This window comes from Vanellus vanellus (genome assembly GCF_965231255.1).
Source record: "Vanellus vanellus genome assembly, chromosome: 2".
NCBI classification, from domain to species: domain Eukaryota; kingdom Metazoa; phylum Chordata; class Aves; order Charadriiformes; family Charadriidae; genus Vanellus; species Vanellus vanellus.
Window position 1 is genome coordinate 123456213 of NC_138906.1, and position 232951 is coordinate 123689163.

A 232951-nucleotide genomic window follows, 5' to 3' on the forward strand; every position below is an offset into this window, starting at 1 on the left:
AGGTGCAGACTTGCAACATCTTGTATGGTAGGAAAGGAGCGGGCAAACTGTGGATATTGGTACTGCTGTCCACCCATGAGAGAGCCAAAATTAAAAAAATAACAATCTGTATTAGGTTTACAATAAAGCTCCTATTCATTGAGGAGCCTTCTTAGGAAAATGGACCCCAAAGATACTGGGCTGGCAGGTGTTTCTAGAAGAGCATCACCATGGAAAGGGGCTGTCAGCAAGATGGAACAGGAAAGCACTTGATCAGCTTCTCCAACCAAATGGTGTGAGGACCTAGAGGACAGACGTGGGTTTTGGCATTTATCCCACGGTAACTTCCCTCTTAGTAAACCTTTTCTCAGGGCAATGTCTGGTAGAAGGATCCCAAGCAGAGCTGCAGCCTCCCTCCCATTGCAGGATTTGCTATAGGAGGAAAGGAGCGAGCCTGTGGTCATTATGGTTCTATTTTACTGCCCTGTTGACGCCTTATTACTATTTTTAATTTAATTCTTTTGTGAGAGTGGAGGTGATAAAACAAATTGTTTCTATGCTTCATTCACACACCTAATGGGAGAACAGTGCAAGGGAGCTGCAAACTAATTCGCATGAGGTACAGCAACAAGAATTTCCAAATGCATTTATGTGGAGTGTGCTGGAAAGCTGACATTTGCTAATGAGCCCACTTTCACCCCCATTTCTGGTTGTATCTAATTACAATTTATAACAACAGTGCCTTACGTCATGAACCCTAGGTTCATTTGTGCTATCCTGTAGTTTTCATTGCAAGTCAAAGAACACCCGACTGAGGGTATGTATGTGACCTTGTAAAAGGCTTTTTGCTGTTTCAGCAGAGGTAGGAGAGACCACAAGTAAGAGCAAAGATTCTTATCAGGGACTAGAAAAAGATACCAGGGTTGGGCAAATTGTGCTTGGGATCTGCCCGTAGCCATCCAGATAGAAAGCTAAAGGATTAAAGAGCCCTGCAAGTAGAGAGCTAAGAGCTCAAGTTGCAGGGCCACAGGGAATGATGAACAGTGTGAGAGAGATTTAATAAGCCAAGAGGAGGATTGATGAATTTTATTTCCCTTCTGATTTTGCACTGAGAGTAGGAGAAGGCAGCACGGGTAATGTGAGACTTTACTCCAAAAGAAGAAGGAGAATGCAAACTACCAAAAGGTGTAAAGGGTGGACTATTGATGAACCTACTGGTAGGCAATGAAAGAAATTACGTATGCTTGCTGTGGATGCCTGATACTAGCTATTGTGTGTAAGTGATACCAGTGAGCCATGTGGGTGCATCCAGCGCTGTTCCAAGAGGGGAAACTAAGGCAAGAGATAGCTGATCCCTTAATGTAAATTGACCTTCCTACAGATTATGTTTATGTTTGTTTATATAGCTGCTTCATAATTAGTTCTGCCAGTGCTTGGTTTCCATATGTCTTAAGGAATGACAGTATATTCTTAGATTTATTTCTGTTTATACTAATGAAATACTAGTAAACCTGTCCACCTAAAGGATAAATTATAAATCAACTTTTCCTCAGCTCTGTGTTAGACTTCTCTATATTCCTAACTATTTAAGCTGCTTTATTTTTTGCAGTCTTACAAACAGTTATATAAGTTTATATTCCTGCATAATTTAGCTATGCACTTCTTACATTGAACTCATACAGAGGAAATCATAAGAAATTATGTAGGAGGAGGATTTCCAGTTATTCAAGGCCTGAAATGATGAAATTGTATAGAGATTTATATTTTTATTAAGCAAAATCATGGTGTCTCCAGAACATCTCCATTGCATATGAGCTTGAATATACATGAGAAAAATCATTATTGGGGTTGTGTACCTGAGTTTCTTTTTAAAAAATGGTTGTACAGGTTTGGAAAATAACATTTAGCACCGTAGCTCTTAAGAGGGAGAAACCTATAGTAGCAAGGTAAATCCTGACAATGCGGAAGGTCCTCAAAACAGACTGTATGTTGTCCACTGCCAGTGTAAAGGCAAAAGAAAAACATTTTTCAAGTAAAGGAAACACCTGGGATATCATCCTTAACAATTTGGAGCAAGACAATGTCTAGTTCTGCAGGATGGTCATTATTTGTAAATGTGCTTAGTGGCTGTGGGCTTGTACCGGACCAGCTGCATCCCCTGTCCTTGCTGCACCACCCCTGTTCACCAGCTGATTTGTTTTATGATGAAGGCAGAAAGTGTATTAGCCCATGGATTGCAATCCAGGTTTTGCAGTCTGCAGCACTGTGCACTGAACAATTGTATTCCTCTCCTTTCCAAACCTATGTACTGAATCAATTTTCTGCTGTCCTACTATTCCAACTGAGCAGGGAGAGGGCTCCTTCCAGGGCTCCGTGGGCAAAGAGCTTGTGCAATGGAGCAGAGGTCTACCTACTACCTAGCTAGTGCAACTACAAATAGAGTTGCTTTACCTGTAAGTATACAGATTAATACAGGGAGGGCTCCGGTGTGGTCAGCCATGCCACAGAAAGTCAGTGATAATCCTGACAGAGAAAGAAGCCTTCAGGTGCTGAGATGATACAGAGTTATGTGCTCATTTGCCCTTTGCCACCGAGACTTCTAGCTGACTGACAAAAGAGAAAGTAGGTTTGTACTCAGAAACATGTCTGAAGGAGGAACGCAGAGCATGTTTTGTAGGTCTGGCCATAAGGCAGAATATAAGAAGCAGTATTACCTGCTCAGTTATGTCTCTGAAACAATGATAGGGTAATGGAAATTTGGCAGAGGGGATTGCCATGCCAAGTACCCTGTGTTGTCATTGTCCTTCACGCTGAGGAATCCTCAGTCTCTTGGAGGAGAGTTATATCTTATCCTACAAAGTTGTGTGAATGGTGCTGTAGAAATGAAGTATTTTTAACATATTGTGGCCACAAAGGGCTTGGCATCATCATCAGTTAGTTTCAGTTACCTTGCAATGCAAGGCAAGACATCCCTACATGCCTGTGCGGGAGAAACATGGGGCTGGTATTGCACTGGATGGGCAAAAATCCAAAAGTCCAAATCAGAAATGGGGGTGAATGTCTTTCAACACAGGGTACATATTAATAGTCCCTGCTATCTTTAAAAGATTTTCACTTTTGCCTCTCTCATGCCTTTGTAGTCTTACTTCAGTCTCTCCTAGTAGCTCAGTTCCATTCCCAGAGGCCTGAAATGAATAAATCCCAAACATGCTCTATTTAGACTTCTACCCCATGGCCAGCACACCCGATACGGCATTTCAGAGACTGAGGGAAGCAAGCCACATTTGCTTGTGGAAAAAAGAACTGCAGCAATACAATGACGTAAGGTTTATCCTGCAGGTTCACCTCAGGTTACAACCGGATCTAATTCAGCATGCTCTTGTCAGTACAGCTTAGTTCAGCTAAACCAAGAAAATATAGTTCAATTCTGCATACAGCTAACTCCCACATAAAGCATCAAAACCTTTCCGATCTAATTTTTTATTGGAGGCTTTTTCTTTTTTTCATTTGAAGAGCTGTTGGGCCTGAATAATGTGGTTTTATTTATCTGTCTGGTACCAAATGAAAATAATCTTATGAGTTTGATTAAAGAACCATCTCAAAGTAAACAGGAGAATCACACATTTAGAGAAGATGTTTCCACACATCAGAAGCTAATGAGGTCACCCAGGAGAACATTGCTGTTTGGGGCCACTACTCGTCCTCAAGGTGCATCTTCTCACTGGGAAAAGGTCCTGCTATGCAGTCTTAATCTAGAGCATATTTTGAAATAGCTCTCAGCTAGTGCTGTGGTAAACTGCTTCTTTATTTTCATCTTAGTGGACTCTGAGAAATGAATTGCATAAATTTCATAACAGTGAGATTTTTTTTTTATATATCTGTAATAATTTTACAATTTGACTTTCATATCACAGTGTAGTGGCAAGGTTCAACAGCTAGAAGACCCTGCAACTCCTAGAACTGCAAATACTCTTAATGCAGTGGCAGACCAGAAGTCAAGTTTGCCTTGAACATATCAAGCAGCTCAAAGAAGTGAAATAATGTATCTTGGCCCAAATCTAGGCCAAAGTGTTTTTACACACCAGAACAAGTAGAGTTGATGTATGCTTACTGCCTTCATCTTCAAGTGCTGCTAGCTACTGGCAGTCAGAGCAAAAAATTGTTTAGAAAGCAAAGTTTTATGGTACACTCCCAAGGCTGTAATCTTTTTTCTTAAACAAAAGGTTTAGACAGAAATCTCTTGATTGAACTTTAGTGTTAACCAAACATTGGTGTGTTGGATCTGACCCAATACATTGTTCCTGACAGTGTTCAGGAACTGGCCATCCAATAGTTATGGAATAATGTGACAAAAGGGGGATTTTCTTAATCCTTGGGGATTCCCCTTAAGGGGAATGTCTTAATCCCTGACATTTAATCATTGCTTGTGTCAGGAGGTATAAATGTTTGTCTTCTATTGCTTAAAAAAAGCAAGGTTCATTAAGGATTATATTGTTTCTTTTTAAAACAAATGAGTTTCTAATGGGAACAAGCAGGAATTCATTAACAATCTAATGAATATTTTTTTTACAGTCCTTTTCGGTCCCAATTATGTTATGCTGCAGACAGCTCCACAGGGTAAACTATGCTTTAAGTTTAAGAAGGTAGAACAGAATTTTCCTTAATCTCTTTTAAATTTGCCTGTCAGTTTTAAACTCCCTGTTTAACTTTTCTTCCATATCTCATTAATTATTTTGTCTTTTGACTGCAACATATTATTTCGTCTATTATGAGAAATAAATATGAATGTTTCATTTCCCTTCTTTTTACTATTTATAATTTTTATACAGCTATCCTACATTCATCATCTCTCTCCTCGTTTGCCTCCTCTCCAAACAAAAATCAGTCTTTCTTCACACAGCTGATTTCCTGAGACTCCTGGTGGTTTGTTCCTGGGGTCTGAACCCTTTCAGTGGCTGCTCGTTTTGCAGCCCCTTGGCTAGCACTGCCTGTAGCCTTCCTGATGCCAGATTTACAGTTCTTTCGTTTTGTTTGTTTAGGTGGAGAGAGTTTCCGTGCACCCTCTTGAATTTCAAGCTGTAGGCTTGACATTGCCAGTGTCATCAGAAGTGGTACAAGCTGGAGTTCAAACAGGTGGTACTGTCGGGCTGCTGTCACAGGGGATGAGATCATACATTCATTCTGTCTCTGTGATGGATTTGTCTAACTCTCTCCAACTCGAGCTGACTTTGATCCCATATAATGAAAAGCCTTAAAATAGAAAATGGAAGGGAACAGAGAGGAGCTTTAATTATTTACTGGCTAGGTCGAATCCATACCTTTTGTAAAGAGACTTCTTTTGTTGTTTTTTGGTCTATTCAGTTTTCATTAAGCCAAATTTAAATCTTTGTGCTCAGCATTGATTCAGATTCTGGAGCTGATTAAAGAGGCTTTTGAAGGAAGCTGCGTTTTTTCTTCTTTTACTTAGTTATTTTTTCCATTTACTAAATGGAATAAAAATGCTCCCTAAATAATTTTCAGTATTTTAGTCACAGTAATGCTAGGAGGTCCCAGCTCAGTTTTAGTTGCTCTAAGCACCTTGTGACATGACACCCATCATAAAGCCACTGAAGGCTAGGTAGACAAAACAGATAAAAAGTGGGTAAATTTGTAAATTCCAAAATTCACAAAACAAATCTGTGGCAGAGCTGAGACCTGATCGTGTCTCCTGCCACTGCTAGCGTGGTATTTAACTGCGAGCCCACACTGCCCCTGCCATATTCACCCCTCAGGTAATGCCTGAGCAGCACTGGCACGGTGTGGTGGTCTCTGTGACTCACGTACCCCATGACTGCCTGCCTTTCAGAGCAGTATTCCCAATTAAAAAGTGTTCCTCATCATTCTGAACATTTTGATAATGTGCCTTTGGTCTCCTCTGAAAACAGTAGAGATGTCATCGGCCTCATTGGTAGGAGAAGTTAATGCAGAGGGTGAGTACAGCTCCTTTGTGAGGATCTTGCCCTGGCAGGTTGTGCAGAAGGAGGCTGGGTGCCATCCCAAACCCTTCCCTTTCTCTGGAGGCTGGATGGTGCCTCCTGAGAGCATGAGGTCCCGGTGGGGGGAGAGAGGGCAGGGAGACCGGTTTTTGGTGGGCCACTTACTTGCATCATTACTCTTACAACCAGAAACAACCTTGCAGTTACCTCTGTGGTCTTAAGCAAAAAGCTTGCTTGATTTATTTCGGAAGCTAGTGTCTTCATAGTGTGTGTGGCTGTAAAATCTGCATGCTTGAGTTGAGGCTCGAAGAACCCCAGTGCCTATCAATATCACTATGTCCACGGCTCCTTCACAAAAATAGACAGTAATGTGAAAGATAGTGATGGTTCAGAGAAATGTCCTTGCTTTATCCTCACCCTCTTGGTGCCTGTGGATACGTTAACAGACTACTGTACATAGGGGAAAACATGCCTTTAATAGTTCTGTCTCAGCTGCTGTTAATTTGATTTCCCTCAGGTAGTCAGTGTTCAGTCACAAAGTCCTGGAGCAAGAAGTACAAATAATTTATGCTGTAATGTCTGAAGCTCTTAGATAAAGCATATGCTACTCTGAACAAAGAAAAAAAATAATTTATTTTATTTGGGGATAAACATGGTGAATTCAGAAAGATGGAAGTGCTATAATGAGGAGCATGTTTATTCAAGGCAGCTTTGTGGTATCTGACAGTGAGTAGATTATGTCCAGACCTGTGCTTGGTCTCTGTGCCACACACATTGTATATTTGTGGCCTGTTTGTCATGACACTTCACAGGACAATGTCACAGTAATTTATAATTATTATTGGATTACTACAGATAAAATATTTTTCAATATCTCAGTTTTCCCATGCAAATCGGTAGTTTAGTTCATATTTTCAGCTCCATTCCAGCTTCTTCCATGTAAAATGGGCAAGTGTAAATTAGGTATATTGTGTCAGTCCTGAGGCCAAACTGCATTTATTTGCATTTATGTAAATCCAGAGTAGTGCCTTTGAAAAGAACGGGCTGGATTCTGCCCCAAGTAGTCAGGTCCCATTCCTTCGCTAGAGCCACTCATTTAGGGATGGGATTTTTCAGCAGGACTCAATACTGCTGCAGCACTTGTTATAATATTGCTGTAGTATTGCGTGGCTCCTATAGCTTTGCAAAAAGTAAAATTGAAGAATCTAGAGCAGAATTAGGTCGTGACCAATTGCATTTGAAAATGCCTTGCTAATTATTCACAACTTTAAAATTATTGAATGACTTTCTTCTAAGTTTACTCTGTTCCATAGATCCCATTGACATTTAAATGTAATTCTCTTTATCACCATGTTATATCATAAAGTCTGGTTTCCAGTATTTTCATTAGCTGGTAGATGTTTTATAATATAAAAGGAAATAACACTTGGGGTATGGAGAAAAAAGGGAATACAGTTAATCTGTTAACATTGCCTTTCTGGAATTCACTGATTAATTTTTTTAATCTTATATTGGTATTGGGAAGGTTTTTTGTTTAGTTTCTAGTAAAAGTTGTGTAATGTTCCTGAAATTCTCCAGAAGGTTTAGGATAAGTGTATGACGGGTCTTTCAAAGACCTAATGTTGCATTCCAGCCTTTAAGACTCTTTTATTATGGAAAGTGTCCACTTTTCCTGAAAGTGCTGATTCTTCTCATAATTCCTTCTTATTCTGATGAGTGTGCACCTTCTCAGGGAAAAGTGCTTGAAACGGATTTCTTCCTTTGGGATGTTTTCTACTCCAGTTTGGATTTCTGTAAATCAGTGCTAAAAGGAAAGTGTAGATTAACTGAAATATTGCTCTGAAGATTGCAAAAAGCACATTGTAATGCCTGAGTGTTTGAAAATATGTATTTTTCTTGGGGTACAAGTTTTCGCTATGTTCAAAGAAAGGCTTTTATGGCAGCTGTAAATGTCTTTTACAGGTGGTATCCAGTGCTGCCAATTTCTCAGCCCTCAGAAATAGCATACACAGTGGGGTTATTGACTGGAGTTGTGTTCAGGTGGTGATGGGTTAAAAAGTCCCCATTCTCTCTGACAATCAGATTGATAACTCCCACATGATTAATTGACTCCATAAGCCATTTTTCCCCTTTCACCTTTTCTTGCCTATGCTTCATGTTGTTTAAATTCAGCATGGCACTAATGTGACTCACACGTGGGGTGTTTTTCCCTGTTTGCTGCCTGCAGCGCACCAGGACACAGGAGGTGTTTGCTGCCTGCGTTGCCTAACGTGGCGCTCAGCTGCTGCCGGCAGCCCTGCTCAGGGAGCTTCGTGGGCCTTTCTCTGTGGCTGATCCTGACACCCACCTGTCTCATAAGATGAGATCATTAGCTAAATATGTGTAATAAAGCGAGACGATCGTGCCCAAGGAGAGGCGTTATTTTCCTCCGCTGCTCTGGAAGCATAAGAATAACACCAGCAGGTAAAGACTGAAAAAGATTTGCTGTGTTAAATGCACAACGATCTGTGTCGTGCTATCTCCTGAGTGTGATGGTGGTTTCTTCCGCATCAGCCGTGACTTTATCCCTTTACCAAATCTATCCGGGTCTGTGCTACCCACAGATCGCTCGCTGAAAGCTACCATCCCTTATCCTAGCTTCTCGCACTGACATTTGGGATTTCTCCACAGGATGGGTACAGCAGAGGGAGCAGTAGGACAAGCTTCTCCCAGGCTGTCTCCCCAGCCCAGACCCTCCAGCTGATCTAACCTCCTCTTCTGTCCATATACATCCAGCAACACCAAGACTTCCCAAGCCTGAGGCGTCTGTGCACACCTTGGGGGCAGGACGGAGAGGGAAGGAGAGGACTGTGTGGCAGAGACACCTGCCCCAGCCCCTGCAGAGCACTGATGCGTTTCAGAGAGCAAGTCAGACGCTGCTCGATTTTACATAACTGATCTGATGGGATTCGTGTTGTTGGCCTATATATTAATGCTCCAGCTCTCATTAGCAGTTTCTGAGACTTCCAGGCCTCCTTCTGTGTTCTTGCTATGTATTTTTTTCTTAAAGAAAAAAAAAAAGTAATTTCCCCTTTTTCCCAAGGCTTTTTTCTGGAGGGTTGAATAAAGTGAGTTTTATTTTAGAGAAGTGTTTTTCCATGGTATGTGGCATGAATGAAAGGGGATTGTTCCCGCCTTTGGCTGAAGTGAACAGAGAATCTGTTTCCTAGATTATCCCCTCCCAGTACTGAAAAAAGTGCGTGTGTGTCACTCCATCCACATGCATGTCTGCCTGCACGCACACTTTAGATACCGGCCAAATTTCCACGAAAGGCCTGTGGTTGTCTGTCCAGGCAAATATAAATACATAACATTTGTGGCATTTTTATGAAATACCTGACTGGAAACCTTTTTCAGTGTAGAATATAGCGCTGCAATGAAACCAAGGTGCTGGAGTGAGACAGGATAACAGAGCCATTTCCATAACAAAAATATTCAATTAATGTAATAATTTCAAGAATCAGGAGAAAGTTATGATGACAAATGTTGGTGTTGTGATCTTTACTTTCACAAACATTTCAGTTTTTTTTTTTCAGGAACAGGCTGCAATGAGCTCTCTTAATTAGCAGTCTTTGCTATCTTTTGTATACTCTGTTGGAGCAGACGTGAAGACTTCAAAGCAGTAGAGGGTTCTTACGATTGAGGAGACAAAGAGGTTCTTGTGCTGGGGTAAAGGCCATGCCATGAATCTTTGTAGCTGGTATGTGGGGTGTTTGTTTATTTTATTTTTTTCTGAGTTTGGCTTTGTAAGGAACAACCCTGGTATGTTTGTTTGTCTTACGCTTCTGGCCACAGCCAGTAGTTTTGAACTCATTAGACACCTTCTGCTAAATGTAACACAGAGGAGGAAATCTCAGCTACACTGATTCTCCTTGACTCTTGTGAAGTGGGATTCAAGACAGCACCCCAGTAAGGACAGGACAGGCAATATTCCCTTCTTGAAGCAGCTCTTGTGTATGGTGGCTGGTCAGTCTGAGTTCACACAGCTCTGAACCAGCTGCACAACCTGCTTGCTGCTTTTTCCTCAGGTAGGGAGAAAGTACACAGGGGTGTGCAGAAGAGGGTGGGAGTACTGATTAGGACAGCAGCTGGAAGAAGGACAACCGTGGAGGCCCGGGGAAATTGAAAGAGTTGTTGTGGAGATGGCAGTGCAGGTCAGTTGCATAGTACATTAAAAGAAGTTGAAAGTGCAGGTGGGCAATGCTCATGTCCTGAGGGGCAGGGGTGGTTGTGAGAGTTTAGAGGAAACGGGGATTACTGTCAGTGGGAACAGTAAATAACAAAGGATCATAAATCCCTAGGAAAACAATCTTCATTAGATGCACTGCTCACCAGGCAACTTTAATGAACTATAGCTGTCACTTCAAACCTTTCAAGTTCAGCCTGTTTTCAGGTAAGGAACCAATAATGGACGATACAGCCTTTTTATTTATCTATGAGTGTGATCAGGCCAGGAAGGACTTTTCCAGGGCTCAGCACTGTGTGGGATTAGGTTTACCTGTCTTTTTTTCTTTTTATTATTTTTAGAAAAATATTTTCCTTTCAGTGGGGTAAAATGAAACTATTTACCTACAAAACATTTTTTTTAAAGTTTCTTTTTATTTTATTATATCCCAGAGATCTTCATTTTGCTGATCAAGTTGGACATCTAACAAAGAGTAGTCCTTTTCCTGTAGTGTTTGTAGTAAAGATAAACAGAAGCAGAATTGTTCCAGTTGTCCTCTTTGGTATTTTGCAAGTAAACTTTAAAATGCGTCTGGTAAATAATGGTCTGATTTTGCAGAGAACAAGGCAAGAGCACAGAGTTTTTCATAAGTTGCCTAATTGTTCATAATTAATGTTCATACTTTGTTCCTGTGTAGAAAAATAAAGCCAAATCCTTTACATCCTGGGCTGTGTAGATGTGATGTGCTTATATATGATGATAAACACTGGTTTAAACTATGGGTTTGTCGAAAATCTCTAGCAAACTATAAATACAAAACATAGGAAAAAGGAAAGAAATGTTTAAAAGTAAATCATGGGTTTTTTTACTTTATTCAGTAAAATGGATTGACTGAAAATATGATTTGTTTCTGAATCTTAGATGTATGATCATAGACCTTCTCCCCTTCTTCCCACATAGCCTGAATCACAGAAATGTAGAAAATAAAACCAGAAAAACCAGTACAGAAAATCCTCTGTTGCTGCAAAACTACTTGCGGAGTATATACCCAGTGCTTTCCCCATTTACTTTATTAATGCTTACCAAGAATTCAAGCAATTTGAATATGGTTTGCAAATAGTGGAGCTAACCCATCTGAACATTTTTAATGACTGAACTTCCTCCCATTATCCAGTGAGCCCCCTGAAAACGGCAGGAGGATGAGACTCGGTGAGGAGAGTGTTGAAGTAGATTTATTTGGAGCAGTCAGACTTGGTGTTGGGGGGCCAGGGCCATGTTTTGACCCATGTAAGCCCATCTCAGTCCCCTGGGTTGCCTTCCAGAGCAAACGTACCCCGCCATGCTGGAGGCTGCGTCTTGGGGACAGCAGGGCAGCGGGTGCTGGGGGGCGCTACCGAGATTCCCCTGTCCCCACCAGCTTCAATAGCTGTTCCCCATCTCTTCCCGCAAAAAAGTGGTAGGTGGGAGAGAAGCAACTCATGGGTCAGTGCTTGGCCAAACCCTGCCTGTTGGACCATGTTGGAAAAGGCTTGTGGTGTAACCAAATAGCTGAGTAGCCACGGCTGAGATAGGCTGGGGAGTTGACGGGTGTGTAGATTGAGCAGTACAGAATTAAGTCAGTGTGCTGAGTCCACCGTGACAGGCGGGAATTGTGTTCCTGTCAATGCAATGGTAGTCCCCTACTCAAAGCTCGTACTTTTGAACAAACCTGTGCTGAAATCATCTGCAGAGGTTAACAAGATTATTCCTAAGAGCATGAAGTACTCTGAGTAAGACCTAGAAGGACTGAGCCCGTAGGGTAGAAGATGTTGCTTGTCCCAGTAAGCCCAAATCTTAAGACTGCCAAGACATATGAATTCAAGACACTGACAGACAAAGGAAGACAAAGAGCAAATTCTGTGCACATTAAAAATAGCTAAACGTGTAGGGACAGACCATGCCTCTGAGGCACTGGGCTAAATTGGGAATGGGTAGGAAGTCACACGGCTGCAAACATGTTACATAATTACACTTGTCACTGGTACCAAATTACTCTCCTCTCCACGCCGCTCCTTTCTCTGCTCCCATGCCAGCTCCAGCTCCAGCTCCTGCTTCTCCACAAGAACTTGCTATTGATATGCATTCATGTATCTCAAATCTAATGCCACAGAAGTCCCTGATCTGTTACATTTGGTGATGGTTTTACGCAACAGACCCTGCTGAGGGAGAGAGTAGTATTCCCTCTCACAGCTGTGGTAAATCTCTCCCAGCTGTAGACTTTGCATTGTACGTCAGACACTAGTATTATTGCACATCTCTTCATCTGAGGAAACTGGACACCTGTCTTCTCCTTTGACTTATGTGATACAGTATTTGGACGTATGACCTCTGACTGTCCCATTCATGGGCATGGGATCATGCTGTCCATGTTGACATCCCAGGTTTCCCAGTAATTTCCAGCATCCTGTTTTCCAAAGCTCCACCCCCCACATACTCTTAAGTTTATAAATAACCTCTTAAGAGACAGGAGAAGCAAACATTTTCAGTGTTCTTTTAGAGGATCCAAAACCCATTCTCTTCTTCCCTATATCTAGCAAGGGAAATACACAAGTTTAGATAAAAGTATGGACGTGCTTGTGAGGATTTCCCTGCCTTTGTTTTTCCCCACACTTAAGCACTCTCTAGAGGTAGGCTGGAGTCCTAGAAACAGCTCAGTCTCAATCCTTCCTGTTCATGACTTCCCTTCTGAATCACCGCATTTGTCCATCACACCTTCTTCCATGGGGAGCTTCTTCCTTCCTTCCTTGTTGCCCTAATTGAAAAGGAGCACTCAGCCACAAAAGCACTTTACTTTGTTCTTTCTCTTTTGTCTCTCTAAGCTTTTGAAGCACTGCGCTTTTTAAGACCTCAGGTTAACACTTGGTCTCTGCTTCTAGTGATTATCTGCCCTTCGAGTTTGACATCCTTAGAAAACAATTGAAAAAAAAAAACACCTGATTTGAGGTATGGTATTGTCATTACATACTATGAAGTTGCTCCATTTGAATGGGAGACCCTGTGGCTCAGTGGCTTTTTCTGCTCTGAGAGATTTGTGGCAGTCTGAGAGGTGGCTCGATCGGAGAGCAATGCCAGGAAGCCTTCCTGCAATTCTCTGTAGCTCTTAAAATTGAGTAATAGACACATTCTCTGAACCGTTGCATCAGCAATCGAGAGTTTTAGGACCTGAGGCAAAGAAGTGAAGTGACTTCTTCCCTGTCTGGCAGGAAGTCCATGGCATGCTTTTCTCTTGCTGCAGTTTTTAAAGCGCTCTGGAAGGCAGGCATTAAACATACTGAGTTCTGGCTTTGCTAATAGTAACAAAGGTTAGTGATTCAAAATAAATTTTTCAACTTTTCAGGAGTCATCAGCTAATTCATTCTTAAATGTTTGTATGTTGCTGGCAACTTTTCCAGGCCCATGAACCTGAGCTGACTTCAGGTTAAGAGGAGCTCTTGCCTTCCTGCCTGTGGGACTGACCATGAAAATGGCTGTGGAGTTACTGCTTTTATCAAAGTTTATATCTATATGTTATATATATGTTACCAAACACATATTTATATGGATGCTATCAAACAGCATTGTGAAGAGTAGGTGGCAGGTGATGAAATGAAGACTCTTACTTCATGCAGACTAAGATACAGCCCTTTGGATGATTCTTTTGCCCCCTTTAGGCCTTTCCCTGTTTGAGCTGTTTCCTTTGTTAGCCTGAAGTAAACACATGATTACTTTAACTGCTAAATCAGTCTAGCCTCTCAACACCGGTGCTCTGAAAAGTGTGATGCCTCATCAAATTGGGCATTGGCAAGGCATTTATAAACCATGTTTTTAGCTAAGTGATTCTGGGCACAGCTTGACCTTGCCCCCCCCCCCCCCCGTGGTGTGCGCTCACTGCTTGTTTGGCTGCATCCCTGGGTATGAACCCCTCTCAGCAGCAGCTCAGACAAAGGCCAAAGACTGTAAACCAGAGACATGTACCATGTTATTCTGTTTGAATTGGTGTGGCTGTCAACTGATATTTTCCAGTTTCAAGTGAATGTGCTCAATAATTCATGTGTTTTACATGCGGTCTTGTGGCTTGTTCCATCGCCACCCATGTCTGCCATAAGGCAGTCCTGATGGCAAGCAGTATCCAACTGAATGTGCATTTACAAATTAAAAACAGCGCTGCTTCAAAAGGCTGATATTGAAAGCCAGGGGTTTTTGTCAACATGAATGACTCCTGAAGCCTCTGGTGGGGGTACTGACTTTCTGGGTTACATGGAAGGACTTATTTTCCCCACTTCAATCACCTCGAATGCTGCCGTTAATCAGTAGTCTAGTTATTTTCGAGTCTGACTTCTGAACAACATTGCAATGCATTGTTATTGTAAGGAGCCACAAATTTACTAAGAGTGGATGTTTAGAAGCTTTGTGTTTAAGATCTGGTAAAATCTTTTTTTGGTTTTTTTTTTTTTTTTTGTTAGTTTGTTTGGTTTTTTATACGCTGCTCCTCAGTAAAGCTCTCTGCACAAGCAGAACTGCTGTAAACATCCAAATACGAGTCTCTGTGGAAGCCTGGTATGACAGAGGGTGAAGTGTTTCCTTGTGCCTTCCTCCCACCAGCCCTCGCACCCCTCAAGCTGGTTGCCTTTGGAGTCCCCCCCAGAAAAGGCTTTCCTCCCATCCTGTTCCTGTCTGCCGTTCAGTGTGACCCCGGGATTCAAACCCAGAGACTTTGCCTAATCGGGCACGAGCAATCATTTCGGGTCCCTCCGCACCGGTACCGAACCGCAGGCCGTGCTCCAGCCGTTTTTCGAAGGCATAGACAGGTTCGAGCTGCTGGTGGGGAGCAGAGGGCTGCCTCCGGGGAAACCGAGGGCTCCCTCCGGGGAAGTCGGTCTCCAGCCGCTGGTGCCCGGCGGCGGCAGCGGCGGCGGCGGCTCCGGCGGTGCTGCAGGCTGGCTGGGGCGGCGCTGGCAGCCTCCCCGCTGCGGGCGGCCGCGGTTGGGAGCCAGTGAAATCCCGCCTGCCAAACCCTCCGTGTGTGCGCGGCAGTGAGGAGAGACGGGGATGGGGGAGATGGGGGTGGAGTGGCAGGCTTGAGAGGGAGGGGGAGAGGGAGGGAGAGGAGGGGAGGGGGCCTGGGTGCCTGCGATTGGTAAAGCTCCGCAAAGGCATCTGCCAGCAGGACTTCGGAGGAATGTGAAACCAAATCATTTACAAGTTAAAGATAGACGCAGAATACACAGCATCTTGAGCCAGAGTTTAAATTCATCCCTCTCCGCTTGGCTTCTCGCAAAGCTCTGCTTGTCAGCTTGCCTCTGTCTCCTCTAATGACTCTAATATTCCCTTAAAAATAACATCATTCTGGATTCTTTGGAATTACTAAAGTGGCAAAAGAGATCATGGTGCATACCATAGGGTAAGTAGGAAGCTTGCCTTTGCATACATTTGCTAGGGTGATTCCTCTGGGCTTTGCTTCTGCTTTCAGAGCACTCAGCAGTTCCTGTAGGATGAGGTAGATATTCACATAGTGCTTTCCTCGTGCGATTTATTACCCCCTGTTTTCCCCATATGGATTATTTGAACTTTATTCTTCAGTGAAATGTTAACTCACAAGATTACTTGTCTTGGTGTACCTAGAGAGTCCTGAGCTTTAATAATCTTACCGTTGCAGTTTTGAGTGCTGTTTTCCTATCAGGTGAATTTTCTTATAATACCTTTGCTCTTCATTAGTGGGAGATGCTGTTTGAAATGCTGCTTGAAAGGGGAGTTGCTTTCCATGTTAGAGAGGATGTAATCAATGTTTTTGCATGCTTGTTTGGCCATGGTTTCACTTACCTGCTATTTCCTCATGTGTGAATTTGATCACAACACAGGGTTAATTACGTTCAACCTTTCTGTCTGCTTTTACTTGGCATTTGGTTTTGATTGTAGGGTGGTTTTTTTAACACTTTGACCCTTTTGTTTTCTCTGAACAAAGTTGTTCTAGCAGTAATTAAAAACCACGCACATTCCCCTGATAGTCCTCGCTTTTATATAGTGAGTTTCTGAGTAAAAGAGGATTCAGGCTGTCATGTTCTTTTTACAACTTATCAGAAGCAATTTCAGTATCTAGCAGATACATCACTTCATTGATCAATGGTATTTTCAGACTCTTTCTCAAATATTTCTGGTGAAGTTGTGGTATTCCTATGACCAAAAGGATTTTGAAATATTGGAAACTGAGTGGGAAGTTAGATGTAATATTTGTGATACAGCAAGAACTTTTATTCTGAAAGTTTCATCTGAATATGTGCTTTGAATGAGAATCGCCTAAATGCCAGCATTGTTTTTACCATTTATTCTGGGCACATGTGTTTTACACTCATAGTAGAGGAGCTCCTAACTTTAGATTTGGTGGCAGTTCACCCAAACATACTCAGAATTCCTGACATGTTAGTACTGCCCATAATAACCGTAGGAAGTAGGTGCTGTCTGCGGATAACTGAAACGCCTAACATTTTTGGTTATAGATATCAGTGCCGAAGAGACTCACATAATGTCAGTCTGTGCCTTGCAAAATATGTGGAACTGGGTGAATGAAAATAGAAATGTTTCCTCTGTTTGAAGGAAAGATGATGCATTTGGTATGTTTTTTTATGTTTATTCCATTTGATCTAGTTCATCAGCTTACCCGAATTTTGCAAAACATCTGGGTATATTTGGGTGAGCAAATCTGCTGTGACGTGTTTTCTGTGTGGTTAAATGTAGGGGATGGAAAAGAAGGAAATATATAACCTGTAAGGTAAATCTAGAAGAAAAACAACTGCAAGGGTGAAAAAAGATATTCAACCCAGTTCTCTTATAGATGGACTAGTTGGGTGTTCTTTTAATTAGCTCAGGCTAGCTAAACACTTCAGTCCCATGCTAAATTTCCAGGCCAACAGTTACTTACATTAAGGTATCACTTTAATATTTGTTTTGATATTGAAGTGGAAGAACTTTGAGACAAAATGTGTCAAGATGAGTAAAAACTTGCAGTGGAGCTTAGTAAAGCTGTGGTTAGTTTCTGGCTCTTGCACAGCATCCTGTGCAGCTTTGGGCAAGTTGTGCGAGCTCTCAGAGCCCCTGCAAACCTGAAGGGGGTGGAAATACCTTAATTACTTTCCTGAGTTAGGTATCTAGATAGCAGTTGCTCAGGTTAGGCATTGCCTCTGATAAGGCTTGGCACAATAGGCTTCTGTTTTCAGGTGATGCGCACACTCCCCAGGGCTATGGCAAAAGGCGAGAGGTAGGAGGCATCCATAGATTTGGAAGCAAACGTTTGCTGCACCTTTTATAAGCTTCCTAAACTGAAAGAGAAAAATAGACTGACATTCAGAGGTGAGCAGAAAATAGAATTAATGTTTCATGGGAAATTCCTGAGTCAGTTCAAAATTAAATTGCATTTCCCTACCCCAGTGTATTGCTTTTCAGAAGTTATAGTTCAGGAGCATGGTGTTCCCATTTCATTATCTGAGACCCTTCTCCCATAATTAAATGTCCAAGAGGCACTGGAGAGCCTCATCAGAAGGAAACCTGCTTTGTATTCTGGGAAGTAAAGCTGCCTGAAAAACCGCGTTCCTGGAAGGGAATGAGCATCTGACCCAGGAACAGGGAGTTCCCAGGGTAAGGAATGACAGCGTGGTGTTGGATTAACTTTAAAAAATATATTCTAGTGTATCTAATCCACTTGAAATAACATCTTCCAGTTGTCCTAGCAATAAATGGAAAATCTTCAATAAACTTATATTCTCCCATAGAAAATGTTGCTGTATTTGATGTTGTTTATATATTATTATCATGTGGGCATATTTTCTGAAACAGAAAATCCTTGGCCAGCTCTTAGGGTGAATTTTGCATGGTTAGGGTGAATATGGTACCTCATGTGTTCAGTGACAGCAGCGCAATACTGCTCAGGCTTTTGAGTAAGGGTGTGGTAGCTTTGTCAGCTACCACAGACAGGACATAGGGGCTGTGACTCCTCTCCTCTCCTCTCCTCTCCTCTCCTCTCCTCTCCTCTCCTCTCCTCTCCTCTCCTCTCCTCTCCTCTCCTCTCCTCTCCTCTCCTCTCCTCTCCTCTCCTCTCCTCTCCTCTCCTCTCCTCTCCTCTCCTCTCCTCTCCTCTCCTCTCCTCTCCCCTCCTCTCCTCTCCTCTCCTCTCCTGACTGGGCTTTGTTGGGAAGCAAAGAGGGAGGAAGGAGACATCTTTTTCTTAAAGGTGTTTGTAACAAGGTGTTGCTGCAAGTGGTGGCACTCTCTTCTCCTTGATCTCCTGGACTTCTTCCCTCACTGCAGCCTTCCCTCCCTCCCCTTTCCCAGGACCCCCACTAGCCCCACACAGGCTAAGATGGAGAAGTGCTGCTGGGACAGAGGCGATGGGAGGGTGAAAGGGTGCCTGTCCCCAGGTCCTGCATCTTGCTGCTGCAGAGAGAGGAGAGATCATGGAGGTCCCGGTCGTCAGAGAGATCAAGCAGCGGACAGAACATTGATGAGGGGAGCACAGGCCTATAGCTGAAGCATTGCTGCGTCCTGGTTTTGGGTACTGTGTGAATGGCTGAGGTGCTATTCTGATGCCGGTTTGGTGTTCATCACTAGCGTGTGCCACGCTTTCCTGCTCTGAGGAGCTGACTGTTTGGTGTCACTTAGGGCCAAGCCCTGCTTCATCATGGTTAGTAACAGGTCTGCTCTCGGAGCAGGCATGTCATGGTCCCTCCCTTTCTGTTACCATTAAGTTGTAAGTGACTCTCTCAGAAGAGTTCAGAAAAATCATGCTCTCTGAGGTGAAAATGGGTTTGCAACATTTTTTCCTTTAATAAATCCTATGCTTCTTTGTTTGTAAACCCTGATAAGACCAGTGGCAGGCATATGCATATGGGTGCTAAAATCCTTCCTTGCTAGAATTTACAGTCATTGTATATGGTTCCCATTTTCTTTCTTTCTGTCATAATCTTTTTTTCCTTTGTAAATCTTTGTTTCTAGCCTCATCTTCAAGCTTTTTGCAGTTATTATTCTGCCAAAAATAAGAAAATAGAGATGTCATCAGGAACCACTTGGTAGAGAGTTTAAGGACTGTTTCCCCAAGGTTCCCTGAGAATATGCTGGCATTTTTCTCAGCTCAAAAGTACCTAGAAGCAGCTCACAGTGATGTAATTTCCTTTGGGTCCTAATGAATCTGCTCCCAGCGATGGCAGCTAATTTGTTTTGGCAGAGTATGACAGGCGATGCCTTATACAGTGCAACATGCTCTAGAAAGCCTCAATTCTGTAATTTTGTAATTCTGTAAAAAAAAAAAAAAAACCAACAACAAAACAACAAACAAAAAACCCACAAAAAACCCACAACCAAAACTAATGAAATTATGTTGTCCTATGCAGCCATGTTATCACCTCTAAGTCCATGAATGGAAATCCAGGGAAGTCGCCAGTCCAAGTGGTGTCAGATCTCCTGCACTTATTATTCATTCCGGCTCCTGGTGTATGAAGGAACAAAGTATTTCCTGGGCTAATTATTACTATATGAAGTGACTTTACCTAGAAACACAGTGATATTTCCCACTAATAGGATGCTTAAAAATGCATCTAATTGCAGCTGTGGTAGTTGAGAGAATGTCTAATACCTAATAGTCTCGAGAAAACCATCCTCCCTGGCAGGAGGGAATTACAGGAAGCCATGTTTCACTGTATCTTTCCTGTATCTGAAACAATTGTATGGCCTCTTGCTGCATTTAACTCTAAAACCTGAATTGGGGAGTATACTCCAAGTAATAAAGAAGAGATAGGAAAGCAGTGGAAATAATGAATATTTATTAATTTATTTGTTGGCATGGTGGTAGCCATTTGCTGAAGATAACCTTCCCTAGGGCAACGGGGGGAACAAGTCGACTTCTGTGCCTATGATCTTTGACAAGTCATGTAGGGAGCTTGGCTTATCCTTTTCTCAGAGCGATGACAGTAATACTTGCCCAGTTCTGTGAAGTGCTCTGAGATCAGGGGATGAAAAGTGGTACCTAAGTGCTGCATTCTTATTTTCTTTTATATCTTTTGTAAGGATAAGACTTCTCTGATATAAAATACCTGCTTGTAAATTTGTAGGAACATTTGCTCTCAGTGGAACCTCAAAAGAAAGAAAAAGAGAAAAATGAAGCAGAGACAGAGAAGTCCATGAGCAAGTAGGCTTTAAAAACAATTTATTGACAACTAGTGACTAGTTCTTTTAAACACAATGGAACTAAGCACACAGGCAAAGCCCAGAAGAACATGCTTTGAGTGAAGCTGTCCGTGAGTACTCGTTATCAAATAACAGCTGCAGATAGAATCAGTTAGTCATCTTATCCTTTCATTCTACATTTTTTAAATATACCGTTTAACGAGAGTATATGCTTTCTAGTAATTACTACCTTTTCAGTCCATGTTCATTCTTAATGTGACATTGTCCTTGGAACAAGATCAGGAAACGCTTTTGATTCTTTCCAGATTTGTAAAGCAATGATAGTTTGGCTGTCTTGTGTTTCTGTCCCCCCCCTCCCCCCCCTTTTTTTTTTATACACAGCTCATTTATATTGGATCAAGAGAGATACTGTATAATTCATTTGATATGGAAATATAATCTATTCCCTGATTTTAGATCATTCTTTTTTCCTGTAAAGTGACTTCAGAATTACTAACTTTACACCTAAAAAAAATGCATTAGATTACAAAGGCAACACATTGATTTAAACTTTTTCTAACTTTTGAGTTGATCATTCTGAAACCTTGTCACTCTCTTAACATGGAGTCCTAACTAACTTGTGTAACTGAAAGCTTCCTCACCTACTTGTGAAATTAAACTTAGTCTAGGAGAGCTGGCCAGTCTTTTGCAGACTAGAACCCAGGAAAAAAGGCACATCATAGATCCAAGTTTGAAAGCATGTATCTTGGTATTTGATGTGTATTTTTAATTGCTGTCACAATTACAAATATTTCACTTCTCTTTGAATATACACAAACCAAATGTATTTCCAAACAGAGCAAACAGATTTCCAAATGGATCAAACAAAATGGAAAGCGTTTTATCATTTTATTTCTGTCCTTAAAAGTTTGAGCAATTTGCATGTCTTATTAGAGAAAATAAGTCACATCAGTTTAATGTAGGTACAAATTATATTGTGCTGGTACAGGAATACAAGGGGAGCTCAATGGAGCCAAGAGTAAAGCCATGTACTCCACCAGGCTATTCTGCAAACAGCTCATGTTTTTCTTTTAAAACAAAACACTTCTGAAAATACCAACTATCACGTTACTTCCCCTAAAACCTATTCTGCATCCTGGCCTCCTACCTTTTTCTGCCACCTGCCAGGCCACTGGTAATGCTCTTCATTTCAACCTCCAAGTTGTCTTCCCTCCAATTCCAGCCGTAGAGTTGGATGAATTTTTGGCTGACCCACTGAACACATAGTAACAGCAACCAGGGCAGGCTGGCAGCACATCCAGGAGCAGTAATTCAGCGAAAGTCCTTACTCCATCTCCTCTGCTTGCCTACAGAGTCTCAGTTAGGGAGGAAATTCCTGAAGGAGGCATATTTTAAAATACAAGAAATTGTGTGTGGCTTGCAAGAAGCCCCCTGAGCATGTCTCCCATAAACCCATGTCAGTTCAAAACAGAAGTCATCAGCAAGGTTCAGACCTTCAGCTCGTAGAGTAATTGCTGGCACTTGTAAGCTCTAAAGCTCCCTGTGAACCATTCTTGGAGGGGGATGAAATATGCCTTCTGTTAATAAGTTCAATGGCTGTTTGCTGATAGCAGCAGAAAGATAACAATTGTACCTGCCAGACTTCAAGTTTTTATGTGAAAACATGGAGGAATATATGCTTCTCAGCAAAGGATTTATAAAGGATATTTTTTTAGCACAGGTAAAGCTACTTCTTTTCAATAACTTTAGCTTTGAAAATTGCTGAAAATGTATAAATAATACATTGAGCTTGACTCTAATATCTGGTATGTAAAATTCCAGGTCAAGCATAAGATTTAGAAGAGCAACTGAAAAAAAATGTAGTGGGAAGTGGGTGTAAGCAGAGGAAAGTTGCTGAAATGATGATGGCAGGAAGCAATTATGTGAGTCTAGGAGATAGTAAATACACTTTCATAAATCATACCGCTAAATAAATAAATCAGGTATCTGATGGTTGAAAAGAATCCAAGCAAATGTAAATTCTGCATCTACCTTAAATCTGGTGATGTATTCCTAAACAGAATTAAAAGTGCTAGAGTTTAAAGTCTTTTTTAAAAAATATTTCCCATCTTAGGTGAACTCTTAGCAGGATGGTGCATTTTCACTGAAAGGTGAATAGGTGTCTGCTGAGAGTCACACACAGTTACTTATAACTTAGTGGTAACTTGGACTAAATGGGCCTAATCTTTGCTGTTACACTCTTTAATATCCACCCACATTGAAACAGTGTATTCTCGATGAAAAAGACAGAAAGTAAGTAGATACACTGATAATTTTTCAGGCCACTCACTTTTCCTGAATGTGGAAATAAATTCCTTGTGCACAAAGCCTCAGATTTTGTAACTGTGCATCTAAAGTACTAAATAAGTCATCCACTATGTTATGTCCATGAGGAACCAAGCTTTGCCAGAAAGCAACCTCAGACCAGCCAGGTCTGGCTATACCTATTTCACAGGTCATTAGTCCTGTCCTTTTTCTGTTGTGCACCATTGTAGATGACTGCTTGGGCTTGTATTAGGCATAACTACATATACTCACAGACTCCATATAGAGCAAGGAAATAAAATTTGATATCTCAGCCTTGGAAGACATAGTCCTAATTGTTTTCCCACCCTGCCCCTGGCAGACAGAGCAGGCAAATAAAAAGAGGGGAAGGTTATGCAAATATTGGCCCTGTCCTTGTTGGATTTGCAGTATTTTTCACTGTGTCCTAATTAAGAACTACACACAACTTGAGGCCTTTCATGAGGCAGCATCGCAAGGGCACACTTGGCTCACCAGGTGCTCAGAGGCTAGTGGTGGTGGTGTCTAGCTCCAGAGGGTTCCCTGAGCTGTATGCTGGTAGCTCTTGACACCAGTACAGAGTGGGGAACAACTGGTGAGACAGCAGCTCTTCAGGAAAGGAATGAGTTACTGTGGATCTTCAGTTGAACATGAATTCACAATGTTGTAGAAAGGACAAAAAGAAAAGCGCGATATTGGGATGCGTAGGGGAGTACAACCTGCAGTGAGTCATCTCAGTGTTGGTGAGTGCTCAGCTGGAGTCCTCTGTTCAGTTTGGAGCACTGCTCTTCAACGTAACACCGACCACTTTGGAAGTAGAGAGGAGGGCAGTAAAAATGACCAGAGAGCCAGAGGACGTGCCCCAGGGAAAAAAAATGAAAGGTTTACATTTGCTGTGCCTAAAGAAGAGCTGTCTGCTGGGGAGCGGGTAGGAGACAGGCAGTTTTTCAAGCGCAGATAGCACAGAACAGGCTGTTGCCAAGAGGATGCCAGTAATCTCTTTTCTGTGCCATAGACAAAGAGAAACGGGTCTAAAGCGAAGCATGAAAAATGAAGTAAACCCTAGGAAAATCCCTGAAATACACTGCCAGTGGATCTTATGGAGTCTCCATCATTGGAGGTGTTAGGAATGACTTTAATAAACAAGAGTGAAATGTATCTGACTTTATCTCACAGTGGGAGGTGGATTACATATCTTTTCTACCAACCTTATGATTTGGTGATACTGGTGATAATATTGCACACAGAATTATTTTCTTAATGAAAGACATGCTTTGAAAATTCTGGTTGGAAAGATCTCTCTGCAGAGTGGGATGTGTTTTGCTGAGGTGCAGAGGCACTTAATCATCATATAATTTCCTCATTTTGAAATGTTCCTTAGGTAAGTGGTTAAGGCATAAACAGCTGCCTTTGCATTTCAGCTCAGATATCGTTGTCCTGAAATACTTGGGGACATTACCCTGTCAGCTGGCACTTGACAGTCTATCCTAAATTTGAAACATGTAATTGGATTCTTAGGATGAAATCTGAGTCCCCTTTGAAGTCATGGGTTTTTATAGGGTAAAAATTTCACACTGAGGACAGAGTGGTGTCCACTTGTATGTGCTTAGCTTTACTGTCCTAGGCAGGCCTGTTGTTTTCAGGACAAGGAAAGGGTTGTAAGAGAAAGGACAAGGAGTGGGTTGTAAAGAGCGTGTAACCTTTGCTATGGCAAACATGTGGTTGCAGAAGAGGGCCTTTGGAGTGCTTGTGTGGGTGAGTAAGAGTTTACAACAGGCATTATGTGAGGTGAATTAATTACCTTTTCCCTTTTTGAGATATTGTCAACAAAACTGATTTACATCATCTGTTCTAAAATAGAGGCAGTCAGTAAAAAAGCAACACCTGTTTTGGTTTTTAAAATTTAATTTGATAAGATTTTAGGCATTCTATGTTCTCTTTAGTGTAATGTCATTTTTTTTCCTTTTTCTGTTATGGGGGTGGTGGTTCTCCCCCCAGATATTTTCTTATTGCCAGTGGCCTTTTATTTGCATTTAGTATTCAGACAGCTATAACTACAAGTTAAATGTTTCTCCAGCTACTGGTTAATCCCTCCTGATGAAATGCATGCAGAGAAGTCTCCAGGTTCCACTGAAAATGCAGAGAAGTCTCCAGGTTCCATGCATGCAGAGAAGTTTCCAGGTTCCAATGAAAATACTCTGGCTTTTTTTATGCCAATAATAATTCAGAGCAAGTTCACTGTTCACAGCGTAACTACTTTAGATTTAGGGTAGATGATAGTCAGAATGTCATCCTCAAAAAGAGATCTCATTGATGTAAAAAGCTCAATGTGAATCTCTGAGCTGAGAATTAAAATTTTGTGCCTCGTAATGTATTGTTCATTTCCACATCCAGGTTTCTTTGCAGGCTTTTCTTAACTGTGCAATGATGTGCCCTGTGTAGGAATTGCATGTGTATACCTGAGGCTAGAATAAGCCCTCAAGGAAGCACAAACCCCAGACTTTAGGACCAGTATATCAGTTGTTAATAACCTTACAATGTTATTATAGCTAACACTAGAAACATAATTAAATCGGAATGATTTGAAACTGCCATTAGGGGGAAGAGGATGGAGGAAAACAGTTTCATCCTCACAACATCGTGTTTTCATTGACCTACTTACAGTAGGGAAGAAAATGTGTCCCTTCCCGTTACAGCAGAATAGGTTTGTTCAGCAATTTTATAATGCAACTGCGCAAGAGAAGACTGCCTTTCCTAACCACTCCAGGAGGATTTGGAAAGGAGAGTAATGTTATTTCACACACTTACTACTAAGACGTGTAAGTTCCTGTCCAAGCTATAATGGTATTAATCTAATCAATTTGGCAGAAAGTGCTTTGACTGAAAAAAAAAAGGAAAAAAAAAAAGACTTTTTTTCAGAGGTGAGAGGAAAAGGGCTGTGCCTGGGCTGCGGCTGTGCCTGGGCTGCAACTGTTCAGAGGAACCTTTTATGGACAGTCACATTTCCTTCACCTCCATCTTCCCTGATGCAAAGTCCTTGCCATCCCCGAGACCCCCAGACCCCCTGCCTGGCATCCCTTGCGGCTGAGCAGCCCTCTTCTTCACATGCAGAAGGGAATGGCTGCAGTCTGCTTTTGCTTCAGCAGTTCCCTTGCATGCTTCACATTAGAGAATTACTGAAATGAAAAGGATGGTGTAGGGCCTGGCGCTTTTTGGGTGCGCAAACTCGCACTGACACCGGCCCTCTGAAACGGTGTGGGACACAGATGTGCGAGTCACTCCAGCTGTGGGATACAGCGATGCCCACGGGGCAGGCAGCACATGGGGCTTGGGGTGCAGCCCTCCTCCTCAGGACCTGTGCATGTGGCGTTTCACCTTCGTTGTCTTATGCCGGGGTTAATAAACCATCTTTATCTGAAAATAAACACCTGCAGCTGGTCCTTTCTAGGCCACTTAGGTCACATTCCTCCACAAGGTGTTGTTGGTAATTTAGTATTGTCAGAAGCATTAGTCACTGCCATAGTAGCTTAATAATGCGCGGTAGGAGCCAGCTGGTAATTAACAAATTAGAGATATCATATACATTTTCTTCAAATATTTCATACGTCGCAAAAATAATTAGAAGCAGAGCACTTTAGGTGTTTAAAGCTGTTACATATATTTAAAACACCTTGCCATGTTAGGAAATTATTCATTCTTTTAAAGGTCAGCTAGGCCTAATTTTGCCACTGTCCCAGGACTCATAAATATGCACGTAAGAGTTGTGAAGCAGGGAGAGAGCCACAATCCTGTCTTTCTTTAACCCCTTAATTCTGCCTTGTTTAACATATTGATCCCAATGTGCCTGTTTTTAGGAGTGGCACAACTTTGTAGGTCTCAGCTGCTCTCTTTTGCACTTAACTTCCTTTTGTATGAGAAGTGTCTTGATTTGGAAGGTTATGTGCACATGCGTGTGCGATGCAATCTGTTGGAAAGATGAAGTCAGCGCAATTTAAGCGAAGGAGAGACAAAGCTAACACAAATTGTATTAAACTGGGAAAGTGGGAAGGACGTGACAGTATGAATGGAGGTGATGATGGGTTTGATTATGTAGTGTAAGTAAAATATCCCAGTATGCACAAGCTTGCTTTAACTCTCTTGGTGTCTCCTTATTTTATCACCAGATGGTGACCAGCGGTTTCAAATTAAGATGCTCTCCATTACCTGTGCGCAATGGTTGAATGATAGTGCACTTTGATATGTCTCCCTTCCGTGCTGCTTCAGCCCAGTACTCCTTGATCCTCCTGCAGCCTGACTCCAGGACTCGGCTCTGAGTATGCCAGGCCTTTGACTCTGCTTTTTCTCTGGGGCAGGATCTGATCTGAGCGCTCTGAGGCAGAAGAAGCAGGGAACAGAGCAAGCGATCGGAGGAGCATCATTTCTGCGGGTAGGGTGTGGCTAACTGTCTTCGTGGGGAGCGCTTTGGGTACTGGCAGTGGCTTTGAGAAATACGATTTATGTTTGAAAACTTTCTTATTGGAGAGAAAAAAATACTGTTGAAAATGTGAATGGGCGCTTTTTGGTACAGAGTGCAAAGTCTTTGTCAGACAGTGACAGAGTTTCTGTTCAAGCTTTGAACTCATGGCACAGATGTGAGTGGCTGCACAATGCAATGAAAGGCAGAGAAGAATCCGCCCCATAATACCGTTGCTCTTTGCTACATTTATTCACCTCCACATTGTTTGACAGAAGAGCACTGGGGATTTCAAAGAATGTGTTTCTGAAGCTTATGAAAGAAAAGGAATTCCATGAGCAAGATTTTTAGCCTCTTAGGGTCAGGCTCAGGCGTTTGGAGTGCTTCCTAAAACCTTTTGGTATTACCACACAGAGGGTAGAGGTAGAAAAAAGGCTATTAAGTTATTCACCCAATGCTGCTAACAGCGTGGACTTGTTTTGTGCACCCTGAATTCTCTTTTGTTGTTGAGGGCGGCTTTTGCTTGGGGGTTTTCTGGTAGTGCTTTGTACTGACTGTTGTCTCAGCAGAAAACCTTCACTGTTTTTACTTTGTAACAGTAGAGCATGAAAGCCCGGGCAACACTGGAGTCACACAGCATGCAGACATGGTGAGACAGTGATCCTGCTGACCGCACTTGGGATGGGTGAGAGTGGACATCTGAGAGGGAAGACAGAAATACAGGAACATGCTGCCCTTTACCTGCCATCCCATAGCAGTGGTGAGAACAGGCCCTACATCTCCCAGCCTGGGTGCAGGCAGCACGGCAGGTACTTTTTGCGGTGCTGCCAACAATCCTGGTCCCTCCGCTGTCCGGACCAGGGAGCCTGTTGAATGCACCATGCTTCTCTTTTTTTTGCTGGTGTTTCTGGATTTTCCCCCAGCACAGCCTGAGGGCAGTGTGTGGGGATGGTCCCACCTGGTTCTGCCCCTGGCATGCCGTTTGGTGGCAGCTTGACACCCATAGGGACCAGGCAGGGCTCCTGGCATTGTAGCTGGAGAGCCTCAGCTGTGTATCCCTCCCAGTGACAGAATAGCATTTCCTTGCGTGGGAGCTGGTCCCACAGGGAGGGCCTTGCAGGACATCCAAGGATTTTAAGGCTTTTCAAATTTTACTACAGTTAGCATCAGAGAAAATCTTTCAAATTGCCATCCCCCTCAAGGCTGTCATATACAGAAACAATTACACAGACTTCGTAATGATTATGTCCTTTTAAAATGCTGTACTAATAGTGGTATAATATTGGTACTACATTTTTTAAATTATTTTTTAGCCTTTGAATTAGTTCAGTTCATGACCTTCACACGTCAGGTTTTAAAGTGCCATTACATCTGATAGAAGACTAGGTTGCTGTTGAGGGGAATGAAAATAAATAGCATAGCAAGGGGAAAAAAAAAAGTTTTCTTTCTTCAATCTGATAGTTCATGTAATTGGGGAAGGTAGGGGGTGTCTTTAATACCTGTCACTCCCTTGCGCTGATGCTTTCGAAATATTTGGACACAAATCATGGAGCTTTCTGTTCACCTGGGAATAAAGGCAGGCATTCAGTCTGAATCTCCTTAGTTGCTGCTTTTCTTTTCTCACATTACACTGCAGGTTAGTATTTCTGCAAAGAGGCTATACAGAAATCTCAGAGCAATTTAAGCCGCAACGATTTCTCTATTCTCTATTTCATTTTGGCAAAGTAAGATCCATATAGCTCTGGATTAAAGGAGCATTGTGATATTTGGATATTGTCTTCAAAGCATTGCATTTCAATACAATTACTCAAAAATAAACTTTGTATAGGTAAAGTATGTTATTTGCTGCATTTCTTTTATGCTGAACAAATCTATAAGTTTTATTCTAGCTGTATAAAAAATGGAAAAAAATCCTTTACTTCTAACATGTTTTGTTCTGTGCTCATTGCCTCAACTGTTTAAGTCAGACTAAGGCTGTCCTCTCCAGCTTTTATTTTTATTTGATATTTGGGTAGCAGTAAGCTAACCTGTGTGTTCTGTGATCAGTCCGAGTGACCAAGTAATTCCACAAAGACGACTGCTCACCAGCTGATCACTGCTCTTGCAATTCACTTTTATAAGATAAATTCCAAAGCCCTGCAGCTGAACAATTTGGTTCCGAATGCAGATGGCTAAGCTGGAAACCCATATATTTTGTAGTTTTTAGCACTGACAGATGAGATTCAGAGTTCCCACCAGGGTTGCATGGGCAGTAGTAGAATTGCTGCAGTCGCGATGAGGAATTTTGCTTGAACTTGCGGGTGAGCTGCTGTTAAGAGTTGTTCAGCGCTCTGCTTACCACGTGCTTACAGAAAGTATTTCCTTTTATTTCAAACAGCCAAGCAAAATGTCATTCCCAGTCACTGCCTCAATGTCTTCCCTCAGTAAAGTGAAACAACAGGTGACTTGATCCTGATGTGCCATATCTGGCACATTTTGCAGTTGTTTTGGTAATGCCAGGATATGAACTTGAGGTTATTCTAGCTGCTCTGGCTGCCTCTCTGCTCACTGAAATAAAGACTGCCTGGTTTAGTCATTACTATTTGCTGAGGCTGCTTTTACATATGCGTTTACTCTGTTTATAGGATCCCAAATACTATGTGTAAAGATCTGTGTTGACATGTTGTAGTGAGAGTTTCCCTGCTGATGGGAACCCAGACACGTATATGTATATATTTTTGAAGCAAATGGTTATGATGATGCGTGCAAGCTTATCTGCTCAGCCTGTTCATTTGAACTTAGCCTTCCGCGATTAATTGCTAGGTTGAAAAACTCAGTCCATCCTGTTTAGAATTACATGTGTTTATTCAGTCCATTGTTAAAGCCGGTGCCGTTATTCATGCACAATTTTTGCTTCCATGTAAGTTTTATTATACTTTGATCTTCTCCTGTAGCACCGACATACTTTTAAAAACCACTTCCCAGAAACTGTTATTTCACTGTAATTATAAAAGAACATGCATATGAATCACAAATGAGAATATTACCCAACTAGATGTTCCTAGAAACAGGAGAGCACTTACATGCAATACAATACATTAATCATTTATAAGGAGTCAGCTATTAAAATGATTTTTTTAATGCTGTACATTGAGTACAAAGATGATGTGAAAAGCCTTTTCACTGAAGATGTTTGTGGGCTTTTGAAACTTTCTTAAGTTCCATCACCACACTCTTGTCACAGATTTGAAAAGGAAAAGCTCAAATATACTAGTTTGGGTGATTCCAGGTTAAGGTACCTCTAGAGTGTAAGTATATATGTATATATGCATATATACACATATGTATGTATATGTGTCTGTACACACCTGGGAGTTTATATTTTGGCCCCATTTCTACAAGCTTTTGTCTTTAAGGGAAGTCCGCAGTGTGCTTGGTGCTGCTTCTTCATTTCAGCAGAACTCCTCATGGGCAGGGGGTTTGGCTGCTTACACACTTTCACAGTCTGGAACTGTGGTCAGTGTAAGCAGGTTTCTCAAATGAACAAAACTCTGATAAATCTAGCTGAGCTATTGTTTCTTCACAAGGCTTTATCCCTAGGTTGGCTTCAGACTTACATATTTGTAAATGTCACTGATAACAGAAAAAAAAAAAAAAAGAAAGGAAAGAAAGGAATGAAAAAAGCTTCAAGCAATCTTCTTTTGAATTGCCTGCGTGAAGGTGTAGTGTCCCCACTCTCCATTTGGACATGTGTCTGCAGATGGCAACATGACCTCACCTTTGTCCCTTCCCCAGGCTGGTGGGATGTGCTCCAACACCAGTCAGGAGCTTCAGAGCTCACTTAGCACCACATGGTGCCCAGTGGTGATACACAGCATATGAGCAACTGCTGCAGCTGGAACCAGCTTAGAGCTGCCTTGTACCTGGGCAGCTCAGGGAGGAAGCAGAGAAGTTGGGGTCTGCCTGTGGTGACCCATGGAGTCATTCCCTGGATGGTGCTTGTTCGTGCTGGAGATGGTGGGGCAGGAGACCTTTGAAGCTCTTCTTGGAATTTGAAGCTATGAGGGTCTGGTCCAACTCCTGCTTTTGGAATAGGAGGATTATTATTATTAACAGGCCTCTCACAACTGGGCAGTGAGGCAGAGCATTGTTCTGCTTCCCTGGCCATCTCTCCCTCAGCTCCCTTGCTTTGGGGTGATAACTGGGCAAGGGAAAGGATCTGCTGCAGAACTGCAGTTGTTCTGAAGAAACTTTGCACTACATCAGTAGAATGGAGGTACAGTCTGGATCGCTTTAAATTACCTTGTTGATGTAGGGAACAAATCGGAAAAGAGAGGTGGTTTGGGGAATAATAGCCACGCCTGATAACTTAGCATTTAAATAAAGAGCAGGATTTTCCAAATATTGCAGGAAGTGGGACAAGCAGCAGGAGAGAACAGATTTAATGCTTGTAAATTATCTTTAAGTGCTAAGTTTGGGCAAAAGAGACTCCAGTTCTCCTAGGAAGAAAAGTCTGTGTAATAAATTGTTGGTTCCCACCTAATCCCTTCCACTTTTCATACTGGAAAATACAGCAGTTGTGATTCCTGTAGCAGTATTTAAAATTATTAAAAAGACAGGCATATTTAAATCTGAGTTCGTCTAGTGAAACTTTGCTAAAACTATCACACCAACATGATGATACCATGAGAGCTTTACAATGTAAACCAAATCTTTTTTGGCTCTTATGCCAGCCTGAGCCCCATTGTGGTAAAAAAAACAGGTGTTTTGTGCTCTGTGCTTCCAGATCCATCCAGATTCTTCTGTTTCTCTCCTTTTCGTGACCCCTCTGAGACCAAGGTGCTGCACATATGTGCCTTTCACAGCCTCTCTGATCGAGGAGTGATGAGATGAATGGCATTCCCTCTATTTTCACCTGGCCAGCAGCAATCTTGAATATACTGGATGCGTGTGTTTGTGGGGAAGGGAGGGGAGACGGTCTTTGATGGAGACCAAAGTGAAGGTATCCCAAGACCACTTTGTGCTTTAGCCTTCTTAATGGAGTAGAACCTCAAAGGAGATCATACTGTCTGAGGATTAGGAAAAGAAACCCTCACCTTTCTGACACCCTACTGCCCTCTGCCTAAATGGCCTTTTGGGAAAGGACATCCATTCATTCATAAATTTATTCATTTTTCATTCATAAAATAACCCTGTTTCATGATCTAGAAGTATTGGTGGTGGTGGACAGTGCATTGCACGCATATACTTTCCATAGCTTTAAATGCATTATTACCCTTTGTGTCTGATTTTCAGGGATGGTGGGCAGCTATAGCTCTTAGTGAAGTCCATGGAAAGCGTACATGGCAATCACACTGCTAAAGTGTAGCTCTCTTCACCAAGTTTCTCCTGCTTTGCTTTCAACGCCAGACCTTAGTACGCACAATTCAGCTGTTATTAAAGGTGAACTCCTTATCTTTTGTCGCCTATTTGTCAAAGGTTATACTTGTAATTTATTCTTGTTTTATGCTATCATATGCAATTCATGGACCAGAACAACAGTTCTTCTGACCCTATAGAAAATTGATGGGTAGAACTGCTTGGAAAATAATCTCCACTGGAAATCTTATTAAAAGTAAAATTCAACCAGTTATTACAAAGTTGACAGTCCGATTCATTCACCTGTCCAGGGCAGAATGGAAGGTCAACTAAAATTTGAACCCTTGGTAAAGAAGTGCCACTTCGTATTAGTGTAACAGGCAGTCCAAAGATAGGATCACACATTACTAAAGGTAAGAGGTGCAAAAGCCCACTTACGAATTTAAAAGCAACAACCTGTACAGGTATGATTATTGAGTGGGATATTGGTATTATAATCTTCCAAATGACAGCTCTATCTGACTGTAATTCATCGTGAATAAAGAGTTTCTGGTGTGCCAGGAGTTCTCCTGACCTGATGCGAGAACTTTATAGCTTAACTTTATGACCTCAGGAAATTAAATACATTATTGCAATTCTAAATCTAGTCTTTCCCTGACTGAAGATATTTCAGTAATTTCTGTAACACCCCTAACCCACAATGGACACTTAAAAACTCTGAAACTTTGTCTTTTCTTTGTAGCTCACATACACACAACCACATTGCAGCAGCTAAGAACGTGTTGCAAGCTCCTCGTTTGTCATTTTTAATTTTGGAATTAGCAGAAAAGAAAAAGTCAAGCTGTTAAACCTCCACCCGTTTTCACTTCATTGGAGTTATTCTGATAACCATGCGTTCAGAGATTGGCTTCTACGCATGATCTTTTGGACCCTACATGTGTCATTGCAGAAACATTTTAAATTCATCTGTTGAATTAGGAAAGGAGACTTCAGTGCCGAGAGCTCCTCATAGTCCCACAGATAGATCTGAGAGACAGTACTGACCACACTGTTGTTGTGTGGTTCTGGACATGCTCGTTTACTGCCTCGGAAGAAGGAATTGTTTGCTCCTCTTTCTGTGAAGGTCGGTTTGTGTGAAACTTGCTCCAGTTTTCCTTTCGGCACACAAATAGAATTGCCTGTTGCTTGTCCAGGTATCCTCTTTCTTGTATGTAATTGGAGCACGTATCTCGGGTTTCTTTTTCATCTGCTGAAATATGACTGTGATAATTTTATCTCGACAGCCTGTATGGCTCCACTTGCATTTAAGCGGCAGTCTGACTGGCTGTGGGCTTCAGGCACATGACCTTGGGAGAGGTACAGACTATTCATGTTGTGAAAGCCTTTTGTCTGCATGTGTCTGATACAACTTCGTAAGGCCATGGCAGACACAAGAAACTGTCCTTCGGTGTCTCTTACTGCCAGACTGCTCAGTTTTTCTGAGCTCGTCTGAGTTCAGCTGGCAGCTCTGCCGCCTTTTTGCTTCCCTCCTCTCTTTATTTTTCTGCTTATTATCAATTCACTGGAGGGTAGTTGATTAATGCAGTCTGCAATAAACAAAACACATAAAGTCCTGACTATGTAATAGGTTGGTAGCACCGCCAATTAGGAAAGTTGCCCAGCAGTTCCCATAATAGTACCCTGGTTTTCAGGGTATTTGTGAAACTAACATTTGAGCTGAAATTTTTCAGGCCAGCTGTTTTCCTCAGCCTGAGTGGTTTTGGAATATTTCACCTCAAATGATTCAGTAAGACTGAGAACAAGGCTAGCATAAAAATAAGTTTTTTTCTTTACCTTAAAAGAAAACCTCACATATTTTCTTTGGTGTGCTTCAGTATTCTCATACTTTGGAGCAAGCATGTAAACTTCAGCAGAGCACATAACCTTTGCATGAGGAGCACTTCTTTTATTTGTCCCTGTGCAAATTTGCCCACGTTTGGCCTATACAGTAGCTCTCAGAGGAAAACAAATCCAGAGCAGCTTACCTGTGCTGAGAACTGGCTGCGGGTGAAGATCTTTGACAGATCCAACCCCTTGGCACGTGCTGGAGAGTCTCCGTGCCTGCTCCTGGCACCTGAGTTGTTCCTTAGTCCTGGAGCACCTGACAAGCTTTCTGCTGTATTTGTCTTCACATGGCTTCAGGAGACACAGAGCTTCAGTCTCTGGTTTACAATAGAACGATGCGCTGAGTGAGGAAGTGGTTGTGAAAAGAACTGTGTGCCGAGGAGTCAGAGGCTGTACCCGTAAGTCTTTCTTACCCACAATGAGGGCAGTGCTGCAGTTTCGCAGGCAGCCTGAACTTTGGTGTCTCCTGACTCTTAAATGTTGAGGCTGCTAAAGCAAACACGTAACATTCTTGTTACCTAATTCCTCTGGAATAATTCTGAATGTAACGTGGCATTGCTTCTCGTTTTGACAAATAAAGGTGACAGAACCTCCAGAGCTTTGTAGTCATTATACTGCTTAGCACTCAAAACAACCTTGATCAAGGATCCTAAAGTACTTTGGGGCTTCCTTCCACATGTTACCCACGTGAGGTACGTGTAGCATATACACTCCTGGCAGCTCTCCAGCAGGACAGGGAGGAGGGGGAGCTGACAGCACCCTGGGTAGTGTGGTCCCAAGGGAAAGAAAGTGGCTTACATTCAAAGTTCATTGCCATTTTCCTTTATGAAGAAGTGCTTTTCAAAACTTTTAGGTTTCTACCATACCTCTAACCCTTAGGTAAACATATGTCAGAGGAAAGAAAACAAACAGAAGACAAACAAATACATCAACAGTTTGAAACCTTGGTTATGGAGCATTGGCCAGTATTGAGTAGAAAATAACCCTGCTGTCATCAGTGTATCTGATGTTAGGATCACACCTCTCTTCGGATCTGTATTTTTTTGTTGTTGCTGTTATCTTTTAGCAATCTCGCTTTTCTTCAGGAAGAGCCTTTTGATTCAATTTCTGTTTTGTTCAGTGTGGTCAGATGAATGTTATTTCCTGCTTATTAAATGCCCCATGCTTACTGTGTTTTACCCACATTAATAGGTTTGCTTGAGAACAATGTGAAAGTTGCGTGATGGGCGTAGCAAAGATTTAATATTTTTTTACTGACCTACATAATACTTTTGGATATATTTTTCTGTTGATCCCCCAATCCTCTTACATCTGCCAATTCTTTATCATGGAAAATAACTTTGCAATTTATAACACTGTGAGATCACTTTCCCCTGAAAAGATCTTACTTATACTCCTCAAAAGATCTTACTTATATAGTCCCTTCTTGCTTTCAGACTCATTGTTCCTGCTTCAGTTTCCTCTCTGGTAGTAGTAGTTTAAGGATAAATAGCAGGCAAACTTTCCAAGAAATAGCGTATTTTACAAAGCCAATTTGTACCTGTTGAAAACAGGAACAAAATTCTGGCAAATGGGAGTGGTGGCATCTTAAAGAGATACACAAATCAACAAGCCCCTCTCCCAGTTGTCTGTAATAAAAAGGTTTTGAGATTTTTTCTGATCTCTCACACGATCTTCTGTGCTCACTTCTCCTGCCTTTCAGCTCACTGGACCTCATGTTTCTTGACTGCTCAGTGAGAAATATTCTGGCCAACGCATAAAGAACATGGAGAGGGTACGAATACGTCTCAGTAACTCCACCCCTACAAACAGTTTCCAGAATTATAAAATAATTAATCATCTGGACAACTAAAATAATCCATAGTTAAGTGGTTTATTAAAGGCACAGCCTTTTATTAATGCAAGACAGATTTTCCCACTGTGGGGAAATACACATTTGGAAACAAATAAGAAGAAGAGATCCCACATCCCAGCAATTTACTCCAGACAAAGGTTGCCTTCCTGACTTCTTCAGGGAAACAGTCCATTTCACGTACTGCAATTGGTGTGTTAAACCACAGGCCTTGGTATAGCGATGTATTATGGGGTTCAGAAAGCTATACAGAACTCAGTCATTATTTATATAAGCTCTGGGCTTTCCTACCTGAATAAATGGATTATCAGCTGCTCAGACTAAAATAATTAAGACAGGAGAGTAACTGGTAAGTTCCATGGACAAACATATTTCCCAGGTTTTAGATAATATAGGAAAATTGTGAACTTCATGTTACAAAAAGGAAAGGTGCTGAACTGAACGAGCTGATGTGCAGATACAAGCAACTAAGAGCTTATATTGCTGTTGGAAGTGGTTTTGTGTGTACAGAAATAACTGCTGCGCAGGCCAGGCTGGGTGCCAAAGTCATCTTCTCTGCTTGTATGGTGCTGAGGTTGCCAGCGCTTACCCCAAACCTGACGTAGCTGTTGGCATAAGCCTAGACTAGCAGTGATCACTTTGATGTCTGAAATACAATACAGCATATAGGCGACTTCTTTACAAAAAGAGCAGCAGAGATAAGAACCCCTCTGTGTCTTGATGTGAAGTAACAGACGGGCCAGGAAGGCGCCGTGTTTGCTGGAGGCCAGAGAGGGGAATGGGCGGGCAGAACACAGGCGTGATTTTGCTTTTGCTGTCCTGCCACTTACCAGGTGCTCTGACCAGAGTCCTACCACAGCATTTTGTTTGCAAACAAAATTCAGGTTTCTGTGTACAAGTGGGTTTAGAAACAAAGGCTTAAAAGAAAAATGAGAAAAAAAACCCCAAAACCTCCTAGATTCCAAAAAGATTTAAAACCTTGGCTGCGTAATTGCAAGTAAAATCTGTGACAGTTTCTCTCCAATCATATGAATCAAGTGGCCTGTAAACAACAAAATCATTCAGATGATCAGCTGGGGAGTGGATTTAGGATGTCAGTTCAAGTGGGCTCACTCTACTAACATTAAGCACAGCTTTGGAGAAGAAACTTTGCCTCTGGCTGCATGCTAAAGGAAGCAAAACTCCAGCTCTCAGATAAAATACGTCATTCAAAGGATACGTGATACTATGAGATGTGCTTCTTGTCCCAGGAATTCACACCTTACACAGCAGAACAGAAAAAACATTGTAGGCACTGCACGAAGAAATAGATACAGCTCATTCACAAAAAGCGCCATTGCTAATGTCATCAGTTAATAGGCAGCACAACATATACCAAAAATACTGCGTTGTTTGAGGATTTTCTTTATAGCTAGAAGGACGTGGTGCCGTCAGTTCTATACTCAGGAACACAAGCTAGTATTTTTGAGAGCATCTTTGTTTTCACCCTCTCCTAGGATTTTTCCTACCTTAGTACCACCTCTACTCATTTAATAACCTCTATTTGGAATTAAGGATACTTGAATGTAAAATATTGATTCTTAGAGAAACTATTAAAACTGAAGCAACTTTTATGAGGCACAGCAGCTTTTTACGAGTTCTGTTGACGCATTGTCTAGGCTTGCCAAAGAGTTTTGTTTGTTCATATCCCAGAGCATGGCAATTTCTTGGACAGGGATAGCTTTTATCTTTATTTTTTGCTCCTAGCATATGGTCATTGCTAGACAAGAAGGCCAGAGTTTGCCCTAAGAAAGACAGATTCTGGCTGCTGAGAGCACCTTAGTGTGCGTTTAATTTTTTTAAAAAGTAGCACAGAAACAGTGAGTTTAATAAAGGGATATGATCTTTATCAAAGTAGCTTTAGGTCTGAGCAACCTCTGTCCGGATTCTCCCTTATGGCTGTGGAGGGCATGTATTCAAGACTACAAGGAAAGTGGCAATTTTTTCAGATAAATCATCTAGTTTGGAATTAATAATTATTGCCATTATTATTATTATTTTAAAGGGAAAAGGCTGATTTTGAAACATGAGCTTTCCTAAGCAATCTGTCAGTTTTCCATCATTTTGGAAAGAGCTCTGGCATCCAGATTCATCTACCTAGCTGAAGAGGTAGAGACCTCAACATACTAAATAACTCACTGACTGAGACACTGAAGCTACATCTGTTCTAGTAAACGTGCCGCAGAGATGCCTCTGGCACCGAGACAAACTAGCATGGCACAGCACATGTCCATGCTGCTGAACTTGGTCTCCAAAGCAAGGTGGCCACAAGCAAACAGCCTGCTGGAAATGTCTCTGGTCCCTGCAAATTCCCAAGCTGTGCCCAGGAGCCTTGTGGAGGAAGGAGGCTGTTTAGGGCAAAAACCGTGCCAGGGACTGCTGTAGTACTGTAGCGGTGTAGGCAACAGCTCCAGCTCCCAGAAACGTTCCCTTGCTCAGTTTCACTTACTAATACAGACATAATCTTATCAGGGAGGTAGAACCAAATAAAGAAGAAGCAGGGGTTTAGTTGCCATCACTCGCCATCGTATTGCACGACATCGGTTATGAACCCTGTTGCACGCTGTAATAGATTATTCAATAACTCTGGGCAAGCTGCCTCCCTAACAGCTCCCGAGTTAAGTTGGAACAAATCTGCCCTGGGAAACGCCAGAGCCCAGTTGGACTGCTTGTCTTTTACTGGGCAGGATCTTGCTATCAGCAGGGTTTTTCAAGAGACATTACACATTTGCTTTCAAAATTGATGAAAATATTTGTGGGGAAATCTTGCCATTGGATACAAAAAAGTTTGTCTCCTGGGCCCAGCACTATAGTCAGTGTGCTGCAGTAAATCACTGATGCCCTAATTTCTGGCATTATTTTTTTTCAGATTCCTCTGGCATTCTGTTTTTGTCTCTTTACAAAGAAGTATTTGTACTGGTACCTTTTATTGGTACCTCAATGCACATAACATGGGATGTTACTGTGGTTTAAGTAGCAACATGTAGCTCTGCTGTCCTGGAGATGCCAGATGTTACTGGTGCATGTCTGCAAATAGCTGAACAATCTGGATGGGGAAATTTGGTTTCAGAATGATAGTGAGCTTCCAGGGATTGTCAGCATCAGTCCAAATTGATGCAAATTTTGTCAGGATGCGCTTGTATGTAGGTGCAAGAGGAATCACAGTCAGAGGTGAGCTGAAGGTGCAGTACTGCACAGCTCTGATTCCTTTTCAGAGGAGTTTTCCTGAGTTGTGGCGATAAAGGAAACATTTGTTCATGTGCACAGTACTAAGCAGAAAATTAATTGCACACAAACTCTTAAAATTAAGTGCATAAAGTTTGTATCCATTTCTAACTATTGTGTGTTCAATCTGTTTGCTGGTTGCCCAACTTGTTGAAGTAGCTATAGTGGGCATTGTGGAAAAGTTTAAATGTGGTAGAACTGCCCGTTGTTCTGTTTCTATCTAATTCCCTGACATTACCCACAATATCAGAAGGCATGAGGAAAAAAAAAACACTTCTGTGTAGGCCAGCTGAAACTGCTGAGCACTCTGCAGTTTAATAACAACAATAAACATAGTGACATTTTTAGGGAGGTAGATTTATTTCTTTTCTTAGAAATAAATTCTGTGCTGAGTAAGCAGGCTGGTTCTGTAGTTTCCTTAGTATAAATCAAAAATTTGATTTGACAGATAGATGTTAGATTCATGCTTTGGGGCAAAGTTTCTACTTTAATTTGCAAATATTTTAATTTTCCTTAAGGACAACAGTCCTTCCGCTCATCCGCCTTGAGTCTTATAATATAGGAGCATTGGTTTCCAGTTCGGTGTTTGTAGTTTCATGCTTCTATAGCTAGTACTCCCATAGTGTGATCAAATGCATTTTAAGATAGTGACGATTCTGCATGTAAATTGAAGTCTCAGGCAAAGCAGAACTGCTGAATCCAGCTCAGGACTTGATCCACAGCCTAATATGGATGTAGAATGTCTCTGGCCTTGGCCTCTCCCAGCACATTCGGAGCCTGCCAGGATCTCACTTTGGACCGTTTGCATGATGAATTCATCCTAAGCAGTAAACAAAATGTGGTTAATGCTCTAAATAGACTGCCCTGTTTCCTGGGTTCTCCATGGTTCAACTGTTATTTAACGTCAATAAAATTTTTTTCAAAACAGAGAATTTGTGTTTCAGCTTTTTGTTGCATCCATGCAGAGCCATATACCAGAACTGTGGCACTGTGAAAAGGCTGTTTTAACTAAAAACTAAACTTTGAAGATCAATTTAACTCTTTTTTAATGTTACTATTTGTCCTAGCACTTACAAATTACCTACTTTTAAGGTTTACCCTGAGAATTATTTTGTAAATGTAGTACTATCACGCTAGAAAGACCCGAGCACTTCCGGGGTAGGATATCTGTGGTCCTCGGCAAGCAGCCCTGGGTGGCCCTGCTTGAGCAAGGTGTTGGAGCAGATGACCTCCAGAGGTCCCTTCCAACCCCAGCTGCTCTGTGACTCTGTGACACAGTTCAGTTGCTGTCTCCATGAGGCTGCTCCCATTCCCGTGAGAGCAGCGACCCGAACACGGCTGTTAACCACCAGAATTGGACTTCATTTTTCCATTTTTTATACTTGCCAAAAAAGTTGATTAAAAATCAAAATCTCTCTTCGGTACCTCTCCAGACATGCATGGTATCTCCTCAAGAAGCCTTAGATCAGCATTCTCAGACCACAGTGTGTGGGCATATGGGTTATCTGGTAGTGGGAGATCTGGACATTACACAACAGCCCACTTCAGTGGTTTTAACAAGTAATATTATCTGTAGGAAAAGTCACGTGGGTCCTAGGAAATGAAGCAGTACTTTCTACTTTCTATAAAAATACAATTCAGAAAGAAAAAGAAAAAAAAAAGGCATTCCCTCTGGAATGTTATTTCTGGCCCTTGTTTGCTTGTTTTAAATGGAAGGTCCAGAGGGAAGTGTCTGGTTTCTCCATTTCACCCGATGCCCTTCAATAGGAGGGATTTTCTTGCTAAGTTTTGTCTCTGGTGACCAGAGCTACTGACAAACTCACCAGGTCTCCCCTGGTCTGCTGCAGCGTATTGAACCTGAGAGTCACTGGAGAATTACACAAGCTGTTTTTTTCTGGAGAGCTGAATTACCTCCAAGGAATTACCAGACCTTCCCAGATAGTAAGAAACTCTTCCATCATTTCATGTGGGTGATCTCTGACTACTGTTAACTATGTGTTTAACCACTGTAGTTGCCTTCCACTGTTGTCCCATTTCATGGAATTATTGACCACCAAACCCTGTTGGTGTCCTCAGCATTTCATTTGTAACAGCATTGGGGTCATTGTCCAATCTGCTTAATTGCTAGTAAGGCCAATGTGGGGGGGGACACCCACCCACCCCCCAGAGAGTAAGAGCTCAGACTGGAAGAATGCACGTACATTGTCATGATTGAGATAGATAGAAATTGTGTTGTTTCTGCTGCTATCCCCAACAGAATTAGCCAAGTTAATCATTTCAGGGATGTGGGAATGTAGGGGGTTTTACATGAAACTTCATCTTCTTCTTTAAGAAAGTAGTTAATTAACTCTTGAAGACTAAATTATTTGGAGGAATTCACTGCATTTAGGATTTTTGTGAAATTTAATGGATCTTAGATAGATCTAACTTAATCTTAAGACTATTTCTCCCATCATTTCATCATTAACTCTCCCCAATAAAGAAGTGCTCAAATGCATTGCCTAAACATGTTTCCTCCTGACATTCCTTGAATTAGAAGATATTTATTAGGTAACCTCATTCACTAATGCCTCAGTGCATGGTCTTTCATACATTTTGCAAGATAACAAAGCAATTGATCAAAAATATTCATCTGCAGATCACATACTTCACTATGTTGCGATGGAAAGAATTGATGCACAAGGTCTACATATATAAAAAAAGTTAGAACTATCATTCTTATTTAATGGAAGTTATTAATGAGGGAATTCAGTAGAAAACTACTTTTATAGGTGATGAAATTCATAGTTGTTCTAATGCACCAGAAAAAAAGCCAAAGGTTGGCTACAACATAAGTAATTACTAAGAAGACAGAAGAGGTGAATATTCTGTACCTCCGGTCATGATTTTGACTCTTAATATAGTTTTGTTTTCCAAATATTTGCAAGTAGCTTTTAAGTTATGCCAAGCAAGCCCAAAGGTTCATTGTTTTGTATATTATTGTTGTTGTTGTTATGCAGTAAAGCTTAGCATCAAGGTCTAATAAATGTATTTTCTTTAATTCTTAACTAGTTGGAAATGAAAATAATTTATTTGGTTTTTTATAACATCAACTTAAAAGGATTTTTATAGGCTAGTACACAGGCTTTGGGGCTCTAGCGCAGCCTTATACGTGCTTAAGTGGTTTTAGGGATGCACTGGACATGGTTACTTGCATATTCAGACTAAATTAACCAGTCCTTTAAGAAATCTGACATCTTTGAAAAACACAAATAGGGTTATTTTTTTGTAATTCAGCCTTTTCTCTTGACAGAGTACTTTAAAAAGACAAAATAGGCAATTAAGGAAAATCATCTCTGACCCATGTTCAGCTCTGGAAAGCTTCTTACTACCTTGCCTATGAATCAGGAGGGTACCGGGGTTTATCTCCTCAGAGCACACATGCGGCACCCCCTCCACCTCCTCATAAATCTGCTGCCCAGTACATGCCCCAGGAGCTGGATCTGTCCCCATGGGGCTGACGGGGCTGCCCGGTGGCATGACTGTTCCTCCATCACACTTCTGGGTACATATGCCGCAGCTCTTATCTTGCCTTGACCCCGTCCTCCCCTCCCGCCGTGAAGGGAGGAGATCTCCTAGCTGAGATTTCAAAATGCTTTGATCATGGCCTGGTTTATTCCTTTCCTTTCGGGCCAGATCCTGCTTGTTTGGCAGCAATAAGCCAGGGCAAACCCACAGCCATCTCCAGCTTTCCTCACCGCCCCAGGCCCTGCAGGCAAGCAAATGCTCCTTGAATGGATGCAAGCGATCAGGACACTCCTCTGCAGTATTTCAGCACAAAGAATCCACCCTCAGCTATGTCGCCAGGCTGGAAACAGCTTTAAAACTCCATTTTGCAGACAAGTAAGACCTCACTGGTGGGTAAATACATATCTGGTGTAGGCTGATTGCGGTACTGGATTGCCAAGTCTGGTCACACAGGGCAGTATCCAGCTCTGGCCATTGCCAAATATATCACAGGCACCTGCCCCCTGCCTTTTTGGATGAGGGAAGTGTTGGATTATGTAGCAACTCCTGTCCTGGATGTGCATGGAGCGCAGGGTGGGCACGTTGTGGAGGGAGGGAAGCCTTGCCTGTGTAAGATGTGAGGCACCGGCAAAGTGTGCGCCTGAGACCAGGAGCTGGGTGTCCTTTCTGTGTCCAGTAATATAAGTGTAGCAAGACTTACTTGTTGAGTTGAGAGGGATCATATTTTCCATAGGGGACCAATACCTAGTCGTTTTTTGAACTTTCTGTAGCAATTGCCAAGGACAGACAGAAAATAAATTGGAGAGAAGGATGGGTTGTAGCACGAAACAGTCAAACACTGTCTCAAGTAACTGTTTGAAAGCTTGTTTTAGCATCTTGAAAGGAAGCAGGAATTCACGTGTTTTATTTTTAGCTTGCAAGGCAAAAGTTATTTAATGTTCCTTTATATCTCATCTCTGAAAATGTTCTCACTGAGGCAGGATCTGCAGTCTTGGAGCTAGTTAACCCAAGACTTGCCTGCCTGTGAAAATTTATTTTTACAAAGGGGAATTACTGAAATTGTTTTTCCCCTATAAAATTTTAAGTAGAACTTATTCCAAACTTCAGAATCAGTAGAGTGTTAAAATACTTTCTGCTGCTGGCAGTGATTTGTGATTCACAGTATATAGTTGGGTGCGTTGTGCTTTCAGGATGTCATAAGCATTTTCAGATTTTTATTGCAGAGTTGCTTTTGTTGCCATTTGCTTTGATTTTGGCTCCTGTTAAATTATATGCTGTTTGTTTAATTTTTCTAAAGGAATATTTTAATCCAGGATTTTAATAGTATTGCTGTGACTGGGCCCTAAATCTCTTAAGCAGAGAGGGGATGAGCTACTCATTTAGAGTTAGGGGTGAAAAGAACTCTCTTGCATTTCCTTCTCCCCTCCTGCCCAGTCTCTGAACTTCAGTACCATGGCTTATTCTTTAGGTTCCTGAAAAATCAATGAAATATTTATGATACTTCATTTTCCAGCAGTTGGGTAATGAATGGGGTTGCAAGATGTTGCTAGTCAATACTCGTGCCTCTCATCCAGCATTCTTGGGTCAACAAACATCTTTGATGCATCTTTAACCTCCTTGTGAGGCTGCTTTTATTTTCCTTGCTTTTCTTTCCTGTGAGGTAGCAGAAGAGTGTCAGCAGCAATTAAATGAGAGCTATCATCTTCCCGAATGGGTAAGACAATCTGCAAAGCATGTATTAAAAATAAAACAGGAAGTCAGTGATTATCAATTTTTAGCAAACACATTTATACCGGTCTTCAGACTAATGCCTAATGATAACAAAAGGAGAAGCTCTGTGTCTGGGCAATGTAATTTCTAGTTATTTGTAGTATCTTTTCCCTTCATTATGGCATAGGCTGTTTTTCTTTTAAAGCCTAAGACCTGTAAGAAGAATAACAGAGGCCTAATGTTGTTGCTTTTGAACAGCACGTGTTGAACAGTGTGGCTGAGATAAGTAGGTATCGGGTTAAAAAAAAAAAAAAGGAATGTCCTTTTTTTGTGCATTTACAGTTTGCTGAAGTAAAAGGCAGCATATGGCAATGCTAGCAAGAAAGAAGTCATGCCTCTCAGAGACTCTTCCCTAGCTTAAGGAGTTAGTAATTGCTTCCCACCCTCATAAAAGAAAATTACTGGCATCCCTGTGCTGAGCGGCGTGCGTGTGGGTGACGGGAAATAAGGCTTCCTCCAGACCTGGCCACCTGCTTGAGAAGCAGCGATAGCAGTGGGAGGGAAATCCACCCGCCAGCTAGCCGAGAGTGTTGATTGATGTCTGTTTTCACTGCCGGAGGGAAACCAACGCCGGTCTGCTGCACGGCGAGCTTCTCCTTTGTGCGTCTCTTTTCCCCTCGAGAAGAACCGGGAGTGTTTATTTGGACCCCGCTGCGGAGGAGAGGGAACAGCCTACACACCTGCCAGGAAAGGGAATCCTAAACAACTGCTCCCGCTCAGAAGAGACTGGGAGCTGGGCCAAACATTTCATACGTGGATGATTAAAATTAGACTCCTGCATCCATATGTACATTCTCATTTTGAAAACACTGCCTGCCTTACTTCTTTTCTCTCCTGCCTTTTATGTAGTCCCTAATGGGCGAATGCTTCCCCCTTTCCTGTAGCTCTGACAGTGGCCCTTGTACTCCCTGAAAGTACATTTATCTTTCTTCTCTGTAATCATACCTGATCACAGGCACAGGAACACAGCTCCTGTCTTTCATTTTCCACTAATATTCCCTTGACAAGTATCTTTTTGAAAGGGAAAAAAAGTGATAATCTCTCCTTTGGAAAAACAGCCAAGTGAGGAAGCGGAGTTGGCTTTCTGCCTCTCCTCCTGTGCTGCTTCTGCCTGAGCAAACCGAGACCTTCCTGCAACCCACACTCGCTGATTCGAAGACATCCAGGTCTGTCTGGAAAGGCATCCCAAGGAGGAAGGGGAGAAGGTAGGCAGACCCGTATAGCACCTGGCTACGATGTGCTTGTCTGCAGCCTGTTCCGTCCACAAGCACCAAAACCACCAAAGGATGAAGAAGCAATGAGGCAGCGAGTGCACAGCTGCATGACCTCTGATTGCGAAGGATGGAGACTTGCAGTGAGCCATGGAAAATTTTTGGTGCAGGAGGACTTTGTACCAAATTTCAGCTTTCCGTGTCCTGTAAGCTGGATAAGCACAGGGAGATGCTTATCATCATTAGACAGTGATTTGTTCCCGTGAGCTCTGAAGCATTCAAAGACCCCAGTACTTCCCGAAAGAAATCCTCAAGTTTCAAAAGACTGAGTATTTTTTGATGTTCCCCTCTTTAACAGCTCTTCTTAGGAAAACGAGGAGACTTCCTGGAATTAGAACTGCTAGAAAAGCCCTATTAATGCTGCTGCTTTATAAGCAGCCGGGTGTCTGCATCCTTCCGCTTCACACTGTGTACCCACTGCAGAGTCTAAGGGCCACAGTGGGGAGAGAAGCAGGGGAAACCTGCACTCCCCCGGGGCTGATCAAACGGGTCATGGTTCTGCTTCAAAGAGAAAAATCCTTCCTTGGGTAGACTCCTGGGCAAGGCGGCAGCACAGCTTCCACTGCACCCTGTGGGCTTGGCTGGTGTGGGCTTGCCCATCACCCTGGTAGTTGCCGGGCTGTCCTGGTCCTGGCCCTCGCACGTGCACCACCATGAGCAGCCACCCCCGTACCTTTCCTGGGGAAAAACCTTCTCACACAGAAATGCTGAATTATTTTCCCTGTAGGAGGACATATTGGATGGTAAATTGAGACTTGAGTTCTCCCCAACCTGGTCCCATCTGGGGCCCAGTGAGGGTGCATGGGAACTCCCTGCGCTGGGTTTCCTCTCCTTTGGAAAAGTTACAAGCTTCTGGGTACAGGCCAAGGCAGAGAGGATGCAGCCGATGCACACCCCATTCTTGCCCTAACATGGAGTGAGGACACGGCTGCAGGGCATGCACAGATACAAAAGCTTTTTTTTAATATCAAAACTAAGAACAAAGCACCTTGTATAGCAAAGAGTTTATAGCTTGCTTCAGCCTGGAAAAAAGACTTTTCAGAGCAAATAGTGCTGGCATTGTCTCCTAACAACCCTGCAATGTTTACTGGAGGTAGTTTATCTCAAGCTGTTTTTTCATTCCTGGGTATTTTAAATTGTCCTCCCAGACCCTCAAAATTAAACAAAAGCAGTGACTTCATAATGAAACATCCCAATAAAAAAGCTCAAGTGAAATTTGTACATTTTTACCGAGCAGCTCCCAAAAGCCTGCCAGTCATTGTAATTTTAAGGGGACTTGCAAGTTATGTGTAGCCTTTAAGCATCCCCCTCTATCACTAAGAGTTTTCTGATTGTTGTTCTGTTTCTTGTTGCACGGAGTACAAGGATATATATTCGAGGTAAATGGCATTGTTAACATTACAGATGCAAATGTTCACTGTATCTGAACAAGAGGACAAGGTAAATGTAAAAGAGATTTCCAGAATTACTAAACTCCTATTACTATCATAAAAATGTTGGCAACTGAGCAGAGGGGAGAAGCCAAAATATGAGCCCCAGTGAGCAAAAGGTGAGCAGGACTGAGCAGTTATACGTTGTTGGTTGTGGGAGCTGAACTGTCCGCATATGTGTAGCCCCCAACAAGCCGCTGTGCCTGCTGGCTCTTGCTTGGGAAGGCTGTTGCAGCCTGTTTCCCCACAACCAAAGATGTAAGAGTCATTACATTAACGAGGGAGGAAGCTGGAAATAATATACAAAGGAAGGAGGTCTTTTGAGAATCAGGTTTCACTGTTTCAACTACTTAAGGAAAAACTTGTTTATAATAATAGGCTCTTTATAGGAGGTGTGTGTCTGTATAGGTATGTGTATATATGCACACAATATATGTTTATGAGGAGAAGGAGCTTTCACTGTGGTCTGTTAGCCTTAAGCACATTGCTTCTATTTCTTCTTAAACCCTGTGATTTCATTTAAAAAAAAAAAAGACATTAAGAAACTCCCTAGGTAGAGTGCGTGCCAGTGTGTGTGTGTGTGCGCACGCGAAAGAGTATGAGTAACTCATCTTCACATTTAGCTGGAGCCTTGGTATTGTCAAAGCAGCTGAATCACTGCCTGTGAGCTGCCATCTTTGCCATGGTGATAATTTGACAGCGTGCCAACATTGCTGCCTACCGTCTCTGAAGAGCTGACCTTGTAACAACATCAACACTCTTTCTTTGGCTTTTGCTGACATACTCTAGGCTCTGGAAACTGTTTTCAAAACAAATATATAATGAAGTATTGTGCTTGTAAAAGCAATTGTGTTTCCGTCCGTCAGATTATTTTAGGGTGTCTTGCTTGCCAAAGGGCAAAGCAAAGGAACAAGCAGGGAGGACGCAGCTCTTGAGATAAAGTGAGAGGCTGTCTGTATACAGGAACAATGGGAATCAAAAGTAACCTTGGCGAAATCAGAAGTTAACGGTAAAGTAGCAACTTATCAACTCCTTGCGCTGTTCCATGGTAAACCAAATTGTTTCTCAAGGTCATGAACAAAGCAAGGACAAGTGAGCAGAGCTCTACAAACAACGCAAAGAACACATAAGGGCCAAAAGCAAAGGAACTTCTTGATTTAATGCTTGCTGTATACTGTTGTATGTCTTTCTTCATGCAGACAGGAAAGAATCACCATCTAAAATACTGATTGAGACTTTCCATCTAGACATTTGTTACAGAGAAATGATAGAGTCTTGGCTTAGCAGATGTGGTAAAAGCACTCTCAGTGTCTGAGTATAGCAGTCTTCTTGGCCCTAGGTTTAGGCTACTCTCTACTGGGTGGCCTGACACGTTCAGGCATCCCCCAGTCATGGAGGATTACCTGAGCACTTTGTATTCCCACTGCCCGCATATGTGTACCAAACTTCACATGCCCTCTGTGTGTCCAGTGTGTTTGCCAGGACCAAGCTTGCAAAGGAAGCAGAACAAACTCAACACGGGACTCGCCCCACGCTTGCTACTGCTTTGATCATGGGGACCAGTGGTAGTGAAATGCTGTTACTGATTTTTTTTTTCTTCTTGCTATCATTACTAAACTAAATGAATATAGCAATTACTGATGTCCTAAGTGGCATTTTGTGGAAAATTTGATCAGAGACCGTAGACTGGATGCATGACAGGCTTTCTTTAAAAACTGCCATGCAGTGCATGAAAACCATACATATGGTTAGGTAACAGCAATTTTAATTTTAGATATAGGATCGGCAAATGCAGTTCAATTAAACCTAGGACTCTGTAGGTTAAGACCAGAATGAAAGATGTAGCTAACAAAAGTCTGGAGGCAACATCTTCATGAGACACCCCAGTTTTCACTCCCCCTCAGAGATCTATTTTCAGGTGTTGCCAGAAATAAGAACACTGTAATTTATACCAAGATGTTTCTCCTGGATCCTTCTTAAAGTGCAATCTTTTAGATTTGTTGAAGTCAGGTGAGTATTTCATATACCTGAAGTTCCTCTTTTACTTCTGCATGTAGAAGTAAAAGTTACTCTTGATTTTGCATAGTCGAGAATAAAAATTGTATGGTTTGCCCACTTTCTAACTTGTCTAATTAAAAAGCCTCTGACGGGTGAAGCACTCTGACTTCAGCTCCTTCTGACACTTGGAGGAGCTTTAAGTTTAAATGGGATTTGGCTAGCACATAATGGGATTTGGCTAGCACATATCAGTGTATTACTCTGCCTTTATGTATAGTTTGTATAAGGCCAGCAAAACTTCAGCTACTGCAGAAAAACATATTTGAGAGAAACAGCAAACAAATTATTTTTGACTTTGCATTGTTTTCCAGCTTGTTTCTTTTTGCAATTCAGTCCCAGATTTTAACCTGCAAGTTTCTGTTTGGGCTGCATTTTCTTTGGGGATCACGTTTCTCCCTTTGTTGCTAGAACTTGAATCATTGGGCCAAACCAACAAACAGGAAAAAGCTGAGAACAGGATTTTCAATGGGAAAATAATTTGCCATGGGACCTATTTTCAAACCTGTAGATCCTTTGTAATGAGTAAGGCTGAGTCTGTTACTCTTCAGGACATCTGAATGATGTAGCATCTCAAACTGCAAAGAGGGGTGCTTGAAGTTGTTGGGCCATCTAGATGGGATGTTCAAGCTGAGCTTTGAAAGGAGCATTTGTGCCTGAAAAAACAGAGTTTTAGTTGCCTTAACCAGTGGCATAGCTAGGAATGGAAATCTGAATGGTCTCCAAGCTATGGTGGACGGGCAGTGGCCTTAATCTTTTTAAACGTGGCCACCACACAGGTTCAGATTTGGGAACGCTTAGGAGCTAGTTGGGTGGGCCATGTCTAAAATGTTTGCCCAAACCCAGCTTATAACAGAAATTGGTGCAAATTAGCCTCTTGAGATACTCCTGAAAGCACAGTTGTCCACGCAATGCAAATACGCATTTGTTTTCTGACAGTGAGGAAATTCAGTCTTTTAGTGCCTGAAATAAGTTCACAAGCCACATGGTTTATAATCCATTGAGCTTTATACTAAAAGCAGGGACTAGTTTTTAGGGCATTGTTTTCAAGTTAAATGTTGACCCCCTGTACAGCATAAGCCTGCTTCTTACAGGCTTGGGTTCTTCTGGATGGATGGCAAGAAGGACTTTCAGAATGACTTTCAGGGGACTGTGAGCTTTTACTGGCAATGCATAATTTTAGCTAATGGATTTATTAGCTTATGATAGCTTTTTCCTGTTTATGTGAGTGGGATCACACAGCAGAGACCCTCTCAGCATGCAACTTTTAATAATCGTTAAAGAAGATTTTTCTGTCAAAGGACAGATGAGAAATTCTTCCTTCTGAGAAATCTGTTTTGAGACCATCCAAGGCAGGACTGCTAGGATGTCCACCAACTGGTGCCTAAAAAATGCAAATTACTTTTTAAAATGAGTATTGCTTGAGTCTTTGCTTCTGAAACTAAGGGAGCCGTGCATTAGCTGCTTACTGAGCAGGGTGTCCAACTGGACCATAGAAGGAGAAGAGGAGAGTGCCACGGAAAATAAAGCTCTAGGCTGAGCCAGATTTTTTCCTGTTTTTGTGCACAAAAAGGTCTTGTTACAGCCATATCCTTTAAGCCCCGAGGAGACAAGATCCACTGCCAAGAAAGGCTTTTGCATCTCTGATCGCATGCTGCCTCCTCCAACAGCCTGTATTTTTCTAAAAATAATCCTGATTTCATACCTTAGCTGATGGACCTCCTAGCAGCCACAATAGACACAGCCTCCCTGGAAAACATGCAGTAATACGTAAAAGCATTGGCTCTACTCTTTAAGAGAGGTTGTACACAGCTTTTGAAGAGGCATCCTTTGTATTTTGAATTGTGCTAAAATGTGGTAAGCTTATCCCAAGCCCTTTCTGCTTCCCCCAGAATGACAAGTTGCTGCTGAATACCAGGTATCTTATTCAGCAGAAGAACAAGAATTCCTTTTCTTTTTTCTTTAAAAGAAAGAAAACAAGAAGTCACTTGGCAGGGGGGAAAGAAAGGATTTGTTTTTCTAGTCCATGGGGAAATTTGTCAGGCTGCACAGCCCGAAACGTCTGCTCAAGGTGTATGATGGTTGCTAACAGTCGAGGGAGTGTCCCAAGACAGGTGTCATATTCTTTGTTTGATAAGCAAGGAGAAAAGCTGCTCTGCGCTAGCAGCACAGCTTTGGATGCTGTGGGTCCGTGTTACGGCACTGTCGGTGGCAGATCACTTCTCCACCCCATGCTCCTCATCCCTCCTCCTCATGCCAGGGTCACCATTCTCACAGCTGTGTCAGCTCCTTTATCTGTCTGGCTGCCAGGATGCTCCCACACCAGATCTGCTGCCGGAGCAGCAGTAATGTACAGCTGTGCCCTCTGTGGGCATACAAGCTTGCAAACAGCCCTGGGATGTCACATGTGTGTCCATCAGGTGTACCAGAGGTAGGGAAAATACACCATCATCCAAAATATTTTCCCATCACAGAGAGATCTGTGGCTTGAGGCCTTCCCGATCCGCAGGTGAGGTCTCCACATTTAACGGCATTAAGGTATGGTCAGATGGTGGTGTGAATGTCCCCATGCTTTGTGCCCTGAGCCAAGCCTGCTGGTCTGTACTGTATGTGGCACTTTTCCTCTCCATTTTTCTCTCACCAGCAAAATGCAAAGACACCACTGGCGTTTGCTACCTTGTGCTCACGCTGCACTCAGGACTGCCCAGGCCTGGCTGACCAAAGTCAGACCTTAAAATGCACGTTGGATGTATCTGTACCCATAACGTTGCCCAGGCTATAGCCAGATGGCACCAGAGCAGGCTGCAGCCACACAAACATGGACATGGGAGAGAGCACCTCAATCACAGAGACTTGTCCTCTGCCATTTCTAATGATCAGGGAACAAGTAACAGAAAAGCTTCCTCGTGTTACTCGCCACAGGCAATTTCTGTCGCCCAGAAACACGTATTGGATCAAGAGTAAAAACCAAAAAGCCAGAGCTGTAAAGAAAGCAAGCAGCACCGACAGTATCCTTCTGCAGGTTGGCCACCTTCTCCCCGGCTGCTGTTTGACAGTACGGCACATCTGCCTTCGGTCCCAGAGCCAGCCTCAGAGCATCTAACACCTAGCACCAGGGGAGGAGGTGGCAAAACACTGATTCCTACACTGCAGGCTCAGAGCTGCTCAAAAAGCACTGATGGAGTGACCTCCTGTGCATGGTGTCAATCCAACATAAGCTGCACGTTGTATGCTGAGGCGGATTTGACACCAATGTGCTTGTGTGACAGTCTCGGCTGCAGGTCAGGTTTGTGCTGCTGAGTGACCTGTCAGTCACAGGCTACTTTAATGATCATGGCATCCTGGCTTCAGCTCGGGAGTAGAGGGAGTGGTTTGAGCACTGTGTGTACACACAACAGGAGTATCAAATGGACTTTGGGGAAAAAATCCCACACCAAGTGAAAGGCTCTCCCTTCATCTTGTCTTGGGTCTTACAACCAGCACAGAAATGTGTAGCCTCGTTTAAAGATTTTTTTACTCTGATGTAAGAATCCTAATCTTCAACATTACACATAATTCAGTGTGTCTCAAAGCTGCCGTCCTGATGGTACACAATTTTACATGTATCAGTGGTTTGTTTCTCTCTCTCTCTCCCTCATTTAAAAGAGGTTTTCCCCCAGAAGTTAATTGTCCATTCTAATAAGCATAGACATTTTTAATCTTACTTTATCTTGAGAAAAACCTCACTTTGGAAGTTAGCAGCCAGTTGCCTTAGTCCTGCCGGTCCAGAAACATGCAGCAGCACAATCAGTAAAATCACCATGTCTACACTGCTGTGAATAAAGAGCCGGGTCCACTTGCCTCTGGGTGTGCGTTGGCTCAGCAGGTCCTGCAGCCAAGTGCCCTTTGAGTTTTGGAGAAGAATCATAGTTTTGGTTTCACTCTGTGGCCAGAGATTAGCGTAATTTTAAGGCCTTAGTGGAAATAACAAGAACATAATAACAGGTCTCTGAACAGTATTTCTTTGAAACTCTGGGGGCTGGGAAGCTTGGTTTATAAAAACATCGGCAAGTGCTTCCTGCTGTATGTTTGAAGTACTGAGATATTCAGTAGCTAGTGAAAAATACAACATCCACAAAGAACCAAATAAAACTATTGACAGTAAGCAAAGATTCTCCCAAGGGCTTTTGCAGCTGCCCAGTTTAGTAATGGTATCTGAAGATCAGTGAAACGGTCTGTGGATTCGTGCTCTACCATTTCGTTGTCGCAATGAGTGCGTTGGAAATCGCAATAAGATGCTGGAAATTACTACAAAATCCTGTACTGTTTAGCAGTCCTATACAACATCAGAGTTGTTCTAGTAAATGCATTTTTCAAGCTGTCAAAATAAACAAGAAAGGGGTTTCCCACACAGACATACATTGTATCTGTAACAAGTGGTCATAGCATATACCTGGGTGAATTCCTTGGGAAACCCTTGCCTTCATCAGAAGATGATGCCTTTTATGTCACTTGCGTGAGGGTCAAGTGCTATTAACCAGAAGGATGAAAGCTGGTGCAGTTGCTTGAGGGAGCCAGAGGGATGTTTAGACTTTTGGCTTGCTTGATTTATCGCTCAATTATTGCTGCATCCTAACAATGGTGTGTGAGAGGCAGGGAGAGCTATACATTTCTGCCTGATTTCTATTAACAGCCTCCCAAATAACAGCCTATGTTAGCAGCTGCTTTTTCCTTTTCATGTCCGGGGAAGAAATGTTTAAAAGCTTTTATACTGTCTGAGTGAGTTAGGGAGAGAAAGAAGGTGCCCTTGTCTCCAGCTCGGCCTTTATGTGTGGTCGTTTATGTTTTCACAATGAGCAGTGAAATCCAAGGCATGTTTCAATACTGGTTGCTATTTTCTTATCTCCTTATTTACGTGGTAGTTTAGAGAGAGGCCAACAGGCATGTAACTGATGAGATATTAAGGGCTGAGTGGTCAGGATATCTATTATGTGAGTGGTGGGTGACAATCAACCGATCAATTGATTTCCCTCACTTACACTCTTCACAGCTAATCTTTATGTTGGTCCTGGTGGATGGAGGGATGCCTTAGGTTAAGAAGAAAAGGTATTTGACACTATGGAGCTACTTTTCAGGGAGATGTATTTTGTGTATTATGTGGGATAAGTTAATTTTCCTTTTGTGTGTTTGTATGGAGCGAGAAATGTGACGTACTCAGACTGCTCAGAGCTGACACTGTAGATGTTGTTACATGACACAAGGAACACAGGAACTGAAACTTCTGAAAAAAACTCCATTAAAACCTGAACTGACTCCAACTGGGTTTCCTGAGCAGCTCCAGAAACTACTGATAGGTTCATATGAGCATCGATTAATGATAGTTAATCCTGTTATGATTCATAGGTGAGGCACACATGCCTTAAGCAAGAAAGTTTCCTTTATAGCTGCTTACACCTTCTTTCTATTTTCACCATCATTTGCCTCCACTGTGTCCCCTCTCTCCTGCTCAGATCTTGTCTTTCATCATGTCTTTACCTATTACTCTGCCCTCTTCTTCCCTCCTCCTCCTCCTCCCCAGCCTCTTCTGGTTTCCCGTGCCACCCTCCTCCCTGGGAGCCCCCCTTTGTCCTGACTGCTGCTGTCTGGTCTGGCTTGCTCGCTCTCCTCCCCACTGTAACAAACACTGACCTGGGGCTCAGAGGGACTTTTATTTAATATCAGGTTGGTGGTGGGCCTGTTTGGTTATAGTCCAGAGAACGCAAGCAGGAGTGGATATTTCTAAGCTCCTTGTCTATCTGATCATCTTAACACATCAGGCTTATAAATGTCTGTCCCCCCAGAAAAATGCTGTGAGATAGGATGTGCTATTAATCCTCTTTTATAGACAAGAGACTGAGATCAGAACAAATAGGTAATTAAGCCAGGGTCTCCTGAATTACAAATTAGTACGATAATGCCATCTTTATGAATATGCTCTTTGTTTCAATTTGCCTGGATGATATTTTTAAGTACGATTGCAAAAGAATGTGAAAAGTGAAGGGAACCAGAGTAGTTACAAAGCTGTTCTGGTTTGGAGAAGGTGACTACAGCAGGAGGGAGGAAGGAGTAAGGGCATTATGTTGTTACCAGAAACATGCACAGTATTGTGTTCCTTATGATGAAAACTGTCAGTGTTGATAGTATTGGGGTTTTTTTTCATTAACCATTGGTTTAAAGCTATTTTCAAGATATCATACAGTACATATCATATATGATATGATATATATCATATACATAGATATCATATGTACAATCTACATTGTACATTATGCATTGTAACAGCCAGGAAGTTAGGAGGATGGCTTTTCCTGCTGGCATTCCGGTTTCAAGGCTCCTGAGCTACAGTGACAGAGCTAGGGACCCAAGCATCTGTCTTCTCAGTCACCAAGGGAGTCCTAACTACTGGATGTGCATGGGCTTCTTTTGGGCTTTTAATAAAAATTCCACCTTAGACCTGAGAAACCTTTCCAGCAAAACTCTTAGCAAAACTAGGGTATGCAGATGATGGGTGTTGTGTTTGATAAATCAGCATTTCCTTATTACAAATTCCTGTTGGAAAATGTCCCAGCCGGCTTGGCTTTTCACACTGTTATAAGAAATGTTCTCATCTTTTGTGTGCAAGTTTTGAACTTTGTTAGTAATGCTTGCTACAGTGTATGAGCAGATAAACTGATTTTGATTATCTTTCATTTGATTGCTTTCTATTTGTTTTCAGCTCAGTGTCATTTAAAAAAAAAAAAAAAACAACAAACAAAACCAACAATACAAAACCAAAACTATTCATTTATGGTACTAGTACTGGATTTAGCTGTAGTGAAAGTAAGTGAAGTTAATCACTGCTGAGGAGGATAGAGGTCTAAACTCTGGCCTCAGAGGAGAATAAATCAGGAACTGAACAAATATTTTGAGTTGCTCTCAAGGTTGCAATACTGAGCTCCATATAGTACCAGGAGTGGGCTGACTAGGCAATGGCGAGAGTCCTGCTTCCCCTTCTCTCATTTGATTCATTCTTCTTCCTCCCAACTATACTAAGCAAAAAGCATGGATGAAACTAAACCAAACTCCTAGTACAGCCGCCTGTTTGGAAAATCAGACCTGCATGGGCTTTCTGATGCACTATCTGTGAGGCATTTAATCTCTGCAGAGTAGGTAAGGTATCCAGGAGCATAGCATATTCTCAGAAACTTGCCCTTATTATGTGTCTATGTGGTGAGAATCAGGAGACTGAGAACAAGTCCTACGTCTACCTCCCCACTCATTCACAGAATCACAGAATCACAGAATCTCCTAGACTGGAAAAGACCTGTAAGATCATCTAGTCCAATCATTAACCTAACACTGACAAGCCCGCCACTAAACCACGTCCCTAAGCACTATATCTACATGACCCTTAAATACCTCCAGGGATGAGGACTCCACCATTGCCCTGGGTAATGCATTTCAATGCCTAATAATCCCTTCAGTAAAGAAATTCCCCCTAATATCCAATCTAAACTTCCCTTGGCACAACTTGAAGCCATTTCCTCTTGTTCTATCACCTGTTACTTGACAGAACAGGTCGACTCCCACCTCTCTGCAACCTCCTTTCAGATAGTTGTAGAGAGCGATAAGATCTCCCCTCAGCCTCCTTTCCTCCAGGCTAAACAATCCCAGTTCCCTCAGCCTCTCCTGATAAGACATATGCTCCAGACCCCTCACCATTTTCGTCACCCTTCTTTGGACACGCTCCAGCGCCTCAATGTCCTTCTTGTGGTGAGAGGCCCAAAACTGAACACAGTACTCAAGATGCGGCCTCACCAGTGCCGAGTACAGGGGTAAAATCACCTCCCTGGTCCTACTGGCTATACAATTCCTGATAGAGGCCAGAATGCTATTGGCCTTCTTGGCCACCTGGGCACACTGCTGGCTCATGTTCAGCCTGCTGTCAATCAACACCCCCAGGTCCCTCTCTGCTGAGCAGCTTTCCAGCCACTCCTCCCCAAGCCTGTAGCGTTGGCAGGGGAATTCCTCCAGGGTCATGAATTTGAGCCCAGGATCCCGCTGTTTATATGGTAAAGTTGTAGGCCAGCAAAAATAAAGAATGGCACCAGAACTGTAAAGTTCCCTCCACTCTCAGCTACTAGTTTTAAGTATTTATTGCAAATATTGTTGAATACAAGTGATTTCTAACATAAGTGTCCTTTTCCATTTTTTTTTTCTAAAATCAATTTCCTGCTGTAAGCCAAAAGTAATGTACCCAGTTATGAATGATGTTGCTTTATTGTATTCCTTAAGACTTTACAGCTTTCCTCTCATTCCTCTCTGGAACGGTTTTTAAAATAAAATGTTTTCAGTGATATTAAAATATAAATAATAATTGGCTTTAAAGTAAAAGCCACATTTCCTTTTGAAGTATTTACACAAAGGGTCCAGTATGTTTTACTATTAAAATAATTTCCTTACTGAGACCAACCTTGTTGCTACTGAACTGAAGGCGAGCAACAGGCTTGGTGTCAGGTGGGGCAAGTTCAGGAGGAAAGTGTTCAAAAGAGAAAGTAAAATAGAGACATTTACAGCCTTTCCTGAACGTTAGTAGCTTTGATTTTTAACTATTTAAGTGAATATGGTATTTTCCAGGTAAATGTGGACCCGGCTCACACACAGAACCTTTGAAAACTAATTTTTGTTTATTGTATCTCTGAAAAGGTTGTCATAGTTTGTCATAGTAAGAACCCATTGTAGGCAAAGTAAACAGGTCTGTTGGGCTGATGCTACCTGAGGACAGTCAGGATGGACATAGGTTGACATTACTTACACTATGGGATAAGAGCAACTTGGTGCCCTTTATTTTTGTCCCCTCTCCAACAGTATAATGAGATAAATATATTGCTCTATGTGATCTGCATTTTGGGCATTGCTTCCCCCACCCTGCTAAAATGCAGGAGTCTGTATCTGTTTAATTATGCATTTTTTTACCACAGCTGAATGACCTGTCATGCTCACGTTAGCTGTGGTTGCTTTATGATCTGCATGCATTTCGGAGGGCAGCTGCTTCTGTACTGACTGCTGCCCTGGCTGCACAGGCGGGACCGGGAGACCTGGGGGGACCAGGAGACCTGGGATGCCCAGGAGTCCCAGCTCTCAGTCTTACAGGACAAGCAAACACTTCATTTGCATTCTTTCTCCCAATTGCTGATTGACTGTCTCAGTACTAGTTAAATTAAAACTGTTTTAATCAGCTGCAGCTGTATTCGACTCGATTGCTTTGAATACAAATTCCTAGCTAACTTCCCCCAACATTTATCCTTAGATATATTAATAATATCTGTAAAGATAGATAAGGGTAATGTCAAGATTATCTATATTTACGCAAATGCTTAATTTGGAGGTCCACAGTGTAATTCATCTGTCATTTCCATGTGCTTGAGTCACAAGAGGGCAGAGTCACCTCCGTCTCCTGGGCCACAGCGCACTTAACTCATCAGGTCATAGAGGGTTTTCTACTGTAGTGCTTGAGATGGAGAATCATCCCTGAGAATGGGCAGCTGTTAGTCACCTGAAAGGCTCCGTCCTTTCTGCTTGCAGGTCAAAATACAACAAGACTCTTGTGCATCATAAACATCCTCTCCCCCTTATACAAACATCCAGTGACGCAGGTTTTCTTTTGTCCAAAATTGCTGAAGAGGTGCTTTAGGGCAGAGAACACTGTGCAGTTCCACAGTGGGATGAGGACAGGCACTGCTTTTAAGTTGTATAAAGCTGGCTAAGGAGAAATAGATCCCACAAAGCTCGGGATAAGTATGGGATTTAGAGGGTAATTTAGGGGCACTTTAGAGCTTCCATTGCAGGTGAGTAGTAGCAGAGAGAAATCCTTCCTGTCATGCTTTATGTTTTGTTGGCTTACATCCAGAAAAAAGGCAAGATTAGGGGTTCTTGCATGGACATGGGGAGGAATTTCAGAATGCATCAATGCCCCGTGGGCAGAAATGCCACCATGCCTTTTACACCTGCGTGCCGGGGAAGCAGGAGTCAAACTGCTGGCTTACACAGCACGAGCCTGGGGACTGGGTCTAGGTCAGCATGTCCTCAAGCTCCCAGCCACAGTCCAGGACTTTCACTGTCTCTCAGGTGTGAGGAAATGAGTACCAGGGTGCTTGCCTCTCTTCCCACGTGCAAGATATACATGAAATAAAGGATGATTTCTCAGAGCAGAGGCAGAAGAGGAGAGGTCAGGTTTTGGAAGCACATGCAATATTGGGGAGTTCTTGTCTTTTCCATGGGCTCATGCTGGCGTGCATCTTTTGGTGGAATTAGAGTGGGAAATTTGAGGATGCAGATGAAGTGAGACATGATTAGATATAGCTCATTTACCAGATGATTGACAGTCTATGGAAGAAGGTAGTAGCATCCGTGAGTTCAGTGAGATGTTTTAGGACAGTTGTAGGTGAAATGTTGCCGGGTGCCAGGAGATCTGGCTTCCCAGATGTTTCTGTTCATCTTTTGTATGCAGTCAGATCAAAACCCTATTTTATATTTTTTGTCCTGTTTCACCTTTTGTACTACAGATGGCAGTCCTGGTTCTCAGCCCAAAGTATGAAGGCTGAGGAGCACACTTCCATTTGAATGCTCAGTTTTTTCTTGGTCAGGGGATTAGAAGAAGGGGTGAGGGGGATTGGTCAGTTATGTTTTGAACCTTATCCATAACTTAAGCCAGAAATTAGTTTTCAATTCTTTTTGTTTTCAGGGAAAAGTATGGACCTGAGTATTGCCATATGTGGCAATTTAAAAATTGCCAAATGTTGTTTCTAGAACTATTTTGATAACACTCAGTTCAGTTGGGTTGACAGTTACAGATACCTCCTTGCTATGGTGATAGTCTGGTACAAATAGCAAATATTGCTATTGAAAGAAAAACAGCGGTAGTTAAATTTAGGAAAAAATGAAAGAAATAAAACACTGCCAAAGCAAAGATGATAAACTGATTTTAAGAGAACACTTTTCAACTTTCCAGCTGATACTAAAAGTAGAGCTTAAATTAACAATAGTGAGATTGATAAAAATTATTTGACCACATCCTTTAGAATTTAATGAAGAATTGTCCTTGTTCAGTGAAAATTAGTTAAAACTACTGTTTCACTTAGCATGAATGCAGTTTGGATTGATCCTATGTTTTTAAATGATCAGGAAAACAATCCAGAGGATTGTCACCTAAGAGTCACTTCTGTCTGAAGAACCAGGTGGTCTCAGTATGGTTGTTGTAAGACTTGTGCGGGTCTCCTCAAGAAGGCAGGGACTGTTTTGCCTCTTTTTTTAATCAACATCACTCCTTCGCTTTCCCGCATTGGCCTCTCCAGAGCAAAAGGCTGCTTATCTACTCAAAAGGAGTGGGAACTTCTTTTTTTTTGTGGTGGAAAGCACAGGGAGAAGATTGAACTTATTTTCATTTGCGATATAAGTAGAAAAAAACAGAGCTGGAAACCAAATGTATTAACTCTTTATAGACTTTCCTGCCAGAACCCCTCATGCCAAAACTCCTTATGGGGTGTTTTTAAGAGAAATCAGTTGTATAAATGCCTTGAGAAGGCAAACCAAACAGCTGGCTTCAGCAGCACTTGTGTTCTCCACAGCCTTGACTCCATCCTGAAAGCCCAGATGGATTCCCCAGTGACCCAGTTCAGGGGTGATACCTTTCCTGGGTACTTCAGTTCCTACTCTCTCTCATCCTTTTGCCCCTCTGTTTTCCAGCTGCTGTTAGCTGGGCTTGACAGTCTTTCTGTGCTCTGACAAGGGGGTAGCTGTGGGCTCTTGCAGCCTTTCTGGGGACCTCCCTCCCCTGCAGAGCCACACGCAGGGACAGAGGGTGGGTGCAGGAAAGGGTCTTCCAGGTGTGCCCGACGCATACTGGTTGAAGAGACAGACACATGTGAAACCACTTGCCCATTTTAGATTTGGGAGTAGGGTTGCTGCAGTAATTCTGAAATATATTTCAGGCTTCACATCTGAAGATTGCAACAAACTGGTTCCCCAAGGAAGCTGGGAAGCTTCATTTGAGCTAATTTTAGCCAGGGTGCACTTACATTTCCTGTGCAACGTTTCACATGTAAACGAGTCTAAGTGAGAGAAAGTGTGGATATTATAAACGAGGTCACAACTTGCAAACTTGGAGCTCTTTGGACATTGGTATGGATAGTAATTAATTGTATAGCCAGATGAAGGGATTGAGGTGTCCTATTGCAGTGCCCTCGTTTGGACACTGGAGAGTGCTTCATGTACTGTACAATGACACAGTTCACTGAAACATGATAGTTAGTTTACAATAGTTAACGATTTCAGATCACCTGTGTCATTCTGTCTTTTTCCACCTTTCCTTTCGTTCCCTATATAACTATATACTTTACCATAGTCCCAACAGGAAAGTCAGGCTTGTTTTGGTTAAAGTAATGTAAAAACCAGCACTGTGGTTTACCTACTGTTTGTAATGACATTTTCCTTAAAGGAAAGTTTCTCTAGAAAGGCTTTTACATTTGTCACAGTGCTATTCCTCACACTTTCATGCTAATAGTAGACATATGCAGTTATACTTACACGTTATTGTAATTGTTGCTGATGGTGCCTTATTTAGCTAATGTCACTTCTTTCTGAGTAGTATTAGATTTGCTGAATGTCTGTTTTTACTTTTGCTAAATTAAAAAAAAAAAGACACATTAACATGCTTTCAAAGGTGTTTAGGGAGAGGGAAACCACTACATCCCAGCGCATGCATTAAAAAAAAAAAATGTAAATAGGCCCATAAATGAAAATCAAGAGTTATTTTTATTTAACAGTTGCACCTCTGTCAATGCAAGATGTATTGGTTTCCATTCCTCCCAAGGCTTATGAATGTGCTTAACTGGACTCACTGGATTCAAAACCAGGGTTTCTTCCATGCTGCAGAGCTGGGGCACAGGAGCTGGGGAAGTTCCAGCACATCCTGTGAGCCTCACTCATGTCCACATCACCAGGTTTGGCTTCCCCTGCGTGGGGACACGGCGACCTCCAGCAGTGTGTCTGTTCAGAGATACTTGCTTTGCTAGATGTGAAACTGGGCCTTTTAAAGGGAGAGATTACATCTGATTTGCCTGCTTGAAGTCAACTGGGTGATGGAAATGTACTCTGCAAAATATGATGGGTTAAATTGGCAGTATTTAAGCTTGTACATGTGGCCTTACGTGTGCTTGGCTTGGCCATGGTGCAGGTGGACATTGCCTTGGGCCAGTACGAGCAGCAGGATGGTGGACCAGGTAAGGCAAGGTCCAAACTGTCTTTCTCTAAAGTCCACGCCCGAGTGTGGGTCTGGATCCACTCCATAATGCTGGGAGCAATGAGGTCCTGTGAGTGGGGCTCTTCTCCCTGTGTTAGGGCAAACACACAGGGAAACAGTTGGCTCTGCGAAAGCAGTGAGGAGGTGAAAGTATCTCAGACATGTTACTGCCTCGGACTGATCTTCCAAACTTATTAAGGCAAGTTGCTAAAAAGGACAGAAGATGGCTATTGGCAAAGCTCTGTAAGTGAAAGTGTTTATAGTAAGGTAATAAAGCAATATGTAAAACTGCCGCAAAATCTTGCTCTTTTTCTCCCTTCAAAAATGTAGATGGGCCATGAAGTGTAATCAAATATTAAAGAGAATTAAAAATAGTTTCACTTGGTGTACCTCCCTTAATCTCTTATCCGTATTTTTATTTCAAGATTACTTTTATTCTATTACTACTTTCACTCTCCTCTGCTATTATATTAAAAAGCTGCGCAAACAGAAGTACAAAATGTCGCTCAAGCCATAAAGCAAACAAAAGAAATAAAAAGTTATTTATTTATAGAACTGTTTTATTTGAAGTTGTTTTAAGTATCGTGTAATAATAACATATTTGAAAGTCAGAGAAGTGATTTTTTTAAAAAAGGTTGATTGTATCTTTTAAGGACTGTTCATATAAATATGATGGCTCTTTATAGTAGAAGCGTAGTCAAACAAAACCCGGTGCAGATTATTGTTGCTTGAGGGCAAAATAACTTTCATAGCATTCAAGGAGGCATGCTGTTGCAGCCCCACAGCGGAATACGCATGCTGCCTGGCAGCGTGGTAACATGGCAGCGAGCTTGAGAGGACACGTATAAAAGCAGATAGGTAGGAATTTGTTCTCGTTGCCATGGTATTTGGACACTGTTTACTCCACCTATCAGCCGTGTCTGGTTCTTTCCCTCTTTTCTGGAAACCTGCAGCCCTAACTCGTAGCCAGGTTCAGCCCCAGATAGGCAGTCAGGTCCCAGTAGCATATGGACAAACATTTTATTGATTTTTTTTTTTTTTTCCAAATAAGGTTTCTGGCATTGTGGCTGAGTAGGAAAACTCCAGATAGTGAAGTGTGCGTTATCTGTTCAGTGGTGCTCCAGGTAGCCTAAATCCCACCTAAGCACACTATCAGCCGACCGCTGGGGCTCGCAGCCCCGGATTAGCAGCAGGAACCCCGCAGAGATGGCTGCTGCTCCCTCCTCGGTCCTGGCAGCTGCCCGGGAGGATGGTGCCACTGCTGCTTCCTCTGTCCCGGGGGCTGGGGAGAGGCGGCGGAGCTGCAGGTTGGTAGGAAGAGGGTTTGGGGGAGATCAGGGATGGCCCTGAGGTCTGACCTAGCTGGTGGCCTCTTTACCCCAGTTCCCCTCTACCTGCCAGCCCACAGAATTGCTTTCGAATAGAGATGCTTAACTGTTCATGAATTTGTGGCAGCTTGATGATTATCTCAGATAAGGGGTGGGATGAGCTCTCCACATCAGTTTCCCTTGTAGTTTGTGCCAAGCTGTGAATATAAAATGCCAGGTTCTGGTTATAAAAGCACTCTGATATATACAGCACCCTTCCCTTGATATCCTTAAACTAACTGAAACAAAATGGACAGACATGCATATAAATTTTAGCTCTTCAACTACTAATGTCATGGTAATATTTTCAGTGACTTTGGTTTTATCATGGTGCCATTACTGCCAGTGACCTGCTGTAGTTGAAAGGTTGTTGGCATATCCTTCCTAATTTGGAAAATAAAATATCCTTGTCTCCCTCTGGCTGAGTGGTTAAATCACACTACAGTGGCCCTACTTGATAATTTTCTCATGAAAGACTCAAATCCTAGGGTTAATTAAAACACGGAATAAGTATCTAGGGAGGCATATGTAAATGCTAACAGGATTCCTACCACATATCTACAGAGGCAAACATCACCATCTATAGTTTATGCTAAGCTGAGGACAGAAAATCCTTAGATCTCTTACAAGGCAGAATTTTTATATTTTGTGAAAGATATAGCCCAAAAAAAAAACCCCAAATGATAACAAAACCACACAAGATTTGATAATGATGATACGTAAATATATCCCTAATAATCACAGGGATTAAACATTCTGGGAGATTGTATAAAGCTTTGTATTTATGGGAATCTTAATACGCATTGCTGTCAGAGGAAGCTGGATCTAGGGTCAGAAAGCGAGGAAGACCGCTGTGTCCAACTGAAACTGCCGGTGAAACTGTAGCAACCAGAATTACCCACTGATAGCGTAATCTGGTCAGTGCTGCAGGCCAGAATATTATGGCATGATATATACGTGCCATGATCCACAATGATAGGTGATTAGAAATACTCTTTGGCTTCATGCCTAGAAGCCCCGGTTTTGAGAACATCCGCTGGCACTCACCATCTGCCCCCGGCACCGCCATGAGCACCGACTAAGAGGGAAGGGTGCCACCTCCTGACTTCCACCATCCTCCTCGGCTGGCCTCCATTTTCCCCCTGAGGTTTGCTTTTCTGTACTGGTGTGACCCTCTCTAGTTTATGCTGGTTAGCTGAGGTAAGGCGAAATAAATGGATGAAGTAACCTAGAGCTTTTGGCAGAAGCCCTCATCGCTCTTCTCTCAGCAGCAGTTTGAACCACTTTGGCATAAGGGGATTCTGCAGAGGGTCTCTCTAGCCCCTAGATCGTCTGGATATAGGTCTGCACTCCTGTAACTGATTTTATTCATTTTTAAAGAGGTTAGGGTTCATCTATTCAAAGCAGAGCCTTAGGAGATGTACCAATACCATCTGCTTTAAGCATCCAACTTGGATGCAATTCAGAGGACAGTGTTAGGAGCAGCAATTCCCTGTAACTTCATTGTAGAGAGGCAGGTGTCTCTACGCGGGCAATTCAGGTCATTCGTGTTAGCTGCTTAAAATAGAAGATATGCAAATTCAGATCGTCTACTCTCTTCACCTAGTCCATTGCTTACATCTATTTATGTCTTAAATGTGATTTATCATTGAGCCGTTGAAAGAAACCTTGCACTCGTTTAAAATTGCCTTCCCAATGCAAAAAAAAAACCAAAACCCAAACCAAAACCACATCTACATTAGATCATGACTGCGTGCCTGTTACAACACGTGTGTTCCCAGCACAGGTACACACTTTGTGCCTAAGCTGCCTGGGATGTGGCAGAGCAGGATTGCCGGTAGCCAGCGGGGGGGAGTGGGAACGCAGGAGGCTGCCGGGCAGGACCAGCAGCAGCCACGTTGCTTTCAGGTGAGCGGCAAGAAGCCGGTGGTTGGGCTGATTTAGCCCAGATGGTTTTTGAGGCAGTTTGGGCTATTGCCTTTGTAGAAACATGTTAAAATCTAAATGAAGAAATGGGTTTTGAATAAAACCCTCTCTGCAGGAGCGTAGAAGTGACCATAGCGGTAGGGAACCTAATTGCTAATTTATTTGTGGATGTTTTTTGAAATGTGCCCTTTTGAGAACCATTAGAAAAAGGCCGTTTCATCAAACCGCTCCCTGGTCCCTTGTGCTTGCGTGTTTTTTCCCATGCTTTGGAAGTGCTTGAGCTGTCACTCTGGTGCATAGTCATGGTCCAGTCTTCAAACATTTGTTCTCCCCAGCATTGTAGTGCTGCTTCCTATGGCGATCACTGGCCTTGTGTTCAGTGCTATAGTAACCGTTCCCCTGAAGGGCAGCAGGACGAGGCGAGGAACATGTCAGGCACCCGAGAGAGAGAGAAAACATGAACCCCAACCTGACAAACTCTTGACATGAATGGCAGATACTTGACAACGCTTTGTGGTGGCCTGTGAGTTGACCTTAACGAAAGAAGTAAATAAGCAATTCAGAATAGTGAACAAAAAATTATGAATGGCTCACTGGTATTTAATAAGGCATTGCCCAGACTGGTGCCAAGTGAGCAGCCCTGTGTTGAAAAGGATGCTTGTGTCAGCATGGGGAACACAGATCAAACCTCCCAGTTCCTATAGGTCATTCACAGCCAGCGCGTTCACCTCAGGGAAGAGGTAGGAATGATGGGAAGGAAGCTGGAAATTATGTATATCCCTCTCCCTTGCTTTCTTTCTTCCTCTCTCTTTTTCTCTTCCCCTGCCCATATATCTGGTTATCCCCAGTTGCTCAGGAAGCCTGTAGGAGCTGGCTGAGAAGCCGTCAGGCTTCCCACGGGCAGCCGCGGAGGTGTGCGCAGGCAGGGTCGCTGTACTCGCTCTCTGCCACAGTACTGTTCCTCATTTGGCTTGGTGTGAGGGCGTACCTGGGTGGCACGCCTGTCCTCCCGGCCACCCCGTGTGCTCATTGCTGGTACGCGGAAAGCGAGGCTGAGGCCGGTCTTCAGACTGAAGAGGTTTTGGTCATTCTGACCTGTTTTGGTTAAAGTTCTTTATTTTGCATTCAGAGTTCAATTGCAACCAGAGGCACGCACTGAGCAAGAAACTCCGTTCAAATAATTGACATAATTTTGGGGGGCAGTGTGGGTTCTCGCACCATAGGGTTAGCCTGGGCTTTTGGCTGCCAGCGGCGTGCACTGCTGACTACGGCATACTTGGATCCTCAGGGAGGAGAAAGGAGGGGCTGGAAAGACTTCAGTTATCAACCCCCTTTTTTAGCTATTAGGAGATTAAGGCCACAGTTTCCTAACAAAAACTGTCTGACCGCCTGCCTCAGTGCAGGCCTCCCCCCATACCAAACTGTGTCTGCTCGCTCCTGTCTCTGCACGCCACCTCCTCGGCGCTGCTAGAGCAAAATATTTGCGGTGCCCATGAAGCGGCTCAGCCACCGAGATGTTTGTGTGTTGTATTTCCACCGCTCCGGCCTGAAGCATTATTAATTTGAGAAGCACAGCCGAGTCAGCTTGCGTCCAAACTGGCTCGTTAGTGCCGGGGCAGCCGCAGCCGTGCCAGGCAGAGGCTGGGCTCTGCACAGCCCCTCTGGCCATCTCTGCCCTCCCATTCTACAGCTTGCGGGGAGCTCATGGGTTCTCCAAAGCCATGCTGGACCCATGCTGTTGGGGCTTGCAAGACTTGGATCTCTGAGGAGCATTGTGACATCCAAGTGGCTGTATGAGGACTTGGCTGGGTCCAGCACAGCAAGCCAGGAGCCAGAGTTGGCACAGCATCTTGCTGACACCCTCGGGAGCCAGCTGGGTGTCCCTGAGCCATGCCCACCAGCCCTGCCAGGACACAGAGGCTGGCTTAGCTTGGATGCGGCTTAATAGTTCTGGCTCCTTCTGGAAGCCATTAAATGGGGGAAAAAAAGAGTAAGCGCTGGCCTCTCTATAAAGGAAAACCTAAAACTGTGATCATCTGTGGCTCAGAAATCAGACAGCAAACAGATCCAACCACAGGTGTTTGCTTTTAGTATCTTGTAATCTCCTGGGGTCTGCAGCCTGACCTTCGGCCATTTGGGCAGCACTAGGGAGGCCTTTTCTACTTGTCGACCTGAGCAGCTGCCTGGTGCCAGGGCAGGGGTGCTGCGAAGGCAGCACCAAGGAACTCACACTGCTCGTTAGGCAACTGGGGACGACAAGAAGAGTTGTGATTTCCTGTGCTGGTTCCTCCTCAGCTTCAGAAGTGCCAGAGCAATTCTGGAGCCGTGCCGCTACTCCGTCTCTTGTGCTCACACCGTGTTTTAAAGGAAGAGTCAAGTCTGGATGGCTGCTGCAGGCTGAGTTCCTCCAGAGGGAGTCAGGTCTCATAGGAGCCAGGCTTTACCTTTATTTGGCATGGCTGAGTATTGTGTGAGAGGATCAGTTATCCCATGGCAGTAGGAAGAGAGTCCTCTAGAAGGCTCAGTAGCATTTCTGGTGAGAAAATATTTTGATGGAAAAGCAGCCGTTCATCTTACAAGTCCAAATGGGCTTGATGCCGTCTGTGTAAGGCAGCCGCTGGCCAACAGGTGTTTAAAGAAAGGCAGAGTAACCTTCTTTTGAGTACATTTGACATTGGCTCGATCTCCTGTTGCATTTTCCAGGTAGTGTATTAACTAACTCTGTTCCAGAACAGTAAGTATGTGACAATGCTTCAAGCCATGCCTGACCCTTTCCATACAGAAGTAAGTGCCACCTGGAAGCTGGTTCCCTTAGGAGCACGTTCCAGGTGCCTGCCTGTGTTACAGAAGAGTTCAGGGCTGTTGCCTATTACTGACAAGCATGATTTCTAAAACCCGCATGCTTTTCCCGCAGGTCCCCTGAAGTTCGCTACAAATCTGTAGGGGTGAAGGAGAACTGGGTTTGGTGGGGGAACGCAGCAGAAGAGATAAAGACTGTGAAAGCATGAAATCATGAGTGACACAGGAGGCTGCTTTAGCCTTGGGACACCAGAGCGGACATGAATTATTGAAATTATGGCTCTGTTAATCTTTGCGTTGTCAGCCCTTCTATAAACAGTGAGCAGGTGCTGTACGTCCGCAAGTCCTGTTGAGTGGGTAAGCCCTCTGGTCAGGGAGAGGGGAAGCTTCTGCTGGGGCTCCAGCCTGCAGCTTCAGCTGCCTGACCTGGATCATTTGTTGGTTCAGGCAGAGGGATAGTGCTCTTCAAAAGCCTGTGTTGTTTCTTTTAAAACAGGTGCCTTCCTTTAATAGCCCATTAATAGCCCATTAGGCTCCATCAATACATTTTCTTTTTTTCTTGTTTACTATACACACAATTAGAGTGAAGTCACTAAAAGTACACAAGACAGACAGGAACATTAATAGATGCGCATGGAAGGTTTGCTTGCCTTTCAACTGTTGGGTTTTTTTTTTCCATTTTTTTGTGTAAAGTACTTATCACAGAGTTTGCAAGTGACTATGTAACAACTGAAATTCAATCCCATTATACAACTTTAGGATGTGCTTTATGGCCTATCTGTTCTCCTGATAGTCAGTGTTTGAGGAAGAAAATTCACTGTGTGGTAACCATTAAGAGGATAGGCGTTGAGTAATTGTAGAAACTGTTCTGAGGAGAATCCTCTTGCACCGTGTTTTGTCACTGTATCCAGAATGGCAGGCAGCATTTTAGAAGTGAATAAATAAATAAATACCTACTTCAAGGTAAAGTAAGGTGACTCTTTGAGGAGCCTGCATTGCTGTTTTCCATCTTCAGAGGTCTCTTAGAACAGCTGCAGCAATGAAGATCTCCAAAACTAGAAATCTGTGAACTCCAAAGCCACCCTTCGCTGGCAGTTGCAGTGAGATACAAGTTCCACAAACAGCTTTGGCAGATCCTGTGTGAAAACAGGGTAAAAATATTATGAATTAACTTGGACAGAGTTTGACTTTGCTCATAAAGCAGTCAGAGAGAATGAATTAGTAGTTAGGATTTTATTTTCGTTTTTATTTTGGACTTTCTAACAGGTTAAGTCGAGATCTGTGATAGTAGTAGCTGTTTTTTTCCATCTTCCATCAAATTCAGACAAATAGAAAACTGAGTAGAAAGGCTGACCTTTTGATGATATAGTTGCAGGACTACATTCTTACTTAAGAGGCTCCTGGAGTGATACTATCTTTCACACCTTGAACAGACATTTTATCTTGGAAACGAGAAGCAGTTATTCCAACTGAAAATGCCTAGCAGGTTTTGGGGAAGGCTGGTTGCTGGGAAAACCCCATTAAGACCACTTCAGAAAAGCCTGGCACATTTCATATGGCGCGTATCAGGTTGCTGCCAGTTCAGTCCCTGCTCTTGAAGAAACTTTCTACAGGAGAAAGGCTTAGCTTCATTGCATGTGCAGTCCTTTTCTGTCTACTGAAACTGCTGAAGGAAGACTATGGCCCTGCTTCACAGGAAGAATTTGTTCTCAAAAATGCAGTTGCAAGACTGGGACCTTAGAGGTGGTAATTCGTGTATTCTATCTAGTACATTTCCCAAAGCAGACTTTGAATGGTATTACTAAGATGTCGCAGCAGTGCAGGAATTAATTTGAAGCTGTAAAGCATCAATGTTTAACTCAAAAGGCTCTGCTGTGGTTAGTACTTGTGTTTAATGCAGTAGGGCTGTGTTAATAATGAATATTTAGGTTTTTCCAGATAAATACAATTCTGTCCACAAGCAAACAACTTTGTAAAAGTTTTTTTCCAGGCCAAGAGGGTAGAAGTGCATGACTGTTTTGTTTCTGAAGGTGTAAATCTGGTGGGTTTCACCTGTACTGACTCTGCAGCTATATCATTGCATTTCTGTCTGCCGAGCACGATTATGTGATTGCAATTCCTATGAAGATAGGGACCTAAATTTTTAAACTAGTGAATGGCAGGACCAGAAAAATAACGATAGGTTGTTTAAGGGATCAGCAGTGATTTCATACTATTAACTCATTTGTTTTCTTAAAAATAAACCTCAAGTCCCGCAAAGCAAAATGTAGAGTTTAATTGTGTCTTTCTTTTTAGACTTTGCCACAGCTTAGCTCTCATAGGTGGCATAAGTCTATCTGGATTAGATTTGCTGCACAAGAAAACAACCCTGACTTTTACCGGGTGGGTGGACAGGAAAAAAAAACTCAACTTTTTGTCAGTCTTTTGTGTTGCAGCAGCTGGATTCATTGCTGCTATGGTAACACACCACATGATGAGGTGTATTAGATTGCTCTGCGCGGAGCACGAGGGGGAAAATGAGCACAGCTCCTTGCTGAAGGTAAAGGTTACTCTGGAGTTTCTGCCGGAGAGCTGGGGAAGGTCAAATGCTCCAGTTCCCAGCACATGTTGTGCTCAGCCGAAAGAAGTAGGGGCACGTGGCGGTATTAAACTGCAGAACCAGGTAAGGTACAACTGCATCAATTAACCTGAGATCTTACCCTCCTCGGTGTGGCAGCAGAACTTCCCGCAGAGTTTTCCCTTAGTTTTTCCAAGTGGTCTTTTTTAAAGTTACTTTGCTAATGTGTCAACGTGAATACATTGACAGTGGTTTAAACTTTTTAAGAGACTGTGTTACTGCAGAGAGACCAGTCTTACAGATTAAGAGGTGATTGCCTTCAAGTCAGTGCAAAAGCGTATGTAGATTTTTGCTGTTGTTTCAGCTTTATTTTAAGGTGTTGAACAAGTTTTGGTTTTGTTACTATCTGCACAGTGGTTCAGAACATCTGTCTTGTCAGTCAGAATCCAGGGCTTTACCTACTCAGTGATTTTTAGTATCAGTACTTTTTAATGATCTTTAGCATTTATTGACATTTCTTCTTCCCTCCTGATCAGCTGCATCAGGGTGTCTGAGTCTTTTTGGAAATGAATTTCCATGTCATTTCCTCCTTCAGATTTTATGCTGCCTCCTTAAGTCTGGCAGTTTTGTTAATGCAGTTAAGCGAACTTCAGTACACCTGTAAGGATGGGAAAGTGGAAACAGTGCCACAGGATGTGTTTTACTCTGTTAACCATTCATCCACATACAGGTTAATAGAAATAACTATTGTCAGCATTGAATTATCTGTTTATTCAGACCCATATTAAACTTAAAAAAAAGTTTTACCCTCCCACGTTCTCTATGCACCTTTTTTTTTGCTTTTACGCATACTTCGGTTAAATGCATCCATTAGGTGGAGGACGACAGCGGTACTTTAGAAAGGTGAAAAACTGAGGGACAAAAACAGTAGTGGAGAGGATGGAGAGATTGCCTGAAATTTAGGTTAAATGGTTCAATACTCTTCCTGCTTCCCATGAGGACCTTACAACATTTTGAATACTTTCTATTATCTGCAACGTAGAACATGTTTCTTCCTAACCACTGGCCTCCTGCTCATTTCACCCAATAGTTGTTTTTCTCTCATGACAGTCTAAAAGGTAGTTAAGAGCCTCAGACTTTTGCTCCATAGATGATTCTGCTTACACAGATAACGAGTCAGAGGCAGAAATCCAAGTGCTTTTTGTGCCACTTTAGGAACAGTGATGAGGCTCATCCACTCCCTGGTTCTGTCAGAAAGCATAAGACACACAGTATGGATGTGGATGCAAAGCCAGTCCGTGGGAAAAGCTCCAGCATGTTTCATGGTAGACAGATATAAAATACAAGGAAAAAGTGGCCTGGCCCACTCCTTTTACATGGGGTGTAACAAGGGTGTGCAAATGTGCAGTCTTTCTCCACTGCTCTAGGTAAAAGATTTCCATCGACCTTTCAGTTTCTCCAGATATATACCTGGTGAGGCACTGTTTAAAAGCCCTCATTGCCACTGTAGGCAAAAGGGAAGCACTCCTGTGGAAGCTGAGGACTGGTGTGAAGGTCAGCTTTTTGCCCCCACTCACCCCTTTTACTGGTGTTACGGTAACTGGAGTTACGGTATGACTAATGCAAGTCTGAATGGTAGGCAACTTTGCCACAAGCAAAGAGCAAGTGTGCTTTACGTGACACTGTAGGAACTGCGTGGTCAGAGCTCAGATCTAAACGAGGCTCCTCCAGCTGTCATGAGGTGACCTTAACAGAGGTGAAGAAAGAAGCAGCCGCCTGCCCGTAGGCTCCCAGGAGAGAATTTGTGCAATAAAGAAGTGCATAAACAACCAGCTCGTTTACGATCCCAGAACAAGACAAATTTGCAAGGAGTTGAGTCGGGATTCTTGAAAGTGAGGATTTGGAAAGGGTTGAAATCTTTGAAGGGGAAGATTAGCTGTACAAGGAAAAATTCAAGCAAAGTAGGACCGTGATTTAGCTCAGATTCCACCAGTTCAAACAGAGCAAGGAAAATCCAGATCAAATTATCTGAGCAATCAAAGAAGATTAATCTGTCTAGATTTAGGGACCTTGTTCAATTGGGTGAATGAAGAATCTAATTCAAACACCCAAGAGCTCTTTATCACTAATACAGCACAACTATTGTGGCCCAAAGCATAAGACACCAGGGATGCAAATGATTCATAGCATAGTATCACTAACACATTATCTGACTGACTGTCACAGAGGTGCACTAGGGGTGAATTTGTCCAAGGAATTAAAAAATTAAGGAACCTAGATAAAAAGAGACAAAGCACCGTCTAATAAGTACTTCTCTCTCCATGAGTTTCATTTGTCTTTGGAATCAGAGCTGTGATAGTTTACCGCAAGGAAGGGAGAAAAGGAAGTGGGAGTCTTAGGGGGTTCATTATTAAGCAACAACAACAAAACAAGACAGAAAAGAGTGTCTAGCTAGTCATCTGTGCTAGAGTAGCAAAAAGGTAAGAGATTATGGAAATATGGGTATGGAAAACCATATTGTTAGTGAAGCCTGGCGAACAGAAGGAACATGAGCACTGTCAGAAAAGGTAGTTTACTTCACCAAAGGATGTTCCTTTGCATGGTTTCTCTAGGATCATATTAGACTCTACAAATGTGTTTAAAGATGACAATCCTGGTCATGATTTGGCAAACAATACTGTATTTTCAAGTATCACATTTTGTCCATTTTTAGGATCTGTGAGTACACATGAACCTTCCCCCTTGGACTTTTGTTCCACTTACTTTCTACTGTCTCATTAATCCCATTGAATTTTTTATAAAATCTTCAAATCAAGGGACAGTGTCTTATATGTCTATAGACTCCACAATGTATTAATACCCAGTGCTAACTGAAACCTTTGAAAGGTTCAGTAAAACAAATAATAATTCTTTATAACATATGGGTGCCTCTTGTACATGAACCAGCTGAGAAAGTCATGGAAGACTGCTAAAATATACTACTGTACCATCAGAATAATTTCACTGCATGATTTTGCTATTCAGATTTTACCCAGCACTAAAACTATAACTCAGAAATACTGTCAGCAAATTTATGAGAGATCTCATCTGCCCACTCCTGCAGATTTAAATCCCACAATTTATTAATATAATCATCTTTTTACTAGTTTTTGATTCATGGAAAACAGCGGAAAAACCAAACTGACTCCACTGGAAAGAAAAAAAAAATATTCCATTATATTGACATGACTGTGTGTCAGCCTCAGAGAAGAAAAATCAAGAAATCTGGGATCTTGATTACTAGGAATCAAAACAGACACTAGGCTACGTAATATGATGTGTATATGCCTTGTATGCAAATAATAACGTAGGCAAAATTCCAATATGGAACAACTTGCAGTGACTAATAGATGTAGGAATACACGCACCAGTAGGAGCAGGCCAGTCCCTCACTCAGCCGTCAGATGGCTGAGATTTTTTTCTAGGGATAAATATGTACAATGATGATTACAGTAGCAGATGCTAACTCTAGGAGCTTGGGCTCCACATCCAAATGTTCATCTGGCTCAAATCAAAATGGCATTTCCAAAGGGAGAGCTGACATCTTCAGGGCCACACCTCAAGATCAAGAGTGGGTATATTGACAGCAGTCCAGGGTGTCTTCTTCACATGCAGGAACTGTATTCTCAAGGCCAGTTATTTCCAAAAGGTCCAGCTACTTAAAGCATTCAATATGGAGAATTAAAGAAATCTGTTCCCTTTGGAAGGAAGTCTGCTATGCTATCGTCCCAGGAGAAGTTGATTCAGTTCTTTATAGAGCACAAAAGCTTGTGGCATCGGCACATTTATCTTGGATGTCTGTAGAGCTAGCTCCAATACCTGTTTCAGCACTAAGGGTGTGCTGAAACAGGTCAAACGCACACAACTGGTGGAAAATGAGGCTCTCGCTCCTGGACTGCTGTGGCCACTGAGCAAGGAAAGGAGGCTTGTATATGGATGCCTCAGGGAGAGATGTAAAGCTGCTACCTGGCCACATTTGCCTGTGGTCAAACTTCCTATAATTCTTCCTCTGAGGAACTTCAAATATTGCCAAGTCCTAAGTGCTCGCAGATCACGAGTCTATGCTACAGAACAGTGTTGAGATGTCAGAGCTACTCTACTTTCTGGCTCGTTGCATGTTCTTTTCTGCAGCTGTGAACCATGGAGAACTTCTAAGTTCACTGCAGAGCAAAAGAGTGTTTAGCCTCCTGTTTCCAGTAGCACAGTCTGTTAAGGGAAAAATGCCAAATGCTGCGACACCCTGAGAAAAGATCCCCTTTTCCTGATGGAGCAGTAGAGGTACAGCCAAAAGAAAAGCTCTCTGAGGTGGGCAAGGTGGGCATATAGTGCAGAGACCCTGAAACTTAGAGACTCACTTGGGAATAAGTGCAGATGATTACTGTCAGTGAGGAATTAAATTCCTGTGAAAGAAGGAGAAAACAGCTGCTTTAACCAGCAGCTCAGGGCATCTGCTGGCTCTTGGAGATGTTAGGTCATCGAGCAGAAAGGGAGCATAGGTGCTTCCTACAGATTTGTCCCCCAGTAAACTTGTACTGAGATAGTCTGGCTCTGAACATCAAAGACTAAAGCTCCTATCCAAATCCTGTGCTAAGGAAAAGCTCTTCTCTGTGTTTCTACTACCTCCTCCGTCAGCTTCAGGCTATAGTAATTACCTCTGTCAGCTTCAGGCTATAGTAATTAATTAATCTATGACAAGACTCCTTCTCCCTCCCTTCCTGTCCCAGGTAATCTAACCCTCATATACATGCTTTTGTGTGTGCATATACACACAGATGCACACACAGACATGCTTAAAGTGAGTCATGTATGTCATTAGACACGAATTACTGACTTTGGGTTGAATTACTTTGGTTTTCATGATTTCCAAAGAGAAAAAATTAAATGCCATGAGCTTTTTTATTAAAGATAAATGACCTAAGAAGTGCCATCGCATAGGGTCAAGGAGAGTAAAACAGGTGCAAACTGCAAGTTTTCTCTTCCCTTTACTGAGGAGGTAGCCCATTAATTGTGCCAAATTGCGTGCTGATCTTGTGCGATGCTCAAGTAACTCCTACTGCCTCTGGGGCTGACCGTCCCATACTCACTGCCAGCTGCAGACAAAAGCTGGACTGAAAGCAACTGGATTTGCAGGGCTGAGAGGCACAGTGCCACCTACCTACTAGCTGTAATTAAGAACGTTATTTCTCATACATTTATGTCACGAGGTGAAGACTAAAAGCCTGTTAGCTGTCTTCAGTTATGGGTATTTTTGTGTGGAGTGCTGCTTAGAATGAAAAGTGGCAGATTAGACTTTCAAGCACCCTTTGACAACAGCAGTGAAGCTGAGGGTGCACTGAGAAATGCTAATGCTGGAAAACTAGGAACATCTTGATTGTTAATTCTGCTGAAGTTAGCAGAGCAAAGCAGAAAAAAAAAAGTGGTTTTTTTTTTTCCTTTTCATAACCCCTAGGCTTCATAAATGCATCACACTTCCTTATTGTCAGTTTGCTTGGGAAATCACTGCTGACATCTCACCTAAGAATTTATTATCATTCCAGTCAGGCTATCTTTCACTTATATTGAAGATTTCTTGGATTTTTACCAGCTTTAAATTATATTGAAAGTAGGCAGATGAACGTTTAAATTAAAAGGTTAATTGAAACTGAAATATTGCACTGGCACAGTTAATTTGTTTCAGTTAAAATGTTTATTATCTTAATTGAATATTTACAGAACCAAGGCAAAAAAAGTTTCCACACACACACAAGTAAATGTACTTGTATTCAAAAAGTAAATAGCTACTAATAACAATTAAAACCAATAGTCTGTAAGAGTATATTTAAAAAAAAAATTGAATGTTTTTCTGTAGCCAAAGGCCAAATTTTTTATGGTTTCCTATCAATTACCAGTTTCTTTTATGATTCTTTACGATTTATGAGCACACTGAAGTCTTCAAAGATGTCAAGAGAAAGAGCTTACATTGTACAAATGCCTGGGCCAGGAAACACTGGTGAGGTCTTCTGCCTGACAGAAGATGACCAAATATATAATCCTCTTGTCTTCTTGGTGGACTTTTTGAGACTGACCAGCAAGATCCTCATAAGGAAGAGCTGATAGAGAAATCTCTGCTTTTTCTTTTCTGTAATTGGAGAGGGGTCAGGCTCTGCTGGTGGCAGGAAAGGGAAACAGTGATTCATTCGGGCTTTCCTGGAAGAAATCAGATTTCAGTTAGTTGGCTTTTCTAGGGTGCCTAATTTAACAGCACAGTCAAATGAAGATTTTTTTTTCCTTTGAAAGAACTGTATTCCTAATCTAGGGGGCAAATTCAACAGCAGTAGTAACAGCAAAATTAAACTAATCAGATTATGTCTGTATGAACACAAATGGTTTTTTAGACAGAGCAAGTGCTTTCAGTATGTTCCAAAATAAGGAGTAACACATGTTATTTGGAATTTGTTTAAACTTGAAAACGTGCTTTAATTGGATTATTTTAAAGAAGTTTATGTTTGAAAACATCTAAGCTTAATAAAAATGATATTGTGTAATTTCCTATTCAAAGAAATGTTATGGCCCTAAATAGCAATACAAATGGATTAATTATTTTTTTCACTATCTAATAGATGGACTATTTTAAGTTCTACTTTATCCCCTGCATTAATTTTCTGACAGGATTTCCATCATCAGGCTTTAGGGAATACACTTAAGCACTGAGGTCTTGAAACTATGGTAATTTCTAATCTTTAGCAAGTGACTGGTTAGACCTCATTGGCTTTATGGCATTCAAACCTCTCTTTAGATTTTACTAGGTATTTTCCCCATTATAACATCTTCCTCAGTTATACAGATGGATATGCTGGGAGAGTATCATACCAAAAACCACCAGTGTGTGACAAGTGGGAAGGGGGCTTTTATCCCCCAACATGGTTTTGTGATCTTATGCATCTTAGGAGCACTGCAGAAGGGGGGACAGTAGTTAGTCTTAGGCAATGAGGTCAGGACACCTCCTATTTCGTTGGAAGTGTGGCCGTAGCTCTCTTCAAAGAATATTGTCCCACCGTATAGCTGACCACCTCAGTTCTAAGCAGCTTAAATGTGCTGCCTCACGTGGATTGAGAAACAAAGCCTAGTCCTTTGGCCTCTAATCAAAGGAGTTACTGTTTGATTTTGATGATCTTTTTTCATCCATTCGTTGTTTTCCTCATGCAGTACACATACATCAGCAGTACCCAGCAGGTGCTAGGTACACAAATGCTCCTCTGGTGCACTGCTTCAAACTGATGTGTTGTTCGTGAGTAGACTGACCAAAAATACCTGGTTTGGGGGTTTTATTCTGTGAGCCTAGTGTGTTTGTTCCGTGTTAAAAACATAACTGTCAACCTCTGAAAACTCTGTATGGAAAGGTACAATGCAGTGTCTTCAGCGGGCTTTGAAAACACATCCAATACCTTAGTGTGAAGGGCACTGATAGGTACCCCTTATCTTCCAGGCTGCACATTCATTGTATTTCCCTTCTCCTCTGGTATTCTTACTGCCTTCCCATGTCTGCCTTTCCACTCCCTTCTTTCCCATCTGTCCTATTGTTCCTCCATCCTCACTACACATATGCACCTTTTTGCCTCTGTTGTGCTGTTCCTCGGAGCAGACTCGCGTTTTCTAATGACTGGTCACTCTTCCTTCAAATCCATCCTTAAACATTTATGCAAGAAATCTCTTTCTAGCTCTCATCACTGATAATCCTTGCTCCTTTTCATTGCCTTTAATTGTTTCTGTATGTCTTTTCTGTTTGTCCTGCCTTTGGTGGCAAGTTTTTTCCTGCGTTCATGAAGCACCAGTTACCTGTACGACTGTTGGTGAGTGTTGATTGTTATCAGCATTGTGGCTGCAAATATTTTTACAATTCATATAGGGCTAATTGCCAATGTTTGATTCAGAGTTATGAATTGGACTTCACCCACACTCTTTCATATTGTTGCGTTGTGCCTGATAAAACAACCTATTTGATGTCCTACGTATCTGATTGAAATGAGGCATTGCTAGAGCCCAGCACTTGCTTGTTGTCTCTTAGGGATTTTCCCCTGAAACCAAGGAGCTTTCCCTCTCACCTTTCCCATCATGAAGGCCACACCACTCCTGAAGAGAAGCTCTTCTCAGGAGAGGCTGTGAGCAAAGCGTGTGCCTTGATCCACTTGCCTCTAGTTTACATGGTTGCCTTGTGTGCACTGCTGGGCTGCCTAGGGGTTGCAGCTTCTCTAGGTGGCCCCACTGGGCACCAAGCAAGCTTTGAGCTCTCAGCCTCACTGGGCTTCCATCCTGATCTGGAAGGTAACCTTTGCAGGTGCTGGGGGCTGTGGCACCAGATCTGGGCTCTTTCCTATAGGGCAGCCTCAGGAAGGCTGTCAAAGGGTGGTAGAGGTGTACCCTAAAAATGCATAATACTTATTTCTGAAATACCCCTATGTGCTCGTGTGCTAGAGTCTAGTTTCTGCACCTTGAACACTGAACAATGATCTTTGGAAAAGAAAATCTGTGGGTGATGAGAGAAGGGGATGGTGGGGGATCGGGAGCACAGAGACAGGGGACTACGTGCTTGCAAAAGGGGAAACCCATTACAGCTGCACCGTATGAAGAAGATGAAACCAGTTCCTGCCACGTCTTCTTTTTCATGTTGCTGCTGGACCTCGCTGCTGAGTCTCCTTTTCAGAGTGATTTTATTACAGGGATATGTTAAATGCAGGAAAATGGCGTAACCCTGAGCCATGATTAGAAACTGAAGAAGGAGGATGTTTTAAGCTAGCCATTAGTAGGGTTTTTTTCTCCCATTGGCAATGTAAATATCTGTAAATCACATAAATAACCTAAAAGACTAAAAGCAGAATGAAATAATTATTCATTTTGGGTCAGGTTTTGCTTTTTAAGAGCCTAAGTATAATTATTCTGGCACAAGGGACCTTTTAATGATTTTAAAGCAAACAGAGCTAGCTGCAACAGGAAACCTTGTGCCTTTGAAGCAGCACACCAGCACATTGGGCTGGGCAAAGCAGTGAGGGAGAGTCCCGTGAGCTGGAGCATCACTAGCTTAGACTTGCACTGGGGCTGGGTGGTTGCAAGCTTGGGTTAGTAACAGCCTTCCAGCTGTCAGGGGAAGAAAGATTATTCACCTCCATTTTCTTTAAATGCCTGGGTTTATGATGAATATATGCTAAACCAGCATGTTTTACAACAGAAATAAGAGTTCTAAGTCAAAAGCTGAAGTAGGGGATCTTCCTTGCAGGAGAAATTGTGACTCATCACACTTAGGCTGTGTATGGCCAACAGTGAAACGTGCTCTTTGCAGGGCTTTTTTTCCAGCCTGCTCTCTGCTCCCTCTCAGTTAAACAAGAGGCACATCCTCAGCACATTTAACTGAGCTGCATGGAAAGAGAGCAGTGATTTAAAACTACTGAGTCTTGGTTATTTGTAAGGCAGAGTATGTATCAGGTAGGTGCAGAAATAGATCTTGCAGTTCAGAAATAGGTTTTGAATAGCAGAATATCCGAGGCCCTTAAGTTTTGGGTGAAGTTCAAAGAAATCCTTCCAGAAAGCCAATTCAGAATTTAGCCAGGCCATTCTGTTCCCATCTCTCTCTCTAAAACCCAGGAAATAAGAAGGAGTTTAATCAGCAGTTCACCAGGGTAATTAGTATTAGCTCAGAAAATGTTCTCAGCTACAGATCTGAAAATAGTGAGACAAGGAGCAGAAAGTGCTTTTGCTCCCTTTTACTAAGCTCACATCTCTATTTTGAATTCTGACCAAATCCCATGATAATACAAAGTTGTAAATAGAATGACAACGTTGCAATGATCTCAACAGTTTGTAAAAAAAAAAATATTAGATTTTCTGTTTATCTGAAATGTCCTGCCCTTGTCCATAAAATTGTAATTTCTAATATAAATAAAATATTCTACACATTGTATTTTAAATTGAGTGCTACCACATGAGAGAATATGTCTTCATAATGATATTTCTGATCTTGAGTTAACTGTCAACCCAGGACATTAATATTGTTCAATCGTAACTGTTGGAAGGGGATAGTAAAAATCCGAAGTCCCATTCCAGCTTCTGAATCTCTGATCTTTTAGGGAAGTAATACCAGGGCTGTAAGTTCATTCCACCTGGGAAAATGCTAATCCATCTTCCCTTCCACTACAGCTGGTCTGATGTGAACAGAAAGGTCCCACTAGTGTGCTGGAGGCACAACAGACTGTGACTCTGCCATCTTCAACATATTCCATCTGGCTTTTGCAGCTCCTTGCAAAGGGCAGGACTGCATGAGGTACTGCTAATTAGAGTCCTGTCCCTTTAAATTCCTGTTGTATCAGATGAAAAATCGGTATTTAAAAACACCTTCAAGCCAGGACAAAGAGTTTAAGTGGTTATGCCTGCATTTTAAAATAACTTTTCCCCCCCCACCACCTTGATTTATTGCATAAAAATAGCCAATATTGTAAACCTCTCTCTTCTTGTGTCCCACACAATCTTTGTACCTTTTCTATATTCACTGTTTGGCAGTTACACTTTTCCTGTCAAAATTCTGGTCAGCTAAGGGTTAGATTACTTTCATTGGAATCAGACTGAAATTATTACGTAAAGGTCATTAGGTTAATTTCCCATCTTTGTAAAACAGCATATAACTTTAAATCCAAAATCATCTAAAGTGGATAAAGATGTGGAAAAAATGAGCTGATATAATGATGCATAAAATCTCCCATCAGTGAGTATTTCACATATGCCATTTAAGAGTGAACAGGATTGTGTCGTTTATAACAAATGCCATCTTTTCATTGAGAATTTTACAGTAATTAAAGAACAGAAGACTGTTGATCCACACATTGCTGTCATTCATTGCTTATCAATTGTTATTTCTGATGTTGCTGTTCAGTTGTCTTGGCTCCCCCTTGATTGTGAATCTGTTTACATTACAATTTAACCTTGCAGCATTCTAATTTTAATGCTGCAACACTACAAAATAGACAAACATGCAGACCAGGCTCTGTTTTAGAAAGATGATGTTTATTTCCATTGCCCAGTGGGGGGAGAATGAGAACTCTTCATTTATGAAAGGTAGACACCTAACGGACATCTTACAATACATCCCGAAATAGAGATATCCTAAATCACAGGTTACTTCTGAAAACACAAACCATTATGGCTAAAATTAAACATAGGTAAAATCCTGGCAATATTGACTTCATTGTTACTGAAGTCAATGAAAGTCTTCCCATTGATTTAAGTGGAACTGGGATTAAACTCTTCATTTTATATAGAAGATTAAGACCTCTTACTTTTTTCACATGCAGACATATGCACCCTTTCTATTCTCTTTTCTCCTCTAAATGTACTGTGCTGGAAAAGAGCCGCTTAAAAGTTCACAACTTTGAGGAAAGACGGCATGCCAGCACTGGAGAAGCATTAATTGGTGCAGGACAAGCATGGCTGCCTATGTCAGCCAGTGCCTTTAGTTCTCAAACACTTGGCAGGGCTGCAGCACAAAGCCCCAGCTAGATTTCCACAGGCTTCAACTCCCAGTGTTAAAAGCAGAAATTTCAGACATACTTACTGAGGCTTTTGAGTTCAGTGCAAGACGTTTTCTGTAAGGCGGTGTGCAGGCTGCATTTGTAAAAGTATATTGTTGTAAAAACTTAAAACAATTTATTGGATATCAACTCGAGGGAGTAAGTCTGCTGTGAGCTAAGCAATAGCAACGCTTGGAGTAAATGGCTTCTGACTTTTAAAAGTGTTTGTTTCCATGGGCAGATGTTAGTTTTGCCCTTTCTTTGTGTGGCAGAAATCTGAGGAGCAGGGACCAGTGTCAGGTCTGTCTTGTTCCATGTGTTGATCCTGAGGGAGCTTGCCTGGGGCCCTGCAAGCAATGGAGCAAGTCCTATTGCATTTTACAGTGGACATCCTTAAGGAAGGAGCAGGGCTTGTACCGGGATGCCATGTTTTCAAAATAAAATTTGCAGCGTTTGTTCCAGCCAAGAGAAATTTGCCACAGTATTTTGCTCCAGTACTCATGGTAACTCTGGCCGGGAGCCCTCAAACGCAAATCTCTTAAGTATCTGCTCTTCATCTTTCAAGGCAAAACTTTGGCCCGGCCCCTGAAAAAACGTAAATCTTTTATTTCAAAGAGCAAACATTTACTTTCCCACACCATTACCTGCCGGGAATACAAGAGAACTGCTTATTGAAAATAAAGAAATAAACGACATTTTTCTTTTTTGAAGTCACCCTTTATAAAGGATGAGAATTGTAAGCTAAAGTCCCTTTCTTTCCATATCCGTATTTTTCCCCCATAAATATCAGCATGAACTGATGCATATACTGAAGTTTTCATTTGTTGCAGATAGCTCCATGACTTCAAGAACAAGTAAAACACTTCATACCAGGACAGAGACAGTCCAGATGCTGTGTCTTGCCTGGAAGGACAGAAAATCTGTGTAGAAATCTTTTTCATAGATAGGGATATAGCAGAAAAGATTATTCAGAGTAGCTGTTGCCCACAGCAAGCTTAAAAGGTTTAATCTTAAAAGGTTTTCTGTCCGGTATATATTCAGGTGTTATCTGTTTTACTGTCAGTGTTTGCAATACTAGGGAAACAAATACAAAGCAAACTCGCTTTTATCCTAATGTAACCAAATGTGTGCAGATGTGATCTCTGTTTGGTGTGCATGAGGAGAATGGGAACATCTTTTCTTTGGACATTTGAGAGAGTACTGAATTTGGGTTATTTTTTACTCCTTTGCCGTATCAAAAGCGAGCAGTCAAGACAAAGATTATGTGATGTGTCTTTTTGATCCTAGCAAATATATTATTCAAGTCTGATAAGGTGTGCTTTTTAAAAATCGTTTGTACCTAGCTTTCTCTTGAAATTTGAAAGGTGAACAGAAAGCATTCACATATGAAGCATTGGATTTGGTGCTCAGGATTCGTTCTCTTCAGAGTAGCTCACAAAAAACTGTTCTAGGATCTGAGTTTTCGACTTCATCCAAGAGTTTGGCTGATGCCATGAACTGTTGCTGGCAGATGCTGCAACTTTCAGGGGCTTTAAAATGTTGATTCTCCAACTTCTTATTTTTTAAGTGCATTAGTTAATAATTTTTTGTGTATGCAGTTTAACAGTTTTATAAATTTATAACCTTACAAAATTTTAAACTTTTTAATGATTTCTAGTCTCCCCCTCAAGATAGTGTTATCATTTCAGTTAGTACAATTTTAGCAGATCATTCAGAAGAAAAAAAACTTAGCTCTTTGTGTCTCAACCTGTAGTATTTACCTTATATAACTAACATGATTTGCAAAAATATGTATTGGTTTTCTTTGTACTTTGAGATCTTAGATGAAAATAAAGTTCGAAGGGATCCTGTTACATTTTTTTTTTTACCTCATTATTTTGACCTTATTAATGCTGCAGGTTATTTATAGCTCCATGACTGCTATGTTAAAACCTTTGCAGGCAGACCGACTCTATCAGAAACTGTATTTGAAAGACTTCCAGGGTTGCTGCTACTTCCAAGTAGGATCTGCGCCACCCTGGCTTCCCATGGACCCTTTGGGGCTTCTGCTCTGGGAAGCCCTGCTGACGTAGCCAGCTCATATGACTGGCATACAAATGCTTACCTTCAGCAGTGCTACCCTGTAGTATTTTTCTACCTCACCCAAATCTCTGTGATTTTGTGCATTAGATGGTACAACCTTAAATAGCCTCTTGCTGATATGGTGAGGAATGGCTGGCACTTCATACAAACAGATGTCCTGGTGTTGGAGATAGCCGGTGGAAATCCTTTCAGTGCTTCTTCTCGGATGTGGAAAAATGAGGTGTGCACAAGTAACACCACCAAAAGGCCTTTCTTTGCCAAATATTTCAAGACTTTACAGCATGTAAGTCTGTTCTAAGCAAAGGTATTTGTCCTCACTGGCTGCTATACAAATAGGATTGAGTAAAAAAATTGTAAATAAAATAAATAAGTAAACTAAAATTGTAAGCAACTGGAGAAAAAGCCTCTCTGGCTCTTTTAAGTCCCCCTTTCAACTCCTTTGTGTTGTAAACCCACACTTCCACAGGCTTGCTTAGAACCAGGCCTGCAGCTAAATATTTACCCAATAGATTTTGCTAAATCTCTTTCAGTGCCTCTGGAAATGAATTCGCACCTTTTAATTCCTATGTACCCTTTGCCTCTGGGTATCTGTAGTGAAATGCAGGTATTAGAAGAGCTGAAATAGAGTTGAGATAACAGATAACCTGAGTCAATAGGCAATGGACTGAGAAGACAGAATGATCCTTTGTCTCTCTAGGGTTTGGAAATGGAAATTTCCAAGCTGAAAAGCCAAGCTGGACTGGGGTATTTCAGGTCCTTCAGGTGATGCTTGAGAAGGATTTTCAGCTGTGTTGTCAGGCTTCCTTCGCCCTCCAGGTCAGCTGCAGCCCTGCCCAAGTTCAATCTCCTGGGGGAAAGCAATGCACGTGGGGAGGTGCCACCACCCCTTGCAACAGTGGGAGAGGTGAAGAGGAAAGGCAAGATCCCCTGTGGGAAATCAGCAGCAGCACATGGTGACAGCCTGCACAGCTGGGCCTACAACTGGAAGGAAACTGTCTTCCTGGAAGTGCCTTGGTCAAGGGACAACAAAAAGCCCTGGTCAGCTGAGACAGAGCCTCTCTAAGACCCTCAGCCATGCAGCGGGTTGTATTCAGTCTCTTTGACAGCACAGGCCAGGCACAGGTTGGGAAGAGCTAAGGGTTGGCCACTCACCCCACGAAAAGCTACGTCAGATAACCTCACCAGTTTTTCTTGGCTGCTCAGTGTATTACGCTGTGTTAATTCATCTTATTTCTTAGTCCTGTCCCTTTTCTGCATAGACCTGGTTCTGCTCTGCTGAAATGCTTTTGCTTCTCCCGCTGACTTTGCTGCAGCTCTGTCTTGCTCTTGCTCCGGATCCTGCTACACAAGATGCACCTGATTTCCTGATGCAGAGCCCCACCTCTGACCATGTCTGCCTGTAGACCTTGGCTTGTTGTATTCTTGCTTCTCAGGTTTCTGATCCTGAATGGTTTTGACTTGGCTACCTGGCTCTAATTCGGTGCCTAGCTCTTCAAAGCCAATACCTCATAACAGTGCCTTGTGACAGCAGAGCAAGGCTGACTGTTGTTCTTCCTTCCATCAGAAGGATGCCAGACTGTAGGGCATTCACCACGTCTCTTGAGAGACTGTCCACAGCCTAATACATCTTTCACTTCAGAGTTCCGCTGTCGAGATCGGACATTTTGTGTGTTTATTCCTGATTAAACCCTGCGTATCACACCAAATAATTATCTCCTCGACACGAACAACAGACAGCTATTTTATTCCCAGCTCATCAGCATTTAACAAAACTGTATAGATTTGATGTAATTCTCTTCCCAGAAATCAGAGCCTCCGGTCTCCACCCTCTGAGTATTTCCCCATCTCTCCTCCTCACTCCTTCTGCTCTGTCAATAGCTTCCAGACAACTCGGTGCCTAAGCCAGAATGTAACAGTTGAGTGCGGTTGAACCAGAGGCAAACAAAGGGAGAAGGTCTCGTGCTTCTTGCTCTGATGTGGTGCATTTGATAAGGCAGTCCAAAAATACTCAGAAGAGTGTTAGATGGTCTCAGAATTAAGCAAATGACACCCGAGTTGTGAATGCACTTATTCTTGTTTTCAAATATCATTAAGCAGCTTAGTTCAAATCTGCTTATTACCAGCTTAAACCTCTCAACTTAGGTGCCTCTGGACCAATTCAAAGATTGGCTCCATCTGCCAGCAGGGTTAAATTGGACATGGTTTTGTCAAGGCGGTGATGTGGCACTTGTAACTAACATGGACTTCTCCTCAGTTTCAGTTTTCCTCTGAAGTAAAACAGGTCACTGCTTTGAAAGTGGTCATTCGGTGTGTGCTCAGAACATCACTCTGGTGAACTGGCTGCTGGCTCAGCAGAGGCTCGTTATATAGACACCCAGTGCCTCTGAGGGTGGAGATGGTCTGTAGCTACCTGCTGGTTGTAATTACATGTGTAAATGTGCCTCTCACCTGTGACAGTCAATTCAAGTACATTTTCGTGTCAAAATCCAAGCCTAGCGAGGTTACTGATCTCTGAGAGAATTCATGTAATACCCTCACTCTTGTGGCCCAATTTGCAGTGCCTTTGCAGTAGCCACGAGTACCCCAGCATCTCTGGCTGGGGTGCAGCCACTGAGCTGCTGTGGTACATGGTTATGGATGGTCAGTACCTGATACTGAATGTATAGAATCATAGAATCGTTAGAGCTGGAAGGCACCTTAAAGATCATCTAGTTCCAACCCCCCTACCATGGCCCAGGACACCTCCCACTAGACCAGGTTGCTCAAAGCCCCATCCAATCTGGACTTCAACACTTCCAGGGATGGGGCCTCCACAGCTTCCCTGGGCAACCTGTTCCAGTGCCTCACCACCCTCAGAGTAAAGAATTTCTTCCTAGTATCTAATCTAAAACTACCCTCTTTCAGTTTAAAAGCGTTACCCCTCATCCTATCACTACACTCCTTGATTAAGAGTCCCTCCCCATCTTTCCTGTAGGCCCCCTTTAGGTACTGGAAGGGTGCTATAAGGTCTCCCCAGAGCCTTCTCTTCTCCAGGCTGAACAACCACAACTCAGCCTGTCTTCATAACTCTCTCAACCTGTCTTCATAACTCTCTGTATCTGTACAATGTTTTATCTGCTCAGAACCAAAGCATTTCACATAAAGATTAGCTTGTAACAGTTTGCATTGGTACTCTTTCCCAGAATATATCGTGCTTTGCAAGCTGCTGGAGGCCCTAATGCTTTATGCTTTTCTGTAGGGTGTCTCTTTGTTTTCGCACTGACCATCCTTTTCCCCTCTTCTGTTGTGTTGGCTGTGAACCTTTCTGATGGTTGATGGCTGCTGATTTTTGGTGACCAGTCTTTTTGAATTACCTGTGTAACTGTGGTAGATCTTGGAAATGGCACCTTCACAGGCGGGAGTTCAGTGATTGGGGTTGCTCCACGGAGTGTTTTTGTGGCGGTTCTCCTACAAATGCTCTGTTGTCTGGTCTTCGAAAAAAAAATCCTACAGAATGCAAGCATGACATAAGGACAGGAAAGTCCTTATTCATTCATTGAGTAGCCTTACTGAAGTCCATAGCAGTTTTCTCAGGGTAAAAAGCTACCCTGCACAGGTGAAAATGTTGGCTTGACACCAGTAATTCTTCCGGCAATGGGAGACATACAGCATGGAAAGTATTCGTCTTCCGTTGTGGCTTTATGTGTGCATTTAAATGTAAACTGTTGGTTTTGTACTAAATGCGTGTAGAATAATAGACTGCAGCAGAAATAGAAGGAAAATGAGACCTTTGCAAAGGAAGGAGGTGTTGGAAAATTGGTTTCAGCAAGTTTAGTCTTTGGTTGAACATGACAGAAGCACATACAGACGTGAAGTGCTGTGTGACCATGTCATGACTGTTTTGGCACCTCTTGTAACCTGTTGTTAATGTTGCAAAAGTCATTTTTCCACAAAAGTTGATGTGTTCTGTGCATCCTATAGCAATGGTTGCATAGGAGCATGTTTTCTGTCTTGTCTGCCCCTTAGATGGGTGTTTCTAAGAAGCTATCATCTACTTCATTTTACATGAAGAAAACCCTCTTTTAACAACTGTTCAGGGATTTCAAAACATATCAGGAATCTTTGGAGCCATAACTGCCAGTCTGATAGCTGTGCTTCTTTTGGGCTTTCTTGTGCTCCCCTTGGCTTTCTTCACACTCCTTCCTTGGCACGGGAAAGGTAAATTCAGGACACTGAAATTTCTCCAGACGAAAGTCTGCTCACAAGTGTATTTCTACCAGCTGAAACGTTTATGCTGCACTGGAGGGATTTTTATAACCTAAACATTCTTTCACAATATAATTAATACTGTTTTATTAAAAATGTTCCTCTTCAAGCAAATTTTGTATATACAACAGTAACCCGAGTTTAGCAGAGTCCAACCAGTGTTAGAGGTAATGTGCGTATCTGAGAGAAAATAACAGGATCAGTGAATCATAGGTAGCAGCCTGTTTCTGCTGTGTGTGTTTACAAGCATCACCGGCCATTATCTTTGCATTCAATATTTCAGGGATTAGCTTTCTGTTCTGGCTTAGTGTATGAGACTATTTGCTACGTAATTATATTGTATTTCTTTTTTTTTTCTGTATGCTATTGTAATAATGATATTGCCTAATAAAATAATGTCAGATTTTAATTAGGTTAAAAGTACTTTGGTATATTAGTTTTTTTGAGAAGATAAACTAGCTGATAGTGCGTATCAAACTGCCCATTTTTTTGTTTGCCTTTGCTTTCATTTCCTGTTGTCCTTTACCTGTTGAAATAAGGGTGGGTTTTTTTCTTGCATTGTTTTAAGTTATTACAGCCCTTCACAGCTTTGCGTCTGTCATATTGATGTTGTAGTGAGGACATAAGATGCCTGACTTTCTATTTATTAAATGGATAGTTTTGCAAAAGTTCCAGCTCCTAATAAATAGCTGCACCTTGTTAATTACTGAAATTGATTAACTGGACTAATGTGAAAGGGTATGGTAATATTGTATGAAAATAGTCCTGCAACAGAAGGCCTAAATTTGCTGGGAGGCAAAGACAAAATACATTTGCATCAAAGACAGTTTTGTAACAGAAAAGCATATGCTAACCTTCTGTGGTGGGATACTTGAGGAATAGCCAGTGATGTATCACCTGACATAAAATGCAGTTCTCTTCACAGTTCACTCTTATAAGAGTGTCCTGAATAGCATCTCAACATACGTCCAAATAGTGAAGAGGAGAAGGATGAAAGGGAGAAAGATTCTTGAGCTTCTTACACCATTCTCTTTAATTCTTAATTCCTATTGCTTTCCAAGTGACCTCAGTACTCTGTAAACTTCCACATCACATGTGGAGGAGGTATGTTCTCTATTAGATATATCTCTGCACGTGACTAATGCTTATCTTGTGTTGGGAGACATTCTGACTCCTCCTTGAAGTGCCATTTCCAAGTACATTCCCTTCTATATACACTGTTTTTAGGCTCTCCTTTTCATTAGACATTTATTAAGGGCTAAATAGAAAAAACTTTAAGCCCGGTTCAGCAGTCCGTTCCTCTTCAGCTAAGTACTCGGTCAGCACAATGGAATTCAAGCATATGCTTTGAGTCCAGTGTGTGTGTAAAGGCTTTGCAGAATAAGGACAAATTAAAGAAAGCTTTTGTTGAACTGAGCCCATAGGAGTTTGCCTTTCCTATGCCTTCACCATTAGAAGACTCAGAATGTTTTTATTGGCCTGTAGTCTCATGTCACTTAATTTTTTACAAGTTTAGACATCTCATTGCTTGGATTTTTTTCTGCTGTTTCTTCTGTTATTACATGGTACTGCCAGCCTACCTGTTCTGTTTCTGTTGGATATGATTGTGTTGCTTAGGTGATTATTCATGGGTATGCAGGCAGACAGTTATGGAACAAGAATGTACAGACCCTGATTTTAATCATTCTGACTTTGGGACAGTTAGTATCTTAACTGAATATCTCGAGGACTGAACTATTATAGCTAAGGCTGCCAAGTGAAATCATTTTACCAATGCACATGGAGCTTTTTTTTCCCCCCACAAACGTGGAGACTTAGTCGCGTGTCCTTCAAGGTGATCTGGTACTTGAAAACAGAATTAAAAAGAACAAGCTGGCGTCTGCTTTAAAAGAATCTTCAGCTGAATGCAGTCACCAAAATGATCAAGTTGTATGACTTTTATCCAAGCCATCAGGCCACTCACAGAAGGGATATGGCCAGGTAAAGAAAAGAGAAAATCTCCCATTTCCTTATTCCCTGACAATAGCTAATTGCTAAAAATGCCTTCTTCAGATATTAATTAGATCAGTCTGTAGGCTGCTCTTACTTGCATTAAGGATCTGATTTCTCTCTGCATGAGATTCATACAGACTCAGTAATCAGAGCTTTTTTGTCTCAGAAGGTATACTTAACCAAAATATGCTCATAAATTTGTTAATTCCCATCGTAGTGCCAATCCTCTGTCCTAGTGCCCGCCCTCACTGAGATTGAAGACAAATTAACAGCTACCACTATGAAAGAATATTATGAGAAGAATTTCATCAGTTCCTCATCATTCTTTCATTTGTAATTTATTTTCCAGCTTTCCCCCAGTTAGATCTGGAGAGACTTGGATTTCTTTTTTTTAGCTGTGTTGTTTAGGTATAATTCAGGCTACTTTTTCATTAATCTATTTGTTACAATATTTCAGAAAATTAAAAAATGGAAGAAGGCCAAAGGGATCTATTTCAGGCATAAAGATGAAAAAAGTTTAAATTCTTCTTGGTTCTAACTTGAATAATAGAAAACTCTTAGCCGATACGGTTCTTTCAACTTCTGTAAATCAATGGCTATTCAATTAATTTTTGGAGGTTGAAACTTGATCAGGTAGGGTGACAAAATCCAACAGCCTCTCTATTAAATAATTTGTTTGATTACCCAACAATACTTAATTTTAGTGAAAGATTTTCACAGTACACGCAAAGGAGTTCAATAATTTCAACTGCCTGGGAATGTATCTTCTCCCACAGCTACCATTTGGTTTATTTGGATGTTTTTATAATTCTAAGGAGATGAAAGTACCTACTGCCCTACAGCAAATAATAATCAAATCCCTGTTTACAAAAACTGACAAGTTGTATTATTAAAATTGGCAGAAGCTTCCCAACACAATTGTATCACTGACAGCTTACTCAAATGAATTTGGCTTTAATTATGGCAGCCCAAGAAGAACTGAAAGATCCGTTTGACTAAGTAGGAGTTTAATTATATGTGAAATCCTGCAACCTCCTTCGTGTCTCTACAATGCCAAATAAAAAGACCTGAGAGAAGACCAGCGTACCAAAGTATCAAGAGTACCAATTACATGCTTCCTGTGATAAAGCCCTTATAACTTTTTATCCCCTTGGTTTCCTCACAGGTTTCCCTATGAATTATTCTTCACCTAAGTAACTGAAAGTAAAATTGCAAATTTGAGTGTTTAAAGGTGATCAATACTTTATTTATCATGGTTTTAAGAAAAATAGTAAAAAGACCAAACATAATTTGAAGGAAAAACTATCGTTTGGGTGAAATCCAGGTCCCTGATGAGGGCATGGCAAAACTCTGTGAACAGATTAACACATCATTGTATATCGTCAGCTTTTCTGTCTGAGTTTTGGGGTTTCCTTCTTTTTCTGGAATATGTTTTGAGTGTAACAGAAAAGAAATGACTGCTAGCGGAGTTTTTTTCTGACTACCCCTCAGCTGAACTAAGGCTCTGAAACATTGTGCGTGAGTGTAAAGGAAATCAATATCTGCTTTATTTCTTTTAAAATATTTAATAAAACAGACAAAATATATTTTTTAAAAAGCATTTGAGTACAGCTTTGAAGAGCTGTATTTGCATCTGTGCCAGTTAACTCAAATCAATCTCTACTGTTTATCAGAACTGTTTATCAGAAGTGATGGCAATGACGCACTGCAGAAAAGTTTTTTTGGAGCTGACCAAAATGATTTTATTGGATCATTTTATACTCTCAACAGCTGAAAACATATTTGAAGGACTGAATGTTACCTTTCTTTCCGTGTTTCATCCAATGGAGTAGTTTCTTGTAGTGCCAGAAAGCCTGACTCTAAAAGAGCATGGTCAGAAAAATAGATCTAAGCAACTCCTGTAAGACAGTTTTGTGAAGTTTCACATATATATTGTAAGTCTCAAGTACTGGTTATCTCAAATGTCTTTCATGTCTGGAATAGTAAGAGTCTCTGTTATACAAGAGAAATCCTCCTTTGTGTTGCAGAGAAAAGTTGAAAACTACACTCTACAAGCAGCCATAAAAAGCAGAAAACCAAAGATTTGGGGATATATTTTGGCCTAGTTAATAGCATTTTGACTTGCTAAGCTTGATAAGGCCTAGTGCACATGGAAATGACTCGTGGTTCCTTTGTTCCCTGAAGGCAGTCACAGCATCCTCTGTTAAAGTTCTGATTCTGTACAGTATTAAATATGAAATTCATCTGTTTTGACTCTCATGTTTTCTATCTTCGAATTTCCCTTTTTTTCCTTTAGTGATGAACGTCTTCACAATTTGTTTTTTAGACCTCACAGATAAGATTTGCATAGCATTCAGGCTTCCTTGAAGACTGAGTGTTCTGAAAATGAGTTGCAGTGGATGCCTTATTAGGCATTTCTGACAGTATTCTAAGGATATGAAGCTCCCAAAAGGGGAACTGATGAAAAATCTGTTGGAAAATTCTTTCTTAAAAACAAAAGACACATTTCGCTAAAGGAATAAATCAAGAGAGCATTTCAATTTTCTTGTAACGTTAAAATTGTGAAATAAGACAAAAATAAGAAGAGCCAGAATTGCTGAGCCTCATGTTGGAGATGAACTTAGCAGCAGCTTTTATTTTCCTCCTTCACTGTAAAACGCTCATCTAGATAAAATACAAACAAGCACTGGAAGTGAAATGCAATTATACCTAGCCTCAGGAAAACAACATTGAACAATTTTATTATAGTGCCAAAGATTAGTCCTGGAATGTAAAGCTGAGAGAGACCTATTAGGGACCTGCTTCATTGGAAGATGTGGAACAAGACATTCATACGGCACCAATAAATCCATTAAGGGGAAGAGGGCTCTGAAATGGCCTTTCATGCTTCTTGTTATTAACTTCAAGGATTGCTGAGGTTGGTGGCTTTGCAAATACGGTTTTAGCTAGCACTCACTGTCCCTTTTAACTCTCTATTCTGCAGTCCAAATTTACTTTGAAATAAGCAGCTGTAACTCTGCTCTAGTTAGCTGAGCAGCATCCACCTGTTGGGGCTGAATTTGGAGAAAATGGGAGAAGAGGAAGAAATCTACGGAAAATCTTCTCTCTCATATTGCTGTGAATCCTGCATGAAGAGCACTCCAAACCTAGCTGTTGACTACAGCTTTTAAGTTCCTCGTAAAGTCACTGTAAGCTAGACACTAGCAGGCTCCTTTATTTTCATAAATCAAAATTTCTGATGCTGGTAAATCCCGAAAAGGAATAGCAGTTTGTTATGTATGGAGGGCATTTTGATAAAACTGTCCCGAGCAATGGCAGACAAGAAGGCTGTGCAGCTGACAAATGTTACTGTTACTGCTCAAAGCTGGGTTTAAATATTGACCAGCTGCATAGAAAACAGGATCTGATTTGTCAACAGCATGAAAAATAGCCACTGAGAACCCAGCACATTTCTCCGCATCCTAATGCTTCCAATTCCCAGACATACCAAAGCGAATATCTAACATTTGACATTTCATGGAAGAAAAAAAATAGCTGTTTATATCAGGAGTTGAAGATTTCCTCGCTAGGGAAATACAGACTGCTCAGAATAAAGCGTGCTTGAGCCTGGTTGATATTTTCTACCAAACAATGGTACTCTTTCCAAAAGCGATCTGGAGATGCTCACTGGTGGTTTTACCAGTCTTCTGGAGCAAAACTTCCAGCCAGAAGTTGTATCCCATAACACTCCCAAGCACTTCAGGGCCAAAGTGGGCACAACTGGACAAGACTTGGGCAGAGACAAGCTTTTCTCTTTTTTCCTCTCTGCCTGCTGCTGTGGAAAAACCAACTTTTATCCAGCCTGAAAGACCATCAGGAATGTCACCGGTCAGGATTCAGAGCCTCTTTTGTCAAATGCACGGCTGCATCACAGCCATCACATGGGACTTGATAAATTTTTCATGCCACAATTAATCAATTTCAGCAGACGATTTTCCTCACTGGCATGCTTCCCGCCTCCCCAGGGCACTTCATCCGTCACGGACGAATGGGATGGGGATTTGTGGAAGTGTTAATGGGGTGGTTTTTCTCACAGCCATCAAACTGTGCACGCGCGTATGTCAGGTCGGGAGTTTTTTACAGTCTCTGGTGAAGTGTATGAAACTCTCTGGAGAGGATCTCCTTCTCCAGGTATACAGGCAATTATTTCTTTTGATGGTTTTTGGAGCTAATGATTTAATTGTGGCAGGCGTTGCTTTTACCATGCATAGAGATAGATCAAGAAATGGAAATATACTAATTACAAGAAGGGTGATGTAAAGTAGCAGTTACTAAAGTATGGTATTTACCCTATAAATACTAAAACAAGAAAAACACTTATGTATGAGAGCGGTTATTACAATACTCATAAATCAAAGCAGCACAACAGCAAAGGAAAGAAAAATGAGGTATTTAGTTCTCACCTTATGTACATTATATGATACTCCCTCCCAGATTTTATAAACAAATGAAGTATATTAAAAAGGTAGACCAACTATGCTTCTGGTACATGGTAAGCATGAAAATGAAATTGTAATCAAAAGAGTTCAAATCAAACCAAATGATTTCTTTATTTATTATTTTCCTTCAAGTGCTACTAACATCATGAAAGTTCAGCTTGAAACACTGGTAGAAATGAAACATTCACAGTATCTTTTTCAGAGGTTGGAAACCGTATGCTTGGAATGATTTCTGCCCTGGAATGTCTGTAATATATTGAAGCCTTAATGCCTTGCTAATTGGTACCTCACTAATTAGCCTGTGACAAGAATTTTAATTAGATGCACAGTAGGTGTTCTCCCTACCTGCAGTGGAGGAACTGTTTCCTGGGGAGAAAAGTGAAGGGAAAAAGATAGTGGAAGGGATCAATAGAAGACAAACATAATCTAATCCCTACTAGGGGAAGAGTGTACATTAATTAATATTTTTCAAAATCATGTCTGATAATTTATTCTGTTTTGTAAAGTACATTAACGTTCATTTTGTGCTTTGCTCTTTTCCCCCATAGAAGAAATTGTCCTTTTTTTTCTGTGACTTGACACATGTTATAAGCAAAATGAGAAATACTGGAACATGACTGTAGTCAGTTATGCTCACGGTCCGCTCCAAGGACTGAGCTGAGAGCATCCCGGGCTCAAAGCGTGAGTCTCTGTAATCTGAGTTAAACAGCTGAGCTGTGTACCCGTGAGCTGGATCAAGGTGAACAAGGCTGAAAAGGGAGACACCCAACACCCATGACCAATGGCATTAGTTAAGCCTGGGCTGTACCACATTCTAGAGTTAAAAATGCATACAAAAAGCTTGGAAGACACAGCTGAGTGAATTCCTATCAATGGTGACTCAAATATAACAATATTAATGAGCATCATCTATCATTTTTCACCAAAAGGGTTATCAAACATTAGATCAGGCTGCCCAGGGAAGTGGTGGAATCACCATCCCTGGAGGTATTTAAAAGACGGGTAGACGTGATGCTGAGGGACACAGTTCAGTGGTGGTTTTGGCAGTTTTAGGTTGATGGTTGGATTCAATGATCTTAAAGGTTCCTTCCAACCTAGACAATTCTGATTCTATGATTTTTCTTCTATCAGGAAAAAAGGCGAAGGAGAGATAGAAGATATCTATCTGAAAATACTGCCATCACTAATGTTCTCATTTGCTTAATGGCATATATCCCATTGAAGAGGATTTTAGGATTTTCATTTGGGATAAGGGCTGTTTTAAAATTTGCAAAATATCTCGTGCGGTGAGTCTTAAAAATATAAATACGAAGTTTCTTCCCTCTCCAAGGAAGCATGAGTTGTGTGTGTATAAATATAAAGTTATTTGTCAGGCCTGGTAATCCCCAAAAGCCCCAGCAGTGAAAAGGGTGATTCAGTTTCAGTAGATAATGGGGCATTCTGAAAAATGATGATCAGGTCCAGGGAACATTTTATATAACAAGATTTAAACATCAGTAAAAGTAAGGGGAGGATGAACTGCACAAAAGGGAAAACCAGTTAATGATTTTTACCCCACTGAAAGGACACTTTAGGAATGGGCTCTCTGAAGGAAATGGAGAACTAGCTGTACAATTTGCAATATTTGAAAAATAATTTATTTAATTTTGATTGGAAAAAATTATTCTGCATGGTGAATAAGGTCACAGGTGAGCGATGTTTTGGTGGATGCCCTGTAGATATTTAAAAGCAATGGCTAAGGAATATTTTGATTTAAGAGGCAGAATGAGGGAAGGGAGAATAAAGTTGCACCCCTTTTGTTTTTGATAAAGTTTGCAGCAATCACTGTGAGACCAGTGATTATTTCATTAATGTTAGAGAACATTGGGGGAATGAAAACAGCAAACTAATAAATGGAGAAAAATCTGTAAGATTTAAGTGTATCAATAAACTGAAAGAAGATGATGTAATCCTTGTGCCAAAATCAAAATAACCCCATCTCAGTCAATTGATATGAAAAGTATGTTGTCTGAAAACCAGTTGTACATTGTTGGAAAACCAGTTTGCACATTGTGAATACAGAAGAAGTCAGAGAAAATTACAGCATGTGACCCACTCTACAAATAATAAAAGTTAATCTAAAATTGTATTTGCTCTGAAGTATTCCCTCAACTGCCATGCCTGGTAAAAGATACTACCTTTTCAAAGGGCTTTATTAACCCACCTGTCCTACCAGATCTGGTCATTTACCATGGCAAATTTGTCTCCTATGATGAGTTCCATTAGAAACAGAAAGGACTGTGGCAAACTCGAGCTGGGGTTAGTGGGATTACATCATTTTTCCTCTTTTATGGTCAGAGATTTAAGGCTGATGCAGGTACAAAAGGTATTACTATTTGCTGTCTAATTAGGATGCAGCTTGGGTCTGGCGTATCTTGAGATATAATCTTATTTTGCAGGCAGGTGTGAGTCTTCCCTGACACCTCTAAGCTAGCGAGACACCAACTACCTCCAGCTCAGAGGCTGTGTGGCCACTTCTGTAAAGCTCTATGTTGAAAGCTGTTACCTCTGCAGAAAGGCAGGATATATTAGCTCAGACTTAATGCCATGCTGCACACATCTGTGTCACTCCCGGCCAAATTAGAGCATAAGGGTGAACTTGAATATCCCTGCAAACAGGCTGCAGCCCATACCCTTTGTCCGCTTCCTAGTGGGACTGCTGCTCACATCACAAAATGTCCACTGTAGATAACACTTCAGCAGAGGCTTTATCAGTACTCTGAGAATTGAATAGGCTATTTGGAAAAGGCAGTTATAATGTACCACCACTTCATTTGAACAGTGCATTTTGGAAGGAAAAAAAAATCCACACTACAAAATACCTCTTACGTGATTGCCTTTATTACGCTGAGAAATAAAAGGAAACTGGTTTTCTATCCTGATTTCTTTGGTGATGGTAGGCTTCAGCATCCAGTACTTTTGTCCCTGCTGTTACATACATATGTTGGTTTGCCATGGGCTACAGTGGAATATTTTGGATTGCAGGACTCTACAGAGCACCTCCTTTATATCCCAGGTGGTCCAATGCTATTTTACACAGTCTAATTGAGATAAGGATGTAGATTACAGTGCAGGTCAGAAGCCCTAACCAGACTTGGCAGGGAGGAAAGGATATTGGTTTGCTAGAGTAATTACCCATAGGAAGTGGTGATGCTGACACTGGTTTCATTTTTTGAGTGCTGCTAAAGACGTTTATCTTCACTCTGAAGGCTTTAGTCTTTTATGGTTTGAATGCTGGCTCCGAGGGAAGCTGTCTCTCTTCTCTATGCTCAATCCAGCAGTAGCACTCTTCAAAATATTCTGAAGATTTTTATATCTGAGAACTGAAGGAAAATATATTCTTACTTTTGAGCCTTTTACTGGAACTCATTTAATCAGAGAAGTACTGTCTTGAATTTGAATGAGTATTTCGAGTGTGTTTGCTTGAGTAAATAGAGGATATTAAGTTATGGAGTAGAGATTTAGGTGCTGTTGTGTTATTTTTTTTGTCTCCTCCACCCAGAATTGGCTAGAAAGGCACTTTCTGAACTATAAAATAATATCCAAATCTTTTATGATTTCTTCTCTCTTACATAATTTAAACTGAAGATTCCTTATTTAAGAGAAGCTAAAATGAATTTCAGGGCTTGTGTTATGTAAGTCAGTTAGTTACATCAAGCAGAAAAACTGAACATTGCCTTTGGGAGAGAGAAGGGGGGAAAACAAATGCTTGAAAGCAGAGTCTAGGGAATGGAGGACAATTTGGGGAGCAGCTTCTCCACAAAGCATGCCACAGAGAGGCTGGCAAAAGGCATTGGGTACACGTGGAGCACCAGTCAACCTCAAAGGTTCTCTGGGATCGATTATGGATGCTTATGTACGTATGTTCAGTCTGGGAATAATACTCAGTATTTTCACATGATTTTGTCTTCCAGAATGATTGAAGATTGTGGGAAAAGAGGAAATACCATGGCAGAAAGAAGGCAGCTGTTTGCAGAAATGCGTAAGTACTTCCTAGAAATGTTTCGCTGTGATAGACCAAGCCAGTTGCAATGCAATGTCAGTAAAATTTATGCAGGCTTTCCACCTCAGGTAACTGATATCTCCGTTTCACAAATGGTTTAATGTTGTGAGACCAAAACTACAGGAAAATGGGCTGATTTGACCAAATAGCAGGAGAGAGGGATTTTCTACGTTGGATTTTGTGATTGTATTTTTTTAATCAGTAGCTTCTTGAGACAAAAATGCTGCAGTGAAGAGGGATAAAGGTGTCCAAAAGACTACATCTTTTAGGGGGGTGTCTGTAGTGGGCTGACCCCAGCCAGGTGCTGAACACCCACACAACCACTTGCTTACTCCCCAACCAACCCTCAGCAGGATGGGAGAGAATATAGGGAGTGCAAAAGCAAGAAAGCTTATGGCTTAAGATAAAGACAGTTGATTAAGTGATGGAAAGAGACAAAAAATGACAACAAAAACCAACAAAAAGTGATGCAAAGGTGGTCACTCACCACCTCCCAAAAGCAGACCGATGTCCAGCTGGTCCCCGAGCAATGTTGCCCCTGGAAGACAAAACTCCCCAACCCCTTCCTTCCCTACTCCAGTTTTATTGCTGAGTATGATTATATGGTATGGACTATCCTTTTGGCCAGGTGGGGTCATCTGTCCTTGCTGTCTCCCCTCCCAACCTCTTGCTCACCCCCAGCCAACTCTGGGAGGGGACAGGGTAGGACACAGAAAGGCCTGGATGCTGTGCAAGCACTGTTCAGCGACAGCTAAAACATCAGTGTGTTATCAACACTTTTTAAGCCACAGATCTAAAACACAGCACCATGCAGGCTGCTATTAAGAAAGTTAACTCCATCCCAGCCAGACACAGTACAGGGGCTCACGTACTACATACTGCACTTCAACATATCTTTTATAGTTTCTAGTGCAGCTTTGTGTTCCCTGCAGAGTAGTATGTCGGGGATGTACTATACTAACAATGTTCATACAATTCTCTTGACAGTCATCTCTTACTTCTCTTACAAACAAAACACTGTTTCTCAAGGACGTTCTATTACATATGAAGTTTGGGACTGTTACCCTGTGGCTAGATTTACCTAAGTTCTTCCTATTATTTGTTCCCAACATAGTAAAAAATTACAAACCATCTCCCCCGTCTTCTGGGGGAGACAAAGATGAGCATTACTGGGACTTGAGCAAGTGTGTGCACTGAAAGGCCAGGTCGGTGCTGGTGAATTAAATGTGCTCAGGACTGTTCTGCTGGGGTGAGCCCAGGGGCAACTGAATGCCCTCCATCTGTGCTCCCGAGCTCTCCAAATTAAGGACTGCTCATTCGGATGGCCTGCTGAGCATGGTCTTGGCCCATTCCTTTGTGTCCGCTAGCTCTGTTGTGCCTTGTAATTATTTCAATATCACAAAAGGCTTGCTGTTGTAACTCAGATGGATATTTCTCTTGTTGCTTGGGTACAACATCCTGGACCAGTGGAGGGAGGGGTTGTTCTTTGGCCAGAAGCAAACCCCTCCCAGCCCCAGCCCCGAAACAAAAAACCCCAAAAAACCAACCAAACACAAGAAAAAAGGATGCTGCATTTGTCCATTATCAGAACATACTATACTTTTACTTAGAATTATAGAGACAACTTGAGCTTATATCAGCTAAAGTCAATAGCACAACTTCTATTAACTTCACTTAGTTTGAAATATTCCTAAAATGGAAGATAATTGCTTAAGACTTTTCTGTGAGGATTTATGGTTTGTTCCCACAGTTCTGAAGGCTATTTTACTGTTGGGTTGTTGTGGAGGAGTTAAGGGGGTGTTGGGAAAATTTATAATCAGCAGTTGAGGCGAAGGAGGGATTATTTTTCCATACTGTACACAAATAATTATTGTCTACTATTTTTTTCTTTCACATTTTAGTATTTTGACATACTGTTTCTGGTTTATCTCATGTGTGCTTCCCTTTTCTATCTGCCTGCTTCCTTTCCTCCTACTACTACACATGCACACAGAGAACTGGGTTCCAACTAGGTGAAAAGAGGTAAAAATACTAAACTTTTGTGAAAAACTAAACATGTTTTAGGCAAAGAAATATCCAGGTTGATATAAAACACTCAGTTTTGCATTTTGAGAGTCCCTGGGATACCTGTGTGTATAAAGGGTGTGCTTCGCTGAAACAGAAGCTCATCCTTCTGTCCTTGCATTCAGGTGCCCTCAGCTGTGTGCAAGCCCACACAGTCCATGTTTAATAAAAAACATGCTCTGCACGCCGCACATACGCTGGGCTGTGCAAAGCTTCTTAACTTCATAACAAACATAAGCTTCTGGTAAAAAGTTAAACTCCACAACCTGCCAATGTTAGAGGAAGAAAATTCATAATATAGACGACTTTGCCAGTGTTTTAGGTTCTTGCAGTCATATCATGCTTTCAGAAAGTGGGTCATGTTCCAGACTACACAAGACAGGAAAAAAAAAAAAATCCAAGTAGGAAACAAAAAGTAGAAAACTTTTTATGAACAAGGGATAGATGGATTTGACTCTCACTTTAGATTTGGGCCACTGCGTGATTTTCCCTGTATTTAAAGAAGTTTAGTTTGACTTTTTTGTTTCCTTTCCTTCGGGAGAGGCATCTTTCTAGTTCCAAATTACAAACCTTGTGAATTAGTGTCATAATTGATATCATCTTCTGTGGAGTCCTGTGGTTAATGCTTAAATTGCATCCTATTTCTCAAAATGCACCATTGGACGTCGAATCACTAGTCTACCCTTCGTCTTACCTGACATGCTCAGTTATATCCTGACTGATGAAGAGAGTTGAAAATGTACATCACTGTTGTGCTGCCAGCACGTATTATCCAGCAAGAAAACAGCAGCCAAAGCTTGCAATGTTTCCCTTTATTATTTTGCAAACTGCAAACAGTGTTACATGAGATGAGATGAGCGTATTCAAAGGAAACAGAGTGAAACACTGCCAGCGGGCAAAAGGAAGGAGAGGCCACTGGCAATTCTGTTGGCAAGTTACAAACTCAGTCTCATTTGCCGTGCTCAGTCCCGCACATCTTTCCACTTGTTTTTCAGGACTCTTCATGTAAGCGAAGTCACTTTTCTACAGAAGTCAGTCGAGAAATAGATCTCGGACTGCAGCAAAATGTAAATCATTATAAAATTAAATTGTCTGTTCCAGGGATTTATCAGCAAAAACACCTACTCCCAAAATAATAGCAAAATAATACCATCCACAGTGTGTGTAAATAGTGAAGAATAAAAGCAACATTATTGCCTACGAATTTGTTTATTTAGGATTAATACTGCAACCCAGGAAGCTCAATGAGCCAGAGTCTGACTTTGCTTTGAATCTTTACACCTTCTTAGAAGGATGAAGTTTTACAAAGGAGCACTGGAAGCTTCTATTAGTAGCTTTCACTAAAGTTAAGAGGGAAAAGGTTAAATTCATTTTACTCGTTGGTCCTATTAAAATAGGAAAGACTTAGTGTTAAAACCATTATCCTCCCCTTTACCAGTAAAGAAGTTTTCCAAAAGCTGTCAATGAGATAATAATGGAGAAGAGAAAAATCTCTGTAATTTAACAATAAAGCGTATGATGAAAAAAATAAAAATACGTTCCAGACCTGGTGTTAAGTAGTTAAGGGTAGCTTCTCCCAGGGGCAGATGGTATTAAGACAGCCAACTGGCAAAAGGGAGTAGCTGGGAGCCCTGGAAAAATGGTGTGGGAGAATCTGGTCAGGAAAAGAGCAGAGTTTGGGGAGAGAGGAGAGTATCATCCTCATTTTCATCTTGCAGGTCAGAGCACATTTTAAAAATTTGGGTCCAAAGGATGGCAGATTATTTAAGAAAGTGTGGGTGAACGATGCCAACGTGGCCATATGTACAACAGTGCGGCTGAGTGGCCAATCTAATAATGTCAAAATGAATCTTAAAGAAAGCATTTGGGAAGCATGTATAAAAGCAGAATAGGGGCATATTCCACTCCACTTCTCTTACAGCCTGATTGTACCTTGTTTGGATTTATTTCATGAAGACAGTTTCTTAAGAAACTGTTGTTGTTTTTTTTAACTTGGTACCTTGCTTAACTGAATAGAACAGGTTTTACTCCTGTTACAGGGCCAATCACAGTGAAAAAAAAAGTTAACTGAACGTGTTTCCGTGAAATGTGTGGTACAATTAATAAGCAGTCTTGTATTTCATAGGCCATATTGTAGCCAAAGTGGAGAAAGATGGAAATCACTATCTCCTCATCCTCCTTTTGGGGGTTTGGGAAGTGTTATGAGTGGTACACAGCAGCAGGAGGCCTAAAGACACTGTGCCAGGTTCTGCCCCCATCCTGGTCCCTCTCTGATGCCCTTGTATGTGAAGTACCTACCGGTCAGTTTATACCTATCTCCTGGACAGCTGCTTTGGAAATGTTGCCAGATCTTTACGTTGGAGCAGCCAGGGCCAAGCTACATGTGAAGTGGAGAGCTGACACTTTGAGGTCTCTGTTGCAGAGAACGTACCTCCACAAAATGGAGAAAGGCCTCACAGCCTTTGCATTATTTTAATCCCCTTCTGCAGACTGCTGTCAGTCTTTTCATTATGGTATGGTGTTGTTTCTAATTTGGATTGCTGGCAGTACCTTGTTTTAATCTGGCATGTCAGCCAAAGATATTTGCTATGAGCTCTGTTGTTAAATATTAAAATTAGATGGAGGTTTTCCCTGCTGTTGAAGCCTGGCCAGTTTGTCTTTTAGCCTGCAGCTTGACCAGATTGTTCTTCAAAGTGACAGACACAGTGGGCTGACTATTCCTTGCCTTCCTTCATAAAAGTCTTTTAACACTGTAGCTCCTGCCATTCCCCTTCTTTCTCCTCAACCCTCGCTACCCTCCCTGCAAAGAAGATAGCCTTGAAAATTATTGAAGAGAGTCAGCTCACGTCTGCTCTTTGTTCTCTGGCTTCCCTGCTAGCAAAGATACACACAGGTCATATTCCATACAAATGTCGCTGTTATTCTCTTCCACTAGGGGCTCAAGATCTGGATCGCATTCGTTTGTCCACCTACCGAACAGCATGCAAGCTTAGATTTGTTCAGAAGAAATGCAACTGTAAGTATGTCAGCACTTCTTTTGTGTCCCAGGGTTATTAGTTTTCCTGTGCACTCCCGAGTCTGTCCTTCAGATCAGTCACAAATGGGGACTGTTTGATTCAGCATTGCAAAGGACACTAATCGGAGTTCCTGGGCAGATTTTAAATATTAACCTGTTTATATAAGGAACTTGTCTCAAACATGCTGTTGATTCAGTCATAGAAGGGTGGGTTGTGATACGGGCCACAGCTTTATTTAATAAGGACATTAACTACATTCTCCAGTTTTATTGTAAAATAACATCTGGGGGCTCCAGCAAGATCCTGCAAATTAAATGCTTTGATAGCAGCTCCATGGAGAAGAAATGGTCCTCATCTATTTGGGGTGCAGCAAAGTAAGTGCAATGTCAGTCATCTCCCCCTTTGTTCCAGAAGGCCAGCTACAGACATGGAATCGTAGAATCATCTAGGTTGGAAGGGACCTTTAAGATCATCGAGTCTCTGCATGTCTGTCTTCCTTCATCTAGGCTTCATTCTTGAGAAGTTTCCCACTTGATTAGTGACTTTTTTAATGTTTCTTCTGAGATTCAGTGTTTCTTCTTTTACAGCTGCAGTGTCTATTGGCACAGTCATGTGCTGTGAACTTTAAAGGGGAAATACATATAAAATCTGTTATGGAGTGCATCCTTTCTTCTCCGTCCAAAATAGCATGCAAATACTTAGAATGGAAGGGTTTGGTTTGTGCATTTTATGGGACCTTTCCACACCAAGCAAAAAAAAAAATCCTAACCAGGGGATCTCTTATTAGCAGTAGCAGTAAGGAGAGGACTAACCCAGAGAAAACAAGTTTTTTTAGTCTTCATATCTAAACTAGAATGACAGCCTGGCTACGCTTGTGCCATGCACAGTGGTGAGTATGTTAAGAAATGCTCACTGTGGATAGAGATTAACTGCCCAGGAAAGAGTTTCCAGTTTTCAGGCTACATCTTTCTGCGTTACAGAAATGTTTAGCTTATGCTGTCCAAACATACTGGAGAGGCCAAGTTGTGGCGGAAGAGACTTTGGCGAGTATTTATTGGGTTATTAGCTACAGAGCTTGTCATTCAATCACTTCGGCAGCACATTGCTCATGTTTTTAATATGTGTTTAGCTGAAGTATGAATTGAAGGATTAGTATAACATTATAAGCAGGGTGCCAGACACAGAACCCAGGAGCGGTTCAGTACCTGCCCAGCAGCTGGCTTCTCCCGTTTGGAAGGAAATGCGTTGAAAGACACTATTATGTTGTATTCAGTTGTTTATTTTATTTTTTTAAATTTTATGTTTAAGAGGATGAAACTTTCACTTCATTTTCATGCTAACAGAATATAATAGGCTGAGGTGACAAAAAGTATCCAATTAAGTTGACAGTGATAGCAAAGTTGTAACATTAATTGCTTTGATAACTGTATAAAAAACAAATGAAAAAACTAAGGGTGCAGTAGCCTCATTGTTGGGAGTGGCTGGCTGTCTAAAAATATTGGTGGTTAGTCTCTTATTTAACTGTGATTTGCTTTTGTGGAACTATTGCTTCTCTTCATAGAGAACCAATACACGTGCCCTTCAGTTTGCCAGTTGGTGCCAAGCGGCTCACGGACAGTGCTTGCCTTCTGGTTGCCATTGATAACCTAGCAGAAGTGATTTGCTGATCTTATATCAAGACTTATACTGTACCAGCCTCTTCTGAAAAAAAAAAGGGGGGGGGAGGAGGAGGGGGACTTAAAGAAAAATGTTGTCCTAAGAATTAGGTTCTATGCAACTCAAGAAATAATGCTTGTTGCTCTGGAATGGGCTGAATTATGTGTCTTTTCACTGTCAAGTGTAGCTTGCTTCTGATTGTTTCTGTTAGTCTGCTGCTCTCCCAGGTGGCTTTCTCTTATCAGTGGGAAAAGAAGTCATTCATTCACCTGATATGATTTCAAGCAATGGCTGTCCAAGGCAGAGCTGCTAAATATGGAGCCACTGAACTGAGCACTGCCCTAAGATGGTTAATATCAGACCTCTGGCTCATGTCAGCTACTCTTTTTATTATTTTTTTCCTACAGAAGTTGCCATTCTGCACCACCTCCAGTAGGTTCAGGAGAGAAAAAAAAAGACATGGAAAAAACCTTTCTGCTGCATCTGAGCTGTTTCATTTAGGCAAGAATATAAAAAGAAAAAGCTCAAAGGCAGTTCTGCTCCACTCCCAGTGCATAGCACCTCCTGTCACTCAAGCCATCCTGTCTTCTTTCAGCTGTGCTCTCCTGCCCTGCCCTGGCACACCAGCCCAGACTTACTAGGAAAAAATTGCTTGGAAAGAGTGTATTTAAGGGGTTCTTTTAAAGAGCTAATTTAATAAATTGCAGGGAGCTGCTCTTGGCTACAGGCTGAAGGTGTATGAGGATGGAAGCAGAGAGCTGCTTTGAGTGCCAGAAGTGGCTGTTCCAAGGAAAACAGAGCACAGATTTTATTAACACCATCTTTTTTTACCCATAGGTGCCCATTAGCATAGGCAGTCATGGGATATCATTTAAGAGGCAGCTATGTTTATCGCAGACAATGCACTGTTTGTTTCTGCTGTCTTTAATGCAGATACAGACACAGGTTTGTTTCCTGGCTTCCCTTTGTGAATTCTACTCTCAATAGAAAAGGGTGTTTTACTGAAACTTTCCGGATGGGTTTTACCAGTGAAGTAGGCAGCGTGCAATAGGCAAAGGTGCCTTCATATTCTAAGAGCCATTCTCTCTTGCAGCATTTCTCCTTAAACTAGTTAAACTATCTGGCCAAAGATTATAGAGGAGGTCACAGTTGACCACCACGTACCAGAATACCACTACATATGTTGCACTTTGAGTACTAACACTGTCAATCAAATTGATTGCTCCATGGAATTATTTCATTTTCACAGGAAGAAGACTACTTTAAAGATATTTAGCAAACAGTCTTCAAAATTGCAAACATATGTCTTTCTGATAACTCTATAAAACTTTAGGAAAACTACTATGCATATGAAAAGTATTTCTTTTATAAAAATCTCTCTGAACATTTAAACCAACAGACAGTTTAAATAAAATGGGCAAAGTGAGAAAAATCAATATCAGTCATAGCAATTGTTTGTCAAACAGGATAGAGTTGAATCCAGTCCAGCCTCATTCTTCAGAGAAGCAAGAAATTCTTCTTAAGAACTCAGAAAGTTATAAGTAGATAAATTTGAAAAGGCTGCAATATTATCTTTCAAGAAAAATTCTTCAAATTCTTCAAATTCTTCAAAAATTCTTCAAATTTAAGCATTCCCCTTTGCCTATCTTAGTGCTACAAATAAATAACAATAACATTTAAAATTATTGTTGGCACACCTCTGAATATGCTAAGTACCCAAACATGGGATGCAATATGTGACAAAAATCCCAAAAGCAAGAGACACACAAAATTCTAAATGAAGGAATCCTAAAAGCTGGGAACCTTTATAGTGCTGCATGAATATAAACTCATTTTATGCTTCTGTATTTCTGCTGACAATTTCTAAAATTGGAAATAATGAAAAGAGAAACTCTGTAGGTAATGTAGGTACTTTTGAGGATGTGGTGGGTACAGGAGGAGATGATTGCAGGCTGTTTGCTCGTTACTTTGCCGAACTCCTGTAGCAATAGACCTGTTGCAATAGCAATAGTCTTCTCTTAGTCATAAATACTAACACAAGATGTAGATACCCTTTGTGAAAAAAATTAAAAAAACAAAAAAGTACTAAAGAAGTCTTGAGAGGATCTTGAGATCTGGGCATGAATAATTCCAAATGAATGCCAGGAGTCTTAGACAGATGGACCCTGGAGAAAACACTGCCGGTGGTTACAGCATCTTCAGATCTCAGAACGTAAAGCAGGAGCATGTGAGCTGACTGTGGCTGCTCTGGTGGATCATGGTGTTGGATATAGTCTTGGAAATAGCAGCACCCTAATCATTTGAGGTTAAATTTCATTATTTGGGATAATAAAAGCAGATGGGAAGCAGGTGCAGAAACCTGATCAACCATGCTACATGTTTATTCCGGTCTGTACTGTACAAAATGTACAAAATGCGAATAGCTGACTTCTTCATCGTCTAAATTTTCTAAACATGTTTTGAAGGTGGCCCTAAATAGTTCATACTGCAAAAATCAAGGAGGGAGATGGAAAAACTGCAGGTGAGCACTGTGAGGTCTGCAACAGTTGCAGAACTTGAAAACCCTACAAACCAGTGTTGCTCTGACAAAGTCAAACATTAGGGTATTGTCCTTCACTCCTACCTCCAGTGCATTGGAGCAGGTTTTGGATCATCCAAAATACATTCTCACCATATTGACTCCCGCTCAGCTCCCTTTACCACCAGGACAGTGCCATCTTGACAAGGTTGATTTATAGCTGTTTATCCATAGCATCCAGACACAGAATCGCAATAGGCTTATCTAAAACAAGGCGTTAAGGACCAATGACAGCAGTTGCACACATCTCTCAACATTCACCAGTATTCAGGAACTGCCAAAAAGCACAACTTGTAGTTATCCCCAGTGATCATTGTGCCTTTGGTTTATTTTAATATTTGGTTTTCGGTGAATTTATTGAAACCTAATTGTTTATACCGAAAAACAAGCTGAGATGAAATACAGTGTTTACATGCAAATTCCCTCCGGGCTATGGTGGCAGCAGCAGTAGAACATAACGACATATTGTAATCAAAACCATTATACAGTTAAACATCACTCACTAATACAGAACTGTACAGCTGGAAAAATGGCTGTCCTTCATGAACTTTCCTGAATGTGTTGTGAGATTATTCTATGACTCTGGCTGCAAAAAGCAGATTTTGCTGATTTCCCTAGATCGGAATAAATCATTGGCAGTTGAAAGCTTGAATCTAAAGCCATGCCAGTGATAGTAATATGGGGCTTAATTAATGCAGACAAAAAGGGAGCTTGTTTCTCTGGCATTTTAATCCCAGCACCTTAGGGTTTCAGTGTCTTTGTTTCTCCCTTCAATATTCTTCTGCATGAGTGATTTTTTTTTTCTTTCATTTGCATTGTTTTATCTTATCCAAGTTGTGGTACAGCTGTTTTCACATAGGGAGCACAGCTGCCATGACTGCGATGGAGACCTTGTGAACATCCAGGACAGTCACCTCAACCTCCACCTTGCTCTTCCTCCTACATCTTCTGGGCTTAAATAGTCACAGCTGAGGCATGTAGGCATGTCAGCTTAATTTCCGTACATGGTCTTGGGTGCCTCTCTGATCTGATCTGCCTTTTTACATTTGTTTTAAGTTAGAATAGTTTCTGACTCTCCTAAAATTTAATAATTTCCCACTGAAAATGAATGACAGTTATCGTAAACACACTATTTCTGGATGCTTTTCATAAAGCTTTTTTTCGTCTGTACTCTTATACCTCCTGTAACACTACAGCAAGCTGCTGAAACTGGTTTTGTCCTAGAAACTGACAATTTGGGTATCAAATTATCTGAGATCAGCCTGTGTGAGCTACTGGCCCCCATCAGGATGGCAAGCTTTTTTTAAAAATTATTTGATTAAACGTAAGTAAAATTACTCAGGTTTGGATCCGTTGGTTTGTTTTTTCTATACGGGGCTGACACTAAAAATACGATTTTATCCCATCCTGTTCAACATGCCATTCACCACAAAATGAAAAGTCACAGTATCTGGTACTTGCAGTAAAAGGAAAGGATGTGAAAGTCTTGATTTCACACTGGAAATGGGGATGTGACCTTTGTGTCATCCAGCGGCTGAGGAAGTCAACAAGAGATCCAGGTTCAACTTCCTCTTCTGCATGACAAAATATGCGCTGATCTTACATATCCAAAAAAGTTACCTAAACAGAAATCTGGAGGACATACAGAAGTGTTCCACTCTGTCCTGCTGATGCTTAACGACCAAATCTTCATCTTTATATGTTAATTGATTTAGGAATTGTCAACTGATTCTCTTTACTTAAATGAGATCTCTTGCCACCATAGTGTAAAGCCATTCTTTCTTTGACTCGGCGAGTATTTCTTTTCTCTAAAGTAAATGGAGTGCCGAAGAAATGCCTGATGGTGATATCCTCATTGTGCAAGAATCCCGTGAAGATCCCTGCCATGGCAGGAGTAATTAATTCTCAGTATCCTGCCTTTTACTTCTCAAGGACTGTATAGCCTGTGCAATTTTGTGCTTGCCCGTCATCCTTTTTTTTATTTCAGGCTGACCGTCAGAAACAGAGCCACCAAATTATCATGATTACAGAATTGTTTAGATTAAATAACTTAATCCTTCATCACTGTAGGTTTCCATGGTTAGTGCTCTGTTCTCATTGTTGGTTTTTATCATGTTTTTCATTCCATCTTGGAAGCACTAAAGCACAAGATAGATTCAGGCTGGGTCACAGAGCAATCAAACTGAATGACAAGCAATGTTGCCTACTTGAGAAGTGCAAAAGGTCTGCTTGGCTGCAATTTGAAACATTATTTCCTGGGAAAACAATCTGCCTCTTGAATTTGTGATCATGGCATTCTCATATTCTCTTAACTCCTCAGTGGTCGGTCTTCTAATGAAATTTGCTTTAAAATCCTATAATTGGGGAAAAAACACACATTTTTAGTTCTTAGTTTTATTCTTCTCTGTTCAACATCTTGGATACTCTATGATCTGATTATTATTCTTACTATTATATAAATATAAAGGCTGAAAATATTAGTTGTGTTCTTTGTTTTCTATTTTAACAAAAGCTGAGACCTGTAGTCATTCACACATCTCCGAGAGATATAGCTTTAAAGAAAGAAAAAGCAGTCTATATTACAAGAGTCATGATACCATTGTGTAAGTTACTAATTTGGGTATCCTGCAGTACTTGAATAATGGAAAGAAAGATGAGTTAATGATTTTTAAAACTTTTTTGTTCCTTTGTCTTTACCAACGACTTAGAGACTAAATGCTCCTGGAACTGCTAGTACCGTTCCATATGGGTTTCCAGGCAACTATGGGGAAAGGACGCATATATTATACATTCTGCATTATGCATCAATTATTTAATCAAAAGTTCAAAAGGGCTTGATTTAGCATATTCCCTGCAGACAAATCCTTCATAAGGATTTTAGTCTGTAAGTGTTCACTCACAGCACAATATTGTGAAAATGGGTTCAGATTTTCTTTTCTTTTCCGTGTAACTGCAAAAGTTTATTAATACACTTGAAAGATCATAATAGCTGTTAGAGAGCTGACATATAACCTGTCTATCTGGCACGTTCATTGAGGGACTACTGTCCAGCCTTTTCTTCAATGTTAGCACAAAGTGGACTGTTATTACCTAAAGGGGTTGTGGTATCTCAGATGTCCCTGAGTATTTGCACTTGAAGGTTACCACTGCAAGTCTGTCTCGTACAAGATTGATACAAGAACTATCAGTGGACGTTTGGAATTCATTTTAATATCAAAAAGAGTGAACCAAACAAGGATATATATCTTAAACTCTCACATTTTCTTTTGCTTAGAGGTGAATTTTTCAAACATACCCATGATTCCAAGTGGCTCCTGTTAAAAACTGAGTTCCAAAAGTTTGTCAGCTAATATTATTTTGCCCTTTACAGAGGAAAATGACCAAATTGGCTTCCTTTGAGTCAGAAGTTGACAGGCAGACAGATTAGGCCACGTCCCAAGTATACCTACGCGCTGCCCTTTGCTACACAGGTGGCTCAGCCCTTCCTTGATGCAGACAGCTTTTGTAATTGGATCATAGCTGAAAATCTCTTCTTACTGACTTCCTGAACTCTGCTAAAACTGCCATTCACTGTGCTATTTCTGATGGCTCTCCTCATGCAAGTTAAAGGTTGGACAGTCTGTTCGGTTCCCCACTGATGTCTCTGAACATCTGCTACCGGTAGCAGGCATCAGTCACCTTTGTCTGGCAGGCTTTGGTTTAGTTACCTAAAACCAGAAAGTTTGTGCATCTTCTTTCACATCTGTCCTCCTAATGCACACTTCAATCAAATTAAAATAAATTATTATTAGCTTAGTACTCCTCTAGACAGTCTAAAAAGTGCAAAATATATGCAGACATACAGTCTCATGCAAACAAACTGATATCTTGGTGATAACGGGATCAATGTATATTCTGAGGAATCCTACTTCTTCACCTGGGAGCTTTTTCTTTCACCCTCTTGTTTTTCCCTTCAAACTGTAACTGTGTTTTTAAGTCTCCTTCATCATTTCCTTGTCCCTTCTTCACCTTCCTGTCATTAATTTCGGCATTTGCTTTATCTCTGACTTCTCTGCAGCCCTCCTTCTCTTGGCTTCTCTCTCCTTTCCTGTTATCCTCTTGGCTCCAAGCACTTTTCGTCAGGCAAACCCTTTCTTACACTTGAGCCTTCATTCTCTTTCCCTGGGCTGTTCTGGTCTCTCCTGTTTGGGTATTTTGCTGGGCCTGTCCTGATGTCACGCCAGCACCTCCATAATGTGCCAAACTGCATTAAGCAGTGTGACTTAATGCCTGTCGCATGTTGGTCATTCTCTTAGTTTTTTGCTGTATGGCAACATGTTTATGTGAAAAGGGGTGGGTGGGGGGTGGGTGGGTGGATAAGAAGTCTTCCTTGGAGCAGACATCAGTGAGTTTGGTGGTCGTGGTCCTTTGTTCCTGGGGAGCTTCAGTCCACCATCTTGAACCAGCGCTGCCTCCATTCTGGACTCAAAGCAAGAAGTCTTGAGGAGTCACACATGAGCTCAGTCCATATGTTTTTTCTGTAGAGAGTAATGGACTGGTTTGATGTCCTTGAAGAAAATTGTTTTCCTAAGAAGCTGAAGCATTTTGGTCAATGTGTGTCCTGTAGCATTGCATTCAAAGTGTCCTTCTCCAATGCGTCTGCTGAGTTGGGATTTTTGCTGAGGATCTTTTGCCTTTTTCTGGTTTTGATCATAGAATCATAGAATTGCTGAGGTTGGAAGGGACCTTTAAGATCATCAAGTCCAACTATTAACCTACCCTGACAAAACCACTTCTAAACCATGTCTCCAAGTACCACATCTACCCTTTTATTAAACACCTCCAGGGATGGTGAATCCACCACCTCCCTGGGCAGCTTATTCCAATGTTTAATAACCCTTTCAGTGAAAATTTTTTTCCTAATATGTAATCTAAACCTCCCCTGACATAACTTGAACCCATTTCCTCTCCTCCTATCACTTGTCACCAGGGAGAAGAGGTCAGCCCCCACCTCTCTACAACCTCCTTTCAGGTAGATGTAGAGAGTGATAAGGTCTCCCCTCAGCCTCCTCTTCTCCAGGGTAAACAACCCCAGTTCCCTCAGTCGTTCCTCATAAGACTTGTTCTCCAGACCCCTCTCCATCTTTGTAGTCCTTCTCTGGACACACTCCAACACCTCAATGTCCTTCTTGTAGTGAGGGGCCCAAAACTGAACACAGTACACGAGGTGCTGTCTTTCAGCTCTGGAGAATGAGTAGGTACTACGCAGGTTTCCTCCACCTTAACCGCCTAAGCAGTAATCTCTGCTGCAGCCTCCCGTAGATGGTCCAAACTGTCTCCAGCCTTTTCTTGTTCCCTTTCAGTGTCCGTCTCCAGTAACTTTTATAAATAAAACTGCTGTGGAGCCAGCAGGGATGCTGGCTTCTTAAGGGTGAAGACTGCAAATAGTCCACAGAAGGACAGTTAGGGTGTAGGGTCTGACGTAATTTTTAGTATAATTCTCTCTTTCTGTAATTCCCAAAGAGTGTATTTTTCTGTGTTCATTTGTTTTCAGAGTTACATCAAAAGTCAGTCTGTGTACATCTAACAACATAGATCAACTTCCAAACACCTGGAATATTCAAAGAGAAGCTTTAGCTTAACTGTTAGCTCATATTTTTATCCCCCAGCTACACCTAGGATTATTTTCTGTAAGTCTTGGTGGAAGAATTCATACAGCAGGTATCTGGTATGGTAGGACAAATGGTGAGAACAGGAGATGTTGGCCATAAAAATAATTTCCTGCTTTTATAAGTGCGAAGAGACATCACAATATAATGTCCTCAGTGTGTGTTGTTATTAATACAGTTCTGGAACTGTACACGATGAATGTTCAGCTTCCTGGCCTTAATGTTTGTGATATACAATGGCTTTACAGAAGCAGTTTTCCTTGTGCTGAATTAAGGCATTTCTAGGCTAAATTCAGACTACATGATATCTGTGATATTGTTGTTGGCCTCAATGGATTTCTAGCAGGGTATTTATGAGCAGTCTTTGGCCCTTTACTGTGCAAAGTGTGGGCTAATTCCAGGAGAAGTTCTGTCTATGCTCAGCCTTTTCTTTGGTCCATGTGGATGGATAGATGGATATCTCCTTTCCTGACAGAAAGTAAATTGAAAGTAACTCTGTTGAACTCACTGACATTACTATGGCACGAAGGAAGGAATGAATCTGTCTCTTGGTGTATATTGTTTGTGGAGGTTGAACTCAATTTCTGATAAATGAAGCCGACACTAGTATCATACTGCATCTCTTGTAAAGGTGCTGATCTTCCCCGAGTTTAATTTTCCACACTTCATTCATCTATATTTTGCCTTGAAGCTCTTATTTTGTCTTGGATTTGCAGGATATCTTTAAGGATTGCATGTGTTAAATAAAGGATGACAGATAAGTGGCCATGTACATTGAGACTCTTACTCCATCTAGGGGCCCTGACAACATCATTAAAGACCTTCTGTCACACAGAGGAGGAAGGACAGATGTGTGAGACTGCACCTAAATCCCATTTATCTGTCATTTCACATTCTGCAGTCTTGTTTCCTTTCTTATTGTTGCTGATTGTTGAGCTATGTTTGTGTCAACTAGAGCTTTTCTCCTTGTCTTGGCCTATTCCTCATACCAGTTTCCTTAAGAGATGTGAAGTTTTAGTGTGTCATACTGCAGACTGCTGCAATGGGAGCCACTGCAGTTGCCTCCTGGTACTGGTGTTCTGGTTACTGAGCAACTCAGCCAGGGAACTGGAGCACGGTGCAGCTCTTGCAGAAGACATTGCTTTGAATATGAGTAATGGCAGGAGGGCAAATGTGGAAAGATTGTGTGAACACAAAGCCAGAGTTTAGTCAAATATTCTCTGCAGTTTGTCTGAATGAGATATTGTCTACTCAACTGAATGTGATACAAAAAAAAAAATGGATCTTCCAGATACCAGAATTCATCTGTCCCTATCTCAAAGCTGATTATAGCTCAGATTCCAAAAGATTTGGGGGCAAATAAATCATGTTTTTTTCAGTGTAGTAGGTCTTTAAATGCCTATGAAAGCTTGAACCTATGGCAGTAATTAGCACCTCCATTACCAATCCCAGCAAAAGGTTAAGAAAGATTAGTCTGAACTGTCCTTATGATTTCAGGCAGCAGATGCTTTTTCACCAAAGTCCTGCATGTCACATGAATGTTCTACTTCATAGCAATGCTCTGGCTCTCAACAGCTGAGGTTGATATTGGGATTTTGTCCCAGAAACCCTCTGGATTGACCCAACCTCTTCAGAAGAGAGAGGCGTATGCCATCACTCTTGATGGTGTCTCTTCTGTTCTGGGGCTGAAAAATGCAGTTCTGGTATCAGTCAGTTTACCCAAGCATTAAATTCATCTTAAGTATTTCTCTAATTATAGAATCATAGAATCATAGAATGCTGAGGTTGGAAGGGACCTTTAAGATCATCAAGTCCAACCATTAACCTACCCTGACAAAAACCACTTCTAAACCATGTCTCCAAGTACCACATCTACCCTTTTATTAAACACCTCCAGGGATGGTGAATCCACCACCTCCCTGGGCAGCCTATTCCAATGTTTAATAACCCTTTCAGTGAAAATTTTTTTCCTAATATGTAATCTAAATCTCCCCTGACATAACTTGAACCCATTTCCTCTCCTCCTATCACTTGTCACCAGGGAGAAGAGGTCAGCCCCCACCTCTCTACAACCTCCTTTCAGGCAGATGTAGAGAGTGATAAGGTCTCCCCTCAGCCTCCTCTTCTCCAGGGTAAACAACCCCAGTTCCCTCAGTCGTTCCTCATAAGACTTGTTCTCCAGACCCCTCTCCATCTTTGTAGTCCTTCTCTGGACACACTCCAACACCTCAATGTCCTTCTTGTAGTGAGGGGCCCAAAACTGAACACAGTACACGAGGTAGGGCCTCACCAATGCCAAGTACAGGGGGATGATCACTTCCCTAGTCCTGCTTACCACAGCATTCCTGATACAGGCTAGGATGCCGTTGGCCTTTTTGGCCACCTGGGCACACTGCTGGCTCATATTCAGCCAGCCGTCCACCAACACCCCCAGGTCCTTTTCTGCTGGGTGGCTTTCAAGCCACTCCGCCCCAATCCTGTAGCACTGCATGCGGTTGTTGTGACCCACGTGCAGGACCCGGTACTTGACCTTGTTGAACCTCATACCATTGGCCTCAGCCCATCGGTCCAGCATGTCCAGATCCCTCTGCAGAGCCATCCTACTCTCAAGCAGATCAACACGCTCGCCTAGCTTAGTGTCATCTGCAAACTTACTAAAGGTGCATTCGATCCCTTCATCCAGATCATTGATAAAGAAGTTAAAGAGAACCGGCCCCAGCACTGAGCCCTGGGGGATGCCACTTGTGACTGGACACCAACTGGATTTAACTCCATTCACCACCACTCTCTGGGCACGGCCATCCAGCCATTTTTTTACCCAGCGAAGAGTACACCTGTCCAGGCCATGAGCAGCCAATTTCCCCAGGAGAATGTTGTGGGAAACGGTGTCAAAAGCTTTGCTAAAATCCAGATAGATAACATCCACAGCTTTTCCCTCATCCACTAAGCAGGTCAGCTTATGATAGAAGGAGATCAGGTTTGTCAGGCATGACCTGCCTTTCACAAACCCATGCTGTCTGGGCCCGATCACGCTGTTCTCCTGCATGTGCTGTTAATGGCGCTGAGGATGAACTGTTCCATGACCTTCCCAGGTACTGAGGTCAGACTGACCAGCCTATAGTTCCCTGGATCCTTCCAGCCCTTCATGTGGATGGGTGTCACGTTTGCCAACCTCCAGTCAGCAGAGACCTCCCCGGTTAGCCTATTTTTAGATAATTATTTTTCATAGATGAAAACGTTATGGGCCAAATCCAGCCCATATTACATAAGAAATTATTTAAATTGATAGAATAAGGATCAGCTTAAGAATATGCATATATGTAAAATATTACAACTTTTATATTCAAGGAAATACACAATTCATGTTTCATTAGTGTTCTGTATCTTGTGTTGCTGTTTACGGTCTTGCCAACCCTAAGTGATTAAAAAAAGAAAAATTACAGAAGACAAAATAACCATGGGTGAAACTCTGAAAAACAGGAGATGGGCCAAAGAGGGGTTTTGTCTTCAAGCAATTCTAGATCATAGAATCATAGAATGGTTTAGGTTGGAAAGGACCTTGAAGATCATCGAGTTCCAACCGCCCTGCCATAGGCAGGGACACCTCCCACTAGACCAGGTTGCCCAAGGCCACCTCCAGCCTGGCCTTGAACACCTCCAGGGATGGGGCCTCACCAACTTCTCTGGGCAACCTGTTCCAGTGCCTTACCACCCTCAAAGTGAAAATATAATATCTGCTTATTCTTTTTCATTAACCTTTGTGATATGACTGAACCTTTAAGGTTGAGAATGTAATCTCAACTTGTTTTCTATAGCCATGAGGGAAGAAATTGTTATAAAGAACTGTTAAATAGGGTATTTTCTTGTCATCTCGAGCTATCTTTTAAAGAAAACAGCAATTAATACAAGATTGGGGATAATACCCTATAACCTTAGAGCTGGTAACACATACTGCTTCAAAATTAATGAAAAATACAAATAACCCAATTTGTTAATATTTGCATTCACTTTACACTTGCTTTTTGCTGGTAACAGTGCCAAAGCAAGCTGTAGTCCTTTTGTGGCATGGGGAAGTTTTTAAGGAAGATAGAGGGAGCTGGCAGTTGTTCTATCAAAGGAAAAAAAAAAAAAACAAAGTTATTTAAGAGAGAAAGATGTAGTATTAGTCCGACTTGGCATTTGAAGAAACATACTTCTGGTGGAGATTTTATCACTGTAATAAGGACATTCAATATGAAGACATTCTGCCTCATCACATGTGATTGCCTGTATAGGACATCCACACCTCCAAATCTCCAAGCACATAGTCTTTATTCAACCAAATACATAGACAAGGCCATTTTCTGGAGACAGCCGTGGGGATACACAACCTTTGATTTGTGTTAGCTCGCTTGACGTTGTGCCAGTAGAGAGTTAAAATATTATAGCAAATGTGTGCTGCATTTACTAAAATACACCCAGTAGTGCCATCCTGTGGTCAGGACTGCGGCTACCAGAAGGCTTGTGCACCGTGTACCGCCTGTTTTCTAAAAGCTGGTTTGTCCTGGGGTGTTACACACAATCTGAGTTGTGCCAGGCTTTAAAATTATGGTTTTCTTCTCATATGTTCACTTATTTCTAAACATCTAGTTCAATCTCCTAAATAGGAGTGGTGGGACACAGCTTTTTCTTTTCTCTGCAAACATTTTTTGAAATTCTCCATAATTCAGTTTCTGTCACCAGATCTATAACAGAGAAAACTTTGAAAATCAACTCCAGATACAACATCACCCAGCCTTGGAGATGTTTTTTGCCACCTTTTGGGTGTGCAGAAGCGTTTTCCTAATATATGGTTTGTTGTAATATAGTACAGAAGAGTTATATTTCATTAAAAATTTGAAATGCTGTAATTTTACTAATTGAAATATGAACTCAGATGTCAAGGCAAATTGACCTTATTTTAAGAGAAATGAGAACGCTGTTGTGTGTCATGCGTATTTACTGACCAAGTTTTGTTTCCCCATTTCTCCATGAATTCTTTGGCTAATTTAAAGCTGACACTTGCAAAACCCATTTGAACGAACTATTTAGTCAGATTGAGGCCGGATTGCACAATGCCTCAGATAAATACTTTCTCATTAAAATAATATTGTGGTGGAATAGCAAGAATAATAGAGATGCATAATCTAGGAATACCATTGTTTGTTTTGGGGGGGGATTTATAAAGTTTCTGGCTATGGAACACAGGTAGCAACAGGTCTGCTATTTAATTCATAAATATGTTTAAGTCTTAAACCAGGAAAATTATGTCTAATCAATGGATTTAAGCTATGCAACTTATTAGCAATGGTGCAGAGTTTTAATTGATGGTTGTCATCAAAATATTAAGAAGTTTAGAGTTAGGGGGCTTTGTTATTTTATATATGTCATACTTCATTCAGTATTTTGAATAAATTATTTCAAAGTGTGTTTAAAAAAAGCAAATACTTTCTCAGCATCTGGGTGACACATAGATGACAACAGTTTCCTAGCCCAGCACTGCAGGGTGCATCGCCCACCGTTCCCTTTTGCAGAATCGACTGTCATTAGTGCTGCTCCTTGGGGAGACTGATGGCCTCTTCTGCCACCCACAGAGAGCCGTTCAGGCTTCACTTAAATATAGGTGATGCAAAATAGGCAGGAAATGACAGAGGGGGAGGGGACAGGGGGGAAGAGGAACTTTTATTGTAAATTAAATTAATGCAAAAGAGAAGAATTTTACTGGAGATCTTTACATACTCTTACACCTTGGTGGATTTGTCAGGTACCATATTAAAAGTAAAAAGAACATACTTCAGTGTATTGTTATCCTAATGGTTATTCCTCATTAGTAGCACTTGGCCAAGGTGATAGACACTTCCAACAGCCCACATTTGTTTAATGTGCTGGAGTGATCAGAATCTCGGAAGGTTTTAGAATAACTCATTTTTCCTTCTGGGCAGAACAGTAGGTGAGGACACAAGGATGCAAGCCCGAGTATGTGGACAGGAGAACCCTTAAAACATTTCCACAAAACTTTCAGTGCCTCAGTTGTCCTCATCACGTCCTGCAGATTTCCAGACACCCAGCAGCCAGGTTTAGCAGCCGCTCAGAAATGTCTCCCATGTGGGCAGTGTGCAGCTGGCCAGCAAGTGCACAGAGAACCCAGCTCCTGATGGGTAGGACATCGCTTGCACAGACTGATTCCACACACGGTTTCGCACAAAGTCCAGCATGTCCCCTGTGGTGTGTACCACATGGACAGGTGATCTGCATGAATTCAGTGAGTCCAAACGCAGCTAACTTAGTGCACAGTAGTTCGGAAGAAAGATGTTTCCGTGGGTTGGTCTGAATATTTCATTCCTTGTCAAGGCACTTCTGCTTACTCTGTGTGTCCATCATTGGGGTGGGCAGGTAGAAATGGATAGCCTTACTCCAGCTTCTCGCCGGGCCAGTGCATACCACACACCTGCGCGGTCTCACAGCACGAGCAAAGAGATAACGAGGAGGAAGAATGCATGTAGCTGATGCGACTAAATGAAACCATGACCTCGCTCTGAGATCCCTTGGCATTCAAAGGAACGCTTGAGGGAATATTTGAGTAGGCAGAGCACCATGAAGGCCCTCTGTACACCTCACACAAAACCTCTTGAGGATATGAAGGACTCTTTCCCAAGTTCAAGGGGCCTCGGGGCAGGGTCCTGTGGTTTTTTTGTTTATTGTGTGAGTCAGAAAAGGAACAGCTTACTTGAGCAATGGCTTTAGAGAAAAAAATCAGTGGGGCAACACTGATTCCTCTCCAGTAAGGGTTATTATGTTTTTGCAATATAAGTTACTGACAAGACGAGCACATCAGAATCACTGATGTTGGCAGGGGCCTCTGGAGAGACCAGGCTCAGCTAGAACAGGTTGCTCAGGGCTGTGTCCAGTTCAGATTTTAATATCTTCAAGGGTGGAGACTCCACAGCCTCTCTGGGGAACCTGTCACAGTGTTTGACAACCCTCACAGGGAATTTTTTTTTCTTATGTTTAAATGCTTTCCTGTATTTTGATTTGTGCCCATTTCCTGCTGTCCTTTCACTATCTTTTTCCTGAAGAGAGTGACTCTATCATCTTTACTCCCTTGCATGAGATGTTTATACACACTTACAAAGTCCCTCTGACCCTTCTCTTCTCCAGGCTGAACAGACCCAGCTTGCTCAGCCTCTTCCTATATGACAGTTGATCCAGTCTGTTCATTATCTTCATGGCCCTTTGCTGGACTTTGGACCCAGCACTCCAGATGTGTCACCAGTGCTGAGTAGAGGGGAAGGATCACCTCCCTCCACATGCTTGTAACACACTACCCAATGCACCCCAGGGGGATGTTGCCCTTCTTTGCTGAAAAGTTGTATTGCTGGTTGGCACCCAGCCTGCACTGGTCCATGGGGTTATTCCTCTTCACATTCAAGACTTTGCATTTCCATTTGTTGCACTTAATGAGGTTCCTGTCGGCCTATTTCTCCAGCTTGTTGTGGTCCCTCTGAATGGTAGCACAGCCCTCTGGTGTTTCAGCCATTCTTCCCAGTTTTGTGTCAGCTGCAAACTGTCCCATCATCCAGGTCATTAATGAAGGTGTTAAACAGTTTTGGCACCAGTATCAACCCTGGGGTTATACCACTAGTGACTGAACTCCAACTGAATTTGGTGCCACTGATCACAAGATTTTCATTAAATGTGTTCAGACAGTTTTTAGTCCACCTCACTGTCAACTTATCCAGCCCGTACTTACTAGTTTGCCATTGAGGATATTATGGGACACAGTGTTGAAAGCCTTGCTAAAGTCAGAATAAAGAACATCCACTGCTCTCTCTTGTCCCGTGAGCTAGTCGTTTCATTGTGGAAAGCAAAGAGGTTGATCAAGCATGATTTTCCTCTCATAAATCCATGCTGACTGCCCAAAATCACCTTCTTGTCCTTAATATTCTTGGAAATTCCAGGAGGATTCACTCCTTCCCCTTTCCAGAGATTGAGGTGAGGTTTTAGTTCACTGGATCCTTCTTGCTCTTCTTGGGAATAGGAGCCACAGTGACTTTCTCACAGACACCATCCCCTGATTGCCATAAACTTTTGAAGACAATCAAGTGGCCTTGCATTGACATCAGCCGGCTCCCTCAGCACTCGTGGGTGCATTCCCCATCAGGTCCAATGGGCTTGATTATGCCAATCTGTTTAAATATCCCCTAACTGGATCCTCCTCCACTGAGGTTGTCTTCCTTGCTCCAGACTGTCCCATTTGTTGCAGGGGCTCTTGTCATGAAGACAAAGCTCACCAGTAAGCCTTGCCAAATTCAATTCCAGGTGGGCAGTCTTTAACAAGACTTTGATTTTTGTGAAGAAAGAAGTAAACGTTGTCTGTGGTTACTCTTGGTTCTAACATTTTTTACTATTGTATGGGTCTAATACACACTTCTCTAAAAATTAAACCATTTTGGGATCTAAATAACATGGCAGTAAATATTCTCAATATTTCGTTAATTTCTTCTTTAAGCTTGTAGTATTTACTCACCAATCACTGCATCTATAAAACCTAGAAATCAAGTGAAATAGCAAGAAGATGCAGTGAAATACATTTTGACATTAACATGTTCAAATATGTGCTGACAAGCTAGAAGTCCACCAGTCTTGGTTTTGGAAAGCAGTGATGACCATCCCAGGAGCTGTTGATGGCCTGCAGAGCGTTCAGAAGTGACCCAACGCACACCAAGCTCGTTGGATCAGCTGCTTAGTGGGTGCCAGCTACAGTAGAAATCACTGGGCTGTATGAACTGTGTCTGGCAGCAGAGGTAGGCAAGGGAGGTAGATGAGGAGCCTAAAAGACATAGGAGGAGGGATAGGAACCTACAGTTCCACCTACAATCTGAGAGGAGGTTCAGATATTTGGGCAATGAGTAGCGTACATGTGGCAGCTGTCACCAGAGGTACCCAGCCAAAGAACTGGGATAGCTCATCCTAGCCCTGAGCACACCCTGGCACATTTTCTTTTTCATGTGATTTGGCACCAGAGAGCGTAAAAGATTGCAAGCCATCGTAACTGGCACGTCGATCTCTGTAGTGGCGGGACATGCAGATAAAGTTTTTGATGATCATGCTACAGCTGACTGATTTAAGGGGCAGCTTGGCCACAAACAGGTGTAGTTTAGAGGGAAAACACGCCTCGCACATCCTCTGTTCCCCTCCTGGCAGCAGGAGAGAGGGAGACAAACAGACAGAGTGAGTGACTTCCCGGGGCTTCATAGCAATGACGATGACAGATGGTTCCAATACCTTGATATGTGGTGGGTTCATAGATTCTAATCATAAAAAGAAGAATCGCCTAACATATTTTATAATATTTTTAGAATTGTTAGACAAGGAAGCATGAATCTGTCCCTTTTAATGAAATGCACCTGAAATACCTGACATACGTTCAAGTGCCATTGATTTCAAATGACAGTACTAGTATGTTTAAATTCAAGCATGTCTGTAAGAGCTTTGCTGGACTAAAATCGTAATAAAATGTGTCTTAAAATGTTGGAAATAATTTAAATTAATGCTTCTTTAAAAGTTTTTCCCATATTCACCAACAAAGGAAAATCTGTCAAGGAAGAATTGTCCTAAGTATGAATTGGGCATGTTTAACGTAGATTTAGTTAGACCTATTGTATATTAAGTAGATATGGATTGATTATTAAAGCCCGAATTTAGTCGCTTCCCTCGTTTGATTAAATGTAATCTCCTCTTCCATGTTCATTTAGTAATAAATGGAAAGATAACATTGTAGAATTCATGGTTCAGATGGAATACAAAAAAAATGCAGTAGAACAGGTGAGGATTTTCGCATAAGTAGATCAATTTAATGGTAAGAAAGCTTAAGCACACAGACTGGGTTTAATTTTTTTTTTTTTTTTTACTACTGAGAAGATAAACTTCCACTACAGTTTTCTTTTTTGTGCTTGCTTAGGGCAACATCATTTCTTGATAAGTGATGTTTGAAGCAATCTGCCTCCTTTGAGATTAGTGATATATCCATGATGATGTATAACTCACAGCCTTTCCATAATTCTAAATAAACTGCATGATAGAAACAAGACTTCATTTTTCACTGCATAAATAAATTTTAATTTCTTTGCTTTGAGTTGAAAAAAAAATGAGTGTAGTCCATCTCTTCTCTCACATTTTGGCTATTAAGATACCTTTATTTACCAAACAGAAAATTACTAAGTTGCAAGTAAATTAAAGTTACTAGTTACAATAAATTAAAAATGCATTGGTTTCCTGCTAATGAAAAGACTAAAATACACTTGAAGAAAAGAAGGAGGATCAAGATCAGTAAAATTGACATACGCATTTATAGTAAGCATCATAATTTTGTCCTAAATTCTGCTTTCTCCAAATGTATCCAGGGTACACCTCTTCCACAAATTAACCTGTTGACAGAGTTGTAGGTGATGAAATTCTGCACTATAACTACTAATTACTCTTTTTCATCATCAGAGTAGTAAAAGGCAATAGGAGAAGATGTTCTGAACACCGGTAAAGGCAGAAGGTCAGGGTGTAAAACTTCAAGGGTATTTGAAAACTTTTTAGTTTGAGGAAAATATAAAATTCCTTTCAAACTGAGCCAGCTGTCTTCATCCACCCTTAGATCCTTCAGAGAGGGACTCATCAATTCAGTTACAATGTGTTGGCAACACGTTATTGTAACAGGTGAAGGAGTCCACTGAAGGAAATAACATTACTTATTTGGAGTATATTTTGATGCATTAATCTTAGTTCTCTGCAGTTCAGCCAGGGTCTCCTCAAAGTACGCATTTGTTGGTAACGATTGCTGTGGAGTGAATGGCAGCCACCTGTAATGCTGCTCATCTGCATTGTCCCACGTCTGTCCAGATACTGAACTTTATTTATGTTGACTAATCACTGTCTCTTACAGAATGTGCTCAAATATGAACCCTCTATGACAGTGCTTAAATGTTACTTAATCTCATAAAAGTTAAATTAGCAGACAGTGTTTGCCATAGAAGATCTAATAATGCAGATGTTTAGCTTATCTGTGACTTTAGAAATCACTTCACAGAAAATTGAAGGGGAAATGTATAGTTTAGCAATTGCTTGTGGAAATCATTATTTTTTTCTCAGTCATCAGGCAAATAAGGGAGATCTTCTAGACCTGGATAGCTGTGCTGTTTGCAGAGCGTGAGACCTTTGAAGACTCTGTGAATATTGTCTGGGCTGCACAATTTTGCATTGCCTTATACCACACAGGTGCTACGTACAAGCAGGTTTTACTCCTGCTGCCTAGTGATCATCTGCTGACACTGAAGAAACAACTGGCAGATTTCTATAGTTTCACAGATCCATTTCAGAAAGGGCATCTTTATCATTTTAAGGGATAATTCACTTTTCAGAGGGAAATGTCTGTAAGGCAACAAAAGCAGCAACAGCAACGAGAAGTTAAAAGCAAACTTACAGAGTTTGACTTTGTTGAAGGAATTTAAGGCACATTTTAGGAGAGAGAATGCTGTCCTGCGTCTGTGAGCTGTACATTACATTGCAAACTCTTTTTGTTAGCATCATGGTAGTATGTAGAAATCAGATTCGGGTTTTATTGCACTACTTGTTGTACAAACAAAGTAAGGAGACATGCCTTCTTCAGTGAGATTAAAACAATCTCAGGGTTGGATAAATAAATAAATGGGCATTGCAGATATTACAGAAAATGGGTAGCAGAGATGATGAAAATTAAAATGAGAGGAATGTAAGCTTATGCGAAGTCTGGAAGGTTGACATTCTGTTATTACGTTGAAAATACTGCAGATACGATATTAGCTGTAGGCATAAATTTTTAATAGTACAAATGAGTAGTGGAGCTTGCAGAGGTCTGTGTTTTTCTCTGCCTTCTCCCGATGTTTATAGGTTGACTTGGCAGCATGATATAATATATAAGAGTCTGCTTACTATGTGAGTAAATGTAAAGAAAATAGGATTCGAAGTGATCAGTAGGGCACTACACCCAGATGTAATCTGCGCAAGGTCAAGCAATGCAGTGTGAGAGGCTGTGACTACGACAGGATCTGATAGCTGTTCATACAGAATATTTATTATTCATACTTTATATAAAACCTGAATTATTCTAGGCCATGTAGTAGTCAGAACAGAAAAAACATCTTCTCTTAATGCTTAAAGAGCAGGTGTGGGATTCAGTTAACTCTACCAGCTCTGAGGTTACATGTCTCATGTAAACTTGTCCCTTTAAGCTTTGTCTGTAGTCAGTGAAGAAATATGGGCATCTTCGAAGCCTGGTTCCTCCCACCCGTCTCCAGACTGCGTCTTTAAGGTGCCTTTTTCTTCCACTGACGTTAGAGGGAGACTTGATCACCAGCTGACAGTAGACACCTAATTTTTGACATTTAAATTTAGGTGGGTGAATTCTTGTCCATTACAACTTTCAGGCCAGAGACTTCAGACCTCTGTACAACAGTCTAACAGACTCTCCTTGTGATTTTGAGCCAGACGTTTCAACAGATATTTTAAAAATTAGCAGATCTTGTTAAAAAATCTGGCTCTTGTCCATCTTCCATTTCCTCCTCCAGGAAGTATTACTTTCCAGCCTCTGTAGAGAGATTTGAAATTTGCGAATCAAAGGCAAAATAAAATGGTGCAGTAGGATTGTTGTTTATTTAGATTCAAGTGGAACCAAAGTGTTTCTGAAAAAAAAAAAAAAAAACAAACCCAAGTAAAATTATTTATAGTACCAGTGCACAGCAGTTCCTGGAGACTAATATTTCATAGTGGGTGGGGGACTGTTACTGCTGTGTAATTTCCCATAAGTCATTTTCTTATTCTTGTGCCCTAGCTTTCTGGCATACCAATGAATATCAGGATAGCTTATGAGGCTTTCAGGTTAGAGTTAACTCTAAAAACAATATTTTTCTCTCAGATCTGTTAGTGTACTGATGTTATTAGTCCCACGTCTGCTTGCCTCTGGACATTTCCTTTCCCAGGACCATCATCAAAACCAACTCTGGATATGACTATGTTATGAAAAATATAATATCAGTGGGAAATAAAAAAAAAACAACAACCAAACGTGAAAATCTGACAGCCACATAGTATCAATACTGGATCATGTGAAGAATAAAGACACCAAGCCCCATTTCAGCATCATTCCTTGTGCCAGCTGTTTACCTCCATGCTCTCTTATTCAAGAGTTTTCCACTACTAGGCTATAGCAATTAAAGTTAAATTGCTGCGTGAAATTCTTACTGTCAGGGAGTCTGGATGTCTGGGTAATCCTCCCTGGATGTTCTTTTATGAGTGCTGGGGAAACCATCGCAGTTCCCTGTGACTGCAGAAGTAAGCACGTATGGTCAAAACAACGGGCTTCATGCTGTGTTTGTTCCTCCACACTGATGAGGTGCAGGGCCGCTTGAGAGGTACCCCAAGCAGCTCTGATGACATGATTTGTTACCTTTTAAATTCCCCTTTTCCACTCCCATGCTTTTTCCCTCTACCATGCTCATGCAATCCCAGGTAAACAGCCTGTCCCTGTTTATTCTTTTCCCACTACCTCTAATATTGCTGATTTTACATCCTTTTTCAGGATTTATGATAGGGTTGCCCAAGTAATTTCTGCCTCGGTCTGCAGTGCTGTTAAGCTAGAACCCCTGTTTGTGCTGTTTCTTGAGTTGCTATCTTGTTAGGGTAGCCTCAAGATTAGCCATCCGCATACACCTTACTCCCTTTGTGCTCTTTGTTATGCCTGGTTAATTTCTCACGTTGTTATCTTGTTAGTGTAGCTACCGTTCAGGTTCGACAGCTTTCACACATACCCTTGCACCCAGAAGCCAGCCAGGTGAAACTGCTGGTGGAAGCACCTTCTCCTTCATCTACTTGCTCTGAATTACCAGAGCCAGCCCTCTTGGCCAGCAACAGCTAGACCTTGAGGGAAACATCACACTTAACCTTCTGCTTTCTGCTTGCCCTTCCCTTCTTAATAAGGTCACAAAATACATGTACATGGTCCAGCCTGTTGCTGCATCTTGTATTGCATGCTCTGTATTTCTTCCCTGGCTGCCTTGCAATGGTGACCCAGAGTGAGAAATGCTCATTAACCCTTTTATCCCGACCAGACAATGGCTTTCTGGTGACTTCTTCCATTCTCTGCCTAGTCTGGCCTCTGAGCCACATGGCGAAGCTGCCCAGAAAAGATCGGTTATTATGGGCAGACTGTCTTCCTGGAGATCGTTCGTCTCTCGTTCACCCAGTTTACCTCTGTGGCAACTTGACAGTGAAAACTGGTTGAATGGGAATGGGAATGGCTGCATTAAAAGGATCTGAGACCTATGCCAGACTTTTTACAGGGAACATGCTCTTCCCCAGCTAGAAGACAAAAAGGAAGAGTTCGGAGAGGTTGTATGCTCCACCCACCTGGCTTAATTCAGGATGACACTCTGAAGACAGCCTGCCAGCATACAAAGTCACCTATAGAAGTTTCCTTTTAATACAAAGGCCAAATAAATATTAAGGTGTCGCAATGGAGCAGCATCTTTCAATTTTTTCCCAATTATTTGCTAGGGAACAGCAAGAAGAAGTGGAAAAGTGCCTTGTCTAGTGCCTGAAGAAGTTGCTGCTGCGGTAGCTTCTCACCTGTATGGTGTATCTCTGGATACACATGCAGTAGTAGGGTGTTAGACATTATTTTTTCCCTGAGGCAGAAGAAAAAAAAAAAACAATCATAGGGAAAAATTCTAGACTAAGTTAAACGACTATATCTGGTTTCATTATCTATCTAACATCAGCTTACATTTCCCTGCTATCAGACCATCATGTCACACTGCAGTCTGAGACAGCACCTGCAAACCAAGCAAGAAAAAATGAAATTATGAGGATTAGAATTAAATTTCTCTATCTACAAAAAAATGTGTCTCCTTGCACATACAGATGGCTCTTGATATGTCATAAGACCTACCACTAAGTAATAAGAACTATACGGTAGTTTCTCTGGTAAAAAAAAAAAAAAAAAGGGAATTTACACCCTGAACCTCGTGATTTGTTTCTTATTGACAGTTTCATAGGACAGTAGGTAATACTTAAGATTAAAAAAAAAGGGGGGGATGATTCTTTGAGTTCAGGTTTGAACTAAATCCAAATTTTGAATGAGTGTAGGGTTTTTTTTTTTATTTTTGGCATGGTCCACCACTTCTGGAAATGCCAATCTGCAGCAAGCCGATCATACTGCCACAGTAACAGTGCTATGCCAACAACATTCCTGCTTGGGTACAATATGAAGGGTGAGCAGAGATTGTCCTTTAAGCTGTCATTGTAGGTAAAAACAGCCCCCATGAATTTCCACTTAGACCGAGACTTTATCAAAGAGAGAGATTTAACAAATTGTTTGGCAAATATATTTAGAAGACACGAAATATGACTTTGGGATCACTTCATTACATGTTCTTTGTTTAAATGTGGCTTGTCTACACTGACTCAATTACAATTCTGTTTCTGTAAAATATTTTGCTTTCCATACAAATTGCTGAAAAGAATTTTCAAAATGTCAGTACGTGTTGAGCACTTAGTATTCGTAGGATTTTCTGAAAAGCCCATCTGCTATGCAAATTAATATCTAAGAGTAATTTCTGAATGGAGATTCATAGAGGCGTAATTCAGAAAGACAATTAGCATATGTTTACCTTCCAGTGATTTCTGTAAAATACAGATTTTTACTTGAATACTTTATACAATAAGAAATGATTTCTCGAGCTGAAGTTGTACTTATTACAACTACTAATATCAATATATTGTTTGCTTATTAATGGATTTGAATTTTATTTGCTCTTTCCTCTACCGAGTTCACTTCTCAGTGATGGAAAATACGTTCATTCATTTAATTATTCATGAAGCCTGTCCTGTGTGATTGTGTCATTCCTCACCTTGTGGGATGAGGTGACTTTTTTTCTCAGTTGCTTTCAGGAGCGCACATCCCCACCAACTCTTTTTGTCCTATTCCCTAGTGCACCTGGTGGACATCTGGAACGTGATAGAAGCCTTGCGGGAAAACGCACTGAACAACCTGGACCCCAACATCGAACTGAACGTGGCTCGCCTGGAAGCTGTGATTTCAACTATCTTCTACCAGCTCAACAAACGGATGCCGACAACACACCAGATCAATGTGGAGCAATCCATCAGCTTACTGCTCAACTTCTTGCTAGCAGCCTTTGATCCGTAAGTCTGCCTTTCTTCCCTCCTCTCCGGAATGGTGAAAGGATTTTACTTGCTCTGGAAATATCTTCGGAAATCAATTGAACAAAATAAATTCTGACCCAAATAATGAGCACATGAATAGTGCTAACTAGGGAGAGAACCTAAATTAAGGACCTCTGCTTTCCTTTCTGTTGAGCCAAATTCAGCACGACTGTGTTTTCATCCAGTTACTCAGACTTGTTCCAGTTTATATCAAAGAAGAATTATCTACAGAAACAAATTTACATCCACTTCTAATTTGCCTTGTTATTTATTGACACACCAGTGGCTGACACCACTGCAATGCCTCTGCAGCAGTGACATGGGTTAATAGCTCATTATTGTGAAAGAGCTCATTTTCCTGCAAGTTCTTGCAGCTGTAAGCAATTTTTTTTCCTGGCTTGTGCCAGTGCAGCATGATTTTGAGACCATGACAGAAATAGGATAAAGACCTGGAGGTGATGCTGAAATTCATGTTGTTTATTACTGCATGGGAGCCGTGTTACAAAAAGGACAAGCTTGAGATAGAGTGAGCCACTTACTGTAACAAATATACTGTGTATACGTATTACAGTTTCTGAATACATACTCATCAAACTGTACGGCCGTATTTGCAGTCTTCAAACGCAAATTATTGGAGAACAGAGGTTAAGTCTGACAGATGCAGATGACCTATCGCCTCTTTATAGTAAAAATTCACCATCTGAAAACAATAGCCATGACGTATTGAAATAAGGATGCTGCCTCTCTCTCCCTCCCTTTTTCCTGTCCTTTTCGCTTGAGGGCCCCGGTGCTGGGTACCATCAAGCACCTTTCGGAGCCAGACCAGCCAGCAGCTCAGTTGCCATGGCAACAGGGAGAAAAAGTAGATGTTCCACATGAGGGGAGGCTGCACCCAACCTCCCCTCTGGCCCCTCCGAGGGGAAAAAAAAGAAACCAATCCGTTGTGAAACCCTAGACTTCGGAAATATTTTTCTCCCCTTGAGGGCAGTAAAAGAAGGAACAGGCATTTTAATTTGTACTATTGTGGCTGTGACAAGAACACTAAAGGACAATGAAAGTCGCCGAACACATGGATTGGTGCATGCTGCAAGCAAACTGCTTCCCGGCTGGCAAACACAAGGAAAGACCCAGGACCATGGAAGCAAGACCTGCAATAATGTGCTTGTTTTGTAGCTTGCTGTAACAGGGGTAGAGATCGCAGCTAGACATCAAGGCTACTTGCAGAGGAGGAGATTTTACTCCCCTGTAGGGAAACCGAGAAGGTGCTTAAAGGGGCAAGGTTTTGCTTTCCCTGAAAACATCCCATGTGCTGCGGGTCTTGACCTGTTTCTGGGCTCCTGTAAGGACCTCCCAGGGGTGAGGAGGCTGTGACCTACGTTCCGTTTGCCAAGCAACCGCTCAGTCTGTCATGCTGCCTCCGAGTGGAGTGCACAGGATGCACTTCCCAGAAGGACAGAGACACCCAAAGGACCCCACGGAACAGGCTGCCAGCTCTGGGACCTGAGACGGGGACTGACTGCCTGTCACGCATTTTTAAATGCACCAAACATGTGGGATGAGGTTCAGGTGCATCTTCTGAGATACCGAAGATCAGGCTTCAGAGAGATGTGTGTCAGCTAGATCTCTCTTTATTGTAGTGGGAGTTTGGACACCTATCACAGATACAGACATGGAAGTTAAGCATCTGATTCTCAAAATGTGCCCTACCCTTCAGTATTGTTCAGATTATTAAAGTTTTGGGTTGGGTGTCGGTTTAGCAACAGATCTGGTGGTCCAGATTTCCCTGTTTCTGGGAAACAGAGGGAGGGAATGAGGTGGCTCTACATTCTACGGGGACAGTGTGAGAACTGCTGGGGGTCTAATCGGACCTGATGTTTCTGCTTCCCATGTTGCTCCCTTCCTTCCCATCCCCTGCAGTGCAGCAGAAAGGTCCTTCTCTGCTGAAGGCTACAAGTTGGTAGAAGGAAGAGCAAGGTCTTTTCTCATGGTCCCATGCTCACAGAGAGGCAATACATTGCATACAGGGGAGCAGGAGGGGAACTGTGAGGTGAGATGATGTCTTTTTCTCACTCTTCCCCCGCATATATAGCATTCGGACAGTTAAACTAAATTGCTTGCAGTCTTCTCCAATTAAAAAAGGGGTTTTACTAGGTGCGTGAATCATACTGAAATTACAGCAGTCACCCCTAAAATAATCCTGTTTTCTTTGATCTGGGTTCACTCCTCTGTTTCTTAGCCTTGTGTTTTAAGGAAACTGTTGACCTGCAGAAATGCTATCCAAATTTCTAGATGGCTACTGAGGAATTATTTTTTATTATTTATTAATTAATGCTAACATGATCACACAGACAACAACAACAACAAAAAAAACCAACCCAAAACCCTAGAAAACACAGAACAGCTTTCTAAGACCAAAACAGCAGACCAAGACCAAATAGCTCTTCAGTATAAATGAGAAGGCTGTTCTAAGTGATCATGGATGTTTTTGGTATTTGTGGCTACGCGGAATGATGGCTGCTCCTGCTGTACTGTGGGCAGGTCCAGAGAAGGTTGAGCAGTTTCTCATGTCCCATTTGAAATGCAAAGAAAGGGAGTGGAGAAATGGAGTCTGCAACTTAACATATATGAAAGGACCACAAGGGACAAGTTAATGCGTGATTTAAAATCTAATAAGTCTACCACTGTCTCATTTATTTAGTTCTAGTTAATATATACTGCCCCGCCTGTACTGTGCTGGCTGAAGATTGTCCGAGCTTTAAACAGAGCTTCTTCCTTTGTTTATAGCCTGCTGAAAACCTGACAGGTTTCTCTGCCTTCTGGCAGGGAGTATTTCCCTCTGCCTGCAATACAGATGTCTTCTCAGGAGCTAGAAACTTAAGAGGAACCGTGGTGCAATGCCATGGCATGTCAGCCAGCTTGCCCACTGCCTGTGCTGAACATTCATCCCGATTTTTTGATGATTTTTTCACAGCTTTGGGGACTCATTAGGCCTACAGATTGTTATATTTCCCTGCTGCTCAACCCTGAAGGGAGGAAAAATTACAGTGTACAAGATTTCACGTGACACTGACTCTGGTGCTCCTTCATACCAAGCCAAAACCAAAGTGCGATCTTATAGAACTGCAAGACAACAAAATCACAATTCACAAACAGAAATGCCGGTCAAATTAATTTGCCATTAGTTTGTGAAGGTCAGCATCATGTGGTAGAGGACCCCAACAGACCAAAACCAGTGAGCAGAATGAGGCAGTCAAACTTTAAAGAACCTGGACAAAAACATGCCTGATTTGTGTTTTTAACTGCACAATAAAATTGGGCAATAGCTTTTGCCTCAAGGTCTAAGGTGATTAACTAGCTTTATGAAATAAGAGCATACTTCCTTTACTGGCAGACAAGTACTATATAAAAAAATGACAAGTTCAAACCTCTCTGAAAAAGTCATCCCAGGCTGGTGTTAAAGCCTGCACAGGCGGCTGGGTGGAATGTCAGCCTCATTCAATCGAGCTGTTCCCAAAATGACTCTTTTTAACCAGTCTGTAAAATATTCTGTGCTAAATCATCTTCGGCACTGACTCTGTATTGCAATACAGCTGTTCCTGCTGCAAAATTTAACTGACAGGATCATAGCCGATTTTCCTCTGTCCCATGACATACCTGTCCTACGAATGGAGCTGTGAGCTCTGGGCTATGAACAGACCCAATAGAACTGGAGGGGCTTGACTTCTATGAAGAAAATAGGAAATATTCATGCCCTTGTTTAATCAAAGGCACATTTGAATCATACTGAGTTGAATCATAAAGGTGTTCAGTGTCTGTTTGGGGAGTTTAACTTCTTGCTCCTCCACCTGTTCAGAGCTGTGAAGTGTTTAATTCCCTCTCTTCTCCATCTTCGCTAATCATTGAAAGCCGTACAGGTCAGCCAGCTTTTATGAAGGAAGTCCAGCAAAAAAAATTCATTTCAGATATTTGGTCATTATGCATTTTTCTCTCCTAAATGAAAGAGTTTTGCTTGATTCCAGTAAAATTTCCTCTCTGAAACCAGTTTGTGGAAATGGGAATTTGTAATTACAGCCTCTGACATTTCAGAATTGGCTGCCCTGATTAAGGTGGGCAGTAGGAGGCCCACAAGTAACCGAAGAAATTTTGTTACTTTTGGAAAAGATAACTTGAAGTGTTGGGGGAGCACTACTTCATGCCTCGTTAATGAGAAAAATCATATTTTCTCGATGTCCATTTCACGGGACACATTTGCTGTTTCTAAAGATGAGATGTTATTTCTTTATAGCTTTCCCCACCATATGGCTGTCTCAGGATGAGTATCGCTAGGGATTCTGATGAATGTCAGCATCATTCATTTGGTACCGCTCTCCTTGCTGACCTGAAAGGCAAACTCAGGCCCTGGAGCTGGACTTAGCCTTGTATGGTCTGTGGATTTATCAGACAGTCCATGGGGCTTCCTTGCTCTGGGGAGAGGCTGCCTCTGCAGCCGTGCATTTGAAGAGGAAGCCTTCTGCTCTTTTCGGGTGTCTAAAAGCCTGTGTTATTTTTTGCACTTTTTTCCCCAAGCAACAGGAGATAACCTTAAGCCCTGACCATCATTCCCTTTCCTAAGTGCTCCATCCTCTGTTGTTGCTAAGTGCACATCAGCATCAAGGTTTGCCTTTGCCGTCATTTATGCTTCTAGTGCTTTTCTGTTGGGATCTGAAGAGTAACCTCAGTAAGAGAGGTGCTATAGAAAATCAAAATATTTTCTGTCCTCTCCTATTTCCACTAGTAAAATTTTTATCTCTTTGCATTAGCCAGCCTAAAGCTTCTTTCAGGGAGCACCGACTTCAATAGAAATCCTCATGCTGCTATGAGCCACTGTTTCAGGATGTGCTTTTACGCAGCGAACACTGCGAGGCTCCAGCGCTGCCAGTCAAGGGCATCTGTAGTGCTTAGACATAGCTTAGGGCACTTCTGGATCCAAATGATATTGGCAATTCTTAGGCCCCATTATCCTGTCCGCTCATCAGTCATATATATTTAAATATGCGTGTGTGTATATGTATGCACACACACATGCACACATATATAAATTTGAAGGGCTAATTGTATTTATACTGGCTCTAGCGATGCTTTTATGAATACAAATGACCGATACAAAATACAGTGTCAAAACTGATCAACTCAAACGGAGAGATTGAAGAGATAAATGAAACCTTTTCTTTTTCTGATCCTCTGTTCCATAACCATTTGAGTATGGGAAAAGCCGATGGCTCTGGGGTGGAAAGCTGAAGGCAAGTTGATATGTGTCTGCCTTTCAATAATATAATCCTATTAGTAAATGTAACTAAACCTACTGGGAAAAATAATCTAAATCTGAAGCACTTCCACATGGGCTTTATTTTTTCCTGTAATTCTTCCATTGCTTCTTAATAATGCCATTGCTTCCACTTAGCATTAATTTTTCTTAAGAGTAACAGCTCTTTTAAAGGCAGGTGAAAACCTCATGATGAACAGTGCAGAAAAATTCCCAAAGGTCTAAAGGATAGCGTGCACAAAAAGAATACAAAATGACCACAGTCTCAGCCATAGCAGTGCTAGGTTCTGGTTTACACAAATTAGAATCCAGTCAGTGAAGGATGGAAATACAGAAGACTGGAAATTCCTATACTGTGATTTTAATCTTATGAAGTCAGTCAAAGGGAACACAATGTAATGAAAAAGAAAATGTGCATGAAAGCCAGCGTGGAAGGACATAGTAAAGATTTATTTCTTAAATACTGAAGTAGTGAATGTATTTCTTTTTGTCTGTATCTCTATTTGATTTTCTGACAAAAAGCAGAATTTTAAATGAGTGTAAAGAATATTTAGAATTAATATTTAGAATCATGGGTTACACTGATGTAGAACTAAAGCCAATTCACTGGACTTTAAAGATTATTAGCTGGCCAAGCTTAGGGAACTGACTCATTTTCCAAAGTTTGAGTGACTTAGTGAACACAGCAGTGAAGCATGTAGCATGCTTTAATACTCTGATATGAGTATATATACTGATATGAGTATACCATTCATGTCTGATATATATGTATGTGTTACTGTATTAGTCTGGTTTGGGGTTGCAGAGAGAGAGACACAGTCACAGGCTTTGTGTCTTTCCGGAATCAGTTTATCTTTTAGTTCTGATCAGACACAATTTTCTTCATTAGAATTATGAGTGACAATCAACAAAGTAATTTCAGAAATATTTATGAAGAGCTAAATTTCTATATATTGCTGTTGCCAGTGCAGTTAGACTATCTTATGTAAGACATAATTATATCTATTCTAACAGGAAACCTCTTACAAATGTAATGTTCCCCGATAGAGTAAAGACTGAAGGTCCCAGAAACTCCACTTCCAAAAAATGAGATAAAACTTTATTATCTGGTCCCATCATTAGCCCTTTCAGCAGAATTTAGGAGGAGACACGGGTGCCGTTTTGCTAAGCTCACAAGTATTGGCTGACTCTCTTTTTTAAAGCATGATGACAACGTGTTCTCACTGATGTCATTAAATAGGCATATGGGAAGCTATTAAGTAATGCTAAGGAGTTTGGATGACAGATAAAAGCTGCTCCAGTGCAACTGTGCACTCTCACTGCCTAATAGTAAGACTCTGAGAATTCCAAGGAAAACCACATTTCACCATTTAGATGCCAAAAAAATGAACATTAAAAAGCAGATGAACTTACAGGAGCACGTCCATTCTCATCTTTGGAAAGGGTCTGAATGTTGCAGCACTTTTGTTCTGCCTTTCCTGTCAACACTGGACTTAGTTTTGCCTAAACTGGGGGGATAGGTCTTTTAGGAGGTAGAAGTGCCTTGCAGTGTGTTAAGTCATGCATTACTCATCGAGCCCGGATATACCAAAGTTTCTATAATGGCAGGTAATCATTGGGGACCATCATGACTGTAGAGGGAGAATGAGAATAACAAGAGGAGCAATGAAGTTAAACCATTGCGTGCTTTGAGACAGTTGAAGGAAGAGTCGGCAATGTGCTAAAGGTGAACACAGCATCCTGAGAGGGCAGTATATGGTCTGATCCTTCCAGAGAGCAAAAAAAGGCTTTTACTTTTACCTGGAAGTGACTGGATTTAAAGAAAAAGCTGTGTCTTTTTGCCCTAAGGCATACTCCGGTGTGTATTTGGGTTTTAATAGCATTCTGCATTTTAAGTCGAAAATAGAGAGCCAGGCATAGCCACAACTTGAACGAAGCAGGGACAAGACTCTTCTACGTGTCACAACAAGTGTCCTTTGTTCATTCTGGATGCAAGTATATTCCCCATTTTTCAGCAAAGTTCTTAGAGGTTCGTAGGGGTCAGGTGTATCATTTGAAAGGCAAATTGTCAGGACTTACTAGCAGGTACAGTACACAGTTTGTGCAATCATGTCAGCCATTTCTACTTTTGTTCTCAGTGTTGATTTTTGCACTTATTTGCAATCTTCTAGGGACAGGTGATGATACACATTGCACTTAGGATAGGATCATGAATGTGTGTGTCCTGAGTGTGATAGGTGCCTTCCAATGCTACTATAGCACAAATAGCAGTAATAATCATCACCTTAGTGTATAATGAGATAAACAATTTAATAGTGAGCTTCATATACATAATAAATCTATTCTGAGGTCTTTATAGAACAATGTACTGATCTGTATGGCCACAAAACAAACTGATTTTAAAGGTCTTATTTCTTTGTATGTCAATCCATATATAGTATGCATTACAATACGTTGTCATGTCAAGGATATACATTTTAAATCGAAAGAGGCCCATATTATAAAATAGACACATAAAATATGTCTACTTTCTGCTTTTGAACAGGGAAGGACACGGTAAAATTTCCGTTTTTGCTGTCAAAATGGCCTTGGCAACTCTCTGTGGAGGAAAGATCATGGACAAATTAAGATGTAAGTCTTTTGGGTGACATTTTTTACCTGTTAATCATTGTTGTACTTGGAGATAACAGTACAGGTAGGAAAAGAGGGAATTAGGATAAGTTACAGTTTCATGGCTGGGTCTGGGGTTTGCACTATATATATCTCCAAGGAAATCTTGCTAAATATTTGGCTGAACTTCGCACCGGGCTTCATATTTTTGCAACCAAATTGCATATATTGAGGTTCTGATTGGTTGATTTTATTTTTTTTTCTTTGGGATGATTGAATTCAGTGTACAGGTAAGTGCCTCAAATGTTCAACATCATGGAGCATCGTTTAGCAATTTCTTCAGACTTTTTTTGAATAACATCCCTCTCATTTCACACTTAGAAGTACAATATATTTATGCACTATTTATATTTCTTCCCATAGGGCACATACTAATTCCATCTATTTCGGAGAACAGATTCTCATTTCACAGGAATTATTCCCAGTTCCCCAGTGACCAAGGCGTAGTTTACTTGTAGCTGCAATGAAAGACTTTCTGCTTTCGTCTGCTATGATGTCTGTAGCTCAGGTCCAGAACACCATTTTCAAGACTTTTTGACCAAAGCATTAATGTCAACCTTCAGTTTCCTCTGAGCCTTCTACCACAGCCAAAGAAAGTTAAGTTTAAAATTTGTTGTTGATTAGAGTAGACAAGTAGAAAACCCCGGTGCTAATTTAGTCTTCCAGAGTTGGTGCCATTTTTTGATATATTATGTCTGTGTAGAAACTCAGACAGACTGAACTTAAGTTATAAATTGAACACTGTTATAAATTGAACAACATTTGTTCCCTAGGTTGTTTTAAGAATAGGAGCAGGGTCCATCCGGCGGAATGCTAGAGCACAATGATGATTTTTCTGGTCAGTGGTCCCAGGGTCCTGTTGTCTGAATTTCCCTTCCAGGTTCCTGCAGCTGACATGACAGCCTGAAAAATGATAAAATGCTCCTTAGTCTATGATCCCCTGCTAAGCTTAGGATAATTTTAAACAAAGAGAAAGGTAAAGGCTGAAAAACATGCATCTCTGGAATAATAAAACTGCAAAATTTTTATACGTGATCAAAAAATAAAAAAAAGGGAGAAGATTGAAAAGTAATGCATTTGAAAGACCTTCAGTGCTCTGTGTGACCAAAACAATAATAACTCTCTTAATGAATTTATTGTCAAGATTTAGATTTGACATGGTAAGCTGTCAGTAGGCAAAAAGCTAATGTTGCGTATCTTGTCAAATTAGATCCTTCTTATCTGATTAAATTACAGCCTCATGCCATGCATCAGACTTCACTTTAGAAAAATGACCACACACAATGAAAAAAAAAAACCCAAGGATATTTTAATATCAAAATCAGCTACTTTTTAATATGTAAATAATTCTCTGTTTTCTATTAAGAGGGGTTATAATTAAAGTTGCAGTAATAGTGGATGTTTCCATAAGCAGAACATGCTGTTAGGCCTTCTGGTTCAAATCAAATGGTACTGAATTCAGAGCAAATCTGTAGTTCTCACTGAAGATGCTGTGTCCTTTTCTTGTCTTTTCCCCCCTCAGATATTTTTTCAATGATTTCTGACTCCAGTGGAGTGATGGTTTATGGCAGATACGACATGTTTCTGCGGGAGGTTCTCAAGCTGCCCACGGCTGTTTTCGAAGGGCCTTCATTTGGTTATACCGAGCAATCAGCAAAATCCTGTTTCTCGCAACAGGTAAATGAAGAGTGAGCATCCTAGATATAGGATGTCAATCACCCCTCTGAGCAGGCCAAGACTTTCTTCCTTTCTTACACATGTGCATATTCACCCAGGAAACCAATGGCTGGGTGGAGGGGAGGTCCACTTTGCTAATTTCTGGCATGTAGGCTAGGTGCCTTCAATAGGAAGCTAGGTTCTGTAGGTTCCCCATGTAACCACGGATGAGAGAGAGGCTTAGTCAAAAAGTAATTCAGAGCAGTATCTTAACTTACTTCCTAAATTAGGGAGCCTGAGGAGACTAACTTCTTAATTTAAGCACCTAAGTTAGATACTTACATTTAGGTGATATAAATACCCCAAGATGTGCAATCCTCCACTCCAGTTAGTTGTTGCTGTAGGCATATATGAGAGTAACTTCTCCATACAAAGCTCAACTCCCATTGAAAAATCAAGTTGCATGTCTTCCAAGTGATGGTGTACACACACGAGAAGTTTATGAGTGAGAAGAAAATTGCCTTAAAACTTTCTTGAAAATGGGAGTCAGTAGGTATTAGAAAATATCTAGTCTCTTACAAATAACATCAATGAGAGAGGATCAGGAAAGCAATGAATTTACCCCGAAGAAAATACAGGATTTTTCCACAACTCACCAGACTCTGTAGGTGCGCTGAGTACAGTATGTTGCCTGCAGCTAATACCTAGCACTTCAAAAGAACCCATAATTGGGGCTGGTTGTCCACTTCTCCAATGGGGAAAAAGACAATTCCTCTGGCTCTTGCCACACATCACACTGTATAATTCCATAAATATAAAGTAACGGAAGATGCTAAAACTGGGAAAATGTTAGAAATAAAGTGGTATTTTCCTTCTCTTTATCCTTCCATTCGCTAACTGAATGGCATCATTTTCATGCAAAACAGAGTCTCGTTTTTTGTTTTCCCTCAGTTTCATCACTAATCAAGATGCACTCCAGTCAACTGAAAGGCATTATTGAAATTAATTTATCAAATCATCTCCCAAATCATTATAAATCATAACGTTTGCATATGTGAAACTAGCCTTGTTTCACAGAAGGAGACTTAAGACAGTACTTCATCATATGTTGAAGAATTTACATAGTGAAGTGACTTTGGTAGTTTTGTGTTAAAATAATAAAAGAGTACTCTTGCATGGCAAAAGGACATTCCAGCTTTGTAAGTTGAACATGGTATTATTAAAGATCAAAAAAGCAATTTCTTTTCTTGAAAAAATGTCATTCACGCCTCATTTTCTATCTAAGCAGCCATCAGAAATGGCACTTTCATTCACATTGCATCCCAATGAGTGGACCAGATGTACTAAGGTACCTTAAGAAACAAAGTCTCCAATTAAGCATTATACGGTTTAGTCCACAATCTCCATTTAAAGCTAACGAGAGTTAGGTCTCTGGCTGATGCAGGTACACAGCAGATTTACTAAGCTCCTGGTTTGCATCTGTAGGCAACCAAGTCCTCCTGTAAATCTAGTCTAATTTTTCACTAAAATTCACTTTATGTAGTTCTCATGACATCTTAACTAGGGATGAACCAGAGTTTTGAAATGAGACTCAAAACAACATATCCCTATGATAAATGATAGCCACAGTCTTAGTCACAACTAGGTCATTCTTTCACTCTCTCATATTGCAATTAGTGTTATCAAAAGTTGATACCTTGTGGTAAGTTTGGCACTCTCTCTGTTGTTCTCAGTATGGATCACTTTTGCTTACCAGAAGCCTTTCACCCCTGGATACATAGATTCCTCAATTTCAGGGAAAGATAAATTCTGGGAGTGATGTTCTGCTCAAGGTGTCAAATCTGTTTCAGTTTGCATCTGAAAGGATTGTTCCTATTGCAGAAATGTTTTATTATTCCCCATTGTACTGGTTTACTTGATCAAACCATGTATTTTCCACTGTCTGTGAGCCACTGCTAGATTGAATGGCTATTCAAAATAGAAACAATAGCGTTTCCTCATCAGCAGATTTATGGAACAGAAATGCCAAAGCAAGTGATTTAATGTTTCAGAATACAAATCTGTGGCTCAAACCAGAGTTTTATAGCCACCACTTTCCCCCATGGGTAGGTTTAATATGATGTTATACTGCATTTGTATTAAAAATGTTGTTATTATTATAAAAACCACTTTTTATTTCTCTTTTTTTATCCCCAATTAAAAAGATAGACACAAACTTGGTTTTCTTAGCACTTGGCTAAGTGTTATCCCACAAACCTAGACTCCATCTGCATGTAGCATGTATTTATGAAACAGCTTTCAGTTTCAACTTTCCCGGCAGCTGAAAAAAACTGCAGGAGGAAAATATGCCCTTTAAAATGTATGGAAATTCCTCTGCTCCTTTTAAGGGACACTCTCTAATTCATAAAATCAGTGACCACTGGAGGAGTCTGACCATAAAGCTGTCAGTGAAGTTAAGTTGCTTTATTTGGTGCAAATTGGGTTTTAAATTATAGCTGCATTCAAAAGACCTACTGCATTGTGGAAGAGCTGTTCTTGTCTCCCCATCCATTTGCTTGTTTAGACTGGTTGTGTGTTTGCTGACAACTTATCTGCCTTCAAAAGCAGAGGGAAGACTTAAGACTACTCAGCTCTGCAGTATGGGGCACTGGAGGACCTTTCTTTTCCTAGATTTTGTTCTGTGTTTTCTCCTCTTTTTCTCAGTTCTGCTGCAGACAGCACAGATATTTGCTGGCAGCATTGGTCAGCAAAGCCATTGCAAACATCCACAGCAGATCTCCAAAAGAAAGATCCTTTTCTGTAAGCTGATGCTTATAGCACAGGATACCTATTCAGGAAGTGGTTATCCGCTCTCCATGGCTGGGAAGATCATTCATACAGCAAGAAGGTGGTAGCTGTTTTATTGGACTTTCATACTGCAGGTATTTCAGTGAGATTTAGAGCTCATAGTCCGGCTATTTCTGTTCATTAAAAAATTGAGACCATTTTGACAATTAGCCTGAAGTATTTTCTCTTCTATTAGGGGCAAATACCTTTATATATTTCCCAATATCTTGCAATATTTCAGCCCTGAGACTGTTACAGTGCTAGATGTTTCCATTGATCACTCGGTGTATAAGAGAAATAATGATTTTCTTTACATCTGGTGGCAATTTTATGTAAGTGCAGCACAGACACTCCATCTGGAAATCTCAGCTCTTAAAAGCCCTCCACAACACATGGAGATGATACATGTCACTGCATAGCTGCTGTTTTCCTTCCTCATGGGGTAACCACAGTTCTTTAGCAAGTTAAAGCAGTAGCTTATGCTATCAAATATGAAAATTTAGCAATCCCTTTGGATACGGGGATACTGCTTAAATATGTATGTCTATAAATTATATCTGCACACATCCTCAACAGGGCTCAATATTTTTGCATCTTAATTTTATTTTAAAGGAAGGCTCCGTTGCTGATTTCTTAAGGACTGTCTGTCCTTGACCACCCAGTAGCTATGTACTTTAATACACACTTACGTAGCCTGTGTACTAGGTAGGAAAAAGCAAGTATTTATGGTGGAGGTATCTCAGGCTGAAATACCTCCTCTAGGTCTGAAAGAAACAAATGAACTAAGATTTCACAGAATCACGGAGTATCAGAGTTGGAAGGGACCTCTAGAGATCATCTAGTCCAACTCCCCTGCCAAAGCAGGATTGCCCAGAGCACATTACTCAGGACTGCATCCAGGCGGGTCTTGACAATCTCCAGAGAAGGGGACTCCACAACCTCCCTGGGCAGCCTGTGCCAGTGCTCTGTCACCCTCACCGTAAAGAAGTTTTTCCGTGTATTTGAATGGAACTTCCTGTGTTCTAAGTTGTGCCATTGCCCCTCGTCCTGCCCCTGGGAACCATTGAAAAGAGCCTGGCTCCATCCTCTTTCAACCCACCCTTTACATACTTGTACGCCATAATAAGGTCTCCCCTCAGCCTTCTCTTCTCCAGGCTAAAGAGTCCCAGCTCTCTCAGCCTTTCCTCATAAGGGAGATGCTCCAATCCCTTAATCATCTTAATTGCTCTTCACTGGACTCACTCCAGCAGTTCCCTGTCCCTCTTGAATTGGGGAGCCCAAAACTGGACACAGTATTCCAGTTGTGACCTCACCAGTGCAGAGTAGAGGGGGAGAACGACCTCCTTCGATCTACTGGCCTATGCAGTCCAGGATTCCATTGGCCTTTTTGGCAACAAGGGCACATTGCTGGGTCATGGATAATTTACTGTCTGCTAGGACCCCCAGATCCTTCTCCTCAGAACTACTTCCCAGGAGGTCCGCCCCTAACTTATACTGGTCAGCTTTGTGCTGACTTTTTCCAGATGTTTAAGAAGCTTAAGGCCCTAGGTTACATTTTTTAAATCAACAGGGATATTTTAGAGTTTAAATCTCTTTGAACGATAAAGGGGCATAGGCCTTTTAAGTGCTTACATGTGTGGAGAGTTTAGGAACAGTTGCAGTCCCTGGGTGTGTGCAAACACAATGTCCCACAATCAGATCACACCCAGAACTAGTTGCTATCACTCAACAGACAAGCATAGTTTCTTAATTTACGGTAACACAATTGCCCGTGATGGTCTCTCCTTACCCTACGTTTATTTTGAAATTATAATCCCTTGTCGTTATTTTCTTTTTTTGTTGTTGTTGGAGTACCATCAGTCATTCTCTGCAGTGGCTTTTCATGTGAAAATTGATAATACATAGTGATACCCTACGTGCAGCTGTACTCGTTACGAGGTACTCAAAAGACATGAGAACATGAAGAGTTGAATGCCAAACTTATTCACAAAGCATCTTCAGGCAATGACTTTAGAAGAGAGTCTTGAAGTAAATGGGAGCTAGGTGTCTCCAACCCAACCTTCTGAAAAGGACTGCTAGTCATCAGTACTATACATTGTAACTACTAAAAGTAGTCTGGAAAATCTTTGCTAGTATCACTTGTTCTTTTTAGTAAACCAGGGCTACAAGTAAACAGTGTCTGAAACTCATTCCCAAGTGTTTACGTAAGGACAAGATAAAATCATTTTGATATGTCTAATTACTGATTCTTTGTGCATGTTTGTTTGCTTGTTTGAGCAGAAAAAAGTCACATTAAACACTTTCTTGGATACTCTCATGTCTGATCCCCCGCCACAGTGTCTAGTGTGGTTACCACTTCTGCATCGACTGGCAAATGTTGAAAATGGTAAGTAAAAGCTGCTGCCAAAAAGAGTTACAAGAGTTAACTTTTGTGTGATGATTTTCTCACTCTGTAGATGGTATTGTAGGAGCTACTGTGCTGAATTCATTGACTCCCATTGCTATTTTTATAGTCACTGGTAAAATATTTAAAGAATCCTGTTGGTCATTCGGCCAGGAATGTGGCTTAATTTTTGCTATGCTTAGGAAATTATCCTGATCATGTCCTCTCCTCCTGTGCTCTGGATAAGCAAAGAGCAATAGGACTTCATCCATTCACACATTTACATTTGGTAAACTGTCAAGGCTACAACTTTTATTAGCTATGACATATGGCAGCAGAGAAAGAACAGCTTGGCAGTTTCCGTTCATGCAATATCCTTGGCAGGAGATGTCCAGTGCAGTGCAAAATACCAGCCAAAGGTCCTTATGAAGGATCTCCTGCTAAGCCTACACTGCCAGACAATATACTCTGAGAAGGGGCAAGGGAGTCCCAGAGTTGTCCTTAACCTTTGCTTGTGTGGATGATGAGGATTCAACTGTGAGGTGCCTCTTTCTCCTCAAGGGTTGTCTTTCCCCCAAATAAGTAGACCACAGATATTGCAAACAGGAAGGGACCGTGAAGATCAACTCATTTGATTATTGCACAGTGTATGTGGCATGTCCCTGAAGAGGAACATCTTCCTCAGCCTCCCAACTTCTTGAGCACCTGGGGAAAAGTTTCCAGACTCACAAATGTAGTCCTCCAGCAAACAGCCTTCATATACCGTTTCTGTGGAAGGGGCTGCCACACTGAAAGTGCGGGGGCAGAGCTAGAAAGCCTGTGCATCTCATCGCACTGTGTGCACCACCAAACTGTAGCCCACAAATACTGCACAGTTCTTCATGTAGTTCTGGAGGAGTGCCCCAGCTCCAAAGCAGCCTGCTTCTGCTGTCCACAAGGACCAGCACTGCCAATATTAAATAGGAAAAAAAAAAAAGACAAGGCAAGAAATGCCTTTTTACTGTCTTGTTTAGCTGGGTGTACCTGTTCCTAATGTGGCATTTCTTGCTCTTGGTCATCAGGAGGCAATGATGCTGACAGTCATTATTCCAACACTGTAAATCTAGAAAAGGGAAGAATTTAAAACAGAGGAAGTTTATACAAAAATGTTAAAACATCAAATTAGCAAGATAAATAGATTTTTTGTAAACAATTTTCCAGCCCAATATTTTGCCTCAGAGGTTGTTGTGTAAGGGACTTGTTGAATATTCCTGTGGTGTTGCTTCCTTGAAGGTTTACCTCTAGCATAACTGAAGCTTTGGGATGCTGCAGGGAAAAAGAAGCAGGGGGAGAACGGGGAGGGACAGGAGGAAGAAAAGATCATATATACCCTTCCTGTTGATGAATAAAAACATTTATACCATATTTCAACAAGAAAATGGGGCTGGAGAAAGGCTGGGGGGGGTGGGTGCGTGCGGCTATTTTTTGGTGATAAGAGAAGGAGGAAGTTATATGTGTTCTCGTACTAAATAAATCCCTCTTCCACTGAAAGGTCCCAAGGAGTGTAAGGTGATGTTCGCAAGTCCTTCTTGGCTTCAGAGCCATCTATATATGCCACCTTCTTCAAGCTCTTGTCATCCATCTTTGTCCCTCACCAGCTTCATACTGTTTCCCAGCCGAGAGCACTAACCCTTCCTGCTGTGAAATTCTGGCAAGGAATTAAAACTTTGACACGTTCAGCACTGATCCAAATCCTCCCAGACTGAACCTTACAGTAGAAGAGCAGAAGGTGTTTGGGAACAAGGAGCTGTTCATTACCCTGTGGTAAATTGGGTACATGCTGTAGTGAGGAGAGAGGAACAGAAATAGCAGTATTGCCAGGAAGGGGCTTCAAAGTGTCGTGACTGGTGCCTCAGCATGCTCAGTGACTTGCATCGTCATTACTGTCTGCTTCTGAGTGGAACAGAGAACAGGACAGAATGGGTCCCTTCAATGTCCGGCTTCCCAAATCTGGGTATCCAAAGCTAAGTGTTCAAGTCTATATAAAGGGACCTAAATGACGCCAGTTGTACAGACAGCAGTAATTAAGAGACAATGACATGCCTAAGTACATTTTTGTGCTCCCAGTAATCAGACAGCTGAGTTTGACTTTTCCTCTGAGGCGCATCGCTTTACCTCCACAGAGCACAGCAAAGCATCCAGCTTCCCCTAGTAACGCAGCTAAAGGGTGCAGTGGATTTTCCCATGTATGAATTTCCTCGGTCATGGATTCTGTGAGACACTGAACACATTTTTTGCTGCTTGGAGCAGCAGGTGCACGTATCAGCTCAGAAGTGATGATGGGTTTGGGGCAAAGTGTAGGAAGCTTTGCCCATGGCTCAGCACAGGTTGCTGGGAGGCTACTCTAGTTTTCATGGGTCAAAGCTGCAGGTGGCATCTGACACTGTAGATGTGAGAAATAATAAATGGATTCACCCTTCAATTTGGGGCTTTGTCCATAAAATTTTGCTGCGGGTTTCTCTGCTTTGGTTTACGGCTCGGCCTTTCTTTCTCCTGCGCAGTCTTCCACCCCGTCGAGTGTTCCTACTGCCACAGCGAGAGCATGATGGGGTTTCGCTACCGCTGCCAGCAGTGTCACAATTACCAGCTCTGTCAGGACTGCTTCTGGAGGGGCCATGCCAGCGGTTCCCACAGCAACCAGCACCAAATGAAAGAGTACACGTCATGGGTAAGGGAAGGCTCGCGTCTCGCTGCAGACTGCTTTGCCCTCCAGCCGGCGGAGAAGCGCCCGGCCGCAGCTCTGGGCAGCCATCTGGCACAGGGAGGCCGGGAGCCGGGCTGCCGGTTTGGATCGGTGACCCGGTGAGGGAGGCTCCAGCCTTGGGAGCCGTCGGGAGAGCGCGGAGGTGGGAACAGTCCTTTCTGGGTGAGAATCTGGGGCTCCTGTGATGGTGCGTGCTGGTGGGAGGGCAGCGCATGAGGGGCTGGCAGCAGGGCGCCAGGCACACGGCAGCTTCTCCTGTTCCCACAGGACTCACGGTAAAATCGTCATTGGCTTCCTCTGTTTGGCTACATGTAAATGAAATGATGAATACATAACGCTCATTCATCAATATTTTCAGTCGAGTGGCTGCAGCATATGCGTAGCATTTGGGATGGTCCTGGCACCGTAGATTTGAGTGTGGTCACAGGCTTAGATCCACAATATTGTTTACTGTAGAGAAAAACACAATTCAATCTTTCTGTTGTTAAACAAAATAATTCAGTGCTTTTTCTAAGCTGAAAGAGATGTATCAACAGCTACATTAACCTTCTCTGAAGGGCATCAAACCTGGGGCTAAGCTCTCCAGGGACTGGAGCAAAGCCCCAACAGAAGCCCTGGGTCATGGAGCAGCCACATCCTTCAAGGTTCAAATCTAGAGACCAGCAGAAAAATCCTAACTAATCTCATATATTCCAAAAACATAATATTATTTAAAAAGAAAATTATGCATATAGCAATGACTCACATTTGTACAGCACTTCATGTGTATTTTTTAACAAAGTTCTGAAACTTGCCACTTTTAAAACGTCCATTTTTCTGTTGATGGAGCAGGCAAGGGTTAAATTTGATGTGGGTTGCTCTGTATGCCAGTCACACTGCCTCCCAGCAGATTTGGGTCTGTAATTGTTTTTGTGGGTCCTAATTGCTGCTTGTTGCATAGACATGAATGGCTTGAATTTTGTCTCTGAATAGGAAAGTGCCCACTACGTAGCTCTGACTCCATTCCTAATAGCAATTTGTGCTATAAAATCATTTTTGCTGTAGCCAGGGAGCTGTAATTATAGGTAGGAAGTAATTGGAAAACTTAAGATTTCTGCTCAGCAGAAGACAAAAACATGAGTACATGCCTAGTGGTTTGAAATGTTTCCTTGTCAGAAACAAATGTTTTGCTTCAAGTTTGAAATTGCCTTTCTGTAGCGTTCATTAGCATTTGTTCAAACCTGGTTAGCATTCTCCATAATGCATCTGTATCAGGCTCTACATGCAGATTTAAGGTGTTCATGGGTGCAGTGGAGTTCAATTGTTCTCAATTCAGAATGAAGTCTCACTTGTAATAAAAGAGAAGCAGCCTGAATTTTACATATTTAGGTTGAATATCTGTAATGGAAATGTTTCATTATTATCTTGATTACAGTCGTAAGTTGGTGCAAGATGTGTGTGCACAAACACGATACCACTCCTGTAAAGTTCCAGAAAGATTTTTAAATTTCAGCATGTAGAGCTGTGTTTTGGGGGGAGGAGGCAGTGTAAGCATCACTACCCCTGTCTTACTGGCAGAGAAACTGAATCAGAGAGGTGAGTTGGATTCCCTGAGAATCTCTCACACAGCCTAAAAGACACCCTAGATCTCTGAGCCCTTCCTTAGAAAAGTGTTCAGCTACAAAGACTGTCCAAACAAAACCAGAAAGCAGAAAACAGTGATACGGGTTTTTTTAAGACTCTCTGATGGGATTTCAGGGTGAGAACCATTCTTCTTGCACAGAGCCTCCCCATCTTTTGGTGGCAGTGACAATACCTCTTCTGGCATGCAGTGACAATAGCCTCTTCTGGCATGCTGTCACCATGATGGGGCAACTCCCACCATGCATGTGTCTGAAATTTCCCGTTCCCCGGTGTGGCAGGGGCCGCAGCGGCCATGGGAGGTGGAAGAGGAGTTTTATAACAGCAGCAAAATAGTACGGGGTGCTGGAGCTGAGGAGGGAAATACTAGCAAGGAGAAAGAATACGGCGGCCTTGTGCCTGGCCCACAACTTAGGAAGGAAACGGTGTCCCATACGGTGTATCTATATGGACAGGCATACACAGATTTGTTCTGCTTGCACTCCAGGCTGGTGAGGTACAAACCAGCTCCAGTCCAGGCGACACAAACTTTGTGATGTCCTTCATTCAGTACTTCATTCAATACTACCCAAGCGCAGCATTGCAAAGAAGCCATGGCAACTACATCTGTCCATATAGATATAACCTGGCAACTGCATCTGTCCATATAGCTATAGCCCCCCCAAGCCTACTCTAAAGGCCCCTGAAGTTAAGAGTAATCTTTCCTCCAAACTGAGCGGTCTTTGATTTACCAGACTCTCAGGGCGGGAGGGGGGCAAGGGGGATGTCCGTCGATACGTATGTAAGCCGTAGAGCTTCCTGTTGTTTTGTGCTTCCTATAGCAGAAACAGTATGCACCTTACTTGTCCAGATTACCTCTACCTTCCTTGTTCCTCCCAGAAATCACCTGCTAAGAAGCTAACTAATGCACTTAGCAAGTCTTTAAGCTGTGCTTCCAGCCGTGAACCTTTGCACCCAATGTTCCCTGACCAGCCTGAAAAACCTCTAAACCTGGCTCATATTGTGTAAGTATCTGTGTGCTGTAGAGAAAGTAAGCTTTGTTGTAGGAGTTGCTTAGACTGAGCATAGATACTATAGCTCTCAACCAAATGGGAGGCAGCTGTGCATCACAAGTGCAAATTTGCTGATAGGGGTATTTAGTATAAAAATGTTCTTCTGGTGTGACTTCACATGAAAGGTCAGTGGGATGTGTACAGGTAACCAAATACTGGGACAAGGTGTTGACACGTCCCCATTCTCCTCAAGACATATCCATGCAATTTCATAGAGTTTCAGCACTTTGGGATGTATTCATGCTGAGAACGTTAGTTTTGTCATCTCGAGACTCTCAACTTCAGTGTATCACAGGTATGTCTTGACATGAAGCACCAGAGAAAAGTGAAGTCTTACCAATTTTGTTGAAATTAGTGTCAGAATTTTCGCTGACTTTAGTGGAGCTGTGGCTTCATCCAACCCTGAAGATTAGCTACACGATTCTGTGTAAGAGCTGTGTCTTTAATTGCCAAGTCACTTTAAAAGGGTCTATGATCTTTATGTTTTGGGAAAGCAAAATTAGGTTTTGATATATTAGTTTGTGTCACTACTTTTTCTCTGCAGGAACCAAGAAACTCAAAGCAGGGAGAAAGTGTATTTGTGCAGGGTGGGGAAATCACCACTCTGGATATTTTTTTTCTAAAGCATGTCCACCATCCATAGTGGCAGTTGCTCAGATTTTCTCATTTGTCAGTTTGTTTTCCCTTTGCTTCCTGGGTCCTTAAAAAAAAAAAAAGTTAAATTTTCTGGGAAAAAAGCAAAACACTGGTTGGAAGAAAGTTACAAAGAAATTAACTTGAAAAAAATATTTCAAAGATACCACCTTTAAAGTATTTCTCTTGTTCTGGTATACATCTTACAAAAAGATCTTTCTTAACCACCTTTCTAGGGGCCCTGATGGAAGCTTTTCAAGCAGCAGCCATTAAATTTGTATTTGCATGCCACATATCTGTGTTATTGGCTGCTGGAACTATTCTAGTCTGTAATTATTATACATATTTACTTTTGTCAGTACTGAATATTTGTAAGTAGCATTTTTAAGGGTGAATGCATACTGGCCAATGTGGGCTGTGTGACACCTGGAATGTTCCTCTAAGCTGCCTGACATTTTAAGGGTAAATCATGCTGATGGCATGGTTACAGCAAAACTTTTTCAATGCGTAAAAGAGTGCTCTGCTCTTCAGGCGCACGGTGCCTCTGACAGATAGATAGTGCCAAATCCCTGTTATACTTAAGCATCAGTTAAAACCCATGCTCCTCTTTATGGAGGTGTAATGGGAGGATGTCGTTCTTTGGAAGAAATCATCTGGAATTGGGTCTGCTGAGCTACCCCACTGCTGTGAATGGTATAAAAATCTGGCTCTGCTGGCAATTCAGTGATAATTTCACAGGGCAGATTTTGGCCATCCTTAAGAGAAACGGAAGGAGACAGAAAGCATGAAACTGAATGAGAAGCCTCTGTTCCCTGTTGGCTGGAGGCCCTCGAAGGCCTGGAGGTATCTCAGAAGATAACAGGTAGTGAAAACTGGGCTATTGTGAATGGTTTAAATGCATTTGGGCAAGGCAAGGCGAAGGTACCATAATTGAGCAGGATCTGTTCCAAATCCTTGCTGTGAAATTAACACCTTCCCTTCTTTCTAGCTATGCAGACATAATTTAGAGTGATTGGATGTGAGAACAAACCACCATCTATTTTGTTTTACGATAAAGTTTCTCTTTATTCATAGATTGAAGGCGGTAAAACTTGGCAATATATATTGGCTATAATGACACGTGAGTGAAAAACCTGCAAGTTGTGGAGGTAGCATGATCTACAGCATAATTCACATAAATTAACTGAGGGGAGAGAGATACTACAGTACCTCACTGAGAATATCTTTTTGCTGATGTGATTTTTATTTTTAAACATAATGGAAGTTGAGAGAAACAGCTCTGGGCAGGAATCCAGGCAAAAGGGGTTTTATAGGTGCACTAAATGAAAGAATCTTGGCAACAAAACGGTATCCTTTTCTTAGCTTCTAGCTTAAAAGGGGACAAGTACTCTCTGCATTGCTCTACAGCCTTTCCTTTTCATTGTTCTTTCACCTTTGAGTGGTATCAGACAGAAAGACTGCATCATTTTTTTGTTTTACTGGTGCCGCACAAAACTTTCAATTAAGCAAGAAACACATCTAAGGCTCATCTAGAGAAGTAGTTATCAAGGTGTCTTTAACCTTGTGGAGGGACTTCCCCCAGCAATAGAGAGGTTATTTTTCCTTTGTATACATGAGTTTGGCAACAAAAAAGAAATACCGGACTGCAGAGACGACAAACGGTGTGGCCAGTGCATCATGGATGGATCTTTCAAATGCATTCTGCACTGGCCTGACTTTGTTTCCTTCTAAGCCTGTGGGAGCATTATTTTTGACATCAGTGTGAAGAGGTTATAGCAGCGTGGGACACTTTGGAGAATTCCTCCTATCTAATTTGGTTTATTACTGTGGGTATGTGTTATGCCATAATATGCATTTATTAGCATATTTCAATAGTATTAAGTGTTTTCTGCCTCCTTGAGGAAAGGTGATTATCATCAGCTCACTTTTATCAGAAAGGTTAATTGCTCACTTCCAGAAGTTTAGGAATGACCTCAGAAAGATATACATTTTTAGTCAATAGCTGAGTTTTCATTTGCTTTACCGTAAAGTCTGCTGTTCTTGTCTTACCACATCACACAACTGTATATGTATGTTTGAATATCCGTTTGATATTCAACCGAACCTGAGGAATGTGACAGTGGGCATCAGACTTTAAGAAACTTGCCCTGGGAAAGCTCAGATTAGTTTAATGTAGTTTTCTTTGTAAGAATTGACATACTAATGCTAATCACAAAACCTTAGCAAAGCCTTGGAGTTTATAGACATCGGTACACAAGAGTAACTCTGCATATGTAAACAGTTCAATGACCTTTTATGCATAGAGGCTCTCGTGCTTTTTGCAGAATCAGGGTCATAAGAATGGAGTATGTCCAATGCACTACTTAGACCACATATATATTAAACTGACAATTTAATTAATGATCTCTTTTCCATTTCATTTTGGCTGCAAAAGAGATACTTGGTGAGTATTTTTCTTCTTTAGTACACTTATTGGAGGAAAAAACTTGGAAAAAAATGTGATAATCTCATTATTACAGTCCTTAACTTTTTATCAGAGTCCAGAGCCACATAAATAATTGTCTTTGTATACAGAGACAGTGAAAGGGAGGAGTCCTCTTGGGTGTTAGAAACTTTCTCTTCTACTCCTATTTTGAGATAAAGCTTAGAGAAGACATTAACCTGAAGTGTGTACATGGTGTTCTGCTGAAGTCCATGGGTGCCACTTACCCATTTTCTACTCAGTCAGCAGAGTGGACTGGGTACAAGGTAAGGTACTTGTACCAAGGGAACACTCCTCCTCCTGCCACCTTCTCTGGGACAGTGTTGAGCCCCTCCTCCCTTCTCCTCTGCTGTTCAGGACTCCACAGCCCAGGGTGGACCCCTCTTTCAGAAGCCCCAGCCTGTGCCCAGTTAGGTTCTGGATGTGTTCACTGGTCAGTGATTGCATTGATAAAAGGAAAAATGCAGTAGTCGTGTGTAGTTGGTGTGAACTATTTCTCCTACATCAATTACCAGTTTACAGTTCCCAGGCAACAAGATACCAGTTGCTTATCCATTAAATACAATTAGTTTCTAAGTATCCAAGCTCTTCCTAGCTCTGATGGAGTCCATGAAAAATAATATTAAACACTTCTGCATAAGTACGTGGAGCACAAAGTGCTGCTTCTCAAGTTCATGACTGACCAGAACTGGACTTTTTGATGTGGGTCTGTAGATGTAGGGTTAGGTTAAAACTATATTTTCATATAAATAAATAACATGCCAAATCCTACATCTTTCTATTCCCAGTTTTAAACTTCTTAAAATCAGTGTGGTATTGTCATGCTGAGAAATCCATTTGGACTCACTGAAGACCACATTTATGCTTGTTTTCTAAGTTACAAAATAAGAAAGAAATCATATAGCAATAGTTCACTTCTGTGCAAAACTGGTTTTCTTTATTTCTTACAAATGGTTTGGATGACCGGTTGTCTTGCACAATTGAAGCCCAGTGAATATTTTGCAGATGGCTACTATATTTTGATTTGCACATCTGCAGAATTCAGAAAGCAAGACAGATCTTTCACAGACCTTAAGGGGGATATTAACTAACTTGAAATCTAGACAGTTTGAAGTCTGAATTATATATGCTTCAGGTTCTGCTCATATCTGATTAAAAACTCTGTGCTTTTAATAACATACTTTTTAGTTTTTCCAGAATGTCTATATCCTTTGCTCAGTGTTGCGTAAGAAGCCCATTAAGAAGGGGAAATTTCTCCTTAATGGGTACAGAAGAAAAAATTATGCACAAAGTATTTTTTAAGAGTAGACAATAAAAGAAAGCAGAGGAAATATTCCTTCTCATTTCCTTTTTAGTAAGAACAGGGAATAAAGAATGTAATAATAAAACCATCTTTATTAATGGGTCCTCTTAAACTAGATACTTATTTTAAATTTTGATTTGGGGGTTTGATATACCAGTTGAAAAGCTTTGCAGTTAAACCTGTTCAATACTGCATGTGTTTTTATGGGATACTGAGGTCACTATGTGGCTATGGTAGCATGGAGCTAAGTGCCAGGGATAACTTCGTGAAAAAGTGTGTGATTTATTTGCAGTCACACCTGCAGACCTCCATGCTGCCACAGTGAACCTGATAGCAGTGCTCAGCCTAGCTGGTTGGGAGCAGCGACTGCGCTGTGGACTACGGGCTCTGGAAAGAAAAAATGGCATAGTGGTTACTTTGCCAAAGCAGGAAAACAAATCAAGCAAGTTGCTTAACTCACCTCAGCACACACAAAAGCATTATTTCTTTCCAGGCCTAAGCAACAGTGTGTTTGCATCGACTTTGGTTAAAAACAGAGCGTCTTTAATTAAAACTGTTGCTACTTAAAGCAAAAGATGCTCGTAGTAATGTTACTTTTAATTTAATGCTTTTCATTTAATGCTCTGTAAATGCTGTTGCTGATGAGTTTTCTTCTGTGCAAAATTAACGCAACTGAACATTTTGCCTTCTTCTAGGCCCCCCCGACCTGTAACCAGCATGAACGACACACTCTTCTCCCACTCTGTTCCCTCAGGAAGTCCTTTTGCAAACAGAAGGTGAGTTCTTACCCTGATTTATGTTAGACTGTTATATGAGAGTGGTGAAGATTTCAATTTTCAATTCCTCGCAGAAAAAACAAACCCAAAATAAAATTAACAGACATGACTAGAGGAATGCCTTGGTTATTTTGGACTGATACCGAGATATCTGGATGGAGAGCTGGAGTTAGGGCACCCCAGGCTCCTCACAATAGAGCACAGAGTTTTGGCTCTCATTTGAACCATTACATCCCATTGAATGTGCTCACATGCAACCTAGACACCCTCCCGTAGGGGCTGGAAATGGCCTGTTGGTGAGAAGCCATTTTGTAGCAGCACGGTGGGAATAGAAACTGGGACATGCCGTTCCCTACTGGGAATGCCTGCATCATACTGCAAGATACGATATGAACAAAGAGAAAATGTATTCATACTTACAAGATATAGCAAGGCATCCTTACGCCTGCTAAACCATTCAGATCTTCATTAAAGGCTACAAGAGAGAAAGAGTAGTCTTGGCATATGGTGACCCTTCAGCAAACAAACCAGAAAAGACTTGTCAGAAACATTAATCCTAAAGAGAAGGTGCTTGCAGCTGAGTGCACGTTTTGGCGCAGTATTTTGACTCATGCAGCCAAAATACGTGTAGCATTTTGCTTGCTGTTTCACCCGATCTATGTAAGCCCATGTAAGCACATAGATGAGAAGGTGGCAGAAAAATAACTTCCCGCTCTACTGGGGAAGATGTCTTCCTTGGGTGCCTTTTGTTGCTTGGTTCCTGCTGCACGTGTCAGCGCTTCAGTGTTCCTAAATAACCAAACACAATCTCTGAGTATGTATGGCTACATTTTTTAACACCAAAACCAAACCCGCGGCGGACCACACTGCAATGGCAGAGTAGAGATGGTTTACTACTACTTTGATTTATGAACTTTGTTACCAGGAGATGTAAGTTCTCAGTGTTATCTTAGTGCAAGTAGCTGCTGGATGTGACTGAGATGCTTTTTGAAAGCTAGTCCTGATGCAGCCCCCAAGACCAGATCTGCTGCCTGCACAGACAGTGAGACTGCAAATACATATTCATTTCTGTTGTTGGAGTATATGGAAGTGTATGTGCCTGGGCAAGGCTGGATAATCTATTTGTGGCCTCTCCAGGGCAGGTCAGTAAGAGCAATGATCTTTATGAGTGTAGCTGTTGCTTCTGTTTATCCCCAAGAGGTCCCTGTGCTCATTCAACTAAAGTATGCCTTGCCATTTAAGGCCAGGGACCTGCAGTAATAATCACAGCACTATCTATTGTGGTACTTGTTTTAATTTAAATATGAAAAATCCTGATTATTTTACTTTTTTGTTGTTTAGTAATTCAACTGACTGTCTTTAACTATCAGGATTAAACATATAAGATCCCTGAGCCATTAGAATTCCTTTCCTCCTAGATCTCCTTGATGGAGAGTTCCATAAAGCCAGGAGACAAAATAACCCACAACCATAGGTACCCAGACCCACAACCATAGGTACCCTATCCCTTATAAGCAGATAGTATCATGTCCTTACATAGCAAAAACTTTCCATGATGCAGCAGTCACTTCTGGCTTTTTAGGGTTAACAGTACCCTGATATGTAAAGCAATTACATTGCTTGTATATTAAAAGCTGTTGTAACTCTTGTTTCAGTGACCTAGCAGAATTTCAAGCTTGACAGCTTATTCTCATTATTTTTATTTTCAACTCTTATAAATTTAATTTGCACTTTTTTATTAAAAAAAAAAAAAAGCACTCTACCAACTGTCAAGTCAGTATCCTTTCTAAATGCTTACAAATTGCATTTATAGTCATGAACCCACTCTGAACAGGCTGGTCTCTGTGTGTACTTTTTAGGGTATTAACAAGGTTTCATTGTTTGAATCATTCAGGTTACTTGGGGGTATAAATGCAGCCAGTCCTGTGGCTGATGAGCATTCTCTTATAAAGCTGTATGTAAATCAGCTTCACAACAATTCACGGTCAGTATGAGAGCACTAACCCACTAATCGCTGTAGTTCTGTAGCTCATGCACTAAATCATTAGTGATTCTGCTAAACTACTAAAGATATTCTTTAAGGAAGGCTCTGGTGGGCTAGAGGGTTTCTGTGGCTCTAATTAGTCTTTTGAATAGACTTCCTGCTGGCTGTGGGCTTTGCCAACTTCTCTTGCTTCTGCACAGCACAAATCTTTCATTTTACCCTTTCACGTAGGATTAATATTAATGTATTTAGAGGAAGTTGGAAACATTGTTTTTGAAAACCAAAAAATATACCTTTATGGTTTCATCGTTAATGTATGGCTTGCCCAATGCATTCTTGACCGAGAAACAGAAGAGGCCCACACGAGAGCCTGGAAAGGACTCCAGGTCTCACAGCCAGCCTCCTCCTCCTCCTCTTCCATGGCTCTCGCTGCTGGTGGTTACTGTTCTGCAGTTAGCACCGCTTCCCAATAACCTTCCCCAGGCCCCTTTGCTTTGCTTTTCAAAATGGCCACAGAAAAGGCGGATCTAAATCCTACTGAAGCTAATGAAGACTGCCCATTTACATAGTAAGCGTTGGATTTGGACTGATGCCTCTGGTTGCTGCACCCTTTTCCCAGCATTACCTCTCATCTTAGTGACCTAAAAGAAGAGCCTATTTCATTCGGCATAAAAGAAATATGCAGTTGGATAAGAACAGTTTCCCCATGTGTTTTTACTGTGGAATGTGATGACCTTTCTTTTTTCTTTTTTCATCAAACCATCAGCATTAGCTATAATTCAGTAAGCAAGTACTGAGACCAAGGTACTTTTCTGCTAAATGCCAAGTTCTTCAATCTGTATTAGACTAATAACAGCATCTTCATTCATTCTTTTAGGTTTTACTATTATTATTACCCTGGGAGAATCAGGCCTCATTAGCAGAAGCTCATCCTCTCGTACATCAGAGAAACAGACTATGACAGCTCTGTTTGCAATTGTGCTGATTTTATATTAAGTGCTCCATGATTCATATTATAATAAAAATTGTACAAACTCAGGGTAAAATTTCTAGCTGAACATAATCAATGCTGAAAGCTCTGCTGGCTGTGTTTTCACTGCAGATAACTTAAGGTTACTTCAATGTGTGTTGCAATCTAGTCCAGAGGTTTCAGATACCTTTAAAGAAAGTTTTTAAGTAATTAGAATGTTTATGCAAAGGAGACTTGGCACAGACGACATTTGTAGAATTCCCATGATGTTTATTTCAGGTAGTTGTGTTCACATAAGAACATAACCATTCACAACCAGTTTCTCCCAGTAGCAGGAAACGCTGAATTCGGCGCACACCAAGTCATTCTGCTGCTGGAAATGGATATGGTATCATAAGTTCAGCACAATACCATATTCATTTCTGGACTCACGGGTGAAAAGGGGAAATTAACTGGAAAGGAGAAGAATCTTATTAGAGGAAAGATCTTTGATAACTAGTAAATACAATGACAAATTGTGGAGAACAGCTGAAAGGAGAATGAACATTATATGTTCTTTGCAGTTTAATTGTGTCTAAAGCACCAATTTTGGGTGGGTATGTAATTATTCCCAAGCTCAAAGGAGGTTGGATTCAAGCTTTACCTGAGGTGCTTCTTACTTTCTTCAAGCCACTTCAGAATCAAAATCCCTTTAAAATTTCACTGCTTGCTTTCCTAGTTTGAGCCACCATGTCCATAAGAGTGTTCATGAGGAGTTTGGCATAAAAATTACAAGCACCTTTCTTCTAAATTTATACAGTGTGCAAATTGATATCAACAATATGCTCTGTACAGCTCAAGAATCTTTAAAGATTATATTAGAAAAGAAACAACAAATCTGTGATCTTCTCCCAAATATCCAATCACAGTCACTTGCTGCAATGATAGCTAATCTGTGATTAAAACCACAAGTCCTATACTTATTTTTATTGTAGCAAATATTCCGTTTTTAATTTCACATTTGTTTTTGTGATCTCCAATTACCTAGAGGGCAGCAGAACAAGGGAATATTGCTGCAGAGTAGGTAATGCCCGTGCAAACCCAATGAATTGGATACGTTATGTCAAAACAGGTAAATTGAGCATTATAGAAACTTCTGTCCAGTCAAGAGGAATAACTCTGTACCCTGAATTAATGTTTTCTTCCTTATTTGGATTCTTTTGTTCCCCAGCTGCACTCTGTCAGTGCTGCCTTAAAGTACATAGCTACCATAGCAATGGATACAATCTCTTTCTCTTTCTTAATAAATGTCTTCTTTATATCGAATTATAGGTCTAAGGTGGGATAAGATGAAACAGAACATTTTTTCTTGCATTTTTCTCAGCCTCCCCCCCAGCTAATACATTTTGTTCTTCTAAAGGTGTCATAAACTGGAATAAATGGAGTGATGCAGCACATTCTGATGAACTTGAAATTACTTGGCAATTCTTTGGTAGATGATAGAAAGAATGCACTATGGTATCAAATGCCCATAGCCAAGGAGAAATTGAGTCTTATTTAATGCTGAGTCAGAGTACCTGGTGCCTTTTTTGAACTCCACGTAAAATCTAAAAAGAATTGGATATTCTGCCTGGGCGTAGTGAAAGATTAGGCCAAATTTACAGACAACATCTAAGTTTGGAGCAAAACATACTGGTTGCTGCTGTTGTCCATGTTTCTATCTCTAAGGAGTGTGGTAGACTTGAACTGCATGTCACCTTCATACATTGTTTTCAGAACAAGATGTCTTTATTTCATCAACAGTATGCTGCCTGCTAAAGGAAAGGTTCATATATCTGATTGTTTAGTAGCCACGTAGACACTAAACAGGCTATAACATTTACACCAATATTCTTAGGCCTACATCTTTGTAGATATCTGCTCAGAGTTGGAGGTTTTGTCTCTTAATTTGGATGGGGAAGCATTCTTTGGCTTCTTACAAAATGTTCCATTTTAACAGGGATATATCTTTGAAATATATGTTCCAGAGAAACACACTGTGGCCAAAACAATCTCAATAGATGTATTTTGGGGAATATGTGGATGTAGGAAGCTGTGGAAGGAAGGACAAATGTCACCCCTTCCAAATGATGGAAGGTTGAAGGCAGAAACAGGGACAAAGATCGAAGGGATTATACAAGACACAGCCTAACCTTAAAAGATACTGAAATTATAAAAGAATTAGTAAGGACCAGGAGGATAATTAACCAACAGAAAATAACCAATGTGGATTTGTCAAGAAAAAATGATGTCAAACCAATTTACTTCATGGTAAAAAAGAAGCAGCAGATATGATACAGGTTGACCTTAACAGGACTTTTGACATAGTCCCAGATGACACAGAAGTACCCAAAGGAAATATGGACTAGGGAAAATTAGTATAAGATTAACACTGAAAATTAGTAATTACATTTTCAAAAGTTTTCTGTCATTCTAGGAGGACATATCAGCTGGGATTCTTGAAGGCTATTCTAAGTCAGACACTATGCACTGTTTCTTGTAGTGACCTAGCGGGAGCAATAGAGTGAGTGTATGCAATTTGTAAATGGTACAAAGGTTGAAATAGTTATGGGAAGGAGTGCTTGGAGAGCAGTTTCTAAATTAAAAAATGAGCTCAGTTGCAATGGTAGTAATTGATGTCCAAATGATCTGAAATCTGTTAGAGCAAACTCAGTAATTGTAAGTGAAAAGTGCTGTAGTTTGGACAGATGAGTTTTGATCACCAGCAGCTGTCAAAGCTTGTCCAGGAAGTGCAAATAATCAAATAAAAGATGGAGCATAATTGGATGGACAGAAATATTTTAACAGGGGACCTAGCAGTTGCAGTGAACCACAAACTAATTGAAGTCAGCAATACAATTGTTAGATTGCATCTGACCCTGGGACATCATGTGGAAAGCCATTAAAACTCATTCCCTGAAGGAGGAGACATCTGCCTGGATATTTGCACCCAGTGTAGGGCAACAGCGCAGGGACAAATATGCTAACCGGCATGACAGAGTCCAGAGGAGAGACACAAACATCAGAAAAGCTTAGAAAACAACTGATAAGAAGGGGTTGCAAGTTTGCTTAATCAACTAGAGAAGGAAATGGACATTGATGGGCATGATATCAGTTGCTCAATGAGTAACGGTTGCTTGCCTGTCCCTCCATCCTAACTGTGCTGCTTTTGGAGCATAGGAGAGGAGAACTTACAGTTGGCAGAGGGAGCATCACACTGCTCTGTTAGAAAGCAAAGCACCAAATCTGCCCAGGGTCTTTGGTCTCCCATTGTGGCAACGTATGTATCTTTAAGAACCAAAAACTGCATTTTTGGCTGAAATGGCACACCCTGCACCCCTTGAATGCGTTTTCCTTCTGTAACTGGGAAGAACATGGATGGAAAACGTACCCTTCTAGATGGTGTGGAGCATGTTTATCTATGTGGGTATCAGTTCAGTGGAAGCACAACACACGTAAGTAGTGTGTTGATGGGCATAGAAATATGAAGCAAGCGTTTGTTCTTGCTGTGCAGTACAGCATTTCATTCAGCCATCTTCCAAATTGATTATAAATCAATAAGGCTTGGGTTCTTAGGACACTCTTCGCGGTACCATCCTATTCAGAACCCCACTGCCAACCTTGACATCCGGAAAATAGGGGAATGGCACACACCTTATTTGACTGAATTCCTCCTTTGCCTCAATATTAAAGGGTTTGAACTTCAGTCCATCAGAGCCACATGTGCTCAGATTTGTCATGCATCACATTTGTGCAACATTGTCTGCCTATACACACACGCACCTGGATACACAGGTGCACGCATGCTCACACGCCTGTCTTTTGATCAGACATTTACAGTATCAGTAGCCAAACCAAAAAATAAAGGTGAATAATTTTTTAATTGTAATTTTTTTCTTTGTTGTTTTTTAAACCAAAAATTCTGCAGCAGGAAAGAAAAACTAGCATTTCAATCTCTGCATTTTTAGCCAGTGTTATCTTATTAACATTAGCATTGGGAAAGATGCAATTACTGCAATACAATACTGTGATTAAGAAAAAAAAAGTGAGTTTGATGAACTTTTTTTTTTTTAAATCAACAGAAGAAGTGTGTGCCATCACTGGATCTAAATAAGCAGTGTTCCATAAATTACTGAAACTATCTTATGGCAAATATAGAGAAAAGCAATTTAGCTGTTATGGTGAAGATTTCCCAGCTTGAAAGCTGCATTTAAGATGATGTTTAGCTCAGGCTCCCCCTGGAAACTACACAAGCCTTCAGCTCTCCTTTTGTGAAAGAAGCACATTTTGTCTTTTTTGTAGTGAAGGCTTTCTAGTTTGCTTTTGGAGAACAGGAGGGAAAACGCTAATTCCTGACTTTGCATTTCCTGAAGTTTTCTAAAATTTCTTTAAAGCTTCTCTTGTCATTTTATTCAGTCCAGGGCAGTTGAGTGAGTTTCTCCAAACTCTGTTCTCTAATGAATTTCAGACATCACTGTTTACCCTCTTAGTTTTCCTGTCTTATTAACTAGCTCTCCTTCCAAGAACACTGAAGTAGAACAGAGCAAACTGCTGGCTAGGGCTGCTCCAGCTTTCTTGAAAGGCAAAGGGTAAGTTAAAGAGAGAGTATGTTCATAGCTTGCGCTAACACAGCTAAACCAAAATCTTTTCCTCTCTTCCTCCTGCTTTTAATGTATTCTATAAACATCTTTCCTGAGAAAATTGTGATAACCAATTAACCCAGTGAACTAAGTAGGGCATGTTTAAATATATTTATCTACACCTGGATGTGTGAGGTCTTGATCAGACACTTCCAGGCAAATCCAACTTGTGATTTCAGTATGTTAATCCTGTGTGTATATATGTTAATGTATATATGCAATCCATAGTATATTAAGGCAAATAGTGCCGACCTCACAATCTGCTGTGTTTTGAAATAAATGCTGCTGTACAGCTCCAGCCCCTGGCCTGATCTGGCATCTCACTGATTTCTGGAGCTGGCTCTGTAATTGAATGGGATTCTACCATCCCAAGCTGTTAAAAACTTAACATATAAATTACAATAAGAACAAAATAATTTCTGCACTTTTTTTTTTTCCTAAGAACACTTAAGTACTCATTCCTAAATTCCCATTTCACAATCTCACTTGCTCCTGCTTTCTCTGTTTATTTCCCTCTGTCTGTCCGGACTGCACCCTCTCTCTCCCCCGACCCCGTTTCAGGTTACAGTACAGCCTCGATGTTGCAGACAGGCTGGCCGATGAACATGTACTCATCGGGTTGTATGTCAACATGCTGCAGAGCAACCCCGCACGGTTAGTGCAGGTTTGGCACCTTTGGGGAACCCAGGAAAGGGACGTTGGTCGGCCAAATGCTCTCACTGTCTCCTCCGGGCTACGAGCTGAAGCAGCTCTTTATGAGCACTAACCTAAAGGGAATGCGTGTGAATATGGGGTATGTCCTCCCAAAGGTGGTGGATTGGGGCAATTGCTGTTATTCTCTCTGGTGATGTTAAGCAGCAAGGTATTGCAAATAACTGCTTAGTTAAGAATGGCTGTACAAATTGATTTGGGGTCCCATGCTCTAGTCGGTGCAGGACTTGGTGATAGTACAGAAATCTTCATACAACCATGACTAACAAGTCCGTGTTTTCAAGGTAATAGTTTTTGAGGTGATATATAATTTGTAGCTTCACCTTACCTTGAAAGTAAGAAGTGGTAATAGTATGTAAAAAATTACGATGACGATGACAATAATAATAATAACTACAGGTATTTGCTTATTAGCCTAGTGCAAGAAGGAGTTCATTTCAATTTTTACATATGTCAGGCATTGTTTTGAAATCTGCCTGATTTCTGCATTGTTTGAATCTTGTATATAAATTTGCCCTTATCTTTCGTTCAGACTCAAGTATGACAATTTTTTTAAGGGGTGCCTCGAACATAGTTCATTATTTCTGCTGGAGTGAATACGGAGCTTTGTCTACTAAACCCACCTGCTGTCCCAGCGCTTGTGGATGGTGGCATCGCAGTGAGGCCGTCCAGGGAGGGGAAATGCTGGCTTGCCTCTCCAAGTGCAACAAAACTCTAGAATTTGCAGCCCTGTACCAGCAAGGTGGTGAGCAGTGTAGTATATGGCCCTAGAAAATGTGGCACTGAACAGAAAACTGTACAGTGTTTCCAACAAAACTATGCTCATGAGGTTTTGTTTGCTCTTAATGAACCCTTCAGTTTCCTGTACTGCTATTGCAGAGTATTTCCCAGGTTAAGAGAAACTCTCCATTTGTTCTTATATGTAGAAGGTAACAGGGAATTTTATTTGGGATGGTAAATGCAATGGTTCTCTACAGTCATACAAAATTCACTTCTGTGAGTAGCTCCAGTTGAAAATGGGAGTAATTTGCCATGCCCAGTGGGAAAAAAATCTATCCTTCATTGTTCTGGGTCTGCTTCTTTATTCCATAGCCCAGTGCAATGTGCCAGTGGGGAACAAAAAGGCAAACTAGTTTTTAGTGAGGAAAATGAAAACCATTTGTTCAAAACGGAAACATTTTGAAGGGGAGTTTCATTCCTGGAGAAGCACTTCCAGAAAGCAGGCTTATTGAGTAATATTTACACCGTGGCTGTGAAAACGAGCCGTTGGGGGCATGTGTGTAGACCAGTCATTGCCCATCCGTGATTGAGGACAGGAGCACACTACCACTCGGTCTCATTTGACAGGGAGAAGGAAATGTGGCCCTGCCTACCATGAGTGACTTACTTGATACAGTTGTTCAAGAGGCGAGCAAAGAATAGATGTGGGTTAGAGTAATTTTTGGTGCTAGGCTGGTTTGCCAGGCATAGCATTTTGGATGCCATGTCTGTGATACATTTAGTTTCAGTAAGGACCACCAGTTAGATCTCCTTGTGAGTGCCTGGCCTCATCTTTACCATCTTATCCTCTCAGTTTTGTCCGGTATATTCCAACTTGTTCCTTCAAGCTTTTGAGCCAACCTCACCAAATCATAGTACATTTGAATCCAAATATGCATATAGAAATTATGTGCCATAACATCCTTCAAATGTAATGGTTTTGAGAGATGAATGGAGAGTGACTGATAATGGCTTTAATTGTTTAAATAACTGATGCAAAGCGTAGTACATAACATCTGATTACTGACATTAAATCTCTTCAGTCACAGCATCCTCAACGAGAAGCAGTCTCAGTTATTTGTATAAGATACCAATTAGATTTTGACAGAAACGTAACCGAGAGGGACAGCAGTCTTAGTCACGCATCAGACCATGCTGCATTGCTATTTTCTGCTTTGCTGCAATGAGATTGGTAGTAAAGAAAGTGAATGGTTATATTTTGGTAAAGAAAAGAAGAAGAAATAAAACATTGCTATCCTGAAGGTCCTGTGTGGAGCCAGTTTCCAGGAGAGGTAGGTGAGGTGTCTGCAGGACGCTCAACTGCTGCATCTCCTATAGCCTGGGGTGGCATCTTCTGGAAATGTGAACTCCTTCTGCCCGTGCCCCACAGGGGCTGGATGCAGTTTGCTGGAAACCCACGCAGCTGTATTAGGGTGGTGCTGAGTTCAAGTTATTTCACCCTGCAGCTCAACAAGATTTGGTAAATTGAGTAAAGCATGTAGTTAACCATAATCAGGGAGCATCTGATTTAGGGGAGGCTGCAACTAGCCAGCTCAGCTCTTGTGTCTGCCTGCAAAATACAGTGTGTACATAACCCATACGTGCCATCACGTATTTTCAAGTGCTAGTGGCAGCCAAAGATGAAAAGAGGAATGCTTGTAGCTGGGGTTTCATCTGCGAGAAAAACCTGCAGAAATACTTTGTGAGCATAATACATTAAATTATCTTGAAAGCTATATAGTACCATTTCAAAACAAAATGAGGTGGGTTTTTATAGATACTGAGTCAGGCTAATTTATAGTAGCTAATGATCAGTCTCATATAGCCCAGTATACCTTTTTTCTGTTTTAAGTGTAGCTAGTATTTCTATTTTGAATTTTTTTTAATTAATTAAATTATTTTCACTGCTTATCTTTATATTTCATCTGCAGTTATTTGATACCACAACTAGAAGTACAAGTTTTCCTTTCCGTCCCTCACAGGCTAATAAGCTACTTGAGGGTTTTTAGAATCCAGTACTCCAGGGCAAATTAAGAAACAAGAGGAAAACTTAATTCATTATTTATAGTAACTGTATGGGTAGAAAAAGTGTCCCTTAGCCAGTTGTTTTGGTTAATGTAATCGTAAAGTGTGTTTTAACATGTAAAACCAATACTTGATATTTAATTTAGTGCGTCTTTAGTGTCTGATTCTAAAACAAAACTTTAAACTGCAAATAGTTTTCCTTCTTGTTCATGTAAGCTAGAGACCTTACATAGTTTTGAATATTAATTCTACATATTTCAGTCTTTTCCTTCTCAGGTGTAGAAGAAAACAAGATAAAATATATTATAAGTAGGAGGTTATTTTTCTTCCATAGAAACTTACTTTCTGATTTTTTTATGTTATACTGTGTAGTACTGCAGTGAGTCATATTTCTGTACTATAAAAATGCCATGTTATTCTATGGTATTTTAAAAAATGTTTATTAAGTGGGTGTGCACAACAACTAACTCTAGCCAGGAAGGCTGGTCGAATCTTCCCTTGAAAACGTAAAAACATTGGGAGACCCGCTGATTATAGGGGAAATGTATAGACACTTGGCTACCTTGAACAGAGTTAGTTTTTGTGATTATACCCCCATATTTTAGTGGTATTAATGTTTTGATGGTAAAATCTTGTTGATTCTAAAGTAAATGGCAAATTAACAATAGCAGAGGGCTCAGATGATGTGTCTCAGTTTAAAGTGCCTTAAAACCAGGACAATTTTGAAAGTATCACAGATAAACAATCCTCAGAATACATTTGGTGGGCTGCTGTTAGGACATTGTTCTTATAGCCCTGAAGGTTAGAAACCTACCCTTTAATTTGACAATATTTTCTGTAGTAAATATTTATTAAGTGAAGGTTTGTAGAATAACAGCATGTCATGAAGACCACAATGATATGCCTATTGCAAAAATTTGACAAAAAGACTGGCATTTCTGAGGCTTTTCTAGCCAGTGGTGACATAATTTTAAGATCATCAGGGGACATCCATGTCACCTATCGCAGGGTGCCTACTGCAGAACACACTGATTTGACGCATCTAAAGCGTGAGAAATAGCAAAGATCCTCTGGTGTCACTCCTCTGTTCACAGACTATCATATTTTTCATCCTTTGCCTTTGAGTTTTTTATGGATCTCCTTTAGACTGTGGAATATTACACAGATCAACTAAAGCCTTAAAAAGAAGTCCTATTGCACAGGCAATAGGAGTGGAGGTTCACTCTACATCTAAATGATAATAATTCTGCCAGACCAATTATTGCTGATAATTATAAAGTCTTTAAAGAAAGGGTCGCTAATGGAGAAGCAGTATTAAAACCATTGTTTAACTTTTTTAGAAAAGAAGGATCAGCAGCAAGATATTTGTATGCGAAATGTTCATTTTCTTTCAAAAGGATACCTGAATCATCCTCTTGAGGGTCCCAAATTCTGCACACATAATATTTTAATATTTTAAAGCTTGCATGTATTTCACTGCATCATTGTCCGTGAAGTTGCTGAAGTAAAATAGAAGTGAATTATGGCAGATCAGAACTCTGAGACATAAAAGTCTTGGCAGTCGAGGCTAATGCTGCTGTGCATACCTCTGTGTTTAATGATCACATAGAATAGGTACATTGCAGAATGAAATTTATCTCAGACACTGTAATTTAATTTTCAAAGCTTTGGGGCCAGTGATTTGTGGCATTCATAGACTAAATTTGACGTGCCGCTATATTTGTTTTATGACATTCACCTACACATAAATACATATCAAAGACATTAAATAGCAAGTAAGAATCAAAAATCTGCAGTGGCTTGATTCGTTCAGTAAAGTCATTGTCTCAGGGGTTAACTCACATCTCGGCAATATGTTGCATATTGTGTTATGCCAACAAGTGGAACCATAATCCGTTATTTTTCCAGGATGCATAATGTGGTTGCACATTGCTGTAAAAAAAGGGAATTGATGCTGAATGCTTGCTTTTTTCACAGCCATCTGTTAAGATGTGATGGTTTAGTCATTATGGAAAAATTAAAAATGAATTATACTGCCATGAAAGTAACCCTTGTTACCTGGTTTGCATGGTTTTATGTGTCTGTAAGAGTTGCTTCCCCCTTTCTTTCTCTGGATGACATATCAGGACAGTAGGCATGAGTATGTAAGAAGCAGAACTCTATAAATTTAGAAAAATACCTTTAGCTTGGGTCTTTCCAGAAAGTAAAACAGTTATACCACAAGGATCTGAGTAAGCATAGAATTAAGCAATATATGTAAAAAAATAATTAAACATAACCCAAACCGAAAAGTCAGTGTTCATCTACCACCAGCAGTCCTATGTGCGGTCTGCCACACAAGCTTAGATCACACAGAACCCCTCTGGGTCTGACTTTTCATAGCTTTACTGTTCTTCTAAACTTCATCTTTGTGAGCTCATACGTTATTGTCAGAATGAGAGAAAGATGGTGTTTGTCTCTTTTCCCTTACCTCAGCAAGCCATAAAATATCCACATGACTCCCAGCTTTAGTTTAATGATCAATGAATATCAACCACTACTCATCTTTCAAACATAACTTCTAAATCCCAGTGGACTTAATCAAGCCAACCAAAAGATGCACATTGTTGTTCCCCAAGGTACCTGGGAATAGGAACACAACATTTTTGGAGAAATATTTCATTTTCCTTTTAAAGATGCTGATTCTTCAAAAGCAGAACTTTTTGCACAAGTGTCTTTTTTGTTTGGAAGGCTTTTCAAGTTCAAGATATAATTTCTGGCAAAAATCAGAATAGGATGTCCATGCCCAAAATAACCCTTGTTTTGCACACTCTTTTGAAACGTGAAGCTCTTTCGCCAGCACCCAGTTGCATGCCCTGAAGAGCCCATGGGTAGGGAGGCATGTGCCTGTCTGCCTTCAGCCAAAACATCAGACAGTTGCCAAGGCATAAGAAAAGAGGTCAGACTGATCTCTGGGATAGTCTGCAGGCTGTCTTGCATTCCATACAGCAAAGCATTCTTCTCACCTCTTCTCAGGGACTTCATTTTTTTCTCTCTTGTGTATACTAAAAGTAATGCAATATAGGATTCTAAATCCCAGGATTATCCAAGGTCAACTACGTCCTCTTCATATTTCTTTTTTTTTTTGTCAGTTTATTAGTTTTGGTGGTTCTCTGCAAACTTCTAGATATTTAGAAATGGCAAAGGTTCTCACTATCTTACCTTTTTCCTACTCATCTGACTAAACAATAGCCTCCATTTAAAATAATGACCGCTGGCAAGGGATTAACCTGAGAGAAATATTTACCTCTGATACTGTTAGAAAAAAAGAAAGTAATAAATTGCAATATTTTAAAGGAATCCAGCATATTTGCAGTAAGTTCTTACACTGTCTGAGTAATTTTTATGGAGACCAAAGGCAGATGTTCTTCATAGTCGGTGCTAGTAGACTCCTGCATCCTGGCAGCAGGAGTTGGCTCCAGGTTAAAGTCAGTCTGAGTCTGGGATCAGTGGTGCACTATTATGTGATTCTCTGAAATCTTCGTCCCAAATATCAGGAAACCAAGAATAAAAGAGTCTGATTATTAATTCCTAGATCAGTGCTTCCAAACTGTGGTTCATGAGGCCTTGGTAAGTGCCCTGCAAAACTGTCCTAAATAGTGTTTTCTGTTGCAAATCTGACAAAGCTTCTAAAATTGACCTCAGCAAACACTTGAGGTTCCCACTAATCCGTTTTCCAAAAAGTAATCGCTCTTCTAAGTGATACAACAAAGCTGCAAAGTAAAAACAAATGCTGACTGGTGGCCCTAACCACCTCCCACCCCTCTTTGGACAGAGTAGTCAGCGAGTTGCATTTTGCATGGCCTTGGCCAGGGATTGCAGACCGCTGCTGTTTCCCCCTAAGAGAAGGTGCTGCCTGGCCCCACGAGCTGATCCTTCCAGGGAAATTACCGTTCCACTTCTCCCCTTTGCTCAGTTAACATCTGCCGTTGTTAATTTAGCAACATTTTGCTTCTAAGTTCTGTAATGAGGATGTGTGAGTGGACAGCGTGACAGAGCAATGGTCTTTTTTACCGTGTATTAACATGTCTTCCCTCCTTCCCCTCCAACCCTGTGCAGCGTCCTTGACAGTGCCAGTCGCTTGGATGAAGAGCATAAGCTGATCGCCAGGTATGCAGCAAGGCTGGCAGCAGAAACTTCTTCATCAGTAAGTGTTTTAATTAAAGGAAGGTACTTTCCTTCTGTCGTGTTCCAGGGGCTTGGCAAGATCTGGGAAATTACATCTGACAGTCTTAATGATTAATGAATTATTTTCCCCTATCCTTTTCATCAGACGCTGTTATGCTTTAGTAATAACACTTTTATGCAGCCCATTTAAACAGAAGACTCCGCATACTAATGCATATAATCTATAAACTAATGCAATGGTATTTAAACAATTACAGCAAAGGGAATCTGACATCTTGAACTCAGGAAAGACTAGAAAATATTGTCTGGACTAGCTTTGGTTAAAGGTTAATGATTTACTGCAGTGGAAAAATGGAGTGGTGAATCCATTTTACTCTTTAGTTCAAATATCACGGCCACCGGGGCCCTAAGTGCTGAGGATTTTAAAGAATGATCTTCAGCAGGATGACTGTAATGACCCCCTGCATTAGCCCTGGCTCCCATTTTCATTTCAGAGCAATGATTATTCTGCTCTATGTATCCCAACATAGAAGGTGATTACAGGCTAAAACCTCACTAACTATATTCAGGAATAAGAGAGAATGAAGCAGGAACCTAATTGAAGTATATAAAATCTTAAATGGCACAAATAAGGTCAGCCTAGTTACTTTTTTTCCATCTCAGCACATTTGATAGAACAAGGGACCATAAATGATGGCCAAGTGAAAAGCAGCCGGTCCAGAGTGCCAGGAAGCAGATTTTCACACTGAGATTTACACTGCGGGGTCAATTGAAAGGGCGAAATCAGGCACCGCTCTTCGTGTAAAAACACTGTGACACATTCATCCTGAGTGCAGGCAGGGAAAATGAATCTGCCGCTGCATGCAGCTGTCTGTCATGGAAGATTTCACACTACCTGCAGCTGCGGAGGAAGAGAGAGGTGCTCCTGGTCTGCCAGCCCAGCCCCAATCAATCCCTTCCAGAGTCATGACACACAGTTTTTCAAATTTAAGGCAATCTGTAGGTGATGGTCCTGTTTCCGAAGGATGGCAATTCTTTATGGGAACAAGATTTTCCCATTATGTCTCTGGGTAGAAACTGGTAGAGATCAGTTGTATATAACATGTGTCCGTGATAAGAGGGGGGCAACTTAGGAAACAATATTTAGCTTTTAAATGGAGCTGGTTTGAAGGAAAATACTGAATTTCTCATTGCCATCCATCAGTGCTCTTTGAACAAAAGAGACAGAAGGAAAAGAGAAGGTTTCTGTCCACAGAAATCTTTCCAAGCACAAGAGTAGCACCACATTAGGGGCACAGCAGAAATTTTTAAAGCTTTGCTGATGGTCATTCTGTTTTTTTAAGGAACAAATTGTATTAGTAATACTGGGCATCCAGGATAAAGATCCTGGTTCCCTCTTTATCAGTCGTGACATCCACCAGCATGTACCAGTTCCTTATACACTCTTCTGCTTCCCTATCGTTGGAGTGTTAATGGGAAAATGTATCCATAGCAGAAAAAAAGGTAAATGGTTACAGGCATAACGTACTGTCCTTTCCCTACAGACAGTGCTAATAAAGGTTAGCACTGAGATGTACCTTCATGCTCTCTGAGGGTCCATTCTTGCAAGGTGCCACCTCCTGGAGGAGGAGATGCCTGGCATGACATAAAATTGTGCTTCAGAGTTACATTTCACAGTGTTCACTCAGATCACAGCAGTCAGTGTATTTTTTAATGTCTGGTTCTTTCAGGTTGGAGTTAGAAATAAATGGGTATCTTTGATAGTTGTGGAACTTTAAATGTCTTGCTCTGCATTGTCATTGATACAATACTGAAATACAGGAGCGTGAACAAACAAACCAATATTTGGTTATTGCTGATGAACATGAAAAAAGAGCATAGACCAATGAAGCTGTAGTGAGCACTGTCTAGATTGGTAAGACATGATTTAATTACCACTTAATTTTATTGGGGAAAAAAGCTTCTGCTGTACCTGAAGGACTGGGGAAAGAGCTTTCCTGAAGTGTCACCAGAGTGTATACGAAAACGTGGCCAAGTGGGCCACGCAGCCAGACTGAAACTGAGTACAGCTTTCAGTCGGAAAGTAAAACCATACTTTCAAAAGAAGGAAGCATCGCTGCACTGGAAACACATCCTCTTCTTTTTGGAGAGGAATGCTGTTTTTTGCTTTGGGGTATTCCTCTTGTCTGTAGTATCAAAATTAAGAGCCGTATTACAGGAACTGCCTGCAGCAGTGCCATCGCCTTTTACAATTGGTTCAGAGGAAGCTCCTTGAAGCAATGAATGACAGGATGGTAAACACTGACTCTTATTTTCTCTAGCACTTATCCTGCTTTTACTAGCAATGGAGCCATGCTAGTATGAGCACAACATGCATGCTCTTTTTTTAGCGTAGGCATAGTGTACTGCATTTGCTGTAAGCAGATTTCACCAAACAGATCTGCGTTGAACTCATGGGTACATGCTGGCTGTTCCTCCTTCAGTGCAACTTTCTCTTTTTTTACAACAGCAGCAAGGTCAGCAGAGAGGGGCATCAGATATCTCCTTCACCATTGATGCAAACAAGCAACAAAGGCAGCTGATTGCAGAGCTTGAGAATAAAAACCGGTAAGCATCCACAAAGTACCTGGTTTTGTTCAGTCACTTATATTCTGTATGTTTGTTTACCTACTTCTGTGCAGTGTGCTTATACATGCGCATACACCTCCCCCTACAAAAAGCATAGGGCACAAAAAGGTCCGCAGAATATGACAAAGGCTTTAAAATCCACAGCCACCCTGTGTTTTAATGAGTGTACTGATCAATCGCATGATATAATCATTGATACTTTACTGTTTGCAGCTGCTGTTTGTTAAGAGTTAAAAAAAAAGCCTATCCTGTTTCAAAACCAGATTAACTTTGAGTTGGATCCTCTGTAGCACTATAACACAGAATGATAAAAGGATCAGTCACACTGGTAATGTTACGCTGTCCTGCTTTTATTTGTGAAAAAGATGATTAAAGCTCTCTGGAACACAGTCTGCCTTGCAGAAAGGTTAGCAGCAAGTTAGGCTGCTGATCAAATGAGACACTAGGCATGGATGTGATCGAGACTGAGAGCGAGCATCCAGGAGAAATAGGCCAGCCGGCCCCAAAAAGCAGACACCCGTTTGTTAGCAGCAGAGTATCTGTCCATGGGTATCAGACTGCCTGATGCCATGAAATGTATGGCAGCAGAGCTCTGCTTTTACTGCCGGACTGTAAAATAAAGGCCAGCCCAGACCAGATGGTTTCCTCTCCCAAACTCTGCACTGCCTTCTGTCACCGTGTAATGAGCCACCAACTCCAGTCTCGATTTGTCTTTCATAGTTCAAGGCTGCCTCCTGACCGTCTGCTGTCCAGCACGTTGAGAAGAAGAGAAAAATTCCACAAAGGTTTCAACCTTCTGCTGTGGAGCTTTGTATTAGCCTTTTGACAGCGCTCCAGGGCTGGCAAGCCAGTCGTAACAAGTCCTATTAAAGGGCTTCTCCATGTATTGCTGACCGCTCTCAGATCTCTGCTTACACTAAAAGTATTTTTTTAAGTGCAAAATATTTTCTCTGATACTCGAGAGGAGCCACATATTTTTTTAGTTTTTGTGAAGTTCATGTGATGTTTGAAATGTTCATTGGGAAGAAGTAGAAGGGAGAAAATTAATTAAGCATATTGCTATTTCACATCTACCTCTGATTTTGGGGGGTCTTGAAGAAATATTTCCCTTTATGGTGAAATCCTGAAAGTTTATTTAAAAAATCTCCGGACATCTGTCCCAGTGCTGAGGGCTTCTTTTGTTGGTTGGAGCTTGGTCATTATATCCACGTTGATGAAGAGCTACATACAGTCACACTTTTTCTCCTCTCGCTATGTCCAGTGAGCCGGTTTTGTGGTAAATTACTGACTTGTAGTCTTCTGCTTATTCTCCTCCCCAAGAGAAATCCTACAGGAGATCCAGAGGCTGCGACTTGAACATGAGCAAGCGTCTCAGCCCACACCGGAGAAGGCACAACAGAATCCCACTCTCCTTGCAGAGCTCCGGCTCCTGAGGTAAGTCCACAGCAGTAAAACCTCTGGTAATGACTGGGGCCAGCCAGTCATTCTCGATAAGAGAAGAAATAAGAGATAAGCCTGGCTTACAGTTTTGGGGGCTTTTTTGAGTAAATAGCACAATGTGTGTTTTTTCTCCATTTTCAGTGCAGGCTGTAGTCCTAAAAGTAATTAAGCTTATGCTTTAAACAGCATGCATGAGGAATCTCACATATTACTCATCTACATTAAATTAAGCACGTGCATTAGTGTTTGCAGAGTTAGGCCCTTAGGTCATTTGGAATAGGTCCCCACAGCCCTGTCCAAATGCCATTAATTATACGGGGAAAAATGTCGTTCTGTCAGAACAAATGCTTCTACAAAGACTTCTCGTTTATGCTAAAGTAAATACAGAGCTACATGAAAATACAGCCAGAATTAGATGTTAATTTTTGGAAATTTCCCCCACGTGCTGAACTCTAAGGAGAGGTCAGTTCTCTTCACGCTGCAAAGCCAGGCTGCAGAGTGATCCTCCTTGGGAGGAGGAGCAATGTTATCTGCAGCAGCTGAAGATTTAGAGGATCATTTCTCCAATTATCTCACCAAGCTAAAAACATTGATATGGATGTGTCTGCATGTTAATTAGGATACTCTACGTGGATTTACTAATTGCTGTGTATATCACATTGAAGAAGAGCAATTGCCATTGGCCCAGATCCGCAAGCTCACTGCAAGTCCTGAAGTTCGTGTTGTGAGAGCCAGACAGAATCCAAAAAGAACTATTCAAAATACTTCATGTGAATAGAGAATAGAATGTTAGCACTTTCTTGCTAGAGAAACAATGCTAGATTAAATTTTATCCCCCGCACGCAGAGCAGGTCTCTCATGAGAAGACTAAAGAAAATTTTTGGCCACTTAAACGCTCCTCAACCAAGTAATATTTTAGTGGTCTGATTCATAACCAAAGGAAATTACTATTACAAATACTGTATAGTTTTATTATCGAGTTTTATACACTAAAATATTTTTGTTTCACAAATAATTACATTTGCTTTCCAATCTGAAGACAAATTAGCTTCTTCATTTCTATGAGTGATTTTAGTATGTAATTACTTCTAGATATCTATAGGCAAGTGACATTCTGTGAGACGTATAAAACTGACTGTGATGAACATGTGTACACTGCATAAAATATACCTATAATGTAGCTCCTGTGCATCAAGTCTGAAGTCTATTTTAAGCAGGTTTAGGAAATTAGCTTTCTATGTAGTTTGCAAATAAAATTCATTATCCTTAAAAAAAACATCAAATGATTGTGCAGTGTTAGCAGACTGACTACTTAATTTTTCCCTCTTTTCAATTTTGCTACACATATTAAACGCATAATATCCTTATTTGAATTGATGTCCCTAGGGCAGTGATGTTGGGTTCCTCAATTATGGTATCTTTTCTGATTTAATATGCAGTGTCAGAGTCAGAAAATAACTTTTAATCTGTGGGTCTGTACTGCTTTCCATACCTTCTAAAGCATTCACCATTTGAAAGGCAAAAGATTGGCTTTTGATTTACTGTGGAATTTCAGCACCACCTCAAATTCCTAGACACTTAGGATGTCACGAGGCTGTTCTTATCATGTGTAAAGCAGCAAGACTCAGAATGGCAGCACTGATTTACGTCTGTTACCCCACAGACTTTCGGGGCTTGAAGCAATTAGGGCAGTAGGGCAATTTAGTTCATATAATGTTAAGAAATGCCGGAATCTGTAAATTATGTTGCGGGTACCTGTCCCAGCATCTTTCACTAGCTGCTGTAGTGTTGCAGACTCACTGAAATGAGGTTCTGAACACAGCATTCCTTCACATTGTCAGTGCTGTCTTGGAGACAGGTTGGAAAGCCCATTACTTCCAAGAACTTGCTCTGGAGTACAGCAGGAGAAAAAAGTCAGAGGAGCGCTCTGTACATTGTACGCTGCTTAGATCCTCTCTCCGCACAGAATGAATCTATGCAGCGGTCTGTGCTGGGACCTGCCACTTGGAATTACATGGATAGGGTATCTTATTTTTATTAGCAGTTTCTTAAACTCAGTTGCCTTTGTAGAGTTCATAGCATTTCCAGTCATTACATGCCTAGAAAAGAAATGCCAGCACAGGCAATTTGTAGCAGAAAATAGATTAATCCTCCAGAAGAGTAAATACAACCTGGCAGTGTTACTATGTGATCCTATTATATAGGTGAGAGATAGCACACATGAGCAATCCTGTAGTAATCAGTGTTGCTTATATCAGTAACTGCTCACTTACAGAGAAGGCTCAAAAATCAGGGTTTCATATTTCCTTAAATATAGGAAACGTACTTAGTCTTGTTGGCTCTGGTGCTTTTCCATTTAGGATTAAATTGTCATATTTTGTAGGTAGTACAAGGCTAATGACACTGTGGTTTTATGTTATTTGCAACACAGTAGTGTATAAAATATACCTAATATATGTATTTTTCAACACTAATGTTAATTACATCATAGCTTACAGGAGGCAACAATTTTATTTTGTATTTATGTAGGGACCTCTCACACAATTTAGTGACTGAACATGTGCAAGTGCTGAACCCCTGTCCTGTGCAGTGAAGCTGTGCAGAATCAAAGCTGTTCCCATCTGTGTGGGCACAAACTGGCTGTCACACTTGGAGTGGCTCAGTATTCACGTTGTCATAGGACCAGCACTGGACTCCGAGTCCAAAGAGCAGTTATACTATCACTATGCGAAACTATGGTATATACAGTTGTACTGTCACTATGTGAGACTAGTTAGGCTATCACTATGTGATAGTCTTACTCCTGCTTCCAGAAAAAAATAGAAACAAAAGAAGATCGCTGTGGTTTTCTGGCTGAATTTCTGAACTCTTGTAGCTTCTCTCATATCTCGCTCTGATTGGTGCCCCTACTGTAATTTCCCGTCCTTCAGGGCACAGCTTTAATTTCTCCTGACAGCTAGTTGAGGTTATTGACTAGGGAGATCCAAAGACAAAAACTGCCAGGCATTCCCACAAGGGAATATAATGCAAATTTGTTTGAACCTCATTTGTTCTTTGGAGAAGGGTCTGTGTCAGTGTCTGTCTTTTTCCTAATCACTATATTGCGTCCCATGAATATTCTCAGTATGAGGGAACTCCCTAGGTTTCATGTAGCCTCATTTCTAAGAACTATGCTGAAGTCACACAGTCTGTTTGCTTTCCTGTGGTCTGTAGACATATACCTCATAGTTGGGCTGGGGAAACGATGCAGTTAAAAGCTGCTGACGCTGTGCGGGGTAAGCTCTGATCAGATCTGCTTGTTTCTCAGACAGCGGAAGGATGAGCTGGAACAGAGGATGTCTGCTCTCCAGGAAAGCCGGAGGGAGCTTATGGTTCAGTTAGAAGGCCTCATGAAACTGCTGAAGGTAAGGAGCTCCACCAGATACTACCAAGGATAGCAAGTAGAGTGAAGCAAGAGAGGAGAGGAAGGAGATATGACCACAGAATTCTGCAAAACTTTACTATTTCCACCCATAAAATTCGGGGTTGTTTCCTTCCCTTTCTATTTTTTGCCTTGGTCCTTCAATTCAGGGGTTTCAAATGATGCTCAAATGAAGTTGTTCCTGTAGTAACTCCGCATCATCATTGTCACCTACTGCTAAGTGGATGGAGCATTAGGAACAGGCTCTGAACTATTGAGGAATTAATACAATCCTTTAAATAACACTGCAACACGCTGCAACACAGTCCTGTTTTGCTCTTTTGTAGGAGGATTTGGCCACATCTCTGGATTTCAGGTTAGCAATATCTGGATTGGCCATTTGACAATGTCCAAATAAAATATTTTGTGGTCCAGTTTCAGGTTTTTTTAGAGTTTTCTCTGTTGAGGACATCAAATATACAAAAAAAAAAAAACCCAAACAAGTTAACTAATAACTGTGAGAAAAACAACTCAGCACTGTACACTATTACCTACTCTAGCTGACAGTACAGAATTGCTTTTGCTAGTTCCTTTAGCTTTGCCCATTTAGTTGCTAGTTCTGTCAGACGTGCCATTTGACAACCACGTCTAACTCTATGATGTTAGAGATGCTTCCCCAACACTTGATCATTTTCATAAATACAGAAACAAGCCCTTGTTAAACAGATGAAACACATCTCAGTAAAGGATCTCAGTTAAAAATGAAGATGTCAAAAAGAATGAGTGTTTTTAAGAAAGACTAGGATAAGATGGAAAAGGTGTCTTTATTTGCAGAGTCCAGCCCCATTTTACCTGATGAGTAAGATCATCGAGACAGATCGTGCCAGAAATTCACCTTGGAAGAAAGTGCTCTGAATAGCATAAGAGTCTGTTTTGTTGTTGGCCATGACAGATCAAGTGAGTGCATGGAAATTCAGTGCAACTTGTGTCAAATATGGCTCTGATAAAAGCAGAAAGAATTTCGCTGAAATCCAGTTAGCAACGTGGATTTGCATCAAAGGATGAGTTTGACCCCTTATGCCATTTGCATCTCCTCAGGCACAGGCTTCTGCAGCCGCAATGCAGGAGTTAAGAGCACCTGAGCAGCAGAGCCTGCCAACTAGCCAGCAGATTTTTGGGAGCTGGAAGTAGACAGGATACTTTTCATTCTACCTATGAAATGCTGCAGTGCTACGACTAGTAGTCAGGGCTGCCTGCTGCCATTGCACTGCCTGGACAAAGAAAATTTGGGGTAGGAAGTAATAGTGGCTTTCTGCATGTTTTGCACTGTTCTGTTTCGAAGCGTGCAGAGGTGGGATGTACCTTCACCTATCTCGACTGTACCTTTAACCCTGTACTCCAAATTTGGCTTTGTTTTCTGTTCTTCACTTACATCCTGGCTAATCTCATGTGCTGATCCTCTTTTCTTTAGGAAGAAGAATTGAAACAGGTAGTAAGTTACCTCCTTATTGGAGGCCTGACTAACTCCTAAATGTGATTGTGTTCCTGTGATTTATTTTACTTCCTTTGCTTGAAATGTGTGCGTGTTCTTTTGACCAAAATTAATATTTTCCAATTCTTTCACACATTATTATTCTCAAGTATCTTGGAGAAATTTTCACCTTAGCCCTCTAGAAAGTGATCATGGCTACAAGGAATCTTGATCTTTTTCTCACTCCTCTAAATAAGAACACATAAGATACAGAAACCACCACCCAAATGTAGTGAAACCAATGTAAAATATCAATTAAACAACACTTCTACCATAGATTACATTTTGAAAATGTTATGAGAATTGTAGAACTTTAAGAAAAACATAACTGAGTTTAAATTAGACCAGGGCAATGAGTTTGAAATCTTACTTTATCCAAAAATGTCAGGTCATTATGTGCACATCTTTTAAAGTCAGCACTGATGCTAACAATCCCACGAGTCTTCAGGAAATTAATGTAGTTTGTAAACGGCTTCTGCAACCTAGATCAAAAAAGGGCAAGTATCCATATTACTAATGGTAAATTTTAGAAGATTTGTTTTGGAGCTTTTTAGTATTGAAATTGATCTTGGAAAAATATTAAGCTAAAAAAAAAGCACTTTTCAGACAGTCTTATTTATGCGTACGATAAAAATGTTTCATTTTAACAAAACACGCTTCCTCTTGCTTTCATCAGCAAAAGTACAGTCACAGGTCTGATGTGTTCTGTCTGTGGTAGAGCATGCAGATTTTGTAGGCAATGCTCACCTTCATAAAACTAATATTTTGGCTAATTTTTGTAGAGCATCAATCTATTGCACACAAAAAAATAAATCTGACCAAACATCACCTCCGTGTAAGGTCTGTCTTTTGATTCTGCAGTTCACAAAAGAGATGTTTCCAACGTGACAAGAGTTTCCCCGTCATATAAAATGTTCACTGGACAGTATAAGTGAAAGTACATTTTCAGGCTGTTATGAGATATTATTTTTTTTCTTCTGAGAGTAATAGCCTGGCTGAATAGCCGGTGATGACGCTAAGGAATTACTCTCACAATTTCCATTAAATGATCCCCATTACGCTACACCATTTCATGATCTGTTGAGAGAAACAGGATTAAATTAATTTCTGGAAGAATTCAATTGCAGTGAGCAGCCTGGCAATTCATCTTAATGCTTATGAACTTTCTATTTCTCCACTGCCCTTCCGTGAGAAAGGATAATGAGTTCTTCACATCTGTGTCATTTGATGAGGGCTTTCCCCATCATCTGTCATCCCAGTTCAGTTCCGGCAGAGGGAGCAATGGGCTAAAGCTCCTGTAAAGCCAGTTTTCATTTCAAGTGTTTTATCCTAAGCGTGCATGACACTTGAGAGTGGGAAATCCTTTCCTGTCTAGCAAGAGTTAACTTAAAATCCATAGCAGGCTGACTAGGGATGGTGAATTTAATAAAATATATGAAGTTTTCCTAAAAGGCAGAAGAACATTGATAGCTGCAACTGAGTACAACATAAAAAGCTGAAGCCATTCACGTAATCTGTGGTGGCTGTGGTAGCTCCCCATTCAGCATGTCTTAGTCCTCAGCTGGTGGGGTTGCTGAGGCTTGGGAGCAATTCGATGCTCAATTTCTTTGCTGAGATTACCAAGTCATTACTGATTATCATAGCAGGTTTCAGGCTGTTAGCTCCAGCCTGTGAAAATCACATTTCTCCTGTTAACCACTAAGCAAGAATCCAATCCTAATAGCACTCCATTCCCACAAACTTGGGCTGAGGTGGATCTAGATGAGTAAAATGTAATTAAAGCGTTCACCTCTCTGAAATCAGGCATTCCCTAATATCCTCCTATGTCAACTCGCTCTTCATCAGTTCTGTCTGATACTGCTCAAACAGTATAAAAAGAGAAGAGTTTTTTACTGGACAGGGTACTCCAAATGTTTCATCTCCCTGTGCTTCCCAAACAGTTTGTTCCAACCCTTAAAGCTACAGATAAGAGAGCACTGTTTATGATAAACACAAGATCTCAGTCATAGCTGCAAAGCAGGCACAAGGGTAAGCACTGGTGTGCAGCAGCTTTTATATTTCTCTTGTGGGAAAATTCCAGCGAAGAAGTACTGGCAGGCATCTGTTATTTTTAGTAAATAAAATGCCTATTCTAAACTTCATTCCTTAAATGTGACTTGACTATCGGAAGCAAATTTTGTCCATTTTTTTCCGATCTTCTCTGAAAGTTCCTACTGTTGGTGGTGTTCCCCAGAACTGAGATTAAAGGCAAAGGGGAGCTGAGGAAAAAGGGCAAGAGAATGAGGAAGCTGCAAACCAGAAATTCTTTCACAAATTTGCTTCACAGAGGATGACACATTTCCTGTCAGGACATGACAGGAGATAGCTATAGCTCCCAGATTCCCCACCTGGTGTGAGGGAGTGTGACCTCCAAGGACCTTGGAGCATCTCCAGGTTGGTCTGTGCCCTGCCTCTGGAGGACTAGAGATCTGCATTTCTGCTGGAGTGGGTACAGACGATTCCAGAAACAGGAGAGAGAGCATTTGGCCCTTATGTGTTTGATTTCCCTTTCATCCATCATTTAAATGTTCTAAAACTGATCATTAAAGAAATTATCAGTATTAAATCCTCCGTTCTCCCATCAGTAATGTGCTTATTCCTCATAAACCTAATTTGCCCTTGATGTCTCTCTGGTGATAATGTCTCTTAGAAGGGGATAATAGGAGAAAAGAACAAATAGCTTAGTATTCTGATACATTATTGATGGTCTGGGGCAGGAATTTATAAAGATCTCAAGGGCGATGCTGCACTCCTCCTGCAATGGGCTACTATTGTCTTTTTTAGAACATATTTGCCAAACTGTATCAGGGCTGCAGTGGCAGCCACTACAGAAGTCAAAAGAAATGCCATGGGAAGAGTTAAGAAATCCTTCTTAATTCTCAAAATAAACCCAGAGTGAGGGAAACACCACCCCCCTGGTTACTCTTCACTGTAAACAACCAGGCACATGTGTTGTTGTTCCCCTTTAACAGCACTCAAGGAACCTCCATCCTTGGCATCTACCAAACACGGGTTTTCAGTCAAAAGCTGTGTGCAGTTTGGTGTGGGCTCCAGCATTTGTTTTTCTTACATGGATACACGTTCCCAGGGGGCTTGAAACAGTGGATGAAAAGGGCACCGTGTCTTTTTATCACTCACACAGCTGCATTTGTAAAAATGACTATTTTGTAAAGTCTGCTTGTGCTAAGTGATACTAACTGTGAGGTGCTAACAGCATGGCACTTTATATGACTGGTGTTAAAACATTTTCGCTCCCAGCAGCTGAAGCCATAGCAGGAATTTATATTGCCCTATCCCCACAGTGTTTTGGGAGTGCCTGAGTATATCCTGTAGAATGAACAATTTAATAGCATATGATTTAGTAGCGGCTTAAAATAGTTCTCTAGCTCTGAATAAAAAGCGTAAAACTATATTATTTATTGCAAGTGTCAGACTTTATGTGACTGAGAGGTTGTGTGTGCCGTGAACTTCTCCTGTGGGGGGGCGGAGGGCAGCGCTGTAATCAGCTCTCACGGCAGCACTCTGATGAAAGGGGCCATTTCAGTCCCTTGCCCAGCCTGAAAGCCACGTCGGTGCCAGCTCCTTTCCCCTTCTCACAGCATGAATGGGTTATGTTTTATCAAACGTGCATGCAAACTGGGTGAGTGAGAGGGAGGAGGGCAGAGGGAGGGTCTATACTCTGGTGCTTATTAACTTGGATTTTTTTTTTTTATTTAGCTGCCTGACATTTTCCCATGCTTAAAGGAAGTCAGATCTTGACTCATATTTTCCTACTTACTGTTTTTCTACACAGAAGAGTGTTGCTGTCTGCTAACAACTGACTTCAGTGTATTTCTTTTAGCAAAATTAACATTACCCAACTGATCTACAAACAGCATGATGCCTTTAAGCTGAGGGACGGGTGACAAGGACAGCAAGTGAGGGCTCTTGCAAAGACCTATTTAACCCCTTGTGATTGTTTTGCAGACCCAAGGGGCAGGCTCCCCACGTTCCTCACCCAGCCACACTATCAGTCGACCGATTCCAATGCCCATCAGGTCTGCCTCTGCCTGCTCCACCCCAACCCACGCACCTCAGGACTCTCTGACCGGGGTGGGAGGAGATGTGCAGGAAGCCTTTGCACAAAGTAAGTCTCATGAATAGCTCATCTGAGGTACTCGGAGACTGTCTAAAGAGTCGTTATTTCTGTAGTCATTAGTTAATGACTAAATGAGCTTGAGCTTCTGAGTTGCGTGCAATGAAACAAAACAAAAAAAAAATCTACACCAACTGTGTTTTGCCATTGAAAATCAACTTTGTCAACCATCAGACTTTGCTGTCAAAGCAAGCAGGTAAGCAGAAATTGGACAATGATGCCAATTAATGGATTTTGTGGTAAGAGGGAATTTTGGTGCAAGATGTTTCAACCAGTTACCAGTGCTCTGTTAATCAGAAGAAGAATTGCTATTGTCAGTGTGTTTGGGTTTAAATAAAGACTTTCCTACGAATAGATGATACAATCATAGAATTAGTTCAGGTGGAAAGGGCTCTTGTAAGTCACCATGTCCTCCTGCTCCAAGAAAGAGGGCTTCAAAGTGAGATCAAACCATTCAGGTTAACCAGTTGAGTTCTGGATGGCTTCTGGTGTGCATTTTTCACAGCCTCTGTTCCAGTGTTTGACCATGCTTACTGTGTAAATTTTTTGTCCTTGTACCTGATAGGAGCATCCCTTGATGCAATTTGTGACTGTTGTTCCTTGTCATTTTGCTTTCGGCCCCTGAGAAAGGTCCATCTAGACTAGACAGGAATTGAGTCTGGAAGTCTAAGTGAACCCTTCCTTTGCATTTCTAGAAAACTGCCGTAGGCTGCACCATGTTTCTCACTCCTCTTTCCACTCTTCTTTCAAGTAATAATAAATTTTAAACTATTTTAAATTTCTAAGGCCACAGATTAAATGATTGTGTTGAATACTAAAGAAAGTAAATAGGCTATGTGATCTAAATGAAGAAATATTCCTTCTTTTACTCATCTGCTCTCTCCTAAAATGCTTACATCACTGCAATTATTTTATTTTAATACATTTTTCCCCTGTTTCGCTAGTACAAATCAAATGTAAGTGGAGCTCTAGAGTTCCTCTGCTACAGTGGAAGCTGGTTTGCTCCCAGGAGCCCAGTTCAGCCCTCTCATGTGCCCTTCCCCTTGACTTTCATGGCAATTGTGTCTGTGTGTATCTTACGACAAGGTTGAATCTGTAATGCAATCAAGAACTTTCTATTAAAGTGTTAGTCGACTCATATATTGAACGTGTTTTACCAAGGCATAATGCCTAGTCCCAACGTAACAGGTTGCTGGATATCTCATTTTCTGTGGCAAAAGAAACAAGCAATACATATTTTTGTTCTTTCTGCTGTGAAAAAAAAAAATCAAGATAGGCAAAGATATGGACCACTAACCCCTATGCTGTTTTAGGACAGTTTCTTCCAGAGCTAAGAGTAAGGGAAATAACGTAGTGGCCACAATAAAATATCCATAAATAGTACTAAGGCTGCTTCAGGCAAATGTTTTTTAAGTAAACACTTGTGTTCTGTTCAAGAGAAAAAGCAATATAAAAAGGTAAGCAATCACATTTTAAAACTGCTGTATTTGATAAATATCTAGCTTTATGTCATTACCGTATTCTGTAGATGGGAAGGTCAAACCAAAAGAACTTGAAGCCAACCATTCTGTCGCATCTTGACATGCGACTTTGTGAGTGGGGGGGGTGGGCTGAGATTTTACAGCTCTGTTCTGTGCTGCACAGAGATCTACCTATATATGTATAATGCAGACAAGCCATGGTTAAAGCATGGTTTCTCTTGTTTTTTTTTTTCTTTTTCATAGTGTTTGCAATAGTTCAGAGATACAAAATTGAGAAGACTTTAGAAAGGGAATAGCGGTCTCAGCCTGGAACATTAGAGATTCTGTGGGATATATTGATTATTCAGCTACAATAGGAGCTATGTTTGGGATTTGGGGGAGTTAAGGACGCGTTACCCACAGCCTGCTCCTAGGGAAGGCATATTTCATGCAGCTCACAAGGATCTTTCATGATTGATGGTTAAGGGAATATTGCCAGGTTCAGCAGGGAAGCACTTCTAGGTCCATTATTAGAAAGAGTTTAAAAGCAGCCTGGGGCTTTTTAGAGAGGCAATCGTGCTTCCTTTATTAAAAAAAAAAAAAAAAAAAAAAGAGAGAGAGAGAAAGTAAATTATGGAATATACAAGAAAGTCCTTGAGCTACACGACAGGCTGAGTGGGAGCAGAGAGGAAAAATCTGTATCAGCCTTGATGAGGTCAAGTATGTTTCTTCAACATTTGCCATAATTATCTGGCAAATACCTGGCAATAATGGTGTCATTAAACAGAGCTGTGGGAACTTAGAGAAAACACTTCATTTCTTCCCTCCTCCCCCACAGATATTTTAAATGAGTTCACGCTGGATTTAATCTTCCAGGCCTGGTCTGCTGGTGTCACCACACAAATGCAAGCTTGATGGCAATGAATAATCTCCACATATCTGGCATTGTGATTAAATGAAGCATGAGAGTAGGCTTCTGCTCTTGCATACAGCATAAATAAATGAGGCCATTCTGCAGAGAACTCATCTGCACGTGTCCCTTGTAAGGACTTTGATACCCTGAATTATCACAATGGCAGCTTTCAAGAGGGTTAAAACTGCTTTCAACAGGAAAACATATGTCCTGTGAAGAATATTAATGCTGTGTTTTGTCTGTCTCTTGCTTCAGGTGCAAGACGAAACTTAAGAAATGATTTGCTGGTGGCAGCAGATTCAATCACCAACACCATGTCTTCTTTGGTAAAAGAACTAAATTCTGGTGAGTGAGACTAACAAGGATGGACAGTCACCACATTGACATTTTGCATGTATTTGAAAAACTGGGAGGTAGGAAAATATAAAAAAAAAACAAAAAAGCAGTGTAATGTATCTTCAAAGCTTTTTATGCTTTCAGAAAAAAAAAATAAAGTCCCTAAATAACAGCTTCAGGAATACAGCAGTTGTGAAAGCCATGGACGTAGAAGTGCAGCTGGATGCAGTGAAAACTTTGAGAAATTTGTGATTCCATGTGGAGTAGGATTTCACTCTGTAGAAATTTCATTCATTATAGAATATATAGGACCTGTTGTAAAATGCAGTCTGTAATATTCTCATAAAAATATCATACCTAGTAACTCAGATAAGCTTCACTTTTCTGTCCCACCACAAGAAGAAAAATATTAACTGTTCAGGTATACATAGAATAATATACTGTTATTCACTATGAGGTGGCATTCTAAGTTGGAAAAGCAGAGAAAGGCTTAGAGAAATAGGCGAGTATACTTACTCTAGTGAAACTTAAATGGAACCGTGTGTCGCCTTTTGCTTCACAGAAGTGGGCAGTGAGACAGAGAGCAATGTGGATTCTGAATTTGGTCGGACTCATTTTGATGACCTTGTTCCATCCCCAACGTCTGAGAAGGCTTTCCTTGCACAGATCCATGCTCGGAAACCAGGTTACATCCACAGTGCTGCTGCCACCGGCTCCCTCCGCAGTGACATGTGGGTACCTGCTCGATTCGCCGCCTTAATGTCATTAATTTTCTGTTGAAAATAATATGTAATATTTTCACTCCCACTCAACTATTTTATTACCAAAAAAAACCCTGCCTAAATCCAAGTGAGGATGGCTTCATGGTTAGTAGTGAGCTCTGTAAACAATAAAGGCCAGAACTTAATAAGATCTCGGAAGTGAGCTGTCTCACATCCAGTCTGGTACACATGGGCAGCATGGAGGCTGTGGGACAGCTGTGCTCTCTAATATGCCCTACAGTCCTATTCCCCGCTTATCCAGACTGAGGGGCCTGTTGGAGCCACTGGAAAAAGAGAAACTGTTAAATGGAAAAGACGGAATGCTTTTTATTGACCAACTCAATTGACCAACAAACCGATTTATTTTTAGAACCTGAATCTTCCTATCAAAGACAATAGGCATCTTTCCAGTTATTTTTAGTTTGATGCCTTTATAAGAAGTTATTGATAACTTTTGTTACTCATTTCCGTAGGGCCGTACCCGCAAAATGCCTTCAGCAATATATGCCCTTCAGTTTACTTCATCAATACCAGACCACCGGAGAGGGGAAATAGCAGAAGTGTTTTCCACTGCCAGGGAAATACTAACCAATGGAGCATGTGGTTGGACTAAAAAATCCCACTCTCCTCACAGCTTACAATAAAGGGAAGTTTTATTGACTCTCAATGTCATTCATCTCAGGAGGCTATTTATTAATAATTGTCTTTAGGGTTACAGAAGATGGAGACCCCTATGTCAGAGCAGATGATGAAAATTATGAGAATGACTCTGTCCGCCAGCTGGAGAATGAACTGAAAATGGAGGAGTACCTGAAGCAGAAGCTGCAGGATGAGGCATACCAGGTAGGAGGACACGAGCTGCCCATACATCTCCATAAGTGAAAAACATGCCATAGCTGCCCAGTGCCCTTCTTACCTGTCCTGGGCCCCAGAGCGTGATCTTTTCTCAGTTACTAGAGCAGTCACATTCCAAAAATGCCTGTTGTTCTCTTCCAGAGACACACATGCATCTAGCCTTTGTGCATATCCAGAAAGACCACGCTGCCCGAGGCACACAACAGTAGTCCTTAAGCTTCCCAGGGCATCAAGTGGCACGGAATTGCCTCTGAGCTTGTTCTCTGCTGGTCCCTACGAACTCACTTAGACCTCATTCCCCCATACCACAGAGGCTGGTTGGTGGTGTCAAGCTGAGTTCTTACTATATTTAGATTACTTTTTTTCCTCCAGTAGAGGAAAACATTCATAACGGTTTCTCCAGTGTGAACTGAAGCTCCAGTGCAGTCTGTGTGTTATTGTCATTGTCTGGATCTGGAAGAAGAGGAAAGGGTCTGAAATGAATTGTATCCTAGAAGACCAAGTATGCAACATGCGTCTAGTGTAGAGAAGCCTGGGGATTTGGCATTAAACACCCCTTGAGGAAGTTTTCAAAGGCCATTTGTTTAACAATTTGAGTAAAGCAAATTTGCCAGGGGGAGCTGGAATTCTGTAGATACCCTGTTCTGTCTGCGTAATGGTCTCCACTTCTACCTGGTGTTATGGGCTATTGCCAGTTTTTAAGTTATTCTGACTTGGATCATCCTAATATAAAATTCATTCCTTCTTATAATGTTGGTAGCAGTGTCAGTAGGAGGGCACACCCAGTTCACTTATCTGGGAGGAGAGCTGAAGCAAGCAAAAATAACTTTTCCCACATGGTGATCAATGACAATTTGGAACTCACCACTACAGAATATAACAGAGACCAAAGTATAAATGGGCTAAAAAAAAAAAAAAAAAGATTAACCAGGTACCGAGAGATCAGATATATGGAAATGAGGTTCAAAAGCACCTTCTGGGCGGGAATTCTTTAAACTGCTGATTGCTGGGAGCTAACAAGGTCTAGCCATTTTTCTGGTAGTTTTTCTCTAGTGTCCGCTGCCAGTCATGTCAGAGGCAAGAATCTGGGACTCGTGATCTAATGGAGAATGGCTGCTCTTTTGGTCTTCTTTTCCGTAAAGCTGCTAGGATAAGTTAGTCTTGAAAAAGTTCATTGACTCATATCAAAACTGCAGGTAGTTTTGAGGTTGATGTGAGCATCTTGTTGTTGTTGTTTACCTAGTTCTGCTACAAGCCCATGCCAAAAGTCATTCCATTGCAAAGGTCTTTAAAGACATGACGACAGTAGCGGAATTGTTACAGACTAAGGCAACAGTGGGTGACATGGGAGTTTTTGTCACAATTTTTTATCCAAGATCGGAAATGGCAAAAATGACAGCCTTTAAACGTCTGAACAGGATGAGCAGCTACTGCTGATGTAATGGAAAGTAATTGTCAGTTATAAAGAAGGAGTACCTCAATGGTGACAGCTGTCAAGCCTCAAATAATAAATGTTATTACTGCTGGTAAAAATTCCATTTTCTCCAGAAAGAACGATAGACCAATTTGATTACAGTATGGAAGTGCAGTATATGGCAACAGTGTTACATGAGTTTCAAGGGTTACCATGGCATTTTGCACGTGCACAAAGTTGAGTATGCATGTGCACTACAAAATAAGGTCATTCGTTGTGTAGTAGAAGTTATACATGTTGTTCAGTAGAACTGAGTGTTGCTCTTGCTTCAGTCAAAAGAGCTTTTCTACTGTCTTCCAACAACATTCCTGGAAGAAGGGGAGGAATAAAACTCCTTTTGAATTTAGGTCAGCCAACACTACACCCAGGTGAACTTTGTTCCCCATTGTTTTACACGATTTGTTTCTGCTGGGGGGCAAAAAAAAAGAACCCAACAGAAAAAGAGAAAGGCTTTTTTCTTTCAAAAATATATTCACTGAGGGAACAGAAAGTTCTCATTCTAGACAAGTTCTGTTTAATACCATTTTTCCAAAAGAAATTTCATGATGTACTTTACTACCTGTGAGATTGTCAGCTCCTATCAGGCAATGATTTGACAGTAGGGACTTGTAAGTAGAAACTATTTTTAGTTGATGATAACCACAGACCCAAAGCGTGCAATGTCCTTCCCGGTATGGGTGATGTTCTTTCAACTGAACGAATTTAAAGCAAGGAAGAATAGGTATTAAGTTAGTAGGAACCACTAGGATGATTAGGAGATGGCTGGATAGTGCCATGCATTGATCCTGAGACACATGAATTAGCTTTGGTTTATTCTCTGCACTTTGCAGTTTATTTGTGGTATTTTGCTATTCTATTCCTTTTTCTACTAGTATCACTGAGTAGTCTCTAAAGATAAAGACACAACTAACTTTCTACTGCCAAAACCAAGTAAAATGGGGAAAATTCTGTTTAGGTATCCTATTGAACAGTGGCCAGGTCTCATTTTGCATCCAACCATTGGAATTTATTACAGGCTGTTTTACTATTTGTACTTACTTGTACATTGCATTCATCTGGATAGCCAAAAAAAGCTGGTGGCTGTAGCTATCGTAATGCAATCGTCAGCTGAAAAAAATCTGTGAGGAGGAACTCCTACTAAGGTTACAGAATGGTAACCTCAGTAACAATATGGTAACCCTTTTAATGTTATTAAACGTCTCACTTTGTGTAAAAGCAGCATATTTAGAAAAACATGTAGATGTGGTGTAGCGTGGAAGATGGTTGGTCAAAACCCACTCTTGTTATTTCGTGTCACCTTGTCTCCAAGCAAGATTTTCAAGCTAAACTCTAAATTAGTATTAAAGTATGAGCAGAAAACCCAAGATACACAGGGAAATCTGGGACAGGGGACCTCAGAGGAGACTTCTTTCTCTCTCTTTTTGAAGCATGTTGTAAATAACAAGTATCTGTACCAGGAAAAAACACATTTAGTGCACAAGTGTAAATGCTAACAGTGCTTATCCTCCCACATCTGCTGCCAGTGGTGTTCTTGTTACAGTCTTTTGCTGGGTGTGTTGCGTAAGACACTTTTCATTGGGCTTATTTTCTGGGTCCATAATTGCTCCCTTTATTTCTAGGCTTGTGCATGGCTTTCTTCAGAATAATACACTGCCTGGCTGCTCACTGGCTTAATTTGTCGTCTTCTTGTTTTCTATCCTTTGTTATCTACAGGTCAGTTTGCAAAGTTGAGTGCAATATCCTTCTCTCTCTCCTCTCAAGTAAGTATCATTATAATTTAGAAGAATGTTTGGCATGGATCCTTGTAATGTGTATTTCAGTTCCAACGCACCTTGTGCTGCCTGAGTGTATGCGAAGATGCTGTTTCTGTCTTCTTTTAGCCTGTGTTAGGATGCCTAGGAATGTCTCTAAATCATTTCCAATAATCTGTTTGAAATATGGGCCTAGTCCTGAAGATGCCTGTTAAACCACCACCCTTTTTATCTTCTTCTTTTGTTGACCATAAGAGTGAGAATGTGGGAGGATGATGACAAATATATTAGCCAGTACAGAGAAACCTTATCCAGAAGATAAGGAATCAGATTACATTTCAGGACACCCGAGTTCGATTCCTTACAATGCTTTAGTTTTCCTAGGATAACCCAAAAAAATCATTTCCGGTGAGATCAGAACATCTACTGTAGTGTGTGAAACAGAAGTTAGGCAAACATTAAAGAAAGCAGTCCACTAGCTCCTTAACCATAGAGGTGTCCTCAAATGTGTGGTGGAAGTTTAAAATGCCCCAATCCAAAGTGCAAGGTACTCAGCTGCTAGCTAGTCTGGCAATTCAGAGGTAAGGCAAGAAGGTCTATATATTCCCCGCTGGCCCGTATTCAGGTCATGTTCCTTACACCTGCCAACCTCACAGTTGCAGCACTGAGTTTAATGCCAAGTTCAGCAACTGTGTTTTTATTCAGGAACACAGACAACAGCCATTTTTATGAAGTAGCCTGTTATCCTGAACTTTTGCCCAGGAAATGGGAGACTGCACGTTTCCTTCTTGCCTCATCTGAAGCTGCGGACTGTGCGTTTCTGACTTCCTGGGAGAGTGCAATGCCCTGCTGTGACGATGGCAGTGCGACAACGCGGTCCATCCTACCACGAGACTGAACCAGGGGGTAACAGGGACAGAAAGGGAGATGAAATCAAAATAGAGGTCTGACTCTGGTCTGCAAACTGAGTCTCTTCCTCAAAGCCAGAACTAAAGGCAACCAAAGGTCAACTATCAAACGGGCAGTTCAAGTTGGGAGCAGGGCCATGTTCAGATAAGCCAAACCAGTGAAGTAGCCTGTGCCAGCTTTAGGAGGAATTCATGTTGCTAGATTTTATATGTCATGTTTTATGCTAGACAGCCTTATTTATATGGCAATTTTGATGTCAAAACTTGACCCTGATTCAAGGGGTTTGCAACTTCCGATGACAGTAGAATTTGGATGTTAAAGTGTGGACCTTGTGACAGCAGCTGCCAGTCTTCAGTGTTAAAAGCTATTAGGTATTTCTGAAGCATCTGTCTCAGTGTCTCTAGCAGCTAAAGCAGAATAAATGGATGTGAAAAGCAAATAAACAGCAATACCCAGAGTACTATAAACACCAAATAACTGCTCATAAAAATTCTCCTAACATTGCCCCTCAGGTTACATTCATTTTCTCAGTAGCCTTGTTAAAAACATGAGCCGTGTAAAGTTTCCTAAACACTGACAGCCAGAAAGACAAGTTTTCTTCTTCTGTTTTGTTGCAGTCATCAATTATAGATCAGAGAAGGAAAACAGATCTTTCAACAATAGTGTATTTGTGTATAATTCTGTATATAGTGAAAATGTTATAACTGAATTTAATTCTGGTTATGGATAACTATGACTTCAAGGGGTAGTAGCATTCAGACAAACCATTTGCAACATTAAGTGGAAAAAAATCCTATGCGTTAGAATTAGAAAGCTCAGGCAATCCCATTTAAGGTCTCTGCTATTGTTAGGAAGCAGCGTTAACATAGCGATGTGAGGAAATGCATACTGCCGTACAGCCCGGTTTTCTTGAAAATATGTATCCTGTCTCAAATCAGCAGAGATCTGAGACTGAGCTACTATCTCATCTCCTGGAAGCTTTTGAAACCTTTTGAAACCCTGGAAAGAGAATTTTTTTAAAGCACTGAGCTCTGATTAATTCCATAGTGAAACTCTTCTTTGCTCCCAGGGGAGCACTTCAGACAGTACCAAAGACTGAAACATTCCCACCAGTTGTAAAAGCCTGGTCCTATAGGAATCAGCAAGAAAAATCAGTGAACCTGGCACTTCACCTATATCCACAAAAACAAACTCTGTATTATGGTATGTTGGGATAAATACATCTGCACATGAGAAACATGGCTTAGTCTTCTCAAGATTCACTCTTTTGTGAAAATGGAAGATTAAAGTATCTTTTGCATTTTATTTGGTAGTAATATTTTGTAGTCTTGGAAAATTAAATCCAAAATTGTTCATACCGGTCACAATGTCTAAACACCTTTTGCTGTTTACATTGGGTTCGTGCTTGAAGCTTAGCAATTGCATCAAGACTTTTGCTTCTAAGGTAATATTCAATCAATGATGATACAAATGCAGGCAGTATTATATCGCCTAGATGGCCATATGAGGTAAAAATCCAACAGATTTTCTTATCTTGCAACAGTATTATATTTGTGCTTGTTTAAAAAAAAGGTGAGGAAAATAGAAATAGCTTCTTATGAGTGATATTGCCACTGACGGCCAGCCACAGAGTTTTGTTCATTTCTTCATTCATCAGTCATGGACAAGTGCTGTTGATGTCATTTGATTAAGACTTTTTGCATTCTATTTGTATTTGCATTTTTAAAAGTTCTATGTACTATGCTCTAGAATTGATTTTGAAATAACATCTACTATAACAAATTCCCAAGAGACCAAGTGGTTCCAGTAATATATAAAACATAATTTAATCATGTTTTCAGTTTACTTTTTATATTAAATGGACTTTAATACCACTTGTTTTATTTTTAATAGCGTAACAGAGTGAATTTGAGCTTGTTTTCATCTCTAGGCAGATCTTAAAATCAGATGAATGTGCAACTTTCATGTTATTTTGCCTTTATCCCCCTGATAGCAGTTGCTTTTTTGTCAAGGATGGCCAATGGGAGCAGAAAGCCTCTGTGGCTGAAAGTGGTTTAAAAGTTGACATTTTCAATGAAGAGCTGTCAACTTGTGCAGTGGACATGTTCCTATGAGACCTACTATTTCCTAGATTTTCTAAAGCAATGCTTTCTTAGTGCTGGCATAGCATCATTTTAGTTGGTCATGTCTAATTCATTTATATGCATTATTATAACACAAAAGGATGTGTGAAAACCTAATAAAAATCAGACCTACAGCATCCACTTGAGAGGGAGTACAGTCTTTATTAGAGGTTTCGTTCTTGATTTTTTAACTGTGATCACATTTTCTCTATGTTGACAAAAACAGTCAGTTCCATTCCCACTCCAGACGCTTCCACTTGCTCTAAATCTTAGCACACAAATTGTGGGGTCTTGGGCTTTGGGTGGCCTGGGGTGACATTTTCCATTGCAAAAGTTACTGAATGGTTTGTATTGAAACAGGTGGAAATTTTTCAAACACAAAACCCCCAAATCCCTTCAACTTTTTAATATTAATGCATTGTTAAATTATTATTTATTCAACTTGGCTGTTTTTCCAGGACAGAAGTCTTATTGAGTAATACTTTCCTGGTTTTCTCATCTTTTCCCTTTTTCTCCAAACTCTGTTGTTATGTTTACCAGCAGAGATTAGGAATATCGCCAAATGTCAGGTGATGAAACCCACGGGCCAAGGGAGATGGTGTGATCAGTCCAGTCCGCCTGGTGTGCTGCTGTGAGAAGGGCTGTCGGTTAAGCCAAAGGTCACAGACGGTTCGTTGAAGTGCTGTGAAGACACAACTGCCCTGCATCTCTCTTTTTCTGGGAAAGAAATAAGATTTTAGAGCTAGTGTGCATTTCACTGGCCCTGATATTTTCAGCCCTTTGTGACATGGACCTGGCCATTTACTCTTTGAGAAAGATGGGGCGCAGGATCCATAGCCCAGAGTCCAAGTTAGGTTACTAGCCCACAGTTAATGGACACATGTGTTTCAGGTTTGCTGTGCCCACTGCCTGAGACCACCTTTCCCAGCCGTGCCCTGGCCTCCCTTTGGCTATAGGACCCAAACTGCTAGTCATTGTTGACTGACTGCCTTTAAAGCTGGTGCACTATGGTTCATTCCTAGTGTGGGCTTCATGCCAAGAGTTCAGGAGATCCCAGTGGTGTAGGTGCATTGGTTGACTGGGCCCTCAGGAGGTCATCTGGTCCACTGTCCTGCCTGATGCAGGTCTAGCTCCATCAGAAGACCATGTCAGCCAAGGCTTTGTCTAGCAAAGACTCAAAAACCTCCACAAGTGGAGATTTCACCACGTCTCTGGGCATCTCCCTCTAGTACAGTGCCACCCTCCTCAAGTTTTTTTTTCCCCTTAATGTCCAACCTGAACCTCCCAAAACACAGGTTGTCTTTTTGGTCCTTTTTGTGTGCTCCAGCACTACCAAGAAGATTTTGGCTCTGTTATCCTTGTAACTACCCCTCAAATAGCTGCTAACCTATTCTCCCTTGCCACCTCTGCCCTGTCCTCAGCAAGCCCAGTTTCTTCAGCCTCTTCATCCTAAGTCAGTGATGCAGTGGTGAAGAAGTAGGATACAGGCACTAGATGAACTGCTCACATCCATAAGCCATACTCTGCTAGCACAACCAAATGATTCAGTGTCTCTTTTGGGTTTTTTTTTCTGAACATAATGCATAAAAACCAGCATTATGTGGACCATTCCATCTGAAAATAACAGCAGGCTGACCGCATGGTAATTTTCAAAAATGTCTGCTACATTCACTCAGCTATATTTGGGGTTTCCTCTTTATTTTTCTTCTTAAGTCCTCCTCTTCTTAGCATGTAGGCGTAAAAAAGCTGTAAAAGAACTGTGACCAAGTTACTGGGAAGCAGCAGCTTTAGTTTTGTGAATTTAATTCTAAAATTACACGAGTGATAGGGATGTTTTTTGAAAATCGCTGAATGATAAGTAACAGAATAGAACCTGTGGATTAAGTTACAAAAAGGTCAAGAAACAGTTTTATAACATGAAAAATCATATGAGTCTTAACTTGGAATTAATTCTGGCATTTCTAATATGCTGCAATGAATTTAGAGCTCTGAGGTTCATTAGTACTAATTATTTCTTGTATGAAAATCTCTCTATCCCAATGCTGGCCGTGGAACAGAGAGAGGCCTTAAGGGAATTCAGAATAACCTCTCTGCACTCCACCAAAGAGAAGTAATTTATCCAGAAAATTCGAAACAAACCCAAATACTTAGCAGTACTATCAATGCATCTTAGTGCATCCAGTGTTTTACAAGCCACTCTTATTTTGCTCTTGTGGTTTATAATGATACCGTCAAGAAATATGAGATGTACCTATATTTACATAATCCTGAAATTAATTCAATAAAAATCAGTCTCAGGCAGCTGAGAACTGACCTCTTCCATGCTTTTTATTTGCAGTTTTCCACTGAATTGGGAAGAGCAAAATGTTCCTTTACTGAGATTTCCAAATTAGTTTGCAGACTTAAGTGGTGCAGATGCATTTATGATTTTTTAAAAATACTAATTTAAAATGTACGTCAAAAATTTTTCGTGAGCCTCTCATTAGACTTGCAGTGCAGGTTTCCTTTCCATTTATCAACAAAATGTTAACGCTAGGTCTTTTGTAACTGCCTGATACAAGGAGATACTAAATTAAGATGATCGTACCGTTTGGCATGCTTAGGTATTAAGGAATCGGATGGAAGCATTTGTGTTTGAATAATTAATACAATCAAATGGTGTCAGGAAGGAGAAGCAGCAAGCTAAACTACCTGACCTTTCTTCATTCATCAGCTTCAATTTAACTCTTTTTTACCGAAGTAATTTGCATTTCATCTCTCATCTTCTAGACCAGCTTTATGCCTTGAAATGAGGAGAAAAGAATTCACGTCAGTAGGGTTTGGTCTTTTATGCTGTTACTATCAGATCTCATGCAATGCGAGTTGGTTTTCTGTCTAGAAAAGAAACCTCATTCAAGAGAAAAAAGATGAGCTCCTTAACTTGGAAAGAGTCAAGTGTGTAAACAGTGTCATTATGATAAATATGCCAAAAACAGAAGTTTGCAATATTACCTGACTGTAGATCCTGACATTGTTCTGAGAAAGAGCAGCAGTTGTCTATCAAGCACTTTCCATTGCCAACCAAAATTTTGATGCCTCTGATATAGGAATTTAAGATACTTATTGATGCTTCAGGATATGGGGGAGCACCAAGGAGAAACTGGTGCACCAGCGTATCAGGCTGTTTATGAGCTATAGCACCTGGAATCATCCTTTTAAGTAACTACATTTCTTTTGAGACACGGTAAAACATACCCAGGGGTGTAAATTGAGGGTGAGAGGTTTACATGCGAGGCAAGGCTCATGATGGCGAGTGACTCTTAACTGAGTGGCAGAACACCGTGCACAGGGGGAATAATCCATCGTTTCACTACCAATAATCTATTTATAGCACAACCTGGAAGGGGAAAATGGAAGGGAAAATGGGAACTTCTGCAAATGTGTGTCAGTGCAGACTGAGTTAGCCCAGGCTCCCACAGCAGAGCAGGCAACAGTCTTCTCACCCACGGTAAGGAGAGTTTCCAACTTGCCACATGCCCTGTAAGTTTCTGTTTACAGCTCGAATACCTATGGCTTACCTAGCTAGAATGGCTTTTTCACTTTTTTAACTTTTTCAGGGATACCCACAGGAATTGGCCGGCAGCTCCTTTTTTCTCTCAGTAGAGCAACAGGCAGGGGCTTGACTTGCTCTGCCTGTGTGGGTGCAGCATCTTAAACCAGCACTCTTTAAAAACCTTCCCTAAACATTTCTCAACAGGCGAGCTGCAGTCAGACAGACAACGAAAGCTACGTAAGAACTGACGATGAGGAGAGCTGCTTTCGGACAGACGATGAAGAAAACTCAGCTGCGAACTTCACAGAAGAGTGGAACCAAGAGGTGCAGCGTCTCTTGACAAAAAAATCACATAACTAAGTTCTGAGGACTGTAGCACAGTACTTTTGTTCTAAGAGTTGTAGTTTGTAGATGTGTGTTTTTGACAACAAGACTTTTGTTTAAAGCTAACTTATATTAGCTACATCTTCTGTAACATGGCTCATTACCGGTGAAGAAAACAGACTGACGTACGTACTGCTGTTACAAAGGATGGCGGTATTAATAACTCACGTAAACCCTTTGCACATGATATTGAACCTGTTCAGTTTACAATGACAATACTGTTTATAGATAGAAATTTGATTTCTGAATACTTTGAGATTTTAGTAGATCAGTTTACTATACACTGTACATTTTTTCCACAGAAGAAATAAAAAGCTACAATTATGCATTTAACACTGAATGATTATACTCCTGAGTGTATATATCTAGTAGCCCAAAAAACAAAGTACCTGACTATATTTGCAATTTGTTTGCAAGTCTTTAAATTAAGACTTATACAAAATGTACTAAAATAATAATAATATGATTAATAATAATAATAAAAAACTTCTCTGATTTAGGGCTAATGTGTAACTTAGGAATGTTTCTTTCAAAATAATCTAACAAATCAGCCATAGAAGTTAGTGTAAATATTTTTTTTCCAAATAGATATCATATACAAAAGGTGACATTCAAATGATATAGAATCTAGTTTTTAAATCAGCACAGATCTTCTTAAAACTGTGAACTATGTTTTGAAATACTCGTTGCTAAAGCTGTTTATAAACCACAGGTGCCATAAGATCCCTGAACTGACTGATGTTACGTATAATCCTCCATGGTATTGTTTCACTGATGTTTTAGCTTTACTAAAGCATGTGTTCAACAAAACGGCTCTTTCCATCTCTCTTCCCCTCCTCCTCCCCTCTCCTCTCCCCCCATTATGTTATTTTCGAGGCCTTCAGCTTTAAATGTACAGGCTTAAAGTGCGCTTGCGACTGTTTTCTTTTTATTTCCGAATGTGTATTGCCTTAGCCAGCCACCAGATGTTCTGCATGCACTCTTGGAAATGTGTAGTGAGACTCTTTCGGAGCTGGATGGAGAAACAGCTATCAGTGAAAAGCACAAGAAAAGCGGTGGATTCTTTTTTTTTGGAAGGACAGGCATACAGTTACAGAATTGGAGTTTTGTCCGGTTTAGTATTTTTCAAGTATAAAGGCATTTCAGGACTTGCCTGGCCGTTTTGGGTTAGGCAGTGAGCCTGCTAGCGAAAAAAGCGTTCGCTCTGCTGTGACTACAAACCTGCAGATACTCCTGAGCAGGGATTGACACAAACTAGCTGGAATGTCCTCCCCACAGCGTATTGCTCGGAAAGAGCGGTGAGCCCCGTATGGCACATAGCAGTGCCCTGCAGAGAAACGGGAGCCGGGCCAGGAACAGCTAGAGCAGAAGCCGGGCAGTAACACAGCGTGACGTTGCACGCTGGCCTCACAGCCCTCCCAAAAAGTGCAGGGTGTTAGCTTGGGACAACCTCGGCGCTAAGGTCATTTTCCTGCCCTAATACAATATTATGGTTTCCGCTATGCGGCTGACCTGAAGTGACACTGTTTAACAGCCCTGAAAACAGTAGCGTTTCGTACAGATATTTCACACCAGCACAGTTTGCCTACAGCAAGCGATGAGATACCCATCTAAAGCAGGTTAACACGGCTTGTCTGTCCTCGCTTTCATGGTGACGTGGATGTGCGCTGCCATATTTACGTGAGATTGCTATGTAGCTCGACCCAGTAAGTCCACTTGTTTGCATGCACTCTCTAGGCTCGTGGCTGTCTCCCTGGGCACTATGTGTTAGGGAATGAGTATCTGTATGAAAGAGCTGCTGCCATTTTTCACTTTCATATTGTATTATTGCGTATGCAGATGTCTTGTCCACATCTCCTTCCGTATCTGGACTTGGCCTCAGACATCCAAATGTGTACTGAGGCATCCAGGCATCTTCATGTAAGCTTGTCATTCTTGCAATCACTGGTCTTTGCTCCTGGGGTATGTGCCGTCCTGGCAAGGCAGGCACCATATCCTCCGATGCCCTGTCCTCCAACCTCCTCTCAGGAATGGGTGAGCCTCCACTAGTGCCTAGCACTCCACATTTAAAGCTACTCCAGAGAAGCTGTAGATGTTGCTGTCAGCTCAGGATTCCAGGCAAGCATTTCCTGAACAGAGCTAAAACAAGCTAGAACACAGCTACATGCAATGGCTGACTAATTCAACCCATGTCATGTTTAACTGTACCCAGAGTAATAGATCCCTCCCGTCGTCTTAATGTCTGCGTGCTCATTATCGCTATGCTTAAAATAGATGCAAGAGAATAAATCCATTGCAAGGGCTTCCGGACTAGGAGTAAGGAAAAAAGTTAACGGGTCAAGCGCCTTTCTCTCAGACTGGTATCAACAAGGTGATCCCCAGCAGAGCTCTGGGTCCCTTATGCCCTGGAGCTCTGAGATGAAGCACCTCTTACTTGGCTTGCCAAATATCTATTTTAAGCATTTTCCAACTGTTAAGCTGGCTGCGTTTTCACCCAGCTGGTCTTTGTCTGCTTGTTGAATATTATTTTGGTTGTGGTTTGCGGTCATTAAAACAAACAGAGTTACAGAAGAGGTCCCTGGCGTGGGCCTTTTCTTAACTACCAATGGCCCACCACAGCAGTCAAAACTCCGGGTGGTTTTACTGTCACTGGAGGGAAAACAGTGGTTTGGAATCAGGAGACAGGGATGTGAAGATGTATAGGGTCCTTGAATGTCCAAAGCGAAGGTGGAGAATGGGTTGTCTGTAAGTAGTAATGTTAACTAAGCTGCATAAAAAGGTGTGTGGCCTTTGTTGTGATATAATATGTATTTTCTTATATGCATGAGCCAAATTGTTGCATCATAATTTATCATAAGTGTGTCCGCCTTTACTTTCAGCCATCTTCTCCCATCCTTATTGGTTCTCGGCAATTACTGTAGATAGACCTTGTAAATATTGCAACCTCGGGTTGCTCTAATCACGTTGGTTCAATTCAGCAGACGGAGCTGTGAACAACACGCACTCCACTGTGTCCTGAAGACAAAAGGGCATTTTTACCTTTGAACCAAAAAAAAAGTATGAAGAGTTACATCTTGAGGCTACTAACTGCAAGACATTTTTAAAACTACTGTACTTGACGCCACTTGAGACAGATACAGAGACACTAAAGATGTCACGATATTCATTGGTATTGTAACAGAACTGCTATTGTATGGGTTTTTTGTATTGCTGTTAAGTATTGTTTTGTGTGTGTGTGTTGGAACCTACTGGGGACATGTTATATTTTGAAGTGATTAAACTATTTAATTGTGTGTCTATATTTTGGAATGGAATTATTTCTTCATTAAAAAGATTTTTAAAAGTAATTTCTGGAGCATCATATTTGTGGCTTTTTTTGGTTTTGGAAGTCCTGTTCCATGGAGCCCAGGCAGAGTATTTTTTCTGTAGGGGAGGAAAATGTGTCCCCAAGGTGCAGCAAGCAGTCCTTGCTTCACCCACACTGTCTCCTCCACCTCTGTGTGAGAGAGAGAGAGCTCCTTCCACCGCTTTCCCCAGTGCTCTGAGCATGGTACCGAGCAGTGCCTCCTTTCGGTGGCCCAAGCAGTTTCTTCTTTCTTCCTTTCTTAATTCTCTATATCTTTGGCATTTTCGCAACCTGAAAATGCAGTTCCCCTGTCTGTAAAACATCTCCCCCTGCTTCCATGTAACAGCAATGAAAATCACTGTAAGCAGAGACATCAAGGGCCTGACAAGGTGCCTGGTACAGACCTATGAGGAGACCATGGACCTTAGCAACCCAAACTGTCTCCAATAGTGTAATTTTTCTTACCCACTGTGTTTGTCTCTGTCCTTAGAAGGAGCAAAACCTTAATGGCTTTACCATACACAGTCACATGCTATCTTTTATTGCAGGAGGACACAAAGTCTTTCTTTTTCCAATTCCACATTTAAGATGTCTTTCCATATCAGGTGTGGGTAATTACAACTGGTTGCTACCCTAAAAGAGCATGGAGTTGCAAAGCAAGAGCTCTTACTTAAAGAAACGAGTGTGTGGCCTGATGAAGTACCTCCAGGCATGGCAAAGGCAGTCCGGAGGCAATGCCCGGCTGTGCTTTTTGTGCCTGTGGTGCTTGTGGTCCTCCACTGGGCAGGCTGTTGAGGGTGTGCTGCTGGCCTGTGGTGGCAGCCCCTTCCAGCAGATGCACTGCAGCCAGCCATCATGGAGCGGGTCCCTGGCAGCTCAGCGCAGCCGAAATGTCCCCGGCTGTACACATGACAGTGCTAACTGGCCAATTAATTACACCGAGGTGGGGTCTGTTAGAAGGCAAGCAGTAGCAGCACACCACAAATATCCTCCGTCTACTGACCACGTACCCCAGTATCTTGGGAAGCAGATAAAACTCAGTCTGCTGCCTCCTCCTTCAACGCTGACTGCTGTGGAAACCTATAAATCACCAGGGTTTATTTGCCCTAATTCCCCTGTCTTTGCGGTGATGTTCTTCAATAAAGACAATCATTTTACATTGTGAATTATTTGCCAGATCTGCTGAACTTTGCCTCCACAATCCCAGTCCAAATTCATATCCGCAGAATTGTAATATATCATGACATATCAACAGCTCATGAGGATAACTCTGTTTTATCCATGCATAATCCCAAATTGCTGTATTTCTTCCTAACCTACAATCAGCCTTTGGCCTTTGGGGAACAAAGGAACTAATTTATAGGCAAAGGTTGTTTTCCTCTTTGCCTCTCAGTTAGTCTAGCTACATTCTGCTCCCCACAAGGAAAATAGACTCCTATGGGAAGAAATAAATTAGTTACATGTGCAAAAGGAAATAAAATAAAAATTCTAAAATAAAAATAATAATCTAAAAATAATAAGTTTTTTAAAATAAATAATAAAATAAATTATAAAATAAATTATAAAATAAACAAAATAAGTGGTCCTTAGATCTGGGAATTTGGCACCTCGGCTGCATCAGCACTGAACTAGATGACTGAAAGCATCTGGGAGTTTCTGAATGCACCTGGGAGTTTCATTCAGCAGCACACGGATCCAGGGCCGCTCTTCCAAAGTTTGCTTGGGAGACCTGTTGCTCAGCAGTTGCGCATCCCCTTGCAAGCAGCTCTTCGTTCTGAGGGAAACCTTGTAAGAGAAAATTGCAGGAATACGATGCTGAGTCTATCACAGAAATAGGTTAAAGTGGGGTGGGAAGAGAAATCTCTATTGTTCCACGATGAAAAAAATGCATTGAAGAATTTCATATGCTTCAGGATCATCCCGTCTAATACCCCAGATAATCCGCAGATTAAGGATTCCCTTTTGCTTTCTCCTGAGTGATTGCCACTGGTTGAGTTGCCTGTGGATTAGGACAGCTGTCCCACACTGCCAGCACAGCACCAACGTGCCTCTGGCTGCAAAAGGCAAACCAGCAGAAGATGAGAAGGTCTTTGAAGGCCGCTCCTCTCACCAGCGTCCCGTTCCCCTGACAGAGGTACAAGCCAATGATGAACAGGTCCCAGATTGGACTAAGTCTTTCTGAGGGCCCACTACTCTGGAGCTTTCTTGAAAAAGCGGTTTCAGGGACGCGATCTCCCAGGGCAAGGCTGGGGGACGTGTGCAGGGGAGCAGGGGAATCATGCAGCCACATCATCCAAACTTTGAGATAAGACAGTTAATGCAGCCTGGAGGCAATAAAGACTAAAAAGCTAGGCAGTGTGAATGAGTGTCTTGGAAGGAGATGGAGGAGGCCACAGCGCATTTTGGTATGCGAAGTTGCAGACTGTAGTGTGCTATTTAATACAACATAATTTACCACTACCAAATTAATTTCCTCATTACTTATGTTTTATACATAACACTCAGCAGTGGCCAGATGGCAGATGTGTTAGGCCTGCTGCTTGTTATGCTAATTGTCAGCCGTAAAGGCCTCCCCGGTTAACATTTCTTCTCCTCTGCTTGTTGTAGGCCGGCAGTGCCTGCAGCCTGCATGGTCTTTCAGAAAAGAGGCACCTGCAGCTGCATGTTTTCAGCGGTTTTCTTATTACTGCTGGGTTCAGTTTTGGCCCCTCCTTGGTACATTCCTCTCTAAAAAAATATGGGTCAAAGCGGTTTCCAGTACAGGGATGTGAGCGCACGTACCTTGAGTTTCTCAGCTTGAATCTCTGAAAGCCTCCCCTAAGCCCAGCCTGAGGCTCAAATCCTCCCTCTTCCTCCTCCTCCCTCTGCCACCTGCCCCTCAGCGTGACTGCAGGACCGGAGCCTGCTCCTCTCCTGCATGAACCTTTGTCCTTATATTTTTTCTGGCGTTCCACTCTCACACCGGGGGAAACATGATTTGCCTGAAGCGTCCCCAAAAGCTGTTGGTCACCGCCTCATGGAGCAGGGGCTGCTGCTTGCCTGGAAAAGCATGTTTCTCACCCTCAGTGAACATCTCTCTCTGCCCTACTGTCCCACTTCCCACAGAAGCTGCTGTGGGGCCCAGACTGGAGTTTCTCCTGGGTGGGGTGCTTCGCTCAGGTCAAAAAGTTTCTTTTGGACATCTAAAGCTCTTCCCTGGTTTCACTGAAAATGTTTCCACATGCCTGCTCCACAGACTTACCTCTCCTCCTGCACCTCTCACTGTCGCCTAGTCCAATTACACTCCATTTTTAAACTGTTTTTTAATTGCTTTGTTGTTTTGTAGGGCCACTGACGGTAGCCTTAAATCCCCAGTGATGTTATGCACATAACGCTGCTGCTATCAGTAGGAATCAGGTGCTTAGCAAGCCTTGAAGATCTACGCTTTTGTCTCCACACTTCTTTTACACCTGCCTTCATGTGAAAAAGCAAGAGCTTACAGGCTCTGTAACAAGCAGCTTTCATCACCATATATGTTGTGTAGGTGCAACTAAGCTTAGCAACCCCCCCAACCTCAGCTCTGAAAAGCCACCTTGTTGTCCTCTCTACAAAGCAGCAAAGTGGTATTTTAGTACTTCTAAATGGCACTGCATTTTCTCCAGAGCTGGAGCTTGCTCCCTATAACCGCGCACTTGCTCTAAGCTCGTTTTGCCCAGAGCCCCTCGCAGTCCCCATCCCCCGGCAGACCCGAGGGCTCGAGCCCTGTTTGTTTCGGCTGAAAGGCTGATGCTGGAGCTAGTGCAGATGGTAATTAGTACTTGAGGGAGTGCTGCTTCCAGGGAATCCTCTCATCACTCGCTCTGAGTCACATGCTTGTTGGAGGACACTTCACCAGAAACACATTTTCTGCTATGTTTTGGATCTAAGCTCTCACAAATTAATTGAGTTCATGTATAAATGCAAGAAGGAGGAATGCAGAACACGCTCCTAAGGTCGCAATTGTGAGAAATGTATGCAGAAAGACACCTGTTCGCTAATTAAAAACTGGTTTTATAGAGGTTATACAAAGTCTGCACAGCTCTAGCATTGGTTGTTTGCCTGGCAAAGTGATAATCAACGGAAAAATTAACTGGGTTTGGCTGCAAGTGAGGGTTACCGAGGCTGATGGTCCCTGGAAGCAGAAAAATTAAAGCGTCTTATGTTTAGTTGGAGCTCCATCACTTAACCTAAAGGGAGCAAACGTGGAGGACTAAAACCAAATGAAAACCAGATCACTGGTTAAGTAGCTATTCAGTGGGCAGCTACTGCTTTCCTTGGGAAGCAATTCATTATTCCCCTTACGTGTTGCGCTGCTGGGAGCGATACATCTTATCTGCTCGGCTCACACTGCCGAGTGGCAGGTGGTTTTCCTGCCGCGAGGACGCAGCGGGCTCGCTCCCGCCATGCCTGGGCCATTAGGTACAGCTGAGGTACAGCAGGCAGAAATTTACCCTAATAGCTCTCTCGAGTTGATAGCAGGACTGCATCTGGTCAACCCGTTAATAAAACGTGATGAATAACCATGGGGTGTTTTCCCTGGCAGCTGAAACATTTTCCAAGGTGGGAATAATGTTCATGTCTTCAACCACCTAACAGATGAGACAGAAAAGCCAGTGGCCTTGTCCAGAAAGCATGAGCCAGCCTAATCCTGGGGTGAGGTTTCACACCGAGCTGCGTGGTAATTCAAACAGCGAGAACCCTTGTATCAGGTCCCTCCCCTATCTTTCGCCATAGACTATCTGTACAGTAATAATATTTATTGTCTCACCTCTGAACATAGAACTTGGCCAACACAACTTAAGACAACGCACAAAAAAAAAAAAACAAACTGGGAAAGGGGAGGCTTGAGTTTTGCTGAGTATCCGCGTCATGTCCCGTTGCCTAGGTATCTGCATTTAAAATTCAGGGGCTTGTTTCTAGGAGTTATGAGCTAGAGAAATAAACAAGCTCTTTTAAGGATGCAGAAGAGAAGAGGACTCCAATTTAGTTTGCTATATTTACTTTGTTGTGCTGATTTGGACGTTTGTTGTCTAACGATGGCCTAGAAACGTAGATGCCCTGCAGAAGCGTTTCCCTTACTGGCTTCAGCCAGCTCTATATGCCTGGCTCCGTATAATCCCTGACACGGGCAGATGTATGCACACACACACCGACGAGTTTGTTCTTGTCATGTTAAATAAGAAGCGACATTCCAGACTGCATGGGGTGAGTCAGATGCGGTAAGAGGTTATCCTATCCAGTTTGTGTGGATCGGGTTGTTCTCATTTTCACTGTACAAGAGGATGAATAGACCCCCACCAGGTAAAGGCAAGAGCTGCACTGCACGTGTCCTCACGCCAGCCCCTCAAGGCAATGCTGGCCATACCCTGCCTGAGGTGGCACCCATCCACGTCCCAGGAATTGCCTTTCCGTGGCTCATACCTCAAGCAGCAGCTCTGCTTTTGTGGCGCTTCGCAGCTGTGAGATCTCATTGGTGTGAGGGCCCTGATGTTACTGCACAGTGGCCGCCAAACCCTCCAGCCTTGGTGTTGTATCTCTGGAACATGCAGCTGCTGCTGCGATGGAAGTCAGGGCGCCATAACGCCAAACACGGGCAGGTGTCTCTCCTCCTCTAGAGGTGGGATACTCCGGACTAAGAAGAAAAACACATGAAGAAAGTATAAAAAGAAGAGGTGACAGGGATGCTCACCTCTTAACATGAATTATCAGTAGACATAGCTGGTGGGCTTGAGGCTAATTTACTTTTAAGATCTGAACAGACCGTAGCTGTTTGGAGTATCAGCAAGATGTGCTTGCCCATTAGCTTCATCTGATTGAAGCAGCACTAGTACACCTCCCCTGATCAAGAAAGAACTTTTCTTGAAGGGCACATAGTAATGAAAATTATTATTCTTTACAGCCTATAAATGCACTTCATTACCACTTAGCAATACCATAACATTTCATTCCCATTTAGCAATACCATAGCTGTAACTCCAGGAAAACCTATTTTCAATATACTATACATCTACAGAGATATTCAAGCTTGCTCTGTAATTTCTGGGCTGAATTTTGGCAAGTTTAGCCCAACCCAGCACTTCCCTTCATCTACTTTCCCACAGAGGCATGTGGACGTGTCTTTAGCTGCATAAACATAATTATGCTCCCGCAGCCCCAAAACTGACAACTAAATTAGTGTTCCAGAGTACTTGCAGAACAAAGCTTAACCAGAAATGTTGCAGCTTGATTTGTTGGACCAGCAGTCTGAAAAGAAATATTGTTATGTAAATTTAATTTGGAAATTAGTAGCAAGAGCAATGCTGTAGAACAGAATCCTTTTATTTTTTAAAGGGATTCCACTTATTATAACCACATTCTGTTTCTGGTTACATTAGCATAAATAAATTGCAGGTATATGAAGTATTTTTGGTAGAGGAGAGAAGTTTTTGAAGAGGAAGTCTTTCTCATACAATGCAGTCCTAAAAGAATTCTTAAGTATTCTTAAAAATCCGGCATTGATTGAAAGTGTGATTTCTTTCCCCTGTAAAGCTGTAAAAATTGTTGTTCTGGGAGCACTTGCTTTCAGCAGAAAGTTGGCAGTGTTCATAAATGAAGTCACACTGTGAAAATTAAAGATACCCACCCCGGCCAGTCCTTGTCCGTAGCTTGCTGCCTCCAATACCGTTCCTTCTATATTTGCTGCATGAAAACAAAGTCAGGCAAGGTCTGAAATCTCATACAATCTACAGTCCAGGAAGAGCTGGTGCTAAATAGGGGTGATACAACATAATCACACAAGAAGTAATCTCTGTCATAGTTGAGACTTCGTTTGTATGCCTGTCTTTCACGGTTACAAGAACCGATATACCTTCAAACTACAGAAGGATAGATATGCGTCTTGGAGAGCAGGGCAAGGAACTATTGGAGCTGTAAATGTTCTTTACCCTCGTTGTTGTATCTATCAATAGGGTTCAAGTTTCTATCTTAGTTGAAATTAGCACTATACTGACATTATTTATACTTGTTTACATGTGACATAGTACGGTTTGGAAAAATTAATCAATACAAGTACAGTCCTCATAGAGGAGTATTGGCTTGATCCATTATCCACTGATCTAAAAGACAAAGCTTATTTTTGGAAGCATGGGATCAAGGCCAATATGAGTCTGTTGAGTCATAGAATATGGAGACATTTTCAACTTTTCCTTACGTTTCTAAAGAACCTAAAACGTAAGATCCAACAGACATAAACCAGGAAAAAATCGTTGATTTTTAAAAAGTGCAAACCCACAGCCATGGATGTTACAGAAAGCAAACACAAACTCCATTCAAATAACTATAGAAAATGCAGAAAGACATGAACATGTATGTATTTCTTTACACTAATCATCAGCACATCTGTCTTCAAAAAAACCCTGCTGCATTTCCACCAACAGCTGTATCCTGGCTTTTTCAACTAATAAAGCAGAAATTAAGTAGCGAAGTTGTAAAACTAGAAGAATTCAAGAAAAATAAATATGAAGTAAAATAAACTCAAAAGGCCAGGGTTTATTTATTGCAGATAAGGACTTTCCCATAGAAAACAATTGCAGGAATGGAAGTCATGTCACATTTTTCATGACAAACGAAATAAAACAACAAGCACAGAGTTTTGGCATGACATTAGGCTTGAGATTTTGCACAGCCCTTTTCGCTGCATGTAGAGACAATAATCCTGGCACGATGTGAGCCAAGTTGCTGGCATGCAGCGCGAATTTCAGCCATCCTCTCCTTCCACCCTGCAGCCCCGGCTACTGTACGGCTTGGTGTGAAATCCCGGTCCCATGATTTGCTCTGTGTCCCTTAAGGTCTTCAGTGGAAACAGGGGAAAGAATGAGCAGTAGTGAATGAGGCCAGGAAAGAATAAAAATCACTTTGGAATGATTTTGAAGCATTTGCCTGAGGTTTTTGTGGGGAAACAGTAAATTAAGACATAAGGGATATTTAAAACATCATCCTTAAGCATAAAGTCATACATAAAACCCCACCGTTGGCTTATATTTTCAATGTATGGCCAAAAAGAATCATTCTTGCTGACATTGCTGCATTTCCTCTCGTCTTTTATTCTCCCACCCTAACGAGTTTTTTTCTTTTCCAACCCCTCCAAGCACGGGCCCATCCCTGTTCCATGATGTCCTCCTTCAATCCACATGACCTGCATTTTGGCCTGGCTTATCACACTGCCGGGATGTGGTAGGGTGGGAGCTGCCTCCTCACAACCCAGGGACAGCAACCCCAGTCCTGTGTGGCCGATCCTGCTTTCTCCCAACAACCAGGAGACTTGGTGTGCTCATGTCCATGTGCTGTCTTCATCTTGAGGCTAAACATCTACCTGAAGCACAACCCAATGAGCTCTCCAGGAGGACATACTCCACCCCGGCTCTAGGAAACCTGGTCCTGAGTTACAACTTTCCTCCCCATAGCAGGGCCTACTGCCTTCTCTGTCCCACAGTTTAACAACGTTGAAGTTCAGTGAGACTCACAAGACATTAAATGTGACCTCCGAAGGAGAAAAGATGGATTGTTTCATCCCACACCCTTTGCTCTTTCTTTGGTGCAGCGAAGGCCTTGACTTCCATCGCTTTGAAGTTTTTCTCCTTCAAGAGTGTCTTTGTTTTCTGCATGAGACATTTACCTCTTGTCTAGCCTTGAAAATTCGTGTGTCTGGAAAGCTGGAGAAATTACAACTTCAGAGGAGCCTCAAGACTAAGCAATGAAGAAGGCGAGGAGCTTCCAGGGAGCCTGTAAATTCCTGGGGCTGAGAATGTAAACTTGCCCAAGCTTACAGTCCCTTCCAGCGCAAAACTGGTGTAAAAGAGCATAGGTGCAAATGTGAAAAAGCCCTTTGTTCATTTGTTTATTTGCTCAAATGCCTGCTTTAGTGCAGTGATGGATTAACGTTTTATGGTACCCCTGCTCAAGTTTATAGACCACAGCACTTACTGGCACCTGTGACAGCTGAGGTTCCCAGCCAGCCAGTACCTGCAAAAGCAGAGGACAACATATCTGGCTTCACTGGTGTTCCAAAGTCACAAGGAAAAAAATTGCAATTGAGCTTTTAAAATGCTCCAGAAGGAATGGTTACAAAAAGCCACAACACCACTTGAAAATATTTGTCATGGATGATCACCATTGAAACTTATTTGAATGTCACATATGCTAACTCTGTCCAATTTTGTACAGAGCTTTAGTATGAACATTTCTTTGTGTTATTTTATAGCTTAAAACTGGATTGAGATTAAAAACAGTTGTAAGAGAAAATTTTCTTTTCAGAGACATTGGCACCGCTAAAAGGGAAAAAAGATCCTCAGGAGCACACACACAACATTGATGAAAGTAGCATTAACTCATTCTAAAGTGGGAACTTTACGATTACCTTATATATTGAATTTTTTACTAAACTACATTTGGATAAGTGCAATGCCTCCAAAACTCCACTGACATCAGACTCAGGCAGGGAAGGGGAAGAGGGTACATGTGCGCACATGCCTGGGGGGGGACGGAGGGGGGACACTCATGTGCTTTCTGCGTTCCAGATTTATTTTCGCCTTAAAGAGAAAAATCTAATTAACAAAACTGAGTTGCAGTCAAGTGAGTTCTTTTCTGTTGGTTTCTATTTATAATTACCACAGGACAGAAATGAAGCTGAGATTGGAGAAATATAACAGTTGGAATGCATTAATTCTAGTAGCTCCGGCTGCTCAACTGAAGAAGCTGTGTGAGAAGGCAGGACAGGTGCCTCCTCCTTCTGCACCTACATCCGTCCTTCTCCTGGCTTTCGATTGCTTGGAAAGCAGGGTGTGCATACGCTCTGCACCACCACCTGGAGCAATGTCGATGCAGAGATTTCCTAATTCCTGGGGGACTGTCCAGGTCAAGCAAATGCCAAACTGTTCCGTGTTGTTCTACAAATACGCTGCTGCTGGAGAGGGGCCTTTCAGGAGACTGGGAAATGCTGGAAGATGTTACCAGACAGGTGACAACATGCTGAGAGCATTATTCCAGTCTATTAGTAATCGTACTTGCATTGTTGAAGCTGGTGCAGTGCTCTGGCTAGACCTGCTTATTTTGTTTGGGCATCCATCAGGACTTTCAAAGGTACTTTATCCACTGTTTTGGAATAACATGCCAATTGATGAGTAAGTGAGTAAAACTTTAAGTTATGCATAAGTAAATGGCTTCGTTTCTGCCGCGGCTCCTCTGTGCAGGAGGTAATGCACTGCCGTCACGCTTTGCAAAGCTCAGCCAAAGATCACAGTGCAACTCCCTGGCCGGCTATGCCATCCTCTCACTTACTCAGCAAAATTGCTTTTATACATCCGCTCTGGTCACATTTCTCCTCGCTTAGCTCATAAAGAAACCCCAGTAAATCTCCCTTGAATCCAAATTCACAGTTTCCAGAAACTGGTTCAGTCAGCAACGTCTGTACTCTGCTGAGGAGAACATGCCCAAATTATCCACGTGCCCCCTGGCTCTGCCTTTACAGTCAGAAGCCAGGGCACTTCACAGCCCCATCGGCTAAATGGCTAAATCCCGTTGTGCTCTTCACTGAGTCCTTTGCCACAGGCATTCCGCATCCTTTCCCCTGTGCGATGTCCTTGCGCGATGCTTCCTGGCAGAAATTGCCAGAAAATGTGTTGATGAGTTAAGGACCGTGGCCCCACTACCTCCAGGAGGAGTAAAGAAGCTTTTTAATAACAAGGATTAATAACAGCAAGCAAAACTTGTTTAATGGGATCGGAAGGTGTTATTAAGGAAATTTCTTGTTCATTAGTTGATTAAGAGCTCCAGGAACCATAGATCATACTGCTGTCACGGAGGCTTAGCCAAAGAATGAGACAAAGATGGTGACGTCTCTACTACAAATAATTGATTTCAGCAGTAGTTAGATCATGCTTTGAACTAGTGATGGAAAATATTAAAATTGCTTAGTAATAGGTGCGAATGCATGAGGTATCCAGTGATACCAAAATTAATAGTCGTCATCACCATACCATGAAACCAGACTTTGCATGACCCTTTCCTGGTGGTGTCATGATAATCTTTTATAATACACAAAATAAAGTAAGCTCATCCTTACTCTTTATCCCAAAGATTAAAAGATTTTTTCATCCATCTGTGTGAGGTTGAACGTCGCTACTATATGGTACCCGTAGCCAGACACGCACCAGCCCTGCTGTGAGACCTCTCCCTTTGCCCCCCCAGACCTGGGGCTCTCAATGGATAAGGCGAGAAGAAAAACCTTCAGGTCTCACATCAAATTAGATTTAGCCAAACAGCCCCAAAGCATGATGTTTCCGTCCTCTCCACAGTCTCCTGAGACATGCTCCCAGTGTCTTTTTAGCAAGGGCAATGTGGTTGCCCTTCATCTACTAATAATTCGTCACCACCTCAAATCCTGTTCTGCCAGAATAAGGAGTAACAGGCGAAGACGATGAAGCAAAGGGCAGCCTCTCGCTTTTGACTGTTTTAAGGGTTAGTCATTTTCTCAGCCAGCCTACAATTTTAACCATTCAAAGCAACATTTTCTATATTTCTTGTAGAATCACAGTAGAAATGCTTTAGCCACTTGTATGCTTTGAACAGTGATTTTTTTTTTCCGAATGAGAGCGCGGTGCCACACCTTGCTGTGTCAGCTGCTGTTGGGAGTATTTTAAGGCTTCATTCTCCCGAGTGCTCACAAGGGAGCCTGGTTGCCACCTGCACCCCATCATTACGGGTCCTAGGAGATGCCCTCGGCCCGAATCGCAGGCTCTGTGTGTACTCCAGCTTTGCTCTCTTGACGCAGCTCTGTTTATTTTGCCCTTTGCACTCAGTCATCTCTCGGCTGTGGCAACTTGGAGGCAGAAGGGTCAGCTTTGTACAACCTAAAGCTAATTAATTAGATCAATCTCTCGAGGCCTATTTGTAAGGGGAAAATGCCTCCTGGTATTAATTTGCTTCAGTAATGTAAATGATGTATTTCTGGCTTGTCTTCTCAGATGCCATTTCCACTATTTTCACACTTCTAAAGAGAGCATCCGGTGCACCAAACAGCCCGGGTTTAGCCTCTGAGCTCCTGCTACATCATTAATCTCAGTGCCACACATCAGGTCTAAACTCTTCCCCTTTCCTATCTGCACTAAATACTACTTTAATTTTTATATAAAACTCCACTAATGCCACATAAAATTCCACATCGTGGAGCCATTCAGGCTAATAAATCACAAAAATCCTGCCATATCCCCACGTCTTTCTAGATCCTCCTCTGTGGATCGTCTTTCTCTGGCTACTTGCACCGCAGTGGGATAATCAAGGCAGCAACCACCTCCTGTTGCATGTCTTCCCCCAGGACACTTCTTCTGCCTTCAAAGCTGTTGAATAGCTCCTGGCCCTGCCCCACACCAGCATCCCAGAGAGCAAAGGAGCTCCACCATGCCCCCAGCAGCAGGAAGGACTTCCCAGACAGAGGCAGCACTACAGGGGGGGAGCTTTGCTGAGTCTCTGGGGTGAAGGCACTTCTGGAGGCATCACCCAGACACCCGGCCACTGCCCCGTGCACCCTGCTGCAGCAAGCGCCTGCCCTGCACCTCTCGGAGGAGGGACTGACCGGCATAGGTCCCTGTGACAGCACGTTGCCACCACGCCATGACCTACTGGGCAAACTAAGCTTAAGGCCACAGGTATCTCACTTTGTGCAAACTTACTTCAGGACAAGACTCTTGAAGTAAAACCAACCTGGCAAGGAGGGCAAAAGGGAAGGTATGATTCCCGTAGAGTACAGACGGCCTTTCGACATCTGCTGGTTTCTAACATGAAGGAAATGGTGCTTTCATATTCCAGTCATTCCCCATCTTCCGCTTTCTGCCTTTCTGTCAGCAAATATACTCAGTTTTGAAGAGAATTCGCAAACTAAACACGGTATGGAATGGGACAAGAGCCAAGAGATACTTTTTCTAGCTACTGACTTGCACCTAGTAGACACTCTGTGTTTCTTCTAATAACTTTAGTACATCAGTGTAAAGACTAATGTAGTTCAGAACTACAGGGAATAATGTCACTTAAAGGGAACACTTGGATTCTGGGAAAATGTTAGCTTTTTACTGCTTTTTAGCTGCTCTGATCTATCACAATTCCATGTCTGATGACACTACTAATGGTAAACCCTTACCTATGATTTGCAATTCATGGAGTTCAAAAGTCCTACAGAAGGTGTGACATACAATACTACATGGGACTTGCGCGGTGCAGAGCTTTGGTGTCTGCCAATTACCAATGCGCCAAAAAAATTCAAATGCTGTTTTATATCCATAAAACTATTGTCAAACAGCTATGCTGCCACATACACCCTGGTGTCTGGCTGACTGAGCCCCACAGAAAGTCTGTCTCCCACATCAGCAAGAACGGCATAGATCAATGTTGGTACCTCAAACAACTGTCGATTTATAGTAGGCGACATCCATCAGATAAAATGATTAAGAGATCAGCTTTCCAAACCATGACCCTGGTCGGCCAACAAAGATGCAGAGTGCAAGCGCTAGTATGACTGCATCTGTCAGGATGTATTAGCTCTGAGAAATCATTACCCACCCTAGGGAGAAAAATTAGCAAAGAAAACCATCCACCCCCTCCCCCAGTGTTAGTCTGAATGGTGTGTAAATGGAACTTTTGACAAGCAGGAGAAGGAAACAGAGCAGAGCTTTTCCTTACTGCCAGGCAGCCATTAACTTTCCAGATCTATTCCTGGAGAAACAAAAGGAAAATCAGTGAGAATAAAGTTTGGGAATAGTGATTTTTTTAAAGAGAGCTCCTCCTAGCCTCCCTAGCCCACCTGTTGCGAGAACTGGGTTTGGCAATACCTGGGAGTTATTTCTTCCTTTTGGTTTTGAGGTCATGTTGCCTGAGTGCTGCCAGCTTTGCCTTCAAATGATAAAACAAAAAGCTATTAATTCATAAACAAAGAAGGATTTCCCTTTTCGGGGTGCTTTTTGTTGTTGTTGTTGTTTTTTTTTCTTGTTTTCATTAGTAGTTTAGATTCCTGGTAAAAGATCTTCTCACACCAGTGGCTGCCTCTGGAAAGGTTAGCACTGAAAGGCTGGCATGTCCTTAAATGAATGCGTAGATTACTCTTTAAGAATTATTATATCTGAACTAATCTTCGGGACTTGTGTTGCACACTGTGCTCTACAGAGGTGAACGAAGCAGCATCAGCTCTGTCCCACAGGTAAAGAAGCAGGGGTGCAAAACTTTCACCAATTTTAGATATTCAGTTTGAGGGAATTGAGGCTCTGATTTTCAGAGGAGATATTATCTCACTGAGCGTCAACTTCTCATTTTCACCCCTTTCAGCTTAAATTGCTTTTTGTTCAGACTACTGTACCAGTCTTTAATATGCAGTCCTAATTGTTGTATCTGATACATAGAACAAAGTCGGTGGTGGGGAGGATGGTTTCATTGCGCATTTCTAGGTCTGGGAACATTCCGAGCTCGTAGGAGGTGTAAAGTTTTTGGTAAAAGAAGATTTTTTGGCAAAAGAATTTTTGGCACATGAAGTTGACAGACAAATATCTATCTTCTTTTGAAAGATTGTGTTAATGTCATTTTCTTTTTCTGTATTTTTTGAAAAACAGTGTGCTAGTTTTGGAATGCTTCATTTTTTTTCCAAATACTACGTTGGGATATAAGCAATAAGGAAAAATCTATCCAGATCGTACAGTACAAAGGAGTATTCCTTCTACTTAATGACAGGCAGCCACTGGTGATGGAAGCAGGTAAGGAGAGAAGTCTTTGAAGGCAAAACTTTACTTTTCTACACCAATTGTGTACCAGACTGAAGGCAGAAGAAACATGTACCTGTGAAGGCAAAGCAGTCAAGAAAAACCTTGAGAAAACATCCTGGGAAAAATCTTAGCACTGCTGAATGAGTTTTGCTATTGACTTGTACAGGATGAGGTGTTTGCTATGCTTTACTGGTCCTGCTGCTGGTTACAGGGTACCCTGTCAGGTAATCCTGCTCAGGATTGATGGCCCAGGACAGAGGGCTGTGTAAGTATTTAGCTCTGCCTTGCCAAACACACCTAGGCTCAAACACCTGACACAAATATTAGCATAGATAGTCCTCTTTGTTTACTCTCCCTCCCACTACTAATTTACCCAAGATCTTCAAAGATACATATAGTTTTCAGAATGTCAGTCACATTGATGGACTCTTGTCGTGGTTTTAACACCAGCCAGCAACTAGGACCACACAGCCCCTTGCTCGCTCCCCCTTTCCCTCCCAAGTAGGGTAGGGAGAAGAGGGAGAAAAGGGAGGGGGAACTCATGGGTTGGGATAAAGACAGTTTAATAGAACAGTAACAGAAGAAGAAAAATAATAATAACAATGATAAAAAAAATACAAAATAAAATGATACAACAAATATAGGTCGCTCTCACCACCTGGTGATCGGTTGCCCAGCCCGTCCTAAGCAACTATTGCGAATTTCTGCCCCCCGGCCAACCCCCATTTATACACTGAGCACAACATCTATGGTATGGAATATTCCTCTGGCCAGCTTGTCCTGTCTATGCTCTCTCTCAGCTTCTATGGGAACCAGAAAAAGTCCTTGACTAATGTAAACATTACTTAGCAACAACTAAACCAATATGTGTTATCAGTATTATTCTTATACTAAATCCAAAATACAGCAGCTACTGGAAAGAAAATTAACTATCCCAGCTGAAACCAGGACAACTCTACAGCCCTGGGAGGGCTGATCCTGACCCAGTCGTATCCCCAGAAGATTGAGAAGATGTATTAAGCAGGTTAAAAGCATTTGGACAGTCAAGGTACTTACAAGCAGGGGTTATTCCTACATTTGCTGCAGGTTTCCTGGGTGGTTATGGGTATGTCACCAAATCTCCATGTGCACCAACTGCCCATTGCTGACATGGAGCATTTCACTTTGTTTCCTCTTTTTACAATGTAATTCAGGTATAATTAATGCAGCGTGGTATCTAAAGGACCTCTGTTCTCTGTTATCTTCCTTTTCCTCCTTTCCTGTTTTAAATCTCTTGGTCCCTGTCCTTTTGCCAACTGTCCTACAGTCCTACATGGTGCTCAAACCAGGTTTTGAAAACAAACTCAAAACCTGCATGTTTTTCGCACATTACCACCGTGACCTCTGTTTGCACACTTTCAGAGTTGGTTCTGCAACACAAATACAGCTAAACAAGTCCAGCAGGTCTTATCAGGAAAGATGCTCAGATCAAAAATGGTAGGTAATACAGAACATCCCCACATCCATACTTGCAAGGTACACAGGTTCATCCAAGACTGAAGGAAAATGGGGGTTAAGTAACAATGTGAATTTAGGGGATTTTAACGAGAAAGCCAGACTATGGCCAGTTGTCCTCCACACCCCACTGGTGGCAAAGGAGAGCACAGCACTGCACTTTGACTACAGCCACAGGTCAGGATCTAACCTAGAGCATCTGTCCTTCAGAAACCGGGGATGGTTCTGCCGCTTTTATTTTTACTTCATGCGAAATTCCTAGACAACAATAGTTCTGTAAGTGGAATAGAATCAATGGAAGTGCTTTGAATAAAAGCAAATCAAAAAATAGGCCTGGCATTGCTTCCTTTGGCCTCGGAGCGCTCTTCTAGTCATTCTTCTGTGAATGAGTAATGCTGGGCATGGAATCACCCATTCATCAGTGAGGCTGTGTCGACTGTGAAAAATCAGAACTGTAGGTTAATCTGAGGCACACAGCAAACTGAATAAACACAGCAGTGGCGGTAGATATCCTGAGAGTGTAAAGTGAAATTTCAAAGCAAGAGAGAAAAGTTCAGATCGAGGTGACTCAGTTGCTGAGTGTTTACCTTGGCCCAGCGTGAAGGTCTGTAAATAACAGTATATTAACACACTGGAATACTTTCAGCCGTGGCTGTTTCAGCAAAAAGCAATTTCAACCTGCCAGATATCCATGTGTTTCCATAGGTGAGATGCCGTGAGAATCTCAGCCCCGGTGTCTCTTTGGGCCTGGTTCATGGATGACTGAAGACAGAGGAGGGTCCTCCACTGGCTTCCACAAATGTTAGCTCAAGACCTATGGGCACACAAAACAGAAAACAACAAGCGTCTGTCACCTCAAAAGCAGGGAGCTGACAGAAGCGTCAACCACATTTCCTTAGCTGTGTACAAGAAGGTGTTGCATTAAGGCAAGTCTGTGCTTTGGTTTAAAAAATATGCCCTTGGATGCTCCTGCAGCATCCTGGGTCTGAAAACATACACAATTTTACACCTGTTTTTCAGTGGATTGCTTCCATTGCAGCATTTTTAGCTGTTCACCCTCCCCCACCAAATTGTGTATCAGGAGGAACTGCCATCCCGCTGGCAACAAACTTAAATCATGGGGTGTCTGGTCTCGTAGCTGCAGAGTGGCTGCGAGGTCACGCACGGGGCCACACCAGCACCGGCACGGCTACGGACAAGCCCGCTTGCTGTGTGTTGTTGGCAGGCTCTTGTGTTCTTTAGAGAGAGAGGGGGGGAAACACGAAAACACAACATAGAAATTAAGAGGCTAAGGCTGCCTTTTAGTCCTTTGGCTGCTAGCTGATTTTCCTTGGACAGGAACATGAAAACAAAGGGAGGGATCGGCCCAAGGCTGAGATCTTTGGACCAAATTCACCATGACACAAAGCGGGAGCAGGTCCCTTTGGGAGCTGTACCTGCCTACTCCTTGTCTGGCGCCTTCCCATCCTGGAGGATTTGGTCACGCATTTTGCTGTGTGCTGCTTTTCTTCTCTTTAGGCATCACTTTTGGGATCAGGGGACATGAAATCTTCTGATCTTCAGCACAAAGGAGCAAAATGAGCAAATGTATGCCTGCAAGTCACGGAAAGGGGTATAGACGGTATCACCTTCCTCATTGCTGTGTCTCCGGGGGCCAATGTCTCTCGTGCTCCGCAGCCTCCAGCGCCGAGGCTGGTGGGGCTGTGCCATGGGCAGTGCCACAGAGGAGCAGCCGCGGTGCCAACGCTCCACGGCCCCCAGACGCAGCGGTGCAGGCGAGCGGCCATGCTGCTGAGCCGGCCGCGGCAGAGACACCACCGGCCATTTCTTGGCAGCCTTCGCTGCTGATTTACGACTGCGCAGGGCACCGCTGTGGCTCAGGGACAGTACAAAAATAGGCTGCGCAGACAGTTTCTGCAGCAGCGATAGCAGATCTGTGGAGATAGGGCTTCCTACAGTTTATCATGCTGCTTCCAATTAGAAGTCTGTCAGAAAAATACAGTCATAGAAACCAATCGTAGCAAAAAATCTGTAAGCGTATGTAGGTGCTGAAATAGGGGGCAGCATGGAAAATGGAAATCCCTGGAGCTGGCTTAGCAGACCCAAAGGGAACAACAAATATTTTTCTTGTAAAATAACAAATACCTTGAGCTATTTGCAATGAAAAATTTATTCTAAATATTTAACCCCTTTTCTCTCCACGATTTCTCTACAACTAGACTCAATTGTTTATGATTTCCCTGCTTAAAGTAGCCCATAAAAGTTTTATATGACCACGATTCAGTCTATGCGTGCTCTTGAATACTGTATGGCTTTAGCCTTGAGTCTTTGCTTATCCTGATTTGCTCCATGTTCTCTCATTGCTCATCTAAACAACAGAAGTTATTTTTCTTCCGTATTATACAAGTGAGACTGCACAGATGGGAAGATCATTTGTTATTAACTTTGCTGAGAACATACAAGTGACCACGTAAGAGATCCACATTTCAGATAAGAGGGAATGCATTTATTTCCCCAACATATTTTTATGCTGTTATAAACCTGTTGCCCAAGGAAATCAAAGCACTCCCTGCGTTAAATTAGTTTTCACAGAATTCTGGTGACTACTCACATTTTATTACTGAAAAACATGGAAGAAAGAGGACATCAGTGATGTTCCTTGGCTTACACAGAGAAAAGGTGAAGGAAAAACAAAGAACTGCAGACGTACTTTGCTGCAACAAGGTCTTCTTTAGCAGTGAAGCCACTCTTGATTTTTGCTGCAACAAGGTCTTGTTTAGCAGTGAAGCCACTCTTGATTTTTCCAAAATGCTGTCTTCTGATAATTAGTGAAAGAGCACTATCAAAAATTGGGGATCTTAATTTTTGCTTTTCTGTTTCTATAGTTGAATCTCTATACTGAGATTTAGAGGTAGGTGAAGGGATGAACTCTTTGCTTGGTGAATCCATCCAGTGCTTACCCCATTTGCTTTTCTGGAGGAAAAAATTATGCCTGTCTGTCTATCTGTCTGCTTGTGCTGGTATATGCTCTAAATTTTCACTTTCTTCCGAAGTAATTTCTTTGCTCATATTTCGCTAATCGAGTATGTTCTATAGATCAATTTTCATTATATTGCATTTCTGCCTCACTGGTTATGAGGAATGATCCGTGAACTGTAGACCATATCTCATCCTGGCCAGGGGAGATAATCAAAGAGATGGTTAAATCTGCTTCCTGTACAGTCTGATAATTTTGAGCAATAATCTCTTTTTTTTCTCTCTCCCTTCTGACCCCTGCAAATATGACTTATTAATCAGAGCTTCAAATGAAAGAGGAGGGGAAAAATAAAACTACATACAGTACCATACTGTGGCTCAAATTAACAACTTCATTCAGTGATTCTCTCCTGGATTCAGAACTGCAGTAGAACAAATCACATTCTTAATCTTTTAATTAGAATTTTTTAATTTGAGTCACGTGAAGTTACACTGGATAACATAAAGACACAAATGTGACACTTAGCAGAGGGAGCTCTCCTGAACAATTTGTAAAAAACTGACAAGGAGCTTCAGTTGATTCTTTATATTTTTGAAGAAAAATACACATGGAGAAAGAACTACTGGTTTATAATGTTGCCAGAGTCTTATCTGAAAATCAGAGATTGCACCAAAACAATGGTGCAATCTATTGTACTTCAAGATCATCAGTAAACAGCTGTGACTATGTTTAATATCTATGCTCTATTTCAAGTTCTGGTTTACAATGCAATGTACCCCAGGTATTCAGGGATCCCAAATCACTGAAAAATCATTATATTGATTTGATATCTGTAAGATTTAAGTTCTTTCTACTCAACTCTGGGAACTGGACATAGAGGCTTCAAAATTTAAGAGCCCTGAGTGCTAAAAAGTCCCCCCCCCTTTTTTTTTCTAACTGAAAGTTAATAGAAGATCACAAGAACAGATACGTTGGATCAGATTCAAGGTCCAGCCAGCCCAGGATGGTGTCTCTGGCAGTAACAAATATTACCTACTTTGGGAAGAATATAAAAATAGGCAGTAATGGAGTGACATTCTCTTAATATAGTTACCAGCTTTCTGTGCAGCTCAGGGAATGCCTGCATCAGAGACAGCCTCTTGGTGTTCAACAGCCCATGAAGATTTTTCTTCCATTAATGTATTCAATTCATTTTAACCCTTTTAAGCCCTTTAGATCCATAGCATCCTGTGGCAATGAGATCCCCAACTTAGATGCCTGTTGTGTGAAGAACACATTTGTTCTTGCACCTCTTCTCAATATGCCACCTAGAACATGGATGTTTTCCCCCAGATTCCTTTGTTCTGGGAAAGAGAAACCAGTCATTCCCAAATGACCTTTGCAGTGCTGCTCAGGACTTAATAGAGGTGTCTGTCATATCCCCGCACTAGTCTATTTGTCACTCCATGAACAGAAGTGATGGCACATCTTTGGTCTGCCTCGTTGCCTTTCCGTGTAGCTCTTCCTCTGCTCTTATTTTTTTTTTTTTTAGCAACGAGCGGGGAGAGAAACATTATCCAGATTTATATATATTATGGCATAATGATAAATAGCATATTGATGTGACATACATAAATAAAACAGCACAAGTTAGCAGACCTGATAGTGGAAGCAGCACTGCTGACCCGTTAGCAACACAAACTCTAGTTTAGATGGTGCTGTACAAGCATTTTAATCAGATTTGCAACTTCACTTCCATGAAATAAAGAAGATGCACTTGTTATTGAATCATTACACCTGTTTTAGAAATGTCAACTCCTATGGAAATGAAAATGCTGCAAACTTCAGTCTGACATGTGAATTTTATGTCAACTTGTACTCATCGCCCAGCAAGGGTTTCAGGCTCAATTTTTGCTTTCAACTCCTCAAACTTTGGTAATTTTTTCAGGCTTCTAAGTGGAATATTTCTGATTCTACTTTGGCATAGGTCATTTCAATTCAAATGTAAGAACTAGGAAAAATGGAAAAATACAGCTTCTTTTTTCTGTTTTTAATAACTTTTCAGCATATCTGTACAGCTGAAGTTCTTCCATGCCAAAAGTTGAAATTTATCATGGAATAGCTCCAGTCAGTGAAAAGGGCTTTGAGTGTTTTGGTAGAACTGACTGTGTGACTGATTTAAATCAACTGAGAGACCTATCAGTGCACAGCAGTGTTCATTCTGTGCAGGCGGTGGCAAAGTCAGGGCTAATTTATCACTACAGAGAGGAGTGCGTTGAAGTTACAGAGGAGAGCGCCTTGCAGAAATCTTTAATCGGGTGTCCACAGGTCAAATGCATGCAGGTGTTACCAGAGCTGCTACCTGCTTTAATTCATGGCTGATGTGGGACACACACTGCATGAGTGACACTTCACATATCCAGGGGTAGCTATCAGTCCTCCGGATGTGCTCCCCATGGAAAGCAAGCGGCAAAACCCTGAAATGGCACACAATGTTTCCTTCTTCTTCCTCACGGCCTCATCCTGGCATAGGTGCCAACTTCCCTTCAGCTGGTTTCCAGTTCTCCTGGGCATTTGGGGATGGGTGGAGAACAGCATTGCATGCACAGAAAGAGAGAGCCCCAGAGTGTGCATTGCAGAGCGCGATGCGCTGCATGCTCACTTTGCTCCCATATGTCCCCATTGGACCACAGAGGCAGCAAGCCGGGGCGCTGGCAGGGCTGGCAAGTGACTGTCCTTGGGACATGGGGCCATCTGAGCTGCGGAGGGAAGGACCCCAGCCCTGCAGTGAAATACAACCCACTTCTGCCTTTAGGGTCTTGCTGCTGTGCACGGAGCAGCCTGATGATGACGGACATATACGTGACCTATACTTCTCTCTTGGGTTGTTGTCTATGTGAAACACGTAGGGAGCTGGAGGGCAAAGGGAGCAGGACTGTGTGTGTGCACGGGACAGATAGCCCGCTCCAGCCCCAACGCAGAGACTCGGGCCATGACAAATCTTATCTTCCTTACAATATCTACTCTGCAAGTCATGAAGCTGAAAGAAGCTTACTTTTGTGGACAGCTAGTTTTTAAAACATAATAGTGTTAGATGGGGAGGAGGAGTTGAGAGGCTTTTATTTTAGTGGGTTTTTTTTTTTATATTTACTTCCCCCAAACCACATGGAGCAGTAAAAAGCAATAGCTATCATCATTGTGTATCTTTCCATGGAGCCTCATTAGTATCAGGGCATCTGCAGTGCAAAGAATTGTGAGTACTATTTGTTTAACTAAACCATTACAAGCAGCCACTTTCTGGACAATTTGTAACAAAAATATCTGTTTAGTTCTCTTCTTTCTTCCTCCTACCACTGCTACTCCTGGCTTTGCTCCCAGAGAGCTCTCCTCTTCAATGCAGAAAATGTCCTTTATTACAAGTCAAAAGCAACACATCCCAATAATTAAAAAATGTTTGCTATGATAATTTTTTTTTTTTTGTTCCTGCCTGGTTTGGAGTCTATGATGTACATTCTGCTTCTACTACAGCAACACTCATTTTCAAAATTCCAGCCCAACAAGAAATTCCACGGAAGAGTTATATTTCATTGCCTGCAAATAAATAATTAAAAACAGAATGATGGTTCTAAGAGACAAGACTAATCTGACTTCCACAAATTGGAGGCTGTTTGAGAATACAGGCCAATATATTTATGTATGCCAAATACTAACACGATCCTGGAGTTATTTAGGTGTCTCCTTTGATTTCAGGATGTCAGACAACTATTAGAACTAAGCTTAAGCAAGACTTTGGGAATTAAGTTCTTACTTCTGGGGACTTGGTTCTTGTTGAAACTCTGCAGGTGTGGGGCAGGGTGATCCTCCTCAGCTCATTTGGAAAGCTCTGCTCATCTTTTGCTGTTGATAGAAGTCAGAAACTCCAGCCCCGGTCAGTAGAAGATGTGTTGACATGAAGGTTTTAGTTCACATGAGGAGTGTTTCCTTACAGGGACTCACCTGGTTGTCCCCACTGGGCTTTGTTTCACACTGCGCAGCAAGTGCGGAAGCCACAGAATGGATTTATTTTGGAAGAAACCAAACCAGGTGATGCAATGCGTTTGCAAATACAAATGCATTTAAAGAACGTCAGGTGCTAAAGCCCTCCAGTCCCCAGGACTAGCCCAGAGCTCCTCCAGCATAACCCCTTCTCTGCACACAGGTATTGTGGCCCTCAGGTTCACCCTCTGCAAAGCCGTTGCCTGCTGCTGTAAGCAGAGCCAAACCCAAGCCGAGGATAATGCCCTTTGCTAAATTGCTGCCAAAATATTCATCTCATTGCAAAATACAGTCCATGACAATTTAAATATGTTGTTGCCAGAACTACTGAAGTGCTGTGCTACCCACAGCACTTACTCATAGTGAAGTGCACATGGTGTGCGGAAGAGAAAGGAGGCAATGGGGCAGAACAAGGATGCAGGATATATTTTCTTATCGTGACTGATAAGGGAAGCTGCTCTTTCAGCGTCAGCAGGGCACTGCAAAGCCAGAACCACTGGACTCTGCCCTTTGTAACTCTCCAGACCTGTGCTTTTCTGCGTTTGTGACAGCATTTCAAAAGAACTCCTTTACATCCCCTATAAACCAAGCTGCATTTCCCATCTCATATGAATCCACCTTTCTTCAGAGATCTCTATTACCTGTTTAAATTTGATCACTCCCTCACTGAAATCTGTTTGACTGCACAGGTATGTGTGTTGTCAGTACTTCTACACGAGTTTCCAGCCTATATGAACAGCATGCCTGGGTTTTCAATCAAACTCTGAAGCTGTAACTCTGATCAGCAGTCATGATATAGACCTCTATTTCACTTCTTTCTTGTGCCATTAGGATGGTATGAATATTTATATTTTTATTTAAATGACAACCAGGGAGCTTTTTAAGTTCGACAATGACTGCATTTGCTCAGGAGTCTGGCATTTCTTCCTTATTTTCTTTTATGAATGTCCCTCATATATGACATTTAACTTAAAAATTTACTGTCTTTGTGGGAGAGGAAGTGGCTTGTGGAGGTAGACATTGCTTATGCAAATTGTTCAGTCCTCTGGGAAAAGGTTTAGTCACTTGTCATTAGTTTCCTTATTACCCACTGTAATGAACAGTTACTGGTTTGAATATACTCTTTCAAATGTAATATTTAATAAAACCTCACCTTTTATACAGAAAAATCATTTGTGAACCACTCATAGAAAATCTACAGCCTGACAGGAAAATGTGTTCATTTTTATTCTCTTACTGTTTAGTCACTGTTATGAGACAAAGCCAAACGCGTGTACACGGATAGTGCGCAGAATTCATTTCATCGAGAACAAAGAAACACATGGTGGCAGGGTGAGCAACCTTAGGGGTTTTCAATGCTCTGCTGACTGGGATATTCGGTCCCCTGGACTCTTCCACCATTGTTCATTTTATTCCTATAGATTCGATAAGACCTGATCCAGCTCTGTACACACAGTTCTTTTACTTCTTACATGGCTTGTTTCTATGGTAATACCAAACCAGGAGATTTCTAATTACTCATACTTCCTTATTTAGACAAAAAAAAGCGTCAGATGCCATAAACTGAACCGTTTTAACCCCTGATACTTGGTAAATGCATTACTTTGCATCAGGGTATGGCAATGCTTCTTGCTGCTACAATTACCTGAAGTGACCTCGGCTTTACAGGAATTAAAAAATGTTGGGTTTTTTTTCAGATGAGATGGTTCCTCACTTTAGCCCTCATTTCATTGCTTCCGCTCTTGACAGTCACGGGAAGAACGGCACCGGCATGGCTTTCTCCAGCATCTGTTACAGTGAGATGTGCACAATGTTTTCAAAGGAGAATTACCTTCCAAGTTGCAAAGGAAAAACGCCGTTAAAGGGAAAGTGTGTTAAAGGGAAAGTGTGCTCAACACGGTGCTTCAGCTCAGCTTCCTAATTATTCCCTCAGGGAGCAGAATTTCTTCCAGTTGTAATCAGGATAAGTCTGGCCCTTCAAAGCAGAAGATTTCCTGAATTTTATGCAGTTTGGGGGTCACCTGTAAAGGGTGACGTGACCTTGTTCAATGGCCCATCGCCATCAGCATCTGTTTTGTCAGACCTTTGCCTTCCCTGAGGCTATTCAGGAACGGCGCTTCCCACGGTCCCACAGGGGTACAGGAACAAGCTTCACACTCGCTTAGGTGCTATCTGTCTCCTCTGCTAGGAGCCACAGACGGTGTCTGCTCAGCCATCTGCTTCTGTCCCACAGATATCACTACAATCCCACCTCCGCGTAGGTGACGTTTCCAAGGAAAGGAGATCTTCAGCCTCACTGCTCCTCACTTTCTCAGTGTATTTCCCATGATTATCATCTGGCAGGTCCCAGCAGCCAGGGGCTGTCCCCATCCTCAGTGGGGCTATAGTCTCCTTTCGCTCAAAAAGGAGACCTACCTTCTATAACTACCTTCAAAACAATAGTCTGTTGCCAGCTCATTTGGACTGCCAGCTAATATTTCTCTGCTGTTGATTAAATTAATCTTGAGGGGTTTGCTTCTTTCCCAACTCTCCCAATCCAGAAATCTCCCTGGCATCAGGAAAGCAGCCACCAGCCTCTCAAAGACCTTTCGCACTTCACAGGCCCTGAAAGATTTAACATCTCAATTTCAGCAGAAAAGCAACTTAATTGGCCAGGCTCTCACTGATTAAAACTTCTTCCACCTAATGGAAGAGAACACTCCCAAATCCTGAAACTTGATGGTCAAAGGTGAATCAGAAAAGATTGCCCAAGATGGCCTTGGGCATCCCTTTGGAAATGAGGGTTTGGCGCACGTTCAAGAAAGCATCCTAGTCAGGAAAGCATTTAGATGTGCGCCTGATACGAGGTGCATAGTTAGGAGCTTTCCTGGAAAGGACCTCGGTTAACAGGTACCATTGCATAACCCCGGTAAAGAACTTGGGCATAGCATCTATATTTTTCAAATGTTGACAGTTGCCTTTAAATGAATACATTTCTCACCACTACCTGAATATTTCAGAGTTAGAAAAACTTCCCCCTGGAGAGAACCATTTTAAAAGGCCATACTTGGGTCTAACCTCACGAAGTACCCCTTAAATTAAATGCACTCTTAAAACTCATTCATTCATTCCAGTGATAGGGTGTATCAGGGCCACAGGGAGGTTAGATAAGAGGGATTGCTCTCCAGGGATGCTGGTAGAGTGGGCAAATATGTAAATACAGCTAAGAACTTAATTTTTAATGCTGGGACTGGGCCGAGGCAATTACCACTTAACGCTGTCCTTCCCTGAGGCAAGCAAGTTAGGTAAAATGAATGAGAGGAGGACGGTGCCAAAAAGTCTTGCTTGGGTCCAACTAGAAATAATGTATTAGGATAGCAACAGAAGCAAATGATCACGTCTTGCTTGAGCCATGAATTGCTCTATCCAAGCTTGCCTTTGAGCAACAGAACGTAGAAGGTGATGCCCTTGAGTAAGACTTTTCAGATTTAGCCCCCTGACAATTTATATACTTCATTATAAAATATTAAGAATGACAGCTGATATATTATATCACTTCTGTTCCACACACACCATGTAAAATAGGCTGCGTGTATCCAACCGAACAATTTAATAGCCCACTAATGAATTTGGGGTTTGTTTTCTCAAGGCTTCGGCGGGGAAAAGACCTTCCGTAAAAATAGCGTACAACATATCCATCAGAATGATGTGTCGGCCCAAAGCAAAGTACAGCTTTCTCAAGCCACCTTCCATCCCCGCGCTCTGCTCGCCGCAGTTACTGTAAGAGAGAGACAGCAGAGGCACTGCGTACAAAAATGAGACCCCGTGGTCTTCAACGTACTGCGCCCGGTGGGACATAGCAGCGTGTAAGGCTGCACACTCATAACGTGATGGTGGACTGTATGTTAAGCTGGAGTTGGTAATTTACCTTTTTACTGGTTTCCAGAGTAACTTCCGTGGGTGCTGGGCATACTCACCTCCTTGTTGACCTCATAGTGCCTCCTGGGTGGGAAGGGGTCTGAGGCCAGAGCTTCAGGAGCATTGGGGGTACTTGGGTTAAAAGGTATAAAAAGAAATAAACATACCAACAAAGCGAGTGGAGAAATGAGTAATAATAAGAGATGACGGTTCTCTGAGGATTTCCTCAGATGTTTCTGGATACCAAATTGTAAGGTTTGACCAAATGCAATATTTTGTGGGAAACTTGTGGTTTGGGAGGACAGGGAAGGAAAAAAAAAAAAGACTGAAAAGTTTTATTTCAGCTAAGATGGAAATTTTGCACAAGGGAAACAAAAAACCACCTGCTTTCTTCCAACAGGTTTTACAAAACAACAATTTAATCTGTCTAAGTGTGACATTTAGGAGGTGCTATTACTTATCCTGAGACAAAACTGGGTTTTATATGTTCTGTAAACAAAGGCTGTTGCTATATATTATAACAGGGTCTGTTAATTTGAACTCTGTCCATTTGTTTTAATGGGAAATATATTGCACATTTTGGACTACTGTAAAAAGAAATCACCAGTCAGGAATCCCTTCCTGTAGTTAATGAAGTAGTAAATGAAGAAACAGAGAAGCAGCCGCGAGTGGGAATGTGAAGTTTTCTATTCAGATAGGTGTATTTACATGGATGCTTCAGCATACGTCTTTGCTAGAAGGCTCAGCCTCACGCTTTGCTCTTACTATGGGTTTGTGTAATGGGTAAGATCCTCATGCTGATAGAAGAGCATCTAAATCACTTCTGCATTAGAGAGATCGATGTCCCTTTTGTTCCTCCTTTAACTGCACTCAATGATGAAGATGATGCAGATAATTAATTACAGCTATGAAGGATGAAAGTGAAAGGGCCATATTCCCTCCTCAGCCCTGACTCTGCACTGGATTAACATCAAGGAGGTTGCAGGGTCAAAGGAGTTCAGGAAAAAGCCTTTGGTAATAAATTATACTGAGATTATGTCCTGTAACCTAACTGCAACTCTTCCATCAGCGAGTAAAGATCGAGTGTAAAGAGCTCTTAAAAAACTAAAAGTCATCCTTTCTCCGTGCAAGAAAAGTCTGGCAGAAGATGGATGCTCTTCCCTAAGGCTCCGCAGGGCAGATTATTCGGCAGCCTCTTCTGCACCAGGGCAGCCCCCACCAGGTCACAGGTATATCTGTAGGTGCTTCTCTTACCGTGTCTGAAGGAAAGGTAGGACCCAAGTGTGCTGCTTTGCCCTTTATCAACTTGGAGTCATCTTCTAGTTTTTCACTTGCTAAATAGGAACCCGTATGTGAGCTGCGGAGCAAGTTTTGTTAAGAAACAACCAGCAAGCACCCAGTTTTAGAGATGAGACAAATGTTCATTTTTGGTAGGTAAAGCCAGTTTGCCAGCCCACCCCGCTGCCAGCTGCTACCTCCAGCACCGTTGGTGGAACATGGCAAACGAGTTACACAAACCCAAACTGGCCACAATCGTATCATTAGCCTGATCCAGGCACCCCATGACTCTAGGGAACGTGTGTGACCCCAACTCCTCTCTGTCAGGGGAAGGAAAGTCCACTGCAGAGGGATGATAGCAAAATGTGGCTGTTTCTGCAGCAATGGTCCTTATGCTGGAGCTGCCGTTGGCGTAGAACAGAAACCTGGGAAGCGTCTGAGGGAAGGAAACACTTGCCAGGATGTCTACAGAGAGGACAGCCTCCATGTTTCTGTAGATGATCGATAAATCCCCAGCCCAGACCTTCCATGGATCTCAACATGAGTCTCTCTAGTTTTAAAAGTCCTTGTTTCTGGGCATTCGGTACCTGAAGACTCTGGGAGATGATATCCATCAAATTGGGCTTAGGAAATCACTGGTGTGCAGGGCACAGGGTGAGCCATGCTGTCCACCATCACTGGTGGTGACGGACATGGAAGCACCTGGCCATAGCCAAGACCAAATACACCTCTCACCTATGATGCTGGGACCCTCAAACAGGAGAGAGGGACCAGCCAGCAGTGACCTGCAGCTACATCTCTATACCACAGTTCTCCTGAGTCAGCAGGTCTCCTCGTGGACGTTATAACTGGAAGTGCAAAGATGAGGAGATGTTTTTTAGCTTGACTCTGTCTCTCTGCTCTGCAGCCTCCCTTCTGCACAATGAAGATAACAATTCCTACACCGCTCAGGCACACGCTGATGACAAAATCATCCACCAGGACCTCAAACACTGCTGTGCAGAGTTCCAGAGAAGACCATACAAAAATAGCATATCTTTTGATCTTCAAGCTCTGTTAAATGCAGCCTGCAGATGCAGTAAAATCTTCAAATTGTTCTGTAGACACAAAAATAGGTTTCTTGTCACTACAACACAAAGCGACAGGATTAGGAAGAAATTTGGCAGTTTTCAGTCACTACCAAAAAAAGCAAGGAAATTCGTTTGGCTTTGAGTGGCAGGTTTTTGAGGGGTTGGCCACTCTGCCTCACCTTACGCTTATATTGGGATTTTTTTCCCCTTCGAGAGATGTCTGTGACCTGTGGAAAGCAGCAGGGCTCATGAACATACTTACCTACAGGCCCGGTTCCACAGTTTTAGCATCATCTCATTGGTGGTGCAGAGCAGTGCCACCAGCATGGCACTGTCATCATTCTTCTACCATGAAACATCCAACTGCCACAAGCCCTACTCTGCATCCTTCAGAGCAGACGGCCCCAACCCACTCAGTGGTGGTGAACCCCTCTGCACCTCAGCTTGGGCTCTAACCTGCTCCCAGGGCAGGGGGTGGTCTCTCTTCCTAGTGATGGGAAGGGTTGGACACCCCATGGGTTTCCTCCATCTCTATTTCCAGGCTGCCCTTTCCATCAGTTAATTGGGTCAACAGAGCTGCTGTAACCAGGTCTCTATGGGTTCTATGCATCCCT

At 41.6% G+C, this 232951-nt stretch overlaps 1 protein-coding gene across 3 annotated transcripts; it reads left to right on the forward strand.

The window, feature by feature from the left end:
- The first annotated feature begins 15467 nt into the window (after positions 1–15467).
- On the forward strand, positions 15468–202807 carry DTNA (dystrobrevin alpha). Of its 3 annotated transcripts, XM_082499288.1 has the most exons (24): positions 15516–15577; positions 27021–27094; positions 99758–99825; positions 104846–104926; positions 130841–131054; positions 138923–139008; positions 140570–140724; positions 145810–145915; positions 148453–148619; positions 151155–151279; positions 156441–156521; positions 164005–164082; positions 164695–164787; positions 171727–171814; positions 174305–174402; positions 175744–175857; positions 179171–179267; positions 180735–180752; positions 184800–184959; positions 187597–187686; positions 188240–188408; positions 189149–189281; positions 192481–192527; positions 199287–199424. In XM_082499288.1, the coding sequence occupies exons 3-23, from the start codon at positions 99759–99761 to the stop codon at positions 192496–192498; spliced, it is 2238 nt and encodes a 745-aa protein (XP_082355414.1). In that variant the 5' UTR covers positions 15516–15577; positions 27021–27094; position 99758; the 3' UTR covers positions 192499–192527; positions 199287–199424. The 3 variants fall into 3 exon arrangements, with proteins under 3 accessions (XP_082355415.1, XP_082355413.1, XP_082355414.1); XM_082499289.1 differs by lacking the exons at positions 27021–27094; positions 192481–192527 and adding an exon at positions 158416–158505 and having other exon boundaries at positions 15468–15577; positions 199287–202807; XM_082499287.1 differs by lacking the exon at positions 27021–27094 and having other exon boundaries at positions 15468–15577.
- Positions 202808–232951: the final 30144 nt, after the last annotated feature.

What these genes read in the sequence shown, in the direction of transcription:
- DTNA (XM_082499289.1), top strand. An exon ending in GAGCTTGAGAATAAAAACCG is followed by an intron (nt 174,403 to 175,743) that starts GTAAGCATCCAC and finishes CTCCTCCCCAAG; the next exon opens with AGAAATCCTACAGGAGATCC. An exon ending in TGCAGGATGAGGCATACCAG is followed by an intron (nt 189,282 to 199,286) that starts GTAGGAGGACAC and finishes ATTTCTCAACAG; the next exon opens with GCGAGCTGCAGTCAGACAGA.